The 243,793-nt window shown below is 46.4% G+C and overlaps 6 protein-coding genes and 1 long non-coding RNA gene across 12 annotated transcripts in view; 4 read left to right on the forward strand and 3 right to left on the reverse strand.

Moving 5' to 3' along the window:
• The window catches only part of LOC139669559 (voltage-dependent L-type calcium channel subunit alpha-1C), a 412,800-nt gene extending 367,370 nt beyond the window's left edge, over positions 1-45,430 (forward strand). The window contains exons 30-47 of the mRNA XM_071550062.1: positions 11,072-11,104; positions 14,035-14,163; positions 18,162-18,227; positions 20,990-21,081; positions 21,876-22,041; positions 22,921-23,048; positions 24,690-24,786; positions 27,030-27,132; positions 28,976-29,077; positions 30,122-30,249; positions 31,380-31,514; positions 32,479-32,831; positions 33,684-33,710; positions 35,014-35,142; positions 35,620-35,729; positions 37,521-37,624; positions 40,315-40,638; positions 40,885-45,430. Coding sequence (XP_071406163.1) covers positions 11,072-11,104; positions 14,035-14,163; positions 18,162-18,227; positions 20,990-21,081; positions 21,876-22,041; positions 22,921-23,048; positions 24,690-24,786; positions 27,030-27,132; positions 28,976-29,077; positions 30,122-30,249; positions 31,380-31,514; positions 32,479-32,831; positions 33,684-33,710; positions 35,014-35,142; positions 35,620-35,729; positions 37,521-37,624; positions 40,315-40,638; positions 40,885-41,181 — 2,523 coding nt within the window. The 3' untranslated portion in view covers positions 41,182-45,430. The remainder of the gene's footprint in view (positions 1-11,071; positions 11,105-14,034; positions 14,164-18,161; positions 18,228-20,989; positions 21,082-21,875; positions 22,042-22,920; positions 23,049-24,689; positions 24,787-27,029; positions 27,133-28,975; positions 29,078-30,121; positions 30,250-31,379; positions 31,515-32,478; positions 32,832-33,683; positions 33,711-35,013; positions 35,143-35,619; positions 35,730-37,520; positions 37,625-40,314; positions 40,639-40,884) is intronic.
• A 4,178-nt stretch (positions 45,431-49,608) lies between these two features.
• On the forward strand, positions 49,609-72,125 carry IL17RA (interleukin 17 receptor A). 3 transcript variants are annotated; one of them, XM_071551258.1, is made up of 13 exons: positions 49,609-49,921; positions 57,328-57,352; positions 59,134-59,280; positions 60,008-60,132; positions 61,746-61,872; positions 63,773-63,820; positions 63,910-64,067; positions 65,240-65,317; positions 65,744-65,819; positions 65,904-65,918; positions 67,330-67,431; positions 68,457-68,498; positions 69,080-72,125. In XM_071551258.1, the coding sequence occupies exons 1-13, from the start codon at positions 49,796-49,798 to the stop codon at positions 70,585-70,587; spliced, it is 2,577 nt and encodes an 858-aa protein (XP_071407359.1). In that variant the 5' UTR covers positions 49,609-49,795; the 3' UTR covers positions 70,588-72,125. The 3 variants fall into 3 exon arrangements, with proteins under 3 accessions (XP_071407359.1, XP_071407357.1, XP_071407358.1); XM_071551256.1 differs by lacking the exon at positions 67,330-67,431 and having other exon boundaries at positions 49,725-49,921; XM_071551257.1 differs by lacking the exon at positions 57,328-57,352 and having other exon boundaries at positions 49,726-49,921; positions 59,226-59,280.
• Positions 72,126-76,095: 3,970 nt separating this feature from the next.
• On the reverse strand, positions 76,096-77,804 carry TMEM121B (transmembrane protein 121B). The gene has a single exon (XM_071551259.1). The coding sequence runs from the start codon at positions 77,724-77,726 to the stop codon at positions 76,191-76,193; it is 1,536 nt and encodes a 511-aa protein (XP_071407360.1). The 5' UTR covers positions 77,727-77,804; the 3' UTR covers positions 76,096-76,190.
• Positions 77,805-84,320: 6,516 nt separating this feature from the next.
• HDHD5 (haloacid dehalogenase like hydrolase domain containing 5) lies at positions 84,321-92,998 on the reverse strand. Its single transcript, XM_071551261.1, has 8 exons — positions 92,888-92,998; positions 92,597-92,797; positions 92,272-92,384; positions 90,941-91,034; positions 90,432-90,465; positions 89,853-90,027; positions 89,337-89,525; positions 84,321-88,747 (listed from the first exon to the last, which is right to left on the reverse strand). Exons 1-8 carry the CDS (start codon positions 92,966-92,968, stop codon positions 88,378-88,380), a joined length of 1,257 nt encoding a protein of 418 aa, XP_071407362.1. The 5' UTR covers positions 92,969-92,998; the 3' UTR covers positions 84,321-88,377.
• A 4,797-nt stretch (positions 92,999-97,795) lies between these two features.
• Positions 97,796-120,005, reverse strand: ADA2 (adenosine deaminase 2). Of its 2 annotated transcripts, none has more exons than XM_071551262.1 (10): positions 119,864-120,005; positions 118,500-118,825; positions 115,926-116,151; positions 109,009-109,219; positions 105,825-105,952; positions 104,645-104,735; positions 104,234-104,342; positions 103,136-103,293; positions 102,158-102,360; positions 97,796-101,240 (listed from the first exon to the last, which is right to left on the reverse strand). In XM_071551262.1, exons 2-10 carry the CDS (start codon positions 118,810-118,812, stop codon positions 101,132-101,134), a joined length of 1,548 nt encoding a protein of 515 aa, XP_071407363.1. In that variant the 5' UTR covers positions 118,813-118,825; positions 119,864-120,005; the 3' UTR covers positions 97,796-101,131. The 2 variants fall into 2 exon arrangements, with proteins under 2 accessions (XP_071407363.1, XP_071407364.1); XM_071551263.1 differs by having other exon boundaries at positions 119,860-120,005.
• A 15,686-nt stretch (positions 120,006-135,691) lies between these two features.
• Positions 135,692-149,783, forward strand: LOC139670090 (uncharacterized). The gene is made up of 3 exons (XR_011697392.1): positions 135,692-136,122; positions 136,455-136,562; positions 149,331-149,783. It is a non-coding gene; the product is annotated as an uncharacterized lncRNA (long non-coding RNA).
• Positions 149,784-150,792: 1,009 nt separating this feature from the next.
• Positions 150,793-243,577, forward strand: CECR2 (CECR2 histone acetyl-lysine reader). 3 transcript variants are annotated; one of them, XM_071551264.1, is made up of 19 exons: positions 150,793-151,113; positions 200,961-201,055; positions 220,410-220,593; positions 221,332-221,471; positions 221,959-222,063; positions 222,673-222,722; positions 224,944-225,113; positions 225,860-225,937; positions 230,707-230,863; positions 234,225-234,354; positions 234,644-234,681; positions 234,774-234,865; positions 235,143-235,269; positions 236,657-237,087; positions 238,211-238,339; positions 238,421-239,243; positions 240,667-242,074; positions 242,916-243,030; positions 243,308-243,577. In XM_071551264.1, the coding sequence occupies exons 1-19, from the start codon at positions 150,931-150,933 to the stop codon at positions 243,311-243,313; spliced, it is 4,461 nt and encodes a 1,486-aa protein (XP_071407365.1). In that variant the 5' UTR covers positions 150,793-150,930; the 3' UTR covers positions 243,314-243,577. The 3 variants fall into 3 exon arrangements, with proteins under 3 accessions (XP_071407365.1, XP_071407366.1, XP_071407367.1); XM_071551265.1 differs by lacking the exon at positions 225,860-225,937; XM_071551266.1 differs by lacking the exons at positions 150,793-151,113; positions 200,961-201,055 and adding an exon at positions 220,249-220,317.
• Positions 243,578-243,793: the final 216 nt, after the last annotated feature.

Raw genomic sequence — 243,793 nt, forward strand, 5'->3', positions numbered from 1 at the left:
CCACAAAGCTAGTTAAAATGCTCAGATTAAAAAAACATTAGAGCTACCACAAGCTGGTTATATTTTTCCATTGGCTTTCTAGCCAGGATAAATCATTCCATTTGCCTAGCAAAAGTTTCTTTTAACTTTCCCTGAACTCTAATAGAGATTGTATCTCTATATGAACTCATAGAAAAATCTCTGATTCCTTAGATGGTCTCTGAATATATTAATGTTAATTAATGATCTCTCCCTAAGCACCCTAAGTTAGATGGTCAAAAAGGTGCTCACATGGGCTCAAATCCATCTAGTTCTATCATCTTAGGCAATTCTTTGAAGCAGTGAAAGATGAATGCTGGCATTTAATTCTCCTTTTTCTAAGATCTACCTTGCTGAGAATGCCCAAGGAATTTTCCAGCGTCGCTGTTCTCCATATGTAGATTACAGTAACAGAGAGGGCACAATCCCCTGTATTTTGCTCATTTTTCACTGCAAAAGCTTCTGTTCTTCATGCAAATTACAAGAGCTATAAACATTGATCCTACAAGAGCTCATTGCAGGCACCATCTTATACTATTATTCATATTTAGAGAACTGCTAACTGGTTCCCGATTGCTCTGCCAGCTGCAATGAAAGCAACGAAGGCGATGGAAGAAGGGAAGACACACACACAAGTATTTCACTTGTTTTCATCTTTAACTTGCTCTTTTCCCCCATCTTCTTCTCCCTAGTGACTTCTCCAGATTTTGCTGAACATTTGGGCAGCATAGATCATGTTTCCCATTCCCAGGAGCACTAGGGGTAGTTTTCAGCAAGACAGTAACAAGTTCCTCTCTACCGAGTGTATCAGTCATATTTTCTGTCTGTCTTCAGCCAAGATACCATCAGTCCAGGGGAAGGGCTGTTCCCCTTTGAGAGGACTTTTGTGCCAGGCACTTGGCAACAGTTCAGCATGGTGTGGGTACCAGTCTGCAAACCCAAATGCCCAGATTTCATATTAAATAAAGACCTGATTGTGGTTTTTTTCTGGGAAGCAAGAGAATATGGCCATCCAGACAGATTTGTAATCAAAGGTAAACACATAAAACTAATTTTACTGTTTCTAATCTAGGCAATATAGCACCCTCATTTAGCTCCTGCCCTGCTCTCCCTACACTCATATGTACCAGCCAGGCAAACATAAGAAGGAATATTTTATTATTTCTTACTAAACATGTGTTTTCAAAATGACTGTGCTCTTACCTTTCCTCACTGCTCTGCTCTTAGTGGAGACTGTCTGCCACAACATGCCAACAGAATGACTTCTGCTTCATACATCTTCCCAGACATCTGCTAAATGGGACCCATTCCCTGCTGCATCCAGATGACCAAGCTGTAGGGACTGGATTGCTGCTTATGGTCAGCTGATTGATGGCCAAAAAATATGACTGGCTCTAATTGCTGTTGCAGAGTAATGGGACATCCCAGCTGGTCATATCCCAGTTGTTCTCTCAAAATCCACTTTTAAGCTCAGAGAATACAGTCAGCAGTGCTGCCTGCTGAGCCTTGTCTGAGTAAGTGGGAGTAAATCTCTTTCACCCAAAGCCAGATTAAGTGACATCTTTTCATAAGCTGAACAGACATGAAGGCAAAGATGCCTCAGCTGTAAAGAAACACTTGTTAATAGAAAGACATTAAAATAAATTGATGTTTAAAGATAGGGAATTTGAGGCTCAACTGTTCAACCGAACTTGAACATAGTAAATCACACAGTAGGTATCACATACCATCTAAACTATCCCTACTTTTGTTTAAACCAAAGAATTCATCAAATCAATAATAATTTATTCTTGGAAAGATGTGTAGAACAAAAAAAATGTTGCTCAGTAGCTTTGTAAGATCTATCCACAGTCTGCAAATGACCTCTAAGGTTTTCTGATACTGCCTGTGATTGGCATTCAAATCCCTGAATGGCTCATAGGCTTTATTGTATCCCATATTAACATACAGAAATCCAATACAAGTCTGTAGGCTGTTTTTTTCCAGGAAATGTTCTGCATCAACATTAAATAACTTTCTAATTTAAAAGGCAATGAAATGACACAGTCTGGAAATTAAATACTAACTGCTACAAATGTAAAATGAAAATGGCCCATAACAAATTCTCTCTTTGGGCTGCTGGTATCTCTGGATATCCTCCTTTGAGCAAAGACTCATTGTACAAAATTGACAGGGGCTGCTAGTTCACCTCTATCTACAGTCTCTTGCAATCCACAGTCCTGGTGCTTTTGAACAAAGGTGGATTGAGTCTTTGCCTGTTTTGAACATCATGTACAGTTCCTTTAAGCACCTTCATCAAAGCACAGGAAGGCTCATTCACCCTCAAGGCTCTGGGTCAAGGAAGACCCAGAGCCTTTGGGCTTGCCAAAGAATGGAGCCTGGCAACACTGCATGCAGAATCTTTGAGCTGGTGGACAATCTGCCTGCCTTCCTGGGAAAACCTGTTCCTGGTCTGGGCTCCATTGGGCTCCATTGGTCCCTGGAGAGTTATGCTGAGGAGTGGGTGTTTTGCTGCAGACCACAGGTCTGCTGCTGACCTTAACACCACCAGTGTAATTCCCCACCACTGGAGTTTCCTTCTGGATTCACATGCTCCTGACAATGACATCACTGCAAATCCTTCAGACTGAGCCCCCAGGAAACCTCTTCACAGACAGAGCTCTACAGGGTCCAAAGGTCTCCAGCCTCCTTTCAGCTCTAGGCAGGTGAGGCTGCCCAGAGAAACCCGAACACACAGAGAGCATTAAGTTTCAATCTGTTCTTCATTTTTCTTTATTCCTCATCCTTTTCTCATACCATGGAATCCTGTCAGTTAGATCAAAAGTATTTAACAAATGGCTGTAAAAAGGGCTCAAACATTCAGTGCACTGAAGACCAGCACAGCCATGGCACAAGGACATGCCTTGGGGAGTTTGCTCCATTCCTCAAATCACCAGTGTCCAGGGAAGAAGAAACCAGCAGATGTTACTCATCCTCTCAATACCAATGGAGTTGGTGGTGGAGACAAAGAAAGCTCCTGCCTATCTATGGCTCAGGAAGATCATCCCAGAGAAGAGTAATCAAGGAATTAAGACTAGTATGAATGCTTTGGACAGTCTTTTTCTTTATTTCATTATCAAGATCAGTGGTGTGGTCTTAGTACACAAGAACCTCAGCAAGCCAAGTATGTCAGAGAACATCTCTGTTTGCCACCTTCCAGACCATCTGTGCTTTCACACCACTCCTACAGATAAAAAGTCAAGATGATGGATTTTCTTCAGTATTTGGAATGGGAGAACCTGGAGATGAAAATAACTGTTATTTGGAATGAGTAAAAACCAAATATAAGCTGTGCTCTTTTTGGAAAACCAGTACCACAGATTTCCTTCCTCTGATCCTTCTAGACAATGAAAGAAAAAAGAATACAAGAAAGGAGAATAATGATCAATATAATACAGAACATAAATCCTTGTAAAGAGATGGAGGAAAATATTTCCCTTTCCAGCACAGTGATAAATACATTGCTGGGCTTGACTTTAAAAGCCATGTTAAGTTTGCCATGGGAAAGGCAGTGAGGCACACTGGGCTGCTTAGGAACAGCAGTGAGGACACTGTTGGCATGGATTGCAATAAATCTGAGGAAGGCTGGGGAGATAAGGGAACTCTAAATGCTCCCACTTTCTCTCTCTCTCTGTCTTGCTGAGTGGTCTGTTCTGTTCCCAAGGTTGTCCCCCTCAGTCTGCTCTGGGCTGGGACAGGCTGATCACATCCTCTGTGAGCCATTGCTCTGTGAATCAAGAACTGGTCAAGTGAAAAGAGAAGTAAAATGGAAAATAGTCCACTGTCACACATGGCTTCTGGCAGAGGTGTTCAAATCAGCAAAACATCTCCATAGCTGTTACTCAAACAGAAAATCCTCAAAGTCACTTTACCTGTAAAACAAAAGTAAAATGTCCTGCACACAAGTAGCCTTTCAACATTCATTTTCATGGCTCAATTTTTCTTCAGCACCTTCCCATCCAGATATCCCAGGGCTTTTTTTGGCTACCTGTCCCACAAAACACAAGTAATGAAACACAGGCAAGATGCACATGCCTCTCTGAGTCAGACCAGTACTTGTACCTGAAGATAAGCCTTGCATCTCTCATAGTGTTCAGTATCTACTTCTTTCTCAGGAGTCCCCCAGGCTTGATTACCATAAGACTTGATTACCCAGAGCTAATGAGAAGGATTATTAAAACATCCTGAAAATTAAGAATAATTTGCATAGATATGCTTTACCAATTGTTCTGCTTTTCTGAAAGTCATGGGGAAAAATAGAGCTTTCAGCTGTGTAAAAAAGCAGCTCTTTCATTACTTGTCCAGTAATTGTCAATCTAGGGTAATCTGCATAACCAAATTAAAGCAATTGACTTCCCTTATATTTACCTTAAGCACTTGGAACCATAAGATTAATGTCTGACAATTTCATGGATATATATATGAAATTAATTAATAAGCTATTCAAATTTATATGATTTACATATTTGAAGCTAATTAGAAAGGCAAGCTCTAGAATTTCAAAATCTTAGAATGCATAGGAAATGAAGGGGAAAAAAACCTGATAGCTGCAGGACTCATTTGCTTAAAAAGTTACCTTGACCTTATTAACTGTATTCGAAATAGGCTTTTGTTGCATATGGATATGCAAATATTTCCCCTGAGATCTGAGATCATGTGGAATCAGTGAAGTATAAATGCATATATATTGCATTTGTATGAGTTGGCACATGATGTCTATTGGCCCACATGAGTTAGTGCAGGCAGAAATGTAATGGCAAACTTCATTGCAGATGTCACATTTTTCCTAATTCCCCTTATTGCATCAAATAAAATTTTAATTCCCTGCTGCAAGAGATTTCAGCCTTCTCTGCAGATCTGTCTGAGTATTAGCACATTACATTGCTCTGGAATAAAGCTCAGGGCTTTTTCCAGGGAAATCAACAAGGTGTTCACATTTTGCCCCAGTAAAGACAGCATCAGACACCTCAATTCCCTATATTTCCTGTAAAATTGTGCCCTTTTCTAATAGACATTAAATGATCAAAAAAACCTCTAGTGCTTCACCCAGATTAAAGCTTAGGAAGGCTTGATTTTTTTGTTCCCCAGAGCCCTTTGTAACATTTTTTTTCTGTTCTAAAATAGAATAAAAATTTAAAGTTGAAAAACTTTTAGTAAGAGATCATTTCCACAGAAATAATTGAGGAGAATCAAAACATATGCTTAAGTAAAGTAAAAGCAATTTAATCTGGGACTGATTTTTTTTCTTAGTTATGTATTATTTCTACTGTAAATAAAAACAAAATGTGTGAGATTTCAATCTTACATTTCTGAAATGCCTTTTTCAAAATTGACATGATTTTATAGAACATTTCACTTTCAGCATCAGCATTCTTCTAACTGAAAATATTTTTGTAGGAAAAAAAATTAATTCTGTCTAGTTTTATTCAAAATATTCCCCAAAATTCCCAGAGAGCTGCCTGCTTAATGGAAGAATGCACAGTTTGAGAAGATTTTCTGGCTTTTTTTCCCCCCTGTTAATAATTTGATTTCTCTGTAAGGTTGTGGGAATTGAGAATTATGCCATCTGCAATCCAGTAGTATTCCCTGTCAGAGAAATGCCAGATACGTTTCTGCCTGGTTTTATAGTAACTTCACAGACTGTGGTGGCTGGTGGGTTATCTCTGGGGTTCTTGTGATTAAAACCACAGACAGCAGTGGCAGACAGATGGCTCTGGAAGGGGCTGGTAACTCCCCAGTGGAACAGCAGGCTAATACCTGCCAGCAGCCAGGTTGATTTGAAACCCTGATTTTCTTCCAGCTCTCCACAAAGACTTGTGTTCCTCAGCCTCCTGAGGTCACTTCAGACTTTTGACACTACAAACACAGGAGTAAGACTAGTGTCCTCTTTTATCATGTCTCCATGGCACTGATTAATTATAAATTTCTTTTTCTCCCATACTTTGGTAAATTCTTGTTCTTCTTGAAACTCAGGTCCTTGCAGATCCCATCTCAGTGTGACCTATATGTTAAAGAAAAAACTCCAGACCAGTAGCATTATTGGCTTTCCCTTGCCCTATTTGTGCTTATAACTCCCCTCCAAAACTTATCTGTGTTTGTATGATGAGTTCATTTCCCCAGAATGTCTTTTTCCACCCTTCCTTTTGTGTCCAAGAAGGTCATAGATGCAGTATGGATAAAGTAGGCAGGGCTCTTGGAGGAGATGTCTGCATGCAAAGAATTTGAGCTGGAAAAGACTGATACCCTACAACTGCAAAGGAACTACACAGCCTGCTCAGGAGGACTCTACAGTGTGGATTCTCAGGGGCATCCTTCCTGCAATGAGCAGAAAAAAAGCAAGAAGTGAACATCTATAACCCTCTTTCTCATGGGACAAGGCTGACAGGCCAATGGACAACCTTCAGGGGTAACTTTTCATTCTCCAAATATCAGCAGCAATCAAGAAAACATCTTAGCAGATATCCATCATCAACAACCAACTCCTGTAAGTGATCTCCTAAGAGCTTTATTCACAAGCCATAATTTCCTCAATGGAGAAATGCCATTATAGATTGTTTATCACAAAAGGCAGCATAAGCATCTGGCAATTTGTTTCCTTGAAAAATATGATTTTATCATATCATGGTGCCAGCATCTCAAACAGATTTCCTCTCATCTCTTCTAACCTTGGACTAACAAGCAAAACTAGAAGGCTGCAGTTGTGTCACTGCATTCACTGAGACAACTCAAGCAATAACACTGTGCATTCAGCTGCATAAATGTTGCCCAGATCAAGCCAGGCCAAAGTTTTTCACAACATAAAAGGTTGCAAAAAGACATTCCTCCCTAAGAATTACATTGTTAGAAAGTAAAAAACTATCAGAAAGGAAATTTTGCCCTTCAAACATTAGGGGAAAAAAATCAGTTTAGATTTTCTAGCACAGACTGGATCCTCCAAGGGAGCTGAACTCATCATCTTCAATGTGTTGTGTGGTGTAAAACAAATACTACCATCAGCAGTGCTGGTAATGGGAATGCTGCCTGCCTGTCCTGTCATCTCATGGCAATAAAGCTTCTACAGCTACTCAAACCTACTAACCCAGCAGTCAAGGAGCCTCCTTGGATGTATTTATTAAACATGTGCAGTACAAACCTAATGAAGCTCCCCTTCAGGCCTGTCTGGGTGCTGCTTCTCTGGATAGCCATTACAGTTGTCAGCAAACCAGCCAAAACCCCAGGGAACTCAAACCTCTCAACATGGTCCTCCATCTCCGGTGTTCCACAGGGATGAGGTGGGATTAATGTCCCTTCTTAGGAATTTTCTGCTGAAACTTTCACTTGAATCTGGTTATTAACACACCTTATTGTTTTCTTCCAAATCTTTATCCAGAAGATATTCTAAGCCATGGAGATTTCAGGGGGGGTTGATACAACCATGACTACACAGTCTTTGGTCTTTTTGCTCCCATCTTTACAGCCCTAAAAAGCCATGTCATCCTTTCTAAGAATTTCAGAATAGATTGCAATCCAGCATAATTATCTCCCAATATTGACTTTTACATATTGCCCTTGAAAGATTGAAACAGGTTCTCCTGGAGTACAAATTTTATCCTCTCCTGGCCTCCAAAGCACAACCTGTTAAAAATTATTTCCTTGACTTGACGGCAGTATCAGGCACCGAGTTCGATCTGTGAGACTGTATGGAGGTTCACCAGGACCTGAAGTGGTTAAGTTCTTTGCAAATAGTCACTAGTAAAGCTTACTCCCACCTACCCAGGCAGAGCATGATTAACAGGAACACAGTTACCTTATCCAGTGCTGTGACCTCGAGACTTTAAGTATCTCTCCATTGAATAAGCCTGTCTTCTTTCCCAGAAACTCCCTTCCCTAGGATACTGACTTCATGATGGGCATATGCTGTGCCTTTCTCTTGTGTGCTTGTAGGGCCTTTAAGGGTGTTCACAAATTTGCAGCAGCTCAAGCAATGTATCTGTTTAAAATTTGGTGGTCTGGTGCACACTGAGCGTAATTAAAATGAGATGCATGCAGGCAATAGTATCCTGAGCAGCTTCAGGGATCACTCTTTATCCCACTGAATCTTTACTTGGGCTTCTAGAACTTGCTCTTTTCTTCCTTGACCTCTTCTGCTCCTTAGCATCTTTGTTACCTTCTTTAATATAGTGACATCAAAACAAATAAATATTACCCAAACAGTTTCAGTGCACTCATCACCTGGAGTGTCTTTACACCAACACATCCTGCATCAGATAATTCTTTTCCCACCCTTAGGCTGCAGGTTCCCTTCTACATCACCCTAAACATGGCCCTGGACTTGTTTGTGGTTTATGCTTCAGGTCCCTTTTCTGTATGATGGAAGTTGCACAGAACATCATCTCTGACTGATCTCACTGTTTGGGACCTTCCTCATTCAGTATGTGCATCCTACTTGTGTCCCAAAATGACAAGAGAGGGGAGAGAAGGCTGGAAGTTCCTTTGCAGGTTAAGTCACATCCAGGAGAAAAGACAGCTGCAAATTAAACACTACAGCCAAGAGTGCTTTCTGTGAAGTGGTGCAGCTCTTTCAAAGACATTAAACAGATGAGGATTTGTTATTCTGAGATTTGTAGAAATGAAATCCTGTCCACTTCATATGGGCAGCACACACTGGCTTTAATTCCAAGTACCTGTCACCATGCCTCCATCCTGGGAACTGATGTGACTACTACAATCTCAGGTGCCAATTGCCTGTCCTTGTCCCAAAACTGGCATGTCCTCATCACTTGCAAGGGTGAAGAGTCTCAGAAAATCTAGCAGCAGCTCTCTCAGCTTTATAGTTAGGAATGGCCACACTTGAAAATTCCAGTAATGGGTTCTCAGATGTCTATGCTTGAGTCCATGAAGTGAATTTTTGGCACAGGTGGAAAATGGTAGGATTTGGTTCCTTTCTGAAACCTTTGTGGATATCAGAAAATGTATTCATCAATGCTTAGCTGAGGGTTGATTTCCCCCTCATAAATTCACTCACTATGCACAAGCATCTCAGGAACCTCAGGCCACAGGACTACAGTTCATACAAATACTACCTTGCCAGCATTAGCTGAAACTTCCCCGTGCTGCTTTTGAGCTTCTACCACAGGTAGTGATGTAATTTGCTCCATACTTGACCCAAATTAAAATGCAGGCCAGTTAGCTCAGGGAGTAAGAGAGGAGTAAATCAACTTCTGCTTCCTTTTCTTGGCAGTGCCAAAGATACTCAAAAACTTCAGGTTTACAACATGATACCAACTCCCCCAGACTGAGCACCCCATATAAAACTTACCAAGTGCCTTATAAAGTCATACTCTCTTATACATATTTTTTTATTCACATTGCTATTGCCTGCACTTTCTGATGCAATACTAACAATAAAAAAATGACAATTGAGGTACAATATTCTACAGTAACTCAAAAGGCTTCTTCAGCCTGTCAGTCACAGATGCACCAACACTGTCAGCCAGGAAGGATGGAGAATCTTGAAAAGTGCTGAAAATTTGTAGGCTACCTTCAGTTATTTTGAAGGGCTTTTGTGCCTTCTACCAGGAATGCAGTAACTAGCAGAATAAATCTCCTACTATTAGAAAAGACAATTTGCAAAACTAGAAAGAGGAAGGGGAATGGGACAGAGAAACTCTTTGCTGGAAAGATGTTTGCCTAGCAACACAAAATCAAAATCTATGCCTGACCTGTAAGAAATGTCTCTATGGGCACTGCTCCTTTATTTGGTATTCAAGCCAACTTTTGCCTGTATGTGATCTGAAAACACAAGAGCAAACATGTGAAAGAGGAGGATAAAAGCAATGAAAGCTTACATTATCAAACCAATGAGTTAACTCAAAAGATTATTACATGATTAGGTGTACCTTGGGTTTTTAATTGTTGTTAATTGCCTATATCACCAAATAGGCTGTGTATCCAAACTACAGTTGTTATTTAGGTAATACATTGCCAATTTTTTTTTACTGCAGCATCCTTGCAGAGCAGGAGCTTGCTGCAGGAGTTCCCTGTGGCACTAGAGGGGAATTCTGCCACTGACAGAAGAAGAAATAAATCAGTTTGCACTTTGCTAATGTAGTCATGGGAAGTAATGACAGACAGGTTTGGCATATGGGGCATGTGGTAGAGATTAGGCCTGAAGGATTATGTTACTGTGGAACTGAAGGACTCCTCATAAAGATGGTTTTATTTAAGTTTCAATTCTGCTTCTTACACCTAAGGGTATTTGCAGCCTTGGGTGTTTTTTAGACTTCCTCTCAGTATTGGAAATGGCCCCAGAGGTTAATCAAGGAATGTCATGCAGAGTGTTTGCAGCAACTAGACTCTTCCAGGCTCAGCTCAGCCTGGCCTCCATGAATACACCCACTGGGTGTCTAGAGTTTTGCTGTGAGGTGGATGAAGGTACAGTGAGCTAATTAGCTCTAGCAACCCACTTTCCACAGCTGGTGGTGGGTGTTTCAGGGTTGCCAAGAGCCACTTAGACTCTCCCAACTCATTGTCTCACCCAGAACTATGTGTAAGGAAATGGGGATACAGAAAGTGTTGCTTTAGCACTGGAATATTATGGTTTTACAAATCAGATGGATGCACTAGAAGCTGGCTGGTCCCTGCACAGACATGGCTTGGATCTGAGTTGGAGAACTAAATCAGCCCCTGTATTGAGCTTGATAGTAGTGATACAAGAAACATTTTAACAATATCAGTGCCTCCACTGCCTGGATGCCAGCATATCTAGCACTCAGGAGATCCTGGGTGTGATTCACATGTGGTGGTAGTGGATAGAGCTTACATCAAATTCAATGGCAGTTGTACTTACTTCTGCTATGGCCAGTGTTGATCCTGGGCATCCTAGGGAATAAGCCCAGCCTCTTGTGCATTTCTTTCAAGTTCCCTTTTGCCCTCTTCTGCCATTTTGTTGCTCCTGTGTTAGCAAAGACCTAGTTTACTAGGGCTCTTGATTGGAGACTTATTACAGCTTATTTCTGTCTGCCTTTCTTTAAAGCCAGCTGAACATACCCAATGCTCTTCCTCTATGGTAAGACTGAAAATACAGACCACCCTCCCAGCTTCTGTGACACTCTTTCTAACACACTCCTTTTTTCTCTTCTCCGTGATCACAAGTTCTCTCTCCAAGCCCAGCCTAGTTATTTGTGCATGAAGCTGCCATGTCGTGTATTGCTGTGAGTCTGGTGTTCACATGAGCTGTGAATATGCTGCACATGTGTATTTCTTGTGCATCCTGAGCTTTCCTTTTGGTCAAGTTAACTGTTGTTCTGCCTTCTAATGAACCACCAAGAGAGAACTGGACCTGGTAAGATTTCTATCAGTGTGACATTGAATGAGTTTGCAATGTGAGTTCATGTCCAGCCCTCTGGACAAGAAAGGATTGGGACTCTGAAGTTCCTCTTCAATGAGGTGATTCACTTTAACATTTGAGTTTGAACCTTGCCCAAAAAAAGAGTAAGTTATGCACACAAAACTCCACTGCCTTAACGTGCAAGGCAGTTCCCACACTACCCCAACGGAGTTGCAATAATTCCAGCATCTTGATTGCCACTTTGCAGAACTTGTCTCCTCTGGCAAGGATATGCCTTCAAAAAGCTGGATGAAAGCCAGGAGGAAGCAAGCAAGGCTACTCAAGCAACAGCTAATCTGTAACCACCTAGTCTTAAAATGACTATAATCTTCTGAGGCATCACCGAGCTTTGGGCTAAGTGGTTTGATGCCAGTAAATTGCAGATTTGCGTCAGGGAGGAATTTGTTCTGTTTTATCTGCTGCTTAGACTTTTCCTGCTCCAGAGTGCTAGGGACAGGAATCATTTTCTGCTTAGAGCACCTGCCTCCTCTCAGCAAGAAAGGATAAGAGAATGCTAAAACCTCTGTTCAGACCCATGTCCCAACTTGCTGCCACCCAAAGGGACAAGATAATAGGAGGAGTAGCAGGTAGAATGAGAAAACACTTCTTTTTTGGTCACAGCCACAGCAGTATTGCTGTCTGCACAACTTTTAAATTTGAACTTCAACTCTCTTTAACATAGTATTGGAATTTGACTTACTTCTTAGAGAAAGTGAAGGGATGGCCATAGCACTTCAGTAGGGCTGGGAGAGGTGTCTGACCTTAGAGTTGGTCCTCAGGGACTGTAGTGCTGAGAGTATTGAATGCCATGATTTTTGATTTTTTGGAGGCCACATTCAGTCCTTCACCTCAGAGCAACTCCCTCTGAATCACTGAAGGCCACAGTCTGCTAAGTAATAAAACAGGAATGATGTGAAATGTAGGGAACACTCAGGCTTTTCCTTGACACAGCCTGTTCCTCTAACCTTTTACACCTGTTTACTCCACGGGCAGCGAGCGTCAGCCTTTGCTACAGACTGGAGGAAGCTACCCAAATATCCACTGGTGATGGATAGACAGAGAGACAAGGTGCATCTGGGGTGCAACCCTGTCTGGCTGCATGTGGTGCTGAGCTCTCTGTTGCGAGCAGGGTTCACACACAGCTCCGGCCCCTGCTTGTCCCTGTGGCTGCCCCACAGGAGCTGGGACACAGACAGAGCTCAGCATCAATCTGCACATCCGGGGTGGAAACAGGAGCACACACAGTGCACAGGTACACGTCTCCATCTGGACATTTAATCCCAGAAACATCCATCTGGGTTGTTCCTGTGACTTAGGTTTTATCAGGAGCAGACAGGCAAGCAGCTGCTGTTTTCACTGCCCAGTGACAGGAAATCCAAAGGGTCTGTTCTCTCTTGGTTTACACAGTGGTGAGTAGTTAACAGCAGGGGGGATCTGCACTGTTTCTTCCTCCTAAATGTTGCTTTTTTGATGGTGTTTAGACTCAAATTGCGGGCCTTTCAGCCTGGGCGGGGACAGAGAAGGGGTTTCCACGCACTTTGCTCCACAGCAGGTCAAGTGGCAGGGTGATGGTGTTATCTCCCCCTCTGACAGGAGGTCACATTCCCACAGTGCTGCTACCGGAAGCCACCAGCTCTGCAGGCTTCACACAGTATTTTAGAGGGTTAAGAAACTGGGAAACATGGCATTTGCTGTGCCCTTGAGCTAGGCAGCAGGTCCTCTGCCAAGGCCAGGTGAGCCTGCTGCTGCAGCAGCCCTCAGATGGATGTTGCCTTCATACATGTGAAGGCTGAGGAACGTCAGAGATGGTTACAACCCCAGGGGAAAATGCTTAGGGACAAAGCAGATGCTGTGAGAAAAAAAAACAGGCCAGAAGAAGACTATTTTAAAATACTGCACGCTGAAACGGTAGCAGTGAAGCCAAAATAAAATGTTTTTAAAAAAGCAGAAGTCAGTGTGCAGACTGTGGGAAATACAAAGGGGTCATGAGAAATGCAGAAGACCTGAACACAGGGCAGTGGAGTGAGCGATCCCAGCCCAGCCCCAGCAGCATGCCCAGAGCAGCACAGGGACAGCCAGGCTGGCAGGGGTGCCACAGCAGCTGGGCACACACCATACCCCAGTGGGGTTTGGCACCCTGGAGCAAACCTGGGACTTGCTGCCATTTCCCAGTAAAGCAAGCAGCACATGGCTGGTGCCCAATACCAGATTCACCAGCACTGCTGGCTAAGGCTGTCACTGGGGTAAAACACTCGAGACAGGTCAAAAGAGAAAGCATCTTTCTCCTCCAGTGCAATGTCAAAGGGGAATTGCCTCTTTTCAAAGTAAGGTGGAGATGTACTGGAGGAGTTTACCCAAAAGGCCAGGCAACCTGAAGGGAGAGGCTGATGTCCTTGAAAGCCCCTGTAGAGTAGCCTCACCACCATGGGAGACAGGGCAGGCTTGCCCGGCCTCAGCCCATCCCTGGGCGCCAGGACACTGGAAGCCCATGGAGCAGTACCAGGACAAGGAACAGTGCAGTGAACTCTCAACGTAGCGTCCTCTGTGGCCCAGGGCCCCCATTCCTCTCGTGCTGTTGTAACTCCTGCCTCTGTGCCAATGGGTTCCAGAATGCAGAGGAAAACTCTCGCATCTCAATCACCTTCTTCCGACTCTTCCGCGTGATGCGTCTCGTGAAGCTCCTGAGCCGAGGGGAGGGCATCCGGACACTGCTTTGGACCTTCATCAAGTCCTTCCAGGTATTCCTTCACTTATCTCTAAGTTAGACCTAACTCCTTTTTACTTCCCCTTGGTGTCCTCTCGTGGAGGGGTTTCACCCAAGTGCCTGAGCTCAAAGGCAGGGACATATGGCACAGATGAGAGTCAAGCAAATGGGACTCACAGGGAATGACTTGCCTGCGTAAGAGTTTCATCTTTAAAGCATGAGTAATTGCTTGAGACCTTCCTGAACAGCCTTGATAGTTCAGTTCAACTCAATTACTGCCTGTCTGTAACCCTTCAATCTCCTCTTTTTTTTTTTCTATTAGAGCTGTATTTTATATATGTTGCTTTAACTGAAATACACAGCTATGGGGAAGGCCTGGGTCTTATTAAGCTTCCTTTAAGCCTTGTTTTGAGGATTTCCAATGAGTATTAGAGGTGTGTGGCCTCCATACTTTCATCCAGGAAGAATTCACCTTTTTGGCCCCACACAATGCCAACTTATTAAATTGCTGCTGCTTTTGCCCCTGGAGACAGGTTGCATTTCAGTGGTAGATAAAGTATCAGAGTAGATAGAGGGAGGTGAAGGAGACCAGACTGGATAAGAATCATCACCTTTGTGGGGAAAGAAACACCACAGCTATTTGCTAGGAAAAAATTTAGCCACATATAGTAAAATGATAAGGATGAAGCACAGCATACTCCTGCATTTTAAAAGTACTTGACCTGGATTGGCTGGACCAGCACAACCTGGATATTAGCTGGGGTATATCCAAAAGAAGTATCAGGGAATGACAGCACAGAAATACAAATGGTAGACTAAAGATGAGAAAAGATGCAAAACACACCATTGGACAAAAGCCTGAAAGAGTAACTTGTGCAACACACAAGTCATGAAACAGCAGCTATATATCCCTCAGTCTAATGCCCTCAGTGGTTGATAGCATTTGTATTGACTCTAATGGAAAAAGAGCTCATCCACACTTTAAAACTTAAACCTCACCAGTAACAACACAATCTGGGATCAAAGCCTGCAACCACTGCAACTTCTGTCAGCAGAAGTAGCACTTGTGTACACCAGGGATCAGCCTGGACTTTTTCCAGTCCAGCTCTTCGTGGTCTCAATAGCCAGACCACCAGCCTTATGCAAAGGACTCTCATTTTGCACACTCCTTGACTGCCAGAGGATCTAATATTGCACAGCAGTTTTCTGACACATCCATACCACAAGAGACTTTTTCCATTGCTTGGTTGCTAACTTTGAGGTTGTTATTTGAGCAGCTCCAGTGGGAACCATTTTGTCTGCATGCACAGGAATGAAATTCCCTTGGCACAGCTCAGTTATTCTTGATGCAGGGGACAATCACACTTTCCAGTTCCTGCTTCTCCTCTCTTTGCCCCTGTGCCCCTCCAGCCTCTTTAGCAATAGTTCACTCTTACCCTGAGCTCAGCTTGCCATGGCTCTTGGCATGGGGATGAGATGGATGGGAAAAGGAGTGCCTGGTACTTCTCTTCAGTGACCTTCAGACCTCTTTGATTTGAGAGTCACTTTTAGGCAAGGTTGTAGGGTGGTGGGAGAAAGCATGAAGGGAGGGATCTTCCCCAGCAGGGGAGGGGAAAAAAGAGAAAAGTTTAAAAAATATCATTGCAAGCAAGTGCCTTTTCCCTGGAAAGCCTTTAGCCATTTATAACATGGTATTCTCTGCTCCAAGCTCCTCCTCTTGCAACTACCGGGAGGCTCCTTTGGTAGCTAAGAATAGCCACTGTGCCGTTCTTATTTCAGCCACTCCCACTGTCAGAATGTGGGATCCCTGCAGAATTTGGCACAGGCTCTTCTGTGTGTCCCCACATGCTTCCAGGAAGCGTCTCTGCTCACACGGGGCAGACTAATAAGCAATGAGCTTGTGCTGAAGTTATGCTGGAGTTAAATCCCATCGTCACTGCCATGTGCCCTGGGCATGGCACAAAGTGCTGACATACAAGGTGGGGCACTGGTCAGAGGAGCATGTGGTGGGAAAATGCTCAGCAGGCTTTCCGTCTGCAGAGACAGCAACAGAGCTCAGGCTGGTGAGTGGGAGGAGGAGGAAGTGAGAGGGGTGCTGAGGGCACGGCAAGGCCATGGGAATCACAAGGACAAAGGGGGAAAGCCAGGGAAGGACAGAGACAGACACAGAGACAGAGAGAGACAGAGGAGGATAGAGCCCAAAGAGCACAATATGGGAGGTGGGGAGCTGAAGGAGCCAAGGGGAACAATGGACAGAGATCAGGAGGAAGGTGCATTAGTGGAAAGGAGTGGGCTGAGCAGAAGAACATGAAGGAACATGGAGGGCCAGATGGCCAGGGGAGAAGACATTTTCCCATCCCATTTAAAACACAGGACTGTTATGGTTATACACCTCGGATCCCATCTGGACACTATCCCAGGAGCTCTTATATTTTGTGTGTATCAAGTCGCAACTACATCACTGCAAAATGTTAGGAGCCCAATTCTGAGCTGTTGTCTCTCCAGAGACACTGTGGGGTAACCATACAGATTTGTCTGACCCCGTAAAGCACAGAGGAATCCGCCCCAAGCCTCAAGATGATGATTACAGGCATTGTCTAAAGGTTTTCAGTTTTTCCTGGTTTAATATTCAGATGTCTTTGATATGATTTATGATGACCTTAGTCAAATCTCCATGGTGGCCAGTGAAAATTGTTCCTAGATTCTTCCTATGGGACTTAGCTATGTTGAATTTAGGATCACAAAAGGACTTGGGTTGGAAGAGACCTTAATGATCATCTAGTTCCAACCCCACTGTCATGGTCAGGGATACCTTCCACTAGACCAGGTTGCTCAAAGCCCCATCCAACCTGGCCCTGAGCAGTGCCAGGGATGACAGAATCACAGAATATGCATGCACAACTCTGGGCAATCTGTTAATGTTTCACCACCCACACAGTAAAGAACTTCTTCCTAATATTTAATCTAAACCTGTCCTCTTCCAGTTCAAATCCATTACCCCTTGTTCTATCACTCCATGCCCTTGGAAAAAAAGCCTCTCTATGGCTTTACTGTAGGCCCCCTTTAGGTACTGGAAGGTGCTCTAAGGAGCCATCTCTTCTCCAGGCTTAACAACCCCAACTCTCTCAGCCTGCCTCTATAATAGAAAGGTGCTCCAGCTCTCTAATAATGTTGTAGTCTCATTATATTCTGTGACATTGGGTGTTAAAAGTCCGTATCAGGGACTGTGCTCACATTTTCAGGATGAACATGTTCACCCATTGCCTCAGAAGTAAGGTCTGGAAATGCCTGGTCTGAGCACTACATATTTCAAAAGCAAGAGAGTAGAAAATTCCTCCTCAAAAGCCTGAGCCTTGCGAGGTCCCAAACTGTGCCCTTCATTCCTGTTCGCGGGGGAGGAAACCGGTAGCACTCAACACTTTGCTGATGCTCTGGTCTCTTCCTTAGGAGACAGCTCTGCCTGTCAGGACGCTGCATTTCCTCTTCAGCAGCTGATCACAGACACTTAGCGCATTGCAGACACCATCAGGGACACCTAGCTCTGAGCAGGGAAGATGGTGATGCTGCTTTAGGTATTTAGGATGGCACCAGCCATTGTAGCGGAACCCTTGAATTTGGATTACAGCAGCTGTTGTGCTTTTTATTTCACCAGACTGGATCCAGGAAAAAAATCACATTGCTTTCAGTGCCAGGATAATGCTGGCTATGAGAGCTTTCTCCTCCTGGTAAGCAGCTGCAGACACTGGTTTTGCCCTCGCTTTCCTGGCTCCGTCAAGGGCAGGGCTGACGCGAAGGCAGCGCAGCTCCAGCATCGCGAGTGGGAGCGGAGCCGGAGCCTGCCTGAGCTGGGTGGCAGCAGCGTGGTGGCGGGGAGGGCACCCAAATATGGGCCTGTAGAGGCATCTAGTGGCCACCTGCCCAAATTACAGACTCCACAGCCTCTGACCGGATTCCCAAAGCCAGGAGCATGAACCAGGCTCCAGTGTGCCGGCCTCGGTGGAGACACAGTGCTCTCTTTCTTTCATTTTTTAGGCTCTCCCCTATGTGGCTCTTTTAATAGTGATGTTGTTCTTCATCTACGCTGTGATTGGGATGCAGGTAAGATGCTTAAAAGAACTCAACTGTGTCTGTCTTCTCCTGTTAGACCTTGGGAACTGACTTAGAGAGTAACTAGATCAATGTGTGGTTGTAGGGGCTTAGAAGAATGTTTTCACCCAGTAAGGTAAAATGGCAGCTGGCTTTGGTTGGAAGACATCATCTGCCTATGCTCTTCCAACAGGAGCACAAAACACTCCAAAACAAACAAACACAACAAAAAAACCCCAAACAAATAAAAATAGTGAGACCCATTCAACGGCAGAATGCAATATGCAAACAGTGAAAGGACCATGCCTGCTCTCCACAGTCTCAAAGGAATACCCACAAAGGTGATTTACTGCCTCACTTGTTGGTTCAAAGTAGTTTTTCCAGTGGGTTTATGGCTATGCTGCACTAAAAAAACACAATTTTTCTCTCCCATCACTTTCACACTGGTGTAATTTCCACTGAGTTGTAAAGAGCAGCTTTTGATCTATATCCGTGAAGGTAAATATGGAATCAGACCCAACATACCAACACTGAGTTTGTGCCAGTTCTTCAGGAAGCTACATCAATACAACATCTTATTCAGTTTGCAGAATGAACTTGGAACTATCGTGAGCACTCACCTGTGCAAGGAACTGATGTTACATACAGACCATTGAAGAAAGCATGTGATATAGGTACAGTCTGTGACAGTCTCAGCCTCATCTGCTGTGCTGCTCTTCAAGCTAAGCTTCACTTTCCATTCAGTGTTAATCAAAGTTCTCAGGCAAGTCAGCCATCTGGGACCAGAGACCACAGTACAGAAAGGCATGGCATAATTGCTTCCAGAGGTCTTCAAACATGACAGGATTCTTGGTTTCACAATGCCAACAGAATTTGTAATTAAATTCATCTGACCTCTGTGACCCCATTTTAATTTGTTTCCTGTTATTATAATGACATGTTTTCAGACTCCATCTACCATGCTCCACTTTGAAAAATAAAACTAATATTTTCTTGAAATATCACAGGTTATCTCAGTGGCCCCAGTAATTACAGCTGTCATTTAGTCTACTAGGCTCATACTGTAAGCTTGCCAATTTTACCTTTAATACCTAACCAGCTCAAATGGCCAAGATCTCACAGAATTACCTGTGCTATATAGAAAATCACTTCAGAGTATTAAGCTAGTGTTATGTCACAATACAAAGCCTTAAAAGTGGCTTCCAAGCACCCATGCAGACAGGGTCTATAATGATCAGGGCACTGCCAGGCCTAGATACTTTGTTCTGTATTTCTATTCCTTTTTCTGTCGGCTAGTTCTAAGTTATCTATTTAAACTTTGGCTTGCATTCAAGCCTGTGTTTAAATCATCTCAACAGCCTTTCACATTGATCTAGATTACTAGATCACTTCCTGCCCTCCTGTCTTCCAAGAGAATACAACTTTTCTCATTTTCTCTCTTTGCTGAGAGCCCACAGACCTGTTACCATCACTTTTTGTCCAAATGGCATCTCAGACATTTTGTGTGCTGCTCTTTTGAACCTGCTGACACATAGAGTTCCCTCACTCAAAGGAACATGTAAGAAAGAAAATCATTCCCCACTCCATTAAATCACTACCATGAAAGACTAGTTGTACCAGATCTGATGAAAATATCAGAATTTCCCACATAAAGGAGACCTACCACTTTATCTCAGCTGCTGCCATGACTTGGAGCGTAACAACATTCAAGCCTCACTACCCAATGTGCTCAAGTGGAAAAAATCCAAGTTGATGCTGATGGATGAAGCCACTCATATGATGGCCCAAGAGGCACAGACTGGAGAGGCCATAAGAGGAATCTCTACCTATAGCTCCTCCTCAGCACCTAATGCAAAGCACTGACAGCAGCTGCCACTAGTACCTCATGTGAGAGGGAAGCTGCAGCACTGAAAGGAAGATCAGCCTTCCAGAATGGGAAGCTCCCTTGCTTATGTTTGCTTGAAATGGGGAATAAATAGTCCTGACTATGCTGTGCAGAAACCTTTCTGCCAGGTGAGGTTTGTTAAGCTCTCGGTCCCACTGCCCAAAAGTACCAAACCTAAGATTTTTTTCAAAGAAGCCTGAAACTCTCCTGCACTGGGACTTCACATCTGAGGACAGCACCCTAAAAAGCTTTGCTGATGGTTGCAGCCTTCATGCCATGAGTGGATGAACTGGTTGGTGTGGTGGTGGCACGAGAGGAATCTGTAATCCTTGTCTGGGCAAATCTAGTCATCATTTTCATGCTGCTGCATTCTGGGAGGACCCCTGAAACACCTGCTGGTGACAAGCATGATTATCACAAGGGCAGGCATTCTGACAATCTCCAGACCGAAGGTGATGTACTTTACCTTGTTTTGGGAAGATCCAAGGCACCCCACAGAGTTGGAAGTTCAAGGCTTTGTAGCTGCTGGTCTTTTGCTATTGTTTTCTCCCAATGAAGACAGATAAGCAATGATGGAAAGAGCCTTTTCTTCTGTGTTACTGATTTCTTTCAGCTGGGCCTCCCCATATCGTGTATTCACAGTGTATGAATAAGGAAGGATGTCTTGCTTTAACTTAAGATGCCTCTTGTTACAAAATTAGTGCTTTTCTGGTGATAAAGAACAAGCCGGAAAAGCAACAACAAAAAAGAAAGACACATGGGAACAGTTCTTTAATAGAAGAGCAGATTCCTTTAAATATCAGAGTCAGAGTGAGGCCAAGAGCTATAAGTGACAAGAGGTTGGGGGATTTTGTAGGTCTAATCTGAAAAGACCTCTGCTTTCTGCCAGGTGTTTGGTAAAATTGCGCTGAACGATACCACAGAAATCAACCGCAACAACAACTTCCAGACCTTCCCCCAGGCAGTGCTGCTGCTTTTCAGGTGGGTGTATGACAGCCCTGGATTGTGTCAATCTGGGAGCACAATTCCTCTGCTCTCAGACACAGCTTGTCTCCTTCTTCCATGTCATGCTCACAAGGTGCATAGAAACACATTGTCCTTTAGCAGGGGAGCCTGGGAGTTATGTCAGATGGAACGGCCAGTCTTAAGCCTTGTACCCCACCAGCTGACACTGGCCAGCTCTTGTGCTGGGGAGGGAGCCAAGTCCTCCTACTCAGAAGGGAGGTAGCTGGTTTTCAGTGCTCTCAAATGCCGATACACATCTGAAACGTCTTCTCTTCAAATTTAGCCATTGTGAAGTCTAGCAGGGAAAGAAACATGAGGGACTCCTGCTTAGGCATGGCCATGCACAGCTCAGCTTAGCACATCATCCTGCTCCAGCTGAGGCCAGCTCTACTGTGGTCAGGGAGGGATGCTGAAGGGGTGGGAAGTTAGTACAAATTCAACTCACTGTCTTCATTTTGAAGGCCTTTTTGCATGCAGTCCATAGCTATGTCACACACATCTCAATGACTGTCTGGTTGGAGCATGAGAAACCTGTGCTCACACTAAGCCAAAGCCAGTCAGAAATGAGGACTGATGATGGCAACAAAACTGAACAGAGGAGCAGGGTATGTCAGTGTGCCAAAGCCTAGCCATCAGCCTAACTTGCTCTTCATTGACCTCAGTGACAAAATTCTCAGTAATGTTCATGGGAGCAGGAATAGGTTGCTATTGTGCCAGTCTCTCTCACATCAAAGGTCACTGCTGTTTTCCTTGCCCTTTGCCATGCCCAGGTGTGCCACTGGTGAGGCCTGGCAGGAAATCATGCTGGCATGTCTCCCAGACAAGAAGTGTGACCCAGAGTCAGAGCCGGCCAACTCCACCGAAGCTGATCACTCCTGTGGCAGCAGCTTTGCTGTCTTCTATTTCATCAGCTTCTACATGCTCTGTGCCTTCCTGGTGAGTCCACCCCAGCAACCAAAACCTTCCCTCTGACAGACTGAGCCTCTGCTTCCCCAGACATCAGCACTCCACAGGAAAAGAATGATCTCAAAGAGAGGAAATCTCCCCATAGGGTCTTTCCCAGCAGCACCCTTTCAGTGACAACACCCCTTTCTGCCTCCCACCAGCTCTGGGGGATGCTCTGCTCCAATCCCAATCCTTTGTGCACAGCAAAGGAGCACTCTTCCTCCCCTCCCACTCAATGAGAAAACCAAATTAGTGTGTTGTGGGCTGTGCTGAGGCTAGCAATGCCTCAGCCACACTTCCCACCTTCCATCCTACCTTCCTTCTGGCTGCTGAGCAAGTTTTTTCTCCCCTGCCAGCAGCAATGACTGTGAGAATACACATATCCCACTTGCATCTGCTCAGTGTTGGCAATGCGGCATTGCTCAGAGCGACAGCACATGCTCTGCAGCTGGCATCAGTGCCCAAAACTCTCCCAGTGAACAGCAGCAACATTTTAAAAGTTTTGGTCTTGGGCCAGAGGAAGGGACTTTCATCTCAGCCCCACTGCCTATCAAAGATAAATCCCAGGTTCTCCCACCCCATTATGTCAGGCAAAGGCACAGGTTAATAAAAAGCCACCACAGCATGTCTAAGCATTTGGCAAACTGTGCCTCATCCATTCAGTAGGGAAGGGAAAAACGTAACCAGCTAAGAATATTCCACATCTGGGCTTTTCCCATTTAAAATGGCGAGCTGGTATGGGGGAACAGAGAATCTACCCCCCAGAGCTTCCTAGTTTTATGAGTCCAAATCCAGACCTTAAGTGGAGAACCCAGTAAAATCTGCTGTTACTTGCCTCATTCATCACATCATCTCTGTCCTTATTTGCAGATCATCAATCTTTTTGTAGCTGTTATAATGGATAACTTTGATTACCTGACACGGGACTGGTCCATTTTAGGACCACACCACCTGGATGAGTTTAAAAGGATCTGGGCAGAGTATGACCCTGAAGCTAAGTAAGTAACCCAGCCTGGCTATCAGAGCTCCTCAGGAGAGCAGGCCTATTATTTTCTGTTCTCTAAACCCAGTGCAGTAAGTGCCATGTTCCTCCTGCAGGAACACCTGTTTTTTGCAAAACTCCTAAAATAGATATCTCCCCAAGATACTGCTGGTTAATTTGTAATCCTGGAGTGTAAGGATAGTCACAAAAATCTCAGCATGTAGGCTGCACTGTTACTTGGCAGGACATTGCTTCACTTTCAGTCAGGAGGGAGATGCAGACTGGTTAGGAAGGGGCAGCAGGAGACTGAGAGAAGGAGATTAGAGGGTTGGTTTATTGTTGCATGTGTTTTGGGATATTGACTCTTCTGCTTGACTTTCTACTCAGAGTAGAGCTGCTGTGCTCAGATCTCCATTTTCTCGTATAGGCCAATCACAACCTGTACACTCACAGCATCTGCAGGGTTATTCACATCAGCAGACTTGCAGGGATTTAAAGTTACACTAGAACAACTCACATGAGGGCTTACCTGACATTCAGTATTATATGCTCTGTTTGACACATGCTTAGGCTTAAAGTGCATTTAGATCTCTGTGGCATTACAGCACAGCTGACAATTGTAATTGCAAAGTCCCCTTCATAATGCAAAAACTGTGGAAAGAGATTTTGGTGTAAACTAAAAACAGATCTCTTTAGGAGGCATAGTGTCAAGATTAATTCGGTTTCAGGTTCTGCCATATGTGAGGTTGTGTCACATTATAAGAATGAGACGTGAATTTAAACACTTCTTCTCATCCATGGTGACTTCTTGGGGGGCTTTTATTATGGATGGGGAATAAGCACAGAATTCTGACAAAGATACTGTTTGTTAACAAAACAGATGCTACTATTTGTGCTTGTGTGGAGGCAAGACCACAGTGGCTGAAGCCTTATAATAGATAACCACTCAGCTCAATGACAGGCTGTTCCTCCCTATCTATAAATGAGGAAGCTCTTTTATTCCTCTTCACCATCCATGTCCCATGCCCCACCTCTGCCTCTCGTAGCTTTCCCCCCTCCATGAGAGAATTCTTCTTTTGAAATGGCATTTACAGAACTTAAGAGAAACCCAACTGCTACTGTGGAGGAAGTTCAGCACTTTGTTCTGTGCTGGCTCTAGTGACAGCCCAAGGCATAAACAAGTATCAAAAGGCTTGGGGCTATTTATCTGGGAGGTAAAGCACAAGGAAGAAAAAAGACTCTTTGCACCTCTGTGCTTCCTATAGCCCCAAGTGGGTAAATAAGCAGATATTTATTTTGAGCAGGTCAGTGGTCGGGGATAACCCCAAACTCACCCTTTGTGCACTAAGAAACTGCAAAGTTCAAACACTGAGGTCAATTCTTGCACATACTGACTTGTTGAGTTTTCTGTTGACTGACAGTTGAGTTTTCTGAAATAGTAGCAGTTATACTACTAGAGTGCTGGGCAAATCCTGAGGAATGCAACAAATGCAAGAGGCCTGATATAATGCTTTAAGTGCTGCCTGGGCTACCAGGGAGCAACAGCATGGGACTGGAGAGATCTCAGGGGCATCTCCATCTGCATCTGCATGCTGCAGGTGGACCAGCAGGTCACCCCATGGTCAGGATGCAACCCTCACTGTACCTTCTTCTTTAGGGGACGGATCAAACACTTGGATGTGGTGACGCTGCTCCGGCGGATTCAGCCCCCCCTAGGCTTTGGGAAGCTCTGCCCTCACCGTGTGGCTTGCAAAGTAAGGCATGCTGCGGCTCAGGGAAGGCTGTGGTTCACAGCAGCTAAATCATGGATTCAGTCATGCAATCATAGAATGGTTTGGGTTGAAAAGCACCTTAAAGATCACCTAATTCCAACCCATATGCTGTGGGCAGGGACACCTTCCACAGTGGTATTTTCCAGCTGATCCTGCTACACTGACCAGACACCTTCCAGCTCACTGCCTGCCAGACAGAGCTGGCAACAGCACATGTCTGGCTGTCCTGCAGCACTCACCAGCTCCTCTGGGTTGGAGCCACCCAGCTGAGGGCTGGAGGGTCCCTGGCACTAATCAGGGGCATCAGCACCTTGCCAGCCCTCTATGGAGAGGCGAGTGCATCCATGCTAACTACAGCTCTCAAGTACCAAGAGCCACACACCTGCTTGTAATATTAAATACAGATCCTGAGATAGATTAAGGCATATGTCAAGTGAAAAATATCTCTAAGGTTTTACTTTGGACTAAGCAGTGCACTAAAAATCTAATGTTTCTCTCATTCATTCCCACTTAAATAACTGACAAATAATAAAGAGCGAGGTGATCATGTTATTAAAATACACAAAGGGCAGGGACAGATTTTCCATGAAAATCTCTCTCTCATTTCTTAGGTTGTGAGACTCCAGCTATGCAAAAGGACTCTCTCTAGTGAATAATTACATGCTTATAACCTCTGTGCTTCCTTCACTTAAGTTCTTTGTTCATCTCCTTGCAAGTCACAGAGTTTGTATGTGACACTTGTAGTTGTCTTTTTGCATCAGTCTCGGAATAAGATAGAAACCCTGGAGCCTGTACACAGAAATAGAAGACTCCAGTGGCCTACTGCTGATCCCTTTCAGTCTGCCATCTAGCTATTCCTTCTTGCCTCAATCTGGTTCAAACTCCAAAGGCTGTGACTGCAGTCATAGAGAGGGGGGATGATACTCTTTCCTTCAATTTGGTTCTGAACCAGACCTGTTGCATTAAACTTGTAAAAAAGACCAAGCTCAAAACTAAGTTCCTGAAAGCATAAGAGTTCAGTTCAAGTCTTCAGTGTCTCTTACCTCCTGGGACAAAATCTGGTGACTCTGTGACATCTGTCTCAGATACATGTTGTCTCTCTGAAGTTCACCCTGCAGCTGCAACAGTACTCAGCACTCACTCTCTGTCCTACATGACTTTACAGAATTACTGTGGGAAGACATAGCCTTGTTTTAAAAGGGAGATGGGGAATAATTCGATAAAGCAGACCAGCTTTTAGGTTCAGCTAATCCCTTTTCTTCAAGCCTGTCACCCAAAAGAAAGATTCTGTCTCACTGTGTATATACATTTGCAGTAGGCAGAGCTTTAATGCAGGCGAGTTTCTAAGTCCCTCATGAAGTATGAGGTAATTAATTTGCTTCTGATAGGAAAAAAACCCAAAAGTTTTGAAAAAAATCACTGTCCATGTAATACACTGTCAGCAAGTGCCCACTGGGGAAAAAAAAGATGAGAAAATGATAGCCACAATGAAGAAAACAGAGTAATAAAGAAAGAGAGATCCCAGAGCAAACACACCATGGTTGGGACCACCAGTGGAATCGTAATATCATAGAACATCCTGAGTTAGATGGATCATCAAAGTCCAACTCCTGTCCCTGCACAGGACAACCCCAAGAGACACACCATGGGCCTAAGAGCCCATTGTCCAGACATTTCTTGACCTCTGTCAGGCTTGGTCCTGTGACCACTTCCCTGGAGAGCCTGTTCCAGTGCCCAAACATCCTCTGAGTGAAGAACCTTTTCCTAATATCCAACCTAAACCTCCCCTGACACAACTTCAGGCCATTCCCTCGAGTCCTGTCACTGGTCACCACATGGAGGAGATCAGTGCCTGTCCCTCCACTTCCCTTCACAAGGAAGCTGTAACTGCAATGAGGTCTCCCCTCAGTCTCCTCTTCTCCAGGGTGAACAAACCAAGTGACCTCAGCTGCTCCTCCTGCAGCTTCCCCTCTAGACCCTTCACCATCTTCATTGCCCTCCTTTGGACACTCTCTAATAGCTTAATATCTGGTGCCCAAAACTGCACACAGTTGGTGCATATGACAAGTACTTTCCTCATTATCTAACTAAATCCACAGGCCATGGATGCTCACATACAAGGAGGGGTGGCAGGTCTGGAGGGTGTCATGAGTACACATGGAAGAGCATGCTTCAGTTCATGTGTTGGCAGTAGGATTGTCCTCTCTCTTCTCTTTATTCCACAGCGCCTTGTCTCCATGAATATGCCACTGAACAGCGATGGGACTGTCATGTTCAATGCCACTCTCTTTGCTTTGGTCAGAACAGCACTGAGGATCAAGACAGAAGGTAAGAAGCTTGCTGACTGCAAGGGTACAGAGGTAGCTGAGCAATGTTCACATTGGAATAAACCAATAAGGACATCTTGTGCAAAATGATCCAAATTACTCGTCTGCAGCACACGCAACAAAAAGCAATGTAAAGAGGTTTGGAGGAATAGTAACTTCTGGGAAAGCACAGTGTTTCTCAGGACCTAGAAAGCTGGTGCTTCCCATGGTATCATCTAAAATTACTGATCACATTCTTCACAATGGTCTGAAAGTTTAAAGTTTTAGATCAGTGTCTTCTCAAACAGCAGCTGGGGAATGATGAAAGGTGAAGAAGCCTCCTCCTTTGTACACTGTCTGCAGAGCTGGGCTGCTTTTTAGCTGCTGTCACCACTGATCTTCCAGTCCAAGGGAGGCAAAAGAGCTTGGACTCAAGGGTCTCATCTTACTGAAACTCCTCCTGCCTTCCATTAGCATGAGTTAACATTACATTGTAGGAACAGCAGTGTTGTAAAGACGGATGAGAAGCAAAGGGATTGTTAAAAGCTTTGCACAGACAGTAGCTATAGTTGAGGAAAGGAGACAAGATTTTGAGCTCAGCTTGTTGTCTTTGTTGTACTCTGTCACCTGCTGTAATGAAAGATACTGGTCCTGAGTCAAAAATTGGCTTCACGTATTAATAAGATGCTTTAAAAGTGTGTGTAGGTCTGTGCTTCACAACTAAAAACCTCTGCCTTAGTAATGGCTGCATTACATCTCAGGTGTGGGAAAGCAGAGGCCAGCAGAACCCTAGCTTACTCTGCCAGGATTACACACAGCTGAGACAAAAAACAGTGGTAAAATTAAAAAAATATATTAAGGCCTTGAATGTTGTGCTAAACAGAATTTGACTGTAGTGAAAGAGGCTCTTCTGAAGAAAAGTCACCTGCAACCCCTGTAAGACATCTTGGGAACAGCACCTTTAGGGGGATAAGAAACTGGTTGTGTGCACCTAGAGAGAGAAGAGAGCTTCAAATATAAGGTGTTTGAATGTACATATATCAAGAAATAAAACTGAAGGTGACTCATTTGGAAGGAGATGGTTATCTAAAAGGAAAAGATATAATAAAGCAAATCTTCTTCACTCACTCTCACAGGAGTAATGTGGCTTAATTAATGTCTCGTTTAACTCAGAGCTCCTTGGAGGAACACGTAAAGTCCAAGTTCAGACAGTTACATACCAGGCTTGCTATAGCCTATGCTGTTCTTCAGAAAATAAACATATACATTCTGGGGCAGTCCTTTGAGATGAATAGCAGAAGTCACACACTTGCCCCAGTGCCTTGTCAGAGCACTGTGTACTCTCTTCAAGGCAGACTCTTGGTACAATGCGAAGAGTTTAATATCTGCTGGGAGGCAGGGATTGCAATAGTTAGTTCTTGAGAAGTGCGCAAGCAGTCATAGGTCTTCAGATTTTCAGATGCATCTCCACCAGCAGCTATTTGTGTTCCTCAAGGTGTACTTTCACATTAGTTCATTATATTCTCATTATATTTGACATTCACTGGATCTCAATTAAAATCTGAAGTGTTAGAAGTATTGTTGTTTTTTGGGATGAGGTAGCACCATGGAGCTGTTGTTTCTGGCTGTTGCACACTATCAGTCAGTAACTGTCACCTTCCTACCCAGAGATGACTATGTATATTTAGGAAGAAGAGCTCTTGCTGTGAGGGGGCTTCAGTAATGGTCAGAGCATCTCTTGGCCCAAAACTTTGCACTACTGAAAAAGCTCTGATATTTTCCTCCTGAGATTGCTATGCCAGACATGAAATTGCTTCTCTGCAGGGTCTGCTTAGTTCCTGTCTCTGATGATTTTCACCCTGCAGGTAACCTGGAGCAAGCCAATGAAGAGCTGAGAGCAATAATTAAGAAAATCTGGAAGCGGACCAGTATGAAGCTGCTGGACCAGGTGGTGCCTCCTGCAGGTGGTGAGTGCAGAATCTTGTCCCAGTCTCTGAATCTCTCTGTTTTTTTCTCCCAGCTGTCATGTCCTACTGTACTTTGTGATCATCAGGTGGAATATGGGGGACCGGCTCTTTTCTACAACCTGTTAACTGTATTTCATAAGGCTGAAATTTTTTCTGCCTATCCTATCATGAATATCTGGTTCTAATTGCTGAGAAACCAGGGAAAGAAGAAAAGTGAATATATAGTAGTTAGTGAGTGCATGGGCAATCCCATGTGGCCTTCACTGACCTTCCAGGTGTCTCTGTGGGCTAAGGCGCAAAACAGCACTTGGCAGTCAGTCAACAGGCACAGCCAGGTCCTGAACCTTGCTGTGAACCTTGTTCAGCCTGCTCTGAAGTCATTGGACCATGTTTTATAAAATTTCTAGTAGATCTGGAGAAGGGAGGAGAGTTATTTGGAAAAAAACTTAGTGCACATTTTGGCTGACTGACAGTTTTTACTCAGTGAGAATGCAGCAATTACTGCATTTCAGGGTAGAGGAGATAATTTCTCTCCTCTCACATCTACATTAGGAACAAGCAGACAGAATTTCAGTGCAGAGAAGGGACAGGTCAGGTCTGGGATGGATGATCAGTCAGATACTTCTGGTGAGCCCAGACTCTGAGTAGGTATTACCTGAGGCTGTCAGAAGACAGCAGCATGCTTTGACCCAGACTGGGAGGCTGCTGCTGCTGTGAGATCCTTTGTGGTTAACCAATGCCAAAGGCTGCAAAGGTTAGACATACTTCCCCATAAAGAATGTACATCCAGAGGTGTGTAGCTATAGGGGTTCTCTGCCAGCAGAGACCATCTATCCAAATGCCACATGCACCTCTCCTGTGACTGCTTACAGCAAGCTCTGGTCGTGGAGCAATCCCTTCCTTCAACTCTGTGTCCTGGTGCCATGAAAAGCAGGCACGTACTGCAGTGCCCGGTGTTTCTGCTGCAAACACAAGGCTCACATTAGCACACACACTTTTAAAATCAATTGCTTATTTAATTTATGTTTGAATACCCCTTTGCAGATGACGAGGTGACAGTCGGGAAGTTCTACGCCACTTTCCTGATTCAGGAGTATTTCCGGAAGTTCAAGAAGCGCAAAGAGCAGGGGCTGGTGGGAAAGCCCTCCCAGCGCAATGCACTCTCCTTACAGGTGACAGGCGGGCACAGAACACACAGGGGTGGTACAGTAGAGTCAGGTGACCCCATTTCCCTCCTAACCATTCCGGGGGATGGATTGGGCTATCCCTACTGGAAAGGACCCACTGAATTACCACACCACTCCTTTTGGATAAATATGTGTGTGCCATGGGCCCACATCCCTTAGCTCTGGAAATGGAAGGCACAAGTGAGCTATAACCACAGTTTCTCAATCTGCTGATAATATTTGAAACTTGAGCTCCTTTCAGAAAACTGGCATGAAGGGTCCTACAGACATTTGCTCAATCCCACATATATTCCACCCTTTCTGAAGGTAGTCACTATAACAGGGTCAGGGAGACCATATTGCCACAAGGCAAAATCAGTTAAAAAACAAAAAGCATGCCTGGATGCTGAGGCCATCCAATGGACAGGGCATCAGGCTCTAAGAACTGAGATCTGTTCACCTCTTTGTACATGTTCACTAGGTGGATTACCAGGCTGTGCGAAAGAATGTGAAAGTCCCATTGACTGTACAAGCAGCACCATTTATGCCCCTTGAGGGTACAGTGAGGAAGAAGGGTGACTCTGGAGTTTCAGCAAGTTAAAAAGTGCTGTGGTGTGTGCACAAATACAGACTGAGGTCTCAGGGTACCCACAGCTTACTGCCCTGGATGGACTCCTTGGAACAGATTCCAATCACTGAGGGGTTTGAGGACTGGCCAGGTCCAGATGCCAGTAGTTATTAAATCCATATTTAAGCTGCTGATTAAAAAGAGATTTTCAAAGGCACCAGAGTATATGGTTCAGCTGGAACTGTGAGTGCTCAAGGGCTTCTGGTTGTGGATCTGAGAATGCAGAGTTGAAAGCACACAGACCAGCTTAGTGGAGCCTGTGGATTTATGTCTGCGTCCTGTTGTGATGAAGCCAGGGGACTAGCAACAAACATTCCTGGCTCATATTGCTAGGAGTTTCTCCCTCTCTAAGCTGGAGATGAAAGAACAGAATTTGCTGGTGTTTTTCTGGGAACTGGGGATTCTATGTTAAGTCAAAGGGCTTCACAGAGCTTAGGGATATGGCAGTGCTGTTATTTCTCCCACATCCACTCGGAGATATGAAGCTCTACAGTTTGCTGTTTTGCAGGCTGGTCTGCGCACGCTCCACGACATTGGGCCAGAGATCCGACGCGCAATTTCTGGAGACCTGACAGCTGAAGAAGAGTTAGATAAGGCCATGAAAGAAGCTGTTTCTGCCGCCTCTGAAGATGATATCTTCCGGGTAGGTGCTGAACAAGTTTGAGAGCCGAGACTAGAGCAGTAGCTGAGCTCAGAGTGCTACATTCCCTTTTATTCATTCTGCATTTCATCTGGGTCCTCCTCCTTGTTTTGTAGGTCCTACTAGAAAGCACAGTAGTGGGCCTACAGTACCACGTGCTGAGATGTTTGCACAGTTTTATCCCAATTTCTTCTCTCTTTGTCTCAAAGGAAACTTTTCAGTGGTAGTTTCCCACATAAAATCTAAATTAAAGAACAGATCAGTTCAGCCATCTTACAGTCTGTAGAGCAGCAGCCAGGCATACCTTAGTGTTTTGTCCCCTCCTTTCTATAACACAAGTAGCATCCTTCCAAAAAGTACACCAAAATCCAAGAGAACTCCTGTAGAAGGAGGAAATTTTCTGACCAAGTTACCTTAATCTTTTCTTTCTTACTTCATTCCTATTTCATGTCCTCTGGTAACCTTTCATCTCCTTTGACATTTTCCTTCTTTTCTTACAGGAAGATGCTGTCAGTCCTTTCCATTACTCATCATCTAAACAATACATCACTGCCTCATTAAATTTTTTTTTTCATTTTTTCCTCTGGTTGATTAATAGTTTCTGGTGCTCTTCTCAAATTCCCTCTCATGTCTAAATGATCCTTCAGAAATGCACTGGGAAAATCAGGCAGCAGCTACCTGGTTCTTGCATCCATACCCTGTCCTGTACTTCCAGGACTGGTGGGAGGTGTAGAGACACCTTTGCCTCACCTATACATGTAGCCAGTCCTCTAAAATATCACAGTAAGCTAAAGCCTTCACAGCCTGTGTCCACACACTGCCTTCTGGAATAGAGAACACCAGTGCCATCATGAACACTTCGGTCCTCACTTCTGTTTTTTCTCAAGAACAGGCTAAGCAGGAAACACCAGGGACCTTGCCTATCTTCTCACTCACAAAGGGAAATTCATTTCTGTTTTTCTGACAGAGAGCTGGAGGCTTGTTTGGAAACCATGTCAGCTATTACCAAAGTGATGGCAGGAGTGCATTCCCCCAGACATTTACCACCCAGCGACCTCTGCACATCAATAAGTCTGGCAACAACCATGGAGATACTGAATCTCCATCTCATGAGAAGCTGGTGGACTCCACCTTCACTCCCAGCAGCTACTCATCTTCAGGTTCCAATGCCAACATCAACAATGCCAACAACACTGCCTTGTGCCGCTTCCCCAGCCCACCCACCTACCCCAGCACCGTCAGCACAGTGGAAGGCCATGGGACCCCCTTGTCACCCACGATATGTGTGCAGGAGGCTCCTTGGAAACTACCATCCAAAAGGTAAGTTTCACAGCGGAGTGAGTCAAGGGATTGGGTATAGGAATGTGCATGCAAACACCAGAGCACTGCTGCCCAGCTGAAGTCACCCTTCAGGCATTGCCCACCCTGCAGCCTGGATTGAGCCTTCTGATTCTCCACTTGTGCCAAAGCCCACAGTGCATCAGTTGAGCACTGCAAACTCACATGATTTCTTTGGGCTTTATTATGAAGAAATCTTTGTAAGAACCAAAAGGAGCCTTATTTATCCCTCCTTCACCACAGGGAGGGGTATTATCAACCAGTAACCGAAGGAGACTGCAATTCATTTCTTGATCACCCAGTAGGGAGCTTTGTGGAAGTCAATGGTTTTTCATTCACTGGGTCACATCAGTACAGAGATCGCCAAGGGCACTCTGGGAGGAGGGAGGCGAGGTTTTCAGAAATGTAGTCCTGTGCAATGCAAAGAAAATCCCCTTCTCTGGACAGTTCTCAGACTCTCTATACACAAGTGGCTAATGTGAAAGGAGTATCATTTTTATCAATAGGGATTTTTTTTAACCCTTTTAGTAACAGCAGGATGGAGCTAGATTTTTTTTTTCAGTGCAATAAGTGGAGAGTGTGAAAACGTGGGCAAATGCTGCCACTGGAAAGGACAGAACAGAACAGTAAAACAGAGGAAATTGAGTGGGTGCAGAATTGCCCAAGAAAGAGTCCCAGGGTTTTTCTATTTCATGCCTTCCGGAGGGAGGCCAAAGGAGTTGCACAACACATGTTACCATGTGCCCTTCTCCTTTGCTGACTTGTGTTGATGTGACACTGCTAACATGGTGTTCTTTTCTCTCCTTGCTTCCCTGGGCACCTTCCTTGAATTAGGACGCATTACTACGAATCACTGGGACGGTATGTGTTCTCCATAATGTCTAATGCTGTCTGGGTGTAAGACTCATTGTTCATCCTATTGAAAATCCAAATTTCCATTAATGCTGAATATGAGCTCTTCATTTTGGTGTCAGTAGGGCTGAAAAAGGGGTAATGATCACCATGACAGCTCCAGAAAATGCTCCTAACTCAGGGTAGGTGGTGACACATGGACAGTTTCTAGCTGTTTTCTAGGTTTGGGGTTTTTTTAGTTTCTAACTGGGCTCACACATCTACACACTCTCTGCTCACAGAATGGTGAAGTATGCCCTGGCATGTTCATACAAAAATTCTGTATGGTTTCGGTTAAACAGAGACTGTTGAACAGGAGGAGCTACCGTGTAGTGATTTTTTGCCCTGTGCACCCTAGCAGTTTTACTTGACCCCCATGTCAGGAGGAAGGTCACTCCAACACTGCCATACAGGCTCTCTTATACCACACATACTCACATTTTTCTCAATGCTTTTTGCTTAAACTGGATGAGCTCTGGTCCCTGAAAGATGAAAAAAAAGCTGCCACACTGCTCTCTTCTGCAAAGGCTAGTGAGAAACTGACATTGTCTTCAATACCTCCAAAATTCAAGCTACCTTCAGATTTTACTTTACTCCTTAGAAAACACAAAATCCAAATGAAGTGAAATATGAATGCTGAAATGGGAAACAGAGGGACAGAGAGGAGGCAAGCAGGGAATTAAGGGCTGTCACATCTAAGGGTCTGAACAGATCCTAGTGAATTCAGTAGAAGCACTCTTCAGTTAGTGATGAGAAAAAAGGGACCAGAGGTGGAAAAGACAGTAAGGAACAAGAGTGTGAACAGGAGGCAGAGGGCAGCGATGGCTCAGAGTAAGGGATTTAGGAGGCAGAGACCAGACATCACAGAGCTGAGAGGGTTACTGTGAGTGTCTAGGAGGCTTCTCCGAAATCCATAACCAAGGTTTTTGCAACAAGAGCCCATCTCTGATTTTACTTGGAATTCAGTGAGGCATATCTTTGGAAATGTGGTCAGTGTGATGTGCACACTAATAGAGGACATGTCACAAATGACAATAATTTGTTTACAGTATTGTTCAGCATTGATTTAAAAAACTCATCCTCTGACAGAGGACACTGACAAAGGTTGTTGACTTGTATTTGTGAACTCTATAGCTCTATTCAGTCATTGATTTTTCTATGATGGCTCTTCAGCATTATAATAAACTGAGACAGATGGAGCCTGCCATTTTTCTCTTTATAACAGGTTGTCTTTACCATCTCCATATCTTGACTTGTCTTTTTTGCTCATTAGCTCCAGTTCCAGAGACAGCCAGCTGGCAATTGTTTGCCAAGAGGAAGTGTCTCAGGATGAGACTTATGATGAAAATTTGAATGAAGACATTGAGTACTGTAGTGAACCAAGTCTGCTCTCTACCGAAATGTGAGCTTTGCAGCTTTAGTCAAGGTGTTTGGGTGGTTCTTGAATTTGGGAGAGGTGGGAAGAGGTGACCTGTTTCTACAAAAATTTCAGTTTATGGAATAAGGTCAGACAATTTTAGTCAGATGACTCAAATATCAGAAAATAATTTTTAAAAAAAACAAACATAACCTGCAGTTCAGCCCTAGAAGTAACATTGAAAAGGATATATTTCACCTAGGATTTTCCTTCTTTGAGTGAGACATCTGGATCTGCAGGGCCTTCTTCCACACTCATTTCTATCACGTGATGCTCCCAAATCTCACTTTTAGAGGGGTTCTCTGTCTCATGGTTGTTACTGCCCCTGGACCAGTTATAGCCTGAAGCTAGCTCACTATTGCAACCTTTTGCTAGCATGATCTTCCTGGCTTCCTTGCTGGAAGAGAGGTTATTCTGTCCAATACCAGCCACTTTTCTAAATCCTTCTATTCCCCTTTCCAGGCTTGCATACCAAGATGATGAAAACAGACAACTCACTCCACCAGAAAACAGCAAAGCAGAGGACACCCGGCACTCTCCGAAGAAAGGGTTTCTGTGCTCCTCAGCACTAGGTAACCTCCCAGCTGTGCTCTCCTCTGCCTTGATGGAGTTCCCACATCTGGGGAATCCCAGCATGTGTGGGCAGAGGGGTTGCTGTTTGCTGCATTTAGCTCCTGAAACCAGGAATCCCCCCGACGTGTAGATGGTCCTCATGACTCTACTGACTTTATGCTCAGTCAGTAGATGAACCTGTGACTGTTTGGGTAGTCCATATAACCTGTTTGATTAAGCCTGCCTGTGAATTATGGAAGTTTATTTGAGCACTGTAGACTCTCCGAACAGTCACCAGGGAGTCACCAAAGGGTCTGACCCTCAGTGTATGGTGGTCTGTGTTTGTTCAGCAAGGAGAGGTTATCTCTGTTCTCTGCTACCAGGAAAACAGTGGATTTCCAATTAAGTTTGTACAACACAAATTTGCTGTCTGTTCTGACTGTACCTGGAGATTCTCAAGTCCTTGAGCCTGTAGACTACACTGTCAGGTGAAATCCATTAATTACAAGATTTTATGAAAGTATCAAGACAAATGTAAGAGTCTGTAAGAAAATGAACTCCTCTACAATATTTTTCAGCCTTTTTCCTGAGTATTGGTGTGGACAAAAAGGACATTGGATGGAGAAACTAAAAAGAATCATGTATATCAAATATATTCTTACAAAATAACAGTGACAGACTAGGTAGTGTAATGTTTAAAGTGACGCCACTGAGTCTTCACTCAAATTCTTGTACAAATGAGTGTTCTAAAAGCATTTACTTTATTTTAAATCTTAAAATATTAGGCAGTGACAATTCCTGTCTGTAAGGCAATCAGTCCTTGATGCATTGCTTTATAACTACATTCTAGTGAATATTTATACAGTGATGTCAGTGAAATGTTATAACACATTTTCTCCAACCCCTGAGAGGGCTTTGTCTCAACAAATCAATATTATAAATACCTCCTATTTTCAGAATTCTGATTTTCTTTCCTTCTTTGGAAAAATGTCAACAGTATCAAGAAGTCCACAAAATATTTTAATGTGCCATGCAGTGTGTCATGCATTAAATCTTTAATATTGGATTTATTTGCTATTCTTCAGAAGTAAAGCATGTGCACTCTTTCAGAAATATACTTTGCAGTACTTTTAAATTCTTCATAGGGAGAAGAATTCCTCATATTTAGAGAAGTAAAGTTTAATTTTATAGCAAGTAAACAATGCAAACTGTTTCAATGGTTCCCCCTAAAATCCTTTTTTTTTTCAAGAAGAAAAAAGCTTTTTTCTATTCCCTTCTTTCCAAATTTTGAAAATGCTTCATGTCTGTCTAAGTCACCTTCCATTCACCAGTAAATTCACCATTGATTAATTCACTTCCACTTGACCTTGCTATAGACACAGTCTCATAAACTGTGGTATGTCTGGCAGCTGAGGGACACAGATCACATGCCAGCAGGAGGCCAATGTCACCTGAGCAGCCTGATGTCCCCTTCTGTATGTGGTGTCCAGCCAGGCACAGCACCAGAGCCTCAGCTGCCATCATCAGTCCTGATGGAGACTTTGCCTGAAACAGAGGTCTGCTATGGAGGGAAATCAGCTGCATGTATTGTAAAAGGAAAAATAAAAATAATTGTTCAGAATTTTATCTGAAGGTAACATTGGTTGGTTCATGATGACTGACTGCTTTTTGCAAATACATATGCATTGGAAAGGGCAAGGTGTCAAGGGAAGTGGACAGAGCCAATGGAACTGCACTAAAGAAACCTGAAAACAGGTTACCTGTAGTGTACTATGAGTGATGGACACAGTTGTGTGTGATTGCTGTTTCAGGTCGAAGGGCATCTTTTCACTTAGAGTGTTTGAAAAGACAGAAAAACCAGGGCGTAGACATGTCACAGAAGACAGTTCTGCCTTTGCATCTGGTACATCATCAGGTAAGTGTTAATAACCACAGCAATGAAACTGAGACCCTGCCACCTGCAGTGCCCCACCAATGCACCCTAAACAACTTTTTAAAAACCCTTTGGGATAGTTTCTCACCCACAGCAAGGGTCCAGTTTTTAGAAATGAGATTTGCCATCATGCTCATTCCTGTTTTCAGGATTTTTATCATTCCCAGAAAATTGCTACAGGAACAGGTCCTTTGGAGTCAACAGAGTTACAATTTTCTGATGTCAATAAAAGAATAAAATATTATCTGAAAGATAAAAATAGCCACCCAAATTGCATGCTGCAGTACAATTACACTGGCTTTGATGGCAGTCTGCATATGAATAAAATGTGCAGAGTCTACTTTCATATTAATTAAAGGTAACCAGTAACTGTAATTAATCATTTTAAAACATAATCTGATTACATGTAATTAATCAGCTTCTTAAGCCCTTTGTAACCGTGTTTAGCAGCCTAGCAAATGTATGCTTAGGCATGTACCTAGATGATTAGCCAGCTGTCATACTTCAGAGTAGATTTGTGTCTTTTATTTTGATGATGCCACTTTGTCACCGTAAAAGAAACAGGTGCAGATGGTAGTGCCAGCCTTGCAAGTGTGGTGTCCTGCTCCCTGCAGTCCCCTGGGGCAGGGCAGAATGGCCTTACCACTTTTTTAGCCGCCACAGGGGCACAAAATGCCATGCAGCAGGGCTGGGAGAAGTGAGAAGCCAGAGCAGAGGAGTGAGAGGTGAGTGTGCCTGAGACTCCGTGGCTTTTCTCACCTCCACTCCCAGAGAGCTATCCTTTATAAAATTCTCGAGCTCCAGAAAGCAGTAGTCTGCAGAGAGTTACAGCTGTGGCAGGGACAACCAGAAAATGCCTTGGAGCAGGGAGGAGTGGGCAGGAAACAGCTTCCCACATCCAACACAGCAGCAACAGCCCTCCTGAGACTTCCTGCCCTCCCATGGCAGGCCAGGCAGAGGGAACAAATGCTTCCCACCCTCTCAGCCCACCCAGCTGAGAGAATCACCTCTCTCCAACCTGTACAAATAGGATGGAGCTACTTCACCCTTCCTCATCCCACCATGCAACGCCAAACTTAGAGGGATGGGGGTCTGTCCACCTGTGTGTCACTCAGTCAAGACTTAAAACAGGACCATAACAGTAGAAAAGTTGCCTCTGCTAAACGTAATGGATTTTGTTGCTGTGAATTTCCTTAAGAGGTATTCTCATGAAATACTCGTACATCACAATATGTAAATGTATGCAGCTGAAGCTCAAAGCAATCCCCCAGAGCTTCTCCCAGCTTCCTCAGCACCTTATATTTCTGACAAAACAAGTTGCAAAATTTCTGCCAACAAGTTGAAAAATTGGTTCTGTGGTTCTGCCTGACAGATCTACGTCTCTCCTTGAAGACCTGGCAGTTTAAGGGATGTACTGAGGCCATCATAGCCTGCAGGGCATGACTTACACAGAAGAATTTTTAAGGGCTTTCTTCCTCATTGAACTTTGATTGGAATCTGACATCTAATTCCTGGAAAAATCTTGGTGAACCCTGTTGGTGACTAATAATTAATTCTTTTGTTCATCTATCACTAAAGTCGTCACCATAGCATAGTTACCTGTTCCCAAGAATTTCAGTGGCAGATGGACTGAGCTTCATTTAACATGAGATAGTTTAAAGTCAGCTCTCTAGTTTCAATTGGTCAGTTCAGTCTCACTGTGGTCAACAGCGGGAAGGAGCATCTCCAAAGGGCAAGTTTAACTCTTATGTAAGTCATGTCTTTCAGAACTCATTTTCAGAGAGAGCATTTTCAGGCATTTTGAAGAGACAGGAGGCTTGCCAGTGACTCTACACAGTTAGCTTAGACTTCAGATAGCTGAAAGTGGGTGAGACTAACCCCAGCCTGAACAAAGGGATTCTCTGCAAGACAGTCCATGTACTTTTGCATTTTCTATGCATTTATTTCATTGCTTATACAGGGCTGCACTGAGCTCTGTGAGATGAGCTTACAACTCTGACAGTATTGCTTATAGAACAAGGAAGCAGTCACTGTGAACAAGGCATCAGATCAGCTCTGTGCAACGTGGGGCTTCTTGAGAAATTTGTTCTAAAAGAAAGCTGGGTGACTCAGAGGTGGTGTGTATGATTACAGGAAGGACTGCATGGCTGAAAGTATAATCATCAGATATTGATCCTTCCACCAACAGCAGATGCCTTAAAATCCAGTGGTGGATTTAAAGTTATTGCCAGCTGCAGACACATGTAAAATTCACATCTGGTATCCATTCAGGTTCCTCAGTAGACACTTAGAGAAAACACAGCAACTGGCAATAAAAGCTCGCGGTGTGTGTGGTGGCAGTGATGGGAAAGTGGATTGCTGTATCACACAGTGGAATAGAGGTGGTGCCTCTGGCAAGGCAGTGGGGAGCAGGGCTGCATCCTTCCCGTCACTGCTGTAGCTCAAAGGCTGAAAAACTGCAGTTGTGAAAGTTTTCAGTCTGGTTCTTGGCACTGGCACAGGCTACACCACTTAAAGGAAAGCATGTGAAATGAGTCTGCAGCAAACACGCAAACCCATCAAGGAGCTGGCAGCTGTTTTCACAAGCTCGGGTAGTTTCTCCAGAACCAACTCCTTCCAGTCCTGCTGTTAAGAGCAAGCTCTCACTCACCTTGATCTTTCTCTGTCCACAGGCCTTAGCAGTGGCCGGCCTGAGTCCCCTCCTGCAGCGAAGCCATTCCCCCACCATGTTCTCCCGGCTGTGTGCTACGCCCCCCGCCACGCCCTACAACCGTGGCTGGCAGCAACAGACCATCCCGACCCTGCGCCTCGACGGGGCAGAGTCCACTGAGAAGCTCAACAGCAGCTTCCCGTCGGTGCACTGCGGCTCCCAGTACCCCGACAGCACCGGCTGCAGCAGCCCAAGGAGAGCCAGGCCGGTGTCCCTCACCGTCCCCAGCCAGACCGCCGGGACCAGCAGGCAGTTCCACGGCAGCGCCAGCAGCCTGGTCGAAGCGGTAAGACTGCAGAGTTATGGGGGACAGAAACAGCTAGAGACAGGGCCCTTGGCAGAGCAGGGGGATGGATATATCGCTGCCCACAATGCCAAGAGTAGGAGAGCTCATCTCCAAGAAGTATAAATGGGAGATGGACCTCTGGGAAAAATACAGCAGTAAAGAGGGTTGTGTTAGAGGTGTGACAGGGCTGACGATGCTGAATACTAACATATGTCTTTGTTTCTGATTCCCTACCTGCTCTTGAAGGTCTTGATTTCGGAAGGACTGATGCAGTTTGCTCAAGATCCAAAGTTCATTGAGGTCACAACCCAGGAGCTCGCAGACGCCTGCGACATGACGATAGAAGAGATGGAAAATGCAGCAGACAACATTCTCAATGGTAACAGCAAGCAGAGCCCCAATGGCAACCTCTTGCCTTTTGCTAACTGCAGGGACCCAGGGCAGGACAGTGCAGGAGAGGAAGAGGAAGAGGTGCAGAACCCGGATTGTAGAATAAGTCAGGAGGAGCTCAAGGACAGCAGGATTTATATCAGCAGCCTGTAGTTGCCAGGGCTGGAAGCGATGCTGGTTTTTTATTTGTTTCAATGTTCCTAATGGGTTTGTTTCAGAAGTGCCTCACTGTTCTCGTGACCTGGAGTAACCGGAACAGCGTTCTTCATTCATTTCTGTTGGGACGAGTCGCAGAGTTGGGTGGTGTAAGAAAGCTTTTCAGGAGCGGATATAACCCCAGCATGTGTCCATGAAGGAAGAGTGAGGAGGAGGAGGAAGAGGAGGAGAGCCAGCTCCTTCTTTTTTTCAGTCCCTGCACAAGGAACGACAACTGCCTCCAGAGCACGAAGGGGAACCTCAGCTTCCTGTGGATGGCCCTAGCCAAAAGGACCCTGCATCAAACGGGTGTCTTTCGACTTTGCTTGTAAAAATCATTTTGCACATGTTCTGTATGAGCCTCACCGTCTCCATAAAGCCAAGGCCCTTTGATTCGGAAGGGGAGGAAGACTTCTGCTGTGGATTCCCACACCGCGGAGGGGAGGAGGAAGCAGGAGAAGCCCATGAGAGCCCGAGGGGCAGGTGGCAGCGCTGCCCAGCCCTGCCCAGACTCCCCGGCAGCGTCTCTGCCAACCAATCCAAGCTCAGGCAGCCACTCCTGCCGGCCAATCGGAGCTCAAGCAGTCACTTGCCAGCCAATTGGAGCTCAGGCAGTCTCCTGCCAACCAATCAGAGCTCAGACAGCCAGCCATGCCAGCCAATGGGAGAGCTGGGTCTGTGGTGGGGTGGAGCTGACCTGCCCCACCCATGCTGAGGTGGTGATGGGCTTGTGTAGATCTCTTATTTTGCAGTTTGATATTTTCTTGAAAGCATGTTGCAGTTTTTATTTTTACTTTTTTCCTTTTTTTTTTCTGAGGGAGAAGGGAGTGTTTACAATGTTTTGTAATCACCTACCTTTTTGTTATGATTTATTTTCACCTTTGCAAATGTTAAGTTGGTTTGATCATGTTGTATTATTTAAACTGAGGGGTTTTTCTCCATTGAAATTTGGTAGAAGTATAAAGATAGACGAGTTTTACCAACCATTATGTACACCAAGAATTTGTAATTTTATTTACTAGCAACTGAAACCTTTTTTTGTTGTTGTTTTATAATTTAAAGATAGTAGGTAATGCACTTGATATAGTCTTGCACATTTGAGTGATTGATTTGGGTTCTTTTTAGTGCTAAGTATATCTGTGAGTGTGGGAGCAATACGGGGCGAGTGTGCGCGCGTGCGTGTGTGTGTAAGTGTGTGTGCAGCTCCACATCCTGCGTTAGCTGCAGGAGATCTGTATCTGGGGCCATTTGAATGCAAAAACAAACCACTGTCTCTGCTTCTGGAAAGGGAATCAGTAACTTTGCATTTTCTGTTCCACAAGATATGCAAAAACAATGCAATAATATTAATTTTAAAATAAAATTGTAAGTTGTGTTGGCATTAAAACTGTATAGAAAAAAAATTGCGGGGGTGGGGGAAAACTAAAAAGAAAACCCCAGAAGGCGTTACGCTTCCATATATTCTGTGTGATGTTTTATTGCATTGATAATGTTTCTGTTGAAGAAACCGTTATACTTGAATTCAGGTCAGTTTCAGTATTTTTCAAATATTTTTTTAAAATGAATTGCAATTGTGCCAAGCAAAGATAATGAATTGAATTAAGTTTGTTTAAAAAAAAAAGAAAAAAAGAATCACTTCTTGTATATTTTGCTGCATGTCAAGTGAATCATTTCGTATTTGGAATGTGCCAAGCTTTACCTTTGAACTTTTAAGTGCTTTTCTACGTGTGGTTGGGGAAGGGGGTACTATTTTTTTTTCCTTTTTTAATTTGTACAATGAACAAAGTGTACCTGGTGTAACTATTCTGCAATCCACTGACAGGTTGAACGTTACTGATTTTGCATATCTTGTGTTCATTTTCCTTCTTCCTCACTCCCTTTTAACATGCACGATGACTTTATTGGTAGAGAATCTTTCTTCCCGAGACTGGGACATTTTATTCAGGCTTTATTTTCTTTCCTTTTGCAGTTTCTCTAAAGGTCTCGTCCCACTCAAGGGTGGCAAGACCCCCAAGCTTATTTGGCAGATCCATCTTACATATTCAGCTGGCACCAGCAATTCAAAGAGCAGGGGGGCAAAATTTGCTTTCAATATTATTTTATTAGATAGCTGACCCTGCTGCATTATAGCAGGATGCTGGGATAAGAAATGCAAGAATCAGAGTAGTTAGCAAAGTAAAGTATCTAACTCTGGCCTGGACTGAAAGCAAAGGATAAGTGGGGGTGAGACCTCTGGATCTTTATTAGGAGAATTGCTGCAGTCTGGTCAAGATGCAGATGCTAAGTGACTTTTTTGGTGTTCTTATGCATGGTCTCAGTCCTCTTCCCAGACTTTAGTGGATGGATCAGATTCTAAGTCACAAAACATCTGACAGCATAGCATGTCCCAGACAGATTTCCTGACTAGTGAGTATAAAATTCTCTTGACTTTTCTCACACTGATACTTGGCTCTAACCCATGAGAGACGCTGAAAATGTCCAGACTACTGCTGTTTATTCTCCCTTCTCAAGACAGTTCACAAATTTACAGATCAGTTTTGTTAGGCAGTGTGATCTGATTCAGAGCTAAACTTTCATTCAAATCTTGAGCTTCTGTAGCTGTCCGAGAACAGCATTTATTGCATACATTGATTACATTATTTTTGTAATGCTCTTGTTTTTCATGCTGATTCTCTGGGGCATAAAGGAGAAATAGCAAAGGGTATTTTTGATTGCACTTTTTGAACCAGCCCAAGATACCTTCAAAAAACTCAAATATGTTAAAACTAGAGAAATATGAATCCATTTGTACAACCATCTGTCGTCAAAGTCGTAATTCAAGACTTCCCTAGAGAAAGTAACCAGTTGATGTCGGTCAGTCTCACCCTTTCCCTCCCTTGTGCCAGTATCAAGACAGGCACTCAAGTGTGTCTCCCTTTGAGTTTGCTGCTGCTAGTGCTGATATGCACCAAAGGTACTTGAAAGGAAAGAATGCTGTGCCTGGCAGTGAAAGGGCTCCCTATCTCATCTTTTTCCACTAGAAAGTCCATCTGACTCTCCCAGTGAGAGGCAGAAGGTCTTCTCCCCTCCTGACAAACAGAGTACTTACCTAAATCAGTAATGACAAAGGGCATTTTGGGTGCTTGGCAGCCCATGTCATCTTTGAGGACTTTTCTTAATGGGAAGAAAAATGGAGGAAAGGATTATGCCACACACATTCCTGGTGACAGCTACGACTCCCTCAGGGGTCAGAGCCTACAATGTCCAGGGGAAACTATTCTCTCCGAGGTCCTGTGGAGTGGAAAATGTATGGCTAGCAGAGAATGCAGGTGACTTTTGTGGTTTGAGGGAAAGGTGTTAAATTTAGTAATTGTTGGTGCCAGCTGTGCAAATTTCTCTTTCAGGGGAGGTCAGCATTTTTTTTTTCATTTGAGGTACTTCCAATGTGCACATTGTGACAGGCCTGAGCAAAGAGCTACTGCCTTGTTCAGCTGAGGTAGAATCTGGGGGACAGTGGGAAGGAGGGAGCAGATTTAGTTCCTAGAGTGTTTCCCTGTGTATGGGAGTGGACGGTGGGTACAATCACTGTGCTGTGGATGGAAGCTTTGAAGGAACTGATGGCTGAGGAGTGGCATGGAAGGAAAGGAAAGGATGGGGAAAAGAAAATGATCGGCTGTTTGCCTGAGCCTCTCTGACTTGCAAGAGTACACTGCAGACTAAAGACGTTTCTTCTAAAACAACAAACCTCCTCCCTGTATCACTCCTGCTCATTAGTCCAGACAGTACTGGGCCAGCCACACCGGGTGCATTTCTTTTTTTCTTCCTTATTTCTGTGTGGCTGATGTGATGGGAAAGAAAGTGGAACTCATGGTCCAGAGCCGGAATTTCGATATCCACAGACCTTTTGTGCATCATCTGCCTCTTCAGCTGGACATGTGGACGATGATGGTGTAGATGCTGCTGCTACTGCAGGGGTCCTGCCTGGTCTATGACCCTGCCCACCACACCCCAGCACAGAAGGACAGCCAGAGAGGCGCCATGTACAGAATCGCATCTATTTCTGCTTTGTTTTCTGACTCAGAACCCTGCCCCAATGACTACGACAACAATGACAACAACAACAACAAAAAAAGGGCAAATGCATTTTTTACATTTCTTGATAATTTCTAAAGCAATGTATCATTGCTTTCTTTAGACTGACGCCAATATAACAGTTGTATGGGTCTCAGCCAGGCTCCTGTGTCTTTTCTGCCTGATAGTTTCAGATTGCTGTATGAAAGGTATGCGCGTTTGCACACAGACACAACCATACAAGGTGATGGCACCACAAGCCCGTGGGGTTGTTCACCTGTGTCACAGATGAAGTTGGAGGCCTTGCTTTGTACATGTAGATGAGAAACCCCGACCCATTGATCCAGTGAGCTGCAGTGAAGCAGCCCTACTGACAGAGAACTGAGTGTCCTCCAATATATGCATGGACCTGTTGTGACTGTCCCCATGGCAGGGGCAGGGTGGGGGAGAGGAACACTCAATGGGGAATTTGGAGCACAACGAAGTTGGTAAAATGAGTAGAATCCAGCTGGGGGTTTCTGGTAGTGGTGAGATTTTATCAGTTCCCTTAATGAAAACTGTAGTGCATATAAAGAAAACATTCCAGGCCATCAGAAGCCCCAGATCCCATCTTGCTATCGTGAGGCTGGAGGGCAGTAGAGGCCATGGAGGTTGTACTGATGCACAGAATGGGGAAAACAGAACTGGGCCCTGAAAAATTTAATTATATTTTCCCCCCATTTATTTTCTTCTTCAAAGAGCAAGAAATATAATTCTTAATAGCTGCACAGGATTTCTTTTTTTCTTCTTTTGAATGTTGCAAAGTTTTTAAAGTTTTATTCTGGGTGAGCAAGCCCAGGGATCCAGAAGGTTTCCAATGGGATCTCAATCCATGGATCTTTTGCCTCTGTTCCTGCTTTGTTTCTGGACAGCTGAAATCACTACGGCCTTGCTGTTAGAGCAGCCTGAGGTGGGGTGGGTGAAGGCAGAAGCACAGCAAGACATGTGTCCTGTACTAAAAACAGATTGGGCTGACAGAGAAGTCAGTAGCATCACACTGGAATGGGAAAACAACCCTCTTCTGATACAAACTTCAGTGTTCTTGTTAAATCCTCCATTCTTCCTCTGCCCCTTATGGGGAACTTAGCTGTTAGCACTTGAACATAAAAACCAGGCCTTCTTTAGGGGCACAGGGCTCGAATCAGATGCCTAAATGTGGGTGTCCAGTGTCATTTGAGATACCCTACAGGGCTCTGCCGGGTCTGCAGCAGCCGGTTCAGAAAGGCACTACTCTGCCCCAGGTAGGGCTGGTGTCACAGCTACCAGCCCCAGTGTATGGCAGAGATCTCAGGTGGCATGAGACAATTAGGCAACTTTAGTCCCTTTCTAAAGGGCTAATTGACAGGGCAGCACTAATGAACTGATGTAATGAGAGAATCTTCATTAGCATTACCAAGGGCTTAGTTAGGTGGGATCAGGAGCTTGTCTGCACACTCCCATGCTCTTGTTTTGGTACCCCAAGTCAGGCACACAGCCTGATGTTCACAGCACTCTGCCAGCCACTTACGTCAGGTCAGGGTTAGCAGCTCCATCCCAGGCCCAGTGGAAAGGGGGCAAGCACAGCTAAGAATAGGCATTACTCCACCCAACAACAGATTTTCCTGCCAGGGTTCAAACAGCCCCTTTCCAAAGCTTTATGCTATTCAAGACAGACCCACAAACTCAGACACCATTTGCTAGCCTCGTAATTCGGACAATGAAATACTTGTATTTTTCTGTTAGCTCTTTCCCAAACAGGCTTTCAGTATTTTAAGCATCCTAAGTCAGTCTGCTCCCATCTCCAGCACCTAGGTAGACTGGCAGCCAATACTATCTAAATATCATCAACTTTATGATTGCTCATAGAAATGATTGTTTCAAGCTTATTCAAGTCTCGACAGTTTGAATGTGGGAAGATTTTGGAGGAGGAGGAGGAATGAGATTGTAAATATCTCTTTGACAAACATTGCTGCATAACACACACACAAAAAAGGGGGAGATACTTATAAAACTGCCTTAAAAACCAACTCTGAATGATGACATCTCCCTCCAAACAATTGCCACTTGATAGAGCAAGGGATGAGTCACTTTGGGTGAATTCTGGCAAGAAGTGGTTGAAATCTAGTCCAGTTTCAGGAGTGAAAGTGTAGTTTAGGAGCTGATCTGTCACTCAGTCTGAATACACATCAGCACCAATGACTGAGCACTGCAGGATGAAAACAGTTTAAGGTCTGGGGGGTGCTGTATCTGGCCTGCACCTGCATGGTTTGGGTGTGGCCCAGCAAGGTACCAGTGTTTCCCAGTGACTTCAGGGAAGATGAGGTTCCTCAGCACCTCTTGAGTTCAGGCCCTGGAGCACCATTTCCTGCTCTGATCATCAGCTATAAATGTTGATAAATATAAGTGTTTTGCCTTCATTTGAATTGCCCAGAGCTGTAAAATGACCTCTCTCAAGTATAAATCAGCCCAGATATAAACCTCCTCTCCCACTCTTCCCTACACTCCCTGCCCACCCTTGCACCTCCACCCAAGCCCTTCCCTGTCTCAATTCTTTACCTCCTTCCACAATTTTATATCTAGTTTTCATGAACCCACAAAAATGCTTTTGTAAATAATGCTGTACAGTTTGTAACCGTCATGTAAGCCTGTCATCAGTGCCAGAGTCCGTCTTGCCCTCTCGCACGTTTTAAAATCAACAGAGGAAAGTTAGAGTGAGTGGCCCACCAGTGAGCTATAGGGTCATCTCTGTGTGGGACAAATGTATATTCCTGTAAGATTGCATTTTTATCTAAGGAATGATGTTATTTTAAAATTGCTAATAAATTTCTAAACAATGTCCAGATTTGTTTAATATTGTAAATGTTATCAAAACTCCTTTGACAATGCTCCCTTCTCCCAGCAGTGGCTGAAAAATAAGACACCCTCCTGCAGCCCCTTAATTCCTATCGGCAGCCCTGCTGCCAAGCATGGGGTCCCACCTGTATTTAAGGGGCTGCAGAACAGTCTTGACAGTCACAGCCTGCCCTGTTAAACAGTAACTTAGGAAATCCAACTGCTCTGTACTGTTGTCACCACAGAAATTCTGCTGTGTCACGATGTCCAACATGTGACTCATGTGCAACCACGCACTTAACATTTTCTCTACTGGATTCCTTTTTACCAAGCACATGCACCAAAAAATAAATGCTCACATCTTAAATATGGTGTAATTAGTGTATACATAAGCCATGAAGCTAATGGGATGATAACAATGTACCACGCATTTATTTTTCAAATGAACACATTTGTTCTGCCATGGTTATCAAGCAATTAGGGCGCAGTGCCAGCTCAGCACTGCCTTTCTGTCACAGCACCGTAAATCATAGTGTACTCAGCCCAAGAACATCAGTGTAAGATTGAGTACAATAATGCCTAAAGAAAAAAGAATGGGTTTTTTTTCCGTTATGTGTATATATATATATATATATATATTTCCCCCTGACTCACATACAATTGCCAGACTACAGGCTTTGCTGCTACTATTAATGAGTGGTGGCACAAAATGTTAGAATTTAGGAGTCCATGAAAACCCGTGGATGTCATCAGTGCTGGGTGTTATAATACCAGGACGATCACCAACAGAACTCTCGCTATCTGCAGGCTCAGAGTGGCCACCACTTAGACATTTGCCACCACAAAACCACACGAAAGCGCCGCGATCACGGGTGTTGCTCAAAGCCGGGCAACATTTCAGCTTTGCCAAAAACCTCCCTGAGCTGGGGCCGCGGCGGCGCCGCCTGGGGCTGGGCTACAGCTCCGTATTGCGACCAGGAGGGGAAACGCCCCGGCACAGCCGGGTGGGAGCGGCTGTGCTGCGGTGCGAGGAGAGCGCGGAACTCCAGCGGAACCTGCGGGACAGCTCAACACGGGGAGCATCAGAACGAGCAACAGGTTTCACAGCGCCCTGTGAAGCGGACGCATCTAGAACAGCCCACAACAGACAACAGGAAAAGCAGACACACCTATAATGTTTTTATTCGGCAGCCGCACGCTGCTGGTATCGGCTCTGCGCTCACATCCACCCGCGGCCAGAGGCGCGCACGGCGCAGTTTCACCTCGGCGGCAGAACAACTTCTGGGGGGCGGCACAGCCCGCCCAGAGAGGGCGTGCAGTCATTCCACACCCACCTGGACGCGTCCCTGTGTCACCCGCTCCAGGTGGCCCTGCCCTAGCACGGGGGCTTGGAGCGGATGATCCCAGAGGGCCCTTCCAGCCCTGACGACTCGGGACGGCTCCGCTCAATCGCAAACACGACACCACCCAGGCAGCATCAGCCCCGGCTCCTGCGCCCCCACCTCTCAGGGCCGAGCCCAGCGGGGCAGAGCCGCCCGGGGAGGAGCCGCTCGGGCCTCACCAGCCCGGCCCCAGCAGCTGGTCCGGCCTCTGCGGTCCCGCCCCGGCCCCTCCTCAGGTGCGGCCCCGCGCAGGTCGGAGCCCGGAAGGCCCGGGCGGCGGTGGCAGCGCCATGGCCGGCGCGGGGCGGCGGCGGCTCCCGCTGCTCCTGTTCCTGCTGCTGCTGCTGGTGCTGCCGCCCGGCGCGGCCCTACGGCTGCTGCTGGACGCTGCGCCGCCCTTCAGCTGCTCCCAGCCGGTGAGCGCGGGGAGCGCCCGGGGAGCCGGGACGGCGGGACGGGGGAGCCGGGACGGCGGGACGGGGGAGCCGGGACGGCGGGACGGGGGAGCCGGGACGGCGGGACGGGGGAGCCGGAACGCTGGGACGCGGGAGCCGGGACGGGGGAGCCGAGACGGCGGGACGGGGGAGCCGGAACGTTGGGACGCGGGAGCCGGAACGTTGGGACGCGGGAGCCGGGACGGCGGGACGCGGGAGCCGGGACGGCGGGACGCGGGAGCCGGGACGGCGGGACGGGGGAGCGGGAGGATCTCGCTGCTGGGGGAGGACATCCCGAGCCCCGGTAAGCGCCGGGCAGGGACATCCCCAAGGCCGGGACGTGCCGAACCCTCCCGCAGTCACCGAGCAGGATGTGAGTCTTTGCTAAGCGCTGACGTTGCCTCATGTCCTAAGTGTTTTAACATGTTCTTTGCAGATGAGGGTTTTTTTAGGAGAAAGCAGGGACTCTGGTGAAAGAGTAGAGAAGCAAACATGTGTACCTGAGAGTTTTGGCAGAGGCAGATTTTGGTTGCCTTTCCCCCTGTGAAACCAGCCAAGGAGGAGGTGCGGGTGTGGTGTCTGTGTAAATATGAGCGAACTAACCCGAGCCAGCTCTGGCACTCCACAGTCCGAGCTCCCGCCTGGTCGCTCTCTTTCGTGGTTTTGGGGTATTGTTATGGATTTGCTTTATTGATGGCCACTGTTGGTGTTTTTCTGCCTAAGATACGTGTAAAGAGCGTGTAGAATAGGGGAGAGATCTGCTTTTGCATTTTATTTCTGTCAGCAGTTGCACTTCGTGCATTAACAGGAAAATGGGCAGTGAGTTCTAACCGCGGCAGTCGCACATGTCGCGATGCGCTATCAGCAATGTAGCGAAGTCAGGTGCAGCTGTAGACATATGTAAAACAAAATGTGTCCTTTGGGATGAAAGCTTCTCTAATCTTTTCCTGTACACATTTCCTGTTTTTTTGTCTAGACCGACTACTTTACTCTTTTGACTCTGTCCTCACCTCTCTTTTACCTGACCTCTGCTCTGCTGCCTTCACTCCTATTTTTAAAAAGACCCCAAGAAAACAAACCACTTGTGCAGTTTTACTTTAGGCTGGGCATTGTGGAGTTACAAAATGCAAAATCTGGAAAAAGTGGAAAGAGGACATTACAATATTGCTTAGGCATCTCACCTAACCACAATAACCCAAACTTTAGTCACGTGAAGATTGAGAGAAATTAGAAAGTTTCTGTGAGTCCTTGGATGCTTGGGCTTTGCCTAACTTTGTCTTGGTGTCCGTACCTCCTTTTTTTAGGAAATGTGAGGCACAGTAACTTGGTAATGGATTCACCAGTACATCCTCAGCTTTCACTGAGGATAACTGTGTTGCCCCATGCTCTGGGTGAGCTCACAGATCACTGAATGTGCAAAGCTGCTACTTTGGCCTTTTCTGTCAAAAAGCAGATTTCTAAAATGCAGATAGGCTTATGAAAAAGGAGTTGTCTTAATGTACAACTCCTGCGAGTTGCAGCCTCTTCAGAAGCAACTGTGAAGCTGCTGACAAATATAGAAAAACGTCACATCAACCGAAGTTCTGACAGTTGGAAACAGTTTCCCCTTCCCTTTCTGTTGGTTGCCCTGTTTTCGGAGGATGGTTCAGCAACCCTTCCAATGCGTGGCTGTGGTGTGGTTTGAAAGAGAAGCTGTTGCTGAGCAGGGTGGGTGAGACCCACTTCCTTTTTCTAACCCTCTGCTCTCACGCTGCTATTGCCGAGCTCTGGAGCAGGTCAGGGGTAGCAACAGCAGCTTTTTCAGCAAAACTAATGTGGCAGAGGCTGTTTTGAAGATGAAGTGGTGGAGGGAAAGTGTCACATTTAGTATTGGTAGAGGCCTGTAAATTGTGAAAGTAAAACGAAGTGTTTGTTCACAGCTCATCTTATTAAAATGATAGAATCAATTGGGTTGGAAAAGACCTCAGAGATCATCAAGTCCAACCCTTGATCCGACTCCAGTCCCTTTACCAGATCATGGCACTCAGTGCCACGGCCAATCTCAGTTGAAAAACCTCCAGGGATGGTGAATCCACCCCCTCTCTGGGCAGCCCATTCCAATGCCTGATTACTCTCTCTGGAAAGAATTTTTTCCTGCTATCCAGCTTAAATTTCCTCTGGCAGAGCTTAAACCCATGCCCCCCTGTCCTATTGCTGAGTGCCTGGGAGAAGAGACCAACCCCCACCTGGCTAGAACTTCCCTTCAAGTAGTTCTAGACAGTGCTGAGGTCACCTCTGAGCCTCCTCTTCTCCAGGCTAAACACCCCCAGCTCCCTCAGCCTCTCCCCACAGGACTCGTGCTCCAGTCCCTTCTCCAGCCTTGTTGCTCTTCTCTGGACCTGCTCCGGCACCTCAATATCCTTTCTGAACTGAGTGGCCCAGAAAATGCCATCAAATACACTTAATAGGCTCTATCCACCAGCACTCCATGGAACCTGTTCATCTGTAGGGCTGAATAGCGCAGTTGCAAATCCAGTTCCTTCTTGTAACTATTGTTTGAATATGTCATCTGCAGGGGTTTTTTTTCTATGTGTAGGGCAAAAACATCCCAGAGCTTAAATACCCATCTGGGTGTTCATCCTCAAGTGCTAAATTGCTGTGTTCAGTCATTGGGCTGTAACTGTGTGGAGACATGGCATGCCTTGGTGCCCTGGGGAAATGCAGTGTTTTGTGACCCTGCCATCTCTGAGGGGCTGCAGAGCTGTGCATAGTTTGGTCTCAGAGATCTACCTTGCCAGCCTGATGCATATTCATGAAAAGTCTTTGGAGAAAAATTAATGTAACATCTATCATGAAGATGAGCAATGGTGGTGCATGTGGGGAAGGCTTTTCCAGGTCCTCCTTTACAAAAGTGTTCATTTTGCCTTTGCTGTTGACTGACTTCTCTTATTCCCCTCTGTGGCATCTTTTTGCTGTGCAGGATGTTAACAGAAGCTGTGGTTACACTTAGTGCTGCTTTTGAATTTGGATTTGATTTTGTTGAGAATACATATGAAGGCAAGAGAAAAATTTACAAACTATGGGGGAAAATGCTTTAAAAAATCAAACCAAAATTGTAAAAGATTGTTGTTTCCTATCTCCTTAAGCAAATCACCTTTCAACATTTATTCCTTTAATGTGTTCATGTCCAGTTCATCTTTATGTGTTTTTACTGAGGAATCAGGAAAGGGAAACTGCAGTAAACTTGGAAATATCCAAAGCTCAGAAGATACATAGAATGGCTCATAGGCAGGAGGGAGGATTTTGGACAGCTGGAGCTCTTCCCATTCAGCTGCCACTCTTTAAAGGAAAACTGGACACTTGCCCAGCTCAACTGTGGTTTCTTGTTGGTTACCACAGCATCCTGCTGGGAAATCTTGGCCTTGTGTTACTTTAATTGAATTGTTATGGGATGGTGCTGTTAATCAGTTTCCCTTTTTTTTTTATCCCATCAGATTCTTATGAATCTCTGGGGCATATGGTCTGTTCATTTTTTGGTTATTTTTTTTATGTCACAAGCAAAACAAAATCACTAAAAAAGAGTGAAAGAAACAGTTGCTTAGTTTTCTGTGAAAATATGGCAAATAAACATGAAGAGTTGTCTATGCCTGTCTGATAATAGTTTCAGCATCACCTCACAATCATCTCCTTGTCATATTTATGCCTCACCTGTCTGTAGCTTTCGGGCCTGAAAGGTAATAGGAGGCTGATGAGAATTTGTCAATTTAAGCCCCTTCTGTAATAATGTACAGAGAATGTTGCCTGGCTGTGGGCTCCATCTCCAGCTTTTCTGCAGAGCTCTTCATTTTTGTTCCTTCTCCTCCTGTTTATCTGCTCATCTGTTGCCTGCAGACTGACACATCTCTGTTCTATCAATGCTTCTTACGAGCTTCTGGCTCTGTGTGGGCAACCAGAAACAATCATTGCTATAATTTTATTTCTACTGTGTCATCTAAATAAGTACTTTTTCAGTGTAGGGTTTAAGCCCAGATGGCAACTAAGCTCCATTCAGCCACTCACTCCCTCCCTTACCAGTGGGATGGGAGAGAGAACTGAAAGGGTAAAAGTGAGAAAAAGCGTATGTTGAGATAAAGACTGTTTAATAAGCAAAGTAAAAACTGTGCCCACAAGCAAATTAAAACAAGGAATTCTTTTCACCACTTGCAGTGGGCAGGCAAGTGTTCAGCCACCTCCAGGACAGCAGGGCTCCATCATGCTTAATAATGACTCGGAAAGGCAAATGCCATCACTCCAAACATTCCTCCCCCCTTTCTCCTTCTTCCCCTGGCTTTATATGCTAAGCATGATGCCAAATAGTATGGAATATACCTTTGGCCAGTTGAGGTCATCTGTTCTGGCTGTTTCATCCTCTTAGTCCATGGACCACCCCTGTAAAATCTCCACAAAATGTCCACTGAGTTAATTTAATTCATGGCATTGGGTCCCATCTGATACAGATGAGACAGGAGAGGTGGTGAGTTAGAGGATTGATTGGACACCAAATCCAGGGCTGATCAGGTCACTGCTGCACTTGCACTGTTTCTTGCAAAGCTCGTCCTCAGGTTTGGGTGGTTCCTGTTACAGTAATTCCAATGACATGCAATTCAAATAATGAGTTACAACAATTCAAAGGTATTTCCATTACAGTTGCCACTTCTGATCCTTTTGGGCCAGGCTATGTGGTTTAACACTGCAGTGAACTCCTCCCCTTGTTCTCAGCCTGGCTGCAGCAAGGAATTCCTACTGTAGCCCACCATGGGGTGCAGGGAAACAGCCTCCTTCACCATGGCCTTCACCACGGGGTGCAGAGGGGTCTTGCCCTCTCCCAGCTCCAGCATGGGATACACCCATGGGGGACAGCCCTCCATTAAATTCTCTGATGTGGGTCTGTCTTAGTTGGAGGGAAAAAACCAAAATGTTTACCAAAAAAGCAGAGGAGAGGATTCCTCCACAATAATCACATCACTCTTTACTGAATTTAAGAAAAAGGAACTTTAATTAGAAAATGGATATAAGAAGGATAACTGTTCTTAACTACTATATATATATATATGTAGATATAACTGTAAACAGACCAAAGCAAACTACTGCCCCAGCACCAAAAGTAAAAACAAAAGAGAACCCCCAAACGGGAGGTTCCTCCTGGAGCAGTTCTGTTTATGGACAGTGTCACTGTCCCACCTTGGCTGGCTGTGAGGTGAATGCTCAGTCTTTTCCCAGCGAGGCAGAGACAAGGGATGAACTCACATGGACTCTCTCTCTCTCTCCTTGTCCTTTGTTCCAAATGAAGAAGGAAAAGCTGGGAGTGGAGGAAAATGGTGATAATTCCCAGGAATCTCCTTGCAGTCCAAATCGGTCCCCAGGAAGAGGGAAAAAAAGGTCTGCAGTGTGTCCTGAAGCAGCTGTGTCTCTCTTCTCTTCTCTCTCTCTCTCTGAAGCTCAGGGTGCCCAGAGATGGAGGGGGAAAAGCAAAGAACAGAGCCAGACAAAAAAAGGGAGCTCACCAGCAAGCAGTGGCTCCTTTTCTGCAGCTGCCCAAAAGAAAACCCCCCAAAAAGTCAAACCAGCACACACGGAACAAAAAAAGAAAAACTTCTCCCCACCCTCAGGTGCTGGGGTTCTGTTTTCTGACCTCCACCCCACCATTAAGCTTTATTGTCCCCAGTCCTGGGACTCCAAGCCCAAACCTTTTGTGTTGGTATGGTGAGAAAAATTCTCTGAGGGGGCTCCTCCCAACACCACCTTCCTGTGTTTGAACCTTTAGCAGGGTCCTTCCCACAGTCAGCAGTCCTTCACAAACTGCTCCAGCATGGGACCCTTCCACAGGGTGCAGTCCTTTGGGAACCAGCTGTTCCAGCGTGGGTGCCCCACAGGATCACAAGTCCTGCCAGCAAACCTGCTCCACAGGCCCTGCCAGCAGCACAGGCTTCCCACAGGGCCACATGTGCCTTTGGGCATCCACCTCCTCCAGCATGGGGTCCCTCCACAGGCTGCAGGGGGTTCTCTGCTCCACCATGGACTGATCCACAGGTCACAGTCCTGTTGACTCTGGTTCACACTGGAGTTCCAGCCTGTCCAGTACAGCAGCGATGCCCTGACCATTTGCCAGCCCAGACACTTTGCCACTGCTGTTATGAGAATGTTCCCAGGCACAGCTGAGTGAGGGGATGAGCAGCACAGCAGAGCAGGCAGAACAAAAACCAGCCACTAACAAGCACCAGACTCTCATTTACAGTGAGGCAAGCGAGCCTTGTGGCAAGAACAGGAGCCTGCCAATTAATAGCTGAACAGCAGTAACAGCCATAAATTTGTTCTAGCACATTCCAATCACATCTGTTGTTATCTCAAACCCTCTGAGCCTCATGAGTGCCAAAAAGGATTCCTGTGGTTGAACTCCAGCACCACGCATCTCCTTGCTCACTTCCCTACCAGCAAGATGGGGGACACAATTGGAAGACTAAAAGCGAGAAAAATTGTGGTTCGAGATAAAGGCAGTTCAGCAAGTAAAGCCAAAGCCATGCACACAAGCAAAGGAAAACAAGGAATTGTTTTTCACCACTTCACATGGGCAGACAGGTGTTCAGCCATGTCCAGGACAGCAGGGCTCCATCACACATAGCAATGACCATCACTTCGAATGTCCCTCCCTTCAGCTTCTTCCCCCAGCCTTATGTGCTGAGCATGATGCCGTATAGTGTGGAGTATTCTGTGGTTAGCTGGGGTTCAGCAATCCCAGGTCTGTTCCCAGATTGTGTACCCCCAGCCTGCTCACTTGGCAGGGCGATTATGGAACCAGAAGAGGCCTCTTCAGCAATAACAAAAACGTCTCTGTATTATCAACATTGTTTCCAGCAAAAATGTTCTCTCACATATAGAAAATAAAATAACCATCAGTGTCAGGCCTGGATTCAGAGATCTCCTGCTTCCATTAAGATGGGCTTAGACCTTGCAGGTGATCCAGCAAGGATCACTGCTGGGTGGCAATAACTCAAAGCAATGACATTTAAAAAGCCCACCCACCTATTTCAAGCAGGTTTTCATGTCCCATTGGTTTCTACTTTCACAGCCCTGGACTTTGTAAGGGTTTTTACTATCATCATCTTGCCCTCTCTTCAAATTCTGTCCATTATTTCAACTACTGCTGTCACAGAGGCCGTTCAGGTGTGCACAAGTTTCATGCCCTGTTTCGCCTGGTTTTCTGATTGACCACTCTGTGCAGTGTTTCCATGTCGGTTAATTCTTCCAGTTTGTGTGTGTCACTGAGTTGGTTTTTCTCCTGCCCTTCTCCTGCCACCAAGCAGAAACAAATTACTGTCAATCCAGTTTCTATTCTGAAAGTAATATTCTTGTTTCTTTCCCCCCCTCCACAGGATTTAAACTGCCTCGTAAGAAATAGTAAGTAATTTTTTTTATTTCTATTTTCTCATCAGGTCATACTGTTTTCTATTTTCTTACTTTCGTTTTTTTAACTGGGGTCATACAACATGCTTTTCCTGCTAGAATCAGAGAGCTGTAAAGTGAAGCACTGCTATCATGCCTTGCTGTGGGAGCTTCCAGTTGGATTCATTATAAGCTCTAGCTAGAAGATGAACGGAAAGTTCTGTCTTTTTTGGGACAGAGTTTGGGAGTGGCCAGTGGCATGCGTGGAAGCCAATCCAACTTGTTTAGTTTCTATTTAAAGCTACGGATCATTAGTTTTTAAAGAAATGGGAATTTTAGAACTAGTTTGCCAGTAAATGTTCCTTACAAAAAGTGACATATATGGTAGTACTTGATGAAAAATTAATGTATTAACTAGAATTAGAAAAAGGGGATTAGAGGTGTGCAGTTTAGAGCAATTAATGTAAATTATTGGGCATAGGAAGTCAAGTCTTAGCCATGGCATGCATCTGAAGCACATTAATGTAATTATGGGTATTGTTCTTCAAAAAAGGAGAATGTTTTGTAGTTGTCCACTTGGTACCCAGATGCCACCAGACAGTGCTGCAGAACTCCTTGGCCTTTCTTTGCAGTCCTTGTTCTAAGCAGGCTCATTCCTGCCTCAGTGCCAGCCCTGTCTCATACTGGCACAAGTATTTTTGTAGCCAGTAGTACTTTTTGTAGTATTATTGCTTGGCTTGCCAGGTCGGGGAGATTACTATGCTGAAAATAACCAGATTTTAAGGTTTTTTGGCAGGAAAGGGTTGGGTAGGATCAGGTTGGATCATATTTCCCACTGGCAGACAGCCACTGGAATACAACCTGACAAGGCTAAGGCAAACTGCAGCTTCACCGTTAAAATGCTGCCTTATTTATTTGGTTTAAATTCTGCCTTATGGCTTTTTTTATGTTTTTATGCTCTAGGGGAAATACATATTTTTAGTGCCTAGCACACTCTTCTGAAAGGTACTTTATTCTTGTCAGATATTTTTTAGTAGAATGAGCATTTGAGGATTGTCTGATTACTTCCTAAGCCTAAACCCATGTTTACATGAAGGGATAGAGCAAAATAGACTGAAAGTGTACTTTGGGGGGCTTGACTGTGCTATTTTTAACATGCTCTGATAAGTCAGATGTCTTGAAAAGTCTGAGTGGATCATGTCTGTCTAATGCTGTCACACCTGATTTTGTTCTGAGATGACAGCACCAGTTTTTCCTAACACTGTCCCAACTAGCATAGTTTTGTTTTTATGTCCAGAGAACTCACTAACTTAGGTAAGGCAGAACAGGCAGTTGTTGGAAGTTAAATTCAGATGTATGTTCAAATTGGAGGTAAAGCCGTTTTTAGACACAAAGTGATTAACTATTGGAAGAATTTCCCTGGGAATCTCACAGATTTCTTATGATTGGAAGGCTGGAATTAGTACTAACAGATCTGTTTCAGCAGCAGAGTACAGATTTGCTACAGGAGACACTGAGTAAACTTACTTGGCCTCTTTAGCCTGACTGCATTGATTGTGATAGTTATTAATGGATTTTAAGCAAAAGAGGAAGTATAAGCTGCTAGAGCAAGTTCAGAGTATTACAGGCAATTTATGAAGTACTGCCATGCTGAAAACTGCCTTTCTGAGCTGGGAAGGAGTCTGTCAACCAGTTTTGCCTTCAGAATAACCCTGACCCAAAGGCCAGACAATCACTGCAACTGAGCAGAGCTTCCTCAACCCCCCTCTAAATGGCGATTTTCCTTTGCTGGACAGGTACCTGCATGGACTCGAGCTGGCTGAAGGTTGCCACGTGGACTCCTTCTGCTCCAAGCAGTCTTCATGTCTCTTCTCATGTTTTCCGTCAGGTGGATGGAAAACTGCTCCCTGTGCTTCAGATAGAATGGAAAGTGGCCACTGATGGTAAGTGCTGGTTGTTTAATTTGAACATGAAGCAGAGGAAATGGGTGTGGTCTATGACTTCAAGTCTTTCACTGTATTGAAAGCAGACCTTTGAAATTTAAGAGTTTGGCTGCTTAATTTTGTTTGTTTGGGAGTTATAATCTCATACTTAAGTTTCCTATATGCATGTGTGTCTTCATAAAGAAATAATTATATCATTGCTGGAGCATGAATTACTACCAGTAAGTCAAGTTTTCTCACTCTCCCAAGTGCCTTTAATTGTTTGTTTGTAAATGATGCTTCCCTTGCATACTCTGGTCCACAGTTTAGCACTGATTTCAGACAGAATAAAACACATTCATTTCTTCCTTCTGCAGGGCCTGTGTCTGAGGGCTATATAGAGTTATGATCTATTGCTGTACTAGTGTAGAAGCAGCTTTGAAGGGCAGAGCTAAACACAGCACTGCATCTGTGGAACTGCCAGGGTGTGTGGAAGAATGGAGTTGCCTTCTCCTTTGCACAGATGTAACTTTTGCCATGCAGGGCAACCTTTAAGTTGAAAGGGCTGTTAGTCAGCCCTGCATGCCCACTTTTCACAGCCAGTTGTCTTTGTGTTGGCATCCTCAGCACTTCAAAGGAGTAAGAGTGTGACAAGACTAGGCACGGTGGTGATCTCTGTGTGGGTTGCAGCCTCTGCACATGCAGGTGGCAGGAAAAGCCCAGCAGCTCTCTCTGTCTCTGCCTGCAGCCAGCATCCGCTCCCTGCGAGGGGCAGAGCTCGCCGTGATGCAGGTCAGCAACAACCAACAGGTCTGTGCCCAGTTTGACTTCCAGAACGACTTGCCTCTTCAGGTCCGTCCCGATGGAGGCCGGGTGAGTGCAAAGGGCCCTAAACTACTTTTGGTAGTCTATGGGTTTGCTTCTGCTTTCACTGTCTTATTGATTATTGGTTAAAAAGTACAGACTAGTGTGGTAGTTTTGGCTTTAGTTTCAGTATAGGTCCCATTTAGGCCTCAGTTTTTAGCAGGCCTCCGAGGTTGTGACATAGATTGGAGGGGACAGGCATCACCTGACTTAAGCAACCAAAGAAGTATTTCATATCATCTGACATCATCAGGAAGTGTCATGGGGAAAAATAAGAGAGGGAGGAGGAGTTTCTGTCTCTTTTGGTCCCTGCTCCTGAGCAGGAGAGGATTCTGCTGCCCTGAATCCTGAGATTAGGCCGTTCCATGCTGTTGTTTATCTAGGGAGGTGAACATTTTCCTGTTAATTTCTCTCGCTTTTGCTGGGAGGTTTCTCAGGAAGAGTTTTTGGGAGGTTTTCTGGGATTCGGGTGGTTTGGAATCTGGGTTATTAACTGGGCGATCTCGAAGAAGGTGTTGTTATTTTTTTCCAATATGTGTTACATCATATTTTGCTTTAAGTTTTCTTCTTTTCTGTGTAAATATAAAACCCTCACCATTTTCAAAGCTTCGTTTCTGTTTTTTTTTCCTCACTTCTCTTCTCTGGGAGTGGACCCTTTGACTCTCTGTACTAGGCTGTTGGCATTTTGCCAGCTCAAACTATAACATCTGATTAGAAGAGTTGATGAAGCAATCAAGATACTGGACTTGACATCTGCTGCCATTTCTGGTTTCTCTTTCACTATTCCCATCCATCAGGTTTTAAAAATTGTTGCTCTTGGTTGGTGCCTAGCACCTGTCATCATTCTGGATGTTGCTTAAAGCAAATAGTTGTAGAAGTTTTTGGATTCTGCTGGAGAGCTGTGATATTTTACAGCTTTTTTAACTCAACCCTTCCTCTTACTTCCACTTCTTTGCTGCACTGTCTTGCTGTGGAGGAAAGCACCAGCTTCAGAGGTGGTTTTTCAGCGTATACTCCATCTAGGAAACTCACCAGAAAATTGTTGAGCATCCACAGCTCCTTTTGTAAACATTATGGAACCTGGAGTTCCTTCCTTACCACACAGAATTGGGCCATAGTTAGCTAATCTGGAGCTAGTTCCTCTCCCAGAATTTGCACAGCATTGCTGATGTGGAGAACAGTGTAGATTTAAGAAAATACATATGGAATGGCCAGGTACAGAACTACATATGTATAAGTGCCCTTCTAAATGCTTAGCAGTTGCACAGCACTGCAAGATTCATACTAGACTAAAATTTTAGTCTTGAAACTGTACGTCTTAGCCTAATCTCCTTTTAGTTTAGAATGTAGTTTAGTGGAAACCACACAGTTGTTTGACATAAAATTGTTATATCAGTTCAAAGGTCACAAGAAATAACTCATTCTAAACAGAAGAATTGGGACAGACTAAGGGCCTGGTACATTGAAAACACTTAAGTTCCATATTTTTATAGTCCAGCTTCAGTAAAAGGGTTATATGGGATGAGGGAACACAGTGGAACAGGGCCAAGTCAGCTGTTAATTTCAGCTTTTAGAGAACATTATTCTTCTTCTAAGTCCTTGTGGATGTGGGTTTTTTTCAGTGGAATTTCACTTTTGACCGTTTTGAAGTGGAACCTGGCCAGACTTACCAAGTGACTGTCTACCACCTGCCCAAACTGAGTGTAAATGGAGACTACAATTGCAAGTCCACATCTGTCACAGTGCCTGGTAAGAGATGCTCTAGTTCACTCAGGCCTTTAGTGCTCTAGCCACTCAGGGCTGTAGTGGTTTGTGGACCTGTGGGTTGGGTGTTTTTCCAGTCCAGACCCATGAACAAGTTTGGCAGTAGGCTGGCAGTATTAAAAAAACTGTTGTCCTTTTTAACATTGCTGTTCAGAAAATCCATGGTGCCAGCCTTATCTCCAGTGCCCTTGTGGTATATACCCAAAATGTGTGTATCATTTGTGCTGCAAATCACCGTCCTTATTTCTGGGATCCTATGAATAAGGTGTGTGTGGAGGGACTATGCTGTGAAGGACAGACCCTTTGAATCCAGCTGACTGTAGTTGCTGCATGGAAGGTACTGCTATAAAAATTGTTACATGCTTTCTAGAAAGCTGACCAAAGCCCTGGACTTGGGCCACTGATTTCTGAGAAATTGTACTTATAGCTCATCAAGAATTCTGCTACAGCTGTGGCTGAAGAGAAATTCGTAGTTAAATCTGAAGATAAATGCAGGTGTCCCTCTGAGGGGCTTAACTGTAAGTTACATCTCCTAAATTTTGTTGCTAAAGTGTTCATCAGTTGAACAAGCACAAAAATATTTCACCTGCATGAATGGGGCTGTGGAGGAATCTTCCATGCTCTCTGCAGAATATCACTGCTACTTTTACTTTAATTTAAAATCTTTCAGAGTTGCCCCTGTGCTTGTGGAAGCTGGAGGTACAGGCCAAAATTTCCACATTGGAAGGAGTAAAGTTTGGTGTCTAATATTGAATCATAGACACGTGAAGTTGAATTTCAAAGGCAGAGTAAGGCATAATTTACCAAGAAACTGGATCGTGCTGAGTTCCTGACCCTTTCTTGTGTATGTCAAAATTTTCCTATTGCTAAAAGAGTTTTTGTGGGTTTCCTCAAGGATGCTGAGCATCTGCAGTGCCCTCTGGCTGCACTGACTGGTTTTTAAGTATTTGACACTTGATACAGAGCTTGAAAACTGGATCTTAAGGGGTTTTTTAACTTCTTATAGTTGCCAACCTGAGTTTGTAGTTATAAAATGGCAAAGTATGGAGTGTATCAGCCAATGTAAGCTGGAAAAGGAGAGGGAGCACCTCATTCTCAGCCCTGTTATCCTTTCTTATACCTGGTCATGCTAAGAAATTCCTGGGTTTTACTCTCCACTCTTCTTCAGAAGCCTAATGCATTCTTACATATGAATTACAAAAGCACTGTAAATTTTCCAGCTTTGGAAGTTGGAAATTTAAGACATGAAATGTTTTATTTCAACTGTCCAAGCAGGGAATTGTTCCCTATACTTTGTCCAAGCCCTGGAGGAGAGGCAGTTTAGGCCAAGACTTGTAAATCCCACAATCTGTAGTTGAATATGTAATTCTGGACTCTTAAGAAAGTCCCAAAGAGCAGGGAGAATCTGCTAAGTGGAGCAAATTATAAATGTAGAAGAGTGTTTTGGAATCAGGAAAGATTCCAGCCTCCCAGTTTTCCCAGGTCAGAATGCCTTTGGAGGAATCTATCACTGTGGTGTGATCACAAGGTGTGGAGGTCAATATGAAGTTTTAATGCCACTATGACCCTTTCTGCACACGTCTTAACATTAGGAAAGGTTCTCAGATATTACTGTACTAATAAGTATGGTATGTTTTCAGTCTTTTCTTATTATCTCTGTTCTGAAGAGAAAACCAAAACACACCATTACATCACTGGAGGGGGCAAGTTTATACACTGGAAACCAGTGCTGTTCTTCTGCAGCATTTTGCCACTGCTTTGGATCAAAGGTGTCTAATCATTAAGGAAAGCTTGGTTAGGTATCTGGCTTCTGATAAGAAAATGTGGTTTTTTGCTAAATGGAAGTACAATGTTTCTGAGTAGTCACTTTTGGTCTTTCTTACAGACTGCCGTGATTCTCTGATGAAAAAAACCATCCCATGTATAAAGACAGGTAAAAATTTTTGAGTTGTGTAGATATGGGTGCTCTGCTGAAATATTTCTGACAGCTGAGAAACCCGGGAATATCTTCCCTCCTTCCAGGAAGCTCATGGGAACCCAGGATCCAGGGTAAAAGTCTAGATGATACAACTCTGCTTGTGAGCTTCTACCCCTGGATGGAGCCAGCCCGATACCAGATTCATGTGGCCAGTTACCTGGATGAAAGGAAGTGTAAAATGTTCACACATGATTTCACTGAGGTAATTAGCATCCCAAATTATGTCTTCCCTGGTAATTTAGACTGACATCTCAAGTAGTTGCTAAACCAGGACTTGGAGATGTAGCAAACATTTGAACAACAGTTTTCAAGGAACTGTTTTTACAGATTTTTAATTGCCTTTGGAAAGAAGAATTTTATTTCAGGAATTTGGTGGATAAAAGATGAAAAAAGAGGTTTTACAATTCATGGAGCAGTCTGTAAACCTCTGCAAAGTCAAATTTGGTATTTGACTGGCTTTATTACCTTTTCCAAGCCAATGTGTGGGGAGATTAAATAACCAAAATTGAGGTGCAAAGTTTCAGTAAATCATTGAAGTACTTTATCAAATATGATCATGAGGGGGCGTTAGTTAATTGTTTTAGATAAAGAACGAGTGGTTTAGTAACAGATGTTTCATTCAAGCTTGCAGTCTGTGTTGCTGAGAAGATCAAAGTGTCAGCAGTGTCTTCTGGCATAAGAAGTTTCCCTTCAGGCATCTGAGGGAGGAGAAATGCTGAATATTTGGTACCAGTCCCCACCCTTCCTTGGGGGAGGGCAGGTATAATGGCATTCAGTTTGGATAGTCTTTCCATCCCTTAACATGTCAAACCATTTGTACTGATGCGTGTTCTGTTACTATTGACACAGATTGTACACCTGTATGTGTGTGTCCCTCGTAGGGGGGATATACCTCATTTTGGAGTATTTGCTAATCATTGCAAAGAATTTATTTAGATTATCATGCTATTGATTGTGTACAGTAGGTAACAAGGGCTGCTTATTTGTCTGTTCTAGTGTCAGAAGCAGCACTGTTGATAGCTGCTTTTAATTAAACAAGGAAGCTTCTTTAATGTTTACACATTACATAAGACATTGTTTACATTGTTAGTTTAACTCATTTGAAGTTATAAAATGTACACCCCTGATTGTTTTCTGTTGCCTGTGCAATCTTAGCCTGCTGTCTTAATTGCATTACCGTGTCTATCACACAGGATACTCACAGTGATAGTGGCCAGATCCCTTACCCATTTTGTTCTCTGTGGCCTTCTTGTTCAAAAGGAAAGAAATAGAAGCTTTTGCTTCTTTGGACCATTCCATGTTCTCACATCAACTTCTTTTTTTTTTCCTGTTTTCATTCAATTTTCTGCCTTCCCTTGTAACTGATTTCTGCAGGGTGGACTCCAACAGCAAGTGAATGTCACAATCAGAATAGAGAAGAACATAAAAGCTTGCTGCAGCTACAGAATACAGGTAGAATCTCACTCTTGCCCCTGTGTCCTTCCTTTACAAACAAGGCAGTGATCAGCTTAGAAATGTTACAGGTTTTTGCACAGTATGTTTTTTCTGAGATTGACTAATCTCTAATTACCTGTATTCAGGGAAGTCTTGATTATGGCTGAAAGAATTTTTTTTTAATATAGATGATCTTTGTAGTCTGTGGCTTTTCCTTAGTATAGGGCTGCCAAGTCAGATACTGTGGAGTGGGAATGGCAAGTGTGCAATCTCAGGAGATCACAGCCTCCTTAAAGTATAGTTGCCAGAATTCTTGATTATTCTTGTTTGCTGAAGGGAGGTGGGAGTTCTGTGTCCCTGTGCTAAAATGTTGAAGCAGGGCAGAAGCAAAGCTGGGAACAAATGTGCTTTTAAGAATAACTTCTGAATTTATTTCAACTGCAGATTCAGCCATTCTTTGCAAACTGTGGCACAGACTGTCTGAGACACTCTGCTTTCATCCCATGTGCACCAGCTCCAAGTGAGAACCATTTTTCTCTACTCTAGATTTCCGTTGGCTTACAGATGAGAGCTGAATTTTTAATGTGGCTCTTTTCTTTTGCAGGTACAGATCCATCAGGTAAGAAGTTCTTCCAATACCCTGAAACTTTTTTTGCTGCTCTTTTCTTGTTATATAGAATAAGAAGTGATCCCACCTGCGAGTGAGCCAATGAAATGCCTCTGTTGAAAATTTCATATTACTTGAAGGTAGCTGAGTGCTTTGTTTAACATAAGTAGCTAGAATTGTTGGGCTGCAAGTTGAACTTTATCTGAATTATATGACTGTGTTGTGTAAGTTAAAGATGGATCATAGTGAAACCTGGAGCTAGCTAACAGTCTGAACGTTAATAATAGAATAGACTAAGCTGTAGCTTAAATATTACTTTGAAATAATAGCTAGAGAGGACAGCCCATAGGTCATGGTATGTGAACTGCAGCAAACATTGTAACATGGACTTCAGAACCCACCAAAGCCCCCACTGAAACCAGCCTGAGAGGATGTGAAGATGAGCACATGGCAACCACTCAGTAACAAAACACCAAACCAACGAGGGACGAGGAGACCCCAGATCCCAATAATGCTGTTGGTCCAGACTCTCACGTGTGGGATGGGGAGTTTGGACCATAAGGTTATAATTGCCATGGGCTTTCTTTGTTCAAGGTCCCTCTTTTGAGGCACTAAGCTCAAACTACCAGCTATCATCATTGATCTGGTGGAGATGAGAGCCTAGTGTCAAAAATTTCTCTTAACAGTCCTCTTGCAACACTGAGTTCAGAATTAATTGTGCTAAGAATTACTTCACCATGATTTAATGAGACAAGTATTTGTATGCAGTGTGAACCTTAAAGAGCAACTTTTTTAGATGCACTTCACTTTCATGGAATTCTTTGAGAAGCAGTTTTGACAAGAAGAGTCTTAATATAAAATACTTTCTGTCACTTTGCTCAGTGTTAAAAAATTTGCATAATATAAAGCCGCTTTTGGAGAGAATAGCTTGCATATATTCATTTTTATGAGTGTCAAGATACTTGCGCATAATGATTTGACATCTTTTTTTTGGTTGCAACACCTGTAAGGAGCTGGTTTGCCTGAGATTTAAAAAAAAATCACCTATAGACTCAAAAAATACATGACCCAAAATGGTGCTTTTTTTTTTTAAGAAACATTACATGAACAGGCAGGACATGGGCGGCCTGCCTGTCAGAGCTGGGTAAACATTGCTATTTAGAGGAAGGTTACTGAGCTGTGTTTTCAGTGTGCTGCACATATGGTTCTTTGTGTGGTGCAAGTTTGTGGTGTGGAGCAGCATCATGAAAGCAGGAATTCATTTGGAGGAGTGACTGTGTATTGTAAGAGGGAAAGTGCTGGTCTGCCCGTGGTTTTGGGCATAACCAGGGTGCTTCTCCATTGACCTCCTCTGCTAAGGAACTTCTGCTCTTTGGTGAAACTCTGTGTAAGTCACTGTCTGAGGAGTATTTTTGTACTGCAGGTGATATGATTATATGGCTCTACTGGTGTATCACTGGGATCTGTGTGTTACTGGTGGGATCAGTCATAGCAGGTGTGATGTGTATGACTAAAAAACGAGCAGGTAAGACTCATACCAGCTAGGAAGAAAAAATTCAATGCTAAAACTATATTTTCCTACTTCTGTACCTGTTCCTCTTGCTGTTTTGTTCCTTGCTGTTCTGATGCCTTGCTGCTGAGATAATGCCTGTGTAAACACCTTCTGGTTTACATCATAGGACTTGCAATATCCTAACACCATCCACTAGATAAGGAAGATCTTCTATGGGTTATGCTGGCTGGTACTGCATGTTCTTCATACACAAGTTCATAGCACTTCAGAGCTCATGAAGGAAAAAGAAACTTGGTAGTTCAGCCCTCATGCTGCAGATATCTTTTCCATTTATTATTCTCCTACATTGAATAAGAGTTTTTCAGAACAGAAGCTTCCTGTTTGTCCACACTGTAATCTTTCTCCTGATCCCCAAAGTATCTACAAAATTAATTTTTGTACTATTTTTAGTTTAAATGATGTTTTTTAAGTAAAGTGGAAGGTAAAAAAAACAGGACACAGAGGTTGACATCAAGCAAGCTGGAAAATTGGGTACTTAAGGGCTAATTTCTAGTTTTATGCTGCAATTCTGAGACGGTTACCACAGGGAAACTGTGTAACTCACAGCTTAGGTTTGTCTGGTTTTACCTGAGAGGAATAATTGGTAATCGTTTGGAAAATTTCTTAACACATCCTGCTTAGAGATAAGATGTAGCAAGGGACAGTTTGGTCACATCTTCAGAGAAGCCTCTTAAGAAAAAGCCATCTTTAATCCTTTTCCTTAAAGAGATGTAGCAGAACAGTTGGGGGTTCTGTACTTCCTTAATTATCTGGATGTGGGGGAGGTGGAGAAAGTTCGTTTTGAGTGCATTCTGTCTCCTCTCAAAGGAAAAGTATAGCAAAGTACATAGCAAAACTGGCTGTAGAAGAGTCTTTGTTTAATCTCTCTGCACAGTTAAGGATTATTTATTTAACCTAATCTGTGGAAGGTGTTGTGAGTTTAAGCATTTAATCTTATTTCATGTTTTCAGAACTGACTGACTTTTTCTCTCTTCCAGGACGCCGACGAGGGAAATGCAACCCCAATGATTTGCAAACTGGTAAGATGTCCTGCCTGTGTCTTACCAAGTGTCATGTATTCTGGAAGTCTCACACAGTCACCCAGAAGGGTTTTTCAAAGGCTCTACTGCTCTATAGGTGTTTCTGAAAGCTAACAGGTAGTCTTAGGATCTTCCTGTTTGGCTAAATGAAGCTTTGTATATGGAATTCTAAATGCCACATTGGACAGATGGGAGGTAATTGCTTTGTAAAGTGGTGAGACTTTTGACCCAGCTAAGGCTGCACTGGCAAAAGAACCTTTGCTAATCACCTAGGCCATGGCAATAGGAGATTGGTTTGGGGTGGGTGCACTGAGCTCTCCACCAGAGAATACAGCTACATTTGCAAACCTGATGTGTTATTTTTGTGTGGTGAAATTCAGTGAATCATCACTTATTGTAAGTCACAGCTCCCATGTCTGTACGTTAAATTTATACAATGAGATGTCCACATACATTGCAAAATAGCATTAAGGCTGATTGTTGCTAGAACCTTTTGTTGATATCTCTGTTGATTACTGCTGATTTGCACCACTACAGTTTTGAGAATGTAGCTGGAATTAATATTTTCTGTCTTTCATCAGCACCATATACTGACCTGTCCCTGCCGCCCTTGAAGCCCCGAAAGGTTTGGATTGTGTACTCTGCTGATCACCTGCTGTACGTGGATGTGGTGCTGAAGTTTGCTGAGTTTCTGATGACTGTCTGTGGCACTGCTGTAGCCTTAGATCTGCTCGAGGATCATCAGATCTCAGAGCTGGGGCCGTTGCCCTGGCTTACTCGACAGAAGAAGGAAATGGAAGACCTGTCTTCAAAAATCATCATCTTATGTTCTCGGGGCACCCAGGCCAAATGGCAGGCCATGCTTGGGCAGGAGCCCGTGTGTCTCAAGCAAGATCAGCAAAAGCCAATGGGAGACCTGTTCACCCCAGCCTTGAATTTGATCCTGCCAGATTTCAAGAAGCCAGCCTGTTTTGGAATGTACATAGTCTGCTACTTTGAGGGAATAAGTAGTGAGAAAGATATACCTGATCTGTTCAATGTCACATCCAGGTACCAACTGATGGACAAGTTTGAGGATATTTATTTTCGGATTCAGGATTTGGAGAAGTTTGAGCCTGGGCGGATCCACCGAATCCAGGAAATCACGGCTGAAAATTACATCGATACCCCCAGTGGGAGGAAGTTGAAAGAGGCCGTGCAGAAGTTCAAGAACTGGCAGACTGAGCACCCAGACTGGTTTGAGAGTGAAACCATCTGCTTGGATAATGATGAAGAGTTACATTCCCTAAACAGAGAGAGCCAGGTGGATTCATTGCTGGGTGAATCAGGTGGGATTGTGAAACACCAGCTGCACCTTCATGAGCCTGATCCCAACTGCTGTTACGTCATCAACCTCCACATGCATGAAGGTGAAAGTACAGGCTGTAAACTGCAGCCTCAGTTTAATCCACATGGGGATCCAGCTTCTCAGACTGTGGTTCTTCCTGTGGATGATGCTGCTCTAGTTCAGGTTGTAGAGCCAGTCTCTTCTGTGGAAGATGGAAATATACTTAGTCATGATGTGCTGAGTAATGAGGACTGTATGGAAGGAGTTCCTCTCCTGGAGACAAGCTTTCCAATGAGGAGCAATGTCATCCTTCACGATGACTCTGGAGTTTCAGCAGTAGCAGACTACAGTCCTGCAAACCTCTCAGGTGAACTGGGAGACCACATGAATGGATTTATGTACCCTGTTTATCAACAGAGTGTCATTCCTTCAGAGCCATATCTCTCCCAAGAGGAAGCTAATGGGCAGCACCAGTTAGTCTTTGATGACCAATGCAAAGACCAAAGACAGTCAGTACAGTCAGACCAGGGCTATATTTCTAGATGTTCTCCTCTGCCTCCTGATGACCTTGTAGAGGAGGAGGAGGAAGAGGATGAGGATGATCAGGAAAAACAGGTGGTCTTCCATGAACTCTCTCCAGAGGTCTTGAACAGTCTAAAGAGCCTTCAGAGGCAGCTATTTTTCCAGGATATTCAGAGGAGCTGTAACTGGAGCTATCCAGCTGAGGTGATGGACACTGACCAATCTCCAGAGGACTGCTAGGTTCTACCTGGGACCTGCTCCTTTTGAAATGCGGGGATGGAAGGTGGTCCCGTGCAGAGTACTGAAACTGCATTTCCAGCACCATCCTGGTCCTTGTAAATGACTCAGTGGTGGGATCTTCCTGTCTGCTGCTGGGATGCAGGGTTGCCCAGCAGCCTGGTAATGTTGCTTCCAGTCTCTGCAGAGATAAGCAATGAATATTGGCCATCCCTGTGAAAGAACAGGCAGTAGCTCTGTTCCATGGGAAGGGGCATTACATTGAATCCTCACTGATGGGTAGCAGAAAAATTACTGTGCCTCACCCATTCCTGCCTTCAAAATGCCCTCCAGCTGTACTGATTCTGTTGCACTGGTTAAGAGTTTTAGCCAGAGTTTGGAAAATATATTTAGATAACGTGTCAAAATTGCCATTTTCATATATGTTTTAAGTGTTTTGTTATAAATACTGTGTTACAGATGTGTGCCTTAAATTTCAACTTGGTTAGTGTTTTTTATACCTGGTTGATATATGTATGTGGAGATTTTTTTCTTTTGCCACTCATTCAGTCATTTGCAGCTGCATTTCCATGGTCATTCAGGAATCAAGTGGAATAACTGAGCAGTAGGTGGGATAAACTTTTCAATTGTGAGTCTCCATCACTGTCCCCTGCCTCCTTGCTGGGAGGTGTGTGCTTGAAAACTGGCAATAGCTGGAAGGGGGAAAAGGGAGATAATGGACCAAAAACTGGAATTTGGAGTTGCTATGCAATTTTAAGAAAAATCTGGGGCTGAATACAGAATCACTGAATTGAGGGAATCCAGTGTATTCTGTAACACACTGCTGTAGTGCTGTTTGCTTTTGGATGTCTGGTCACCAGGGATGTGTGAGCTGAAGATGTAGATAGTGACACACAATTAAAGAAGTGAAAGACTACTTTGGAGGGAAAAAGCATAGCTTCAGCAGGTGTGGTTTTAGAGTGGAGATTACATCTGAGTTAGGGGAGGTTGAGTGAAAATGACTGTAACATGTACTTGTGTGGGTATAAACTCAAGCACAGGTAATTCAGGTTAACCATAGTGAAATATTGAATAGACTAAGGGATTCATCCTCCAGGAGCAGTGGTGGTATCTGTGAATTCCAGTGGTTTTTTTCAAAATCAGGCTGGATACACTAGAAAAAATTGTTCCCTGTGTGTGATGATATGCTAGCCCTTGTAGCACTGGCTGGGAACAGACTAGCTGAGGCTGGCATTTACCCTCTTTCTTATCACTGTTTTGCAGCCCACTGGATAACAGCCTGTGAGATGTAAATATATCCAGGTCTTTCTCTGTTGCCTTCAGACAAGCTTGTTGTCTTTCTGTTGTTCAATTTACTTGTCAAAAAATCTTAAGATAATTTTATTTCAGCGTTTTAAAAATCTGATGTTTCAGAAAATAATTTGTTCTTTTGACTTGCAACAAATTCTGTATTATGTATATTTTATAATTTTATAAATTGTGGGGGTTTTCCTTAAATTAAAAAACAAGGATACTTTTTGAATATATTTACTTAAGCAGTTCCATGTCCTCAATTCTGTCTAACTCCTTATCTTAGTATTTGTTACAGAAATCTGAGGCAAAACTGAGCCAGAACTGAACTGGCTCAGAAATGCCAAAATATTCCTGTAAAGTGTGGCAGCTGTATGGAGTCGAGCTGGATAAAACTGAGGGCCCTCACGTGTGGGAAGTGCACATCCCTTCAAAACAAGTGTTAGAGGAATTGTTTGTAGTTTCCATGCAGGACTGCTCTGTGAGGCAGGACTAAGATAGCTTGCTCTCTCTGCAGCCACATAACAAAGGGACAGTCCCTGCAGAGGTCCAGACTTAACACTGGGAGCCTTCCTGCCTGTACAGGATCTAACCCAACAGGAGCTAAGCAAGAGGCAGCTGTGATCTCAATGTTTCTCCAGTGAGAACCCATTTCCTAGATTATGTGAGTAATTGCCATCTTGACGATCCCACTTCTAAAAGTTTCTTTTATCTTACAGCAATTAACATGTAAATCTGATTTTTTTTCCCATGAGTCTTTTTCAAGGGGTATGAATTCCTATAAATCACTTAAAGAGGAAGCTCAGAAGTGTCATCTGGATTTTCTTGCCTTAGTCATTCCCTTCTCAAATAACTCCCTTGGTGTTACAGCTCTCAGAATTTGCTTTCCCTTACAAAAAGTTTGTTTGAAGGGAAAATCCAGATGCTATTATAGCAATCCAATATGAGGAAAACAAGTAATTTTAATGCATCTGTTAGTCCCTGAATACAAAATTGAATAGCCCAGCAAAACTCAAAAGAGGAAAAAAAGGAGCAAAATCAGTCACAAGTTTCTAACTTTATTTTAACAATCTTGCTTTTTAAAAAATACAAGTTCTAATTAATGCCAGGGGGATGCCAAGTGTCCGTCGGCCACAGGCCTTATCTCTCACTTCAGTGTCCCCTCCTGAGAGTAGTCATCTCTTTTGTCAGGATAGCAAACAAAGAGCAGTAAAATGCTAAATAACTGAGTTGTGTTACAAGCTTGTGACAGAATCCCAAGGGACCTGTGTCTTGGTATGGCACAATTTCATTTAACAAAGTGTTACTGACATGGGCCAGTAATTTAATGTTGGCAATTATACAGGAGGTGTGCAAGGTGCATCGAGAGAGGTGTTGTTTGCACTTTAATGGTACCACTACCTCTCTGTTCTGCAAATGGATCTGTTACATGGCAGAAGGTTTTAAATGGAAGCAAGAGCTCAATTACCAAAGAGAAGAGAATTCAAAAGGTGGAGCAGGCTTTAAACAAGACATTGAAGAACTTTGTTTTTCTGGGGTAAGTAATTGCAGTAGCAGCAGAGGTGCCCTTTTAGTTGCAATGGGGCTTCTGTACAGCCAACTACTACAAGAGCTTTATACTCTCCAAACAGCACACTTACTAACAGCCTAGAAACCATGGCACTATAAAGACCAACCTTTTCTACAAAGGAATTCTATACAACAGAAGCATCATTTCGCAGGGTTGTCTGTCCCAGGGAACCTTTTCATCCATGGACAAATTTGAACAGTGATTTCACTGCCAATGGTTTAAATATGCCATGGATAGATAAATTTCAAATATGCCATTTTTCTCAATAATGTCCTAACTGGAAAAAGGCACTCATTGTTGAAACAGCAACTTTATGTGCTATGAAGGGGTACTGAAGTAAGACTTGTTAACAATACTACTGTGATTCTTATAGTGTCTCAACTATGTTTACGCTTCAGTGTATTAGGGATTAGCACTTTGGTGCTATTGTGAAGTTGGCCATAGAAGCAGTAAAACATAGTTGGTGAATAGCTTTTTTCCTTCACCTTGTTTTTGGCAAAATTGGTTCTTTTGGAATTCATTTTTTATTTCTTCAGCTGTTTGACTGAAGCATGGAGTAGTCCACGGTCCAGGTATCACCGCGTTCTCTCTTGAATAATTATTTCTGATATTTTACTATCTATTTAATGCTGAAAAAGGAAGGTGCAAGGAAACAAATATATCTGTACAAGCATAAAGCACCTATAATTACACCTCCTTTGGCCAGGAACTTAGCATCCCCTGGACACATTTCACATCACATAGGAAAAGTTCACAGTACCAAGTTTTACAATCACAGTCACTCACAGCACCAAGATTGTCCAGACAAGAAGAAGTTACCGAAGAGAAAGGCCACTGGCCAAAATTCACACAATTGCCCATCTAAGGGCTCAGGTAATAAAGCACTGGTGGGAAAGTTAAGCTTAGCCTTTGCCAACTCTCCATTTGGCATGAGGAGAGCAGCAAGTCCCCCATCCTAACTGCACTTCCAAACAGAACAGCACTATTGACCCATTTTTTCCAGGGGCTTTTTCAGGCCCTCAAAACCCATCAGCCACTAAGAGGAGGGGGAGAAGAGCCCCATGGCATCCCCACTTCTGCCTCTCTGGGAGCTGGAAGTTGCCAGACTGTAAACATTTTGTTGTAGCAGTCCACTGGAGCAGGCAGTTGATCCCACTCTGTGAAAAGGAAGGTGGAACAGAGGCTCAGTCCCACTGAAACCCAAGCCCTAAAGGAGAGAATGAATGTGTGTGCAGAAGAAGTCTGGGCTGTGCCTGCAGTCCTGCTCTGGATAGCAGTTGGTTGTGCTTTATTTCCCCTTCCCATCAGGACAGCTTGAAAAAAAAATTAGGGACAGGAAACTGTCTTTTTTTCACAATTATTGCAGCCTTGCCCAGACAACAAAATATAATATAAGCCTGGAAGGGGGAAAGTCCTTCCTCTGAACATGGCCTCTGTGCTCCTGCTTCCATGTGGCTGGTTTCAGGAGCAGCTGCAGCCAGGCAGAAGAGCAGGCCTTAATCCCCCCGAACATTCATGGAGCTTAAAATCAAAGAAAACCGTGTTTCTGTGAGAGGTTACCAACAATTAACTTTTTCCCCCACCTACCCTAAACCACATGCACAAGGAGAATAGGGTGCTGATAGATGGGCTTCCACCAAAGCTCGGAAGCCCCTCTGCCTTGAGGACTCCTGCAGCACTTTGCTTTCGGTGCTGAAAAGTGAGGTTGACTGAGCGTGGGGCCCCACCCCAAGCAGTGCCAACGTCCTCTGTTCTGCTGTTGGAGAGGGGCAGCTTGCAGGCTTAGCCCTGTCTGTGCTCTCTCAAGCAGGCAGGGAAGGGGGCCAGGGGAAATCTTTCCAGCCTTTCTGGCTAGGTAAAGGAAGACCCTACACTCTGTGTAAAAGAAAACCAATGTTGATCCCATAAACATGCATATTCACAGAGAAATGAGAGGCCCTGGGGATGCAAGCAGTAGGCTGCTGTAAACCCTGTTCTCACCAGAAATAAATGTATTGATGGTTATGAAAGGGGGCCTAAGCCCTGCTTTATGTCCATGCTGGATTCATGTTTCTTCAGCATATGGAAGTCAATGTAAGATGCAAAAGGTTGAAGCACAGAGGTAGACATTTTTGGCTAGGAGAAGGTGACTCATGGGCTTGAAGAGACCAGTCAGCCGGCGTGCTGCCAGAGGTTCCCCAGCTGGTATGCAAAGGCCTGGGAAACAGAGGTGGCAGCTTTGCCAGACCTAGGGAAACCAAAGCGTGCTTCCTTCTGTCTTGCCGCACCCCGGAGGAGTGTCTCTGCCAGTCCGGCCCCTCTCGCATCTCATTTGTGTAGTCAGCAGTTCTTAAAAGAGGGGACAAAATGCACTGGTCCTTGTTGTTCAGGTGGAAAAGGGAAAACTAAACCTTTAGGATCACAATACAACACAATGTTCTGGCGGGGGGCGGGAGAGGAGGAGTGGGACCCTCCAGACAATGGAGAGACAGGAGCACTCGAAGTCTTGTTGCGAAGATCAGGTGCGTTTTCCGGGAACAAGTGTCATCCGTAGGCTCCTGCAGGTAGTCGGGTTTGTGCGGAGCTTCCGCTGCTGGATTCGTCCATGAGAAAGGGAGGAGGGGAGCGGGAGTCTGACAGGGAAGCCCACGTCCCCTTCCCCTGCTCGGCCACGGAGGCAGGAACCTGAGCAGAAACGCAGAGAAACTCTGCCGGGAGCGGACCCGGAGGCGGCGGGAGCCCCTCCGGGGGCGGCGGCCAGGGCGGCTCAGCCCTGGGCGGTGACCGCCAAGGCGTTCACGTACCCGTGTGGACCCACGTCCACATCGGAGAGCCCGTGGGCCAGCGGGGCGGCGGCGGGGGCGGCGGCGGCGGGGCCGTACTTGGCGGGCGGCGGGGCGCCGGCGGGACGGAGGAGGCAGCAGGTCTCCAGCGCCTCCAGACCGCGGCAGGTCAGGAAGAAGAGGTTCTTCAGCATGAAGAGGGAGAGCGGCTGCTGGTAGCGCAGGAGGAGGAGGCAGCGGAGCGCCAGGAGCGGAGCGTCCAGCAGCCCGGCGGGCAGCAGGAGATGCAGGGCCAAGCGGGCGGCCCCGGGGGGGCGGGCGGCGCTGAGCTCGTACAGCCACAACACCGGTGAGGCCAGGCAGAGGAAGTAGACGGCGATGAGCAGGTAGCGCAGAGGGGCGGGCAGCGGCGCCGGCCGCCCGGGCTGCAGCACCAGCTCCAGCAGGGAGAAGCTGTCGAGCAGGTCGAGGCAGGTGGCGAGGAAGGCGGCTGCGGCTCGGTGCTGCGGCGGTGGCTGCGGCGGCAGGAGCAGCTGCCCGGCGCCCTCGGTGCCGATGGCCCGCAGCAGGCAGTACAGCAGCGGGGCGGACAGCGCCAGGGTGATGCGGAAGCCGGTGGTGCCCAGCGGCAGGCGCAGCTCGATCAGCTCCAGGATGGAGGTGCCCAGGATCAGCGCCGCCTTGGGAGTGAAGGCGATGGAGTAGATGAGCCAGGCGAGGTGCGCGTAGGCGAAGTCGCCGCCGCGGGGTGGGACCCCGGCCCCACGGCCCCCGGCCCCGCGGCCGCCGGGGGGGCCGTGCAGCAGCAGCGGGTGCGGCGGTGGCGGCCCGGGGGGCGGCGGGGGCCGCTCCCGGCGGCGCGCCCGGCTGTTTCGGCAGAAGAAGATGCCCCAGCCGGCCGCCAGCACCAGGTCGGTGGCGATCCAGCTGCACCAGTACAGGTCGGTGACGGCGATCAGGTAGAGGTCCAGCAGTGCGCCCTGCCCCAGCAGCAGCACCAGGGACAGCGCCTGGAAGCCCCAGCGCCGCCCGCCTGCCGCCCCGCCGGGCCCCAGCAGCGCCCCCGCCGCCGCCCCGCCGCCCCCAGCCCCGCCGCTCCCCGCCGCCGCCCCGTACAGCTCCGCCGCCGTCATGCTGCGGCCCGGGCTTCCCCCGCCGCCGCCGCCGCCGCTGCTGCTGCTGCTGCTGGTGCTGGGGAGCGGCGAGGCGGCGGCGGGCAGCGGGGTGGCGGGCGGCGGCACCAGGGGCTTGCTGATGCTGATGCTGTCCTCCTCCTCCTCTTCTTCCTCCTCCTCCTCCTCTTCCTCGCTGCTGGTGCGGGGGCTGCGGGGGCGGCGGGCCCGCGCCGAGCCCGAGCTCGACCCCGAGCCCCGCCGGCTGCCGCCGCTGCTGGAGCCCCCCGGGAAGAGGGGCTGCCGGTCGGCGGCGTGCGGCGGCAGCGGCGGCGGCGGCGGCGGCGGCGGCTGGAAGGAGCCCGAGGAGGAGGAGACCGAGCGCTGGTTGGAGGCAGCGCGGTGCATGGTCCTCCCCGGCCCCCGAGCCGGCGCGCCGGGCCCGACGGCCGTGCCGCGGCCCCCGGCCCGCCCCCGGCCCGCCCCCCGCGCCCCGCGCCGCCTCACCGGCCCCGCAGCGGCGGCGGTGCCGACAGCCCGAGCGGCGGCACCGGGGGGAGCCCGGGAGGGGAGCCCGGGGGCGGCGCCGCTGCAGCCGCAGCAGCTGCCGGAGCCGGGGCGGGCGGCGCTGGGTGGGCTGGGGCTGGGGCTGGGGCCGGGGGAGCGGCTGCGCGGCCGGGGGAGGGGAGCGGAGGAGGGGGCGAGCAGGGGAGGGGGAAGAAGGCGCCCCCGCCCTGTCCCCGAGGCTGCCATAGAGCCACACGGGGAGCACGGCCGCGCTGCCCCTGCCCCGCAGAGCCCCCGTGAATGCCCATGGACATGCCAAAGCACCCCGGCACCCACTCCATAAAATCGGAAGTATTTCAGTTTCCTCTGATCTCTCTAGGCTGATCAAGACAAAGACCGGTTGGCCTGGCACAGAGCCTACAGCGAAGCACTCATCTGTGCTGCTCATCTGTGCTGCTCGACACTCATCTGTGCTGCTCGACACTCATCTGCCCCTACTCTTGGTCTGTTGTAAGTTTTTGTCATCAAAGTAAGTGTCTTTGAACTCACCAGTTTCCTGAGTTGAGCCAATCCACATGCTGAGGGGCTTGCCATGATGGCTTTAAATTCATGTGAATAGCCCTAAAGTTCCTACTTCTACTGAAAGCACCAATTGGGACTTCTATTGACCCACTAATAATGGCCTCGAATTAGGCTTGGCTGGCTGGATCTGTTCACCACCAGCACTAATGACTTGGTGCATCGTGTTTCAAAGTGGCTTGATGCTCAGGATGACAAGACCCTCATTCTTGCCAGTGATGAGCCAGGTGCTGCCTGTCAAAGATGTGATGCTTATCAAATAAACTGTACCCACAAATGTCTGTATTAAGGACACTTTGTGATAAGATCCAGAATAGCTTGATTTTTCAGGGGCTGAGCAAAACACAGATGCACTAAGCATCTGGGAAAGGGCATCCAAGACGGCAGTGACAGCCATCTAATACATGTTGGTGCAGGCTCCCTGAGGAGCCCCACTCCAGTCACTGTCCCTGGCTGCTCTTGACAACAAAGGGAAATCGGTCTGGGGTACTTGGAGAATTCACGCTTAAACTTGAAACAAAGAGATAATTGAGAAAGGGAAGGGGAGGACTTGAGGTGGGCTGACACAAAGATTTCTTTAGACACACAGTGATAGTCAGGAGAAAAAGCGGGTTAAGAAGAAGAGTCCCAGCAGAAGCATTACTGTCAATGAGCCTTAAGTGAAGGGGGAACAGATAAATGAGTTTTCTAAAAGCCTGGTCAAAACAGGGAACAGCAAAAGGAGGCTATGCAAGCTTTAGTGTGGTTACTTGGGCAGCACAATATTGAAACAGTACCACCTCTAAACTGGGGTAGCAACATGCAGATGTTCCCATGATCCCCACACTGGTTGCTATCCTGCTTCTAAGTCTATGCTGCTGCATCCCTCCTGCTGTAACCTGCATGGCTGGGTTGCAGTGAGGATGGGGGACATCTATTTTCTGCTACACTCACATTATGTTTTCAATGCTTGGGTACACTTGCCAAGAATCAGCCTTACATCAGTGCTACTCGAGTCATTGCCTTTCTCTAACTCACCTTGTCACCATACCTCGCATCAGATGAGACTGAACACACATGCACCCTCCTCCTAAGGGCTTTCTTGCTAGCTCCACATTTCCATTAGCAAATAAAAGTACTTCATTTTAATAAGGTCAGTAATTATAGCATATCATAGGAAACACAAGCATCCAAAAGAACAGTCTAGCCTGAAGGGTGGTGAATGGGCTGGTGTATCCAAGTCTGGTGCCAGGATGGAGGACATGAAGCTTCACCCCAGGGCAAAACAGGCAGGACACCTACACAGATGCTCATGGAAGGCCCAGAATACAACAGGCAGTACCACGAGCTTTGTAACTCTGACAAGCATCACTGGCATTCTCCATTTTAAGATCAAGGAGGGCTGTTGCCATTTGTTTTCCACCATGGCAGCCTGAGGCCAAGGACCTCACAGCCCTGTATTTAGTCCAGACAGCTCATGGCCCTCTGTCAAGGTGCTTGGCCCAGGCATCACACCTCTGGCACCTCCTCTGCCACATGGAGCCACAGGGCTGCCCTTCCCCAGGGGCTGTTCCCCATGATCCACATCCCACATCAATGCCTGAGAGACACTACTATGTTGCTGCCATCACGGTGACACTGGTGAAACTAGTCCCTCTGCACTGTGGGGTGCCCACAGCAACCCATCACAGGAAAACAGCAAGATTTTGTGTGATGAAAGCAAAACAACACTGCTCTCAGCTAAGCAGCTTGGTCTGAGCTCATTCAAGATGCAAGAAGACAGCAAACAGTGAGCCTCCCCTTCCCCTTCCTTGCCCCACACCTCGAGGTGTGTGGACTGTGTCAGGGATGAGAGCACTGCACCTGGGCTCTGCCACAGAGTGCTGTGTTTTGCTGGCAAGGCTTTCTCTCTTTGACAGACTTTGCTGCCAAATTAAAATCCATGACCAAACAATTGCTGAGACTGCAATTTTTTTACAACCCCACTAACGCTTTGCTTAGGGCCCTGCGGATGGTCTCTGTTTTCCAGGGAGCCTGAGGGGCGAGGCCAGACCAAGGAGGATAATTGTTGCCTATGTTGCTTGACAATGTTGTGAGTGGCCCAGTTCAGGATGGCTGAGAGTGGAAGTGGGGGCTTTTGAACACCACCAGCTGTGCCTCCTAATTTGGTTTCCACAGAAAGGCTGGATTAGATGGCAGTGCAAGTGTGTGTGGTCCACAGTAGAGGGTATAACCACATCCTTTTGTTCTGAATTCTGGCCAGTATCTTGAGTGGGTACATTCACCTGACACAATAGTTGTGCCACTGGCATGACTGATGTGTAGTCAGTGCTAAGGACTGGCTAAATTGGTCTTGCTCCTACCACATTCACCTATTCCACTGCAAGGAGAGTTTTTCACTTCTATGAAAGGATGTGGAATGAAAACCAAGCATCCATCTGGGCTGCTCATGAGAGAGGGCTGGTCCTGCCCTACCTGGGCAGCAGACAGTGACAGCTTTGCCTCATTGGCTTTCATCCTCTGGGTCTCCTGGGCAATGTGATTCCCTGTGTGCCATAGGCTGGACATGCTCACTTAGCAGCCTTGGCAAGTTGCCAAAGGCACTCACATCTCCTCTGCTCAGTGGAGAAGCTTCTTTCACAAAGGTTTGGGTGGCTGGCTGGCTGTTGTCTGTCCCACCTGCTGGGATGGGTGCAGTTGGGTGGGGATCCCTGGGCTTTGGGATGGATGGGCTGTTACCCACAGCTGGTCTGCCCATCTGAGGAAACAGGCTCTGACATGGCAACCAGGTGATGTGGTGAGTCCAGCCCAGGGGAGCAGGGCAAGGAGGTGACTGGGCTGGAGCTGTTTTAAGTGGGCCTGCCTGGAGAACCTCCTGCACTCTGGGATCACAGGCCTGCTGGGCTGAGGCTGTGTGAGCAGGGCAAGAGGAGCTTATGGAAGCAGTTCTCCAGAGACCAAATGATGCCTGTTGGGGTTGTGAAGGTCCCTGTGTCCAAGGTAGGCAGGTGGGAACAGGGACCTACAGCTACAGGGCAGCTCTGAGCAGAGATGGGGGAGCACCAGGAAGGAGGGGGGGAGCTCAAGGACTTCCTTGGGCTGACCAGGGGATCCAGCACTGCAAACCCAACCCAAACAAACAGGTGAGAATAAGAAAAGAACTTATTTGTGGGAAAGGAAGCAGAATTTGTGCCTGTGCCTTAAAATGGGAGTGAGGGGAGAAGTGTCTTCTGCTTATAAAGCACTGAGGAGCTTTTTGTAGCACCCTGTAGGATGAGAAATGACAAGTTGATGCTTCCTCTGTGATCTGGTTATTTAATGCAATGTGCCATCCTTGGAAATGTTAGTGCTTAACCATTACTGTTAAAACATTAAAAAGCTAAACTATAAATAGCTTCTACTCTTCAGCAGCTTCCAAGCTATGTTTCTGGGTTCTTTATGTATTGATATGTATGCATAGTGATGTGTGTGTGTACATGTATTTAAAGGCAAACAGCAGACAACAGAGTTTTGTGAAACATACCGAGTATCTAAAATGCCACCATTTCTAGTTTACACTGCTAGGGGAAACAAGTAGTGTGCTCTCAAATATACCCCTGCTGGGGAAAAGCAAAACTTTCTTGAGGACTGCACTCAGGAGGAAACATAAAAATGACTCAATTTCTTGGGGGAAGGGGGGAGAAAAAAAGAAAGAAAAAAAAAAGAGGCAGATATATGCCTGAAAGAAAGACTAGAAACTAAATACCTAATTATACCCTGCAGTAAGCTGTCAGAAACTGGCAGCAGTGGGAGGGAAGAAGGCAAAGCTCATCTCAGTGAGTTTGAGCATAATCTGCTCTAACCATACTTAAAATGCCTTTTGTGTGGGAAAGGAAGGTTCTGGGATTCTCTGATACACGCTTTGTGCTGCACTTATCTAATCCATTCAAATGGTCAGGGCTAAAGTTCCAGACAAGTGTAAAGAGTCTCACCTGGCCAGCACCAAAATTCAACGATGCCTCGGCTTCCCAATGCAGTCTTTGTAACTGAACTGCTGATCCAGTATTACAGTGCAGGGAATACTGATACTATTGAAAAAGATACACAAGTGTAACAGTCTATTGCTTGTAATTACATTTCGGTTCAAAGAGCTTTCAATAGCAGCATAAAATGCCAAGACATTTCTTTTCATGCCTGTAGCAGGGTAGGCGTTCAGAGAGTGGATCTGGGGTTTGCTCTTGGTATTTTGTACTTACTCAGTCTTAGCGTACATACTTAGTCTGTATTCAACAGACCTTGAGGAGAAAGTTCTTTGCAGTCGAACTGAATGAAAGGGGAAAGTGGGTTTATTATAGTGAATTATGAGAAAAGTGTTTTCTTGATGGAAGTTTGGTTCAGAGAGAACATACAGCTGCCTTGCTGGTGTGGGGTTTTAAACTGTTGCAGACTGGACCTAAAAAGGTCTTAAAGTGTAGAGTTTTCATTAAATTGATTGTGATGTTAAAAATATGTAATGACTTGTGCTTTTTTAATTTGGGTTAGAAAGATTTGGTAATGGAGGCGTTTGGGCATGTCCCCAAAGGCAGCACAGTCACCTGGGTCAGCAGGGCCAGCAGTATTCAGAGACTAAACACTTCTCAGGGGTTGTCCTGGTAGGCACTTCTCAGCATTCACCTATTCCAACCTAGTTTCATGTTAGTTCTCCTTCAGTGTTTCACAATGCCAGTGTTTAATCCTGCACCCTGTGTTGGTTGGAGATTTCCATGGGATGCTGTCTTCCAGCTCAGGTGGTTTCCAAGAGACACCTTAACACCAGGCTGCCCTTTTGCTTTGACAACAGTGTAGTGATTAAAAGCATTCACCTGAGAGGTTCAGGTTGTGATCTCTTTCTGCCTAACTAAACCTTTTTATGACCCACCTTAGGTGAGTGCTCCAGCTACCGGAGTCCTGGATAAAAGGAGGATGCTGGTTAATACTTTGTATTATTATTTATTAAAGATCAGGGATATAGATCACTTCTCCAGTATGTAGAATATAATTTGATTCCTCTCTCTGCTGAGAATAGGAATCCTTGTCCAGGCTCTCTAAAACTGCTTTAGTGATTGTTGCTTTCAACACCAAGTTGTCAGGACTCTGCATCACACTTGTTTTGCTGTCTAATGTGCCTCCTGTGAGCTGTGAACTTTGCAGATGGAAAACCTTCTGATGCAATATCTTATAAGAACAATGCAAATGAATTGACTGTTTCATTAAAGATCATTGTTTTCACCTGGAATCTTTAATGTTTCATTTGCTGAATCAGTGGAAGCTTTTGGCTCTAATCTGAAAGTTTGCCAGTTAATACACGTCTCCCTAATTCCTTTCAACTTTTTTTAAAAGGTGCCAGAGCATGGGACTTGTCATTTAAATAAGTTGGGTTTCTTTTTCAGTCACAAAGGGTTTAAAATAGTCAAGTAAGCTTCCAGTGGCAAGGATGGTTTTCCATAAACCCTTAGGCTTGTTCATCTGCAATAGCAGATTAATTAGAGGCATCAAGCTTGTAGCTTCCCCATGCAGTAGACATGTCATTACAAACAAGGGCTTAGGTCACAACAAATGCATACACTGAAAGCATCTCATACATAGGTGGCACCCCAAAACTCATCTTGACTGTGAACAGTTGTCAGGGCATCATAATTTGTGATGTGTCCTTCCTGGCTCCCTCTACAGAGCAGGAATGGGCAAAGTTGGACTCGCCTCACCTGACTATGGCAGATGTAGAGTTTACAGGGAGTAAGTCTGGCTCAGTCAAAAGAACTGCTGGAGGGGTATGTTTCAGGGTAGTTCCCTCAAGAAAATCTGATAGTATCTTGCTCAACAGAAAAGGAAACCATAGACTTTGCCCTAATAATCTTCTAGGGCAAAGATGTGAAAGAGAACAGGATAATAATCATTAAATGTACACACAGCAAGGTAAAATTTATTTCAAAGAAAACATCTTTTATTATTTTATATATGTGCTAGATCAAAGTAGCAGCTCTGGAACTGCACTGAAATTAACATGAAATCTAAAATAATCAGTTTCTGGTTTCTCTGAATAAGTAATCACTCTGCTACAGTAAACAGGACACAATCTGAAACATTACCCATTTATTAAAGGTAGAAAGACATGGCAGGATTAAGACTGGAAGAAAGGGGACAGTAGTGTTGTATGACTCCCTGAATGCCAGGTTAGTAAATTGCACTAGTCCTGTGGAATAAAGGAACTGACTTCTCTGGCCACGATGTTATTGCATGGCATAAAAGCTCTCTCCTTCAGATCCAAAACAAGGCCTATCCCTTGGTTCCTTCCTGCTGTTTCTCAGCTGCATCCTGCCTTTAGACTTGACTAAAACCTGTTCATCTTTGGAAGGTAGAATTGTTACAATCAGGTCTTTACCCTGTCTATTGTATAGGGCAGTGGACCACATAAATATTAAGGTATTGGATCAGAAGTGAGGTCCCCTCTTCTGTTTGGTCCCATAATCTGCACGGAAGTTTGCTTGCTCCAAATAGAGAAATACAGCTTCAACAGTACCACTTCTGTGCAACACATGGGACAAAGGAAAAGTTTTGCTCCAGCCACACTTGAAGCTAATTCCAGGAAGCTGCAGTTCCAAGGAAAAAGGCTTGCACTGAATTATGGCAGTAACAGATGCCCATAAATGAACTGCAGGTAAGCTAGAAGCCTGCACAGCACTCTAGCACAAAACTCATGGAACTGAAGAGACCTGGCAAACATTTTCACGAACAGAGACTTTCTGGAATCAGTCAGTGTCTAACAGCAGCTAGAGAAGCCAGATTTCTTACTCCATCCACTGGGTCCATGCAATTCCTAGGCACTTGGACAAAGTGCACTGTTTCAAGGAGCTGAGAAAGGGGAAAGAGGGGAAAAGTCTTTGTGTTGCTCAGACCAAGGGCAGCCCATCTGGCTAATTAGTGCACAGAGCAACAAGCAAAGTCTTTTATGAAACCTTACTTGGTACAAACTGGGGAAAGGGTACAAGATTCTTCTAGATTCCCTCTCCTCTATTCTGACCAATTTCAATGAGCAAGCAAAGCATTTCTCAAATTCCTTATCACTGAAGTTCCTCCTACGCTCTTTTAAGACTCCCAGAAGACTGTTTCAACACTAACATGGTGAAAAAAACAAATCCAGAGCTAAAAGCAGATTTGGAATCTGAAGCAGTTTCACATCAGTCAGCTCACCTCCACTGCTATTCCAAAGATGGAGACGCCTGGCTTGCTGTCTGTGCAAATGCAAACCTCTTCCTTTCTTGAAAGAGGTGCTACCTCCCTCCTCTTGCTACCTACCTCGCTTCTGGCTGAGATGTGCCATGCATGCTGATAGGAAATTACTGCTTGGGATTTCTCAAAATTCTTCTGCATGTTCCTTCCACAAAGCTACCGCCACCACTGGAGAGGCAGCGGGTGCACCAGCTCCCTTTGGAACAGCTGATTCCGCAGTGCTGCCCCCTCAGGGAATGCTGGTTCAGCAGCACCTGGGCTTGGAGTAACCACCACCACGAATTTTACAGGTAACAAGACAGCTCTGCCAAAGGTTGCTGCACACGCAGGTGGACAGACCTCAGCATTTCTGCAGGTAAGTACCTACCATGCTGAGGGTGTGGCTCACACTTACTGGCAGCAACCAGTGCTCTGAGGTCTATGAAATTACAGCCCAGAGGACCATTCCCAACTGATCCTATGGAAGTTACAACCCAAGTCAGCAAATACTGTAAGCAAAGGGAGTGTTCCTCTTTTTACACTGCATGGCACCTTTGAAAAGCAAGGTTGAAGGACACTGGAGCTAGTTTATGAATAAAGGTGTTTTGGACCTTCATGTCTTATGTATTGGGTCCACAGCACAGCTGTGACTGTGGAGATGTGCTGAAAGCTAAAGGACCCTTTTTTTTGGTATGCAAAGTCCTTCCCTATGCTTACTTTTCTGGGTACTGGAAACAAGCCTTTATCTTGTGCAACTAGATGAAATGGTAATTTTTTTCTCCCATGAAAGGAAAAGGATTCAAATCTGTTCCTCATGTTACAGCTGCTTTTAGAAGTAGCCCAAGTGATCCTTGTCCTGCTGAGACACAGGAGAAGAACCCCAAGTAGCGCTAAGAGAGGAATAAAACTGATTCTTACTACAGATTCCACAGGAAGGAAACTAATGCAAAGACATCTGCTTCTATTTGTAAAGCACAGGATAGAGGAGGAAGCCATAGAGAAGCATCTCTTTAGCTTGGGTCACTGAGAGAGCACCCAGTCCCCTTCAGACACAGTCTGGCATTACAAAAGAACAGTAACCTCCCTAGGAAGACACATCAGTACTGGGAAGACGGAGAGCTGCTGAAGCAGAATTTCAGTGCACATGGATGCTGAGACTTGTACTTAAGAACTCAGATTTCTGTGAGGAACGTCTTGTTTTTACCCTGTGTATGGAGCTACCTGTTAAAGCAGAAGGGAGGGAAGAAGTGGCAGTGCAGATCTATTTCTGATCTTCAGTGTTGTGTGAGCTAACTAGGAACACCAACTCAGTTGTATTGGCTCCAAGGCTTTTCATCATATACACAGACTGATATATGCTTCTAAAATCACAAAGCTCCTCTGGAATAGACACTCCTTGCCGGGCCAACCTTTCACATTAGTTTCTCATGCAGTCCTTGCTCATCTTCTTTGTAATGTCTACAGAGACATAAGTCTTGATCTTTCTCTGATAGCCTGAGCCAAGAGAACAGAGGCAATAGAAGGTCCATGTTGTTAGGAACATGGAAATGTTCCTGGGCAGGCAAGTCCCAGCTGCTAATTCATGTTAGGGGGACTCTACCTGTATGTTAAAGGAGGAAGAAGGAAGAGAGGTCAGACCATATGGGGTATCCCTGAGCTGCAAACCACATGAAGGATGAGAAGAAGAAAAGCAATGAAATACAGGTATTTGTAATTTTAAAGATGAAGACTGGGGATTTGGGGCTCTGGTACCATCCTGGTTTGATCTTCTCTTTAAATCCTTGCATGCAAAAAAGGAGCAGAGGTGGACTGTGCCTCTTTCTGTCTAACTTTTATCCAGATAAGGCCTCCTCTTAGAAGCTGTGCCAGCTGGAGCAGGTGGATGTTCCTTCCAACAGTTAGGATCAGGGTGGGTGCCAAAAGAGCCTCTTGCTGCAGCACTGAGTCCTGGGCAAAGACAACTGGAAATTCAGACTCTGTGATGGTTTTCTCTGCTTCTGAGAGCAGGCTGCTGGCTCCCTAGTGGGATATGAAAAGGCAGGAGTGTTCACAGAATGCTAAATAGGCAGGAGAGAACAATACAACTTTCACCTCAGCCCTGCAGCAAGTTGCTCTGGCTACTGCAGCTTCCTTTGAGGGGCCCTGCCTCTCCATAGCTGCCAGAGGACTGCAAAATAGAACTTTGGTTCAGACTGAGCGACACAGTGACAAATCCCCAAGCAAAGAGAATTTGTTAAAAGTCCATAGGCACTTATTCTTCACAAAGAGAATGTTGAGACTTAAAGCCTTCTCTTGGCAGTGCCACCACAGCACAGCTTCTGGTGTGCTCATGTCACAGAGTGGAAAACAGCACATTGTAGGAATGGTACGTAGCCTAATGGTGGCTTCCTGCATGGGGAAGAGCTTCATTCTCAAACACATCATGAGGAGGAGGGTGGGCTTGCCTGATCTTTGCACACAAAGAGTGGGAAAGAAAGAACTCTGATAGCTGAACTAAACTGGGATAGCTGGGACAAGTCTTCTCTTCATACCGTTTTTCCTTACGGCTCAGTTATTGATGGCACCAATGTACAGTCACAGCTGAAAGCCTGCGCGCAGCTCTCAGGATTGCAGATGAGTATCAATAAAAGTGAGGGGCGTTTCCTGCTTTAGTTTTCTTTCATGTTGGCTCGATTAGAAAATCACTTCAGGTCTCCCCATTCTTCCCCTCTTCCCTTTCCAGTACACAAAATCCCTTACAGTAGATCTTTAGGCACACCTGTCTTAGTCCCTAGCTCCAGTTCTCTTTCTTGAAAGCAAGTTCCACAGCATCATTCACATCCTGCACTATGTAAGATGCCTCCAACAGGCTGGGATCAAAGCAGAAGTCCCGATGTCCATGGAACACCGTCTCCCTTGTGCACTGCTCTGTTTTACTGGGAATGCTGTCATTGTGGTGGTAGACCCCAGTGCAGACCAGAATCGACTCACAGCTCTCCACTGCACTGCTGCAGTCCTTCCTCAGCTGAAGGTGATCTTCAATTTGGGGACTGCCTGCCTGTGAGCTCCTCTTCACCCCAGCCTGGACCTGGTTCTGCTGAGCTGACTTGAGGTAGTTGTTGTAGAGGTTTGCCCCACAGACATCAGACATAGGGTTATCCCTGGAGAAGGTCACAGAGTGGAACAGGAGTGAGAAACCAGACCATGTGTCTCTCTTTGGCAGACTGGGGATTAAGAAAGCACTGAAGGAGGAAGGGCTGTAAGATATTTGCCAACATCAAGAGGAGCACCCAGACTGGGCTGGTGAGTCCACTCACCGGTGTGTCCTCTTCAGGCCACATTCACAAACATCTTCCAAAGCAGATACATCACAAACATTTACATCAGTTTCAGCCATTACTATACTGTATTCCTTATTTTCCTAAAGTGTTTGGGTTAACTGAGCTCATGGTGCTACATCTGGATGTCTTGTCTTGAATTACCACAGTACATGCACTCTGCATCCTACAGTAAACAGCTTTCCTAGACTTGATGGGGCCCTTCAAATTATTGAAACTGGAGGATGCAAAAAGCTAGCGAGCCTCTGTTCTGGGATGTAAGGTTCTAGAGACACCATGGGGAGTTTGGTATTAGTTTTAGAAATACGCAGTTACAAAAACCCCAAACAAACAAGCAAAAAAACCTCCAACCCACTTGAGAGAAGTCAGTATGCAACTCCCTAAGGAAAGCAGCAGAAAAGCAGCTTCTTACCCAACTGCATAGAGGCGTCGGATGGGAGCCTTCCAGCCCTGTTTCTCTGCCTGCTGTGTGATCAAGTATTCAGCATAGCGGTAGGTGACAGTGCTGGGTTTGCCAATCAAGGCCTCATACTTCAGTTCCCTGCCTGTCACCTTCTTGTAGATGGTCTCCAAGCAGAGAAGGAAAGTGCCATGGCCAAACCTGCTCCAGAAAGGAGTTCATCAGTGTCCCCAGTCACACCACAAAAGCAGCAAGCACTCCTTGGTGAGGAGAACCATCTGCTGTAGCCAGGTTAGTGCCTAGTTTGGATGAGGTGCTCACCCACACACACCTCCACAGGCACTGGACTGGCTTTTGCTTCTTGAAAGCTTTAGTCTTTCTCATGCAGTTTTCATGTCTCTGATGCTAATTACACCATGGATCAAACTTTTAAACATTCAAAATGCTAAAAAAAATGTAGTAGGAAAAGATCATCTGCAGGACAGTTGTATGAAATAAGCTAAAACAAATATCACACGTGCTTTTCACCTGGGCATCTTGGCTTCAGCCATCCACAGGAGATCCATGTTGCAGGCAATAACAGGCAGATGTGGGTATGGTACCTCTTGCAGCCCTGCCCCTGGGTTCCCATTGCTCAAGAGTACATCAGTAATAAGTTGCAGGCTTGTCTCCCACCTCACTGGCTCACCAAAAAGAATCACTCCTGGAAGATTTCAAGAGATGTTTGAAAACTCACAGCATCCAAACATAGGACCAACCACCAAAAGTCACCCACTACCAAACACTCCTCTGCTGGGATGCCCTGGTGAGTACAGCTACCACTGGAACACAGCTGGTGCAAGGGTTCTGGTCTGCATATCCATGCACCATGTGCACCACTAGTCCCCGATACTGGAGAATGGCACAGAGAAAAGCTGGCTTGTCTTTTACCCAGCTTGAACTTCACACTGCATGAGGGCAGCGAGGCTGCCTCCTGACTGTGTCCTCTGAATGTGCTGCCCATGGATACTGATGAGCCAACGGCACGTCACCAGCTCCCATCCCAGCTGGCCTGCCTTGCTGTTAGTCCTGCTGGCTGTTCATATGTAAACAGAGGCTACAGCTTACCTTCTATAGTGGGGAATCCAGTGGTTGGAGGAGGCTGCCAGAAAAAAATGAAGGCTGGGTTAATAATACAAAACCCAATGCCATCTCCAAAACAAAACTAAAAATACTTCCTTTGAACCTACCAAAGCAGTTCCATAAAAAGGCAGGGCAAGGACACATGGAATCCTGAAGACTTCCCTCACCACCCTCATCCCAGCCAGGGTTTCACAGACCTTGCACTCCTGTCTCAGAGCTGGAGATGCCAACCAAACCATCTTACCCCACACTGCAAGGAACAGCAATGAAAGACAGGCATGGCATGAGAAATGAGAGGGTAAAGTCACTGCCCTGCCTGCAGAAGCCAAGGCTGTACAGAGCAGAGAGATGGTGGCTGCTCAGCATCAGTCCCAGGCTCTCACTAAGGGAAGTCCCTATCAGCCATCTGCTCTGTGCCTTTGCAGCCTCCCTGCCCTGCCTATACAGCACCACACCACCAGACCACCCCTTCCACTGATGGTGCAGGAAATTACCAGCTCCTTTGGCCTCCGGCTCTGATCCACCATGTCTAACAGGGGATATGCCTTCCTCAGTGCCTCTATGGTGACCACATGCTTGAACCCCAGGCTATTTCAGGCCATCAAGGAATGTTACGGAGGATTTTTTTATAGTGACTGTTTTTTAAGCATCTGTAGGATTAAGCAACATGAGTCCTAGTGACAGATCAGTTATTTAATGTGATAATGCATAACCTCATGGCTTTCAGTCACACTGTGCTTCAACCTACTGATAGCCCTAAAGGTTACAACAACAACAAAAAAAACCAGACTGGGGTGATTCAACAGCAATCCCTGGAACTGGGCAAAGAACAGAGACTACCACTCCCAAGGCAGAATAGATATGCTTTGGGAGACCTTTATGCCAGGGTTCTGATATTGGTGCACCACAGGGGTCTGTGAGGCCTCTTGGCTAGCAGAATCAGTGCAGCCTTGGTCAGCAAAGTTGGTGTAAGGAAAATGGTCTGTGCTGATAAAACTACACAAGCAAAGGATGAGTTGCACTTCCTGGCAGAAAACCTTGTCCTTAGCTATGGGCCTTGGGGAAACAGAGAGAAGGGCCATGGTTTTGTAAAAACTGCTGAGTACAGGGTGTGACCCTGTGTGCAGAGGTTGGTTGCAAACACTGCATGCAGTTCTTACCTCCTTGCAGACATGTCTGATCTGATGTCCCCTCACCTCTGCCAGGCAATATGCACTGGGATTTTGTCCTTTAGACCACTTCCCTGTACTGGGATGCTCTAACTCTAATGATATTTCACAGAATGGTTTGGGTTGGAAGGGATTTTAAAGATCATCTAGTTCCAAGGTTCCTGCCATGAGCAGGGACACGTCCCACTAGACCAGGTTGCCCAAAGCCCAAACCTTTTTGACTTCCTTCAACTGTTATCAGATTCCTGAGGAAAACCTTATCCAGGGGGAAGTTGGGAGTGATGTCTAATGGGCTTGGCAGTGAAAGAATGGGAGGAGCACAACTGTATCTGAAAAGTGAGAGGCCCAAAGCTGATGGAGTCCTCATGGTGACATCCCACCCACAGGAAGAGCAATCACAGGAGAGGTAATCAGCATGAGAAGCCAAACACTGAGTAAGAGCGGCCAGGAGGTGACCAAGATGGAGAGCAACAGTTATTGCCTACAGCTGAGCCTCTCCACGAGGATGCTTCCCCATCAGATAAGACCAATGGCCTTTCTGTCTCCTGGTGCTTCTACTGAAACTGAGGGAGCACCAGGGGCAGGGCAGAAGCAAGAGTCTTTAGGTGGGAAGCCTTTAGCACCCAGCACCACGAGACACATGGAGCAAAGGATACTTGTGAGCATTCTCCTCCACGGGCCCCTGCCCATCCACCAGCATGCACTTCTGGTGAAACTGGCTGAAGAGCTGCAGCGGGCTGTGAGCCAGGATCACCTGCTCCGGGGACACCTGCGGGAGGGAGGAGAGGATGACTGGAGACCGCAGGTAAGATTCCCCCCGTCTCCCTGCGGTCAGGTGGCATCGCCGCCACCCGCCCGCCTCCGAAGCAAAGCCGGGCACTCGGCGGTGCTTCCCTTCTGCGGGAATCGCGCGGGCTGCGCTCCCTCCTCCCGCTCCAACGCCGGCACAGTGCGCCGGGAGCGGTCCCGCAGCCCCATTACCTGCAGCCCCAGCGCCTGGGACAGCTCTCGGGCCTTGGCCGAAGGCAGGCAGTTCCCGGCGTTGGTCAGGAAGGCGACGGGCACCCGGAGCCGCCCGCTGCCGTCCGCCAGCCTCTGGAAGGCGCGGCGGGCGGCGGGCACGGGCTGGCTGCCCCGCACCAGCACCCCGTCCACGTCGAACAGGAACCCGAAGGCCGGCGGCTGCAAGGCGAGCGGATGGGACGGTCACCGGGGGGCCCTCCCTCCGCTGTCCCCCTCCCCGGGCCCTCGCCCTCGGCGCCCCTCACCCACCCGGGCGGCGGCGCAGACCCCGCGGGCGGGCGGCCCCCGGAGCAGCGCCCGGCCGGCCCGCAGGCACCCGCGCAGCGCCATCCCGCCCCCTCCGACCTCGGAGCAGCCGGGCCCGCCCCTCCCGGACTACAGCTCCCGGCGAGGCGCGGGGCCGGTGGGGCGGGACCAATAGAGGTTGCTGCCCGCGGGGAGGGATGCGGGCGGGACCGAGGGAGGGTGCTGCCCGCGGGGAGGGATGCGGGCGGGACCGAGGGAGGGTGCTGCCCGCGGGGAGGGATGCGGGCGGGACCGAGGGAGGGTGCTGCCGAAGCACCGGCACCGTGGTCCCGGGGAAGGGTGCAGGGTGTTCCGTCTGTTTCGGGACAAAGGAGAGTTGTGGGTTTGGGGAGGGCTGGGAGAGAAGCGGGTGTGGGAAGCAGCGCAGAGGCTGGCGGGGCAGGGCGCATGAAAAGGGGCGAGCCGCGTACAAGCAGCGCCGTCGCGGGAGAGGCGTGCAAAGTCACCAGCGAGGAGAGGTTTGGGCGGGAGGGAGCAAAAGGCCCGTACGAAGCAATCCCACCGGGTTTACCGCAGCCCTTCACAAAGGCAAAGAACAGGAGACTCTCACTCTCTAAGCTGTAGTGCTGTACAGCCTGGTCCTCGAGGTTACAGGCGTCTCCCCGGGCGTAGTCTGGTTTCAGTCTAAGGTGGTTACAGCTTCCCCTGCCCGAAGTGTGTGTGCCAAGGAGCTGCACTGGAATTTGCTGCCTCTGCCAGTTGACCAGGAGAGTGATTGTTCCCCTGTGCTTGGCACTGGTGAGGCCACATTTCGAGTACTGTGTCCATTCCTGGGCCCCTCAAATCAGGAAAGACATTGATGTGCTGGAGAGTGTCCAGAGAAGGGCAACAAAGCTGGTGAAGGGTCTAGAGGGAAAGTTGTATGAGGAGCAGCTGAAGGAGTTGGAAGGGTTTAGCCTGGAGCAGAGGAGGCTCAGGGGAGACCTTATTGCTCTCTGCAACTACCTGAAAGGGGAGCCTCTTCTCCCAGGCAACTGGCGACAGGACAAGAGGACATAACCCCCATACCAGGGGAAAACTGGTTGGACATCAGGGAGAATTTCTTCACTGAAAGGGTGGTAAGGCACTGGAATGAACTGCCCGGGGAGGTGGTGGAATTACCCTCCCTGGAGGGGTGTTCAAGACATGATTGGACATGGCACTTGGTGGTGTGGTCAAGTTGACAATGTGGTGATTGGTCAAAGGTCAGACTTGGTCTTGGAGGTCTTTTTCAACCTTAGTGATTCTGTGAGCTGCTGGTCTGCCTTTCCTTACTCTTTTCTATGTAAAGCCAAGTCTTGTGATAATTTTCCTACAGATCATAAAGTTTTCTAATACCCTCGTTAATGTTTTTTGCCCTCAAATGGGATGCGTCCGTCTGTCCTTTTTCCATGGGCCAGAAGCTTTGATGCTGAATTCAGCTGAGGCCTTCCCAGACGTGGGGAAAGGAAAAGGTTCACTTTTCATCCATGGAGATGAAATAATGTTTGTTTGCTTTCTGGCTGGGTTCAAGATCTGACTCCCTCAACAGGGCAGGTTTAACATGTATGACTTTAGGTATCAATTACACAGACAGTGTAATTGTTTGTTTTTACACTTCTATTGCCATGAACACCAACCTTAATTTGTTTTTTACCCATTTTAACACCCAGAGCCCTTTCTGGAGAGCTATTAAAGCACTAGCAACTCAGTATTATACATGTACATATTCCTCCGTAAGTGCCTTTGCCTTAACTGAATTGCCTACCGTTTATTTTATGTCATTTCCTCAACTTGCCAAGATCACTGTAATTTCTCACAAGTGTTTGCAGTTCTTCCTGCTCTGGCAAAATTTATGCTGGCCTTGGAGATGTTACTGAAAGTATTAAGTTGCCTGCAGAACTCAGTTTCAAACCTTCCTCCATGAGCACGAGGGAACCAGCTGCAGCTACTTTGAAGTGTGCCTTCTCAACTATGTATAACACCAGAGACCTCCAACCTTCACCTCCCTTGGCTGCCAATGAAAAATAAAGTCAGAGAGAAAGAGGCAAAGACCTTCTGAAATTAATGACAAACACAAGAGCCTTTTCTTGAGTGTTTCTCAGCTACCCAGCAATGCAGTCACTCCTGACAGAGTGAAAATGTGATTGATTTGCTGTGATTTCTGCTTAAAGTATTGCCTAATGTGAGTTTATGGCCTTTTAACGATACAACCACTTGCAACTTAGATGGGTTGTTTTGGTTATTGGTCTCACTGCCCCTAGACCGAATTGCATTGTGGGGTCTGTTGGTCCCTTCTTTTAAAGTGTAAGGATACTTTTGCCCTCTTTTTCCCCTTCCCGAGACTTGCGAAATAGCCGCGAGAGACATCTAGCCAGCTCCCTATCGCAGAGAGAATTTCACTGCAAAACACCCAGCCGGTTTTGTCTATTTAAACATTCTGTAGTTCAGGGGTGGAGGTTTTGCCCCGCTCCGTGTGCATGTTTTTATCCCGCTGTGCCTGCGCTTCCCGCGGATCCCTGCGGAGGGCGCTCCTGCTCCACGGCGCGGCGGATCCGCAGCGTTCACCTGCGGAAACCCCCCGCACCCCGCCAAGGCTGGGGGGCTCCTCCAGGGAAGGGCTGCGGGATGTGGGGTCTGGATGCGTGTTGTTCTGGTCCCGAGCGGGCTTTGGGGGTACCCGCCGTCGAAGAGGTGCCCCCAAGGTGTGGTGTGTGCGCCCCAGCGGGCTGGCAGCGCTGCCGTGTTTGTTCTTCCAAGAAAGGCTGCCCAACAGGCTGAAGCGCTTATTTTTAAACCAACACGGAGGGGGTTTGCCAGCGGTCGGGCACAGGCGGGGCCTGGCACGGCTGCCAGGCACGGCTTTGGCTGCCCAGCCCCTCCCGGCACCCGCGGGCGGACTTCAGCCCATACTGCTGTGCTAAACGCCCGGCTGTGATTTTCTCTTAAAGGGCTGAGACTTTCTCTGTGACTCTGTCGAGGAGCTCCCCGTTTTGCGTGCTGTACGTGGATGGACCTCGTGATTTCTTCCGCAGGCACATCTGGCAACAGCCATATCCCCAAATACCCCTAGGGAGTGCCTGCCTGCCTGCCCTTCTCACACCAGCCCACAGGAGACGCCCTCTTCTTCCCCTGCTTACACCGTGCTTGGATGTTTCTCCCACCCCCTTCCATAGCTGACTGTAAACCCAAAGCCTTTTCCCGTGGGTCCCTATGTAAACTTTGCAGCTCTGTCTTCTCTGGACTCATAGCCCTGTCATCACCCCCACCCCCCTTCCTGACCTTATAACATCCTCCTTGAAAGTAGATGTACCTTCCATCTCTTTTCTTACCGTAGAGGCTCTAATGGCCTGAACCAACCCTCCCCCCACGGTTTATCTCTTCTCTTTCCCTGCTGCAGCCTGCTCATGAAATGATGGACAAGCTAAAGGTTGAGAAAATACAGTAAAATGCCTTTCTTATCCTGTAATGACCAAGGGGGAGGACAGAGCCTGATAAAAATGACAAGCCCGAAGAATTGAGAGCCAGACCCTTCACCTGCCTGTCCCTCAGTGCACAGAAAACACTTGATAGACCTGCTGTGATTGCAACTGCTGCAACCCTGAAAAGAAAGGAATTAAGTACTGAGCCAATTAGAGCTACAAGTTTCTGTCCAAAGAAATGTCCTTCTGCTACCTGTGAAGAGGCTAATTCAGAGACTAATAAGAAGAAAACCTGAAGCAGGCTGAACATTTGAAGCTGGTGGAAAATGCATCTGTTGCCCTGTGTTTTATGGCCACAGGGCTTTGCTTAGTACGTGGAATCTGTGTAGTCCCACTGCAGAGATGGAGGCTGACATGATGTATAGATCCAGCCGATCATTTGGGCCTCTGTTTTCAACCATTTACTTTTACTTCTCTGTTTTTATTGGCATGATTTTTGATAGCAAGTACTAGTGCTGGATCAGTCATGTCCTGGCAGTGATTGACCAAGAGGCAAACATTTCATTCTCCAAATTGCCCCAAAGGCAGTCTAAGATGCTCTGCAGCAAACAGTACTTAGACTTGTGTGCTGCAAACAAAGCTCCATCCACCTCCCATTTAAACAAATTGAACCTGAAGTGGCCACAGGGAGAGACAGATAGGGGAGATAACAGACATAAGGCTTGATGTGTTCCTATGGCTGCTTGAAGTAACCGTCACAGAAACTTCCATGGATTTGCTACTCTTTCTTGCTCCTGTGTCTGGACAGAGCACGAAGGGGACTTTTTTTGCCTCCTTATATCTGCCCTACTCAGTCTCCCATCACCCTTGTGTCTGCCTCCACCTCTTTCATCCCAGATTTTCAAGTTCTGTAGTTGCTCCTGTCTTCCCATGCCCACCACCAGCACTTTAGGGAAAGATCCTCAGGTTGTACAATGTCATTACCTGGTGCTCCAGAATGCACTTGCCAGATTCAAAAAGAACAGGATGATCACATAGCATTTACTCTTCTCCTTGTTTTCCTCCATTAAAATCCTGCTAAAAGGAGGTTAAATGACCTTCAGTAATTCCTCTACTTTCCTGTGCTGTAACCACTACAGAGATAGTACAAATGCTAGGAGAGGAGAGGTAGCAAAAGCAAATTATGCCTGTCAGGTCTCTGTGTGAAGACATGCCCTGAGCTGGATGCAGCTACCATGTGGCTTGGGGAAGGGGGAACTGGAGGACCTGTGTTTTGTCTCTGCCAGGTGACTCAGGCTTTACTCCACAGAGCGTTAGCCCCATAGATCAAATTGTCCTTTGCAGCATGCTGTGAAGACATTTCAGACTCCTTGATAATTCTGTGCCAGGCTGAGTGACATGAAAAATCCCCCTGGGCTGCACATTCCAGATTAATACCTCACATCAAATCCAGGTATCCCCTCTTCTTTTTAACAGGAGAAAAAAAAAAAAGGTGGGGGGGGTGTGAAGGGTGGGGAGGGAATAACCCCCACATTTAAAACAGGTTTAAAAATTACAGACTCTGTTCTGAAAGAGACAGGTACAAAAGCAATATATATGATGTATTTGCCAACAAATGTGAGCAGGGAGCCACACAGTACTGAGGATAAGGGAACAGACTGGCAGCAAAACCCTTGAAATGTTACTGCTAAGAGCTGAGTCTCAGTGAAGCCTTGCAGCCAAATTTACCCAAAGCTTTGAGGCCCAATAGATGGATCTTTTATAACTGCTGTGGTCCTGCCTAAATCCCTCCTTTTTTGCACACCTGGAGTTAAGAGAGGTGAGGATGCAATTTGGGTTTCTGAATTTGCACCTTTCTCAGAGCTGAGGAAGAGCTAGCTGATGCCCAGCAGTAAAGCAGGCTGGCCCTCCTCTCACCCTGTACATGGCTGCAGCCCTTCTACTGCCAGGGGACTCTTCGGAAGCCCCAGTCACCACACATGGCAATGCCCTGTTCAAGGAGGCATTCAAGGAAGGCCACACCACTGGAGTCAGGCCCCCCGTATGGTTCAGGTTCACATTTAAACATTTGTATATGATCAGGAAAGGTTTCTTCTCTGTCCAAGCCCAAGGTGAATTGATCCCTTCAGCGGAAGTGGAGTCAGCAGGCTAGTCACAAAGGCAGACATAGTCCTGTAGAGTTGTTTCATCTCTGTGAGGGCTTCACCTGAAAGTCACCTCAGACCTGTACTATTTTAAACCCCCTGTGATTTCTGTAGAAACTTGATTCTGCTGTAATCCTGAGCAGCATCACTCACTGGTGGCTCCAGACACTTGGCCACATCATGTCACAGTTGCAGAGTAAGTACGTAGCCAAGTGCACATCAGGCTTTTCTCAGGAAAGTAAGAACAAACTGGACACAACAGGTAAACTGATTCCAGCAGGCACTTGGCAAATTGAAGACCTAGTCCCGCAACTATTGCAGGTAATGAGGAGGGAGGATGACTACAGATAACCAAAAAGTAATTCAAGCCCTCAAGAGATCATATGCAGCAAGAGCTAAAAGCCTTCTACTGTGGTAGAAAAAGAAGTTACATGGGTCAACCTGTGTTGAGGAACTCAGCTCCTCCCACAATAGCTCTGTAATGATTAGCTTCAACTTGGGAGCAAAGAGGCTTATTTAAGGAGAATCAACTCATGGCAAATAAGGATCTTTGTTCATCCACATATAACAAAGCTGAAAGATCAGGTTGCTCAGAGGGACATGGCTTTGGGTCATTGGTTAGCAGCAACTCCACTTGCTTGCAGCAGTTCTCCTCAGCAGCATTACACATGAGGCATTTCCCAAGTCAGCACTTATAACCTTGCCATGACCAAAGCCTGCCTACCTCGGGGACTTCAGACTGAGCTCTGTATGGACACCCATGGAGGAGGAGGGAAAGCGGCTCTGCTCTGGCTCCTCCTGCTGTATAATGCTCCTCCCAGGACCAAATCTGCATCAAGGCTCAGGAAAGGTCAGCCTGCAAAAAAAAGCATCTGCTGGTGCTCTGAGGAAGGTGTAGGGGGATGTGGGCAGAGAGAGCTGGAGTAGAGGCAGCTGTGGCTGAAAAGGGCTGGGGGTGTGAGGCACTTACCCCCCCCTTCCCCAGTTATCAAGGGGTGTGACTGGGCTCTCACTTTTTGCTTTCTGTCGTTTGTGCTGCTGGCTGCTGCAATACACACACCTGTGGTTTGCTGTGGTTTCATTTTTTTCTATGGTGGCGTTTGTAGTGTGTTTGGTTTGGGTTTTTTTCTTCTTCTGGGATAACTAGAGATGAAGCTGCAGCCTGTGAAATGTGAGCAATTTAACACAGGACACACGGGCTGTGCAGCTTGATCCACTTCTGTAGTCAGTGTATTTGCCTCCTGCTAAGGTGTTCCAGCCAAGGTCAGTGGAAATAAACACTATGGCCAGGCAGCTTGAGACAATTAGCAGAAAGCATAAAGAGAGCCAATTTGCCCAAGCTGGTCAGATCAGGAAACAATGGTCCTTGTAAGTCTGTGGCTCAGAGGAGGGAGACGTCTTTCAGCAGGAACTTTTGTCAATTCTCCCTTGGCTGATACAAAGCAGCATAACTGTACTGAAGCCAGAGAGACACTGTTTGATCCTGGATGCATGCTTGGGGTATCTGTGCTGAAGTATTTTGCTACATTTATTTAGTATCCTGATTAAGATTTTTTTTAATCTCCCTGCAGCTAGTTCGCTTCCTGATATAACTATATCAGGTATATATTTTGGTAATGTTAAGAAAGGGAATCTGCTTGTCCAGAGACTATTTATTGTGTAGTTGTATTTTGCCAAAGAGCTGGAAGCCACAGAGGTCCCAGTGAGCCCTGTGGGTATCTACAGCATGAGAGCAGTTCTCCACCAAGGTGAAAATCTGACAGGCTGGATAAGGGCACATTTGCACTCTGAGTTAGACAACAAAGGCTGGTAGTGGAACTCTCCGAAAGCAAAAGGTGTTTCCTATAAATGCAGAGACCTGTGTTAACGTGGCCTTGTGTGGGGGAACAGTTTTGATTAAGCTGGATGTGGGAAGCCAGGATGTTTTTTCCTCAGATGAAACATATTTTGCCTTCCTTTTGACCAGAGGATAGGAAAAGATTTTGCAGTTAAAAAAAAACAACTATTGGCATCTCGGACACCTCTCTTTGGCTTTATGATCACTGTGCAACCAAGCTTTAATGTTCTGGTAGCAAGTTCCATCAGCTTGTTCCCAGCCATGGTAGGTCCTGAAATAGCAGACATCAGACCTATGACTGGTTCTTTGACCTAGCAGTGCTATTTTGGCAGCAGGCCCAGGGTTAAACATAACAAGAGTAATTTTCAGTCCTTGCTCTCCTGAAGGTCAGTGGCCCAAATGGTTGGATGTTTGTCTTAGCTGTTTCCGGACAAGGTCTGCATTTTGTAATGATAAGGTGAAATTCAGGGATCCTTATGTTGGCAATCTCCTGCTAACCCTAATTGGAAAGCATATTTTCCCTGAGTAAGGATGTCAGGATTTGGTCATTGGCAATTTTTCATTGTTTTAACTATTTTGAGTGGAGTGCTCTTTTGAGGTTGCTGTAAAGGCTCACTGCTCCCTTCTACCTCCAGTCTATGTCTTTCAGAAGATAGTGCAGCTCATTCTTAGCTCTAAGCCCATTAAGCCTGGCTTACCACAGTCCCCCATTGCCAGGTGAGACTTCAAGGTTCATTCATCTGCTCAGGTCACATGGAAGAAGCAGTTTCCCTCTTAGCAATCACTCTGGCTTGCCAAATGCCTTCTGAGATGAGTGTTGTCCTTTTTAAAGCTCCCTTAAAAAGCTATCAGAAAAGTCAGCCACAAATTGGTTCCATTTTTTCTGCCAGACCTCTTTGGCCTTGGCTTTCTCATCCGGTAGCATGGCACTGTATCTGTGAGGAGGAGAAAGGTCAGTATCAGACAGGAGACAAGGGGGCAGCTATTTCAAGATCAGCACCAAAATGAAAAGGCAGGAAACAGCAGCAGATTAACCCTTGCAGGACATGCCTGCACCACAGAGAGTAACCTGGTGTAAAGAGCCTGGAGCTCCTGCCAGCTGGGCTCACTCTGGGACAAGACACATCACAGCCACATCAGCAGCTACTGCGTCCTGCTCCACAAGGACCAACAGCTCAGTCTGCATAAGCTGGAGACTTGCTGGGCAGCACCCAGTGACTGGTACAGAGGAGACAGCACTGCTGCTGCTTTCAGATGAGTCCTGGGCTTGGTCCAAACTGGTAAGAAATCAGAGGATTTGTTGTCTCCCTGGCAGGGATTTGGGATTGCCTTGAGCATTGTAACAGGATTTCACAAACAGGCAAGAGCTGAGGAATGTGTAGAAAGACCCTGGACATCATCTCCCAGCTATTTTGTGACATTCAGAGCTCCCCAGATAAATAGAAGAAGTTGTTAAACACATCCAAACTAAGTGCTGGTAGATTGTTTTCCTGTGTTTCCCAGGTGAGCCATGGCAAATTTTGGCAGAAATAGACGAGTGATACAAAGACATAAGATTTCTCCCATACCCAGGACCAGGTGCTGGAGGCAAGTTCATCAAGGATGGAAAAGGAGGAATAAACGGAGACATGCAGTTAGAGAAAGGCACTCAAGAGCACAGGCAGAGGAGTCTCTGGGGTCCCTGTGTCCTGCCTTTGGAGGGGACACATAGTGGAGATTTTGGATTAATGGAAGTCCAGTTCATGTGGCAGAGGAGACTTTGGGCCAAAACCCAAACACAGTGGTTTTCTGGGGAGCAAGCTGATACTCTCCTTATGATTACTATGGTAGATGAGAGAGGTGAGGAACTTACTTTATGGAGTTGAGTGCAAGTTGTTTTAAGGTCCTCAGGTCGGCATTCATCCCTCCGATGGCCATGAACACCTCGTAGAAGTCATAGGAGACTCCCTTTGCCCCAAAGATCGGGGGATCATCCGGGCTGATCACAATGGGGTGCCCTTCAGCCATGAGGTCAGCGGCGGGGTGACTCCGCAGGTCAGCTACCAACAGCAGCACCTCGGTGGGCAAGGGTGGGAGACAACACCACATCAGGTTATTGCATACCTGTCACAGCTGCCTGTGTCAGCAGGGAGTCACCAGGGAGGGACAGCCTCCAGAGGGCTGCTCAGAGCATATTCTGCTCTGAACTACAGGAGGAACCAACTTGTGTCCTCAAGATTAGTTTCTTAAGTGAATTGCCTAAGTCAAGGCCAGTGGGATGAATAACTTCTGCTTATTTATAACGATTTGACTGTGAGCATTTCAGGAACAGGCTTTTGGTTATGTATTTGCCACGATGCTTAGTTCAGGGCATCTGCAGCTGGTATCAGGGTTCTCTCTACCCCAGAGCATCCCTTCTGTTGCACCCAGGGGACAGTGTGCACCACGTTAATGTGTTGCAAAAGAGTTCTTGCTGGTTATGAATTCTACAAAACAAGAGACTTCCAGTTACAATCCATGCTTCTCAGCCTCTGGCCCTGCTGGCTTTGAAGTGTTTTTCATTATGTTTCTTTAGATACCTCCCTGGCTTTTGCCCTCATCTCTACTAGGGAGGACTGCCTTCCCAAATTCCTTTGGGTAGGAATGTAAGTGCTGGCTGGTATTACAAGCTTTATATATATTCACAGTGTGTGTCTGTGCAACAAACTGCAGTGTAATGTGGCACAAAGGAAACAGTCAGCCTATGTGCATCAGAACTTGCAGCTGCCCCCCAACTCCCTGCTGCTCCTCACTGCTATGGTAAACTCATTCCAGTCTCCCAGTCCCAAAACCTAAGCTTTTAACAACATACCTGGTTGGAAATGGGACAGACTTCTACAGGAATATCCCTCTTCAGAGACAAACTTTTGGCTACTGGGTGTTTAATGAGAGCAAGTCCATGGCCAATCCTGCTGGTATTCAGTAGCAATGCGTCCAGCACGTTATTGTCTACAGAGGTGCCCTGCCAGTCTGAGCAGAGACAGGTAAGAGTCACTGCAGTGCTGTGAGGAAATATGCCTTCTCAAACTGCTAAATGATTTTGTTAATAGATGTCCCAGTTGCAAGGTTGCTCATGCAGTTTCCACCTGCATTTTCAATGAAACAGGGATCTAATTCTGCCCAGGATATTGCCCAGCACAGAGACACCCACTTGTTTCACCTGCTGTAGACATCCATGGTACTGTTCTTACACCTAAGCTAATCATGCTGGTCTCCATTCATTGTCAATAGAGAGAAGTAATAATTTGTGGGGAGGAGCCCACAAAGAGATGTACTGTGCCTTAGAAGTGCTCGTTACTGGCAGTGGCTATAAAGGGAGCCCAGGGTAAATAGTTCAGCTGTAGACGTTTTCTCTAGATGTCAACATGCAATACACATAATGCAAAAGTTAAGGCACAACTGTCATGTATGGTTAGGATAAATCCCACCCATATGGACTGAATAATATATTGCCAATAACAATACATTGCCCCAGGAATTAAGGGTACATTGGTTACTTTGATGAGCATATTCAGTTAAGACTCAAGGCTGGCTCAGACATTCCTTCACCTTAAAATATAGAATAATGGCTCAGGAAATTCTGCTGCCACTGTGAATGGGAGGCAAATGCTGCTCCAAGAAGGAAATGGCTACCAGCAGTAACTCTTACTACATGACTCCATGTCACACCAGGTCAAAGACACTAAGCAACATGACACCTACACTCAAAAGCTGGGAGTAGGTAAGAGAGTGGTCATGCAGGAACGCTACAGCAACAGGCTGATATGGGGAGATGCACAGGGAAAACTCATTATGTACACATATATACACACACATCATCTTGATACATCCAGGCTTGCTTCTTCAGTGCTTTGCAAAGCTCCAGCCTTGCCTCTGCAAGCAATAACAGGCCTTGAGTCCTCATGCTTACCAGTCTCCCCAGCATGGAAAAAGTATGGCAAGTTGATCCCCATGGAATGCGGGATGGTCAGGGCATCCTTTAGGTCCCATAAAGAATGACCTTCATCCTCATCACCAACCTAAGGGAAAGAAGAAAGGTATTCTTGAATACACTTGGTAAGATGGTGGGAAGAACAGTTATATATCTCACTGAGGTGCCAGCTGTACTGAAATTACAATGCTGTGGGGTGGGGAGCTGATTCTTTCAGGGGATTTTGTCAATTACCCTGAACAAAATCCTTAGCTGGAGGATTTGCAATTCATTAACACTGATTTCAGTACAGCAGCACAGGTTCTGGCTCTGGTTTACAGCATATGCTATATTATATATGTAGCTATATCACTAGGGGTTAATGTGAAGGCACAGAAGAAATACAGTTACCAGGTCGAAGCCTGCCAGGGTGTCTGGAAATTGGGCTCTGAGTGCCATGGCAGTGACGACGGCTTCTTTAATCTGGGAAACATTCAGCATCCTAAAAATCAAGAGAGAGAAAGCAGTGAAGAGGCTCACTCCTATGGGCCTGCCTTCTTTGGGTTTGAGCTGTGAAATGGGGCCCCCAGGGGTATTTCCAAAAGGCAAGTTGCTTCTGAATCTGACAACCAGCTTCAGGTCCCCAGAGTAACAGCAGTAGAAAATGGATATTATGAAAGGAAACTCCTGGATGACCAGGAAATGCCTGGCTAGACCCTGCTGTCACTTGAGTTGAGGCATGCCTGTCTGACTCACTGGCTTTCACATCTACCAAGCAGGGAACACAACAGTGTGCAGAGAAAATGTTTAATTTTTTTTTTCCTCTCGACTGTTTTGTTGGGAGGTGAGACAGTAACTGCACTTCAAGGGAGTTTTAAATTTAGGTTTCTTCAGTCCTATCAGAGTTAAACATCTTGATGCTTTTGCAGACAGACTGTGTCCATACCCAAGTTGGTCAAAGACAAGCCAGCTCTGAACTGGACACGGCACTGTGCCAAACCGGAGCAAGTGCTGCTGAGAGCTCTGCTCTGTTTGCTCAGGATCACCTCACATGACTTCATGGCATCTGGCTGACTTGGAGAACAGCCTTGCGAGCAGCAGCAGCGTGAACATACCGTACAAAGGCTGCCAGAGAGCAGCGTTTGCAAGGTCCCACGGGGACCTTTGCAATGCCCAGTGCCCATACTCAGGCACTGCCTCGGTTCCTGCAGAGGCCAGGAGTGCATCCAGGCTCGGGAATGGAGCACACACGGCTCAGCACGCGCACAGGCAGCCCTTCCCTTGCTCATTCCCACACCTCGGGCTCCCAGGCACTCCTCAATCTGACGCGAACCGTGAGCTAACCCTGCTCACTTCGCACGCACACTGACTTATATAGATGATTTCTCACCCTCAGCCTTTTAGACATGCCAGGGAATGCTTTGGGAGTCAACACCTCGGCTCTGACAACGCACATGGACATTGCTAACCAACTGTGGCACCTCAGTCCAGCCCTCAGCACTGCTTCTCCTGGCCTGGTCCCCTCTCTCCCAGCCTCTGACATAGCACAGCCAGCCATGCAGAGCCGCTCTTAGCCCTGCACAGCCTCTACCTGTGCGCTGTAAATATAATCTTGGCTCCAATGAAGTCAGGGTGCTCCTTCACAAACTGCCTGGTCACTTCCCGATAGGTTGCCACAGACCATGATTTATTGTGCTGGGTGCCATCCAGTTCATACACCTGCAGGATGAAAAGCATATGACAAGCAGTAGTTAGAAGAGGTGTTTTATTGGAAGGTGGGAGAAATGAACTGAAGAAAACCTTGGAAGAAGCAATGTGCTATGGTCCTGTGAACAGGGCAGGAAGAAAAAGCAGTTAAATCTGTGCAGAATATTTTCTTCTGGAAGCCTTTACCAGCTGGCAAGAACTAAGGAATGGTTTTGCTCCCTCCTATGTGATACAAGAGACAAGTTTCTCCATGTTCAGACATGGCAAGCAAGTGCCCTTGAGTACCCAGAGGAGACCATGACCTCTTACTCATGTCTGTATCAAATGCTGGAGTGTTTTGTCCAGCTGTCTGGCTGCTCACACACTGTGCCTTGCAGTGGCAGTCTGACAGCCAAGGCAGCCCCAAGGCACATGAGGGCTGAATTCCATAAGCTACCAGCTGGGCCAGGCTTCTGCTCCCCTTTGCCAGAGGTTTGCTTCGTGACCTTGACTCAGTCATTTAGACTTTCCATGCTTTCCCAGTTCTCTGGCTGCAAACTGGGGAAAAATAATCCTTCTGGCATGCTCTGTTTCATCAACTGACTCTGGGGATTCCTCACTACCAAGGCTGTACTCAGGGCTTTTGCCCTGATTTCAGCATGGGTGTAGATCCTGAATGCCCCCATTGATACCAATCCACAAAAGCTCTGCCTGAAGTTGCTCACAAACGGTGGCTGAAACCACTCTGTCAGTTCTCTTCTTGTCTTTCTCACCATTCTTTTTTCTCCTCCATCTTCAACTGCTCCCCTCCACCTTCTCACTTCTGCCCAGTGCTGCCACTTGCAGTGACGAGCCTCACTGAGCCCCTGTGCCCCATCACACTGTGCTGTCCCCCTTGCAGGCACCAGCAGCCATGGGGCAGCTGCAGATGCACAGAGGGAACTTTTCCCCAGCTGCAGCCCATGGGAATGTGAGACTTTACACAGCTGAATCTGCAAACACAGCTGGGCTTGGGGGGCTTTTCCACAATGTTTGCTGTTTCACACTTAATCCCAGCATTCATTTACTTTACTTCAGGGGCTGCTTCTGGCAGGCTTTGCAGCAAAGAGAGCTTTTGCAGTGTCAGCACTGTTGTCCAAGCCCTGTAGAGGATCCCCAGCCACAGAAGCATCTAGCTATTCCTGGCACACCCTGCTCACCTTGACCTAAATGGCAAAGTGTTTCCTTTCCCTCTCATCCCAGCTTCAGCCTAGTTGTTCCTTCCCTGCCAGTGCTGCCCTCCAGGGCAGGGTGGTTGCACCCCCTGGCATCCCTTGCCACAGTACCTGGGCTGCAGGCAGCCTATCTGTACCTCACAGCACACTGAGTTGCTGGGTATGAGCAAGCCCCAGGGCTCTAGAGGCTCCCACGGCTGCAGTCAGCATTAGGACCTGGATGGGAAGCAAATCTTCCTTGCCAAGCCTCTCTTCAAAAGACTTTACAACCGTGTCTAGGGGCTGATGGTAAAACCAGGGTATTTTCCAGTCAGGCCCACACACTTGTATCATGGCAGATACTCTTGGCCCAGAAACCTGTCTGAGCTGGGGGATGCCAGCACTCACCCTGTCTCACAGCACAGGAATTTTGACATTTGTGTAATTTTCTCTTTTCAGGTACCCCAAAGACAGATGGTAACTGAGTTCAGAGCAACTGGATTATGACAACCCCCAGCAAAGTAAGGTATATGTAAACTTTGTGGTCTTCTCCTCCTTTTTTATTGGGCCTTTTCAAAACACTGTTCTCAGATATGAAGGAGTGGCAGACTGCAGCCCTGACACTGAGCCCCGTCTTGCTGTGTGGCCAGCCCAAGCCTCAACAGGGCAGGCTCAACAGCCCTGCTCCCCAGCTGTTGAGACAAAGCCAGATCATGCTCCAAATTTGTCACAGCACTTGCCTGCCTGCTGGTGGGGGTGGCTGTGGAGGCCTGCCCAGCAGCAGCAGTGGTTGCTGGGGCACAGACATTCATCTGCAGCTGGCTGGAGCCCACCAGCCACTGCATGCAAAGGCAGTGATTTAAGGAAGCTTCTGGCAGGCACATTCAGGAGTTGTGCCACCATCAGTAGGACATCAGCATGGCTGCTGCATCCACTGGATCCCGTGGCACCAGCAGCAAGCTGCTACCTGCATTCCCATGCATAACCCACCACCACCACCACCTGGTCCTTCAGATGCTGCTGGATGGACCTCGCACAGCAGCTTCATTCCCATTGTAATGGACTGTTAAGGACATGGAGGTAGGTGTTGCAGCAGGGAGCAGCAGCACTGAGGCATCTGCCCCTCTGACACAACTCCCAACTCCCTGCTGCCCTGCTTGGAGCCGGGCTGGAGGATAGCATGGGAAAGATGTGCCTGCAGTGTTGAAATTGTCACTGGGAGAGTGGGAACTGTTACACAGCCAAAGAATGATGGCACTTGGGAAGGCATTAGGGCAGAGTGGATTTGTAGGACAAGCTGGGCAGCTCTGGGTGACAAGCAGGGAGAAAGACCTAAAGCATTACCAGCAGATTTTCATATTAGGGGCAATGAAAAGAGCCATTCATACTTCATATATATAGCCAAAATTTTAGGTTGTCTGCAAACTGTGCAAGATTGTGCTTTGCCAACTGATTGACTAGCCTATTCAGAGAAATCATTCTGAAATAAGCTGAGCATTTAAAATAATGTAACTATTCCAGAATAAGTCTCTGTTCAAGACAGGAATTTTTTCCAGAATAGCTGCCATAGAACAGGTGATTCTGGTGCAGACAAAGCTGAAATACATCTTCCCAATGAGCAGGATTTTGACACAGGTCCCAGTCAGACTGTACAATGCAGTTTTTTGCTGATGCCACAGTATCTCCCTTAGCCATTAAAAACAAACCACCTCTCACTTTCAAGCCTTTGCCTATGCAAATCTCCAACAGAGACCTTTGAATATGATCAAGGTTTTCCAGCATCCTTAGAAGGGCAGGTATGCAAACATCCAAAAACTAAATTCAAGATAGGGCTTGAGAAAAGTTACAGAGAAATAAGGATTTAAAAGAATACTATAGAAGCCAAAAAATTCATACCGCAGGCAGGATAGCTCTTATCTCAACATACTGTATGTTATCTTCATAGAGCTCCAGCAGCCCCTGGTAGAAATAGGCCTTGAACACAGGTGCATAGCAGATAAGTCCAGAGGCAATGAGAAAGACTTCTTCAAATCTTTTCCAAATAAATGTCTGAGAAGGGTAGGCCAGCTCAGGGGCATCTGTTACCAGGGTCAGGTTTCTCAGCAAGCTGTAGAAAAGGGAAAAGAGAAAGAATGATAAGAACAAACAAGACAAGTGGCTTTCAGCAGGCAAAAAGCCACCAGCTGGCAGCTGGGTACAGGAGCAAAGAGATTCCTCCAGGATAGGTGTGACTTTCGTTGTCATAGACCAAGCTTTGTGCAGGTGACACTTCCCTAGCAGGGTGGTGACTGTGCTGAAGGAGGCATGTGTTCTTCGGGCAGGACCAAGAAAAGGTGCAAAGCCATTCCTGCCACAATAGGAGCCCAAAATCTAATTCGGACCCTGTTGGCACTGCAATACAACAGGTGTAACAGCAACTGGTGCAGCAAGGAGGCATTCAGGTCATTTTTCTGCCACCTGTATTTACTGCTCTGATGGCTGGTACAGATGCCATACAATAGATGTTGAGCTATAAGCAGGATAAGTGTGTATGTGTTCACAACCTGTTCCTCCCTTTTTCAAGGGCAAAATCTTGAGGAGTAATAGAGTCACAAAAGCAAGTATGGTGCTTTTATATCACAAGAATTGCACCCAGCCATATCCTTAATCCGAAAGTAGGCAAGTACATTATTCCTGCTGACAATATACTCCCCTAAGTATCTTCAGCACATATAAAATGTTATGACAGTTGGCCCTCTGTTCACCACCAAAAGGCAGACTGAGTCTCCAGGAGATGCCATTGGGCCACCACCAACCTGCTTACTGAGCCCATAAGTTGTCCTGGTACTTTCGTATTGTCAAAATATGCCATCTAAAAAAAGCAGAGGGAAAACAATTGTGAATCAGAAATCATTTTCCTCCACCAGTGGAAAAAACCTGACACCTTGCCTGCCTTGCTGACAGCTTCTTCAGGGAAACAGCTGATAAGAATCACAGGTCCTGGCTTTTCCTTTGTGGGGTGGGAACTCCCACTACTTCCTCCACAGACTCAGCTGGCATATAAGCTTCTTTCAGAAATCCAGAGAGATGGTGGTAGTATTATCAAGCAGAGTTTATGGCAGCTAGTAATTGCAAGATTATCTAATTGTGGGTGACAGCTTGCATTTTGGACAGAGTGAGTGTCTGTGCCACAACACCATGCTTTGATAAGCTGATAGCCTTCATCCCACCAGAAGCCCTGCCTCTGGCAACTGCTGGTGGCCACCTGAAGAGGAGTTCATAATAAATTTCTCAGGCTAGTGGGCAAAGTCTAGATGGCAGTACAGGGGTGATTAACATCATTCCTGGGTGGACAAATGGAAGCCATGCAGCAAGAGGCAGAGCTGTTTGCTTGCAGTTGGGTGGGCTCACCAGTTCGGCCAGGCCTGGTGCTTATCTCGTGTCAGGGGCTAAGCAGGTTCAGACAGAAATACCTTCAGCTTTCAGCTCAGCATATTGTTTCCCCTCAATAACAGCTACTGATCTTTAATAATGTTCTGTGTTTGATGTCTTGGCCTCCATCCTCACGCAGTGTTCTGCTCTGTTATATGGGAGATGTGGGTTTGATTTGCAATCTTATTATCTTCATCCAGGACGCTTCTGTGGATGGAATTAACACCACTACCCCCCTACAGATGTAAAATGTGATCTGGTCCAAACTCGTAAACTGGACAGAGCTATGCCTTTTGAGTCTCTCCATCCTGCCCATAAAACAGAGACCATTCCCCCAGGATTTGCCTGCTGTTTCACTCTGTAAGGATGCTCTTCCAGGGGCTGCAGTTTCACTTCTTCCTCACTCTGTTAATTTCTTTGCTAGGAACAACTTTAGAAGCAAAACTGTATGTAAAGAGATGTTCCTACCGTGTTAAGGATGAGATTTTAAATGCTCAACAGTCAGGAAAATTCAGAGTTAAGGTTTCCACAGCAACTTCAGCTCTGCCTTCCCTGCATTACAATAGAGACTTTGGTGCCATTATCACAGGACACTGGGCAACCCCAGCTACTGTTCAGTAACCCATGCAACCAGAGGAGATTGAGCTGGACCATAGAAGGAGAGGGCAGTGGGGAGCACGCAGCAGTGGGAGACACTGCAGCATCACCCTAGAAACCAGGAATGCAGGAGCCAGGAGCATCTTGGAGGTGCTGATCCAGCTGCCCGAGCTGCGGTGGAGGCCAGCCACCGGCAGAAAGGGTGTGCTGCTGCTCATCAGGGAGGGGAGAGGAGGTTTGGAGTGGGAAGAGCTGGGGAAAAGAGACTTTTCCACTTTCCTCCTGGCTGAAAGGCAGCTCCCTTCTAGCTCCACATGCCAGCAGAGAGCACCTGCCTGAAGCCAAGAGCTGAGTGGGGCTGTTCCCACCAGCCCTGCAAGCACTGGGGGAAAAACCTCCCCGTGGATCAAAAGGCCGTGCAAGCCCATTCTCGCCACTCCATGCAGCTTCGTTCTAGATAAGGATGGGTGGTTAGTCAGGCTCCCACCACCTTCTCCTGTTGTCCTGTGAGAACTCGGCTCCTCCAGCAGTGAGCGGGCACAGGGCTCCGCTCCTTGCCTTTAAATCTAGCTGTACAAACTTGTGGTTGTTTACTTAGCCTGTGCTCTTGGGCTAGAAACAGCAATAAATCCCCACACCACCCTGCTCCTAAAGGCACATAAATCAAATTGTACTTTTCTTTATAATCCCCTTCCCTTTGAGACTGATTATTGATCCCTAGAACTGTTGAAGATTTATTGCATAATAGTGATCCATCCTTGATAACTAGATAATCTCCTAAGGGTTCAGGGGCTTTTGCCATCAGTAGCTCATGCAGATGAAGTAAAGCTTCATAAATACATCTTTTCCTTCTTTTCTGGAATGGGCCTTTGCCAGTGATCAGGTGCAGACACAAATAGCCTTCCATGTCATGTCATATATGCACTGAACAATGCTATTGCAATGCATATGCCCAAAGGGGCACAGCTAAAATGACCAGCTATGGATTATTTATTTTCAGCTGTGGGTTTGCTTTCTCTTTTCCTGGATTTTTCCCCCGTTTTCCTTTCTTGTGCTATATAATGCCTTGTTTTTAAAAGGATTCTTTTTCCTGCTCCTTTTTCTGTTCTCAATGGGTAATTATGCCCCTCTCCTCACTGTAGTATCTAAATGTCTTCCAGTGGTGCATTAAATAGTGTGACTAACATCTGTCACATGTGGTTCATTCGCTTTCTCTTGCTCTCATCCCCTCTTCTTCTCCCCAAGGGGAGGCTTGTGGAGGGAGTGGAGTGCTTTGTTTCCATAGTGGATTTTTATTCTCTTTTTTTTCCCCCTCGTAATGCACACACTGCCCCATTTTTCTGTGAGATAAGGCAGTCAGAGGACACGGAGGGGAAGGTGATGGTGGTCTGGGCAGCCGCTAGCACCCAGGGGAGCTGTCCCCACAGCCTCAGCCGTGGTGTCAGCTCGCTCACAGATGACTTCATCCTGGTGATAGAGAGCTCCGCTGGGCCGTGGGGCTGTGCTGCCGGGCATGGCCTTAATCCTTGGGCTGCTGGCGGGGGTGTGCGGTGGTATTTTACAGATATCTGGAATGTCACTGCTGTTTCCCTAAATATCTGGGGGCATGCTCTTTCTTTAGAGATGGTAGCCATTATGTTGCATCTTGAGGGGGAAAAATGGCATTCTCCTATATCATAAATGGCTGTGAAGAAAATAAGGGAGGATTGTTTTTTTCTTCTAAGTCTCAAAGCAAAATTCCCTTCCTTTCACTGTCTCCTGGCCCATGGTCTCCTGACTCTCCTAATAGTATCCTTTTGGAAGCTTACCAGTAACACAATACTCCAGGGTCTTGCACCATGAGACATGTGTTTTGAATAGGAATGGTTAGACCTTCTTTTGAGGAAAACGAGCAAAACCACTTCCTTCCAAAACACACACACACACACATATGTACACCTAAAAATGCAAACAGCAAAAATGTAATGCAGGTACCTCTTTCTCCCTCCCCTTCCTGGTCAGGAATGCTGTAAGGTGACAGAGGTGCAGCTTCTCAAAAACACTTCCATTGTTCCCTTCACATTTGCTGATCCACTGCCTTGCACAAGAGCCCTTCCCTGCTGCCATATTCCCTTGACACTTCCTTGAAACCACCCAACTATCCATCCGTTCCTTCCTCTGACATCTGCTTTCTCTCAGCTTGTCAGTGCTCAAGGGCAAAGACGAGTGTAGGAAAGAGGTAGCCTGGGATGCACATGTTCAAGAGACTGGGAGAGTTTCCAGAAACTGAGAAGCAGAACAGATTGGGGCCTATTCCTGGCTAGAGACCTATTTCCAGACGGCCAAAAACATTCCTAACCCCTAGACTAGTACCCAGGGATTAGATGAAAATAGGAGGGGAAGTGCCTCAATGTGGCTGTTGTTCCTGTGTTTGCACATAATGCGCAATGACTCCTCTGTGATTTTGTGGTCATGAGCATGGAAGGACAAGAAACGAAGGACAACATACTCAAATGAATAAGGGAGCACCCAGGATGCGAAAGATCCAAGTTTGTACTTGCCCTGGCACATGTTTGCTGAGCAAAATCGCTTCATTGGTCTCTGCCTCAGTTTTTCCTCCACATTCAGGGAGACGCTTGCAGCAGGGTCTGGCTTGTGTCCCTGTGCACTGCCTGCCCTGCTGAAGTCCCACTCTGATTTGTGACTACTACGCTAATACAAAAGAAGAGGAATGTGGTAATACTGCCTCTGAAAACAAGTCATGTTTCCCAACAGGAACAGAGGTAACCAAACAATGCACAGCTCCAATCTTGTAGGTGCCTAGGGTGCTGTGGCCTCTACCCTCAACCAGAAAGGGACGTCACACTGTGGAAATACAACTGCAAACAAATTCAACTAAGGGTTGCTCCTGAGACAGTTCTGAGTACCCAGTGCAATTGCTTGGGCTTTAAGGAAGTGAAGCTGTTTCAAAATCCAATCTCTTGCACACTACTTATGTGTCTCCTGGTGGGGTTAAAGAGAGCTGGTGCTGTCATCTTTCCCTTGTCATCATTCCAGTAGAAATGGAAGGGAGCTAATGGGGAACCAGTTTTCTCTTTGGAAGTCATAGATAAGTGACTTCTCAATAGATCTTATTTTGTTCATCATGTGTCAGGGCAGTTGAGCCTCAGGATATAAAAGGTCAAAAGTCTAAGGTCTGTCACTACTTTCTCCTTCCCTTCTGCATCTCTGTATGAGAAGCATAGTGAGTACTCTGGAGAGTCAGATACCTCTGCCTGCCCCTTGCTGTTGTTGGGAAGGGAAGGCATTATCATGCCAAAGGTCTAGCAGCTCCTCAGCTTCCCAAACTGACCTCCTTTCCAGATCTGTAGGGCACAAAGTCCAGACAGCTTACACATGGAGAGGATACCAGCTCCTTAGGAGTTAAAAGTTCTCTATTTAAGAGCACATAACCTCCCTGAAGAGGGAGGCACTATGGTAAAACCCATCAAGTTTCACTTAGGAAATGCTGTAATTAGGGTCACATGCATCCCCTTAATCCAGCCTCTCCCTGTGTGTTGGCAACACTGTCTTTCATTACATGACATCCCTTACTTTTTTTTCTGCAGGACCCCAGCCCAGGGAGCGCCATGGACAGCAGTGGCCTCTGAATGGATGTCTACTCAATATTTTCCTTTGTCCTCATCACTCAGTGTCTGACTTCATGCATTATTTAGTGTGCTCTCTCCAGCCCCCCCAGTACGTCACACAGAACTGTGTGCTTCCTCCTGGCCTTTTCAGCAGGGCTTTGTCCCAGGATCAATGGCCCCTGGATGGGCAGATATGATTTGGCTGGAGGGGGAGCCAGGCTATTCCCAGGCACCTGTAAGTGATTAGATGGGAGGTGGCTGCTGAGCCTGGCACTGATAATAGGCTGCCAGCAGTTAAGGTAGGACATGCCTGCAAGGAGGGAAGCTTTTGCAAGAGGGTGAGTGATGCCCTGGGGAGCCATCTGAGGAATGAGCTCCTGGACAGCTCTAGGAGGCCTTGCCTCAAAGGGGAGAAGCTCTGTTAGCAGGAGGGCATTGAGGAAGGAAGAGAGCTACCAGGTCCTGTGTGGGTTTTGTTGGCTCAGCCAGTGACCAGGCTGAGACTAACCCCTTGTCTGAAGGCAGGATGGTGAGTCACAGCTCCTGCTTCCTGAGGGTCCTGTTGGGAATGAATGCCTCATGCTTCAGGGTGGGGGGTGCCACTGGGGTTTCAAAGACAGTCCTCAGAAAACAAGGGTGGTGTTTTGGAGGAGGAGGTGGGGTTGGGTTTTATTTTGGGTTGTTTTGGGGGTATTTTGCTAGTGCAGTAATTAAGATTACTTTGCCTGACTTCTTGCTCCAAATCAAACCAATGACTTTACAAATTAGTTCTCTGCTGCTGAGGAGAGCCTGTTCATTAACTGCCTGGCTTTCCTCATCCAGTTGTTGGGTACATCACTGGATGAGGCACCATGCAGCCCTATCCCATGCTGGGAGTACATCCAGCCTGGATGCTGAGGAGAGGTGGCAGCAGGCCACATAAATCTATGTGCACCACTGTCCTCAGGGTGTCTATGCAAGTGACCAGAGTGAGTGTGCACAGAAAACTTCTGGTTTCATGGTGGCTAACTATGGTGCACTCAATACTGTTGCTTTCAAGCTTCTCTATTGCTATTTGCTTTTCTGTGCAAGCAGTCCTAAATGGCATTCTCCACTTCCAGAGTGGCAAGCAAATGGGACAGTTGGACTAGAATAATCCTGCTGGCTACACAGTGCTGCCATGGAGTACCAGCAGGTTAGTGACCCCTCCTTGCTCACCTGCTATCGAACTCAGTCACGTTGTGCAGCTGTTTGCGGTAAGTCTCCAGCAACACCCACGGGGAGCACTGGGCTGGCAGTGGGTGGGGAGGATGCGGCTTGGAAAAGTGAAATCGAACGGTGCCCGTGTGGGTGAAGCAGATGTAGCAGTCGGGGAGGTAGGAGGCATTGTATACCAGCCAGTCCACACTCAGCATGGCATAGTCATGCAGGTGTAAAACAGCACCTGGTGGGAGGACAAGCACATCCTAATGATTCAAGGCAGCCAAGAAGAAGGAACTAAGGTCTATTTAATGTGATAATAGTTTAAGTCTACCCATCCAGGGGCATCTGGAAAAGCTTCTGGATGGCTGTGAGTGACCTCTCCCAGCAAAGACTGCGCAGCTGCTCTGCCTCCCCCAGGCTAGGGGATGTAGCCCCCTCCACATCAAACACTGGGCAGGCAGAGTGTGACAGCTCCCTGGGAGCACAGGGAGGGGGGAAATCAATAGGGAGCTCTGCTTCTCCACTGGGATGGAAAATGCTCTGAGTTATTAAAGGTCTTTCAGACAGACTTTGCTGTGAGCTGGCTCAGGCCCCACTGATTTAAAGAGGAACTCACACAGTAGGCAGCAGTTTACAAGCCATGCTAGCTGTCTGCACACCTGAAGCAAAGCTCTGTATCTAAACTGTTTGAATCTCAGCTTCAAGTTTTGCATCTAGTTGGTGGCTCTTCTTTCAGCAATCTGAAACTCTGGCATACGCCAAAATCCCAGACCATGATACACTGGGGAATTGCAGTCAAATGCAGAAGTACAATCTACCTCTATGCCTTATCAAAAGCATACTCACTTACATTGTACATCTGCTGCTGGCCAGCACAAAGGGCCTCTGGAACGCTCTGTTATTGTGCAGTATGTTGGCAACTGCCAGTCTTCCTGGCATAGGAAGCATCTTCTGTATGCTCACCTTCCTCATGGTTTTGTTTGGCTAAAATCTCTCCTTTTGCAGAGACTCCTTATGTTTTTGGTGCTTGAACTAAACTTCACCTTTGTAAAGGGAAGATACTGTGAGAGCTGAAGTCTTAGATATGTATTTTATTAGTTTAGGGGTGACCTCATAGTCAAAATAGCTTTGATGGCCTTAGGGGTAAAGGGAGAACATGAATAGGAAGAACAAGACAGAAGACTGGTATGTATTTGACAGTAGACAAAGTTCAAGACTGTAATTTATAGTGGCCTAATCTAATATAGACTGTAATGTGTATAACCTTCCAGTATGGCTGTTAAGATGCTGAGGAACTGTGGTTGCTGCTCTCAGCAGAGCCAGTGTGACAGGCTGGGCATGCTGCAGCTGTCTACATCTGACCCTCCTCTCGCTGGCAATGTCACCTTCTTCCCTAAATGAGCAGCAGCAGAAATGACAATATACTTGAAACAACAGTAACTCCCAGGGGCTCTGATCAAGACTTTCTCCCACTCAAACAGTTACAAGGATGTGATCTTGGTTCTAAAAGCTTATGGCTCTTGCAGGGATGCCAAGAAACCATTTTTACATTGCCCGTATTGAAAATTGTTAGCTTTGTTTCCAACCTGGTATCAATGATACCCCACTGGACGTGCAGAGAGGGATTACTTTTATATTATTAATGTTCAATTCAGCAACGAAAGGGTAATGACGTTTCTGACATAGTAATCCTTTATGCCAATAGATTAGGATGCTGCAAGACAGGGATCTGCATCCCACAGTGGAGACTGGGAGGGAGAAATGGGGAAGGTTGCTCAGGTCCTCAACCAGCCTGGTCTTGAACACTTCCAGGGATGGGGCATTCACAGCTCCCTGTGCAATCTGTTCCAGTGTTTCACTACCCTCTGAGCAAAGACTTTTTTCCTAACATCTAATCTACATCCCTCCTCTTTTAGTTTAATACTGTTCGCCCTTGTCCTGTCACTATCTTCCCATGTAAAAAGTTGCTCTCTCTTCCTTTTATAAGCCTACCTTAAGTGCTTATAAACCTTATAAAAAAAGTACTCGGGCTTTGACTTGTAAACAACAAGCAAAGAAACGTGCAGTGTTGGAGGTAGCCCCTTCATCCTCTGTTGCCCCCAGAGTTTCCTGCAGACCTCCAGGTCTGCTACAGAACCACCCTCAGGAAGTCTTTTTGGGGAATGCAGCACTTTTGGCTAAGATGTGGAATAATTCAAGGTTGGCAATGTGTCTGTGAAATCTATTATGTGGGAAAAAGAAAGGCTCTTGCTGGAACATGCTGGGCAAATGTGGACGTCTATTATGTCTTGTTGTCTGTGCTTCCCCTGCCCTTTCTCCGCTCTTGAAAGGTTGAAGAATCCATATTTTAAGTTAAACCAAATCCCACAATTGCTGGAAATGCGTATTCATCCAATCCATCCCCCTCTTCCTCTTTTCCCCTGCCCTGTTGCTGAGCTCAGAGGCAGGGCCTTTCCTGGAACTAGGGAGCACAATTTACAGCTTTCACAAGATTGTCTCACGCATCTCTTGCTTTGCCCCAGCTCAGCCATAGAAAAGAAAAGGTGAGACAATGATGAGCAAGATGAGCAATCCTCAGGCTAAACCTACCTTTTGGCATGTGCTTTAAGATGCTGAACACCACGCTCTGATCAATGAGGCTTTTTGCCCGGAAGAAGTGCATGCTTGGAGGAAACTGTCCTGTAGTTATGGCTGTTGCAACTTCCTTCTTCTTGAGGCTTACGAGCTTTGTGCTGAGCTGCTGTTCCTGTCTGCTCAGCACCAAATTGCCACCTGTCTGTTGGGCTTTCTCCTCCTGCATTAGGGAGTCCCGGTCCTTCCAGAGTGGGGTGGGAAGGCAGAGTGAAGCCAGACTCAGCAGAAGGTATGCCAGCCTTATGCCTTGTCCAGCTGAAGGCTTCATCTTAGAGCTGCACCTAAGCAAGGGGAAAAGATCGAAGCATTAGCAGAGGTCAGGAGGTGACATCTTAGCAACAAGCCCTTGGGAGATGAAGTTGTTGACCCATGACTGGCAGGATGGGCCAACTGGATGCTCAGTACTGGGAGAGGCACCCTGTGCCAATGTCCCCTGTATTTAGGGCTATGCATTAGCACACTCTCCATGATGCTGATTGCACACACCAAGACTGTGGGTAGGGTGAAGAGCAGATGTGTTGCACTTCAGATCAGACTGGAAGCACATCACACAGACCTGCAATATGGCAAAGGTTGAGCCCTGGAATGGGGGATTGGTGGGGTCAAGATTGCTTATAAGTTGGGATAGAGCCCTCTGTGAATAAGGGGTGCTGATGGCAAAGTTCTGGCTGTGCTGATGGTGTCCCAGTTAGGGGAAGCAAAGGCCATATAACTTCAGGTGCTTTTGACTTTTGCGTGAGCTAATCAGATCCTGATTCCCTACCTCGTTGCATCCTTTTAGTATAATCCAGCTCTCAGAAGGGTTAATTTATGGGCAGAAAACTCCACAACTTCCTCAGCAGTGACAGAGGTGTGTCCCTTCTTTGCAATCCCAGAAGGAAGAGGATGGAAGTTACCCCACGGGAGTAGTAAGAGATCACAGGAGATGAGCACACGTGAACTCTGAGAGCTTTGCCCTTCCCAAAAAAAGCACAACTGCAACATAATCCTTCAACACTGGGCTTTAGTGACCCTCCACGCCAGTCTCTCCTGAGCAAAACAGGCTGGAGAAGGGCTCAGCATTTCAAAATGGTCCCCCTGTGAACTGCACTGAAAGTCCCTGCTTGTGCACGTGTTTTCTGCTTCCAGCCTCTCCTCCATCTGTGGGCCCACAAGGATGCCCTTGGCCAGATCAGTGGGTCCCAGGAGATGGAGTGCTGGGGGAGCAAATCAGTTGGGAACAGAGAGGGGGGTGGATGCAGCCTCACATCAGGCTCTGAACTTAGAGAAACATCCTAAAAGAGATGTTATCTTATCCCTGGTGAGACTGACTCACTTACTGTTAACTTTCCTCCTCCTCCTCCTTGCATCCAGAGCTCATGGAGCTGCAGGCCGAGCGAGCAGGGCACAGTTCTGTCTCTCGCTGTCCCCGCAGGGCAGAGAAGGCAGGATGGGTCCCGCGGTGCGGGGCCAGCGCACTCAGTTCCTCTTCCTGTGCTGCCGCCCCGCAGCGCTCCCCTTTCATTTAGCCCCGGCCGCGCTGCCTCATGAATATATAAAGAGGAGGAGGAGGAAGGGAGATGATGAGAAAGTGGGACACTGAGCCGGGCTGCCAAAAACAGAGAGGTCCCCATGGAAACGCTTCCAGCTCCCACACAGGAGACAGGTGGGCTCTTTAACCCTCGTAACCTGCTGCTGAAGTCATCAGGGGCTTGTCCGTGCAGCCCTCCCGCGTGTCCTGGTACACACAGGCAATTTTTAAATATCCTGGGGGAAATTCTTCAACATGCGTTCCTGGCGTGGGGAAACCCTTAAGCCCTGCTCAGACTGTCCCAGGAATACACATAAATTTGGCTATCTAGTCTGATGTAGAGCACAATGAGTTTAATGCCAACAGCATTGCAAACTCTACTATCTAATGATTCTTAATCCAAAAAAGCAGCAATTTGTACAAGCAGTTTTAAACAATTTTGCCCAGTCTTTGCCAGCTGTGTGGCTCAGGCAATTGTCAATCCATCCCAAAGCCTGAGGAGTAAGTCAAGTGGAGGGGGATGGTCTGATTTAAAAAAGAATAAAAATAAATAATCACAAATATAGTAATTTCGGCATTTTATTTTGCATGGTTGAATGGACTGAGTTTTAAACTTATTTAAAACAGATGTTGCATAAACAGCTTCCAGTGGAGAACAAAGTCCATTTGATTTAATGTAGTCAAAATTTTAACAAGTTTAACTTTTAATTAAAAAAATCAAGATTTTGTAAGCCAAAAACTATTGAAAACAACCCACAATGGTCACAAAAATAATTTTTGAGGCAGAGAAAGCAGAGCCTCATCAATAATATGTTACATTTCATTGGCTGGCACTACTGGAACAGACTGAAAGTAGAGTGGACAGCCCACTCTGAATAACCCAGCTGGACACCTGCCAGCTTTTCCTCCTCTCCTCGTCCCTTTACTCTTTGGTGTCATCAAGATGAGTCCCAGCATGGGATCAGCCAGGGATCTGCAATATTCTCTAAGCCCTGGCCAGGGCAGCATGGCCAGAGGGTGCTCCCTTGCCTGCTCCTCAGCAGGATGAAGGGTTTCTTTAGTCTCTAGATGATCCTGCTCCCAAAGGGAGATCAAAGGTGTGGAAAAATGACCCCAATATGCTCAGCAGCAAATACTAGTTGATGAAAGGAACCTGAGGATTGGAAGTAGGAGGAGGGAAGCACATGGAGTGAAAAGGGATGGTTCGGTAAGGACAAGCATTCTGCCTGCAAATAACTTCAAGGGAATAATATAAGTGAAGAAAGGGAATTGCTCTAATTATCTCGTAGTAGTAAAGCCTGGCATTAGTTCCATAAAACCAAATTCAGCCTAAGCAGTTAGAAAACTGTCTCTGCAGTGTGTAATCAGGCACTAGAGACAGGTTCCTGGGGAGGGGCATTGAGTGGGATTAAAATGCTGTGTGAAGGATCTCCAATAGCTTGCAGCCAGGCAGGAGGCTTGGAAATGCCTGCCAGAGGGCCTCTGAGATTTGCAGCACTGGTTCATCCTGTCAAATCGAGTCTGAAAAACAGAAGCAAAGTCCAGTGGTAAAACACTTCTTTAATGGGACTTTTTCACATAAGCAGTCACAGGCATTGCCAGGAGAATGCTGTACAGATGTTGCAAGGGTTGTGCTGGGAAATAATGTGTTTGAGATGCTTTGCTCTCTATTAAAATGTGGTACATGCTCTGAAAATAGAAATCATGGTGAAATAATGCTGCAGCTGCTTTTAGGCAGGATCTGACCAGACATAAAGGGTGGAAAGAAGGAGAACAGGACAAACCAAGCCAGGGTATGGATGCCACCTGTGGGAGGACCTGAGTTCCTCTAGTGGCTGCAGGCATCCACAGCCCTGGTTTCAGACCTCCCTGGGAATGCAGGCGTGATATAGGAAGATTTGCCCTGTCTAAAGGACTAACAAGGAGTGTTATGGGGTCATTTCCACACCCATGTGTCTCTCAGCTAGTTTGAATTCATGCTGAGAAGTGGGTAGCTTGTCTAGAGGTTGTGCAATAGCTGTGTGTCTCTCCACAAGACTGTGGTTGCAGTTTCTGTCCAATGTTAGCTCACTCCTGAAATAATCTTGAACTCCTTGGCTCTGGTCCCACTTGCTGTTTAGCTAGGACTGACAGGGGCACCAGCCATGACCTCTCCTTCATCAAGAAGCTCAGCTATTCCCTGGTTTCTTGGGTGGTTTCTAGCCCATGCTGACCTCTCAGCTGCTGCAGCTGTACCTAGCAGTATTCCAAAGCCCTGCTTAAAGCTGTCACGGGTGTGTCTGTGCAAGCTGCAGGCATACCCACTCTTTATGCCCAGCTGCACGTCAGATGCACGGGAAGCTTTAAATAGCTGGTGGCCAGCACTTAGTGCTCTCAGTGAATTCCCCTTGGTTCAGTTTCAGTTCCATATGCAGACCAGTTTCTTTCAAACCTTTCAAGCTTCTTGGAGGTGACAGATACAGCCACGTCCAGCATGTTTCCCCACCTCCCCCTCCTGCTGTGGCCACAGCTGGGTGTCTGCTGCCACTATTCAGTCCCCTGCAGCAGGAAAGGGGAGCATAAGCAGCTGTGAGAGTACAGGAAGGGGGGAAAGCGGAGCAGAGGTGGCAGCAGCATTAGGCTTGAGGATGTGTGGTTTTTATTTAATCTTTCAGCTCAGCATTTCACACAGGGCTTTACAGCACCCTGCAAAGTCCCATGGAGGGTCACCTTGCTGTGTGCTGCTGCAGATCCCAGCCCCAGATTAAAGCCTGGCAGTCTGTGCCACTGATAGCAAAAGCTACAGTGATGCAAATCCAGCAGAGGCTGAACCGAGGGGTGATGCAGACCTGGCTGTGCTTCACATGTGGGCAACCCATCTTGCATAAGCCAAATCCAAACCAAGGAGCATTTCTGAGAGTACAGAAGGATGGGGTGCCTTTCAGCTTCCCAGCCTCTCTGGACATGCTGAAGTCTAAGCCGGGCTCTGGAAATATCACTCTAAGGCCTGGAAGAGAAGGCTAGAGCTGGGAAATATGTTCCCAGCTCACCAGTTAGCTATTCTTTCTGTGCCAGGTGCCGCATTCGTGGAATGGGACCAATTCCCTGTCTTGCTGCAAGGGATTACTTGCTGTATCTGCTGGTGAAATAGCCACAGTCTCCCAGCCAGCAGCTGCATGGCTGCTGTTTTAAAGCCAGTCTGCATAAGGGCCATAGTCTAGTTTGGAGAGGAAAACCATGAGATGTGACCAGAGACAGGCACACAGGTGAATGAGGGCAGGCTGTGGAGAGTCTCTGCCTCTCTGCTGGGCCAGGGCAAGACTCTAGTGCCAGTCCCTGCTCCAAAGCAGTCCCAGCTGCTGGTTGATGCCTGCTAAATGCTTAGAACATGTAGAAGTGCTAAGTATTATAAATTATTATTAAGAATAGACTGTCCTGGGATGCTTGGGGTGGTTAAAACCTCTTCAACTGTACTGCTAAATAACCCCTGCTTGCATCTAGCTGGGCACAGGTTGGTATTTTTATTTCTTTCCACCCCACTTTGTGTCCAGCCAGGCAAAAATATGGGCCATTTCCCAGCCCAGTAGGGACATCAGTGGGAGCCCTGCAGCAGAGAGGATGCTGGTCTGCCCTAGGGCTTGCTGGTAGCATTGCTCCCCAGTCTACAGCCAAGCTCTGCTCACCTCAAAGTGCTCCATTCCCCTTCAGAAACCCTCCCTCCCCTTAGCTTTCCAACCATGTCTCAGTGCATCTGTCCTTCCACTCCTCAGCTACATCCATAGCTATCCAATGATTTAAAATGAATAAGATGCTTGAGATGCTACAAGAACAGGAGCTGCTGATGGAGAGAGCCAGGGAAAGAGCTAATTCCTGGGTTAATGATGAATCACTCCAGGAGTGGAGTCATTGATTTGCAATCATTGCTTGGCTACCAGATATATTAGCCATGAATTCCTCTGACCAGCAACCGAGATGAGGTGCATGGACGATTCCCAGCACACCTGCAGAAATTCAAATCTTGCTCACAAGAGCAGGACTAAGAGCTCTGGGAGCCAAACAACTCCAAGCTCCAACAAGAGGAGTGCAGCAGCCAGCACACACACCAGGCTGTTGCTGCTCTCCTGAGCTTAGTGTGCAAATAGGTAAATGAAACTGCACCATTTCCTCCAAAATCCTCCACCTGCACCCACCCCAATTCCCTGCTGCTGTCACCACACACTGGAGGTTTGGGAAGGGGAAGTACAAACCAGACTGAGCTTGTGTGTATGAGAATCCTCTTGCTTTGGGACCAAACAGCAGGCTGCCAACGGCTCCCAGAGCAGGAGCTGAGAGCCTTGGGTATTTGGGAAAGAGGCTCAGCATCATCCACAGCAGGCCCAAGCTGTCACCAAGGTTTCTGTGCAAATGTTCCCAGAGAATATTAGCAGAGCCTCAAGTTTATTATTTGTATCCCAGTGTTCTCTCCCTCTCCTACCTACAGAGGCAAATATGAGAGCAAACTAGACAATCAAAACATCCTGTGTTAGCAAGTGTACTTGGCTCACTCTCTCTAGGTGAAGACTTCAGGGAGAAAAGAAGCCCAATGCCACTGTGGGAAGTGTTTTCTTGCTTTTTGCATTACTCATCAAGTTTCCTGCCTGATCCATGGTATCTATCCATCACCAGGCTGTGGTGACTCCCAGGGATCAGTGTGGTTTTGTGGGGGTTGTCCCAATAAAAAGCAGGGCAAAATTCCTGTTCCCGAAAGCTGTATTCCATCTAATCATCCTTCCCACACCCAAACTCCTATTTCACCCACATGACTTCCCCAACCAGAACTTAAAGCCAACATCTCTGCCCTAATCTTTCTACCTCTGCCCCTGGAGTCCATCACACCTTGACATAGAGTGTCTGGGTTCACTCTGCAGCTGTGAGAGTCACTGTGACCTCTGCCAGCACATCCTGTGCCTCCATGTCAACCTCCTCATCTCACTGGCTCTCCATTTCTCTGTATCTCCATTACTCACATTGCTCTACCATCACACAGACTTCAAGTCCAATTAGTAAGAACTACAAGGCCTTGCAAAGCACTGTATTTCTCTCTCTCACCCTGGGCTCTCATAGCAGTCCCACCAGAAGACACATACACTACACTGCATCCCAGAGCTATGGCTCTATCTTGTACTCTAAGGCTCCAGAAATGCTTTGGAAGAGAGGATAGCAGAGACTGGGGAGTGCATTGGCAGCTACACCCAACCTTCAGCTGCTCAGAAATCACCCCATTCTGTAGGGTTTCTTTTTCATTTGTGCATGAGGCAAGCAAGTCAGCATTTAGGATCGGTTTATACAACTAAATTAATGGTATTGAGGAGCATTTGAGTTAAAACCCAACTGTCCGAAAGTGTCTGTCTTGCAGCCAAGCTTCATCCTGCCTAGGCAAACCTCCAAACTTTATTAAAGCCTTGAGATGTCAAAACAACACTTCTACATCGTTCCCTTTACAGCTACCTCCATCTACCATGCAACAAATGCAGACACTGGCTTCAAGCCAGTCAGCATAGCTGCACTGCCAGCAAAACATCATTTCCCCAAGCACTACCCAGCTCCTTAGGAATGGTTGTTCTCTGTGGGGATTTATATTGCTATCAGCTGTAGCAACACCTGAGCAACAGAGCTTAAAGCAAGGTGAGGAGTGCTCATCACAACACCAGTCACCTGCCCAGGCTACACCCTCAACAGCAGAGCCCAGCCACTTGGGATGATTATGGATAAAGCTCAGGGCATTTCTGGCATGCCTAGACCTGTTCGTCCTGTTCTTCTGAGGCATTTCAGCCCAACCCATAACGCTTTGCCTCTTGTCCCCTGGCACCTCCCAAACTTATCCTGAAGGGAGTTGTAGGTGCAGTCTTACATTCAGTTCAATCACTGCATTGCCCAAGAGGTGCTCTTTCACTAAAGCACTACAGCACTCCCTGCATCACCACAGCAAGCAGCAAAGTCCTCGATGCACCCACCCTCACCAGAGGGTGACCAGAGAGGCATAAAGCACACAGTCAGTGCCACTTTTGCAAGACCTTCTGTGACAAGCTGCAATGTGATCACTGAACTCACAAAGTGATGCGCAGACAGAGGCTTCAAGGAGGCTGGTAGGCTTTTGAAGCCAAACAGTCTTTTGGTAGTCACAAGAATACAACCAATTCTGAGCCCACCTTCTTTCAGTCACTGGTGAACAAGCCTTGGCAGTCACTGATGAACAAGTCTTGGCTGTTGAACCTCACTGAGATGGCCCTGGTGTGATGGTGCTCCTGTGAGGTTCACTGTGCAACCATCAGCTATGGGAGGAGGCTGCCAGGACCATCCCTTCCAGCTCACCCCTGGCACCTCAATCCACACCTAACAAAGCCCCGTCCAGAGTGACATGTTAGAAGCCCTGGGAAGCCATAGTCACCATCTGCCTCAAATTCCCCTTTCCCATGGCCTTCATGGGGTTGAGAATCAGCACTTGTGGCTGTAGCACACATTAGGATTTTGGTATGTAGCATATACCTGCAGGAATGGTGCTGCCCATCACTGCTTTGCATTACAATATATGAGAGCCTCTTCCTTTATATTCTCCCTGATCAATATGTCCTCTGCAGGCAGATGACCATTTCCTGCTGTGGTTTCACTCTGTTGGTGGCAGCCAAGGCAATATCACAAGACACATCAAGGATACAGGCATCAATCAGTGAGTCAGCTGGGGGGATGCAGCAAAGGGCTGGCTGCTCCATGGGGGAAAGTGAACCTGGAGCTGAGGGTGACAGAAGGCAGGCATGGGGCGGTGGCCACATTGGCAGAGGCACAGTGCCACCATGCCTAACCAAGAAGAACAGAGCAGGTCTGGTGATGGTCATCAGGTTCAGCCAACAGTCCAGTGATTGCCAGGAAAGTCCATGATGACAAGACTGAGGTCAACTCAGGGACTGAAGTCCACAGACCAAGGTCCATATAAACAGGGTACATGACACAGGCATGGCTCCAACACAGCTACAAGGTAGACCAGCTGGGGAGCAAGGTCTCAGCTAGGGAAGCGCAGGGCTTTTTAGCAGAGCTTTCTTCAAGGGTTCTCTTCAACATCAGACACTTGTGTGATTATCTAAGCCCTGAGCCCTGGGAGCCAAACCCCCAGGGGATGTACTCAGAGTTCTGACACAAGATACCATGCTGTGTGAGCCTTCTGAAGGCACGTGGAGATACAAGAGATGACTGTAATCTTCTGCCAATCTCCAGCCTCTCAAATGCCTATGGTAACAGCAGTGGGCATTTTAAAGTCAAAGATCCTCACCAGACACCCCTATGCTTTCTGCAGCAGTGAAGTTTCCTACTCTTATAATTGATTTTGATCACATGGAAAGGATGTGGAAAGTTGCTGTTAAAAAAGGGTGTTAATAGGGAAATTGTAAACCACATAAAAATAACTGTTTTAGCAAAGTTTTGAAACAGTGCTGGGGACAAAAATCAGTGCAGTGCATAGGAGGGAATCCTGCCTTGGGGGTAATATGTGCATGCACAGACCTTCTTAAGCTAAAGCAATATATTCTCAGTTTCACTCTGGAGAGGCAGGACTATCAGCCAAACTGAACTCCTGACTCCAGAAGTTCTAGTAGTTTCTGTTTATTTACCCTGTTTTGAGTTGGACCTGAACCAGGTCTTGTCTGCATCCCACAGCTGGGAGATGACAGAGAAGATGAGCTGCTCAGCATTCATGCCATCCTCACTGGTCCCTGAGGATTTGTGCCATCTTCACCAGTCCCTGAGGAGAGGAGGGGGCTAGCAGCCACCAGCACTCTTTCTGGACCAAGATGATGATGTATCCAGGTACAACAGTGTGCTAGGTTCAAAGATTTTGATCTGAACTCTGCATCCAGCTTCCCTCCAGCAAGTCCCTATGCAAGACAAGAAATCAGGCTTTATAAAAGGTAAGGAGGGCTGTGTCACAGGCTTGTTGGAAGGGACCCTCTCCATTAGCATGAAGAAAGAAGATCCAACAACTGCATTTTGTCTGGGGGGGATCTTAATGTCTCTGAAGCTGCTGACCCACCTTCTCCCACTGCTGTCTCAGCCCAGTAGGCATCACTCATCGCCACACTGATGTAAAGCTGTAGCTGCCAGCGTGGGGATGGGGGCCAAGGGGAATTCACTGAGGTAGCCGGTAGCCCAGCAGCTCCCAGGTCTGCAATGGCAATTAATCACTGGAGCTCAAGGAACCACACCTTAAAAAAACCTCAAACACCACCGACTATGCTGAGGAGACAGAGCATGTCCAGCCTGCTGAAATGACATTGTAATTAAAACTTAATGAAAAGTGTCATTTATCGATGAGTTGTATTAACCTTGTCTAAAACCATTTGGACAAATTAAAACTCCTCTTGGTCTTTTCCTGCCGCGTTAAAAGCAGCAAGTCACGAAACAAATCAATGACGCCAGCCACATTGGCTCTTTGTTTGGGGCAGAAGAAAGCTTTGCTGTTGGAAAGCTTCAGCTGGCATGGCTTCAGCCACTGAGGCACTGCCTCCTGGCCTTTGCCAGGGCCCCTGCTGGCGAGCCCCAAAAGAGATTGCCAGGGTACTTACATGGGCACATAAAGAATGCTCCCAAAAGCACTGCCGGGGACCAGCTGTCCCACTCCGGGGGACACTTCCAGGTTATTTGCATGAGCAGATATAAATGTACACCCCAGAGAGTGCTGCCAAGGCCCCTGCTGGCACGCAGCAGGGGCTGCTGCCAGGGTACTGGCCCCAGCACAAAGCAGCACGGGCCTCGGGGTGAGACTGTCACAGACCCTGTGCGTGCACATCTCACCCCTGCGAGGGTGCTTCACAGCACAGCCCCTCACGGGATCATATGCACACAGGGCCCTGCATCCCAGCTGGATCACCCTCTACTCCTTCTGTGCCAGCCACAGACCTGTAAAGCAGAAAGACTGCCAGACCTTGAGCTCTTTCCTTCCCTCACCCAGCTGCGTCTGTCTCTCTGCAGCCACATGACAGCTGAGCAGCTCAGCACTGTGCCACCTGCTCCCCACCTCCAATATATCCCCCTGCAAATCCCATGTGCAGCCACCCCAGGGACACTCAGTGCTTTGCTCTTTGGCTGCACCCTCCTGCAAGGCTCTGGAGCCATGGGCCAGCCAAGTGGCATGCAGTGGCCAGGAAACAAGTGGACACCTTGGGAGGAAATTAAATATGCCTGACTTAGGTAGGACAGGCAAGCCAGCCCTGTGAGAGCCCCCTCCCCACACAGCCAGGTAATGTGAGCAGCCACGGGCAGGAGAAAGCACAAGGGACAAACAGGATGCCTCAGTCTTCCATCCACTGTTGGGGATGCTCATGCTTAGTCACAGTCTGCTCATTGTGGCTTCTGCTAAGAGCTGCCCCTAAACAACGTCCCCATGTGCTGTCAGGTTTGCTCAGGCTGCAACCCTGATGCTTCCCTCTGCAGTCCTGCCATGGTCAGAGGGCTGCTCGCTTCCCCCTTCACTCATCTGCTGTACTCAGCAGCTGCTGACTTGCCACAGGCCATTGCATGTGTGAACACCACCAAGTGTGTGGATATGGTGGTTGAACTCCAGTTGTTTTCCTACAACCAAGCAGACCCCAGGCTGGTCCCTTTTCGGGTGCTGTGAAGTCCTTGGTCTCTGTTAGAGCTCATAGCAGCCAGTGACACAAGGAACTGTGTCCCTGGGCCAGCAGCCCTTCAGTGACTGCAGTGGGTACATGCACATTGCTGGCATGATGCAGGCAACCTGCAGGAATGTTTAAATAGGTACAAACCCTTTTAGAGAGAAAACATTTAGGAACTTTCTCTTTGGAAATGCCAATGCTGCAGCACAGCCAGTGAAATCAACCTCTGGGAGAAATAAATATAGTAGGAAGAAAGTTTGCTTGTTTGCTTCCTACTCCACAGGTAAAGGTTGAATTCAGCTTTGGTAAGTGGAACTCACTGCCTCAAGACATTCGTATAAGGCAAAGGATTTTTTGCATTTTTTCATAAGTGCCTAATACAAGCCCTTCCTGGAGTGAGGACTCTCTGGACATCTCCCTGGAGCCATCCCTCTGACCTTGCATTTCCCTCAGGACTGCTCAGGATTATAGTGGGCACAGTCAATACTTGAAGTAGAAAAACTGGTTTGCATTTGATCAAACTAACTCTTCCTGTCTTCTACCTCTTTGTTTTTGCCAGGGATCAGTATCATGGACAGGGACACAAAAACATCCAGTAGGCAGGAGCAGGAGAACGTCCCTATTGACAAAATGTTTCCCAAAATCCACAGGCAAAGTTTGAATTCAGCTTTGGTAACCAGGGCTTACATCACTATAAGCTTTTGCTACTTTTGTTATAGCTTTTAATATTGTCTATAAAAATGTTTGAGACCTGCCGAACTCTCTTCTGAATCCTGCTAAAACCCCTGGGCTCCATCACACATGGCAGAAGCAAATTCTGCAGGTAAGATATGAACAGTGTTAAAAGATACTGCCTGCAATTGTCCTGATTTGATTTCTAATGATATCTCTGGTTTTCAGACAATGAAACACAGAGATGAGTTCCCAGTGAATCTTTTTGAGCTGTTCGTTCTTTTATGGAGTTTTATCAAGCTGCAACCACAAAGAGGGGAAGAAAAGACTTTGACTCAACCCTGTCTGGGGAGGAAAACGCCTTTGTTTTTACTGTGGGGTTCTGCTTCCCATTTTGTATTCAGAATTACAAGTACTCTAAGTACTCTGTCTAGTGTCAAAAGTAAGTTCTTGTTGCTCTTCCCTTTCCTGCATCCTGGATTTGTCCAGTCTTCTTGCAAGTGTAGGAGACAAATATAAAGTGTTAGCAAGCAAAATCTGCAATGTTGATAAGAGTATATGAAGAGGAAAACCCCACTAAAGCCTCAGGCCTCCTGTTGAGTTTGCAGGGTTGCAAAACATTAAAAAATCCCTTTTTATTAAATTGGTCAAACGTGGTCAAGAGCAACTGAGAGACAGATGTGGGACCTCATGATGCCAGGGCTACAGACTCACTTTTCAAGCTAGAACAATACTTTAAAATGAACAATTCATTACTCAGATCTGTGAAAACCAAATGAAGTTCAGCCTTTCCTAACCTTGACATTTTCCAGACTGCTGGCCAAATCCATGGGTAGGACTCTTCATGTAGAACAGAGGAAATAAGGCAAGAACTGTTTATTCTGCTGGCAGTCATGGTTTAAAATATAATAGGATAAAAGCATTATTTTATTTGAAGTGCTAGAAGGACCAAAGGAAACAAATACACATCTTCATTTTATACTGAACTTACTCTGTAGAAAGGCATTGTCTTTGAAGGTAGTTGAACTTCCTGATTTCTCCCATATTTGAGGTGGGTTTTTTGAAACAGTCATTTCAAGGATTTTTTTTTCACTTACTTACTCATCCTAAATGTTAAAGCCTTTCATTTATTTGAAATTCTTTGACAAAGTTGTCTGGCTGTGACGAGCATCAGTGTTTGCTTCTAAAAAAGGTGTGCAGTTGTCTTGTCTGTGTTACTGCAGAAAATGAGCCAAAGAATTGAACTGTGGCCTCGTTCAGTGCTGTGTGTTCACTTGAGTGCAAGGCTTCTCCATTAAAGATTTTTTTTCCTTCTAACACAGTTGTTAGCTTTCTAAAAGGAGACCTAAGGATGTGACTCGACCTTGCAGAAGGAAGGAAACCTGAAATGAAGGCTGTTCTCCCATCCTGAACTTGCAGCAAACCTTTGCAGAGGGTTCAGTATTGTTGCTAAATAAATGTATAATGACAGTACCATGCATGGAAAATAGGGAAAGCATAGCTATGAGTGTTCCTGGCTTTAGGAAAAAGACATTCACTTCATGACACCTTGCACGTAAGTAAAACGAAACAGCAACCTACATAATTTAAGTAATTTCAATCCAGAAGAGTATAAAATCCCATTCTTCCCAGAATCAGAATCACAGACTATTCTGAGTTGGAAGGGATCCACAAGGATCATTGAGTCCAACTCTTAAGTCAATGGACCATACATGGGATTGAACCCATGACCTTGGTATTATTACAACCAAGTTTTAACCAACTGAGCCAATCTCAGGGTCCCTTTACATCTTTCCTAGAAAGTGGGGACAAAATGCTATACCCTTTTGGTATGAGATGGGAGTTTGAGATGGTGGATTCAGGTTTGCCATCACTGGTGTGCAAACAAGTCAAGCATGGTTAGCAGGACAATAATACTTCATTTTTATAGATATTTGAAAGAGTTTGTCACTTACAGGTCTGAATATCATGATTCCTATAATCTGTTGATACAAAACAGATTTGTGCTCAGTAAAAAGTTTAAAAGTCAAAGTGGAAAATGTCAATATTAAACTTCTTGGTTTACAGTAGACTTTAGTGTCTAAAAATAGCATGCGAGATAAAGAATAGATGATGCAGCAGCCAAATGTTTTTGTCTTGATCTGCTGTGCTACTTGATAAATCTACAATTTTGAGCCATAAAGTAAGGGAAGAAGGAGAGATCTTCAGGAAAGCAGAGATGTGAGGGGAACAGGTGGCAGAGGGTGAACGTTGTTAAAGGTGCTGCCTTGCTCTCTTGGTAGCAGATCAATGACCTGTTCAGAGGCCAGTGGTGCTTGGGATGCTTGAGTTGCCATAACTTCTGGGAGTGCATGGGGTGCCAGCCCTGCTGGGGGTGCCCAGGCTGCAGGGAAGGGCTGCTCCTGCCTGGACATGTGACACAAGTTTGTTGGGCCTGAAAAGAGACAGGAGCAATTGCTGGGGGTCACCTCCATTCTTGCCCCCAGGAGCATCCCAGTCTTTGGGGATCAGGGTTGGTCCCTGCCCTGGGTTTCAGGATGGACAAAAGGCAGAAGCAGCCAGGGCAGCAGGTGGCTGTTGTGTGCTGTGGTTGGCATTGCCTTGGGCTGGAGGCTTTGGTCAGTTCCCAGAGCAGGATATTGCTGACAGTGAGACTTGCTGAAATGAGTCTCACACCCTGAGGGCTGTGCAAGATGATCAGAGGGACAGAACACCTCTCCTGTGAGAAAAGATTGAACTGGGATTATTCAGCCTGGAGAAGAGAAGGCTCTGGGGAGACCTTTTAGTATTTAGTATTTAAAGGGGACTTAGAAGAAAGATGGGACAAATTTTCTAGCAGGGCCAATTGTGATAGGACAAATAGTACTGGTTTTAAACTAAGAGAGGCTAGATTTAGAGTAGATATAAGGAAGAAATATTTCATGATGAGGGTGGTGAAACACTGGAACAGGCTGCGCATAGAAGTTGAGGATGGCCCATCCCTAAAAACATTCAAGATCAGGTTGGATGGGGCTCTGAGCAGTCTGATGTATTTGTTCTCCCTTTGTTTTGCAGGGCAGCTGGAACTAGATGACCTTTAAAGGTCCCTTCCAATCCAAACCATTCAGTGATTCTGTGACACACACATGCACACCCACACCCCCCTTCTGGTCTGACAGAGAATGCCTTTCAGATATGGCTTATCTTCTCTGAATGGCACCACAGAGGCCCAGAGTGCGAGGCACTGTGCATCTTTATTTCTAATGACTAAAACTGGCACTGGTAAAGGCTTTATGGCTCTGAATGTTCCCAGTTCTGGTGTAGTCCCCAAAGACACAAACCAGAGAAAGAGTGAGTGAAAGCAAAGGGCAACAATTAGTAAGTTCGTTCAGCAGAAGGCCATTTGCATGTACTATTGCCAATTGCTGCTCCACTTAGCCACCACAAGCTCCTTTGGCAAGCAGGGTGTGCTCACTGGTGTGGCCTAACACCACCCTCCTTGCTGTGTGTTTTGTCCCTGTCCTCCCCCGTTCTGTCTGTTATGTGACAGTTTCTGCCGAACAGCCTTAGTGCATTAGCTACTTTTCAAATGATTGCTTCCCCACTGGGCAGGGTCTCTTCAGAGCGAGGGGACCGAGACTGTGAGCCTCTCAGCTCCAAAGAGATTTTTCCCCTCTCCAGTTAGTGGTATTCCCTGAGCCCTGCTGATGAAAGACACAGATGTGTCTGCAGAGGAGCTGCTCTCAGTGCCTGCCTCATTCCCCAGAGCCCTCTTCAGCCAGTTTGATGTCTAAGTGGAAGGGAAGAAAATAAGCTGACAGTGGGGTTACCACCCAGATGATTTTCTGAATTGATTAGCTGTTTTTTCATAGGTCTCACAGCCATACAAACAGCCATCTCGTTGGATCTCACAAGCTAAGTAATGACCTCGGCTAGGAGAGCTCTAGAGAAAGACCAGCCATAATGATGTGCTGCTTCCCTACGAAAGAAACAAAGGAAAAGCCAGGGGAAAACAACATGAAGGGAACTAAATAACAGCTAGAAAGAGGCAAGGGAAATGTAGCTTGCAAGAGTGAAATGGAAAATGAGCACCTTTCAGCAGCCACCGCAATTTGTATGTAAAGGGCTGGGCAGGCGAGGAAAAGAGAACTCAGACCACAACTTTTTGAGGTCAAGCCTGTGAGAGCAGGGCAGGCTCATCAGCAGCTGAGGGCCTTCTTTGGGTGTGTTATGATAGAGGTGATGTTGTAATAAAATCCAGATCCCTTCGAGCTGTCATGTGCTGGCCAGCCCACTGCCACACGTGGGATGGCCAGGAGCAGCCTTAGCAGCTCTGGCCATGACCTCCCTGACAAGCATCACGCCTTAACCCTGGCTTCTACACCCCAAACCTTCCTAAACAAGCAGTTTGCAGCTCAAGTCGACACCATCTGGGCCACAGACCCCCCCACGAGTCGCTGCCCCCCACTACCAGTCTCTGCCCTGCTGCTGCCGGATGGGAGCACTGTCTGTCTGTCCAGGGTCTTGCACCTCAGCAGCAAAACCTCTGGGAGGCACAAATGGAAGGGGCAGAGGCAGGACTGCTGAGCTCAGCAGCCATATTAAAGCTTCCTCAGTTTCTTTTTCTGTTTCTGAGTGGGAAGACTCTCCTTCAGCAACCCTGGACAGCCCCACTGGTAGGGAAGCTGCATCCCAGGCAGGGAGAGTGGGTGAAGCCCTCTCTGACTGGACATCAGAGCAGTTATGAGTTCACAAGTGTTCCACACAAAGCCTGAGCTTCACATGGCCCTGGGCAGAGACTGCCACCAGGGCACACTGATGGCCTCCACAGCAATGGTGGGCAGCTTGAGAGGGGTGAGTTGTGGAAGAGGGCAGGCTTAGGCTGGGCTTCGAAGGATTATGCTAATTTAGGTGAGATACTTAAAATCTGTCTTTGAAGGGAAACAAATGGTCCAGCTTTCTTTATCTTTTACTCCTGCCTCCTTCTCATACCCCAGAATAATGCAGATTACAAGAGGGTGGGCAAGAAGGGTGCAATGGAGCTTCATCTCTTTGCTTCTTCCCATCTGTGCTGTGCTATCCTGCCAGAGGTTTTTGTTTGACCCACAACCTCCCACCAAAAAAAAAAAAAAAAAGGAAAAAGAAGCTGGAACTAAAACCTACACAATCTGTATTCCCTCTGCAAGTGCCTCAGCCCAGAAATGTAGCCTGCTGCTCTTAGCGTCCCTAATTAGCTAAGCAAGGCAAGCACTCATTAGCCCCATCTGGGTCACCCTGCAACTGGGAAGGGCCGCCTTAACCCCCACGTGGCTCCAGAATAAATAGGTGAGAGGCAGATTCCTCCCTGTGGCTGGCTGTCCCGGCAGCAGGGTCCTGGAGCAGGGTGCCTTTGGGTGGTAACAGTGAGTGGTGTTGCTGCTGCGAGGGATGTCAGCACAAGGAGGTTGGATGTGCTGACAGTGCTCCTCTGCAGAGTCCAGTCTCCCAGGGAGGTGTTATCAGCTGCAGATTTGGAGGGGAGCTTTGGGAGGGGCAAATATTTGTTAAGGCACCACAAAGCACAGCATTGGAATTTTAGCTCTCTTGTGCTCTTAGTATTTTGCAGGTAGTGTCTCCCAGAGTACATATGTGAGGGAATAGAGGGAGACTCTGGCACAATGGGTATGACTGCAGTGGCAGAGTTTGGTTTGACTGATTTGCTGATAAATAGCCATAACTTCAAAGACCTAAGCAAAGCCAGCTGCCACCTTAATTAAAAAAATTAGATGTGTTCTTTGCTAAAGTTATGGCATAAGAGGTAAGTGAACACCAAAACTATTCCCTGTGCTATCATACAATTATTTCTCTACTTCTAGGTCAAGGTTTTTCCTGAGATCAGGTATTTGCTTTTCAGCTGTAATTGTACATCAGGCCCTAGTCTAAAGCCTAGGGTGATGGGTACAACATATACATGTGAGACTCATCAATCACTGTCTCAGACTGTTTGTAGCCTTTAAGTAAAGGCATTTAAGTACTGTTTGTAGCCTTGAAGTAAAGGCTGGGTTTTCCGCAAATGGGCAGGTGGAATAAGTTTTAGAATAGAAGTAAGTATGTGGCTCCTTGTTCAGTAAAGTTCATTATTATTTTTAGGAAATTGGTGCTAAACCATAGAAGGCATCTCTTTGGGAAAGTACAAGAGAGGAGCAGGAGCAACTGCTCTGCCTGCAAACGGGAGATGGTGAAGAACTCTGAGTGTCGGTAAGTGATGAAAAGAAAATGTGCCTCTGTCCTTCTCTCTCTGTTACAAAGAAACAGCATGGGGCACAGCAGCTGCAGCAGGAAAAGGATGGCAGTGCTTAAAATACTTCTTGTCTCTGGCTGAATCTTGTGGCTGCAGAAAAGTTCTGCCATTCTGTGTGTCCCCCACAGATGGGGGGAAATTTGGGGCAGAGAAGGACAGTGATGGAGCCTGGCATGAAAGATATCTCTTTTGGGATTGGGAATTGCACTAGGCACACCAAAAATGCACCACTCTGCCTCTTGTTCATCCTTTGCAATCAGGGCAGCAGTTAGAAAACCCAGGGCAGATTGCACAAATGATAGTACAGTGATGAGCCACTAAACCAGCAAGTGAGTAGTGACCACAAGCCACCTCCTGGCCACAATTTCTCAGCAGGCATTGATCACCAGTATGGAGATATCAAGAACAGATGGAACAGGCTGACAGCCATCAGTGTGGGATACCTAGTGGTCTTCTGGGCTATGACCAGCAGGTAAACCATTCCTTCCCAAGCCCTACCCTCTCTCATGCCACTTCAGGTGAAAGGCCAAACAGTTGGACTGAAATGCTAGAAGGCTCTTTGCTCAACAGCTTTGAGTTTTCCATGTAGTTCCCTAAGAAGAAAGGCTTAAAAAGGATTAGTCTACACAGGTTTTGTGTGTACATACATAGATATGTGCTCATTCACGTATAGGCATCCTCACATTAATAGTGCTATAGGAGTTTCTTGCCTACCCTGACCACACAGGCACTAAAGCCAAAGCATGGCTATTAGTGATATGGAGTCTGTAACTCACAGGTAGGCAGATCTTGTAGTGAACAGTGACATATTGTCAGTTCATTACAGAACTTGTTGCCTCCCCCTGTGGTCTTCCACCTATAGCATTAAGGGCATTTAACAGAGACCTGTTAATAAAATTGCATATAGCTACAACTATATATTAACATCTTCATTTTGCAGACATGAAATTTTAAGGTTTAGTGATCACTGCTACTAACAGCAGTGGAAAAAAAAGAGTTACTATTTATACTAGGTATTTCCCTCTTGTATTTTTTTTCTCAGCTGGATCAAAGGAATTAGTTTGCCTGGTTTCTCTTTTATTTCAAGTTTTCTTTCTGTTTGTTAATCTTCCTCTGCATGGCCTTCAAAGTTGGGGTTGGAAAGACTGCAGGGGAATTTTTGGTTGTAAGTTTCGTTTATGTTAATATCGCTGTTTTAACGGTATAGGAATGTTTTGCTAAATGAATATTTGCTTGGTTTTGCTTTCAACTCAACTCCTATGATGCTACTTCAGACAAATGGTAGCCATCTCTTCTGGGAAAGAAAAATCTGTTGAGAAAACACATGCCTTGGAAAGGCAAAGGTAGAGTTATGATGGGTGTTTAGAGACTCTAATTTACATTGGAAAGAGAGGGGAGGAAAAGAAAAGCAAAAGTAGTGAAGTTTTGCCTCTCAAAGCAAAGAGATGCCCCAGGAAATGGTGGCCTTTTGGAGAGGACAGAACCAGAACCAGTAATCATTTAGGCCTCAGCCTAGAGCTGCTGAGCCACCTGGCACTTGTGACCACAGAGCTGGCAATAGAGCATAAGCCATAGCTGGATATTGGATGCCATCGGACCAGCTGATGGACCTGGAGAGGAGGTGAGCTGGGAAGAGGGCTCACTCCTGCAGCATGCAGTGCCTGCTTAGAAGCTAAATTGAGAGAATACCCAAAAGCTTGTATAACATGATCCAAACTAAAAAGCTTGTGGAACAGGTGCCACAAAAAGTCAGCTCCTCAGGTGTTTGCAATGAGCAGTGCTTTATCCTCCATTGGCTTTGTTCCCAGCTCCAACAAAGGCAGCGAAGCAGTGTTGCCTGCAGTATGTTATTTGTTGTGCTCTTGGGCCACCTAAGACTGGTGACCAGGACAGAGGTAGATGGGAGTGACTCTGGCAAGGTCAGGCACACCCACAGTAGCTGCCAGCTTGAATTCTCTCTGGAGTGAGAATACTTGTTGGTGATAAACCAAATTCATACTTGAGTGGGCTAGTCCAGCTTGTGCTGGAGCCTACACTGCTGCCTCTTCTCTGCTGCTCTACATGTGCTGGCTTGGAGACACGCTCCCTATTCCACTTCACTCTGAATACACACGAATGTTTGGCAGAAGGTGCCTGAGTGGGTATGGCTCAATATGTGCATTCAAAAAATGCCTGCCCAGCTCCTGCTTCTTCACAAGCTCCAGATCAAAGAGCCAGGTACTTAAACATGAAGTGTGGCTGGCAGCTAGGCAGTGCTTCTTGACAGATGATACCCTGCAAAAAGAAGGGTGGCATTTGTTTCTCTGCTTTTCATAGGGTCTTGCCCAGAGAAGCAGCAGGACAGCCCTAGTCCTGTGGTATGTGTGTTTTGTGCCATAAATCTCCCATGTGAGGTGGGTGGGAGAGCACTCCTCTACCACATCCCTCTGGTGCTGGTGAAGTTTTCTCATGTGCCAAGCACTATGTTTGGGAAAGAGCTGTTGGAAGCCAGATGGGCCAGGACAAAGTGATTTGACACATCTACTCATCTCGGGACTTCTGAGCTGTGTGTTCCCTCAGGGAGCTTCCAGGACCCATCTTGTCTCAGGAGACTTTTCCCTGTCCTCTCTGACCACTGATTAGAAGTATAAAACACATTCCACCCAGAAGCATCTCCACAGTACTTACTAACAAGCCATTTTTTCTTCTCCCAGCAGTGCAGCTGCCTCTAGTGTAGACTGTCCACAGCAGGGCACATTTCACCAGGGAGAGGGAAGATTAATTTTTCTTCCAGCTGAAACCGTCTGGAGTTGCTTTAAGACCAGTAAAATGCAACTGCTCAGTTTACAAAGTACTGAGAGCACATTTGCCCAAACACTACCAGGGGGTGTTTAACCACCAGGACTGGCTAAAACCTATATACAATTTTACATCTTCAAAGATAAGATCTCTGTAAGCTCCATCCCTTTCCCTCCTCAAACACATACCTATGCCTGCCCCCCTCAGTACTTAGTTCAGCAGTGACCCAGAGGGAATTTTACTAACTCTGGATGTGCTTCCTGTGCTCTCATGGGTCTCCTATGGAGGTCTCACATCCTGTATGGAGTCTGTCCACCTTACAAGAGCTTGCACAAATGGTACTTCCCTCCACTACAGAGTCCCAGTAAGGTGGAATGCTTCATGTCACTGGTGGGAACAGCCTAGCTGGGTGTTCATGGTGACAGGAGGTTGTGGGAGGATTTGCTATTTGGCTGATGTGCAGGCTCTCTGATTTAAGTTCCTTAACCCCCTCAGGTTCAGCTGTGACTCACTGCTGGTATTTGATCATATTTTCAGAGCAGGACTAATTGTGCTTTATTGTTTGTTCAGACCACTATCATTTAGGTTGGAATAGATCTTTAAGACCGAGTCCAACCATTACACAACACTGCCAAGCCCACCACTAAATCATGTCCCTAGTGCCACATCTACGTATCTTTTCAATATGTCTAATGTTGGTGACACAATCACCTCCCTGGGCAGCCTGTTCCAGTGCTTGATAACCCTTTGGGTGAAGAAATTTTTCCTAATATCCAATCTAAACCTCTTGCAACGCAACTTGAGGCAGTTTCCTCTTGTCCTATCAGTTGTTACCTGGAAAGAGACCAACACTCACTTTGCTACAACTTCCTTTCAGGTAGTTTTTGAGAGTGATTAGGTCCCCAGTGAGTTTCTTTTTCTCCAGGCTTAACAACCTCAGCCACTCCTCGTAAGGCCCATCTTTTGAAGGAGGAGGAAGGAGATGTGCCCCATAATTTAGTGACCATTCATTCTAAATGAGAAGGTTAATAGCTTGACCACTTCATATTTTAACCCCCAGCCTTTTCCCTCTCTAATTGTAAAGCATAATGGGTTTTATTTCCATACAGCAGTTCCCTGTGGGGCTTTGTCTAGATCTATAAATCAAAGCCTTCCTGTCACGCTTTTGGGCTTGGGGGCAGATTCTGCCCTCACCTAGAGCATAAAGTGGGGTCATCCCCACAGCTGCCAGCAAAGTTACCCCGTTTTGTCTGCAGATTGCTGGGAGTGGCCCCTGGGAACAGGCAAGGGGGAGATGGCCACTCAGATAACTGGCAGGATGGTTGGGTGCCAAGTACATTTGCAAATGATACTGTTGATCTAGGTGATTAACTTTAAGTAGTTGGGGTTTTTGATGCCATGATGTAGCAGGGCAGACAGCATCTTGGGGACTGGAGCAGACAGACAGAGCTGCTGGCATACATCCCTCGCTTCCCAGCAGGCAAATGAGGCTTAGACACGAGGGTGAACCAGGAAGGCTGGTTGTGGGAATCTCAACTCAAAAGCTATTAAGTGCAGAAGAAAGAAAACATCAGCTGGCCCTCCTCACTGCCAATGCAGGCCTTTCTCCATTACATACCTACTTGTGTTTTCATCAAGTCATAGGTTTTAAACAACTCAGGTGCTTCCATAGAAGCAACCATTCCACCCAGAGGCAGGTGGTTTGCAGCAAGATCCTCATCTTGAACTCAGGGGAAAGCGGAGGGACATTGGCAGAGCTGTTTGGGGAGCTGGGAACAGAAGCCTAAAAGTTCTTCTGGCTAAGATTGTGATCCATTTATCAGATCTCTATTCAGGAGCCCAGGGCATCCCTCCTGCCTACCTTTAAGGAGTGCTAGCAGCTTGTATTGACATTCTATTAGCATGGAAACCCCTGGAGCTGAGCCTTAAGTGTTTGCTGAGAGGTGGTAAAAGAGAACCAGCGGAAAGAGTCAGTGAATGACTGTATCACTAAGAGCACAAGCAGGTCTTTTCTTTCTACTTCTACACTGCTGGTTTAAACAGGACTAGTTCCCAAGAGGTGACCAACCACTCTTGTTGTGTGGCCTGTCTTAAATACATCTCATGGCCTCAGTCCACACCTATGGAAGTTGCCATGGAGGACACAAGGGCTCTACCTGCCAGGCAGGGCTACTTTCCAGCAGACAGTTATTTCAGGATTAAGAAGACCACTGCCATGCAAATCATGTCCATCGACCAATCCTTTGGACAGCTTTACATTTGTTTTCATGGTGAATGGAGACAGTGCCTTGCACAAGCACACGCAAAACCATCCAAGTGTTCCAAGCTTCCTGGATTTAGTGTCAGATAGCGTACAGAGCAGTGTGCTAGAGGAAGGCAGAACCAGGTGGCCTCAGGAGACAGTAGCACCCAATGTTTCTGCTCATACTGCTCAGTGCATGGTGTGCACTGCAGCTCATGTAATGGAAACAGCCGTGCTTCCCCCGTTCACAGAACAGTGCCCAGGCTGCACCAAACCCTGGGGAGGCCTGTTTCTGGGCTGGTACCAGGCTGAGGTACAGGGATGTGCTTCTGGTGCCTTGGAATAATGAAGCTGATATCTGCAAAATGCAAAGTGTAAAGCCATTTCCCAGCCCCTGTGGAAATGCAGTAGGAAGAGCATGCTGCTACCTCTTGCCAGCCCTGCCTCAGTGGGCACAGCTGCTGGAGGGACTGGGGTGAGGAGGGATGAAGGCAGCCCCCTGGTCCTGCTGCCAGCATCTCAGGTCTGCTCTAATAAATCCCAAGCTCAAGACTGTGCTCCTGTGGACAGTCAGGCTTTCCTTTAACTGGTGTCAGAAAAAGCTGAGTATTCTCAAAAACTCCTGAGTTACAAGCAGGAGTGTTCTGGGAAAGGTCTGGAGATGACTAACTAGATTAGTCACTAGCTCTTTTCCTTTGATGCTGGGCACCTAAATTCCCTTCACTCCAAGAATCTGCCAGCCATCCCCCATTTTGAGCTGCCCGCAATCACTTTCCTCTGAGTGACATGACAGGTTTTGAAAGTCTTTCATGGACCTTTTCCTGATTGAGATATGCCTGGATTATTTATGCCAGAGGAAGTGATCCTAGCTGTTTTCCTTGCATGGAACCAACATTGTTTCTAAAGCAGTTTAGATTGTGTTTGTTCTGGATGAGTTTAATATACATATTAAATTAAGTAAACCAGTAGAAGTGCAGCTTAACTGTTTCAAGAGCAGCTACGTTAGGAATCTGGAAATAAATTAGTTTTGTTACATGTCAGGGGAACTTTTCTACAAGTAGGGCAAACCTCGTACCAAAGACAATACCAGGAATGTCAACTCCTTGCCTTTGGTATTTACAGAGAAACTGGATTAAGTCACTTCACCTCATCTATAATAATAACGTTTAACATGTAAGTAGCATTTTACAATTTCAAAGCAATAAACATGGAAATTCCATGGTAATGAGAACTGACAAGGCACTAGCATTAACTAATTAAGCCTCACAACTTCCCTGAGGTGTCTAAATATGACTGTTCTCATTTTATAGATGAGGAAAATATATATGAATTGATTTACTCAAAGGAACAGAGCAATTCACTGAAAGAGCTGGAACCACAACTGAGTCCTGCTAATGTTTGGATGGCTGCTCAGCCCTCCATGAGCCTCTGCCTTATTTCTAGAGCTGTGCCTCAGTGTAACCCAATGTCCCTTTCTTAGCAAGATTTAGAAATAAATTACTTTTAATTTCTGCTGACTGCTATGGAAGGAGTGGGATTTGAATCTCTCCCTAGCCAAATGTAGCAGCAATTAAGTGGAGGTATCGATGAGGTTGGAAATGCATGCTGGTGAGGTCACAACAAGTTAGCACTGGGGAGTTGCACTCACCGCAGGAGTAGCATAGCAGGAAAAGCAACTAACAGGTGGGTGTCAAATGAAGTGTTGGGAAGGTCTACATTAACTCGAACCATCATGGGTTTTGCCTTTCCAGCCCCTGCCACAGCTGTGGGAGTTGGTATGCATGCAGCTATATAATTTTTTAATTTGTAGGGGCTTGGTGGTTTACATCAACGCAGAATCTGGCCCAGAAACCTCTGTGGGGAGCACAGCTTTGGCACCAGTGCTGAACAGGAACTGTCTTGTTCCATGCAATAAGTACTCAGCACTTCTCAGAGTATTTGAGATCAGCAGCTTTAGACAAGAAATCAAGCCTTCCTTCATATCATGTCTGTAGGTCGAGACTACAGAAGGCTGGTTAAAACAAAGAAAATTTCAGCTGCACTGCTCTCATACCACTAATCCTCACTTAATAAGGTGCAGAACAGAAAACTGAATCATTATGGTGTGTAAGCAAAATGGTCTTTTAATTCCCCTCAAGGAACATAGTTTTTTCTCTTTTGGAGTGACTGATGAGGAGCTCCTCTATGCATGGAGCACAGCCCTGCTGTGGAGCATCCTGTGCGTTTTGTCTGGGGCTGTTCTCTTTGCCTGGCAGTGCCTTGCCTTCACAGCAGGCTGCACCTGAGCCAGATAAGCTCAGGCTACGGTGGTGAATCCCAATGAGCCTCTCACTGGGTGTTTGGGAGCAGTCTACAAGAACCAGTACCAGAGCACATGGAACACATATCAGCATCACTGCTAGCCCTGGTCTGGAAATAATTAAAATATCTCCTTGTTTATGCCATAGCACTGCTGCCTGTGGAGTAGCTGTGGGCAGCAGAAGTAGATACAACAGATTTGGAGAGACATAAAGGCATTGGGGTTTGTGTGTCCCTCCACTCTGCTTCCCACCAAGGTTTCTAGGGCAGATCACTAGCTTCCCATCTTGTTTTGTGGCCATTCAAGCCAGTCAATGTCTGACTGGTCTCTCTGCCAGGTGCAGAGGCCAGTGCTCAGCAGCAGCTGAGCGTGGCTGGTCACAAACAGATCCGTACACTGCAGGCGCCACTCAGTGATACTCTTTGGGGAAGAACTTGGAAAGATCCAGATTCCCTGGCTTTAAATCCATTGCCACAAATTATTGTTTGCCTGTTGATTGCTCTCTAGGGGACAAAACATCAAGTTACAACCTGTGGTTTTCAGCCCCAATGGATTAGGAGCAGAAAATCTGTTGAGACCTAAGGCTTAGATCTGTTGGTTTGATATGTAGTACACGGGAGAGGAGCAGTGAGGGAGGATGCTTTGCCACATCAGTGCTAGCCAAATTCCCAGTAGGTAGATGCTTTCTAACTAAGAGAGCGAATGCAAGCTAAAAACACACGATGTTGCTGATTTTCTGCCTCAATCAGTGGTGATGTGTGTAACTGCTGTTATGCTTCATGGAAAGTGCAGCTACACTTCAGTAATGTGAAATTACTTCTACTTTCCAGCTCAGCTGGAAATAGTGTTGTGAAGTAAATATCTGGGATGCTACAAAGAGCATGGATCATTTTTTCAGATGCTAGGTCAGGTTCTTGGGAGTGACTGCTTTCACATTACCTTGTACACTGAACAAATTAAACGTGTACATCCAGAACACTAAACAAAGTCTGGCCAGCACTTTTGCAATAGCACTTTCTAAGGCATTGCAACTGGGTCTGCTCATGAAGAGTTGGAGAATTCATTCTGACCAAGCGACCGGCTCTTCAGCAGATGAGCCTCAAACCCACACTAATCATGATGCAGGCTGCAGGAATCATGGAAAACCTTCTGGTACCTCAAAGCTAAAGAGAAGTGTTTGTCCCAGCTGAATCTGAAGCCCTGTTTGTGTTAGCTGAGGTTTAAATGTAGCTGTACTGATACCGTATATCCGACTTCAGCAACAGAGCTGTGCAAGCTGGTTCACTGCATCACAGTAGCAAAAAAAAGTGGGAATGCCAGTTTTCCCTTGTTCTGCTTCTGTTTCCAATTCCTGTCTCTGATGCTTTCTAGCACTGCCCAGGAAGACCCTGTTCTCTCTCGTGCCCTCACTTAGCAGCTGTTGTCTGAACCTTCCATTCATTCTCTGCTTTAACAACTGGCTCTCCTTTTTATCGATTCCCTCATCTTTCCTCTTGATAACTTAAATTTTCACCTTATTAGGCTGCTTAGATCTCATACTTTCTAATTCACTCATCTCACCTTTTTATGCAACCCTGCAGCATCCCATTCAGCAGCAGAGCCTCCTGTTTGACCTTGCCTTCACTGTGCATTTCTTAATTTTTCTCTATTCAGCTTCTCCCTCCATGACTTTACCATCTCTTTCAGCTGCTCCCTGCTCTTTCTCTTTTCTTCACAGCATCTTGCTCTTTCCATTCTGGAAGGGTTTGTGACTACAGACTTTTCCTTACTCCCTGCTAATTAGAAAGGAGATGTGTTTACTTTACTTCCCCCTCTTACAGTATTTACCCATTTCTCTCATCCCCTGCTTCCCTTGTGTCTCTCTCATCGTACACAGTCTCTTGAATACAGAGTGTCCTCTATTTCAAGTATATTTTGTTCTCCTTCAACCATTCCTATTGGCTTCTGCGTATCTTATTTCAGCCCCTTGTGTGCCACTGCTTCCCCTACTTGTAAAGTCATACCTAGTGGCTCAAAATAAGGAATTACAGAAACACAACATGGCTTTCCTCTCTCAAGTCCCCTGGTTTACTTACAGGAAGCAAAGTTTCTCACCTGCTTCCACACCTCCTCTGTGATCCCTCTGGCTGCCTCCATGACCCCAGTGCCACCACTACCCAGAAAAATCTGTGCCCTCATTTTCACTGTATGTGCCTCAGTTTCCTTGATTTGTTGTCTGAGTAAGAAAAGCAGATCAAGGGATTAAAGCCAACCCCCAGTGCTAAGTACTCCACTCCAATCTTTTCTCTGTTCAGGAAAGCTTTTCAGCTGTGAAACGTAAACGAAAAAAATCCCTTTGCTCAGGAAGCGTTGAAGAGGGAACAAGGAACTTGAAGATGGATCAAAATATGAAGAGGCCTAGAAGGTAGAAGTGTCCTGGGGTGAAAGTAGGAGGCTAAATCACACCTGTCTTCTACTTCATAACTCAGAGAGCAAAAAGAAGCAAAGGCAGTGAGATTTGCTGGCGCTGGATTATTGAGGGAGGTCAACACAAAAAAGGGGTCAATAAAATTCAGACATGCTAGAAAAGGGTGATGAAGCAATTCACACAGAGAAATGCAAAGGTTCTGTTTTGTAGAAATGTTGGGTTTAATCTATTCCTAAATCATTTTCCCTGAAATAGGAAAGCTTGAACCTTCCAAAGTCCTGTCCTTCTGAGAATGTGCTGTCAGAGAGACCAGAATCTGAGGTTTGTTCAAAAGCACTTCTGCAAGTGCTTTTGAGTCCTTACAAGGGAGGATTGCAAATCCTCCTGTACATACTTTCTAGAAACATAGTCAGGCTTTAGCTTAAAGCCAGGTTACGGAAATACAAGAAAGTTAAGAATTTTTTAGAGAGATCCTTATTAATGATAATATCAATTCAGCTGGTGAGGAACTGACCTGTATCTGTTAATAATCCATTCTCTTTCAGAGTGGGCTACGAGAGATCTACCTGTCATTAACTAATATTACAAAGAATCTTTAAATCAGGCACAGGTGGCAGGTAGTGCTGGAGAAAGCGGAAAGCATTCCTCACTTCCTTTTGTTTTTAGGTGAAATGATTTGTCACACAGGAATGGAAACATGCAGTCCCTGAAGTCCCTGCATCTCTACAACCTTTTTATTTGCATTTGGCGTTTTGAATTCACCTTTTTTTTAATTTATTTCCTGAGAGAAAAAAAGTACAGAAATCCAGAGATTACCTGGAACAACAAAAAAGAGAGGCTTTGATTTCATCCATCTGCCTCAGAATTTTTTTCTCAGTGTGGCTCTACATGGTATAAGGACTCGATCCTCAGCCAGTTTGGGAAGCAACGAAGAGAAAAGGGACAGAAGGTAGGGAAGGAGGATAAGTGCAGAGAGCAGTGAACATTCAGGATTGGTATTTGAGCTAACAAATCAGTGGTAGGGGAGGTATTATCAACAGCCCAGGAAAAAAAATATGATCCAAAAGAAGAATATAGCATACTGGGAAAGGACACTGGTCAGAGCAGTCTTTGGTTTTGTTAGTTATGAACAGGAAACTCATAACCAAAGGTGGCTTGGAAGGGAAAGAGCACATGGATCAAAGAGGAGGAAATGCCATATTGTACTCACCAAGTCTTTGCCTACTGCTGAACAGCAGTGGGAGAGCAGAGATTTTTATGGTTGAGTAATAAATCTAAAGAAGTGATTTAAGAACAGCAGAAGAATCTAGCAAAGTGAAGCAACCCAAAGTGATTGTGGGCAGCCCTCAGTATCCTTGCATAAAAAGAACAATATAAGAGAAAACACAGAAATAATGGGGACGATAGAGGGAGCCAAATTAATTCAAAAAAGGGTAGGCAAAATTGGTACCATAGCTCTTCTGACAAAAAGAGAGATTAAGAGTCTTCATTAAAGTCCACAAATTTTTTAGTGGGATAGAGAGTGGGGATAATACAAAGCTATTTGACCTAGTGTCAAGAACAAGCTAAGATGCAGCCGTAAGATAAGCCACAGCTGGACATTACAGGAATTCAGGGAGGAATGTCAGCACAGAGCAAGGCAGAAATGCAACATAAACTCCCCTTACACAGCCAGAGGACAAAAAGTTTGGACCACGGAATGACTGGGCAGAGTTCTGTTACTGGCCGAAAGGAAACTGTCTGAGGGTTTGTCACACCAAGATTTCTCAGGCAGAACTGTTGGTATTTTATAGTGATACTGCATGTTGACAAAATGCTGTGAGTTGGCTTGCCCTTTCCTCTCAGCAATCACCCTACTGTAGCTGGGGCTGGTTCAATCCAGTGCCGGCAGACACAATACACAAGAGATCAGATACTGCCTTGCTCAAGATTAAGTCTTGCAGTCATTGTGCCTTGAAACACAGTCAGGGGTTCAGTATAACATAATTCTGCAAACAGTATAATATTGTCTTCTGCAAACAATAAAAAGTCAAAAGGGTTTGGGGGAAACAGATGCAAAACTGTGCTCAGAAAGTTAACTAATAAACCACTTTAAAGTGGTGAAGGTTTTGGCAAAAACCTTGGTGGGAAAGGCCTAGGAAATCTATGCTTTGTGTGTGAAATTTACAGCAAAGGAAAGCAAAGTCTGTGTCTGAAGAATGATATAGGAGGACTGATGCTACCTCTTGTATCTTATCTTCTTTGCCACTCCATTTCTCAAGTGACCCTCACAGCTCCCTGAAGAGCACAGCAGTTGCCATACCAGATCAGCCCAGTAGCCCTCCTAATCCAGTCTTCTCTCTTCAACAATTGCTATTCCCTGAAACTTCAAATAAAGGTACAAGAAACCCTGTAGTGGACAATTATAGAATAACCTGCCCACAAGGGAAGTTTCTCCCTAATCCCTCACCATCAGTTAGTGGCTATGTTGTGCCTTGAAGCCTGACAGTTTATATCCCTTCTAAAATTTATTTATATCCTGTCTAATGTGACCATGAATGTTCTTGGTATCCATACAAATGTCTAATCATTTTCTGAATCCTGCTAATCTCCTGGTCTCAATGAAACCTCATGGTAACAAATGCCATGTGTTAATTACACATGGTACAAATATTTCCTTGCACCATTTTAAATTTGCTTCCTTCCAATTTCAGTGGGTATCCCTTGATCCTGCAAAATGAAAAAGGGCAATGAAATTAAAGCTTGTACATTCTTGACGAGCCACACTGCTGTCTCTTTATTTGTTTCTTCTGTAAACGAGCTGTTCCCATCCTCGGCCAGTTTTCCCTGGCCAGGCTGTCAGGCCGTGGCCTACAGCACAACACAGAGCTTATGCCTTCACCTTATTCTCTGTTGACACGTTCATCTTGAAGGGAAACAGCGAAAGGAAACCCTGGAAGCCTCAAAAGTACATATGTGCTTGTTGGAGACTCTGAAATCAGACTGCTTTTTGTCAGCAGGTGTTAGCTCAGCAGCAATGCAGTGATGCTGATGGATGCCACCGTCTTTCCATCCCTGATGCCTCAGAGACAGAGCAGGGTATCTGCAATATGGTGACTCCTTCGCCTGATCCAGCCTATCTTCAGGCTGCTCCTTAAGGGGGTGGTCCCATCCACCTCCCTCTCCAACTCAGGCATTTCACTGCTTCCTTGGATGCAGGCTGTGGGATTAGTCCAGCCAGTTCTGAAGGAACTGCCCTCAGCCACAGCCTAAGCCTGCACACGTCCTGCACTGAGCCTGCAGTCACAAGCAGCAGCCCAGCATCCTTGGCTGTTCAGAGGTGGCACTGGAAACGGCATGGAAGTGTATGGTGTGAGGGGGAGAGGCTAAAAATGAGACTGTTAACTGAATAAAGAACAGGAAATGCTAAAAAAAGTGGGACTGGTGTGAAGAAGGAAGGAGGGAGGAAGGAAGGTCCTAAACTGTTGTTAAACACCAGTTTTACGGTGGTTTCACTGGAGGTAAGACCCGAGGCTGAGGCAGCTGTGTGCAGTGATTCTTTGCTTTGAAGCTGGGCTGTGGCAGCAAACTGAGAGGTTGTGAGGTGACGCAGTGACAGCGAGCAGTCAGAGCTGCTATTTAGTGTTTCACTGAAGCTTCACGTCCCGTGAGGGACGCCCCGCAAGGAGGTAATTAATACCTATCTGTTGCTGAATATTCTTCCATAATACAATTCAAAGTAGGGCAGCGCAGCTCTCTTCATTTCGGAGCCAGGACAAGCGGAGGGCCCGGGCGTGCGGCGGAGACACCCCAAGTGCCCGTGGGCCGGGAGCGCGTCCTGCTCCTCGGGCCTGGCGCGTGTGGGGGGCGAGGAGCGCCGCTGGGGCAGGACAAAGTGAGAGCAGACACCGTGTAGCGTTCCCCGTTTGCAGCAGCGGGAAGCAGCGCCCGCAGCTCCCCGCAGTTCCCGATGTCCAGCCAAGGGATCAGGACCGGGAATTGCAGCGGCGGAGCGGCCGCGTGCGCCTCACGACAGGCAGCCCCCGCCCCTCTCGATAGCCCCGCCCCATGGGCGTGGCCGCGCCGCGCGGGGGCCTGTTGTTGTGGTGGGCGCCAGGCCCCGCCCCCTCCTCGTGCACGGCCGCGCCCCGCCCGCCCCGCGCCAGGCCCCGCCCACAGACCGATCGCGCCGTTCCCATTGGCCCTGCCGCCGGGAGCCCCGCCCCCGCCCCCGCGAGGCCCCGCCCCTCCGCTGGCGCCCCCGTGCCCCTCCCGCGCCCATCTGTTCCCGGCGGCGGCTCCGCGGGGCGGAGCGGGAGCGGTGCGATGGGCCCGCGCAGCGGCGGCTGCCCGCGGTAGGGGGGGGGAAAGAGGGGGCAGCGGCGACGGCAACAGCGGCAACAGCAGCAGCAGCAGCGCCCCCGCCGGCCCTGAGCCGCCCCGTGCGCGGGCGGCAGCGAGGGGGCAGCGCGGGGCCGCCGGGGGGCGGCCGCTGAGCGGCGTGGCGCCGGGGGGCGGGCGGAGCCGCAGCGCCGAGCGGCGGCCGCGACACCACCACACGCAGCCGCCCGCGGAGTGAGGGAGGCAGCGACCGAGCGGGCTGGACGGCGGCCGCGGGAGATGTGCCCGGAGGAGGACGGCGGCTGCGGCGCCGGCGGCGGTGGCAGCGTGGCCGGCACCGGCGGCCCCGAGGCGGCGGCGGTGGCGCTGGACGAGCTCCGCTCCTGGTGGGAAGTCCCGGCCATCGCGCACTTTTGCTCGCTCTTCCGCACCGCCTTCCGCCTGCCCGACTTTGAGATCGAGGTGAGAGCCCCGCGCACGCCGCGCCCCGTCCCGCCGTGTCCGCCCCACCGCCCTGCGGGTCCCGCACGTCGCTGCCCGCGCCCGGCCGCACATGGGGCGGGGGCGCCCCCGGGGCCCCGGAGAGCCGCTGGGTGCCGGCGCCGAGCGGCGCGGGGTGTCGCCTCCGCTCCCGGCGGACCCCGCAACTTCCCTGCGCCTGCCGGGGCGCGCCCGCAAACTTTCGGCGCGGCCGTCCCGGGCAGCGGCGGGGCAGGAGCCCCCCGGCTGCGGGGGCGGAGCGGGGCCGGGCCGCATTGTTCCGCCGGGCCGGTGTCCGCACACAAAGGTGGCGGGGGAACGGACGCGGCCGTGGGTCCCCGTGCCCAAAATGGTGGCGGCGAGAGGTGGGCCCGGCGCGGTGACCCCCCAGCTCCCCCAGGGGTACCGGCGGCTGTTGTGGAGGGGATTCTCCGGCCCCGCTCCGGCTGTGCCCGACTCGCCCCCTTTTGTTGCGGAGGGTGGGGGTCCCCACCTGGCCGGGGGCGCGCCGAGCCTTTCTCCCGCATCCCTGCGCGGCCGGGGCGCTCCGCGGGGTTCCGCTCATTGTGCGGCTCCGCGGAGCCTCCGGGGAAGCGGCGGTGCCTTCACCACCGCCCTGTGTCCCAGCGCAGGGAACGCTCTCGGCTCTAGTGCCCTTCATACCCGTTTTCCTCTGAAACTTTCTTGTGCGGGTTGCGTATTTTAATTATTTATTTTTTTAAATTTAATTTTCATTCTTATTTTCATGCGCGCGCGGTTAGCGTCCCGTAAATATTTTGTGTGCTTGGCTGCAAATGTTACAAGCAAAGTGTGTCCTGGTAGGAAATCTTTTGTGCTTGCTGTGAAAAGCTATTCTTGCCAGCGCGTTGGCAATAAACCGGGTGAATAACGTGGTGGCGTGTGTTTTTTAAAGACAGTAATTGCCCCTTGAATACGAATTCCAAAGATGCTTAAAAGTTCAATGGGATGCGCGAAGCCCTAAAGAGCAAAACTCCTCGAGCAGGATGTGAATTTCTGAAGAGGGGGAATCCCTTATGCGGTACGAAATCTTGAAAGGGGATAAGGTCTCTCAATGATGCAACTTCTTGCGAAAGGGAACTCCCCTCCCCCTCCTATTGATGCCAGACCATTAAAGGGGGAGGCTCTCCGGGCCCAGAAGCGCAAAGTCTTGAAGGAACCTGAATTTACAATGATAAAAGGGCCAAGGCACTAGCCTTTCACCTTTGGAGGCAATTAGCATCTGGCTTGCTTCGCAAATGGAGTAAATGTGGGCTCCCCTTTGGTTCCCGGAGCACGCTTAGGCTGGGGGAGTTAACATCATCATCACTCGGAGCAAGTTAACTTGTTTTTTTGGGGGGGATGCCCGGGAGGAGGAGGGGGGCCGAGTTGGTGCGGGGGGTGTTGCAGAGCAGAAGCAGCACACCGAAAACGTCGCCAAAAAACTCGGTGCGCGTGGATGGCCTGCAGCGCTCGGCAGAGCCGGGTTTTAAAGAATGGCGTTTGTCCGAGGGACGGTGGAAATTGCGGTTGAAATCGGGATGCTGCGAGAGGACGAGTGGCTGTCACGACTCTGCGTCTTCAGGCACGTGGAGTGTATCTCCTTCCCCAGAACAGTGTGGGCAGCCCAGCACAGGCAGTTTCAAAAGTTGCTGTTCCTTGAAGCTCACCATCTTGTTACGTCTTGCCTGGTTTAGTTGTTCCAGCCTCATCACTGGTTTCAGGGGTGTCTGGGGACGGAGCTTTGCACAAAGAGCTTGCTCAAATAGTTCACTGTGTGAAACCGATGGCCAGCGATGGGACTTACACTTTTTTCCTAAAAGTACGCCTTTGTGATTTGTTTATTTGGCTGCATAAAGAAAGGCTTCTCTCGCGGTTTTGGATTTAATAATGCCTGTGCCCCCTTCTCACTGTCTCATTGCTGCATTTGAGGTGTGGTTTGAGTTTCAGGGGTGTCTGAATAAAATGGAGGTGGCTGTTTTTCTGGGGGTTAGGGAGATGCTTAAGACTCTAGGCACGTATTCAGGGGAAATAAAACACCAGCCAGCCATCAAAAACTGAAACTGTGCTCACCTACAAATGATATTTTCTTGCTATAGCTTTGGTTATTGTGAGGAGATGTGCTTGTGGCTGAACACCAGCGGTTTGAGAAATGAGTGCCTTTTCCCTCAAAAGTTACTGCCCCTCATGAGTGACCCAGGTGTGACTGCCCCTCTGCATTTGGATGCAGAGGAAAGTGGGTGTTTTGAGTCAATCTATGTTTGTGGAAGGAGAAATGGAGATGTCAGGCTCAGAGGCTTTCAGCTGGTGGATGGTCATGCTCAAACTCCTTGAGCTTCACAGCTAATGTTTGTCCAGCTCTGCCCAGTATCTCTAAGGGATGGCTTCACTCTGGATGCAGCTTGCTCTTCTTGGAGGATATTCTCTTCTTCCTAGGAAGTCTGAGCTCCTCTGAACTTAAATCCTGGTTGGTGGCTTTTTTTCCCATTTTTCTGATACCAGCATATCTCCAGTGCAAAGTATGCTGCTAAGCTCTTACAACATCATCATAAAAAGCAAATGTTTTAAACAAACCTTAATTCTGATTGAAACAAATATCCTCTGGTCTCACCCTCCCTCTGATTTCAGTAGGCGGGTGAGGTTAAGGTTTCACTTCTGTAGTGTCTGCAGTCCCCAAACTAGACAAAACCTGATCTACCAATATGTTTGTGTTCTAATATGGTGTTCCGTTGTTTGCTTTTAAAAAAAAAAAGTGTGTTTTTTTTGTTTGTTTTGTTTTCTTCCCTCCACCCACCCCCCCGATATTTTTTCTTCTGATGGGTCTGTCCATAGCTAGCTGGAAGGCTCTGTAATGACAGGCCATCTGGACCCATCCCTCCCATGCTGAGCATATTTGCTGATGGTATTTGAGAAGTTTGGTGTCTTCAGTAGAACAGGGAGGCAGCACGGAGCTCTTTTTTTATTTATTTTTTCCCCTTTCCAAATGCAAACCCTTCACCCTCTACTTACTGGCCTAGAAGAAAGTGAAGCTTCCAGATGCAAGGCTGCCATCCACAGCTGGATGGCAGAAACCTGGGAAGCAGATGTTTTGTTTTTCTTTTTGCTGGACCAGTGCATACACAGAGACTACGGGGAAGGGGTGTCCAGAGAGAAAGAAGCGCATCCATCAGGCGGGACCCTGGGCATTGTTCGGGGAGGGGGTGGGCACAGCTGGCCCTCATGCTGGCTCTGGCAGATGCAGGCGCCTGACGAGGCGCAGGGCTCCTCTTTTCAAATTTCTGCTGCAGCATCACCCGGCGATGGGCTCAGGAGGGGTTCAGCTACTGCCAGCAGGTCAAAAGTTCAGTGGGACAGGAGCGGGTGCTTCAGGACGTGTTCGGCTTCATGCCGTGTTTTTACATGGAACTGAGGATGGCAGAGAGCACTTCTGCCTTCTGGGGTGGGTTTTGTTTTCCTCCTCCCCTTGTAAATGGCTGCCTTGTCAGCCATCTGCTGTACAGAACTTTCATGACACTTCAGAATTGGGCTTTTAGTTGTGTTGGCTTGGTCGCTGTGTTGTATTTCTTTGTGGTTTGTAAAATCACATAATCACAGAAATGGGTAAGGTTGCAAGGGACCACAGAGGGTCATCTGATCCAACCTCCCTGCATCAAAAAATCTGTATCAAGTGCATTGGTCCTTACCTACTCTAACAGTGCTCCAGAGGGAGAAGGTGTGGCTGTGTGGGGCACATCATTTTTTTCAGTAGTCATTGCCCTGATGGACAGAAGGGATGCCTTCCACAGTCAAGTTAGTGCAGGCGATGATAGGGAATGATTTGTTTCCCTCTTCAAGACTGGACTCTAATGTGGGACACCTCTCATGACAAAGTGTCTCCTGGCCACGTGTCCTCCCCTGTGCAACTGAAACATCCTCCTGACAGCTGTAGGGATTGTTTGTATCAAAAATATTAGGAGAATATTTAACGTTCTCAACCGTATTTCAGCACAACTTGAAAACACTGGACCGGAGCCAGTGTGGTGTGGCCACCCAAGCTCTTTGGCATGTGCTCTCAGGAGCTGTGGACTCAAACATTTAGGAACTTCTGCCTGGGTAGGTTGAGGGGAGGTGACTTTCCAGAACGTGCTTGAAAATAATCAAAACATTGTTGTTAACTTAGTTTATTTGGAAAAGGGGGAAAAGCCACATTACACAGGGAAAACATAAATCTTTTCCTGTGGTTTTTAAAAGTGCCTTTGGGCAAATTGCCTCTGCTGTTAACTTCACTACAGCTTTAAGATGCTTTTCCTTGCCTCTTGCTCCTTCCTGGCACTTTGGGCTCTGGCTCTGCCTTTAGGTACATTCCTCCCACCACAGGCAGGGCACTGCTACTCTTGCCCACCTTTTTCCTCCTGTAGGGCGGTATCTGCTGTGTCAGTTCTTGAATAGGCTCTTTCTGTCAGGAATATTATGTGGCTGTTACAAACCAGTGGCTGCTACTGCTCCCGTGAGTCCCCCAGGAGGAGGAAGAGTGTGGAGAGAGGGAGAGGTAGAGAAGGAGAGAGCAAAGAACAGGGCTTCTTCTATCTGTGCAAACCAGCTTTAAAAAAAATTAATGGTGTGTTAGAATTTTAATGCTTTGAAAAAAATTCTCGTCGTGAGGACAGGATGGCCAAATATGCTTTGACCTCCTCTGTCCTGTCATGTTAGGTCCTGCCAAAAATTCTCTGTGGATCCCCTTGCTCTGCCCTCCAGATGTGTCCAATGTGATCCATGACACCAAAATGGCACAACCTTCCTGTTCTGTCAGTTGTTTGTATGGGGTTAATTGCACAATGTGGTACAGTACCTGAATGCTAAGCCTTCACCCCTCTGTAGCTGTTTGGGTCTGGTGCTGCATTATTAATTGCATTACAGTAACATGTATAACATCTGCTGGTGCCTCATCCTGTTCTGGGATAGTTGAGGTGGCCAGGTAGTTTCTGATTAGAGCATTTTAGAATCTAATTAAGATCGGTGCGGCAAGTAGGTGGTGCAAGCTGATGAAAATGTTGATGGTGAATTCATGTAGGTCAGCTCTGCTCCTTGAGGGCAATTCTGAGGTGGTTTAAATGCTTGTTCAGTAGAATAGTTCAGGCATTAGGATGCCCATCCCTCTTGCCATTTGCCTGTTCATGGTAGTCAACATTAAAATGGAAGGGAATGGGCAGTGACTGTCTGAAACAACAGCAAACAATAGATCTGCTCGCTAAAAACTTCACTTTGTGTACAGCACCTTGCTTTAGGAAAAACAAATTGGGCAAGGAAAGGTAAGAGTAATTGGCAGTGCAGGGAGAGGTGCTGTACAGAGAGTAGGCAGGGTTGGAAAAAATTATGGAATTCAAACATACTGAAAATAGTGTCAGTCCCATTGTGTGGACAGTCCCCACTGTTAATGGACCACTGTGTGACTTTGGGTTATACATCAGAGTCACTCTGTGATGGCTCGGCCTCCCCTGGGCAGCATCAGCTTCATCAGAGTAGAGGCTGTGAGCTGAGTGTTTGTTGTTTGAAAATAAAGTTTAAAAAACAAAACGAAATCAGCAGTTAATACTGTTTTTATTGTTCTTTCTACCTGCCCCATCCATTGTTTAGTTGCTTCAGTGCCCCATCCCTCTCTCCATGTCTGTTCCAGCACCAGTTCTTACTTTGCTGGTCTTCACTTTTGCTGCCTTAGTTATTCTGTTCATAATCGAATCATTAACACTCTGCATGTCAGTGTTGGGCTCTAGAGTTCATTGAGATTAATGGAGGGGTGAGGCAGAGAGGTACTTCTTGGAGCTTTTGTTTCAAGTGGTCTGCAAATTGGAAAGCATTGTATCAGTTTCCGTTTCAAATGCAAGTCACATCTTTCCCAACTGTAGATCTTAAACTTTTCAACAAGCGTTTACATTTTATATAATGATACTCAAGTGTAATTGGATACAAAAAAAGGGAATAGGTAGTTCAGGAGACTGATATGTGAGTTAAAACGTTATCTTAAGCCTGTGAAAAGAAACAAGAAGTGACTGCACGAAGCCGAAGGGTGTCTGAACAATGGATAAGGAAGGTTATTTTGACAGCAGCATTCTGAATGGATCTGAGTTAGGTGACAGGGAGGTTGGGGAATGACTGTAGCAGTCGAAGGCAGAAGAGAAAGAGGAACACGGTAAGAATTTCAGAGATTTGGATGGAGCACATGGGGGTTGACGTTACAGATTTTATGTGATGTTAGTATAGGCAATTCTTGTGCTAGCACAGCTGACACTGAAAAATCGTGCCTGGTGTTAGCTGAAGTGTTTGTGCACCCACAAGTGTACCCGTTTAAATTGAATGCATTTAGAAACCAATTTAAGATAATCATGTGCAAGTCTTTCCCCACTAGAAAAAAAAATGTTTTGTGTAGGAGCTTCAATATGACTTCGCAGTTTGCTTTGTTTAAGGAGACCCGAATACCACAAACCTGTGCCAATTCAGTCAGATTTAAACTTCTGCATAGCGCATCTTAATTAGGACTCAGAACTTCGTTCCTTTTGGAATTTGCTCTAACCAAACTAGCTAGAAGTAACACCTTTAAAGTGTTGCAGCTTTATGTGTAGACCTGCTTAACTGTGGTCTTTCTCTCCCAGCGCATAATGCCGGCAGAGCTGTGCCATTCTGCCCCTGGCATCTGTTAAGTGCCTGCATGAAGGGTGAAGAATTAACTTTTGTAATGGCAATCGATGCTTTCATAGACTTCTTTCAGGCAAAAATCTCCTCAAGAAAAGGGCTATGAGTGGAAATGACAACAGCCAAGGAGTTAAAATTCCGGAATTGGAAGTTTATCATGTAAACCTTACCGTAGGTATGATTTTTTTTAAATTTCAGTCCCCCCGCCCCACTCCTCGTTACCAGAAGCAACAGCATCTGCTGTGGTGGTGGGAACAATGCAGCCTAGTGATTCCTCCTTCCTTACAGTAGAGAATCCTGTTAAACACACAAGGCTGTGCCTCAGAGTGTATCCTTTCAGCAGGCTTGTTCCTTTTAATGGGTGCCCATTCCTGGGGTCTCCATTGTTTCACCAACAATAGCACTAGGGGCAGCTGATTTGGTTGACAGAAAATGCGTTAATTTAACAGATCTATTCCCTTTAGCCGGTCTCCTTCCTATTGTGCCCCAGTTCTCCCCCAGTTCCTGGGGAGGAGGGCCTCGAGAGCAGGGTCTGTTAGGTGGAAGGCTCCTGCAATTAGGAGGGGTTTGCAGCCTTTTGTGTGAGGAACAGAAAACAGCTGATGGGGGAAAGTGGTGCTAGTGCATTTTGCTTACTGCCAGAACACTAATTTTTCTTTTTTTGGGGGGGGGGGGGGGGGAGGGGCTTTATAGACTGCCTTTACAAGAGGTGGGGGAATAACTCAACACGATGTGCTGATGGCAGTCAAGGTCTCTGCTCAGAGGTGGTCTTGAGCCCAGCGTGGCAACTCCTTTCAGAGCTTGCTCAACTTCTTGACAAACTCTTTATATCCTATAAATGCTTAGCTAAAACACCAGCTTTCCACTAAAGGAAGTAAAGCTGCTGGTGTTATCCAGGGTAGGACTGCTGAGGGCTGGCTGGAGAAGGCAGTATATAAAGTTAATACCAAATTATTTGAAACATGAGGGGCGTAATAGTCGTCAGAGACCCCTGCCCTGGGCCAGGCCACCAGTTTTGGGGCTGGTCTGATTTAAACAGTGCATGCTCTTCACTCTAGATGCACTTAACACTGGTTCAGCTCTTACCTATATTAATGTACCTTGATTCAGCAGTGGAGGGGGATATCTTTGTTCATTTTTACACCAGTGTGGTCAAGCTGGCATGTTCAGCCTGGTGGGAAGGAGGGCACATGCTCTGCTGAGTGGGCAGTGAAACCCAAAGCTTTGCTTTTGGGGGCTGCCAGCTGCCAGGAGGATCTTGGCTGCCAGAAGGAAGATCTCGTTCCCTTTCAAGCCCTCGCCTCAGCCACGCTTCTAACTCTGTGGTTTGCCCCTTCCCTGGCACCAGCCCAGCTGCTCGTTGGGTCCTGGCCAGGCTTTTGCGGGGGTTGTAGTTCTGTGGTGGGAGCGAGACCTGCTCTTGGTGGCTGCAAGCGGGTCAGTCTGCTGTGGCTCTTGAAACTCTAGCCTTAGTTTAGGTCTGGTTACTGGGGTTGGTGATGTAAAAGGAGCTCTGGAGGGTGTTTTTCCTCCTCATTGGTAAAGCCACTAATTCTCTGGCTCTTTTCCTCCAGCTAAGCCTGCTGTAAAGGGGCTGCAGCTTTGTACAGCCAAGGGCAGAGCTAGTATTCTCCTTTCTGGTGGGCCTTGTATGTAGGGAGTTGTGTGGCACCAAAAATACTTATATATCCGTAACACAAGGGAAAGAGGATTGTGGTTGGAGGGGGGTTTTTTTGTTTGTTTTAGAGGCAAAGGGTGAGAGTTCACTTAAAGAGCTTGACTCTTAATGGAGCTTGTCATTGTTGCTAATATAAAACAAATGATGAGCATGGGAGAGGAGTCAAAGGCTCCCTCTTCTGGTGTGCTGGAAAGGTTCAAATGCTAAAAAATAAGGAAGGAAAAACACCCCTTCCATGCTTTCCTGTGTTATTTTGAGACCTCAGTTAGGCCTAACCCCTACTGGTCCATCATGCAAGTTTCTTCATGAATAACTAATATTAAGGGGTCTCCATAAAAGGGAAATGCATTTTCAAATGACCTACATTGTACTTGTAAGTAAAAGTGAGTTCTAGTTTCAGAAGGGTTCTCAGTCTGAACATGGAAGATGGCAGTCCTGCTCATCCTCATATCTGACATTTATTTCTCAGTGCTTCTCTCTGCTTCTCCTCTTTCCTACATCTTCCTCTCACAAAGATCATGTGGTGGCCTGTGCAGCTCCCAGGCCACATGTGTGCATTGGCATGTAAACGTGTTTGGGATGATTGTAGCGGCCAGGTATGCTGAGCACTCTCTAGAAAGTGTGTCCAAGACTCCAGCACTCCTGTTGCTGCAGGTCGAGTCTGTCCAGAATTTGAAACTTATTAAAGGTTGATTGATGGAGAAATGTGCACAAGGAGTAGTACTTTGCTGGGACTTTTAGATGGATTTTCTAAAAATTTTGTATAAAGTGCACTACCTCTGAAATTAAGAGGATTTCAGAGCATTACAGAAGAAACTTCTTTTTTCCTTTCATATTTTCTTATTTTTCGCTGGACAGTTTGACGTCACATGGCCATTTTTCCTGTATTGTTAGTGTGGACTCATGAGCAGTGTCTGGTGGAAGCCAAGGACATCAATTCTCAAGCTGCCTTCCCATGGCAGTTCCTGCCACCGTCACGGATGGCAGTAAAACTGCTCACCCGGATTAAAAACCGCAACACTCTTTTTCTTTAAAGTGAGCTATGTCTACCCAGAAGCAGTTCCTCCAGCCAGCTCCCTCCACAGCCCCACAAAAGGGTTGTACCAGCATGACTGAAGCAGTGGCACAGGAATGGAAACAAGCAGTGGGGAGGGGAAGGGCTTTTTATAGCTGACACTTCTGGTGAAAGAAACGCTTATCGCAGTGCAGCCCTGGGTAGCAGGTGGAGTGAGCCTGCACAGGTAACACGAGGTCATGCAGCCATGAGGGCACCTGGGGAAGAACCCTTGTAAGCCTCTGTAAAAGCAGTTTTTGGGGCTATGTCAAGCCTTGCTATATTTCCTTTTTTTTTTTTTTTAAGTAACGTTGTGGTTAGAAAAAGTTTAAACTGAAGTTGGATGATGAGCTTGTAAATTGTTTGTTCCAAAGTCAGTCCTGAACATGCAGTTGAAATCAGTTAAACTTCGCTGTAGTCTTGCAAAAAAACCAAAATAGTGCAAAACTCTTTCTTAGAAATTCAGGCTTTTCTTTTAAAAGCAAAACAAAAAGCATCTTCCTCAAAAAAGTTTCCCCGAGGCTCTGGCCACCCAGCAATGGGGATATCTCTCCATCAGGATTTGTTTTCCTGTGCTGAAGGGGCTGGAGCAGCTTGCCATGTCGGACAGGGCAGCCATGTAGAATGAACAGGGAATAGCAGTCTCGGTTTCCTTCCTTTCAGCCCGATACAAGGTGCTGAGGCACTGAAGACTATTTTGCCCTTAGGATAATTGTGTGTTGGAGAGGATCAAAGGGTTTTTTTTTGGTTGAAAAGGGATTTTCTCCATGGACAGCTGCAGTAGTGCATTAGTAGTGCAATGGATTATCTTTCCATGATCTGTAGGATCTCAACCAGCTACCGAGGGGCCCCACTGAAGGCTGCTGCTTGTGGGAGGCAGAGTGAAAGTCTCCTGTAACAGGGAGACCTGTAATGCCTGGGAGCTCGGACCACTTGACTCCCCCTGCCCCAGCAGGGCGGGTGGTGCTGGATATTCTTAGACTGCAGATAGTGCTGGGAGCACTGGGAAAGGGAGCCCAGCTCTGGGTTATGACTAACTGCAGCTGATGCCCTGCATCCACCCTGCTCTCTGATGGAAGTGCTTATTAAGGAATGCGAGAAGCGAGCTGATTCCGGCTGCTGTGGCATCCCCTAAAGGGCAGTGTGTAATTTGGGGAGGGTGTTGCAAGTCCCTTGGTGGAACAAACTACTCTCTATAGTAAACATCTGACCTGCGAAATGCCTGGACTTTTTCATTTTGGGAAGTTTTGGATGATGGCTGATCTGCAAATAGCCATGGCATTGAGAGGATGTCCCTTCACATGCCTGTGCTTTTTGATGGGGGGGAGGGTTAGGGCCTGACTGTGGCAAGGGTGGCAAGAGAGGATGGGACAGAGCTTGGTGCTATCAGAGGTGGAGATCAGGTCATGCTGTGCCTCCCTGACCCGGTTTCAGGGCCGGGGGATGAGGGGGCTGGAATGTGCAAGGCGGCAGAGCTGTCAAGGAATGCGGGTCCCCAGGTGGTCGCTTCAGTCACTTGTGCTTAAGTTGGGCTCAGATTGCATCTGTGTGCTGGTTAATGAGTGTTGGGGCAGCTCTGCCCTGGCAGGTTCTCCTGTCTGCACATCCTCAGGTAGCAGGATGCCAGAAAGAGAGGGGTGACAATAGTATCTTGGGAGGCAATAAACTCAGTCCCTCAGCATTCTTAGAATGTTCTGCTAACTTTAATGATGGAAATTTTATCACTTTTTGGTTGGTTTTATTTTTGTGACTAGTGAAGCACAAGCTGGGATGAACCCAGCTTTGGATTTCAGGGCTGAGTTTTTTTCAGGACAGGCAGATAGAAAGACTTGTCTTTTTTTGTAAGCAGGACTGGTTTCAGAATTAAAGGATGAACATGCACTGCCATATGATGTTGTGTTTTTCCTTGGAGTAGCAACTACAATTTACAATCATTGCCTAGTCTGTAGCCAGTTGGGAAGAAGGCTGCAGTGAAGGCATTGATTATTAGTGGATGCTTCATTGTGCTGTCCATGCCTGACTTTCTTGATCCGACCAGTTTCCTTCATTTGGAATGGCCATAGTCAGCAGAGAGAAGAGAGGGAGATGTGTCTTCCCTCTCAGCAGCACTGTTTCTTGTTCATGGGGTATACTCAAGAAAAAAGGGTAGGTCAACAGGAAGTGTCAACACATGAGTATTCTCACAGAAAGCCAACTGGCTGGCTGGGGACTGCTTGCAATTTTTCTGTTTCCTCTTAAGATTCCCTCAGTATTTGTTTTCAGAGTGGCGACTTAAAACTAGTGCAGTTTGGTGTTGAGCATATGGAGGCTCTGCTCTTTTCCTGGGAAATGCACTGGCAGAGTGGAAACATCATCAGAAAGGTGATCTAGCACTCAGAAATGTGAAGACGTGCTGGCAGCTGTGGCAGTTGTAGCTGAGTTAGCATTTAAACTGGCAGTGAGGACACACAGAAGTAAGATGCAGCAACACAGGCTGGAGCTTGGACAGCAGCATCTCCCGGGCTCCTTGGATGGATGCTGGGATGGTTTAGTTGTGCTGAACCACATCCTGCTGCAGCTCCCCTGATAAACCTGGGCTAGCTAATTAAAAGTTAGCATGTGTGCTAACAAATTTTTGATGTGCAAAAAGCGGCTGTGGTGTAGAGGAGTAGCTGGTGCTGCTGTTTCAGAAAGGGCGTTTGAGCTGGGTCTGAGCAGGAGCAGTTGTGCAAGTAAGGAGCTGATGGATGAGGTGGTGTGTCAGGCTTGGGCTGGGCTGCACATCCCGGCTCCTCTGCCTTGCTGGGCTGAGACTGAGTAGGAGGCTGAGTAGTAGCAGTTGGAAGAGGACAGCTGAGCTAACACTTAAAAAGGCAGAGAGGTGGGAAACTCCATGCCAGGTCTTGGAGTTACAATCCTAACCCTCTGCTTGTCTCTTCCTTTCCTCCCCCACTCCCAAAGCCCCTCCTGGGCTGTGTGGAAGTGTCCCAGTTCTTGCAGCTGTGTTAATTGTAATGGGTCATTTAGTCCTGAAATCCCTGTTTAAAAGGGGCAAGTCCTTGCCTCGTGTGACAGCTGCCGCCTTGCACTTTTCCCCAGGCTGGAAATAACTGCATATGACACAGGAGCAGAGTGTGGCATGGGGGAGGGAGGAGGGTTTCTGGCTTCCTCTTAGTGCTATCATGGCTTTGCTGTGTGACTCTTCTCCCATGTAGACCTTGGCAGAGCCATACCCCACATATTTAGCAGATCTCTGTGTTGGCAGTGCCTAGGCAATGTGCTAATGGCCTGGCGCTCTCCACACTGGTCCACTGGAGTCTTCCTGTGCATCTGGGAGGGACCAGAGAAAGGACACAAGGTGGTGGTGATGCAGGACGCTTGTCTGGGGCATCAGGGAGCCTCTCTGGAACCAATCTGCCCATCTGGAAGGGGGAGCATAGCTGTTGTGTGCAGAGGCAGAGACAAGGAGAGGGAAGGTGGGAAGATTTCTGCTGCCTGCTCCCATCCCCTCTTCAAAATCCAAAAGCTTTGAGCCCATGGAAACCTGGCCAGCTTTTCCTCCTAGCTGAAGGGCTGTCTCCTGATTGGAATGACAGCTTTGAACTGGAAGACATTATTTCATTAGCGTGCTAATCAGATACAGAGATTACCTGATTGGCTACTTAATAATTAAATGAAGTTGCCTGTAATTCTTTGAGCACACACAGAACTAATTAAATTAACCCTTCACTGCCCTGCATGCCTGGGATGTACTTGTGTGAAATGGAGAGGGCAACTTGCCCAATGTGGGGACTGTGAGCAGAAGGGTGTGGTGGTCATGAGGTAGCCCGTTTTGGGCTGCCAGAGTGGTCTGATCAAGAGAGGAGAAGATGGCACACTGTTGTACCCCTTCAGTTTGGTTGCCATTTGGCATACCTGGTATGTGTTCAGTATGTCTGGCAATGCTCTATCAACAAATCTTATCCCCAAAAGGCCTAAAGAATGCACTGGGATTATGTAAGCTGCTGGCAAGGCATGCACTGTAAACCAGCCCATGGCTGACCATCACCTGGTGAAAAGCAAGGTTTGAGTGAAGAAAGATGCACTTGACAGTTCTTGAGGAGAAAGTCAAGCAGAGACCAGAAGATGTTCTCCTGTACTTTCGAAGCATTCTGCCCCGTCCCCAGTGGCACACAGCCTCAGACAAGCCAGGTTGTTTCCATGCATTTGGCAAGATTCCACTACTTAAACTTCTTGTTGACCACTGTATCTCTCTCCTGCTGCAGTGTCTGCTCAAGGAATTGCATTTTGCACATGCTCACAGGGGCATATTTCCTAAAGTTTGAGGAAGACACAGAAGTCATTCCTATCGGTGCCGTAACTTTCTTTATTATAGATCAAAAAAAAATGTCAGAAGAGTAATAAGCAGAAAGTTTCCTTGTGTTTTCCAGCCCCAGTGCTGTGCCCAAGCTTCCACCTTCTGTAATGCAGTTTTAAATTTATATTGAAAGGCTAAATCTTATACTGTGTGAGAATATTGTTGCCATGTTGAAGACATTCTGATCATTTCATTGCTAGGGTAAAGAGTCAGCATCTATAATTTTTTGTATCCACTTTTAGTACTAAGCACTGGGTTGAGGCAACAGGAAAGCTACCTTGTAATAATCCAACTCTCTTCCCTTGCTGTTGCCACCATCTTCTTCTAGACTTTGCCCATACATGTTAAAATGAAACTGTCAAATTAAGCACATTTCACTGTCAGCCAAAGATAAACTTGGCAGAGAAGAGCCCTTGGACCTTCTGGCCTAAGTTAACCATGGTTGGCTTCAGCTACCCCAGTAAGGAATTGCTGTGTTGTGCAGAACAGCTTTCCCCTTACCCCTGGCCCTTGTCGAATCTGTCCTCTTTCTCCCGAAGATTGGTTGTAGCAGCGGTGCCCTTGGAGACAGCAGAGGGATAAATATCTTGAGCCACTGCTTTGTCTTTAAAATCTGGCTTCCACATGACAAGCAGCTTGAAATGCCTTGGAAAACAGGTCAGGAGACTGAAGAAAACAGGGAGGCTGGGAAACAAAAGGGCAGCTTTCAGGGTAATTAGATGGTTTCAGTGCTCCCTCTGGCAGGGAGCCTTCGCTGGTGAGACATGACCCCCTGTGCTACCTCTCTGCGGATGTGGGGATGCTGACAGGGTTGGAAGGAAGAGCAGAGAGAAGAGCCAGCGAACCTTGGGATCGCATGTCCCTATTGATCTCCGAGATTTAGCATCTCCACCTCCAAGGGAAGCCATCAGGAGAGCAGGTCCTTCCTACACACCCCCAACCCATCCTGCGGCAGACCCAGGTCTGGGATTCCCACCTCGGACTCCCAGCCGGGATCTCTGGGAAGGTGCTTGCCCCTGTTTTGTGAGCCAATGGGCAGGCACAGGTTTGGGGGAGGCAGGGAAGGTGCCTACAGCACATGCAAGGGCGAGCTGGAGCCCAGCTGCAGAACCCAGTCAGGTTTTAGTATTATTAATATTTGATGGTATCCTGTTGTAAAAGGACAATAAGTAAGGCTGGCAGGTCTGTGTCAGGCCTGTTGCTGCAGTAAAAATTTGGAGGTTTCTGAAACAAAGGATATTCCAGTGTGCGGTGGAAGTGGCCATTTAAATGCATCTGCCCATAAAGGTGCTGCCTGCCAGCAATTTTTATATCGGAGCTTGTGGGACCCACTCCTGTAGGGAGAATCATGCTCTGTCAGACAGAGCCTGAATGCTGGAGATTCGGTTTGGGGATGGAGCTCAGGGAGGCTTTTTACCTCTTGTGTCTTCCTCTTTGTTTTTGTTTATGGGTTTACGAAGTCAGATTAGCATTTCAGTGTTGGAGGCGAAAGCCCTTGGGCTGTGGTGGAAGGTGACCTGGTTCAGCCGGTTTGGGATTACTGCTCCTTTCCCAGCACTCTCCTGCCTTCCTTTCCTTTCCTCCCCTTCCCAGCTCTGATGAGGAGCAAAGCCTTGTGGCTTCTGCCTGTTGGGAATGTGCCCAAGCTGCAGCTTCAGACTTTCCAGCCAGTCTGAAGGTAGATGGGCAGTGTCACCGGGAAGGGTAATTAGCCTCTTTTCAGGCAAGGATAATTTTTTACTGTTTTAAATGATAGCACAAGTTCTGGGGCAATTAAAAAACCCAAAACAAAACCACAGCTCTCAATCCAGAAGTTGTTTGCTTTTCCTGGCCGTAGCTGCTGATGTAATAGGTGTTGCCTGTCCATAGGCTTGGCTTTTTTTTAATCAAGGGAATCTCACTGTCCACAGTCCTATTGCTTTAATGAAACAGTGTTTTGAAGAAAACAGAAGCCCGTGCCCTTTTCCTCTCCCTGTCAGGCATAACACTGTATTCAGTCACAGAAGTGTGAATTTAGGGCAAGTCCAGTGGGTTCAAGTCAATGCACTCCAAGACTTAGGCTGTAACTGCAGAAAGCAGTGTCTCATCTGAAAGCAAAATTTTGTCTGAGGGCTATTCTGTGTTTGTTCACTAGACCCGACTGCTGTTCCATTGGTACCCAATCCATATGTTGATTATAGAATGCTCTAGGAACAGGTTTACATGCTCCTGTAACACAAGACTTGTATGTAGTTGAGCTCATAAACTTACATTCACACAAGAAGCTTAAAGACGAGGTAGCTTGAAGATAAGAACGCAGTTGTGTTAATTGCTTCTTTATTCTGAAGAAAATGTGGGTTTTTTTTAAATATCCCCCTAATTTGTTTAAATTGCTCATACGGCTTTCCCCACCCTGTGCCAAGAGGGCACTGTATTCTTTGCTGGAAGACTAAAAATACCTTCTCAGCTTGTAACTATTAACAAGAAGTGTTTTGAGTCTGAGTAAAAGAATATTTCTATGGATTAGTTTCACCTCAGCTGTCTCAAGTTGAGTTCTGATTTGCTTGTTTTATACAAATATAGTATTTTAAAACTGCTAGTACTTTGTGCAGCCTCTCTAGGCTAGGACACTGTGCACACCTTCATTCCTCAGTTCCCTCCACATGATTGTCTGTCTGCTGTCTGGCAGAGGAGTCCTTCAGCGTGCCAATATGTTAAGCTGTTGAGAGAATGGGGAGAGATGAGATGAAGGTATTGTTATGCTGGAAGGTGTTAATTGGTGCTATCAACCACTTGTTTGATTTCTAGACAATTACAACAGTCCTTGAAGTTGTGTCTGAGCCAAACAAATGGCAGGGGGCTCTGCAAGTTCCCCATCTTCTCTTTTTTTGAGTGCTTATTTCCCCACTGCCACTCAGCAAAGTTAGCAGGGCTGTCTATACACACTTGAGCGAAGAGGATGTGCCCGGATCTTGGGGGTACTGCAAAACAAAAGTTACCGTATTGCATGTGAGCCCCGGCTTAGCGTGGTGGCTTGGCAGGGGCAGGGTATGGGGAGGAGATGCTGAACTGCGTGGGGATATTTCTGGGTTCCTTAGCAGAGTACTAATGTATTTGGGTGACGATTTCTTCTGTGATGTTTGCTGTTTAAGAGGCAGATGCTTGATATTATCTAGTGCAGAGTCCTCTTGTAGGACCAATATCCAGATGCCAAATAGAATCCCTTATTTGTAGTCTGAAATTTCTGCCCAGAGAGAGGGCAAGTGAAAGTCTCCATTCTTCCCCTTGTAGGAGGGACAAGGTTGTGAGATGTGGCACCAGAAGAGTGTCTTGCTCCTCTGCAGCCAAAGAGGAGGAATCCTCTCCACTGCTGCCCTTTCTCCTACTGCTGGGAAGTAAGGAACTATCCTCGTTTCTCTGATTTATTTTTCTACTTTTTTCCTGGATGCAATAAGAAGTGGGATGGGAAGCAGCACCCACTGTAGCTTGCAGACGGGGTGCATGAATGCCTCCTTCTTCCATCAAAAGGTCCAAGGAATGTTGAATGTTACTCAACCATACCTTTGTGTGAGAGAAGTGATGCCAAATGGACACTGAGACATTGAAGGTGTAAGTGACCTGTGGAGACCATTATGAGAGAATGGTCAAGTCAAGATTTAATTTCAGAAAAGAGTGATAAGGAAGCCCAAAATACAGAATTACAAAAATAGGTAGTCAGAATGAACATCTGTAAGTCTCTTGTCCAACCTCTTGGTTGGATTGGGGCTGTTACCAGCAATAGATCAGGTTAACCATGGTCTGAAGAATGCATAATGGTTTTCTCTGTTCTTTTCCCTTTTATCATCCTGCAAAAATAGAGCAGAATTGTCAGAAGAGTTGTTTTAAGAGAATATATAGCAATGCAGGGTCTAAAACTGCTGAAATTAAGCTTGGGCGAAGGGGAGCTGTTAGTTCTGAGGCAGGGATACACCTTTTGCTGGTGTTTTTTTGAAACTCTGTTCAAACTGTGACCAGTAATAAGTCAGGGTTGGAAATTGCCAAGTCTTTTTTCTTTCTGTAGGGAATAGTTTGCCTTTGAGACACGATTGTTGCTTGTGCACTCATTCCTTCTTCCAGAAGTCGTTATGCAGGCACTCCAAATGGGACCTGTGGGTAAGCACCACACAAAGCAGCAGCTGTTGCCTTGAGAGAAATGCCTTGGGCCAGACAGGAAGATTTTTTTTTTAAATTATTGAAAACAGATAACCAAGAGTTCTGGCCTTCAGTCTTTTAATACATAGCTTGTTTCATCCACTTCTGCATGCGCAAAGTCTATGTGACTGTCTAGTCCCTGCATCCCTATAACCACATTTTCAGGTGTGTCAATGCAACTCTTTCTGAGGCTAAACTGAAGTGGGTCAGGCAGCTGATCTGGACAGAAGATTAAAAAAACAGAAACCATCTCAACTCCCATTCCCTCCAGTTATTTTTTGCCTGGATTAGTTTTATGAGCTGGCTTATGGAATGGTCTGGCAAATACTTGTGCCAACCATACCATGGTATTGACTTGGAATAAGTGGTGAGGATGAGCAAAGGGGCAAGAATAATCTAGTGTTCAAAGTGGACTGTCATGTCAGAGTGATCATGCAGGAGTTTATCACTGTCAATGGAAAGAAATTGAGAGACGAGAGGAGTCTATTTTAGAATGACATGAATCACTCTGAAGGTGTTTCCCTCTTTTCTCCATGGATGATGAAGAGGAACTGAATGCACCAGTTCAGACAAGACACTGAAATTAAACCTCACTTTTTGACTCTTACCTTTTAATAATGAAAATATTGGCATGCATGATTATTGCTCATAATGCTTCACCTTCAGTGCTGTTATAAATACAGAAAATGTCACCAGCTAGAAGCAGAATCCCAAACTTTCTCGCAGGGCAGTTGTGAGCAATAGCAATACCATGAAAATGCAACTGCTCACCATCATGTAACTGGTTGAAGAGCTAATTATTAGCTCTGAGGGAAAAAACAAACTTGGAACTGCTGTCCATTACCTTACCTTTGGCTAAGGCTGCCCATAAAATGAGGATGGTCCTGCTCACTTTTCAGCATTGCTGCCTGCAGTGATGCTTTCAAAGACCAGTATTGTGTGCTTGCCTGCTAATGTAATTTGTGCTTGAGCTCAGGTGGTAGTGATGGTAGAGAAGGTTGTTGCTTCAAACCACTGCTGTGTCGTGATAGTGAGGGTTTATTGTACATTACTGGGGGATTTTGTGTGTGTGCTGAAACTGATGCTAAATGATTACAAACTCAATTACCTGACAGGAAAGTATAGATTTACAGTTGTCTCTGCACCTTTAATTCAGCACCTTGTACCTGTAGATGATTGGTTTTAATTACAGGGTCACATGCTTTTTCCATGGCCTTGCTCTGTAGGGCAGAGGAGGCTGTGCATTGAATGAAGCTGTTGCCTATTTGGTTCTCACCTCATTTGCTAAAGAAGTTTGAAGGTGGGCAGGATATGAGAGATGAAGACTGTGGTGGGAAAAGAAAGGGTGTCTGTTGGTTATGTGAGGGTGTAGTGCTGTATCTGTCTAGCCAGTGGGAAGGCACATGGGAGGTCCATTGCTCTATCCTCTTCTGGCCTAAGAGATCACAGCTCCTTTTCATCCACCAGTTCAACTTTGTGGGGCTGTGCTTATGAAGGGAGGAGGAATGATGGAGGATTTGAAGCGAGATTTTGGAGACTTTAGTTTGGGGGTTTTTTTAGCTAAAATTATTTTGATTGTCTGGCTTACAGTAGAGCCCCAAAATGAGTGGAAGAGGAGTAGAAATAGAGAAATAAGGATGGGTTTTGCCAACAGAACCATACTGATGTCAAGTTGCATGTTCAGTCTCAGCGCTCATCGTTGTTGCAGAGACTTAGGGCTTCTGGGTGAGGTGCTTATGCCTCATTTCTCACAAGAAACCTTAATTTACCTGGCTGGGTGGCAGTGCTCTCTTCCAGAGCAACTGAGGACAGCTGTGGCAACACAATGATTCACAAGCTATTGTGGGAGCTGGGAAAGAGCACAGGTGAAGCCAAGGGAAACTGGCATGAGGTCCTAGCTGACATCATGGACAGGCCCCACCAGTTACTGCATTGGCTGAAGCACAGAGGGCAAAGGCTCCTTCACCCACTATTTGTATTCCAGAGCTCTGGCTTGGGCCCTGGCTCTTTCCATGTCTTCATTCCCAGCACCTGGGCATCCAGATGATCCAGATAAGGGTGTGTTTTTCATTTGCTGAATTAGCCAGCTGAGGAACAGCCGTGGGTGGCAGCCAGTACAGAGCCAAAACAGGGAGTTGTGTTAAAAATGGCAGAGTTGAGTTTATGCTCAGTACAGCTTTGTGGCATTTCTGGTTCAGGCTGAAGCTGTCTTAACTGTACTGCCAAACTTTAGCTCTAGAAAGTGCTGAAATGGAAATTGGTGCTGCAGGGAAGAGCCAGCCCCTGCCACAGGTTCCCTCGGTGGCTTTGGTCAAGGCACCTTGCTCTCCATTGCTTTCCCTGCTACTGGGGTGTATTACCTACCCACCTTCTCAAAACCCTGGGAAAAATAACATTTAAATCTCTGTTTTAAATGCTGACATAAAAATGCCAAGGATGGGGCTTGTGGGATTCTTTTTGGGGGTGAAGGGAACAATCTCAATTAGAGGTGCAGCCACTGGATGCTTAAAAAGAGTGGTTAATTTTGCTTGTGTTGATCAATTTTTTCCTCACCAATTTCTCATTTGTCAAATCAGATTAAAAATCATTAACTTGTAAATAGATTGAGAAAAGAGTTAATGCTTATTGGATTGAGATGCTACCTGGAGGCCACCACAGAAAAAGGTCTGTGAAGCGATTAATAGCTTATTTGGTGGCCAGGCTCAGAAGTGATGTAGCAAATTAGGCATAGAGATTCATAAAGAATAAGAAGGACAAAAATCAATATTGAACAGCTGTCTCTACTTCCTAGTCTCACACTCTCTTGTACTGAATGAAGTGTAATGGAGATGTATGTGATTACTCATTTTATAACTATTATAAAGGGTTTGAATAATGGGACAGACTTCAGGTTGGTTTTCAGTCCTAAATGTAACATTTCTGTCTTCACATGCTGTCACCTGAACTGTCGCGGAGTCAGCAGTCTGAATGGATTATATGAAAGAAATAGTTATCAGGGAGGCTGTGCAGCAGTGCAAAATCTGAAATACACCAGTTAATAATGAGTGAAGAGTGAAATAAGGGTTTGGGTGTCCTTGTTTGGGTGAGGACAACAGGGAACAGGGGGGAAAATGAGCTTTAAGGCTGCTGGAATTAAAGGAAATGAGAACGGAGGTAATTGCCTGGATCAGCAATATACAGTGTCATACTGGTTGTTGGTTTGAAGTGTTGTGGTATCAGATGGCTCTCTGACTGTGTGATTACTACCAGACTCAAAATTGCAGGATATGCAGCTATGACTCAGAAGACAGATGATTTTTCTGATAGACATCTGTAAGACTTAACTTTTCCTTTTTAATAACCTAACTATTGTAGTCTCAACAGATCCGTGGTTGCAAAAATGCAAATTTCTGTCTGTCTGATGAAGTTGCCTGTATGGAGTGGATGTTGTCAACAAGCTGGCTGGTGCTGCTGCTGCTCCAGTCTCTTCAGGGATAATAGAATCTGGGAACAATTAAGAGGCAGAGTAATCAGTTCCTGGGGGCAGGAGCGTACCCTCTTGCTTTTCAGCATTCCCTTGGCTGACTCATGAACTCTGTTGATTGACTTGGGAAGCAAATGAATCCAGCTCTCCTCCACAAGGAAGAGTTATGGAGGCAAGGTGGTGAGAGGAATACATCAGATCTCGGGCAGCTCCTGCCCTCTGTGCTGTGGAATATACAATGACTACTTAGCTGCTAAGCAAGTAGGATTTCTTTTTTTTTCCTTTAAGCTCTGTCCATCCTTTAAACTAAGAAATACAAGCTATATCTGGGAAATGCTCACACATAAGCAAAGATGACAGTCTTGGCAGCTTGCTGGAAAACAGACTGTAACTAACTGTAGTTGTCCAAAAATATATGCAGCCATAAGATTTGCAAGCACTTTTTGTATGGGCTTTGGTAAATGAAGTGGTGTGTTTGGCTTCACATCTCCTTGGGCTTGTTATTCAGCTGTTCCCAAGCAGGTAAGTGAGAACTTTGCTTTGGGGTGCAGGTAGACATCCCTGCTTTAATGTACCCTGAATTTCCACTTCCTTCTGCCTAGGAATCCTCAGGGGTTTAGTGGCTGGTTAGTGAGCACAGGCAGGCAGGATCCCCGGGGCCGGGCAGCATCCTGGTCTCGCAGGTGAGGCACGATGTGGTGCTGAGGGATGAGGGGACATGCCACAAGTTTGCTGTGTGAGCGTGGACAGGCTGCAATACAGAGCAATCATCTGTCCTCCAGTCCTACATGTGGGAAACACAAGAGCTCAAAGCACGAGAGTGCTCAAGACGTTTCTTTTTTCTTTGGTGTTACTTAGTTCTTTTGCCAAACAGTTTCTTCTTTTTTTTTCCTTTTATTTTGAATACTCTGTTTTGATGGCAGTGTTCTCTAGGTAGTTACTCATCTCCCAGGCACATGGAGCAGGGGGATAAAAGCTTGCAATACACCAAAGCTCTTGCAGGCAAGAGATGGGCTGCACAAGCACGACTTGGCCCTAACCAGATTTGGCTTATGACGGTATCTTACATTCAAGGATGAGAAAAAGGCCAGTTTAAAAAAAAAACCAAAAAACCAAACAACCTCCCAGAGGCTGAGTGTGCTGCTGGTGATAGGAGAAACTGCTGAGGGAGAGAGAAGAGACCAGCACGGAAAATAAGCTCCTGCTCCCTCAAAAACATGCATGCAGAATGATAGCGGGGTGGGTGTGGGGGCGTGTAAGCAAGTAACATCCCAGAAGCTGGAAGAATAAAATGAAAAGGCAGCAGGATCAGCCCGCAGATGAAAGGCAGCCCCTTTAACATTTGCTCCCGGACTCCGGCAACTCTCAGCAGTTGGCTGGAGACTAAGCTGGACGGTCCTGTGGAGCTCCAACAAAGGGACGAAACAAACCCCCGTCCCCCGGGGCCCCCCTCCCCGACAACGCGTGAAACAACTTGATAAATGATTGCTCTGTCAGGGGACGAGGGGATGGAGACGTCTGGGAGCACAGGGGGAATGTATCTAATTCAGGCGTGAGGGGAGCTCGGGGTGGGAGAGGGGAGCAGGCTGAGGGACGGTGGGATGGGGGTACGAGGGTTCCCTGCCTTGGGAGCAAAATTGGTAAGTGTGGTGAGGTGGGAAGGGGCGAGTGGCTCTCCGGAGAGGTTTCTGGGGAGCAGGGGCTTGGGGGGCTCGGGTGAGCCCCCCGGCTGTGCTCTGCCTCCAGCCCCTGTGCTCGCATTACCTCATTTACAGGGGATGGCAGGAAATGCAAACCTCCCCCCTCCGCTCCCAGCCCAGTCCAGTACGGACTGATAGCATTGAAAGCTGCAGAAACAGGAGCCCATGCCCTGGCTCTATTCAAGGCAACATTAATTACCCTAAAACAAAAACAAGAGGAGTTCACAGCTGGGGCCCAACACTTCAGATTCCCCCTCCCTCCATCCCTCCTTCCCTGCTGCTCCTCCAGAGTATGTGCACGCCGGCTATTTATACAGTGTCCCTTCTAAATGACCGATACCGGGTCCAGAGCAGCGCCGGTGCCCCGCGCTCTGCCAGCGGGATTTGGGGATGGCACAGCCATCTTGTAGGCACCGACGGGCCACGGGTTGGATCCGTTCTGGGAGAGAGGAGCATGCCACCACCACCGACCAAAAAAGGCTGTGCAGTGTGTGGAAAGCACTGGCAGCTGGAATAACGAGCGGTCCTACATAGTCCACAGGGCTGCTGACAGAAAGCCGGACTTGGGTAGCTTCTCTTGGCAAGGATAGGAGGGAGCATTGGGAAAACTTCAGCGAGTCCTGCTGGAAGAAAATAGGAATTTGGTAGTGGCGTATTTTTCTCCCTCCCCCTCTGTGGGAATGGAGCAGAGAACTTAATTTAGAGCCTTCTAGAGCTGCTGGTTAATAGACGCTTGATCCAGGAGGCAGCTGCTGCCACCACTTACAAGGTGACCCAGAGCCCTGTTCTAGCATGTCCCAGGCCACTATGTCATGAGCACCAGTTGCCAGGAATAGAGAGTGTGCAGCAACGTGTATAAATAAATAAAATGGGGTTTGAGTGCACTTCTGTGTTTGGCTGATGAAGAGGAAGGGCCTGGCTTCAGGAGAACTAGATGCTGAGTTTTGTTGTATTGGTTGCTGTCACCCATCTAAAAAGAAGCTGGTCCCAAGCCTCACTCTTGGGGCACATCAGCAATAAATATTAACAAAAATGGGTAAAATGTGAGGAGGAGTATTCTGAAACGTGGAGGGCAGTGCTTGCCAGCTGTCAGCTTCAAGCATGTCTTCACAGGAGAATTTGATCTCCCCTGGGTATTGCCCTTCCCCTTCTCCTCTGTGCCCCTGCCCCGAAGTCTGTGATGAGCTTATTAGCAAGTGCTTTGGCACAGGGCAAGGTGGTTTGCCTGCGGTGGAAGCATTGCATTCGTTTGGGCTGCTAACCCTCTGACTGTGCACGAAAGGGTAGAACCACCTGAGTGCTTAACGCCCTCTAGGACCTCCCTGAATTCCTCTTGTGTCTCCAGAAAATTAACTAACAAATCCCCCCCAGTTTGTCCGAAAGTAATTTTGGAACAGTTACAGTATGAGAGATGCCTTCCTGGAAGTGCTGGTGTGTGCAGTCCCTGTAATACCAAACACCACTTGCACTCGTTTTGGGTTAAGTGAAATGATGTTCAGCTCAGTTAAGCAGACCTATTTATTATGTAGAGTGGCCTGGTTCAAGCACTGCTACAGATTAGGAGGACAGGGGACAGGGAATTAGTCAACCCTGTTAAAGCTTTGCCTAGCAGTGAGGAGGAACTGCAGATGGCTGTGCCTGGTCTCTTGGTCGTGCAAAGGCCCCCAGTGCTTTGTTTTATTACAGAGACAGCTGTCAGCCCTGGTAACTCCCTTGGACTTCACTTTCAGAAAGTAGTGGGTACAGTTTGCCAAAATCGCCCTGTGTTAGAAAAACCCAATCTATAGAAAGACTCTGTACTGTTTGGTTTGGATTATCAAGAAAGGAGGGTAGAGCAGAAAGAGGTTTCATAGAATATTCTCTACACTTTCTGTACTTCAATTTATTTTTTTGGAAGCTGAAACAGTGGGAATAAATAGCCACTAAACCCACAAAAAATAATAGTACAAGCAAGGCAAAGAATGATGTTCTTTGTGATCATTTGCACCAGCTTGCAGCACTTAAAGTTATTAAAGTGTAACACAGGATACTTTTTAGAATGCAAGACCCTTTCTCGAACTCTAGCAGGGAACAAATCCTTTCTTGTAAAAATAGATTTTGCAAGTGCATACAACAGTCAGGAATGTAGATAACCCATTTGTTTTCAACTTACTGCAAATTCCCAGCTCATGTAGGACCATCATCCACCACCATCATGTAGCAGTGCACCTTTTGCACCAGCAGCCTTACCGGATAGTCTGGGCAGTAACCTCCTGCCGAAGGCCAGGGAGGACAACTGAATGCAGTGGTTTCTTTTAAAGCCCCTGCATAACCTTACCAGAACTTGTGCTCTTACATAGTGGTAGTCGGTTGGTGGCTTTGGGGGAGTTTTTTTGGTGTTTTCTTTCTTTTTAAGGAAGTAATTTCCTTCACAAAAGGGAAGTATTTTTTCATGTAAGACATAATTAAACTGGAATTCATTGCCACAGGATGTTGTGGATGCCAGAAGTCTAGATAGGTTCAAAAAGCAATTAAACAAATTCATGGAAGCGAAGTTCATCGAGGGCAATTAAGCACAAAGATACAATCTCTGGCACAGGAAGTCTTAAGCCACAGCTTGCTAGAAGCTGGTAGGGGGGAACCTTATGGTGTGCTTGCGCCATTCTTACGCAGCCGCCAGGTATTTGCTGCTAGTCTCTGTCTGGGGCAGGATATTGGGCTCCATGGAGCTTGGGTCTGACCCAGTCTGGTGGATATATTCATCTGTTGTGCTTTAGCCAAGATGTGAGGCATCCCAGTTTTGCTGAGGAAATGCTAACGGCATGTAGAGATGCATGTGATCCTTTGGAGTCCCTTTTCTGTGTTGCTTTTCTTTCTTGCAAGCAGAAAGCAGAATCAAGAGCAGGTCTGCTGGCGGCACGGAGAGCTGGGCTCACAGGGGAGGGAGGGGGGCAGTGGGCAAGGAAGTGAAACCGGGCTGCTCAACCACTGTCCTGCTGGCACATGACGTGGTCTGCAGAGCTCACGGTGTGGTGTTCATGGATTAGCTCCAGACACTTCATGTGCTTCCAGAAAATTTGTCTGTGTGAGTCCTGTCTTCCAGTAACCTGCCCTCTTCAGCCAACTGCTTTCTCTGGTATGCCTAAAACACGACTGCCTTTGAAAACGGACTTAAAATGAGACTGCATGCTGATTAATAGCACACAGAGAAATTTTTCAGATGGAAGATACCTTGACTGTTAGGCTTTTCTTTAGTTTTATGCTTCCTGCAGTTTCCTTTGTTTCAGAAATTTAAGTGAAGCACTGTTAATAGGATGTTAAGTGCTGTCATTCAAGGTGGGTAACACATGATTATAACTTAGTTATTAGAAAACACCTGATTTATCTCAATTGTGCCTCTAACTTTATATTGAGAACTGTAAACGCAGTAATCAAAACCACTCAGATCCTCCCTCCCTACCTGGGGAGGCTTGTAACTAAACTGCTTTGTGAGAGGATATGTGTCAGGGTGCCACGGCAAGCAGAAGTAGTTTCTGTCTCAAATTCATTGACAATTCAGAGAAACAGGCAGTGTTTTAATTCATTGATGTAAAAAATGCTGAAGGTTACTACTCAGAAGTGCAAGAGCCTAGAGTGTGATTGAAAGTATGGATGGAGAAATTCATGTTGCAAAGTGTGTGCTATCATGTCTGGACATAAATATTTGAGACTGGAGCTGGTTGGTGGGGCCATTCTGGATATGAGAACAAGTGCCTTGCAACTTTTAGCCAAAATCATTATTTCATATTTTTCTTGAACCTTCAGTTCTGGAAGATGGTTTGAGAACATTCCCAGTTCAGAGAACCGAATTGCACCAAATTTATTATAATTCTAAAAATCCAATGGGTTGTGTTTGTTGTGAGCCCGACACCATGTTCTGTTTTACAGAGTAAAGCAGACCACTTGATCAAGAAAGGTTGTAAGAGGGGGATGTGTTCTTTTTAAATATAGCACATGTCCTTTTGTGTAACCTTGTTTCTGAACAGCTTAATACGAAAAAGATTTAAAAAATTGAGGGGAAGTCACAGAGTATCAACCAGAATAACAGCAGGAGAATGACCCTGCTGTAAAGAAAGATTGAAAGACCCAACTATATTGGATGTTTACCTGTATCTATAGGACAGAGACAGCAAGAGAGCAAGGAAATTGGATGATTAAAACAATTGGAAAAATGAGAAGAAAATTGATTCTAAGCACAAGGAAGGGTTCCTAAGCAGGGATAGGAAGTTCGGCTCATTAAACACTTACACTAGACTTACATTGTGTCTGGCAGGGAGTATCCTCCAAATAGTCCAGAATTCGGAATAGAATTTTGTATGGTTTTTGTGTCTCTGAATTTTATCTTCAGTAAAGTGGATTGGAAAGCAGATGGTTAGTGTCATGAATCAGTAGTGGGTTCATCTCAGTAACCAATATTGGGATTATTTGACAGAGTAGGAGAGTGGGAACTCTTCAGATGTGTATTTTTGGGGCATTTGGGCTAAGTGCTGACTAAGTGACTCAGGATTTACTGGAAAGTGTAAAAAGGCATTAGATGGTAAATATGCAGTGATTCTGCTGTGTGAGTCAGTGCTATGGAGGTTAGCCAGCTGTGGTCAGTGGGCAGCTTGTGATGACAGTTTCCCTCACCAATAGGGAGAAAAGGTTGACATCTCATTAAATATTGTTCTTTGTCTCCAGTGGTGAATGGCCATCAAGTTGGTAATGTCACATACACGTTTGCCTAAAGTGTCGTGATGTGGGCACGTGACTTGCAGGGCAGATGTGCAGCCCTTGTCCGCTTTAGCATTGCAAGTGTCCGCTCCAGGTTTTGTCTGTGCATGTTACAATTCAGCCACAGCTGTTCTGCTTTAAGTCCTCACTCTAATCTGAACACATGGGAAAGTGTTGGCAAGACCTGCAAAAAAGTCTCCTATTTGTTTTCGATGGAAGAATTGGTGATAGTAGCTGAAGGGCTCATATTGCCTACTACTACTTTTCAGAGTACTACTTTTCAGAGAAAAATGAATGTTTTAAAGATGAAAGGCTCTGTTTCTCAGCATTTTTTTCTGCTATTCTTGTGATGACTTAAAGCATCTTTTCCTTGAATGCAACTCACACAATGAGGTTAAAATCATGTCTTCCTTGTTTCCTTCCTCTTTCATTTTGAGCTACTCTCATGTACAAACCATCTGCATTTCCACACTTAACACTCTGAGAAGGTTCTGTATGAGGCCACTGGCCCAGCTTCTTCTCATTTCTTGTCCCAAGTCGTGGCCAATATTAGATGTGTTGGAAGAAAGAGTAAAATCTTGCAAAGGCAAGTGAAAAAACTGCAAAATTCTCCTGACTCCAATTGCTGACACTGTTGATGTTTTGTGGGTTTTAATCTTTATTAGCATTATTACTTCAATAAATACTTTGCAGAGAAGAGTTCTGTGGGTTAATTTTGTCAGTGTGGGTGCAGCAGTATTTTTTTTCATCACTTCTAAATCTATTGTCTTTTATTTAGTTGGACAACTCCTTGCTCCTGTCTTATGGTGAGAAAAAGAGGGTGAGAATGGAGAATAAGTGCATCCAGATGGCTTTCTCTGCCTGTTTTATGTTATCATATGCTTGGATTGTTTCACCTCTTACTTATTGCCCCTTGAACGTAGCCCAGAAACTTGAAAATCATCAGGGTTTGTATTCAGCAAACTTTTTAATGGACTGTGGGCCATCCAAAGTCATGCTAACAAGGGCTCAATGAGTCAGTTTTGTAATGGGTGTATTTTGTAACTCATTCTTAGATGAGCATCTTTCTGGAGCTGGAAATTTATGTTAGTTCTTTCTGGAGTTTTAAGTTTCTGCTGTTTGCTTTTGTTGCAAAGGCAAATGGGTTGAACACAGTGTTTGAGTCAGAAATTGTGTTTTCCATGTTATTCTTTATCTCTCTCTAATACAAAGCTCCACATCTGGTTTGTGGTTTTGACTATAACTGGAAACTAAGCAGATGTTTTCCGTGTGCTGTCCACGAGGGCACTCAGATCTTTCTCTGAATGGTTACAATTAATGTGGAACCCGTCCATGTCTACAATTAGTTCAAACTCTCCCTGCCAATTTGCATAGCCTTGCACTTGTGTGCACTAACATTTATTTGCTGTAACATGCATGGATCCCCCAGGTTTATTCCTTTAGTTCTTGTTGGTTTTAACTAACCTAAAGAGCAGTATCATCAACAATTATTTTTTTCCTATTTCACTTTGTGTATGCCACTTTCCAGATCATTTAATATATTAAATGTTGATCATAATATCCACCCCTGGGACTTCCCCCATTAACCTTCTTGAAAACTGGCCATTTATCCATGCTGTTCGTTTTTTCTAAATTAGCTTTAATCTATTGACAGATGTTTACCTCTCACCCCATGACTAGTTTCCCTAATAGGCTCTGGTGATTAATATTACCAAGTCTGTTTGAAAATTCAGATTAATTATATCTACCAATTTTTCTTTAACCAATGTCTTGACGCTCCTCACAGAAAATAGGGAGGTGCCCATTTTTCTTATGGAAATACCGTGGTAATCTGTGCCTGCTGTATGGCATTAATCTAACTTTCATAACTACCCAGTTGAGCCATTTTACCAGGCACTAAAGTGAGGTTTACAAGTGTCTGTAATTCCCAAGTTCACCGTTGCTTTTTATACACAAATCCACACTATCACCTGCCCTGCAGCTTTGCCACTTCCTATTTAATTTTAATGACCAGGCTGCCAGCAAAATGCATAATATGCCGCTTAGCTCTTAACACTGTTTGAAACTCAGGCAAGTGCTACCTGGGCCAGTTTGTTTCCAATTTAAATTAATTTTATGTGACTCCAGGCATCAGTGGCAGGCTGCCCTGGATTTTTACAGCGCCTGCTCTTGAACTGCTCGTTACCGGCACCTGTCAAGGGCCCCTGCAGGGCTCTGCTCTCTGCGGCTCCGATGCCTCCCTACGCTCCTGTTTGGTGTGGCCAGTGCAGCCTCTCCTTCTGGAGATGGGCTCTGAAAAGGTCTTCCAGGTGTCTTGACAACCCTTTACCCTCAGACTTCTGGGAAGCTTGACCATCTTCATTAAAACTCAGGATTTTAACTTTTTGATTCAAACAAGGAAGGAGTAGAATCATAGAATCGATTGGGTTGAAAAAGACCTCAGAGATCATCAAGTCCAACCCTTGGTCCAACTCCAGTCCCTTTACCAGATCATGGCACTCAGTGCCACGGCCAATCTCAGCTGAAAAACCTCCAGGGATGGTGAATCCACCCCCTCTCTGGGCAGCCCATTCCAATGCCTGATTACTCTCTGGAAAGAATTTTTTTCTGATCTCCAAGTTAAATTTCGCCTGGCAGAGCTTGAGCCCGTGCCCCCTTGTCCTATTGCTGAGTGCCTGGGAGAAGAGACCAGCCCCCACCTGGCTAGAACTTCCCTTCAGGTGGTTCTAGACAGTGCTGAGGTCACCTCTGAGCCTCCTCTTCTCCAGGCTAAACACCCCCAGCTCCCTCAGCCTCTTCCCACAGGACTTGTGCTCCAGTCCCTTCACCAGCTTCGTTGCTCTTCTCTGGACCTGCTCCAGCCCCTCAATCTCTTTCCTGAACTGAGGGGCCCAGAACTGGACACAACACTCAAGGTGTGGCCTCACCAACGCAGAGCCCAGGGGAAGGGTCACTGCCCTGGGCCTGCTGGCCACGCTATTTTTGATACAGGCCAGGATCCCATTGGCCTTCTTGGCCACCTGGGCACACTGTTGGCTCATGTTGAGCTTCCTGTCAATTAGTACCCCCAGGTCCCTTCTGCCTTTAAATATTATTTTAATGCTTTTTTGCCTTTTATGTTAGTTAAAGTTGGATTATCTCTGGAACTTGCTATGATCTGGAGATTTACAGCCAAATTTCAGTCTTTTCATTTAAGTCAGATTTACAGCCATATTTCAGTATTTTCATTTAAGTCAGAACATTTAAGCAATTTATGGCTTTAATGTACATTTGTTTTAATGTTTTAAGTTGCAAAATCATAATTGTTTCTTCCTGTGTACAGATTGAACTATTTTCTTATGACTTGTATTAAAGTGCTTTTGGTTAAAAAATTTAATTAAAAATACACTAAAACTTTTTTAATTGGTTTGATGATGAAGTTTAGAATTAACTTGTGTTAATTGAAATGTTTTGCACCTAAAACTGCAGTTAACCAGCTGTCCCAGTTGGTTTCTGATCTCTGGCTCTATGAAACCAACCTCTCACCTAAAGGCTTTATGCAGAATTTGACAAAATAAGCAAGTTTTTGGCTTGCAGTTCAATGCTCCCCTGAGCACTAAAGTTTGTGCTCACGTCGTAGGGAGATGCTTAGCAGCAGATGAGTTCTCCCATGTGCTGAGCTGCAGTGCCAAGGGACTGGGAGATGGACGGAGAAAGGCAGATCCACCTGCAAAATACCAAGGCAAAGGAAACTCAACTGGACAACCCGTTTTAGGATTAAAATGCCTAAACCTTCCCTGTAGCCTGGCCCTTGGTTGTGCCCAGAGTTGGGAGCAAGCAGAAAGGAGTAGGTGGGTAGGTGAGATGGGCACCAGTCTGGCACTGTTGGTGTAAAGTTACCCATGAAATTTCATCCAAAATGAAGGGAATAAACAGAAATGATGCTTGTACTCTTTGTCGCTCGCAGATGAGCTCTGCACATGTCAGGGCTCAATTTATCCTATTAGGAAGGTCTATTCTGAGCACTTCTGTGTTTTCTGCCAGTTCAGTCTGGGAGTCATTTTACACCTCTTGGCAAATATTTGGCTTGGGTGTTTTTAAGTATAATTTAAATGATTGATTAAAAGTGAGCAAAAGTTTCAGTGCTCTTACTGGTTAGAGTAATTTCAAATTTACCATTAGGTAAGTTTTAAAGGCATTAATGTGTCTTAAGTATTTAAGAGTAAAGCTTCAGTGGATCCAAACAGCCTGTGCTGCTGTTCATACAGGCTTTGTGCTCGTGCTCGTATTCCAAGTCAGGGCCTGTTTATATCTCTTTTAGTGATAGAATTAATATTCAAATGATTTAAGATTCATATTCCTGATAGCAGAGGGGGGAAAAATCAGAAGAAGGCATTGAAAATGTCAGGCTGAGCATTGTTTCTTTATTTCTAAGTACTCAAGTGCATCCTGGATGTAGGCTCAGATATTGCAGTACTTGGTATGTTATACCAGATCATCCTGTTCATCTCTCCGCCACGTAGTGTCATGCTGATTCCTTCCTATAGTTTGCAGCATTGTTCCTCAGAGCCACTGCAAACTTTTCAGCTCTTTAAGCACACTTCCTGCATCTTATGTTTTGACTGGCTTTGAAACCTCTTCCCTTCACACCTTACTGGGTTTAATTTCCCTGAGCTGATTTCCTGTGATGGAATTCTTTCCCCTGTCCCTGTGGTTACATCCCATGCTGCGACTGGTCCCAGCAGCCCGTGAAACGTGGTCCCTGGCATGCTGTCCTAACTGTGCTTCTTCAGGCACCACAGTGCATCTCAGATGTTTAAAGAAATCACCCTCACAGCTTTCCCATGCATTAAGAAAATATTTTTTCAGTTTTACGGAACAACAAAGTGAAATTCCCAACATCACGAAGGAAGTCTGTGACGCAGCTGGGAAATGAACTCTGATCTCCCTGTGTCTGTCCAATACCTTAATTACGTGATCATCTCCACTGCCTCATCTCAGATTTGTCTCTTGAAGTTGAATGAGCGTGTCAAACTGCATTTTTCATCTCTTTTCTCTTGGCTGTTTATAGCTTGAGGCATTGGAGGAGAGTGGAGTTCAATACTGTTCTTTTATCGCCTCTTTTTTTGCATCCCTTCTTACATCCCAAGTCATGTGAAATCAAGTTGCTGTTCCCTTCTACATCTGAAATGCAGTTTTCTGCATTCATGCACATACTTGCCATCAGAAGTTTCATCTTTGTCCTCCATTTTAGTGCTGTAACAAGATTTTATTATTTTTTTTTGGGACCCTCACACTTTCCCTCCTCCATGACATTCAACTCTAGGCAACCGGTGTTTTCTGTATTTGCCACGTTCTTTCCTGTTCAAATTTTACTATCCCCAGCCTGGTTCAGCATGGAATACAAACCCTTTTCTGTCTTGTACACTAAAATGGACTTACAGAGTTAGATCCAAGGTCTGCCTAGCTCAGCATCCTGTCTCTTGTACAGTGGATATCCAGGGAAGAGCATCAGTTCGGGGCAATCAAGCAGTGATACTGTGATAGATACAGTGATAGACTGTGCTACGTCTGCCTCATTTGCAGCTCAGAAACTTCATTTGGTATTTAACAGCTGTTGATGGATTTTTTTCCCCCCTTATGTTAATTTACCTGTCTTCTGTGAACCCATGTACTCCATAATATTCCAAGAGATATGGCCAAGAGACAGACAGAATTATTGCTTCTGCAAGGAAGTGTCTTCTTTTTTATTTTTTTTATTCTGATAATTTCGTTTGATGTCTGTCCATTCTTTTTTTCAGAAGGGACTACAAGCACTCATTCATTCTCCATGCCATTTCTAGTTTTGTAGTTTTTTATTGTTTTGCATAATTGTTTTTCCTGAAGAAGCTGTTTCATGCATTTGGTCACTGTTGTCCTACTCCAGCTTTTCAGTTCTTCTGTGTCTTCTTTCCTCCAAATGTGGAGTCCAGAACTGCCTGTATTGTTCAAGGTGGGGGTTCACCCTGCATTCATGCGGAGGTGTAATGATGTTTTATGTTCCTTTCCTCAGCATGCCTGCTATTATTATTTCATTTTTGACAGCTTCCACTATATTGCTTCTACTTTGAGGGCTCTGCACGCTGCTGCCCAAGCTGCATCTCTGCTGTGCATTTCCCTTGCACTTTTGCTTATGATCTGGACCCCAACAGTTACTCTTGCTCACCCAAATTTTCCTTTTCCTCTTTCTTGTCCCTTTTTATGCTTCCACTATATCTGAAAGGGCTTTCTTCCCCCAGTGCTCCTACCCACCTTGGTCTCTAAATTTCTGTTGAAGAGTCCTACTACAAAGCCCTTCAAAAGCATCTGCTCTTTTTCCCCCCCTTATCTAGTGTACCAGCACTGTCAGGCAACTTTCTATTATGCTGGAAATAAAAAATGCCTCTAAGATGTGTGCCAAGCTCACAGAATGTAAATCCATGTATGTATATCCAATCCACTCTTCTTTTTTCCTCCTTTTTCTTCTTTCCTCTCCACCATCTGTCTTCTAATCTGGTTTCTGTGGACATTAAGGTATAATTTTACACCAGTCTGGTTAATTCCAAGTTTAGTTCTAGTTTGTTGTGTTCAAAAGTGTCTCATGATAGTAGAGCTTAATCTGCCTGCACCGTGCACAGCATTGCAAGGAAAGCAGCTCTGATTTTAAGAAGTGATCCAGGAAAGTCTGGGGCCTCCTCTGTTCCTGTCTGGGACCTTTTGAATAGAAATCACTCACATTATCTGTGTAACTTCTACCTAATAAGCCTGATGTTCCTTCTCTGTGTTGGACCCGCCGCACCACTGACGTGCAGATGTGCAGCCTGTTTGTCTTCCAGACATGTTGGATTGTGCACAGATGGTCTCTGTGATCAGGGAACATGCACGTGTGAGGCTGGAGACGCACCAAGAGCATCATATTTGTTGCTTATGCTGTACACTGGGCCAGCACGTAAGCATTTCTGCCGAGTTGTGCTGGTTTAGTGGTCCTGGCTGAATCTGTCAGAGAGGGATCTGCCATCCTGTGCCTTCCTGTGCAATTCCTGGTATTGCTGTGAGCTTTAACCATGACCAAGGTATTGTGGAGGTACTCTTGTTTTTATAGCAGGTATAACCCATAGTTGGTATATACCATTGCAGGTTATTAAATTATCCTGATTCCCTCTCTCTCCCTTGAAAGTGTAGCCCTTGTAGAAAGGGCTTGTTACGAGCTCTGAGCAGTTGAAAAGTTGGGCATTGTATTTAGTGTCTCTCATACTGACTTTGGACTGTCATCTGAGATGGGGATATACATCACTCTGCAGTTGCAGTGATGAAGTGTCTCCTTCCACTGTGCTCCACAACCACAGAGTTTGGCTGCAATGTGGTTTTGAAGGTCAGAGGCATTTCTGGTCCCCCAGTTGTGGAGGTGCTGAGCATGACTGTGTCCTTAAGGTTGCATCAATACTTTTACATGTACAGATGTGATTCACAGAGAACTCCAAATCCCTTCCTCTAATGTGTAGCTCCACACCATGTAATAGTAGGTTGGCATAAATCTGTTAGCTGAGCATTAAGTTCAATTAAACAAAATCAGAAATGGATTAATGCTGCAATGGTCAGAGGTCTAGCCTGAGAGTTGTTGTACTTGGTTTTAGTGCTCTGTGTTTGGCTTCCTGTGTGATGTTGGGCAAGTCACTTAGCTTATCTGTGAGAAGCCCACAGACATGGCTGTTGAGAGGTTAAATGCCATAAAGATACATAAAGTCCTCCTGTGTGTATGTTACTGGGCTCATACAGAGTTTGAAGATAGTTAGTAAAACCAGTCCCTCTTTCTCAACCCTTTATGTGTCTCAAATGATCTATGGCTGGAAAAAGCCCCATGCTTAAAAAGTGTTGTATAACCAAATTTTAAATATTCTTGTGTAGGCTGTACCTGAATAAATGATGTCACACTTAAATGATTATCTGCTGAATCTCGTGTTGATGGTAATGTTGGCAGTGTGAGCTGCTTGTGTAGTGAGTGTGGCACAGAGCCATTCTGATCCTAAGAAAGGGACAGAAACAATCAGTAACCCCTGCTGCCAGGCAAAGGAAGGATGAGGGCTGGGGCAGACAAAAGCTTAATCTTTCTCTTTCTCTTTCTCTCTGTTTTTCTAGGAGTTTGAGCTAATCACTGATAACCAACACTAAAACATCTGAATAATAAATCTGTTCAGCTGCTGTGTGACTCACAACAAACAGAGTATGAACTGTTTGTGCCTTAGCTATTCCCTTCCCTGCTGAGCTGTGCCTCGAGTTATCTCACATGTAACCCCTTCTTGTGGTCTGTGCAGGTTTGAAGCAAAATTCCCTTAACGCTTTTTGCATTTAAGTCATTGGGGCATTCTTTCCGTTGTGACTCCCTTTTGAGGTAACTTTAGGCAGAAGATGAAATCACAGCAAGGAAGTCAAAGACCAGGGATGCAGCCTATGCACTCATCCTCCTCCTCCCTTCTCCCCCACTCACTGCCCCAAGAGCCAGGACTCCTGCTTCCCACTATTGTGAGAATTAATCCTTTAGTGCTCCTTGCTGCTTTACCTTCAACACAGCCAATAAGCACAGAGCAGCTGAAAGATTGGATCTGTGTCCAAAGGAATGAATAGCAATGGATCAAACCGCTTTAGCTCTTTTGCAAGTGCTGGCAGGAAAATATAATCATTTGCTTTTAGTTTGAAAAATAATTAAGATATCTCAGTTTATATGACAGGGAGTCTGAGCATTTTTGAATTTTTTTTCTTCCTTCTCAGATCAATGGACAGCTAGGGAGGAGAGGGGAAGGAGATCCCTAGCTTTGGACTCTAGCTGGAAATCAATGCAGAGGTGAAATGCTGTTCCTTGGTTGCTGGCTATGGATGTGCTCCTGTTGACTGAGGCTGCCCACAGTGAATGCATAGGTGGACTTTTTCAACACCTTTTTATTTTGGAGGAAGTGACATTACTCTGTTGTGGCTGGATAACTGTCTTCTGAGCAGGAAACCCTGGGATGAACAAATTTTGTAGGCTGCACAGAGTAGGATGTTATTTTTTTGTTTACTTTTTTTTCTGTTTTGACTGGGTAGAAATGGTGCGGAGGTTATTGAGTTCAAACAACTTCCTGAGATTTCTGCACACTAGAAGGGAAGTTGGGAAACAGTCTTTGGAGTTCCTCTTGCTGAAGCTTTGTTAGCGAGGCTGAGTTGCAGGAAATGTTTCCAGCCATCAACAGAGTGAGACTTAAGTTCTCTGGGAGTGACCAGGTCAGAATCACCTGTGCTGGTGGGCAAGGAGGTTTTTCAAACAGGAGCAGCGTGTGAATGCATCGATCAGAATGCAGGGGTATGCAGAAAAGAGCTCTGCTCCACCCTGAAAGGTGTGAGTCTCTGAAATGTTGCCATGCACAGCACAATTAAGGCTCTCTGTACTCTCTTTTAAGGAGGTTTGGAAATCGTAGGGCTGTTTTATACTAAAACATATTGTACTAATTTTGTTTAAAAATTTGGAGGACACTAATACATGGAAATGAAAATATGAAGGGTGTGTGACTGTGACAGTTTGGGAGGAATGGCAGGTCCCTTCTAGCAGGACACTGTAAGCCAGTGTTGGTTTTCACAGTGGAGATGCCTGGGATGAATTTGGTCTTGGAAGGAAAGTAGTGATCCTTGTTCCCAGCAGTGTATTTTTCATGCCATCTCCCACTTGTGGTACTTTTCTGTATTTTACCTTTGAAATACTTGTTTATTCTTTTAATTGTTGTTATTTTGATGTCTGTAAGTTGTTTTTAACATTCTTGCAGTGAAATCAGATCCTGCAGAGGAAAGCTGTTCATTGAGAGTTGCCTAGCCAGCAGCATGGCTTTTCCTAAATAGAATTTTTCTTAATTCCTCAGTTTTTCTCCTTTCGAGCACTTCCTTCGGACAGAAATGCCAGACAGGATGAGACATTTCCTTCACTGCTGAAAAAAAAAGTAGTTGGTAACATTGCGATTCAGGATTCTTGTCTGTATGAAGTGCCCAGTGCAGGTGTCCTTTCCTGGTACCTGTGGGACTTTCTGTTGGGAGAGGTTGGAGCAAGCCTGCATGTGGAATGCCAGCCATCTGGAGTGGCCAGCCATCGTCTGCTTGGAGGGGTCTGTGAAGAGTTAAGCTGGTTCTTGTTGTCTTACAAATATTAAACCTCATGGGAGATTTAGGTATTTGTCTCTATTTTGTGCATGTTGAGAAAGAACAGAGAATAGTCAAGTGGGTTGCCTGAAGTCACCCAGCCTGTCAGAGCTGGGAATAGGTTTCCTGGCTCCCAGTACTGTACTTTAAACCACAAGATTAGTCTTTTTTGAAAAGGATAATCTCTATGTTCAAAGAAGGCTTTATAAAGCTCCCATTAACCCTGGTGCCATACCTAGTGAGGAATCTAATTTATGTTCTGGCAAATGAAAGCAGTTTTGAAGACCTTAGTGCTGCAGGTCACTGTCAGACCTTCAAGGTTCGTTGCCACCAGTTTAATTTTTCTCCTGCTTGGATTCGATTCTGTTATTCCTGAGAAAGAAGGAGCAAAACTGTGCTCCTGAGGAAAGATTTCTAGAGACATCCAGTTGTGGATAACTGAGAACAAGATTCATGCAAGGTTTTTGCAGTGTTTAGTTAATGTACTGAATGTCTAATGCTCCCACTCCTTCCTTGAAAGAAAGAGGTACCTTCTGGCAAAGCTCTTTCTTTTTTTCTATTGTATCTTATCACTTAGTCAAGATTGGAGATCTGAATTCCAGTAGCAATGACTGAAAGTGTCCTTTCAAACTAAAATGTTGAACTTTAGAGTTTTACCCCTGAGTCCTCGAGCAACCTTATCTGAATGGCAGAGGAATTTTTTTCCAGTTTTCTTCTGTTATCAAGGTGGAACACAGCATATAAATGTTAGAGAAGTAGCAGTACATTAACCTCAGCCTTGCTTTTACTCCGAGATTGCAAGTGTTTGACAGGGTTGGCTAAAAATTATCTAACTTTTGGGTGGGGGAGGAGGGAGAGATGGACAGAGATTTAGCTCTCATCACTGAATGCATGAAGTGAGAATAAAAGCCAGGGCTTTCCTGATCCCATGCTCTACTAATAACACTTTTACAAGCTGGTTATATAATTATCTGTTACCATGAGCTTTTTCCCCCCACTTCAGGCAGATCAGCTATTTCATCCAACCAAAGTGTTTTGTGCTGATCTTTAGATAATCCAGTGTCATCAGTTCTGCACTGAATTGCAGAAACAAAACAGGCTATTACAGTTTACAAGATGTAAGAGACTTCGGAGTTTTCTTGTTGTTGTTGTTGTTTATAAATATAAACAAGTGGGGGGTGGAGGGTGTTTCCTCTTTTTTTCTTATTCTGGATGGCAGGAAAGAATTTAGGAGTAAAAGGCACTCCACCTATGTCTGTAGAATAAGTGTTACAGCAACAGACCTGGTTTCCTCTATGTCTGGACAACAGTTTACTGCCTTTCTCTCAAATTACGATACTGTTTATAATTTGTGTTTTAAGAGTGTAGTTAGCATTAGCATTTATGAACATAATAATAATAATTTGCTGTTCCTGGCAGATATAGCTATTATTGTGTAAATAGCCAAGTGTTTGTAGCAATCTGCAAATTTATTGCCTATAAAGACAACATTAAATTAAGCTAGAGAAGAATTCCTGTATGGCGTGTGTATTGAAGAAGATTTTTGTGCTGTGCTCTGGAAGGAGAGCCACGAGCACTCCATCACCTTTTTTATGGAGCAGCCTTGCCAGATGTGGAGTAAAATGCAGAGTGTCTGTCTCTTAAGCACGCAAAGGGCTCCGTGTCGTTTCCCTTGGCAAACACGTGTGAGCCAAGCTCCTTCCAGATGGGAGTGGAGGTGGTGGTTCATGGCTGCCTTGGGCTGAGGGGTGAATGCCACATGAGGGGTGAATGTCATATTACTTGCAGTGTGTTCTAAGAAGCAGCTCCTGAGATTTTAAGCTTTACTCAGCCTCAAAACCCTGGCACTGCCAGCTTTTTGCTTTGGTGTTTTTTTAACAGGTTCTTCTCCTCCCTGCCTCTCTCTAGCTACAGGGAAGGGAGCAGGAATTCCCACGGGGCTCCTGGCTGCTCTCAGCCTCAAGAGCCGTTGCCTGTCACCAGACAGCCCTGTTGGTTCCTGTTTGGGATTTCATTAGAGCAGGTCCACGTGTTCCCCAGGACATCCCAACAAGCGCTGGATGGGGAGGTGGGTTATGTAGCAGTTGCTGGGTAGAGGCTCTGAGCCCCACCAGGCTTTAAAAGCCATGTAGGGGGGACTTTCCCACATCCAGTGAAGTGCAGATTTTTTTGAACAGAGCTGAAGATAGAGTGTGAGTAGGAAGAGATAACTTCTTGTATTTATTTTGACATTGGATCCTGCAGTGACGTGCATTAGGAAGCCAGGTCTGTGTAAGGAGCTGTGACTTGCATTACAACATTGGATTGGCTTGAAACTCCATTTCCTATTTCAAGCATATCCCTTAGTGCATCTATGTCTCATTAAGGTAGTAGCATCTGTGTTTCTTCTAATAATAAAAAAATTGTATAAAAGCCATTAATTTTTCTATTGAAGTATGTCTGGACTGTATGAGCTTGGAATAAGTTCAGAAAGTCTGACAGATAAACAAGGTGATGTTTTTGGCTATCCAGAGTAGTGCAGACACTTATCCAGGAACACAAAAAAGACCTATTAGCTGTAGTTGTATAAACTCCTATGTTGTGGAATAAATGTGTGTTTTTAAAACTTATTCTTAGGCCTGAGACTAAGCTGGTTGCAAACAGGCAGCTCATGTGTCCGAGCAGCTGACTGGCTGCTTCAGCAGGGTTGACACAAGTAGGCAGCTATTTCATACTTTTTCAAACCTTTCTTTGCTAAATTAGTAGGAAAAAGGTGCTGAAACTTGGATTTCACCGTGGCACTGTGGTGGAACTGACCCACCATTCGTCTTGGCTCCTCACAGTGGAAGAAGTGCATGGAGTACCTGTGTGTGGCTGCAGGCGCTCCCTCTGTGGCTTTCCCTTTGTCCCAGCCAGAGCCAGGAGGAAGAGTTTTCAGTGCTGACAGCACTTTAAGGCCAATCTCCCCGCTGAGCCACCAGCCAGGGCTTGTTTGTGGTGCATTCTACACTCTGTGCCGCTTCCAAGAGGTGGCAGAACAGCTGGATGTGAAGATCTGATTAAAGGGAAAAATCAAGGCTTCACAGCCTTTTCCTATCTTAATGTATTTTACTGTTTTATCCTGCTCTTTCTTCCCCCATTCAGAAGCCAAGTTGTCATTTTTGTTTGAGGGGCAGAAGAGATGTAAGGGATTCACCTGACTCCTTAAGGGATGATCTGCACTTTCTGTTTATTTTGAGGCTCATGAAAATCAGTTATTTCATGGCTTGCATATCAACTGGCAGCTAATGACATCGTGGAGTGGGGGAGTGATACAAATGCCAGAGGAGCACCACTCAGGAGAAGTTTTGTGGGGAGAGTGCAAACCAGCTGCATAGCTTGTATGGCACAGTGCCTCAGGAGTGCATGATGGCAGGGAGTAAATCCTCCATGAGTTTTAGCTGATGCATGAAAAGTGGAGACTGGCTTGGATAGATCCGTCGGCTGCATCAAAAGCAGTAAAAATTCCCTTTAAAAATTGTCTTCCCAGTAAGTTTTGAAATATTTGCAGAAACTTTAGCCAGGCAATCCATTCCAGATTTTGGCACTCATCCTTCCCCTTGCCTGTGCTCATGCTGAGCAGATGAGTGCAATGGCCAGACCTAAAATGAAGAGCATCTACAGTCTGATCTCATCCTCCCTTGCTGCCTTTGGCTGGAGAGGAGGAGGAGCTTTGAAATCGGATTATTACTTCGAGCCTCTTGGCTTTGGAGCTACAGACTGTTCCCCACGTTGCCAATGGGCTTAAAAGCTTAGCAGAACTCCCACTAGGTACCCAGGAAGCCTCTTACCGCAGGAGATGGTGACAGGGCAGGATCAGCTGTTCTTTATTTATCGTGCAGCTGAATTGTCTGGGGAGGGACCATCGCTAACCCACTGGTGTTGTTTCCAGAAACAACATCAAAAACAGGTAGAGCCAGGCTGATGCTGTTCCGTACCAACATGATTGTGTTCACCCAAGGTGATGTGTTAAACAGTTGATAAAATGTCTTAGCTGCTGGTAGTGCCTGGGCCATCAACTGGAATGCTGAATCCAGCACGTATGGAGAGGGAGAGTTTGGAGTTGTTTTGGTTTGGTTTTACTAGCAAGGTACAGCTGGCGTGGGACTGTAAGAGCTTAATGATATATAATCTGTATGGTACTCTGGGTTAGATTCAGAATGGTGCCAGCCTCTAGCTTTTCTCACCCTGCCTTCCCAGAAAGAAAACCCCAAAACACTAAAACAGCACAATCTGCAAGTAGTTTAACAATCTGAATGCACTGGATACTCCACACAAGCGCAGCTAATGGGCGAGGTCATTTCCAGGCAATAACAAATGATACCTTTCTGAGGGTGAGGCAAACAGGATGCAATTCAAACAGACTGTGTTTCCTCTCACACTGTTGTTAGGAGGTTATTTTCAGCTGGAGGAGTTGAACTTGTGGCTTGGGCAATAGTGGTCAGCCACTTGGTGGGGGGAGGCAATGGTTTGGTGTTTTTATTAAGGGCACAACCTCAGTACTTTTCCAGTAAAGGCACAGACCCCTGATTAGAAATTCAAGCACACTGATGTTAGCCTTGCTTTTCGTAACTTCCCTTCACAGACCTCTTGGAAGTCTTCCGTGGGATGTGCAAGGGGTCTGCAAACCACAGGCTGGAGACCATTGGTTCTGCTGAGCCTGAAATTTCATGTAAAGCCATCTCAGTGCCCAGTGCAATGCCTGCCCCTCAGCCACTGTAACTGGCTTATGGTAAATGGTGTAGATTATCTGCTCTGAAGGAAGAGGGGATTATTTTGAAAGGGAGAAATGATCCTTTGGAGGGAAATAGCACGATCTCCAAATGCTTTGGCTGCTAATAAAACGGCTGAAAAAGAAAGATGATTGCAGTGGCATCAAGTGTCAAGCCTCATGGCTTTTCTCTTAGCCTCACCAGTGAGTGGAGCGTGCCCCTGATGACAGTGCTGCGGCTTGAGTTAGTTTCTCCATGTGTAAAATTGCTCTGCATGTGGGTGTGCCTCCCCTTCCTTCACAGGTGCTACAAGGCTTTACTGAATGTTCTTGAAATGCTTTGATACTCTGGGGTGAAAGCTGCTCTAGCTGCATAAAGTACTAATATCTAACTATTAAACAGAAACTAATAATTTGTTAGTTCGGAGCTTCCGATGCACCCTGTCCCTCTGAAAAGGTACTTTGCAGATGGAAGAAATGGACTGAGTACCAGTTTTACATCTCTAAAGTGCTGACAATGTGTAAATTCATAATGAATGTAGTTCTTGTCACAAATCACTTGCACTGCAGGCAAGATGAGCTAGGAGGAGAGGAAAACGTTATTAGCACTGGTACATGGCTATGGGGCATGAGGCAGGCTGGATTGATCAGTCTGAAATTTCCTTTCAGTAGTTTAGCTGCCCAGCATGAGCTACTCGGATTTGTTTGTATTACACAGCAGTGAAAAATTCCAGTTGGAGAGCAAGCAGCTGCGTGCTGTGCAACAGGGGAGGGTCCCTGTCCCAGGGGAGAGATCAGGCAGCAGGTTGACATGGATGGAGAACAAGAAACCAAAACTGTTCTGATGAGTGGGAGACAGAGGGCACAGTGGTCTCAGAGTTTTAAGCATCCTGATAGAGGCTAAAGGAGGACAAAATACCATTATGCCTGTAAACCAAGCCTGGGAAATTCTAGCCTGACCAAAATGTCCATCGACATTGCAAGGAGTTTGCATTTTCAAACCCACCTAGGCTGAACCAAGCAGAATTCAGTGTTTGGTACGTTCCCTGTTGCAGCTGAAGGGAGCTGCTGGAGGAGAGGATGGCTGACATTACCCATTGTGCTGCTGGCACCAGCAAGGAGCATGTGGGATTTGTTCTCTTCAAACAGCCGTAATGTGGAGGCAATACGACAAATTCTCCCTGGCTTTCTGTTTATAACCAATCTCCCTCATACAAAGCTGTCATCTCACACCTCTGCTTAGCCCTGGGGTAACATTATGCTCCTATTTATGACATGCTTGAAATAGCCTTCAAAGTCTGCTCTCAGAAAGTTGAAGGAGGTAGAGATCTCAGAAGGCACTGACAGACATTAAGACAGGGAATCTGAAGAAATGGAAAAAGGGCAATGCTGCTCTTGCTTTGTCCCCATCCTCAAGTGATACTCCCCTTCTGACAGGATAGCTTTTCTCATCCCTTGTGTATTTGCTCTTCATCCCTGGCCCTTGCGCACACACCAGGCTGGAGGCTCAGAGAAGAGCTGGGACCACTGCAGTGATGAGTGTCATTAAACCTCTTCACCTCACACCCCAGAGCTACTGTAGAAGGCCATCTTGGCTCCCTCTGAGCTTGGTCCCCAGAGGATGAGGTAAAGATCATGTTTCCTTGAGGACAGCTGCTGACTTGGTCCCGCCTGCCAGGTGCACAGGAAGGGCGTTCAGCACCCACTTTCCTTGCAGTGGAAAGGCAGAGTAAAGAAGTTGGGAGTCCTTTTAGCTCAGGAAGCCATAAAGCCCTGGAGCATCACAGAGAAGAGAGGGCAGCCTGCAGGGTCTTGCAGGACTGTGGAGAAGATGGGAGAGGTGCATCCAGCTGCAGACTTGGATAGGTAATGTTTCCATTTAGCCACTTAAAATTAAGATAACATGGCTGGAAGACTCCATCAGGACCAGGAGTTGTAACTTTCTGACTTTATGGCAGCCAGATAAACCCACTGCTTGTAAGGTATTGTGGCCCTGCCATCAGCCCTAATACCCTGCAGTGCCCTCCTGCCTTGTCCTGCAGAGCACAGCACTCTCAGTGAGTTTCATATTTTGAAAACCATTTACATTGGAGGGCAGGAATCCCAGGCAGGAAGAACGTGGCACTGGGCTGCAGGCAGCATGCTGGCTGCTGGGCGGGGGCTTGGTTTTTCAGGCGTGCTGAGTGGGTGCTGGGGGCTGCTGAGCACATGACAGAGCAGCACACTGTCATGGGAATTGGCACAGCAACTGGGTCGTGGCTCTGGGACCATGGCCAGTAGGACATTGCTGTTCATTGGAACAGCCTTCTGCTGCTGCTTTAGGTGAATTGGCTGGGTGTGTTCTGTGGCCAAAAGGAAGTCATTATGCTTTCCTCTCTGGGGTGTACTGGGGAGGCGCAGTGGTCCCTTCCCAAGACTCTGCATCCTCCTGGGACAGCTGGCTCTTTGGTAGGGAGGACAGCAAATGCTCCTGGACAGGGATGTGAAGCACACACACTGCCTTCACGCTGGCAGCGATAAATGGCGCTTTGCAGAAGCATTCCAGACCTGCAAGTTGACTTCCCATCTCCCAGTACTCTTTGGCATGGGCTTGTCAAACTTTTGCCCAGGGTACTTGTTGTCATTATTTATCTGTAAGGGGAAAAGAACATTCTGACTCAACTCAGTGACTGCGTTGAAATTGCAGTGCATGGGCTGGGCTGGCTCAGCACGTCCCGCTGGTAGCTCTCTGTGATCTCCTAAAGCCCCTGCAAAAGCCTGTTGAGTCACTTGGGAGCATTGCAATGGAAAGCTGATAACAGCAGCAGTATGGAAATAGAGCTGAAGGGATTGGGGTTTATAAACTGATGGCTAACTTGGACAAGGCTTAGCTGTGCTTAAACTGGTTATGTCCATCAGATTTGGTTATAGATGATTCAGCTCCAGCACAGAGGAAGCCTTTAAATTGTGGTCGTGTACCTCAGCACGCAACCTGCCCACACTGGGGAGGAGCCAGTCTTCTGAAATGAAGGCCCCAAACTTTGGAAGGAGGCTGCCCCCTGAGCAGACAGCTTGCCAGGAGCTGGGGGCTGACTTGCTGCTTTCCATCACTTCCACCCGCACCCTCATCACCTCCACCTGGATTGGTGACAGTGGTGTCACAGTTGTGGACTCATTCGTTTACTTTTACCCGGAAAGTTGTCTGTCCTTTCTCTCTAAAATCTGGGCAGACACCAAAATGGCATGAGCTTCATTGGGTCGCTGCAAGTCCTGGGACCACGGCACTTGTGTGCTATCAAAAGCACGACTGAAGTAGCAATTGCCATACAAATGCAGGTGATGGTGGGGTTTGATCCATGCTCACAGCAGCTCTGGGAGAGCAGCATTTGTCTCAGACCCCCGGCCGGTGGGGTTAACCATCCCTACAGAGTGCCTGGTGTGGGGCAGGCAGCAGGCACGGGGCAGCAGCCCTTCTGTTCCAGCCCAGCCCTGCCAGGGATTTTCCCAGGGAGTGGGGAGGGATGGATTGGTGCCCTCTCACCCGCCCTGGCTAACCCTGCTTTGGGCCAGTGCTCCTCCTGGGAGAGGTGGTCACCCTTGCTCCCACCCTTGCTCTGGCGGCTGCCTCTTCCCGACAGTCCTTGCCTGACTCAGGGGGGATTTAGTACCGGGCTGGGGGAAGGGAAAGACGTTAAACAGGCTTTTCCCTAATGAGGTGTGACGCCAGCTGGAGAGGGGGAGAATCCTGCTTTTCTCCTGTCTGTTGCTGTCTCCAGCTGGGGGAGGAGGAGATGTGTGTCCCCCCCTTCCTCTGCTGATTTGCTGCCTCTTCTGTTTCCTTTCTGTGCTGTCCCCAAAGCGTTTTGGCAAGGTTCAGATTTCTGTGCTCACAGCTCAGTGCTCAAAGAGAAAAGGGGAAAAACAAAAGGATTGGAGGCGTGGGGAGGATGGTGGTGGGGAGGAAGCCCAGCCGCTCGCCCTGGCCAGGCTGGAGGAGTGCGGGGATGGGTGGCTGGGGCAGGGTTTGCCCTTACAACCAGGGGCATTTTGGTGACCACTTTCTCCTGGGAGTCCTTGGCATCACTTTGGCCACCTCTGCTCAAATGCAGCACTCAAAGACCAGGCTGCTTTGCTGGCTGTCCCTTGTTGGAGGGGAGAGCTGGAAAAACAAAGTTTATTCCTCTTCTTGCAAAATGTGGGCTGAAAGCATTAGGTGAAAGCCTGAGAGGATCCTAAGACTTTGTTGCAGTCCTGAGATACTAAGATTTGCGTCACATCCTCCTGGTATCCCTGTCTTTCCTACAGCACTCTAGGTGTATAGGAGAAGTTCAGGCCTTAGGTGTTTTGAGACAGGAAGCTGGATAATCCAGTGGGATAGAAAATTGTGACATGCAGTTAAACAAGGCCAATGGACCCAGCCAGGAAAATCAAAGTTCACTTTGTTGCTCCTACGCTAACGCAAGCAGCAATAGAAAAAATGTAGACAGCAACACTACAGAACAATGTCAGTATCTTTTCTCCAAGACCAGTAATCGTGGTTATACTTGGACTGTGCCTTTACCATAACCTGCTGGCACTGGGTATTCTTGTTGGCAGGGACCAGAGGACCAGGATGGGCTCCAGGCAGTACCTTTGGCATTGGGGAGTGCAGTGCATGTGTCTTCCCACAGAGGTGCTGACAGCCTTACACCTGCTAAGGATGGACCTTCGTTACCCCTGTGTTATGTGTGTGCTGATTAATTCTGACTTGTTTAGAGCCCTTTAACCCAGCATGGCATGGGGACTCTGTCCCCAGCTCCACGTTGGTCTGTGTGCCCAGTGCCCATCAGGCAGCGCCTGTGAGATCTCTCAGTGGCTGCATTGGATCCCTAAATCGGTGCTGCACCTGCCTTGAAGACAAGGACAAACAGCACCCATCTGGGAAAAAGGAGGCAGCAAGAGAAGGGGGATAATACCCAACCAGGTGTTCTAGTCCTTGCCCAGGAGATGGCACCTTGCCCAGTGCCCCAGGAATGTCCCCTGGCTCCTGGGATGACCTGCCAACTCCAAAAATGTAAAGGTCACTCCCGGGCCTGGAAAACAATGGCTGCAGATCAGGGGCTATCTGAGCCAGTTGTGGCCACTGCTTAAGGAGTGTTAGTCAAACAGCAGGCTGAAAAGGCTCACGGGAAGCAGTTTAAATATTCCTTCCTACAAAAGGCTGTCACATCCTAGCAGAGGCAGACTGCTGACTGACAGCTTTAATGCACAAGTGTATGTGGATGAGGGAGAGGCTGAACCAGGCAGGGGGAACATCCTGGAGACTTACTTCCCCCTTCCTCTTTATTCTGGCTTTGAACATGTCATTTTTAACAAGTTAAAAATTTACTGTGGTAATGTAGTAAAACACCTGGGATGTTTTAGCAAATCACGTACTTTAGATCCTCCATCCTCCCCCCTCCCCCACATATATTTATAGAAGGCAGATGTCCACTAAAATATTTTACAAATAAAGGAAGTAAACACCTCTAAAGTATTAACCACTTACCGAGTGGTAAGTAGGGCCAGGGCCAGGAGCTGGACTTGATCCTTGTGTGTCCCTTCCAGCTCGAGATATTCTATGATTCTAAGTGAATTAATTTGGTAATTACTGTTTATGTAGTGTGATTACTATTTATGCAACAATAATATCACTCTCTCCAAGGAATGGCAAGCAGCAACTGCAGTTTTTGTATTAACTTGTCATTGAGCAGGGTATTCATCCAGAGGCCAGGACAGACATTCCTGGGACTTTCCCCAGCCCTGCAGCAGGGATGCTGTGTCAGGCTTTGGCTGCCCACTGCCCTTTCCTTGCCTCGAGTTTCCACATATAATAGATGTGTTCAGCACATGCTTCACAGGGCAGGTGTCAGGCTTCTGCTCCTGAAGCGCTTCAGATGTTGCACAAGAGGTAAATAAGAACAGTGTTGATAATGAAAATATGCCATTAATATATTTTCAATAAAAAACTACAAGTGGCGCTTAATCTGCAATCTGTTATCAATAATTTTATTACTGCAGTTACTGCGGTCTAATAAAAAAGCACTTTCTCTTCTTTATTGGGTAAGTGCCAAAACGTTTATCCTTTATTCTCTGGCCATTAACCTTTATTCTGTAGCCATTAGCTTGGCCATTTGTGTAACAGTCTGTTGAGTAACATTCAAGGATAAGTTTGTATTCAATCCATTATTTACTCTGAAAGCCAAAAGAATAGATTCTTATGCCTCTGTTGTTTATCCATCTTAAATCTTGTTAAGTGCTGTACACTACTGATGATAAGTCTTACAGAAAGTGGATTTTCCTTACTGTGAATGATTTTCTGGCATACAAATAAAACTGTAAGTAACCCAGTAATATTTTGAAAACGAAGCTTGAAATTGCTAGCTGAAACAAAAGGCTACAACATGTGCAAAATTTGTAATAACTAAATTTCAAAAGTTTATCCTTTTTGTGGATCAGTTTCTGCATCACATCTTTACTTGAACTCCATTGTTCTGAAATAAGCCACAATATTCTCCGCTGAGAATGAAGGTTTTGGGTCATGAGGTCTGACATCCATCCTTTCTTTCTCACTTACAGGAGTTGAAAAAAATGTAACTCAAAGAGAAATAAGTTAAATAATCAAAATGCCTCCTTTTCTTCGAGCCATTTCCTTGCTAGCTTTCAGCCATTTCTGGCAATCCATCTGTAAATGCTACTTCTCTGTGTAAGTGGCTTTTAGGGCCACGCTTTCAGAGCACACTTTTTAAATGAACTCACCAGTGTCAGCGAGTGGAGGCAAAGCAGGAGAATAAAACTGTTGATTCCTGCCCATCAGCTGAACATGGGAGAAATCATGGCTTTCTTATTAGGCTGTAGTATCTCAACCTCACTGAACCCTATTTTTCTGCGTCCAGACAAAAGCATTAGTCTTCTGGTTGGAGAGTGACATTCAGTAAAAGCCTTTCAAGGTCTTCCCATAAACTCTTGCAATGAAGAGGTAGTAGCAGCAGTATTTTTAATGATGGGGAAGGTTGGCTTACTTAGTGTGTACTCTGCAGCTGGACACGTATGTGAGGCTGCTCGGGTCTTTTTGGTCCTGATGAGCTCGCAGTAAATTTTAAGGAATTAGTTTGATGGTTGGAATTTTTTCTCTCTGCTTTCTGATCAATAGGAACTAGAAGCTGCTCTTCACAGCGATGATGTGGAGTTTATCAGCGACCTGATCGCTTGCCTTCTGCAAGGTTGCTATCAGCGCAGAGACATCACGTGAGTAACCTCCTCTATGGCTTAAACACTTTGCAATGGGAGCTAATTAACACCAGCGCGGGGATGTTTCATGGCTTTAGAGTGATGACATGGCAGTGATCAGCAGCCACCAGCAATCAGGCCAGATGCTTCACCGAGTGGAAGGGAATTCCAGCTCTCTTGGGTTGAGTTGTAGGCTTTTAATTGTCCAGACCCGTTAAGCAAACTTTGTTGTTCAGATGCCACGCAACTGTGTGTGATGCTCTGCGTGACGCTGGTGCACGCAGTGAACACCCACATCTCTGCTGCACTCTGCAGTATGGTTGGGTAAATCAGTGATATCACACTAGGTCTTTAAATCATGATATATGTTTTCAACATTTATATGTATTGGATAGTGTAAACCTTCTACTCTGCAGGCACTTCACTTCCATGGAAGATCCCATTGCTTTACATAGAGACAGTTATGATTGTTTTCTTAGAAATAAGAGGAGTGTTGGAATCACTTCAGTTGCAGGATGTTGGAAAGTTATTTGACACATTCTCTTGAAGTTTTGACATCTGGAGACACTTTGTTAATGTCCACTAAAGTAGCCTCCCAAACTGAGACATCGGTAGAACCTCATTCTTTAGAGAATCGCCACTCACAGCAAAGTGTGCTCCCAGTGATAGCAAAAGCTTGTTGCAGTGTGTTTTATTTGTTCTTCTGTGAATCATGTGATAGCAAAGCATAATTGTGGAGATGAAGACAACTTGGCAGCACATGCAGTCACTTGGAAACAATCCTGCTCCCTAAATGCCCCTGTGGTGGAGGGGCTTAGGCTGGTACATAGGCACAACCATAGATGGCTTGCGTTGAAAGCTCTATTTCTAATTAGCTGATTATGTTCAACAAAATGCATATAGTTAAGTAAGGGGCATACACACACACACACACACACACACACACACACACACATATATATTAAGTTCTCTTGCATTGCTGTGTTGACATTCAGCGTCAGTGAGTACCAGGACCTGAACCATCTGTACTGCATTTGCTGTCTCTGAATGAAACTGATGTGATTGAGCAGATTGATTCTAAAGGGACTGCAGTCATGTATATCTTCTTCATCAAAATGCCCCCAGAGCAATATAATCTGGCTTAGAAACATTCAGCAAGTTTATTTCTTCATACCAGAACCATCAGAAAAATAGTAGCTTAAGTGGTTTTGGCCAGCTTAACCAGCTCACCCTTGTGAGCAGCGGAAGATTTGCCTTTGATAAAATTCATAAATTCCACATTGTGAGATTCTGTAAAACTCTGCAGATTTAAGAGTGTCTCCACTTAGCAATTGCACTGTGCAATTGCCTCCCCTTTCACAACTGTTTTAACTAACAGAATTCAGAGATGAATCATGGGTGAGTTGCTGGGCATTGGCAAGTTGTCTGTCTGTCTGGGGAAGGTTACACACGCACACAGAAGCTCAACAATGTTTATTTAGCATTTTGTGTTGGTCAATGCTTGTGCCTGTGTAAGTACAGCTTTGGTTAATTGTGAGATGCAGAATCTGCAAGGAGGTAATGCCATTGCAGAAGGAAGAGCCAGTAGCCCAGCAGTGGCTTTCTGCAGCCTGGTCAGGGTGCAGATGCAGCAGGTGTTGCTATGTGTCTGTCCGTGTACCAGAGGTGCCCGAGGAAACAGAGGAGTGTGAAGCCACGTAGTGAAGCTGTGAGAACTTACACCTCACCCAAACAGTTGTGCTAAGGAAAGCATGAGGGGCCCGAAGGAGACACCAGCTGCACCCTTTTTTGCAGCACCTCCTGAAGAAAGGAACTGCCTCGTGGGCAGGGAGATAATGGGAAATTTCTGCAGAGAAGGTGGGGATAAAGAGCACGACAGGAGCAGTGCAGTGGAAATGGCTGAGGGAGTCTATCAGGAAAACTGGAGCCAGTGGGATGTTATAGAGATAAGCTCTGCAGAGGAAGCAATGAGGGAGGCTACCTGGAAGCAGAGGGAAAGGTGCTGTATGCAGAGGCAAGTCATTAAGGAAGAAGCATTAAGGTACAGGCTAAATATTCAAATCTGTAGATAAATGAGAATAAAAATGATGGCTTGGATACACTTCTCAGAAACAAACTTGCCACACTGTTTCACACTTAGAAATGAAGTGTGGGATATTTATCCAAAAGCCTGAAATTGTCCTTCTTCCTTTTTACAGTTATTTCCAAACACCTTTAACCCCCATTCAAGAGACATAAGCCTTGGCTGATGCACAGCTTTGCTACTGTACCTTGTTTGTCCCCAGTTAGTGGTAAGGAGCTGAGCCCCTAATTGATTTTTGAGTAGTCAATGGACAAAGACATGTAAATGTAAGGCTACAGAATTTGCGTGGAGTTTAGACATGGCTTTTCACGGTGGGCCAGGACTCCATAATCTTCTGTTGCAGACAGATAGGATGTCTTGTGTGGGAAAATCAGCAGTTTCACAGGTCGTCACAGTGGTGTTACTGCAGCATCTCTCCAGTCATTTGTGCTCCACATCCTCCTGTCGAGGTTGTGAGCTGTTAATATCGAGGCTGTAAAATTCTCTCCCTGTTGCACCTCAGAGAGAAAGGCAGGAGCTTGTTCTCATCCTTGTTCTTGGCTGGAGCACTGAGGCTCAAGCCCAGGATGCTTCCTATAACCTCATATAAAACACAGTTTGCCTACCTCTCCGAGGGGTTTTGAGGTTTAATTAGTTTTGTATCGTGTCTTACATCTTTGATGGCCAAAATGTTATCTGCCTGTGCTTTCTCGCAGTCTGTCTGGGAGCAGCTTGTAGTTCTTGTCACATCTGTTTTGATGGCGTGCAGAACTTGTGGCAGAGCTGGGCTGCCTGGCTTTAATCATGCATCATAGAGGGGTATAAAACTGTCACATACCTTTGGTAATTATAATAAGCTCTCAAGTAATTTTGGAAGTGGCTGAGAGCTCTTCTAGTGCAGAATTTAACATGCTCTAGTTTGATTTGCTTTTCATTCTTTGAAAAAAAAGAGATTAATATTTTTGTAGGATTCTGTTCCTTGGTTTTGAATAAAGCAACTTTGCCTTGGTTTTGATACTCTTTATGACAGCTTTTTTTTAAAAAAAAATCACATACCCTGCTTGCTGGCTAAGGAGTGTTGAATGTCTGGTAACATAAGACTTTGAGTTATGGATATCTGTGTTTAACTACAGAGAGTACTTAATGGGATGCTATGTGATCTTCTCCAAACTCTTATTTATCATAGCCTATCATAGCTGTTAGGAACACTCCACTCGCCCAGTTCTTGCTGTGTTAAGTATTGTAGAATTACAGAACAAAAAAACAGTTGCCTGTATTTTTGGCTTGTGAAATCTTTAGCAATGACCCCATAGGTGTCCTTGCCTGGCACTGGGTGGTTTGAGCTCTTGGCCAGGACAGTTTTGCCATTGCTTTCCTCTTTCCATTCTGAGCCAGAATATTTCTGTGTCATAATCTGCAGCTTTTGTTGTTTTATAAATACCCCTCATAGTATCCATATACCACCTGTACCTTTTAACTACTAACAAGGCAATAGGCATCATTTAATGCTACAGGCATGGTTTGGTTTGATGCCACTGAGATTGCCCATACCTTTTTCCTGCTTTAGATTTTGTGCACAGGTCTTAAAATGTCTGTGTTTTCTTTTAATGCTTTCAAAATGCAAATACGTGGAAAGAAGAAAGGTAAAAAACTCTTACTAGATTTTGGGGATTATAAAGAATAAATAAAAATTGAGCAGTTTGAAAAAATTCTGGTGCTTGCTTCAGATTCTCTCTGATACAAATTGGGTAGCTGCATAGTCCCTAGGGGCTGCTACTTTAATTCCAGCAGGAAATGCAATTTGATGACTTGTATGAAGACAAGAAGATCAGAGCTTCAGCTAATGGCAGCAGCTGCAGCAGGAGCCTTCTGCAGCTGTTCTTAAGTAAGAAGTGATGGTGTGACATGGATGTGAACACTCAACTAAAATACTCTAGAAAAGCTCCTGCTGTTCAGCATTTCTTTGGATGAAACTCATTCTTCACTGCTCTGTTACTGCATTTTTGCTCTTTTTCTAATGTGATGGCATAAAAAGTTTCAATGCCTTTATCATATTTCTCATTGGGATGCATTTTGTATGCTGCTATTGTGCCTCAAAAACATCTTAGTTGGTTTTTCTTATAACATTTGTATTTTTTCAACACAGGCAAAGGCCAGAAAGTGAGGAGAAAGAACAACAATGTCTTTGGCTTTATTTTTTTTTCTATGCCCCTTGAGATTATTTTCCTTTTTTTTTATACCTCTGGAGATTGGTCCATCACTGTAGCTGAAACCTCTCTAATTGACTTTTGGGGCACCACAGACAGCGTTTGCTTCCTTAGGAACCTCAGTTATTTTTGTCCTGTTATTTCTTCCCTAACGCATTGGAATTTTTTTCTTCCCAAGTGAATCATCAGTTTTGCACCCACCTTCGTCTTTTGGGATCTGTAAACTAGCCCTGGAGTCTTTGGCTTGTAGTTTGCACCTGGTTTATTCTAGTATGGATAATAAGAGGATATTCCTTAACTCCTCTTCCCTTCCGTACAATTGTCTGAATTATTTCTTTCATATCCTTAATGGTGGCATTGAGAAATACTCCCAGTGTGGCATCTGAAGAGCTGTATTTCCTACTTGTTGAATTGCCAGTCAAGAATACTGCCTCTATTCTGCTTGTTCTGTAATCACTTATTTGAGCTTTCATTAGAAAGGAATAGGAATAATCTGAAATCATCTAAGCCATTGAGGCACAATGCCTATTTCTGATGACTGTGTTTAATAGCTCTGGGTATTTTGCTTCTTCCTTCTGCTTTGTCACTTTTCTCCCTCCTTGTCCTTTATTCTGTGTGGTCTCTGTCTTTACAGGCTACTTTGGGCGTTACCCCAGGTCTTGTGTTTTTGTAAAAGGGACCTCAATAAAACACTTAACATGTTGAAACCGCCCTGTGCATGTGACTACATGAGCTGTGTCTTTTAAGAACTGCTGCATGTCAGTCTGGTCTAGGGGATGAAGTGGCAGCTTAACAGGAACAAGCTGGCAAACCAGTGCCAGGTTTTCAGGCTCGTGGATACTGTGGTGAACTGAGCTGTGGGAATAGCTAAGCCAAGGTATGAAGACAATGTGAATGAATCCAACAGTTCAGTCCATGCCATGAGATGTGGGGCAGCCAGCCTGAACTCAGTCACAGCAGACAAGGTGCCCAGCACCTCTGGAAGGAGTTCTAACAGCTGACTCTGCAGTTGTGCCAGTGACTTTGCTTGTAACAACTGCTCCAATGGTCCAGCCACAAAACACCTCACTAACTCAGAGTCGTATTCATGAATGCCAAGTGAATATCAACAAGATCAGCGTTATTTACAGTCTGACTTTTAACAGGTGCTGCCTTGCATACATCACAGATATTGGTGGATGGCTCTGGAATCAACTCAGCATCGTTGGCATAGGAGATACCATGAGGGGGCAAGGGAGATGAAGTGGCTACATTGCTCATCTTAAATCTAATTTTAATATTTATTATAATAATAGCCAAGCCATGCAAGGTGAGCCTTTTAAAGGGTAAAAAGTGAAAATGAGGCAGCTGGCAGGTGTTGGGAAAGGAAGGATGAGATTACAACAGTAAAATAGCACGGTCATTCAGAGATTAATGAGAAGCACAGTGGAATAAAATTACAGAGTTCAAGTATAACTAAAGCTAGGTAAATGTCTTTGATTCTCAGATGGATAAAATGAATCTTTAAAGAAGAGTTTGAAGAAAAGTTGGTAGCACATTCGGGAAGTGCTATTCCATAGATGTGGTGGAGAATAAGGGCTGAAAATGGTGGAAGAAAAAGAGGAAAAGCTGTTATTGTCAGGGCAGATGGATGAGAGACAAACAGATTGGATTGCTGGGGAGAGGAAGTTATGCAAAACATTGACAGGGAGGAATAGGTGGCTAAACTTCAAAGAACAGTCAGTGAAGGGTCTTGGAGACTGCAGTGATGTCATCGTGCCAGTGTGAGAGCATGAAATATGAAAGGGACAGCTGTATTTATGAGTTCTTGATGTTGCAAAGCAAGTACTCTGGAGAGGGGGAAAAAAGCTGTGATGAAAAGAGAAACTGAGAAGGCAAGTGAAAATATCTTCTGTTTTCAAGGAAAAAGACAAAGGATTATGGAGAAAAAGGAATGGGATATTGAAATTCTCCTGATATGAAACCTTTGCCCTCACTTTTGAGACTTGCATTTCAAGACAGTGATGCTCCAAAACACCAGTGCAGGATTTTTGCTCTGGCACAACTTGTTTTGCAGACCACTTCCCAGCACCTCAGCCAAGTTCAGAAGCAAGTCTTTAGTCCAAGAGTTAATACTGGAGAAGTTCTGATGTTGTATTGGGGTTTTTTGAGCCTTTCAGCCTCAGTGGGGGTGGTGAACAGCTGGGATGGCTGCTGGCCAGCTGCTGGGCCACTACAATAATTTGGTGTCATGCCAGTCTCTGTTCTAAGTCACCTATGCTTTTACTTTTGCTCCCATTTTACCTTCCATCCTTCCTCAGTTTCTTTCTGGCTCAACCAGTGTAGTGGTTTAAAGTTCTGAGAAAAGAAGTTGAAAGACTGGTTCTGAAACAAATCCCAAAAGGGTCGTCTTTAGGACCTTTTTATCTGTAAAAAGTTGGCTTTATCCAAGATCTCCAGGAACTTGTGTGGTACTGGTTCTAAGTAAGGAATTTTCTAAGCTTATTTTCTTAAGCTTCAAGTCAAGCTCACCTTGTGTTCTGTGCCTCACAAGGGACTCTTTTTCTCTGACATAAAGTGTATTTTTCTATGAGCTGCAAGGCACATAAGGGCTTGTTTCATATGGATTTGTGCTGTAATACACGCATGTGTCCTATTTCCCCATCATCACCAAGACAATAACTCTAGTTCTTCCCCACAGTGCTCATCATCACTGTAATACCCTAAGGTCCTCTCTACAGCCCCTAAACAATCAGAAGTGCTTATGCCACAGCAATACTGTTGTCTTTCTTGTGGCTATGAATTGGGAGCATGCTTTCTGTTGATGGGCACTAGGAATTAACAATGCAGCATTAAGCTGGCTTCACTTGTTCTTCAAGGATCCAGGAATGAATAGTAAGTAATGATCCTCTTCCAGTCTGAATGCGGAGCACCGTAAGCCCCATTCTTATTTGCTCTTTCAGAATATGGGAGATGTATTTGAGTCTTTTGTAAGTTAATCAGCTCCAACTCCCAACGGTTGATCTGCTTCTCTTCGAAAAGAGTGTCACCATCAAATAGCAGCAGTAGAAAAGAAAGAAGCATGTGGATTAAAATTGTCAAGCAGGTATCGAAGCCTGTTTAGACGCAGGTGAAGGTAATTGATGGGGAAAATTAAATGCCATCACCGAAAAACCAAAGCCCTTTGCTGTTCATTCGCAAGGGGAAAGTTTGGCTTGATATACATTGCTTTGTTCTGGACCGTCCAGAAGACTGTGTTCATCCCTTCTGAGGCAGAGGTTACTATGGCTTGGATCGTCATTTCATCACATCCAAAGTGGCTTCTTGGGCATGCCCTGTGTGATTGCTTGTCAAGGTCACACAGAGTAGGACACGATTAGAGTCAAAGTTGGCACATGAAGCAGCGTGTGGCAAGTGCGGGGAGTGCAGCAGCAGCTCTCACATTCACTTGTCTGTGTGACCATCGTCATCCCTTCCAGCACGTCTTTTCCAGGTCAGATCAGTATGTGCTGGCTACGCACCCAGCGTGCACTAACTGAAGTCTCCCGTAGCAGAACCCTTCAAAGCAATACCCAGCTGTCTGCACCTTAGCAGGCCTCCCACCCCTCACCAGTGTTACCCAAATCCCCCATCGTGAATGATGGCTTCCCCCAAGGTACTTGTTTCCTCTTGAGCACTCAGATCTTTCCCTCTCCCTTTTTATTGTATCAAACAACTTGTAACTCATTCTTGGATTAGTTAATAAATAGTTCTAACACTGGTTCTTTTTGTTTTCCTTTTTGATCCTTCAAGAGATTGCCTTTTGTTATTCAAAGCCAAAGGTACTTGACACAGAAGCAATGCAGAAGCCCCTGGGCTTCAAACGCTGTCCTGGCTGTGGAATCGTTATGCCCATAAACGATTCCCATCCTCAGTGTGATAAGCCCCGGGGAAGAAATTGGCAGAGAAGAATGCAGCACTCTGAATTCCTGAGGGGTGCTGGGAGGCATCCATCCATGTGGGGACTGGAGGAGGTTCACCTACTGATTAGGGCCCTTCGAGGTCAGCATTTCATGCTGCCAAAGGACCCTCCTGCCTTTGTCTGAATTTCTTTCCAAGGCTGACAAAACTCTGGCCTCCTATCTCTATCTGTAGAGGAGAAAGGTACCTTCATTTGTTAAGATGTGCTCAGAAATGTCCAGGTCAGAGAGTTTTGTTTTCAGGCCCAGGAATTGCTTCTCAAGCTCTAAAACTGACCCTAGAAATTGCTATGTCTTGGATTTACTGCTCTGAGGAGAACCGAGATTCTTTGCTTTTCTGTTGCATCCCCAAAGTGATGTAATTTACTGATACCATTAAGTCTGTTGATGTCATCAAGCCTGCTGATGTGCCTGTAAAATCTCCAGTTTGGCATCAGTGTTGCTTAATCTTCTGGTGATCTTATGCTTCATCAGAGGACCAGCTGTGCCCTGCAGGTGAGTGCATTCTTCCTTGGGCTGGCTGTCCTACTCTGCACCTCTGTCTTGTGCTCCAGAACCACCACCTTCAGTACCGATCATCGTGACGTCTAATCATTGTTATCTTCCTGTCCTTTAGTACCAGTGTATCTCCAGTGCCTTCAGTACACACCCTGGTGTTGGCTCTGAGACTCAGGACCTCTCTTCTCTCTCAGGCCGTTCTGCCTTTGCCACTGGTGTCTGTCGTTTTCTGATTTTGAACGTGACAGAATAGTCTGCACTTCAGGGACCTGGGGGATTCTTGCCTCTTGATCTGAACATACTCTCAGGGGAAAATTCATGTTCCCAGTCTAGCTGCAGTGATAAATGAATCTCCTTGGATTGGGAAGGGTTGGGCTCCAGCTCTCCTCAGCTCTCTGACTCTATTCACTAGCATGCCAGGGAATTCATTGCTTAATGAAAGCCATTTTCCTGCCCCTTCCCCAGCCAAGATCAATGTCATCATATGGCAAGAGGTGACCTACACTTAGATATCTCCCTTTTACCTTCTTGCAGAATCACATGCTAACTTGACAGCAAAATTTTTTTAGGCATGATGGTAGGCATTTTCAGTTCTATTATTAATTTATCATGGCTGTTGGGGTGAGAGAACTTCTTTCCACCCCAGACATATGTGATGGCCTCAGCTCTGGTACCATTTGCTGTGCCTCCCTTTCTGGGTAAAGCTTTAGTAATTGATATTGCCTCTCTCTTGGGCTCCCTTGGCTCAACAGATTGATCCTTTGGCTCAAGAGATTGCTTCCTCAAGGCAGCAAAAGAGTGACTGACCCTTTTGGGAACATGCAGCTTGTCCCCTCTGTGGCTGATTGTCTGTTCAGTGCAACCCCCAGTAAAGATGCAGAAACCTCTTACTGCTTGACAGACTCAAGTCTTCTTCCAATGCAGACAGGCAGGATATCTGACACACTGTCTTACCACGAGTTTTCTGGAGATCCCTGTGTATTTCCAGATGCACAGTATATTACAGTTTCAGCCATGTTGTATTTATGTAGATATAATCAAGGAAATAGACAATTTTTAAAACTGCCTCCAATTGTCTCTTCTTTGTATTCATCCAAGATAAATAATTCTTTTTGTTCATCTATTACTATATTCATGTTTTCACAAATATGCACAACAATACTGTTTGTTCAACATAGTGATGTTTCAGAATCTTTTAACAGAATGATTTATCCCCCTTTTTAATCCAGTTATCCAACTCACTGATTTGTCATTACCAGTTTTCACTCAAAATTGCAGCATTGGTAGTGGGGGAGGGGGTTCCTGCTTCTCTGTCCATACCACTCCCCCAAAACCCTGTATGCATTGAGAGCAAGTCATCCCTTCATGGAGACTGTGCAGAGACTCACTGAGTTTAAAGGAAGGCTGAGAGACAAATAGGCAGTTGTCATGTTTTAAGTTTTATTTTAATCCCATTAATATTCTCTGAATCTATCTGGGCAGTGTGTGCATCCTCCTGCTTATCCCCTTTGCCCCCAGGACTTTCTCTTCCTTTGGTACCATATGCCTTCAGCTGTTGTTGGAGATATTTCTGGCTACTCTGGTTTCATAGCTGCTCATATTCCTATTTCTTCCTTTCCATAATGAAACAAAAGCACATGAGCAGCCCTTGCTCCCACCTAGAAATCAAATGCAGGCCCCTGCACCCAGCATGCATCTAGTTAACCATATGTGTCTTCCTCATCCTCCAAGAACTGCATAATCCACCAGGCTTGGCAAATCCAAACCCTCTTTTCTCCAGTGCTTTACATCTTCACACCAATTGCTTTCTTTCCCTGTCTTACTTGGCCAAATAGGCTGCAGGTCTCTTGGGATGAGGAGATGGATGCTGGGCATCTGCTCATTTCTTCCTGCAATTGTGGTGGGGAGGGTGAGGGGAGCAACAGCGAGGCAGATGAGGGCAGTGAGGAACAGTTGGGCATAGGTAAAATCAGGGCCATCAGTGCCTTCAGGTTGTGTTTCCTTCACCAAAAATTAATTTCACCTTCTCATATGGAAGGAGAAGCAACAACGTGCCTCTTTGTTGCCTCCCTGTGCTTTGAGGTGTTAGAAGCAGGAACACAACACAGAACACTTGTGGCTGCTCCTGCTGATCCTGGGGATGGTGATGAAAACAGAGCTGCCCTGGCTCACAGAAGGGTGCTTGGAGCCTCCTGCAAGCAGGGAGACAGAATATGACAGGACAGTTCAAAGTAACAGGTATGTGTGATTTCTCCTGCCGGTGCTGCCTTTCTCTCGCACAGCCCAATTAACAGGGGTCACAGAGCACTGATTAGCTGCCTTGGCGTTTTGTGAACATAAAGCAGTGAAAAATCCAGGGTGAATGGGGGAAAGAAGATCAAATAGACACTTATCTCAGCACTCCTGTCCCTGGCATTTGCCAGCCTAAAGAAAGAACCTTTCCAGAAGACACCAATGCGGGACAGTGCTGTATCTCTGTGCTGGTATCTCTGCTGCTTTTCTGCCTTTTCTCAGCAAAATAACAAACAAGTCTCCCCCAGTGACTGTGTCATTCGTAGGGTTGTTGCTAGATAAGAGCCAAACCACTGGAGATGTGTGGACCAAAGGCAGCTGGGGAACATCAGAGGGTGCCCTTTTGCCACACTGGTGTCTGGGATGAGTTCAGTTCCTACAGCTGGCATCTCCCTTAGGAGGGGTGGGCTTGCTGCTTCCTGTCCTTCATGTAAGGGAAAAGGGGTGAAAGGCAGCACATACCAGCTGAGGGGAGCTAAAAGGGTATCTCTATCTAGCTCAAGAGTTGCTGAGTGTGGTCTAGTAGTGCTGAGAAGCTCAAGCTGGAAACTTCCTTGGTTGCTCAGTTTTACGGCTGTGGCTGGAGTGAGAAGTCTGGACAAGCAGACCTGGAACCTTCCTGAAGGATGAGCAGCTGTAGTGTCTTTGTGCCTTCCTCTTCTTCCTTCATGCTCCCCTTTTTTTGGGGGTAGCAAAGCAATGCTCCCACTTCAGCTGTCATACCCAGGTTAAGTGGCTGCACTTACTTCTGTCAAGCCAGCACATGCTCCTGTGGTGTGATCCCTTATTAGACTAGACAGCCCACATCAGCTCTCCATTCTCTCTGCCTCCCTGGAGACACTGCCTCGCTCCATAGCTGTTCCTATTCTGCTCCTCTGTGGGATATAGCGTATCTGCCAGCTCCCCTTCCAGCCTCCCCAGTTTTTATTGTATGGGAGATCGCTCAAGGAAAGATGGAGGAAGACAAGCAAGTACGAGTGTTCATAGCTGCCGGTTTTTTTCTCTCTCCTAAACTCAAACACTTTAGGAGTTCAGCTGGGAAGGCAGTGGATTCCATGGCATCCAACCATGTAAATTAGATTTCCTTAGCAAGATGGGAACCTCCTGTCCTAACTTTGTGTTATCATGTTGGAAATGTCCAGAACCCTGATGTCTTCTCTAAACATCTCTTCAGCATGTTCCTGGGGGTGGTCTTGACTCAGTGCCACATTTGAGTTCTGGAAGCAAGTTATGGGATGGACAAGTGAGGGGCAGAGAACAGGAATTGCTAGGGTGCTGAAATTACTCTGATGTGCTTTACTTTTATGGAATACTTTGGGTATATCTTTTGTGAATATGGAAACCTCTGATTGCTCATATTTCAGACTGTCAAATCCAGGAGTTGGACCAGACTGTTTTAGGGAAATGCTGCTGCTATTTAACAGTTGATAACCAGCTATTTTTTGGTCCTTATGTTTCGAAACAAAACTATGGTTCTAATGTAGAAAGAATTGTCTCCCCATGTTCAGCAATGGTGACAGCAAATGTCCTTGTGTGTAGAGCTCAGTTTAGCTGACCTGCTCAACTCTTCAGGTATCTTTCTCTTCTCCTTCACTGCCAGTGCTCCTGGCAGCCACACAGGTAAGCCACTGAGTTACTGAAGTTTTGGCACTGTCAAAAAACTAGTCCAGGCTGGCAGTGGAGGCCAAAAGGCAGGCCTTGTGATGGTATTGTTCTCCAGCAACCTCTGCTGTCTTTACAGCTCTGGGAGGAGAATCTTCACTCTGGAGCTTTGATCAGTGTAATTTGAATTTTTTCCCCCCCCCCACTTTGTGGCCTTATTCAGGGTCTGTTAACGTCAGGTGTCCTCCTTTTGTTCACAGCCACTAGTAGGCCAGCAGGTTTTCTCCAGGCATGATACAAAAAAAGGCACTGAAAAGTGGGGTGTGTCCAGGTGTTTCTTTCCTCTGTCTCGACAGGTTGGCCCATGGTCTGAAAAATACGTGCTTTCTGCTGGCTTGCATACCTTCTGAGCAAGCTGCACACAGAGAGCTTGGAAGGTTACCTACCTAACCCTTTCCCCCCCAGAAGGATTGGGTAGCATCTTTTCCCCCTGCATCATACTTGACTTAGTTTCTCAGTGGGGTAAATTATTTGAAGGTGAAGTACCAGCTGGTCCATAAAGCTTCCTCCCCCACCTCAGATAAGAAAGCTCATTAATACAGTAAAAAAAAAAGTCTCCATTGTTACATGAGAGCTCAAGGTCAGGCTGGTAGTAGTAACTCATATTGCTTCTAAGGTCAGCCTAAGCTTTCTCTTTCTGACAAGCCACGATAGATTGATCATGAGGGCCCTTACATTATTTTTTTACTTCTGAAATAGGCTTTGCTTCTCCTGACCCTGTTAATGATGTTTGACTGAGGTCATCCCAGCAAACCCTGAATCCTTCCCATTACCTTCCAGAGGGCTTGCCTTTGTGCCAAGGCATTGTATGCTTGTTAAGAATTAAGCTTTCCTGATCTCTGCTGTAGCAAAGAAGCTGTCTTCGTTGGAGAGACGAGAAATATATTGAATGCCATCTGTCAGTTAATTCTCTCATTAACACCTGAGTGACTCCCAACACCAAGCTGATGCCTTTTTGCCAATTCAGAACTTAAAAGGTGCCAGCCCATAAGGTGAAATATCTTCAGTCCATAAAATTAATTCCATGATAAAACGTCTGTTCTGATAAGACCTTGATTTTTGAGGTTGTTCTTTCTTTTAACTAGAGAGATCACAGAGGCAAAGGCAGTTCTCTTGTGTGCTGTGAATTAGATGCCCAAGAAGTCATTTTTCAGTTAGTACTGAGAACCTTCTGAAAGCAAAGCTGACATCCGAGTCTTTTTCAGCTTTTAAAAGCATTTACCAGACAGAAGGATCACCTCTATTATTTTTCTTTCTGGCTAACTGTCTAATAGGAACTGCAAGAGTAATTATATTCCTGTTTAAATGGTCTTTGAGGGAAAAGTTGAGCTCTCCCAATCTTGTTTTCCATGTTCCTCCCACACACAACTCATGGGTAGGAGGTGGAAGAGGTCTGTTGTTCCTGCTCTGCTTCATCCCCTGGTTTTGTCGGGGTTCTTGGTTTTAATCTGAAGAACAATATACTGTCTGGGATTCAGTGCAGGTCAGGCTTGCCATTTTCCCAGCAGTTTTAGCTCAAGAGTGTTCCAGTATTTACTCTTCTGTTGCGTTTTGTAAATGAAATGAAACAAGAGACCTAAAACACTGTCAAACATGATAGATATTCTAGCTAGTGGGTCCAGGCAATTATTTGGCATCTGAACTTTCAGAAGGCTTATTTGTGTGTGCCAGCAGTAGCTGAGAATCACTGGGAGATTTTTGTCTCCAGTATTTCCAACTCCGTATCCTAAAGTTTCTTTTAATTCAATATTTACTCCCAAAGGATTGAGATTTTGGTGGGGGACTTTTTTTAGGATGTTTTTTTAAGGATGGGTGTGGGTGGGTTCAGTGTGCTATGGCAGTAATTCCACAGGCAGGCCATGGCATCCTGCCTGCGGAAAGTGCAGACTGACACGGGGACTCTCTTACTGAATCAGTGTTTGGTTTTGCTTTTGTTTGTTTGGCTTGATTTTGTTTACAGTTTTCCAGCCAAGACTTGATTTACTTTGGAGTCTTTAAAACTAAAAGCACAAGTGGCTCTGCTTCCTTTGGTCATGGGGATAAAAAAAATAAGCGTGTGTGTGTACACACATAATTCCAGCCCCAAGAGTGCTGAGTTTTCTCAGAAGGAATTTCACATTGAGTTTGCCCCACAGGGTGCCTGTAGGGCTGAGGTCTCCAGGTGCAGCTGTTCCCTCCCAAGCAAGCACACCAGGCGCTCCAACCAAATTTTTCCATATATCCTGGCAACTGTGTGCAGTTTTCACCCTCTCTTCCAGAGGTCTCCAGAGGACCCTCTCTGGGAAGCCCAGTGCGGCGACGAGTGCACTGGCCAAGCTGCTTTTTGTGACAGCAGAGCATGACCCCACGCAGCAGCCCAGGCGGTGGGGAGGGAGCCTTTGCTGGAGCAGGGGAAGCCACTGGGATCGCCAGGAGGGGGGAGGAGACCTCGGCTCCCCTCTCCTGGAGCACAGAGAAGTCTCCCTCTTTGGGAGGCAGCCGGGCAGCAGATGGCCGGGCTGCAGCACTGAGCTGTCAGGGTGTATCATTTCTCTGGCTGTTCTGGACGCTGATACCCATGTTGGAGAGCAGCCCCTCTTTCAACTTGCTCCATCTTCTTTATGCCCTGCGTTCTTTGCAGCTGCTTCTAAAGATCACAGGCAACTTGAGCTGCAGCCTTGCTGATGCTCTTGTGGATTGTCTGACTCTGTTCCTCTCTTGTGACATGGATGTGCTAGGTCGGGTCCTTCCCTGTGCCCCAGATTTACTTTTTTATATGCAGAGGTCTGCAACATACAGTTGAAACTTTCAACTACAGTTGCAGTTCAGCTTGGACCTCCTTTCTAATCTTTGCAAAAAAAAGATAGGCACCTCTGAAAATGACCCGTTGGTTTCAGAGCTCAGCCAGGGATGAGACTGAGAATTGCACTGGGCTTGTGAAAAATCACATGCATCTGTGTGGGATGTCTCACATAGACATGCATGTACTATTCCACCACTGCCCCACTGCAGCTATCTAAAGTGCTTTGCACATCAGGGGGCAACTGCAAAATGAGAGATGTTTGGACAAGTGAAGGAAATTTTGTAAGTTTTCTGAAATATTAATAGTGCTAGTGAAGTTGTGATGGAAGAAAGGGGTTGGAAGGATGAAGTTTTACAATTGCAGAGTACTCTGAGGTACCTCTTCTGCTCACTTGCAGTTGATTTCTGTAATTCTTTTCCTTGGTTAATGAGCTGTATGGAAGATGGTTATGCTGTACATGAGGAAGGGGTTGACACGTGGTGACAGCTGTGGCCTGTGGTTTCACACCTTTTTGTAAATTGTTTCTAGGATTCCCAGTTTACTTTCAGAAGAGAGTTGATTTTCCTTTGAATTTGTGCCTCAAGACAGAATGTGTGCATGTAGCAGTTCAGCCTCCTTGGGAATTCTCAAATTTGTAGAGAAAGGACATTTTTGACCTAACATTGCCTCCATTGGTTGAGTGTTTTTACAAGTCTCAGTGATGCAGAGAACCTCTGGAGAAGAGATACATGTCTCAGTTATCTCCTTCCTGCCTTCTTCCCACCTACAAAAGGGTTTTTGGAGGTTTTCGGTTGGAGCAAAGACTCTGTAGGACTTGGACCTGTGAGCCATATCACTGTCCTTTTAGTGACCTTGAAAAAAGGGTATTCAACAGACTGTATGCAGGTCATTCCATTCCTGGACTCTGTTTCTGAGTCTTGGTTTTGAATTTTACAGGTAATTCTAAACAGTTAGTCCTGGGCATTTCTGCTTTGCATGGGAAGAACCCCGAGGGCAGGGATCTCATGGACTGCTGTGCTCTCTGCAGATTTTCTTCTTCAAACCAAAGGGAGTTTCAGAAACTTTTTCAAAGGGAAATATAATAGAGACAGGCTAAGTGAAACTAACTGAAGGTGTGGCAGACAGGCTGAAGACGAGCACTCTACATTTGTCTGGAGAAAAGAGGTCGGTTCCCATTAAGAGAGAAAATATAAATTGGACGAGATTGAGAGTGATTGGGAATGCCTTGAGACATCTGTTTCCCATCTCTGGTTCTCATTTCTATCCTTATTCAAAGCGACAAATGCACAGTAGCTGTCTTTGAAAATTGATGGGGGTAGGAACTCAAAAGTACTCTTTAAGAGCAGAGCTTGTAATGCACTGAACACTGGGTGGATGGCGGAAATTTCTAGTGTTAGCCACTTATGTGAAAGTCAAACTCAAACCAATTTGGTTAAGTCAACACAGCCAGTCCCCGGGGGGAAAGAGAGCTACATAGGCAGAGATTTCAGATGATCTTCTGGAATTGAGGGGCTTCCTGGATCAGTTTTCTTTGAAAGCAGCCAAAATGATGGAGCAAGATGAGTGAACTCATGCAAGAGGTAAAAGTATCTGTCTGATCCATGCCCTTCCCCATTTTTGTAGGTAGGAAAAAAATGTAGCCAGAAAAAAATAGGCTTCTTTCTGACCGACCCTTGTCACCCCCTAGTTATTCAAGATCTTTAGGAAACTTTTTTCACTCAATTATATTGGAAATAGCCAGGACCTCTGTATCAGGCTTGATGAAATAATATTCTGCCTTGAGCTCTGACAGAGTGGAAGAACTGAAGTTGGGGGAATGAAACTCAGATGCTCTCTGAGAGCTCACAGTCATTTCCCTTCTGCAGCTGAGTAAGCATCCAAATACAGGTGTTGCTTTCCTGCTTCAGGAAAAAGTGTTCTTGCCACTGGAAGCTGGTCAAAGCTGTCTTTCTTTTTTGTTTTGTTTTGGGTTTTTGTTTGTTAAGTTAGTTAGTGTGTTTTTGTTTTAATGTAATGGCTTTGGTAAATATCTAACATTTAAGATGTGTGATCAAATAGCGCTCAAAGGGAATCTATTATTGCACTTTGCCAAGTTACAGTCCTTGCTGGAAGTTGGGTTTTGAACAATATGAGGAAGACTCTGTGGGGATTCACAGCTACTTCAGGAAGGTGTACTCTGCCTTGAATATTTCACTTTAAAAATTGTATTTGCTGTAGCTTTTACCCTAAAATTACTACTTGAGGCACCACATATTTCATAAAATGTCAGATGCCAGTCCTCTTTTTGACTGAAATTTGTCAGTGTAGGGGACTGTTTCAAGTTGCATTCATGTGACTGCTGGTATTAGCGAGAGTGAAAAAATGATACTTGAAAATACTGACACTTTGCTTGTGTCACGCAGAAAAGAGCAAACTCCAGGCTGCAGAAGGCACTAGATCCAGGTGCATTCAGTCAGTTGTTAAATACAACCAGAGAGCTGATGACAGTCATCTGGTGAGAGGAGATATCTCTGGGAGGTCAGCTTGCATTTGACGTCAGAAGGAAGCAGCTCGTGAGGAGTGATCTGCAGGGTGGTAGCACCAACTTCTCTCAAGTCAAGGAGGAAGGGGAGTGCTGCCAGGTGGATGTGGCTTGAGGCATCTGTTCCTTCATTCTTGCAATCACTGTCCAGTTACAGTCCTTGCAAAGAAGTCCAGTCCTTTACCAAATGTATGAAAACCTCTGTCTAATAGCTAACTTCTTGTTGATTTTTAACCATCTTTCTTCAGCTGGATCACGCTCCTCTATCTCTTTGTTAAAAAATAATAGCTTTTGTAGAAGTTAGCAATTTCTCAGGGAAATGCAATTCTGTAGTGCTGGCACAGTTCCATTAATCATATAGAGTAATCTACTTGTGCCAAAAACCTATCAAGTTGAGCTGCCTTTTTGAGAGCTGGTGGGAATGTGTACCCAGTGGTGTTCTTGCTGGCATATGGACTTCCCGTGTGTGCAAGAATGGCTGGGCTGTGGGGGGGTCCCCCTTTGCTGTGCTCAGGGTGCACAACTCAAGCAGGCTGAATGAGCCTGGCAAGTCTCAGGACTCAGTGATATGGACAAATCTTCAGAAAGTTTTATATTTAGGGATACATGGCCACACTAGCCATTTTTCATTCCCCCTCCCCTGAAATTTTCAGCATTCAGAATTAAGGCTTAAGTCTCATTAAAATATAGACAGGAGTTCTATCAGCCTGAAGCTCCATCAACAGTTTTATGCATGTCAGATGGGGACATTTACCCTCAATTACAGATGAAGATAAGAAGTATCTGCTTCCTTGGGTTGTATGATGAACTGCTGGGAATGAAAGTGGGACTCCATGTGACCCAGCTAGAAAATGAGAAAGGTCAGTTTAGCAGCAATGTTTATGAAGAGCTTTAATGTTCAGCTTGATCCTCTGGGAGACTACAAAGGGGAGAGCACTCTGGGCTGAGCCCTGTTGGGGAGGAAAACTCATGTTGGGCATTACAAATGAAAAGCTGAAGAGGAGGGTTTATGCTTCAAGTGGGGAGAGGTGGAAGGGGATCAGACCAGTAAGTTTTGTTGCATCCTATTTTAGTAAAGGGTGGATGTTGATGCTGGCACAGGCACTTCCCACTGGGATATGAAGGGGATGAGGCTGAATTGCCATAATGTATGACTTGTTCTTTCAGCTTAGGAAGAAATAACAGTAATGCAGAGACCTGTAAGCTGTCTGTATAATGCGAAATCCCGTGGTGTTGCAATGAGATTGCTGTGTTTTGGGAATGTGAGTTACAGAGCTGCACCCAACCATAGCTGTCCTGAGGCACAGTTTTCCTTCAGGTGCTGTCTCTGATTTTTGTGTTTCTTGGAGTTGCTTGGGGCACGAGATGTTGCTGGCACGGCAAACTGTGGGACTTCTTTTCCTTGGTTAGATCCCAGACGTTTCACAGCTACCTGGAGGACATCATCAACTACCGCTGGGAGCTGGAGGAGGGGAAACCCAACCCCTTGCGGGAGTCCACCTTCCAGGAGCTGCCGCTACGCACCCGGGTGGAGATCCTGCACCGCCTCTGCGACTACCGCCTCGATGCAGATGATGTCTTCGACCTCCTCAAGGTGCTTTGGGCAGCAGGGATGGGTGCAACAGTGTGGCAGTAGGAGCTGAGCTAGATCTGTGAGTTTTCCTGGGAAAAGAAGGGTTGATGCTGTTCAGTGTAAGCCAGGTAACTGGTAGCGATACAGTGGGTTGGCAGTTCTTCATCTCCTCTGCCTTGCAGAGGACCCAAGGCAAGTGCCCAAGACTTGAGCCCTTGTCCTGTGCAGATGTATGCTTAACATGGGCATCTCTAAGTGAATTGGCTTCATTGGCTACTTTCCCTGTGAAGAGTGAATTTGGAGATGCTCCAATGGCAATGGCAGGGCTGTGAGAGCTGAGACTGCCTTGCTGAGGGGTGGTGTGAGATGAAAGGATGGGGCTGAAGTGTACTGGGGGAGCTGGGGGGAGGGTGGAGACAGGGAGGTGGGGAAGGAGCTTCTCAGGGCTCTTCGTGACTGTCGCCAGCACTAATTAGACCTTCCCTGTCAGGAGCACCAGAGATGAAATGTTAAAGTGAGAGAGGCCATTCAAATTAGAGATGCCAATCTAAATCCCTTCCTGGACAGAGAGCGAACAGTCACCTTCCCCCTGGAGTAACATTTTCCCAGTTCGGCCTGGAGGAGCAGCTGTACTGCTGCTGTGGCATGGTGGGAGGGAGGGAGGGAGATGTATGCAGAGGGGTATCATCATATTTTGTGTGACAATGTGGCTGCTTTTCAACTTGTCACCGTCTGGCATGGGGCTCCCTGTGGGCGCAGGGCTTGGACGCCGACAGCCTCCGTGTGGAGCCACTGGGCGAGGACAGCAGCGGTGCCCTGTACTGGTACTTCTATGGCACGCGGATGTACAAGGAGGACCCTGTGCAGGGGAAAACCAACGGAGAGCTGGCTCCAGACAGGTAACACCCCACACACATGTCCGGATGCAGGGGGCGAGGAGAGCACCGCAGCCAGTGCGGCTGGAGGGGCTCCGCCTGACTGCTGTTGTGTCGGGCAGGGGGAGCCTGGGAGAGGCCAGGGCAGCGTGGGGCGAGACTGGAGTTGCCAAGCAGACAGCGGAGCTGCCCCGTGCCGTGCATTGTGTGGGAGCCAGCCTGCAGCCTTTGTGGCACCGGGAGAGCCTGCTGTGGGGGCGATGCTGCCTGCCCCACTGCATTCCTCCCTGTCTGCCCCGCTCCGTACTGTGCCGTGCCGGCGGCTCCCAGATCAGGCTCCCAGCCAGTGGGAATCCCTCCTCTCCCCTCCCCGTCCTGTTGCTGCTCTGATTTAATCCCTCCTTTGGTTGGGTTCCTAGCAGCTGTTCTGATTTCTGTGCCCTTCTCCCATCCTGCCAGCCTCAGTTCCCTTGCTCAGCAGATATTTCATGGTGGTTTTGCCATTTTTCAGGGAATGTGGGGGGCAGACAAACACCCCAAATGTTCCTGGGAAAACAGGCAAGAGACGAGGGCGACCTCCAAAGCGGAAAAAACTACTGGAGGAAAATTTGCTGAGGTATGGAAGGCTTCTTCCTGCAACAGACTTAAAATACTTGTTCCCAGAGGGAAGTATAATGTAGTTCTGGGGTTCCCCCTATACCTATGTTTGTACCATACAGCCATAATTTCATTGCATCTCTGAAGCAAAGCAAGCTCAGACGTGGTGGATGCTTTGATCACTCTCCAAAGCAAATTCTAACTGAACTGGAAGAGTGGTGAAACAGTGGGCATCACTCTTCCAACCATCTCACTTCAAATGCAGTTCCACTGTGCTGTGCTGGAGGTTTTGCTCCTGATAAAGAACACTTCCACTGTGTAGCACTTGAAGCCAAAAATCCTGGCCACTTGAGTCAGTGTAGATTTTGGAATACTTAACCACAAGAACGGAAATACTGTACTTGCCAAACTTGAGCCTGCACCTTTCACTTTTCAAAACTTGATGAAACTATGATAAATACAGATGTGAAAATATATATCAAAAGTGTGTTCTGCACAATGTTTTTTTCATGGTTTTGCTCTGTGTTGAATAATTGTTGTGTCCTCCAGTCTGCTCAGAAGTGGCTGCATTTCAGTGATGTCAAGTAATGCATTTATTGTATCACTACTTCTCTTTCTTTTTCGGTAGGGAGAAGGCAGAAGAGAACCTGCTAATCCATGAGACTCAGATAAGAAATGGTAAAGAGATTTTGTGGCATGAGGGTTGATACCATCAGCTAACATGGCTCGGAAATTACCAAAGCCCAGACAGATCCTGTAATGATGGAGCCTTTCTCAGGAAAGGGACAATTTTTCTGCGGGTGGTTGGAACCAAGTTTGGAAGGAGGGGGTTGCATTACAGGCTGCCTTTTATCTTACCATGGAGGAGTTTGGGAGGGCTCACCTTCAAAAATGGCTTGTAAATGATTCTCACTCTTCCAGTGATGAGGTGATACATGCCCCTGTTGGTAGTCTGTGTGGTTTTTTGTGCTGGGAAAAGAGTGGGGTCAGTGATGCCAAGACAGAGAAGGAAGAACCTTTTTGATCCTCCTCACTTCTCCTTTCTGGTGGCCACTGTGTGGCTGAGCATGGTAAATGACGTTGTGAGTGTACCCACCTAAGGGTTAACGAGGCAAGCAGAAAAAAATGAGTTGGCAACATGATGTGAAAGTGAGTTCAAGGGAGCTGGGACTCATTTGTCATACATGTGTATCCACTGGCTTCCACAAAACCCAGGGACTCAGCCTGCCTGCTCCTTCACAATAAAAGGCAAGGGTGGCATTGTCTTTCCCATGCCTCCTTCTCTTTGCCCTTTGTCTTCAGATTTCCTGGCGGCTGCTCCAGAGCTGGGGCTATGCGCATGAGGCACTGGGGGTTTTATCAGATCATTGTCTTCCAGCAAATTGTGTCACTTCAGCTGCAGAGTAATCTTCTGGTGGCACAAAGCAGTGCCTTAGTCTTGTTTGCTATTGAAATGAGTTGTCCCTAGGCAGCTGGCAAGGGAATAGGAAGCAAGGGTACAGGCTGTGAGGGCAGTGTGCAGGTAAGCTCCCCACTGCAGGTGGGCAGATGGCTGCTCCTTTGCCATCTTGGTTACTAGTCCCCACTGCATTCACTTGAGCTGAAGCTGAGTGTGGGCTAAACTCCAGACTGGTCTGTGACCCAGAGCCATGTGCCTGCCATGGCCCACAGGCTCCTGACAAAGGGCAGGTGGCCAGGGGCAGGCTACAGCTTTCCAGTCTCCCTAGGCCAACCTGACAGCCTGCGTGCCAGAGGCACTTGCAGCTCAGATCCATAAAGACCCCAGGGTCAGGTCCAGAGAGAAAGGGACTCTGTTTTTTTACTACTTTATATTTTCCATTGTTAGTTTGCTTGAAAATGTGATGAGAAGGTGCATGACATCTGCCAGTGGCAGTGGTGACAATTGCTTTCTTTCCAGGAGCCAGTGGTTAGCTCTAGAAAAGTCTAGAGGGAGCTGAGAACCCCCCAGCCTGAAGGTGTTTGATTCAAGATCTCTCTCTTCTCTCATGTGAAAAAAAATATGGGCCACAACCTTTTTTCTTTGAGAGCATCCTGGGGCAAAAGCATACAAGTTGCAACTCATGAGGCTTCCCTGCTCTGTGTAAACATTTGCTGAGCAGGAACCACATTCCCCCTCTCCAGGTGGGTGTTCAGCCACTGTGCAAGAGAACCCTTCGGTCAGAATTAATATTCAAAAGTTTCACACAAGGTGGAACAGCTCAGAGTGTCTTGGTGGTTGGGATGTGCTCAGAGCAGTGGGTGATCTGCTTCAGTCCTACTCTGTATCAAGCAGGGATGGGATGTGAACTTTTGGAACTTCCCCCTCATCTGGCAGCCCGATGAACCTTGTCCTTCGCTTCCTCTTCTGTTGTTTCAAGTGCCTGCAAACAAACAAAGTGTTTCATTTGAGGAGAACAGGAGGATTTTTTCACTGCAGAAAAGGTTTGCAGTGCATTAAAAAAATAAAAAGGCTTATTTCAAATTACAGTATTTTTGATGGTTTTATTCTGCTGCCAGACTAAATCAGACATTTGTATTTCCCTATGCCCTGCTCTGGCTTACAGCCTCTATTACAAGAATAAAATTAAATCCTTTTGTCTGGTCCATCATAACTGGAATGTAGGCTTCCTACAGGGATGTTGTACTACCCATGTGTTGCCATGTGCCACCATTATTTCTTCATCTCTGTGCTTCCTCTGTGTCTTGGCATCGCTTTCAGTGTCACTAAGGGAGATAGCAGTGCTTCTGGTGGATCAGGAGAGCTTTGGGTTTATAGCAAAGAGTATGTTTGCCATAACAGTGGCCATTAGCAGTGTCCTTTGCTCTTCCTGAGCCCTGAGGAGAGAAGAGCTGTTTGTCATAACTGCTGGGGAGATCACATCCTTTCATGTTTTTGAAGGGTCCCAAGGGCCTGGCCGTGGAACATGGTGGCTGCTGTGCCAGACGGAAGAGGAGTGGAGGCAGGTCACTGAGAGCTTCAGAGAGAGGACTTCCCTTAGAGAGCGGCAGCTCTACAAACTCTTGAGTGAAGACTTCCTGCCGGAGATCTGCAACATGATTGCACAGAAGGTGAGGAGACATGACATCCTGTTTACCTCTCTTTGACCGCTTCCAAGAACATGGACATTTGCAGAGTGAAGGAGAGCTAAACCCAAGCAGCCTGTCACCCTGTTCTGCTTCCCTCCACCTCCAGCCTGCAAGTGTCATGAATGTGAGGATTGTTCAGCTTGTGTGTGGGAGAAAGGCTCTCCCCCATGCAGTAGCAGGGCTACAGTTGGTACTTGAGGATCTGGTTGGTGATTGCATGGCATCGTTGGTAGGATGGCTGAAGGGGTTACTGTCTTCAGCCATGTTCTGTGTCCCTTTTCTGACAGCAGGGAATTCTCTGTGCTTTTGAACTGCTTTGATTTACAGCTTGGCTTTTCTATGCAAACTGCCTGTGATTCCACTTTTACTGCCTTTTCTCAGCTGACTCTGCTGAAGGGCACTGGCTGCTGAGCTGTCCTAGCTAAGTCTGCTTGAGCTGGTTATGTCAGAGCCCTGAAACTCCGAAGGGTATTGTCCATCAACTGAATGTTTTCAGGTGGGACAGGTTTGGAAAGGGATCCTTCAGCTAGATGGCTTTGTAAAATGGGCTCTGCATTCAGCGTGATGTTCTTGGATTGAGTTCAGTTTGCTTGTTTGCTACCCTTGTAAAACTAATAGGGATTTCATGGTCACTTCTAGCCCCCAGAGTTTCTCCTGCCAGTGTCACCGATGTGCCCTAATTTCCTCCACTCTTTTTTTCCTTCCCTCAATTCTCAACCCTGTTTCAGGAGAAGCGTCTGCAGCGGACAGAGTTTTCTCCCAGGTGGATGTCTGACCATCAGCCCATCAAACCAATCAAGCAGGAGGTGAGGGGGGGTGTGAGGGGGAGGACGACTGAGGGAGGCAAGAGCAGATGCCTCCTGGGGGAAAAAAATAAACTGCAGCATCGCTATTCAGTGGGAAGGAGTCCCTTGAAAGTGCTTGTGCTGAAAGAGAGATGGGTGGTAATGCCCGTCAAAGGCAGGCTGACACTCGGGGTTTCTATGGCAAGCAGGGAGGTGCTGCCCTCTGGATCGCAGAGGTAACCGGGCTCACTGCAGACTCCAGTGCAGCTGCATATGGAAATCTGCGCTCAGTCTGGGGAATTCCACTTCAATGAGAGTGCTGGCACATTCGAGGCAGTTCAAAGAAAAGTTGAAGAAGGATGAGAGGGCTAGAAGAACCGGCTTACAAAGGGAAATGACAGAAATTCAGCCAAGGGGAAAACGTGAGGCTGCAAACACATGAGGGTGTAGATAGTGCTGAGGGAGAGAAGAATGAGTGATGCAGAGTGGGGAGCTGAGCTAGGAGAGGTTCAGCTGGAAATGGAAGTCACAATTTATGCTGCTTAAAGAAATGCTTATCAAATGGAAGCTTTGTTGGCTGAAATGGCTCTTTCCATGCCTCTTCACCCTCATCTCTTCTCCACCCCATCCGTGTAACAGCACTGCTGCTGCTGCTTGCGGGTCTGTGCAGTGAACCAGACCTGGGAAAATGACTGGAGTTAAATATAACCTTTTTCTTTAGTCGGGGTTGTTTTTAACCTAGATCAGTTTTCTGATCCAGTTCACCACACAGCCCCTAACAGTCATGCTGGCACAGCCAGGGACATGGTGCTGTGGAGATGAGGAGTCTTTGAACTGGCAACTGCTACCCAAAGCAGTCAGTCAGACAACACAGCATTAGCTTTTGAGGAAAAAATTGTCTGGATTCGATCAGGTTGCGGCATAATCTCTCGCTAGATGTAATGAAAACACAGGTACCTGGTGCCTTGTCAAACCCTAAGCTGCAGGGAATATTTCATGTTAGCCAGAGTCTGGGGTTCCCTCAAAACAAAGGAGAAAGTACAGTTCCCCGCAATAAATATAATTACTTAGGACAGATAAAAAAAAGGAAGGAAGAACCTCTCATCATGCTGCAGATAAAAGCCTGCCGAGAGGAAAACAAGACCCCAGTGATGGTCAGTTTGGGGCCAGGATTGCTCTCTGCAAAGCCCACCGTGCAGGAAGCACAGGGACACGTGTTTGTTCACAGGCAGTAGAAATCCCAGAGGAGGAGGGGAGTGGGAAACACATGGGGCCTGAATGATGCTAATCAGTACCGCAGGTGCTCCAGGTCTGCCACAGCAGAGGGCTGTTAATTGCTGCCTGTGGGCCAGTGAAACGTTTCCAGCGGGCAGGGGCCCTCCCGGCACCGGGGAGCCAGCCAGTGTGAGTGTGGTGATGCTCACAGTGCTCCCCAGCAGGACGTGGCATCGTCCCTGCCACTGAAGAGCCAAAGAAGGTGCCAGCACATCTGACGTCTTCTTTGTCAAGCAAGGGTGGGCAGCAGGCAAGCCTGGGGAGAGAACCTCAGCGGAGTGCAGGTGACCCCTTCCTCCTGGCTGCCGCTGCGTGCACTCCTCCATGATGTAACTGCTCCATGGACTCCTGATCCTGCAAGGGGATTTCTCAACAGGTGGTTCAGATTAGCTCCTCATTAAGAGCCGACTGAGCAGCACCCTCATTAGGATCGTGCTTCGGAAACCTGAGTGGGAAAGGTTTGGTGGTTTGGCGGATGAGGGGCCAGGGTGTTTAGGGCACCCGCGCCTCTGGCCTTCTGCCTCTGAAGTCTGATACCAACAGCCTGGAGAGCAAAGCAAGAGGCAGCAGCTTGGCCCTTTCAGGTCCCAGGGCCAGGGGAAGGCAGCGATGTTGTGTCCTGGAGTGCTCTCTGCCGGAGGGAAGGAAGCGGTGATGCCGTGGTCATGGTGGCTTTTATCCTCCAGGCGGGGAGGAAGCTGGAGGAACGTCCTTTTGCCACCTCTGTGGTCAGGAAGGAAGTTTAACTTGCATTTGATTCTTGTTTCTATCATTCCAATAAGCATTGGCTTCCACCCCATCTAGCAGGAGTTTTACTCATTTGTGTTTGGGCGTTTTGTTAACCCTGAGTTGAGCACTCATTCCCAATGGACTTAATTGGGACACCAGGCAGAGGGTCCCTCTGTAAATCAGGTTGTTTGTGTGTCTGAAGTGTCTCTGAGAGCCTGTGCCAGCAATCCTGCAGCCCTGCAAGTGCTGCAGGGAGCAAGTGCCATTGTGGGTGTCTGCTGCAGCCCTTGGGGCTCACTACACTGCGTCTGTGGTTTCTGCTTTTCCCTTTCCTTCTCTTCTAGATCTGCTAGGATGAGACCCACTCCTTTGCTTAAAATTGTTTCCTTGCTTTGTCTGTGCCGTATTTGTGGTGGGTTGTCCTGGAACATGCTGTGGATTCTTGTGTCATGCCATTACAGTGTAGGGTGCTGAATGCACCCTGCAGCCTTGGGAAGGTCCTGGTGTGAGGACTGTAGCTTGGATGTCGTGTTTGTGTTTCCATAGGACCTAAATCATGGAAGTTGTATGAATCCAGGAAAAGGGATTGTCTCACCTGTGTACCAACAGTCAGAGAAATTAGTGTGTTGTGCCAGGCTGGCTTAGATCTACTGGTTGGAGAGTCTAAAGGCTGATGGTCACATCCTCAGTAAAATCTCTTGGAGTACCAACTTGTGATTTCTGGTTTCTGCTCACCTCTTTCTCTTCTAAATGCTGCAGAACCTGACTTTTTTGGTTCCTACTGCTGTTTAAAGATTGATCAAGAAAGTTAGGGGCAAACTGTTTGATAACAGGCAGGTTTAGACCAGAAAGGATATTGTGTGCAGCTCATGAGTAAAAAGTAGAATAGTAGAGCGTTTGAGAAAGGGATATGAAAAGGATCAGAAGTGAAAATGTAGAACCCAATTCTGTAGATTCTTGACCTCTTGTACTTGGCATAGCACTTTCAGTCCTAAGCACTCTGGTGATTGGATATTGACCAGCGAGGAAAGGCCTGAGAGACAACTGGACCTGAAAGGATTGCTTTTGTAAGGAAATATTTAACTTCAGAAATGTGAGAGTTTTGTGTAACTGTGTGAGGAGGTCCATAAGAATGGGATGTGGCTGAAGAAGAAAATGTATGTTTACCCAGAAGAGCATAGGAATAATTGGACAGAATGAGAGGTTGAAAAATGAACTTTAGGCTGAATGTGAGGAGAAGCTAGCTAATCTAAGGCATGTGGGCTCACAGAATGATTTTTCTAGGAAAAGGGTAGAACTGAAGTACTAATATTTGGCAAAGATCTAAAAATCTAAAAAGGAAAAGAAGATAGGCAGAGTTCCCTTGTGGTGAGGTGATGCTGTAGGTTTCACCTAAAAAGATTCACTGAAAAAGATCAGGTGTTTTTGCTGCCCAGTCTGTCCCTAAATGCTGGATATGGTCCTCATTTTTGCCAAGAGTCCCATCACCCTCTCTTAGACACTTCTCTGTGACTGTTGGTAGCTGAAGCATAATTCTCTTAAAATATTGTTCCTGCTGGCAGGGAGATAATTCATGATGCTCATCCACAGAGAGCTGGAGTGGGAGTTTGTAGGGCAGCACAGGGCTGTGTAGGGGAAAGAATGTACAGTGAAACCAGACAACATTTTTATGTGTTTATCAAGACACCCCCAGGTTCCACTCCAAGGCAATGAAACAAGGACAAAATAGTAATCATGAGGCCAGAATTTATTTTTTTTCCTGGGGATTAGTAATGGACTTGGAGAAGTTGATGGTCTGAACAGCAGCCAGTGGACCCCAGCTGATTGCTAATCCTCAGGAAATGCCTTCTGCCTAAGTGCTGGTTGCTGGTTATTCCCTGAAAATCAAGTTGGAGCAAACTGTATGTACATTGTTCTTTTCTGGTTGATATTCCCTTCTCAAGACACACATATCTTGGTCTTGCAGAAGTCAAAGGGTGGGATTGGCTGGAGGATGACTGATTCGTTTGTCTTATTACTAAATTAAGCTAATAAAGGTAATGCCACACTTCCATATACATACCTTGCACTTCATTGGAGAAACAGGAGCAGGCACTCTTTGGTCTGGGAGCCTGCATTCTTAAGTGGGATCAAACACAGCCCTGCAGCCTGCTGGCAGTGGGGAGCTGAGGAAGTGGGGCAATAAAGAGCCAGGCATCCTGGAGTGAGAAAACTGGACTTGGAACCCAGCAGGAAAACTGTCCAAATAAACAAACAAGAGCTAGTTTGGGGGAGATTAGCACACAGAAATTTTGAACAGGAAAGGAAAACATTCCAAATGATACCTCAGTGCAAGGCTGTACCGGTCTCTTTTCCTATTAAAGTACTCTGTTTTACAGCAGAGCCAGGTTTGGCAAAGTAGTTCTTTCTGCTCACATTTCCCACTTGGAGCTCTGCTAGCTGGAAGAGGTAGAGGTGTTCTGTAGGGTTGTCAACAGCCTGAATCCTTTGCCCAGAAGGGAAGGGAAATACACACTGTGTGTCCCTGACAGAATGGCAGCTTGTCTAACCCATCGCTTCTCCTTCCATTGACCTCGTTATCAGTAGGATTTCATTGCTTGACAAATAACTTCCCTTTATGTGTTTCTTTTCATCTAGGAATTCATGCATACAAATCCTTTTTTCCCTTTTTTCCTCCCAGCCATTCATTGTAGGTTTGCTTTAATATTTGCTGAGAGTAGTACTGCCTTGCTCAGAACTTGAGCAAGCCAATGCACTACAGTTTTTGGTGCATTGTTCTGTCACAGGTAAACCCAAATGTGCTGAGTTCCATGGAGAAGCAGAGGCGCAGAGAGGAAGAGGAGGAACGTCAAATCCTTATAGCAGTGCAGAAGAGGGAGCAGGAACAGCTGCTGAAGGAGGAGAGGAAGAGGGAGATGGAGGAGAAAGTCAAAGCAGTGGAAGGTAATGTGCAGCCAGTGTGAAGCAGGAGTGGAAGCTTTCAAAGCCAAGATTGATCTTGAATGAAGATTTGCCATTTGCATCCCTCCCCTGCCAGAGCTGCTAATGGGAATATCTTTTCTTGCACTTATCTCTGATAAATTGGTCTGACTATGTCTTCTTTTGTCTATCTCCCTTGGTGTGGGTGGCTGTTCTCTGGTCCACCCTTTGACTGTGTTGTCTTCCTCAAATCATGCTTTTTTTCTCCCTTGCCTAAGCAATGCTTTTTTTCCTGCTATTTGTGTTGTTTCTCAGTTCTCTTTTATCTCCCCACTTGCCTCCTCATGGGTTTCTCTGTGTGCAGGATTAGCTGAATTTGCTTTTGCTGAATAGCATTTGGTTCTTTTGGCCCAATGCATGATGAAAGGAGAATTCCCTTTGAGGAGAAGGGGAAGGCGACATAGGAGTAGCAAGAGTTGTATTTTGTTCTGGCCTTATCAATTGGAGAACTAAAGGGGAAGGGGCCAAGCTACCAGAGCACCAGAGGTTGCAACTTCACGTGTTGGTCTAATTTTTTGTAGTTATGAATTAAATGCTGAGTTACACAGTTCTGCAAGAAACAGATGTGTTGTGTTTAATAGATCAGATCAAGACTCAGACAGCAGGGATTCAGCTGTGCCATGTAGGCATGGGTGTCACAGCAGGCTCATTTCTGACCACCTTCTCTCTGTCAGCCTCCCTCATGAGGATTCCTTTAGCTGCTGCTTTGGCCACAGTGACTGGCTGGGCTGTTGTAGTTCTAGGGAAAGGCTGAACATCTTCAGAAAACTGTGCTGGTAAATTGTGGCAGTATCAGTACCCTGAATCCTCAAGGGGATAAAGACTCAGACAAGAAAGAAAAGATTAGGTTCATGCAAACCTTGTAAACTTTCCAAGATGAAACAGTCTGCTACCAGATGTTTGGTAGCAGGCCAGATGTTATCTAAGAATAGTTTCTTTTACCTGCTTACCTTTCTAACCTTTAGAAAATCCAATACTTCCTTGGCCTTCATGGGTTCCTGGTTGCCAGTACTAGCTAATCCAGTGCTTTAAACTGAGGTTCATCCAGCTTCCATATCTGCCATAGATATCTGTTTTGCCCTGGCAAAGTGCATATTCTCTGTGCTTTAATTCTTCGCCTGTATAGACAAAATTAATCTTGAGATTCCAGAAGAGCTGTGAAGATAAATGTTGCTGTAAAATGGTTTTGTTTTGGTACAAGCCACTTCCTGGGTAAATGCAGTCACTACATCATCTGATTCAAAAGCATCACAGGCGTTCAAAGGAACTGGCATGGGATTGGGCAGTAAAATGTTTTAAGCCAATTCAGCATACATTTGTAGCTTTTCTTGGCAGAAGTGCTTTTATTTTCATTTGTGCAGGTTTTTTCAGTTTAGATTAAACTCGTTGCTAGTCCTAGGTCTTCTGTAGAGGTGGGACGTGAAATAGAAAGTGAAATATCTACTCCATGATGAACTTTATCAGCACTTCACCCTCTTCTCAGTTTGGGACTGTATGTTTTTTAGATCACATTCCTGATTCCAGGCTGAGATTTGACTTCCCCCCACTCCAATGCACACCCCAGGTAGCAAGTTTCCTGCTGGGCCCATCTGTACTCTCCTGAATTTATGAGTTAAGGCAGCTTTCTAGATTTCTACCGTAACAACAGGTTAGAGATTACCAGTTCTCTTTCCAGATGCTGCTTTGACATAATTTCTCACATCTATGACTATCTAGCTGGTTGAGGTACTTTTTAGGGCATTGTTTAGATTTTGAAAGCTGCTGGGTAGGGCTTGACCCAGGCCAACAGTGTGAGAATGAGCTCTGCCTGTGATACATAACATGCTGTGTTAATCACTAACTGTGGCAGAGGTTCCTGCCATTAACCCTGACCAAGATCCAGTCTGGTACCAGGGTAGTGTTCCTTGATTCCTGCAAGTTTACAGTCAGATCTTTGACATGCTTTGGTGGATTTCTAAAATCTTCAAACCTGTATCACCTTACCTCTTGGCTGCTGTTGCCATGAGATTTTCCTTTTGCTGCCCAGATCATCACTCCATGTTTTCCTCAGCTTTCTTGCTTAGGCATCAGGAAGTGATGCTAATTTTAGAAAAGAATAATGAAGTTGGGAGTATAGGACTTGAATCTAATGTGTCCTACAGAATCTAACAGCACCTATCATAACATGAGAAGTCCAACCAATTGAAGGTAGCAGAGATTATCTGCTACCCAGAGTCTTCTAACAGGAAATTCAGGCTTTCTTTTACCAGTCTTTGACATATCTGGCTGTGGGTGTCCCTGTAAATAACCACCTTGTAGCTATTCCTACTTTTTTTGTGCCCTCAGCCCCCATGCCAAGTTTGCTTTTGACTGACAGAGTAAGACATTAAATTAATGGTTTTCCACCAGAGCTGGTAATTCTTGAGTCTCTGGCATTTTCCGAAGACAGAGCCTCTGATAGAGGGTGTTAGCCAAGTCTCCCTGATCTTTCTTTCTCTCTGGGTGTTCCCTGATGTGGCTTGTTTTCTGGGGTCCTTCTCCTATGACATCTCTCCCTGAACACCACTTTCACAGAATTCTGCTCTTACAGAAGGTTGGTCCAACCGCAGGTGTTTTGCAAGTCAAATGAATTCAGATTTCCTATAAGAAAAAGGAAATGAGGTTCATAAGAGCCCATAAACTTTCTATTATGAAGCAATCTGTTAGCCAGCTGTCTGGTTGCAAACCACAGGTTATATTACTAGCATTGCTTCTTCCTGTCTCTCACCTCTTTAAATGAAAGCTGTCCCAGTGGCCCTCCTGTGTGGCAGCTTTCTTGCTCTGGCTGCTGGCTATGAAGACCTACCTGAGCAGCCTTCCCAAAGCTAGCCATGGTCATGCAGGATATTAATGTTCCCAGTTACTCACTGCCATTCAGCTGGTGGAACCTCACCCTTCCCTTGGCACTGCTCTTTATCCCTTCAGTGCAAAACCAGCCGCCTTGAGTTTACCAGCCTGAGGTGAGACACTGAACTGAAGGTAGCAACAAGCCAGCTCTTTCCATAGATCTATGCCTAGGACTGGTTGAACTCCTTCTTTGTACCACACCATTTCTGGAAGCTGCTATGGGGAGCATCTGTGTCACAGCAATGCTTCAAAATCAGTGATGGTAAACCAGGGGAGGATGAAGAGGCGTGTTTATGGTGCACTGTATTCTCACCTCACCTGCTCCTGTGCTGTTGCTGCTTTTTCTGAAAGAACAAGACCATCTCACTGGAGTTCTTGAGAGCTGCAGGACTTGCCTTCTTTTTCCCTGCTAGATGTTGACAAGGAGTGGTGAATGTTTTCTCACCTCTTCCCACTGCAGAACGGGCCAGGAGGAGAAAACTTCGAGAAGAGCGGGCCTGGCTGTTGGCACAGGGGAAGGAGCTCCCCCCTGAGCTGTCCCACCTGGATCCCAGTTCCCCTTCCAGGGAGGAGCGAAGGACCAAGGATATGTGAGTATACAACTGGGCATTGCAGCACACAAGTGCTCTGAAGTAGTGAGTATGGTGAGGAGAGGAGTGTGATTGTTCACAGGAGTGAGGAGAGAGAAGTGAGGTTCGAGAATAGCGAGGAGTAAGCTGGGAAACATCTGGATTTGGTGCACATGAGAGGAGTGTTTGTGATGAGGCCTATTTGTCAGCATTATGACACTGTGCCTGGGTGGAAGGGAAGATGAAGTACAGGAACAAGTCTTATATATGTCCTCAGTCTGCATATTCACTGTGATGCTTCCCATTGCAGCTTTGAACTGGACGATGAGTTCACAGCCATGTACAAAGGTTAGTCCTACCCCAGCTTTCCCCTTTGCATGACTTGCCTAAAGTGAAATTCTCCTCTCTGTTTATGTGTGTAACAATTCACCTTTCTCCAGTTCTAGATGTGGTGAAGGCTCACAAGGATTCTTGGCCCTTCTTGGAGCCTGTTGATGAATCATATGCTCCCAACTACTACCAGATCATTAAGGTATGGAAAGTGGTCTGGCCTTCTTGACTGATGCACTTTGTTGACCGGGATGCTGTTTTTTGGAAGTGTTTTGATGTTTTGTGGGCTGTATTATTATCAAACTGCATGTCTCCAGTAGTCCCTTCTAGACCTACAAGTGAGGGAAGCCAAAGATGAGAGGCTGCCTCTCTGGAGAGCATCCTCTGCTGCCCATCCACTCTCTGAGGAAGCTACAGCTGTAACTTTGTAAGCCCCACTGCACTTGGTGTAACTGAAGGGAGGTTTGGTTGTATTCCAGGCTCCCATGGATATCTCTAGCATGGAGAAGAAGTTGAATGGAGGTCAGTACTGCACCAAGGAAGAATTTGTGGGTGATATGAAGACCATGTTCAGGAACTGTCTTAAGTACAACGGTGAAGGCAGTGGTAAGAGCAGTCAGATAATAAGGTTATCTATTTACAGTGCTCAGTCAAAGCAAGCAGTGATGTCTTCCTGCTCACCAGTACTTGATTTGTTCCTCTTGTCTTTCAGGATATTTTTGGGAGGCGAAAGAGAGCTCCTGAGTAATAAATAAGGCCTGGGGTTTTAATGAGGTTTTAGCACAATTTGGTCATGCTGAAAGGGGCATGGCATACTAAGGACTGCCATGTTGGTAGGTGGTGATGGCAGAACGTACAAAGAGAAGAAAGTCCATTTCTTTCTGAGCTCATTCCTTTGTGTGTGCCTGTGTGCCCCTTTCATAATATCCAACACAGACTGTGGAAAGCATTGGAGTCTGGTTAGCTCCCAGAGTTTCCGTAGCACAGAAGAGTGAGGAGTGAACCAGGTTTGTAGTTCTATGGAGGGAAATTGTTGTTTTTAGGTTCCTTGTTTATTGAATGAACACATGAGTCTGCAAAAGGGAAATCTTGTGTTTAATTTCCATGCCAATTAAAAATTAAAACTCTACATGTTACTTGGGTAAGAAATCAGTTCCCATACGGTGAGTCATCACTGCAGACTGTGTCTCAACAGCACCATCTCAAAAGGGTAAGAGTCAGGAACTAATCCGCTTGTTGCTGTTGGCTGCAAGTAAAAGCATACCTGCACTGCCACTGGGAGAGCTCTGTTCCCCAAGGAACTTCAGAGTTAGTTTAGAGGAAACAACTGTAAAATCATTGGCTTCAAGGCCTTGTCATTAACACTTCTTACATGTCTTTTCCTTCCTATCCACTCAATGAAAAGTAGAAGCCCATCTCACCAGGACTGTCCTGTGGAAATGACACACTGGGGACACTGGTGTTGGCAATAGCTTTCGTATCAGGGCCAGCAAGTGCTTTAGAAACTGTACACGAATAAATGTGTTTGCTGATTTTCATCTATCTTGTAGCTTACAGCAGAGATTTGAATGAGTCCAAGACAAGCCTCTGAATGTAATCAAATAGCCTTCCCAGAAGTTTACATTTCTTCTCTCAGCACTCTGCTGGCTAAGTGTGCAGGTCACACAACTCTGTGAGCAAGGGTGGTTCTCCTCCTAATGTAATTCTTGGCACTACACTGGAACAGAGTTAACGCTGACTCCACAGGCTCTGCCGCCAGTAGCACTTTGTCTTGCCTGTGTGCCTGTCCTCTGCTGGGGTTACTGAACAGATCTGGTGCTGTGTTGCTGATGGAGCTTAGGAACCAAAGCCAACTAGTTAGAAACAAAAGTCTCCATCAGAGAAATTTGGTGGAGGGGATATGATTTATCTGGTGGGGAAAGTCTGATGCTGCATGATTGTTTCTCCCTATGAGGCTCTGTCCCTGATGTTGTTGGCTTTTTTTTGACTGCAGAATATACTAAGATGGCTTACAACTTAGAGAGATGTTTCCACCGAGCAATGATGAAGCACTTCCCTGGGGAAGATGGAGACACAGATGAGGAGTTTTGGATCAGAGAAGACGGGAGACGAGAGAAGAGGAGCCGGCGGAGTGGCCGCTCCGGCACAGGCAGTGTTTGGACTCGGTCACGAGACCCAGATGGGCCAGGCAAGAGACAGCAACGCCTGGAAAATGGAGGAAAACCTCCACCATATCGAGCTACTTCCAGGGCTCCTGCTTCTTCCTCCTCTTCCTCTTCCTCCTTCTCCTCATCCTCTGTGGAGAACACAAGTGGCAACCCAGGGCAGACTACTCGAGAAGTGGGCCCTTCCAATGGGCGAGGCTTCCCCCGCTCCCTGCAGTACGGCGGCATGCCCAGCCCTGTGCCACACCCTGGACAGATGGTAAGGACCAGGTTCTGCTGTTCTTCACCCTTCAGACCTGTGGAGGGAGGGAGGTAAAGGGGAATGAAACTTTCTACTGTGAAATCCCTCCTGCATGGCAAGAACCTTTCCCCAGAGATAAAGGGTCAGGGCTGTGGTTTCTCCAAGTGAAACTTTCCAGCCCTTAGGTTTAAATTGGTACAATTTCAATCTTTGACACACTAGCTGGGAACATTTCCTAATGTTTCTTATGTGGCTGGCATGTCCCCATGTAGGCTTGCACCAGCCCTGGTTCTCCCAGGTCTCTTCTCTCCTTGGAGAGTTACCCCATTGTATGTGGAAAGCTGTCACGTTTCCTCTCTTAACCTCCAGTTTATGAAGCTGAAACAAGCTGGTCTTCTTTTGTCTCAATTGTTTACAGATGCCTGGTTACTTTGTGCCATCTGTATACTACTGTATTTCATGCCTTGAGTATTTATAAAAGCGGTAAACTAAATCAAACAAAGGCCACCCTGGACTGCAACAGTGACCTATCTTTAGCCCAACATTTCTTCTCTGAATGCCACCTGTTCTGCCTCCCTTCTAGGCTGTTCCTCACCCATCCTTCACTGCCTTTTTCATTTTAACCAGTGATGTCTTGTGGTGTAATGTATCAGCTTCTCCTCTGAGATCAAGGCTACTTCTTACCCTTTTAGCTAGAGACTAAACAAAATTTTTAGAGTGATTCTAGTGATGCAGATAGTGGGAGGCAGTAGGAGAGCTAGAGGAATCAAGTATTTTGAAGAAAATCCAGCTCATTTTCCTGTTATCTTCCTGCTTCCATACTCTTGTGGTTTGCTCCTCTTCTTGGAGCAAACCACTATGCTCTCCAGTCTTCTTGCTTACTCCCAAGTACTTGGGTGGCAAGTGAGCGTATTGCAACCTTAGGAGCAGGAACGAGTGGCTGGAATATGAGAGAGCAGCTGTGACAAGGGAGCTGTGTCACCTTGTAGAAGACAGTCTTAAGTTTTCCATGATATCTCCAAAAAAGTCGGTCTGCTCATCCATGTGGTTCCTCTAGTTTGGCTTTGCCTCACCTGTAGTACTTCTGCTGATTTTCACAAATTGTTTTATTTCTCCTCCCTTTACCCCTGCCCATCCCCAGAGACCAGCCGTGCCAGAAACGTTTGGTCCTCTGCGCGGGTTGGATCCCACGAAGCTGTACGGCTCTCCGCGAGTGCCTGAGCCCCATCCTGGAGACCCGGTGCAGCAGCACCAGCACTTTGCCATGCAGGTAAGAGACACTGCAGCACCGTGGCACCCGCAGGTGTGATTGATGGCTCTCACTGAGACTCTCTCCCTCCCTCCTCTGCAGCCGGCTGTGGGACTGAGCGAGCACCGTGGGCACCGGCTGCCGACCCCGGAGAAGCCGCCATGCACGGCACCGACCCACGTCTCTGGCCTCGGTACACGTCCGGGCGCGCTGCAGCTGGGGCGTGTGAGCAGCACCGCACCCGACACTGGGTACCCGCCAGCCCAGTTCCAGCAGGGCTTCCTCCCTCCGAGGCACAACGGGCCCCCCGTGAGGCCGCCGGAGGGCCCCGAGGTGCCCCCAGGGCACATGTACCGGCCCTACAAGTACCTGAACCACGCACATCCCGCCCTGTGGAACGGCAGCCACGGCCCCGCTGGCCAGGCTGCCATGGGGCCCGAGGAGAAGGTGCCCATGGGGCCGGGGCCCTCGCTCCAGCCCCGTGCCCTGGGTCATATGATGGACCCCCGGGCCATGAGGCCACCACTGCCTCCCAGCCAGTGGACAGAGCAATCGAATTTCCTACCTCATGGGGTGCCTCCCTCAGGGTATATCCGACCACCTGGGAAAGCCGCTGGCCAGAGGATGCCCCAGCCACCGGCCACCCTGTTTGGGGGACCACCTCAGGTTCAAAGAGGGTGCCAGGGCGGGGACTCCATGATGGACAGCCCGGAGATGATCGCCATGCAGCAGCTCTCCTCCCGCGTGTGCCCGCCGGGAGTGCCTTACCACCCTCGCCAGCCGCCCCCGCCGCACCTCCCCGGACCCTTTCCCCAGCTGGCTCACGCTGCCTCTGCCGCCAGCGTGCAGCCCCCAAAACCCGGCCTGGGAAACGGGAGCTCGCAAGAGCCAACCGGGCAGACCATGGAGATGGAGAGCAACCAAGGTAAGCCCTTGAGTCCCCACTGCTAGCATTTGACTATGCCTGCCTGCACCTCCCAGAAAATAATTCAAATTTTGATTAAGTACTTGGGAGAGATGCAGCTTTTTGATGTCTTTTTGTTTTTTTTTAATTTAAATTGGAATTTATTTTCTAATCTGGCCATTGCTTAGATTTTAGTAGGACTGTGCTATTTCACTATAGCCTGACAGAAGTCCCCTCTGTCTCAGTTAAACCTGCAAGTTACCAGTTTCCCATGGCATGCAAATGCAAAACATAGGCTGTGATGCTTCTAGAGCTCATTTGGAATTAATATCAAAGTTGGATCTGCAGAAAGTTAGGTAAGGAAAGGAGATGTTATGTGAAATGGCTTAAATATATAAGGAGTGTATATTAAATATACTGCTTTGAGTGTACATCAGTATGGCCTCTCTGAAATGTACATCTGCCTTGTGAGCTCTCAGCATCTCAAAATCTTGACACAACAGGACTGTGTGAAAGCCCCTGAGCAGCTGTATCAGTTCAGGTGGGATGGGAGTGTGTCAAGTGTGCCCTCACAAGTTTCTTTCTGGTTGCATTTCATTGGTTCTATCTGGTAAACTACAGATTAAAAAGAAAAAAAACCTTGAAAACAAAACCTAAAGCAGAGATCAAAAAAACCCCAGAGATCAAAAAAATTTTTTTCATTAGTTCTAGCTGGTAAACTAGAGATCAAAACCCTTGTATCTTTTATCAATCCCTCGTGTGCCTTGCACTGAGAGGAAACTCTTTCCTTGTGTGGCATTGCTTAAAAGTTATCATCATAATTTAACTTGTTGGATATAGAACAGAGACAAGGGAAGGACATTGAGTGATTGCAGGACAGAGTATTCACCTCTCCAAACCACAGTTGGTTAAAATGTGGCTGCAGTCAGCTCTGCAGCATCTCGGTGTGTGGTAGTGCTTCTGCTCATGCCATGGGCGAATGGAGTGTGTGGAGGGTAGGTTTAAATCTGGTATTAGGAAGAAGTACTTTATTGTGAGGGTAATGAGGCACTGGCACAGAGAAGCTGTGGATGCCCCATCCCTGGAAGTGTCCAAGATCGGGCTGAATGGGACTTTGAGCAGCCTGGTCTAGTGGATGGTGTCCCTGCCCACGGCAGAGGGGTTGGAACTGGATGGTTTTTTTGGTCCCTTCCAACTCAAACCATTCTATGGTTCTATGCCCAGAAGGGGCAAGGCACTTTTTCAGCAGAGCTGCCAAGCAACTTTGGGTCAGCAATTGAAGAGGGTGTTGAGAGGCTGCTTTGGTAGTCCTGGTTAACCTGGTAGGAATTGCTCTTTGCATGTGTGCTTTGGGTGGGTGTGCGCAGGTGAGTGTGTGTGTCAGGCAGAGAGGGACAATTTCCAAAATTAGACTGATGTATGACTTTCTTCCCTCTCTTTTCAGTGGAGACACCTGCAGGCATGGACGAGAAGGATCAGTGCATCAGCATTCCCGACGGGGCCTACACCAAATTCCTACCTCATCCGAAGCCCCCGCTGCCCATGGAGTGCACCAGGCGCGCCTTGCCCCCGGATGGGGAGGGTGATGGCTCCGGTGTGAAGGGTGACCTGAAGGCAGGGCAGGGCAAAGGGGCATGGTCGGCAGAGAGCGGCTACACTGGCGACCCTGGCTGCGTGAGGGACCTGGTGCCCCCCTCCGACAGAGGAGGTCCCCTGCCTCAGAACGGGGCAGTGGGCGAGGGGCCGGCAGCCGGCTCTGAGGGGAAGGGCCTGGCTGCCAACCTGCTGGAGAAACCCCTCTGCGGTGGGGGAAAGGCTCTGCCCGAGGCGGCCGTGCCTTGCATGGGGCAGGGCACTGGCCTTCCTGGCATTGATGCCAGCTCCATGGGGGCCACCCCCAACCAGTATCACCCTCTGTACATGCCTGGTCTGGAATACCCAAATTCGGCTGGGCGGTACCACATCAACCCAGGCCTGCAAGGGTTCAGCCCAGTAATGGGGGGGAAGCCGCCGCCTCCTGCTTCCCACCCCCAGCATTTTCCCCCACGGGGTTTCCAGCCAGGCAGTGCCCATCCCGGCGTCTTCCCGCGGTATCGGCCCCCCCAGGGCATGCCATACCCTTACCAGCCGCAGCCTCAACCTTCCTACCACCACTACCAGCGACCACCCTACTACGCCTGTCCACAGGGATACTCGGACTGGCAGAGGCCTCTCCACCCCCAGGCCAGCCCCAGCGGGCACCCCAGTGCCCACCCACCCCTGGGCAGACTCCCTTTCCCAGAGCGGGGATCCGCCGGCGGAATGCCGGGCTGCGAGGCACTGAGTGCCACCCTGGCCTCTCCCAACCGCATGGACATAGCAAGTGCCAAAGAGGTTTCTCCAAGCGACGGGCAGGATCTGGGGCCTGAAGATGAGAAGTCCGAGGAGTCCCAGGAAAGACCAGAGAGTCCCAAAGAGTTTCTTGATTTGGACAACCACAATGCAGCCACAAAGAGGCAAAGCTTGGTGGCGGCAGGGGAGTTTCTCTATGGAGCACCCCCACCCCACCTGGGTGCAGGGATGGGGTTTGGCCCATCAGCTTTCCCTCCCCATGGGGTGATGCTACAGACTGGCTCTCCTTATGGATCCCGGCATCCTGCCAGTCACTTCCAGCCCAGGACGTATGGATCGCCCATGAATGCTCACCTGTCTCATCATCCAGCCTCCAGCCAGGCCAATGGCCTCTCTGAGGAGGGCCCCCTGTACCGCTGCCGAGAGGAGAACGTGGGTCACTTTCAGGCCTTGCTGATGGAGCAGAGAGGCAGTGGAGGTGGCATGGGGGGCCCACCCCAGGACTTGTATAGACCCTCGGGGTAAGACCATGTTTTCTGCGAGAAGGCAAGGTGGGAGGGGGGTAATGCCTGGGTGACAATCACTGTTGGATGTCCTTGGAAGCATGTGGCTTGAAATCAGAGGAGATGGCAAGTGAAGTTGGAAGGCTAACAGGTGGCTCATTGACCCTTGGAGTAAGAGCTTTCTTATGATGGAGAGAGTCTCATTGCATCTTCTAAAACAAGGAGAGCCTGTTAGCCTGCTCCATCCATCCCCCCACCAGTACTTTATTTCATCTAACAGTGTTTTGTTAATGTGTAATTCAGGGTTGTGCATCTCTTAGTCAAATGTACTCTTGGCATTTTCTTTGCGAGTGTTTTGTTTCATCTTGCTCATAGTGGGGCAGAATAGCTGACTAATTTGGAAGTTGGCCTCTTGTTATGAACTCCTTTAATGCTGCCCTCTTTTTCCCCTCCTCTTGGTTTGCCCCTCCTCTCTGTGTCAAATTTCCCTTACAGAACGTTGCTTCTCAATGAGACTGTGCCTATCACATTTTATTCCCAAGTGGAAAATTCTGCTACTCCAAAAATTCCCTGTTCAGATTTTATAAATATGCTTCAATTGTTACGGTTTTGTCATCATCACAGCATGACAGTCCTTCCTTCTTCTAGTGTTCAGGGAACTTGGCTTATGGCTAAGCTGTGGGAGAGTGGCATGGATTAAGGTTGTGTTTTGGGGGGAAGCCAGACAGAGGAATACACAAGGCTGCATGCTTGTATGCTAATGTTGTATGTATGCATTCATTGAAGTAGTCAGAACCAAGAGTGGGGATTTGCTCCTGATATTCATGTGCTAAAACTCTCTCCATTCAACCGACTCCAGAATGCAAATGCATCAGGCTCAAGTTCCCTTCCCGAAGATGCCTACAGCGACCATGTCCCCCATGTCCCGGGAAGATCTGACATCACAAAAACCATCAGCGTTGCCTCTGGATCAAGTAAGGGCTGCTAGAGAGAGCAGAGCTGAAATGCAAGTCTTTCTCTTCCTGCTGGTTGAAGGAATAAAGTGTTTGATGAGAGTGGGAAGAACTGGAGGAAGCTGGGAAATAAACTACTGTATGCAAAGATGTTGGGAATGTCTCTAAAGTCTTAGCTGACTGTAAGACATAACCTAGGTGGATAGTGTTAGCTTTGAACTGGTTGCATGCAATCATGAGGTTACTCCTTTCTAAAGCTGCCAGTTAAAGCTTCCAACCCTTGTTCTTCCTCTTCCAGAGCTAGTCCGAGGAAGGAAGGACCTCATGAAGACGAAAGCCACACATGATTTGGACACCGAGGAGGAGGGGCAGGCCTTCCTCCCACCCTCCCCTCACCCGAGCAGCGTGTGGCTCCCTGGGTCTGTGGAACATGGTGCCGTGCCGGCTTTTGTGTTGCAACCCCGGAGCGGTGCCGGGCCCCAGCCAGCCGAGCCCTGGCTCACCACCGCAGCGCAAGCACCGCAAACCAGTGGCTTTCCGTGACCCGAGACTGCGTCTCATTCAGGGTTTGGGGGAATTTCGGGTGGGGAGGGCGGGGGTGGGGGCGGAAACTTTCATTGACTGCTAAACTCAGGTATATTTTTCAGGGTGGAAGAGGACGATGATGGAATTTTACTTGTAGTATTAACGTGTGTGTTTTGGAGCTGGATCCAGTTTACAGAATTTAACCTGTTGCCTTTCTAAATAAATTTCTGTTGTTGGTGAATGTATTGTACATAATGGG

The sequence above is a fragment of the Pithys albifrons genome, chromosome 3, assembly GCF_047495875.1.
Source record: "Pithys albifrons albifrons isolate INPA30051 chromosome 3, PitAlb_v1, whole genome shotgun sequence".
NCBI lineage: Eukaryota > Metazoa > Chordata > Aves > Passeriformes > Thamnophilidae > Pithys > Pithys albifrons.

Bases quoted from the DNA above. Each gene is read 5' to 3' on its own strand.
- ADA2 (XM_071551262.1), bottom strand. From the start codon at position 118,812: ATGAAGCCTTCAGCTGGACAAGGCATAAGGCTGGCATACCTTCTGCTG. The intron at 116,152-118,499 runs GTAGGTTTAGCC...TCCTCCCACCAG, and splicing joins CTTAAAGCACATGCCAAAAG to GTGCTGTTTTACACCTGCAT. The intron at 109,220-115,925 runs GTGAGCAAGGAG...CCTTTTCTACAG, and splicing joins GTGACTGAGTTCGATAGCAG to CTTGCTGAGAAACCTGACCC.
- CECR2 (XM_071551264.1), top strand. From the start codon at position 150,931: ATGTGCCCGGAGGAGGACGGCGGCTGCGGCGCCGGCGGCGGTGGCAGC. The intron at 234,866-235,142 runs GTATGGAAAGTG...GTTGTATTCCAG, and splicing joins ACTACTACCAGATCATTAAG to GCTCCCATGGATATCTCTAG. The intron at 239,244-240,666 runs GTAAGCCCTTGA...CTCTCTTTTCAG, and splicing joins GGAGATGGAGAGCAACCAAG to TGGAGACACCTGCAGGCATG.
- HDHD5 (XM_071551261.1), bottom strand. From the start codon at position 92,968: ATGGCGCTGCGCGGGTGCCTGCGGGCCGGCCGGGCGCTGCTCCGGGGG. The intron at 91,035-92,271 runs GTATCCTTTGCT...GGCCTGAAATAG, and splicing joins GTGGAGGAGAATGCTCACAA to CCTGGGGTTCAAGCATGTGG. The intron at 90,028-90,431 runs GTAAGCTGTAGC...GAAATCTTCCAG, and splicing joins TGGATTCCCCACTATAGAAG to GAGTGATTCTTTTTGGTGAG.
- IL17RA (XM_071551258.1), top strand. From the start codon at position 49,796: ATGGCCGGCGCGGGGCGGCGGCGGCTCCCGCTGCTCCTGTTCCTGCTG. The intron at 64,068-65,239 runs GTAATTAGCATC...TGATTTCTGCAG, and splicing joins TCACACATGATTTCACTGAG to GGTGGACTCCAACAGCAAGT. The intron at 67,432-68,456 runs GTAAGACTCATA...TCTCTCTTCCAG, and splicing joins TATGACTAAAAAACGAGCAG to GACGCCGACGAGGGAAATGC.
- TMEM121B (XM_071551259.1), bottom strand. From the start codon at position 77,726: ATGCACCGCGCTGCCTCCAACCAGCGCTCGGTCTCCTCCTCCTCGGGC.